Source organism: Taurulus bubalis (genome assembly GCF_910589615.1).
Source record: "Taurulus bubalis genome assembly, chromosome: 5".
Taxonomy (NCBI): Eukaryota; Metazoa; Chordata; class Actinopteri; order Perciformes; family Cottidae; genus Taurulus; species Taurulus bubalis.
This window is the reverse complement of record NC_136593.1, coordinates 14,809,568-15,037,250: the sequence shown is the minus strand read 5'-3', so window position 1 is coordinate 15,037,250 and position 227,683 is coordinate 14,809,568. Positions and strand designations below refer to the sequence as shown.

The 227,683-nt window shown below is 40.2% G+C and overlaps 17 protein-coding genes across 22 annotated transcripts; 10 read left to right on the top strand and 7 right to left on the bottom strand.

The window, feature by feature from the left end:
* The first annotated feature begins 5,272 nt into the window (after positions 1 to 5,272).
* On the top strand, positions 5,273 to 12,972 carry thumpd3 (THUMP domain containing 3). The gene is made up of 10 exons (XM_079217749.1): positions 5,273 to 5,305; positions 5,717 to 6,056; positions 6,256 to 6,333; positions 6,410 to 6,838; positions 7,450 to 7,580; positions 9,859 to 9,928; positions 10,164 to 10,279; positions 10,385 to 10,489; positions 10,709 to 10,832; positions 12,435 to 12,972. The coding sequence occupies exons 2-10, from the start codon at positions 5,811 to 5,813 to the stop codon at positions 12,624 to 12,626; spliced, it is 1,491 nt and encodes a 496-aa protein (XP_079073875.1). The 5' UTR covers positions 5,273 to 5,305; positions 5,717 to 5,810; the 3' UTR covers positions 12,627 to 12,972.
* A 979-nt stretch (positions 12,973 to 13,951) lies between these two features.
* LOC306737233 (prostacyclin synthase-like) lies at positions 13,952 to 20,940 on the top strand (the record flags this gene model as incomplete). Its single annotated transcript, XM_079218947.1, has 10 exons — positions 13,952 to 14,019; positions 14,543 to 14,666; positions 15,539 to 15,714; positions 15,974 to 16,117; positions 16,590 to 16,717; positions 17,336 to 17,517; positions 19,498 to 19,642; positions 19,883 to 20,064; positions 20,447 to 20,598; positions 20,718 to 20,940. The coding sequence occupies 10 exons, from the start codon at positions 13,952 to 13,954 to the stop codon at positions 20,866 to 20,868; spliced, it is 1,452 nt and encodes a 483-aa protein (XP_079075073.1). The 3' UTR covers positions 20,869 to 20,940.
* A 2,443-nt stretch (positions 20,941 to 23,383) lies between these two features.
* On the top strand, positions 23,384 to 55,787 carry LOC306736457 (potassium voltage-gated channel subfamily B member 1-like; the record flags this gene model as incomplete). Its single annotated transcript, XM_079218098.1, has 2 exons — positions 23,384 to 23,938; positions 53,958 to 55,787. 2 exons carry the CDS (start codon positions 23,384 to 23,386, stop codon positions 55,785 to 55,787), a joined length of 2,385 nt encoding a protein of 794 aa, XP_079074224.1.
* A 10,986-nt stretch (positions 55,788 to 66,773) lies between these two features.
* Positions 66,774 to 69,133, top strand: LOC306737024 (retinol dehydrogenase 10-like; the record flags this gene model as incomplete). The annotated part of the gene is made up of 5 exons (XM_079218729.1): positions 66,774 to 67,223; positions 68,352 to 68,450; positions 68,549 to 68,694; positions 68,793 to 68,924; positions 69,016 to 69,133. The coding sequence occupies 5 exons, from the start codon at positions 66,774 to 66,776 to the stop codon at positions 69,131 to 69,133; spliced, it is 945 nt and encodes a 314-aa protein (XP_079074855.1).
* Positions 69,134 to 69,422: 289 nt separating this feature from the next.
* On the bottom strand, positions 69,423 to 79,160 carry cse1l (CSE1 chromosome segregation 1-like (yeast); the record flags this gene model as incomplete). 2 transcript variants are annotated; one of them, XM_079218681.1, is made up of 24 exons in its annotated part: positions 69,423 to 69,981; positions 70,184 to 70,415; positions 70,602 to 70,748; positions 71,031 to 71,112; positions 71,277 to 71,362; positions 71,475 to 71,572; positions 71,737 to 71,945; positions 72,040 to 72,190; positions 72,282 to 72,379; positions 72,492 to 72,595; positions 74,019 to 74,155; positions 74,247 to 74,308; positions 74,507 to 74,591; positions 74,714 to 74,916; positions 75,146 to 75,211; positions 75,350 to 75,479; positions 75,573 to 75,740; positions 75,852 to 75,944; positions 77,080 to 77,187; positions 78,055 to 78,145; positions 78,251 to 78,396; positions 78,487 to 78,588; positions 78,790 to 78,932; positions 79,076 to 79,160. In XM_079218681.1, 24 exons carry the CDS (start codon positions 79,158 to 79,160, stop codon positions 69,892 to 69,894), a joined length of 2,916 nt encoding a protein of 971 aa, XP_079074807.1. In that variant the 3' UTR covers positions 69,423 to 69,891. The 2 variants fall into 2 exon arrangements, with proteins under 2 accessions (XP_079074807.1, XP_079074808.1); XM_079218682.1 differs by lacking the exon at positions 75,573 to 75,740.
* Positions 79,161 to 80,447: 1,287 nt separating this feature from the next.
* Positions 80,448 to 91,758, bottom strand: LOC306736336 (protein polybromo-1-like; the record flags this gene model as incomplete). 5 transcript variants are annotated; one of them, XM_079217959.1, is made up of 29 exons in its annotated part: positions 80,448 to 80,792; positions 81,059 to 81,257; positions 82,153 to 82,205; positions 82,595 to 82,756; positions 83,118 to 83,270; positions 83,358 to 83,559; positions 83,669 to 83,870; positions 84,126 to 84,309; positions 84,436 to 84,593; positions 84,811 to 84,956; positions 85,045 to 85,296; positions 85,404 to 85,561; positions 85,757 to 85,942; positions 86,050 to 86,261; positions 86,375 to 87,014; positions 87,111 to 87,216; positions 87,328 to 87,607; positions 87,698 to 87,792; positions 87,883 to 88,024; positions 88,803 to 89,019; positions 89,132 to 89,217; positions 89,301 to 89,386; positions 89,474 to 89,572; positions 89,681 to 89,749; positions 89,829 to 89,945; positions 90,863 to 91,009; positions 91,122 to 91,269; positions 91,392 to 91,489; positions 91,618 to 91,758. In XM_079217959.1, the coding sequence occupies 29 exons, from the start codon at positions 91,756 to 91,758 to the stop codon at positions 80,629 to 80,631; spliced, it is 4,902 nt and encodes a 1,633-aa protein (XP_079074085.1). In that variant the 3' UTR covers positions 80,448 to 80,628. The 5 variants fall into 5 exon arrangements, with proteins under 5 accessions (XP_079074085.1, XP_079074084.1, XP_079074086.1 ...); XM_079217958.1 differs by having other exon boundaries at positions 87,328 to 87,792; XM_079217960.1 differs by lacking the exon at positions 82,595 to 82,756 and having other exon boundaries at positions 87,328 to 87,792.
* Positions 91,759 to 97,109: 5,351 nt separating this feature from the next.
* Positions 97,110 to 100,470, top strand: wdr77 (WD repeat domain 77; the record flags this gene model as incomplete). The annotated part of the gene is made up of 10 exons (XM_079218408.1): positions 97,110 to 97,218; positions 97,627 to 97,812; positions 97,906 to 98,047; positions 98,203 to 98,252; positions 98,848 to 98,918; positions 99,167 to 99,224; positions 99,474 to 99,545; positions 99,630 to 99,738; positions 99,822 to 99,890; positions 99,999 to 100,470. 10 exons carry the CDS (start codon positions 97,110 to 97,112, stop codon positions 100,144 to 100,146), a joined length of 1,014 nt encoding a protein of 337 aa, XP_079074534.1. The 3' UTR covers positions 100,147 to 100,470.
* A 2,282-nt stretch (positions 100,471 to 102,752) lies between these two features.
* On the bottom strand, positions 102,753 to 112,207 carry LOC306737023 (uncharacterized protein; the record flags this gene model as incomplete). The annotated part of the gene is made up of 5 exons (XM_079218728.1): positions 102,753 to 103,841; positions 103,940 to 105,938; positions 107,089 to 107,179; positions 109,683 to 109,771; positions 112,129 to 112,207. 5 exons carry the CDS (start codon positions 112,205 to 112,207, stop codon positions 103,745 to 103,747), a joined length of 2,355 nt encoding a protein of 784 aa, XP_079074854.1. The 3' UTR covers positions 102,753 to 103,744.
* Positions 112,208 to 117,730: 5,523 nt separating this feature from the next.
* On the top strand, positions 117,731 to 119,399 carry guca1ab.2 (guanylate cyclase activator 1Ab.2; the record flags this gene model as incomplete). The annotated part of the gene is made up of 4 exons (XM_079218422.1): positions 117,731 to 117,928; positions 118,667 to 118,816; positions 119,060 to 119,150; positions 119,269 to 119,399. The coding sequence occupies 4 exons, from the start codon at positions 117,731 to 117,733 to the stop codon at positions 119,397 to 119,399; spliced, it is 570 nt and encodes a 189-aa protein (XP_079074548.1).
* A 1,804-nt stretch (positions 119,400 to 121,203) lies between these two features.
* Positions 121,204 to 126,850, top strand: irf6 (interferon regulatory factor 6). The gene is made up of 9 exons (XM_079217878.1): positions 121,204 to 121,307; positions 121,924 to 122,024; positions 122,348 to 122,526; positions 123,355 to 123,550; positions 123,640 to 123,738; positions 123,858 to 124,112; positions 124,524 to 124,916; positions 125,073 to 125,191; positions 125,626 to 126,850. The coding sequence occupies exons 1-9, from the start codon at positions 121,300 to 121,302 to the stop codon at positions 125,854 to 125,856; spliced, it is 1,581 nt and encodes a 526-aa protein (XP_079074004.1). The 5' UTR covers positions 121,204 to 121,299; the 3' UTR covers positions 125,857 to 126,850.
* A 3,652-nt stretch (positions 126,851 to 130,502) lies between these two features.
* eps8l3a (EPS8 signaling adaptor L3a) lies at positions 130,503 to 137,238 on the top strand (the record flags this gene model as incomplete). Its single annotated transcript, XM_079218727.1, has 19 exons — positions 130,503 to 130,567; positions 130,679 to 130,749; positions 130,844 to 130,908; positions 130,992 to 131,150; positions 131,760 to 131,909; positions 132,000 to 132,064; positions 132,158 to 132,282; positions 132,376 to 132,542; positions 132,641 to 132,746; positions 133,335 to 133,408; positions 133,513 to 133,587; positions 133,961 to 134,106; positions 134,523 to 134,691; positions 134,771 to 134,817; positions 134,894 to 134,990; positions 135,094 to 135,222; positions 136,280 to 136,365; positions 137,001 to 137,133; positions 137,227 to 137,238. The coding sequence occupies 19 exons, from the start codon at positions 130,503 to 130,505 to the stop codon at positions 137,236 to 137,238; spliced, it is 1,941 nt and encodes a 646-aa protein (XP_079074853.1).
* Positions 137,239 to 141,364: 4,126 nt separating this feature from the next.
* ampd2a (adenosine monophosphate deaminase 2a) lies at positions 141,365 to 151,579 on the bottom strand (the record flags this gene model as incomplete). Its single annotated transcript, XM_079218566.1, has 17 exons — positions 151,508 to 151,579; positions 150,857 to 150,987; positions 150,197 to 150,265; positions 146,487 to 146,598; positions 146,213 to 146,399; positions 145,383 to 145,521; positions 145,210 to 145,299; positions 144,981 to 145,110; positions 144,629 to 144,823; positions 144,307 to 144,438; positions 144,043 to 144,206; positions 143,641 to 143,767; positions 143,392 to 143,555; positions 143,137 to 143,257; positions 142,467 to 142,640; positions 142,247 to 142,357; positions 141,365 to 141,580 (listed from the first exon to the last, which is right to left on the bottom strand). The coding sequence occupies exons 1-17, from the start codon at positions 151,535 to 151,537 to the stop codon at positions 141,365 to 141,367; spliced, it is 2,292 nt and encodes a 763-aa protein (XP_079074692.1). The 5' UTR covers positions 151,538 to 151,579.
* Positions 151,580 to 174,414: 22,835 nt separating this feature from the next.
* On the bottom strand, positions 174,415 to 176,016 carry LOC306736882 (G-protein coupled receptor 61-like; the record flags this gene model as incomplete). The annotated part of the gene is made up of 1 exon (XM_079218567.1): positions 174,415 to 176,016. The coding sequence occupies exon 1, from the start codon at positions 175,816 to 175,818 to the stop codon at positions 174,415 to 174,417; it is 1,404 nt and encodes a 467-aa protein (XP_079074693.1). The 5' UTR covers positions 175,819 to 176,016.
* Positions 176,017 to 188,709: 12,693 nt separating this feature from the next.
* Positions 188,710 to 190,251, top strand: LOC306737177 (amphoterin-induced protein 1-like; the record flags this gene model as incomplete). The annotated part of the gene is made up of 1 exon (XM_079218881.1): positions 188,710 to 190,251. The coding sequence occupies one exon, from the start codon at positions 188,710 to 188,712 to the stop codon at positions 190,249 to 190,251; it is 1,542 nt and encodes a 513-aa protein (XP_079075007.1).
* A 3,556-nt stretch (positions 190,252 to 193,807) lies between these two features.
* On the bottom strand, positions 193,808 to 198,096 carry LOC306736563 (pepsin A-like; the record flags this gene model as incomplete). The annotated part of the gene is made up of 9 exons (XM_079218209.1): positions 193,808 to 193,933; positions 195,204 to 195,302; positions 195,408 to 195,552; positions 195,686 to 195,802; positions 195,920 to 196,116; positions 196,533 to 196,651; positions 197,077 to 197,194; positions 197,280 to 197,430; positions 198,041 to 198,096. 9 exons carry the CDS (start codon positions 198,094 to 198,096, stop codon positions 193,808 to 193,810), a joined length of 1,128 nt encoding a protein of 375 aa, XP_079074335.1.
* A 5,481-nt stretch (positions 198,097 to 203,577) lies between these two features.
* Positions 203,578 to 206,791, bottom strand: LOC306736041 (RNA-binding protein 15-like; the record flags this gene model as incomplete). Its single annotated transcript, XM_079217629.1, has 1 exon — positions 203,578 to 206,791. One exon carries the CDS (start codon positions 206,789 to 206,791, stop codon positions 204,257 to 204,259), a length of 2,535 nt encoding a protein of 844 aa, XP_079073755.1. The 3' UTR covers positions 203,578 to 204,256.
* Positions 206,792 to 218,106: 11,315 nt separating this feature from the next.
* Positions 218,107 to 226,721, top strand: LOC306737273 (sodium-dependent neutral amino acid transporter SLC6A17-like; the record flags this gene model as incomplete). The annotated part of the gene is made up of 11 exons (XM_079218989.1): positions 218,107 to 218,389; positions 220,624 to 220,781; positions 221,482 to 221,608; positions 223,421 to 223,602; positions 223,692 to 223,802; positions 223,888 to 224,129; positions 224,793 to 224,985; positions 225,077 to 225,269; positions 225,480 to 225,639; positions 225,774 to 225,936; positions 226,317 to 226,721. 11 exons carry the CDS (start codon positions 218,107 to 218,109, stop codon positions 226,719 to 226,721), a joined length of 2,217 nt encoding a protein of 738 aa, XP_079075115.1.
* Positions 226,722 to 227,683: the final 962 nt, after the last annotated feature.

Here is a 227,683-nt window from a genome sequence, read left to right as displayed (position 1 = left end):
TTTCTGCTCGGTTTTTCTCTCTTTCCTCCTCTTCCTCTCCTCCTCCTCCTCCTCCTCCTCCTGATGGTACCAGTCAACTCAGACGCTTCAGCCGGAAAAACTAAAAACACAAGCGAGCTCAAAACTGTAATAACAACATGATGAAGAGAGCGGAGCGTCGTTTGAAGATTTTCAAGCAGTCAGGTCCTTGTTGGCGCTTCTGTGTCCAAAAGATGATGAGACATGCGTAAGAGCAGCGAGGTAGGCGTGCAGCTTCGTACTCTTTTCGACAAATTGCGTTGCAGGGGAACAGGAATTTAAAAGATCGTCACGTGAGCCTCCTCATATTGTCAACCACACGCCTTTCCCCCCGCCCTCTCTCTCCCTCTCTCTCTCTCTCTCACACACACACACACACACACACACACACACACGCACGCACGCACGCGCGCGCACAAACAGAGAGAAAGCAGAGACTGACGTGAGAGGTATAATCATGAAGACACTAATGCTACTGTGGTAACCACAAATGTCGTCAAACTAATATCTTCCAAAGAGAGTGCGTGTCCTTTGCACCGCACCCTCCTTTGTTGCAAACAGGTGTATCGCCATGCCTTCGTTGTACCCATTGTTTACTCTACTTCTTCTTCTCTGAGGTGGAACAATTAAAGACGAATGTGACAGCAAGAATGCCAGTTACAGAAATATCTTTGAATGTGCACGCAGGAGATATAATCTCATCGTACAAACTGTTCCAAAAAGTAATTGTGAAATATGGCTGAGCAGAACCAAGAACACTTTATAATACATCATAATACTCTTAACATTACAAAACTTCCCAAATTTGGTTAAAATAGTTACATTTGTGTGTGTTTCAATGAATTACGTTCATTCATATTAATAATTTTCTGTCACATGCACTGAATGTGTTAACTGTTATGTTGTTAGTTCTGTACATCCATTGTACTTCTGTCCATCAGGGGAGAGAGATCCTTCTCTGTTGCTCTCCAGAAGGTTTCTTTCTGTTTTCTCCCTGTTAAAAGTTTTTTGGGGGGAGGTTTTCCTGAACTGATGTGAGGGTCAAAGGTCAGAGGATGTCGGATATGTGTGTGTGTACAGATTGTAAAGCCCTCGGAGGCAGAATTTGTAATTTGTGATTTTGGGCTGTACAAAATTAATTGAATTGAGTTGAATTTAATTCGTCTGTGCCTCTGCAATGGGAGTCATGCATTTCTTGTATGGATAAAAGAATATTTGAATTCATATCATGAAGAAAGATCTATTTTTCAAAGCCTTGAAGTGACAGGGACTGAGTGTGTTCCCTGACAGATACTGTCATCTGGGTTCTTCACTGCGTTTTTAACAGTCCATGGAACTCAGTTTGTTGTCTGTCACCTGAGCTTTTCTCAGTTCAGGAGGGAACACGCTGTTGACTCACAATGAGCTGACTCAAACCTGCAAACTGCCACACTAGAAGTCTTCTGCATGTCATTTCCATCTGCACCACATAGCTTCAATGCACATTTCAAGCTGACAGGTTGGAGAATTTTGTTTGACAGATAGTGGGTAAACATTCTGCCCCATCTGAAAAAAATAAAAATAGAAAGGATTTTGTAGTAAAAGAATCTATCCCAAAAATCCTATACCACATACACTCATGACCCTATATCAGTGTCTTACTAACTATCTTGTAACTGCAGACCTGATGGCACATGATAAACCAATAAGCATTTACTACCTGCATATAAATGGAATCATTATTGAAAAGAGAAGGCAAACATCTACTTAACAATTTAACTTTATTTATATAGGACCTTTCAAAACAAACTTACAAATTGCCATACAATAAAAACAACATTAAATCCATCATGGTTTTGGAACCGTGCTTCGGGCCTTGCTGGAGGATCTCAAGCAGCAATCAGGCGCATGCTGGAGTTAGCAGATGGAGGCAGGGACCTGACTTTAAATACAAGCAGTAAACATCTTAAAATCAATTCTAAAACTCACAGATGACCAGTGAAGGCAGCATGACCGAACGGTGTTTTGTGGTCGATTATTTTAGTACAAGGACGTAGCTGGGGAAAAAAACATTCATGTTCCAAAAAGGACATATCTGTGTAAAGCACAGTAAGCTAGAGCTCAAATTGTCAGCAACACCAACCTAAAAAACAATGTAATATGAAAATATGAAGATATTAGATTGTGCAAATGAGGTGGAACTAGTAGTCGGCCTATAGGGTCAAATTTAACAATTACAGTGATGAAAAGATGCCTTAAGTGTTTGTCTCACCCGAAGATTATCCATTGACACAAATGTTGGCGTACTCCTGCCCATGTGTTTTCCCACAAGTGACGACTTAAGAGATCATGTTTGGATTCCTTGCCGACTTGTGATGTGAAAAGATATTTTCTCGCTGTTGAACATGTCAGGCAGAACCCTCTTTGCAGGAGGAAAATACCCTGAGGAAATTAAATGGCCTCTGGCAGTGTGTGTGTGTATATCTGTGTCTGCGTTCAGCGAGACAGAGAAACAGGGAAAGGGTGTCTTCCTGTGTTATGTTTCTCGCTGCATCACACTATCTTTTGTGTCTTTGCAGTTCCAGTGGTGAGTCTAAGTTGTTAGTCAGGCCTTATGTATCACCTCCACGTCTGAGGAGTGGAGCCCTGAGAGAGCAGACACATCAGCTGTGACAGAGAGGCCTGCTGGAGGGCCAGAGTGACAGCAGGGTGGATTCTGCTTTTGTTTGTGTTTACCACAGAGAAGTCAGCGGAGGTAACCTTTCCGCATCCCTTCATCCCTCTGTTCCTCACCCCTACATCTCTCATTGGGCATCTCACGGGGAAGCCTGGGGAACTGTGACTTCACTGTTTTTATAGCACAAAGATCCATTGTGAGATCCTTTTACTATTTATTTCTATAGAACAAGAGTGTGAATGGCTCTACCCGACATGTGAAAAAATGCCTCTCTGACATCCCTAAAAAATCTCAGTGAATTTGTAAATGCCTACAATTGTTTTTGCTTTTTTAACCCTAACCCAACAGATGGAACAAATGGAATATTTCTAATAATAATGAACTTATCAGATTTGATTAGTCATAAAGATTATTGCTCGATTGATTTTTAAAGAAGAAAAGTGAGAAGAAAGGGGCTCTGACTTCTGTCTTTTGTTAGAACTGTAATGCAAACCACTGACAACCTCTATTGTTTTACTCTGTCATCAATCGATCATCAAGCACTCGTGCTGAGGGATGTCTACTTGGTATGCTATTTTCTTCCCATTAGAAATAGGCTCATATCTCTGCTAATCTTACTTTGTCACGTGGTTCCACACTGAGTGAAGGATCTGAAGAATAATCTCACTGAGTGTCCCTTCAACACTAGGAGACAATCCCAGTGTAAACAGTCAGGTATGATATATCCACAGGATATTCCTTTGTTCTTGCGTGTCATTTTCTCAACATTGCATGTCAAACAGGACTGTGTCTGTTCGATCTTCTGTTCAAGCCTCACATCCTGGAGCTGCACTACTGGTTTTACTCACTGTGAGACACTTTTTGATTATTCTCTTTGCAGATAATATGTAAATGTGTGTTGCTAATGTGTTTATAAGATCAGTTGTCAAAAGTTGCCTTACTGTACTTTGTGCAACACTGGCCATCTGTTATGCAGGACTTTTCGTTCCCTGACATGAACACATGCCCACTCGTCTCCCAGACTTCACACTTACTAATCAGTTAGAAAGAACAGACTTGACCTTAATAGTTAGAAAAACAACAAAACATGTTCAATAAACACGTTGTATGTTGTGTGGAGAGACATGGAACCAGCTATGGGTGTTTTTTCTGTCAAAGGACAGACAAGTCAAGACCTTTAGAATTATACTTTAATAATCCTAATTACATGTTTTAAACCTAATTTAACCACAATGAATTAGAAAACGGGTACAGTATAAAAAGAGCTGCTCTTTATTAATAAACAGATAATTGTCTCACTAAGTAAAAGCTCTTACTTCCACTGCCCTTAATCACACATGGAAATGTGACACAGAAGAGAAGAGAGTTATTATAAACATCATTAATCACAAATGATGAGCCTGGAAAGAAGATTATGGGCAAAATTTGAAAAGATTACCGGTAAGATGCTTGGACTGACTATAGGAAAGACTTACATGTTTCATTAAAAACAAATACATAATTCAAGGGCAGTGTTTTTTGGCTATGATGTCATAAGCTACAAACAAGCCACAGATCTAGCTGCATATTGTTACTATGGGTAACTAATGTGATATGTGTTTGATTCAATTGAATATTCATTGTTGTTAATACTAATTACTTACTAGTATCTATTTCAACCCAATGTCTATACAATGGATTACAATCACTGGTGAATAGCAACCCATCATTTAAGACAGAAATAAAAGGAAAAATAAATCTTATCTTATTATTCATCTGTAATCTTTGTATTTCCTCCCACTAAATATCTTACGGTTGTTTTGTTGTCTTTTTATTTCTCTTATTCACTTAAACTAAGTGTTAATTGGCCTCTCTCTCTCTCTCTCTCTCTCTTACTATCTATCTTATAATGATTGTATATCGTTTGTTATTTCCGTGTAAGTTGAATGGTTTTGTTCATTGCGCTCAAACTATCTTAAATAAATTATATCATGGCGCCCTCTGTCGGTTACCTGTTGGAAAGCTGTACCCGGAAGTAGTAGCCAGGGGAAATGAATGGAAACACATGATCAAGATGAAACTAGCTCAGGCAAACAACATTTCCTGTTTTGGCCCCTAGCTTTCAAAACAAAATTAAAGTTGTTAAGATGTAAAGCTATGATAGTTTTAATAATTTGCATTACCAGGCCCACTTAATGAAGGTCATACAAACAATGGTGACAGAAAAAGTCACATCTCTAACTTAACTATAACTGTAATCTGATCTTTATTATTTAGTTTTTTTGGCATGTCATTTTTAAATGTATTTTAAAATGTAGATAATAAACAATATTAAAAATACTAACAAATATTTCACTCGACAAGATACACTAGAATAGTTTTCAGATATTTATAGAAATAAAGAAAAAAAGAAAAAGTTGATGTGTGTGAATATGTGTACATAGTTGGTGCATACATGTGTAATATTATTGTAACATAGACACTGTACTATATTTCCACATTGTATGTTATCGAGAAGTATTTTGACATTCAGTCTACTTTCTCAGACTACGTTTGTGGAGATGATGCTTTTATTCTGGCGGGTTTCCGCCGGAAGTCTCGGTGTTGTTCCTGCTGAGTGAAAACACGATATAGGCGCCTCGTGTTTCACAGGTTTGTCTGACTCCAGTTAGCAAGTGTATTATAACTCTTATACAATATGCATCTGCTGCTACAGTTCAACCGGGGGGTTCTCTCATAAACACGTAACACCACGTGGCAGCGACGTGAAAAAAAAAGCCGCTAGCTTACGTCAACGTTAGCTTGTTGTTGAGTCGTAACAACTTTTTAGCACCTTGAGGCTAACTTTAGCAGCTAGCTAAGTTAACAGGTAGCGTTGCTTCCCCATCAATAACGTTTATTATAATAGGTGTATTCACTATGTTTAATCAAACCGTATTCTATGCTAACATGTGACTTATAATAGTACACAATATATCTACGTTGCTCTCTTGCAAATGACTCATACCTGAGTGTGGCAAAAATATACAGTATTAACAGTTGGAATACCTCTCCCCCTCCAAGGGTTACATGCGAGCCTTTCAACTTGGCAGCAGCTGTGATACATATCCTCCAGTTATACCTCCGAGTCTGGTGAGGTGCAGCCCACAAATACAGCATGTCCTCCCAGGAAAATGGGGCTGCAGAGCCAGGCCCTGACACCTTGGGACCACCTACCTCTGCCTCCACTAAGGATGAGGCTATCACTGGCGACGTCTTCACTGTCACCATTGGAGCAACCGTACCGACAGGATTCGAGCTCACTGCTGCAGAAGAGGTCAAGGAGAAAATTGGGGTTGATGCACGAATCAGCAAAGATCGTGGCCGCATCTATTTTCCAATAACCACTGACAAGCTTTTCCAGGTAGGACACCTGAAATCCATGCATGCCTTTTTCTTCCAAGGTGTTTCTTACTGTCAAATTGCATTATAAGCATAGAAAACTTTGCTTCGTTGCTGTATATGTTGAGACACTGAGTAAAACTAAGAAAAACATGTCCAGAAAATCTCAGTCTAAAATGTATCGGTTTGTCTGTCTTTCTATCTTTTTTTTTAATCCATAGCTCCATCTTCTAAAATCTGTGGACAACCTGTTTGTTGTGGTTGAGGAGTATGATTATTACGAATTCAAAGAGTCAAAGGTAACTTACAAGCAGCATTATTTAGTTGTAGCTGATGTTTGTCGTCAGGGGTATTATAAACACTCTGTTTGTGCAGGAGGAGACATTGATGGAGATGATGCAGCTTGCCTCCGAACTCCCCTGGACTAAGGCCTTAGAGGTTTGGAAACTAAATCGCACCCTAAAAAAGAAGAAAGGCTACCGGAAAAGAGGAAAGAGCACCAAAGTAAAATCTAATAGTGAGGCCACGGATGCAACTGTGGCTGAAAGTGAGCAGCAAGAGCTACCGCAGGCGGCGTCTGCTGCTGAAAATGAGACAAAGGCAGAGAGCACGGCTGACGAAGAGACCAGCACACAGGACTCCGAAGAGGCCGAACCCGAGGCCAAAATCATCAAGTTTCGTGTGACGTGCAACAGGGCTGGTGATAAACACAGCTTTTCCTCCAATGAGGCAGCCAGAGACTTTGGTGGGGCTGTGCAAGAATTTTTCCAGTGGAAAGCAGACATGACGAAGTTTGACATAGAGGTAGGCATCCTTGTTCAGACTTGACTGACGCAATGTGAATGCCATCACACTGGCCAAGACAAACCCTGCCTGTCCAGATGGATGTGCAAGGCATGATCTAATGTTTAGTTTAAGGAGTAACAAAAGAAAAAATAACAACTCTGTTGAGTAAGATTTGCCGAGAAAGTGAGCTTTTCACAGTTGGGACATGATTGTGCATGCTGTGTCTTCACAGTGATAACAATTTGTGGATGCTTACATTTTGTAAAAAGGTATTTTGATTCATGGTAGCAGTTACCAGTTGTGAGTAACTTGACTACTAGAACGGCAGTTTGTTCACAGACTAAATTCAGTTTTAGTGCCTATTCTGGGTGGACTGATATATATAACTGCGTGTTTGAATAGATGTTGAAATAATTCATCAATTCTATATGTGTTTGCTTTGTGCATGCACGTGTGTTTACTAAAAAGATAAGAATATTAGGCTGCTAAGAAACACTTAATCTACATCCAAATAGTTGGTGATTTAATTTTTTGACGATTGTTTTAGCTCCATAGAATATATAAAAATGTATGCATGGTTACATTGATTGTTGCTTTCTAATCATGCCCTGTATGTTCCTGAACTGTAGGTGTTACTAAACATACACAATATAGAGGTGGTGATCGGCATTGCACTCACAGAAGAGAGTCTTCACCGGAGAAACATCAGTCACTTCGGGCCTACCACTCTGCGGTCTACCTTGTGTTACGGCATGCTCAGGTAATCCTACAAAACTGGTTACGCTCTGTTTTCAAATGTCCCAGGGAGTTAAGGATGTAGCTGAGCGAAATAATTTATAATGCCAAATTTATAATTGGCTGATGATTTTGTCGTTCTGTCATGAAGACACTCGTGATCACAGGTGCAATCACTTTGGACAGCTATCAAAGTTACAGAAGAAGGAGGAAGAGTTGGTGACAGAAATAGTCTTACCTCCAGTTACAGCAAATCTTATTGAGTTTGCCTCCTCACATTCACACAAAGCATACCTGCAAACTTGTCTACAGTTTCTGAGATTGGAGTGAGACACGGTGAAAAGCTGATGTTGTGATCTTCACAATAAAGCATCTTTCATGTGTCGAGTCTTGGCCAATCAGCGTTGAGATGTCTACAGCGGCTTCATTTCCCTCCCACCAGTTTTTTAATGGCAAGCTAGTCAGCTTGCTATCACGTTAGCTAACATTTTTGGGAGAGACAACAAGTGCAATTACTGACAGCGGCGAGTCCGTGGCAATCGTGTGACAGATGTCAGCCAGGTGCCAGGAGAGCAGCACCTCCCTGACTACTGGCCCCCTACTGGTGGCACCTGTCTGACTACTGGTGGCAATTATCTGACGAATCGGGGCACTTCTCTGACAGCTACTGGCACTGGCAGTTTGTGACACCTACCGACACCGAACTACATATAAGGAGAGGACAAGTGGAAATTTTATCCAATTAGTATTTTAATTAAAAAAAAAGTGGCCGAAATGAGTTTCCTCCATAGGGTGGCCGGGCTCCTGTTTATAGTCAAGCGTTTAAGATCTACGTGTAGAAAAAAGTGTATCCTCCAATTAATTAGAATCTATATAGTTATGCGGTTATAATCGCTGTCACACTCAAGAAAGGTGTGCATGTTCAGGTTTACCTGGTGGAAAAATTATTCCAGTGTTTATCTTGGACTAACAGTGGCGTCTCCTCAAAGTAAAGTGATATAACAGTATGACATATTATGGTCAAATAAAATAAAAGGGCTGTTACATTATACACATTATGGTATATAAGTGTAATATTATGAAGTGAGATGTAGTAGTAGCAAAAAAATATTCAGTATAGTACAGCAGTATTGCATATTGTAAGTATTAAGTCTACAAAAACACTATCTATATATCTATCGATCTATTTGTACAATTAGGTATTGACAAAAGAAGAAGAAAACAGCTCCTCCCTACTATGATCATAAAACTGATTTTAATAATCATAAAACTGTGTGGCTCCACCTACTTAGTTTGTCAGCTTCTCAACGAGTGACGTTCGCTTGCTGCTATTGAGTGGCGACTGAGTACTTGTGCAATGCAAAGTTGGCCAAATGACGTAGAGAATAAAAGGATCAATATATTTATACTGATACTATGACATGGAATATTTTCAAAAGATAGTTGACATGACTAAGTACTTGCAATGACTGAATACAGGCCGATCCAACACCATCATACCGGCCAAAAACAACTCTTTGGTGATAAAGGTTCTAAGTAGATGAGGGTGAATTAGAGAGAATCGTTGGCCCGAGATAAAAGAGAGGACAATTTATGTTTGTACAACAGAGGTAGTTAGCCCAGATACATGAGTCATTACTTTAATAGTCCATTTAGACACACGGAAGTGGTGTATTATCTGTTTAAAATGTATTATGCAAATTACTGCTGCTAGGTCATGCTACAGTTATAGTTTTTCCATAGGTTAATTCAGTATATGATCAGAAATAAATAATAACTGGTAATTAGACAGAAACTTTGTAAAATGAAAACACCTTCTGTGCACATTCCAGATGAGTACAATGAGAGCAAAGAAATACAAATCATAACAATGTAATGCAGTGCTACCAAAGAACTATACATATTTGATGAAATTCAAGCATTTTAACATTTGGTGTGTCTCGATTTAAATTGGTGTTAATAAAGTGATAAATGCATTGGATAGAAATAATGTTGTTTCTTAATTTGCAATAAAGGTCAGTGAAAACAAATCAAAACAGTCTTTAAATATTCTAGTGTTAAGACAACATGAGTGGGGAGTAGAAAAGTGTCATTTAAATCTGCAGGGGAAGTGCTCAAATGAATTTAATGAGTTAGAGCAGGAGGATATCAGTCAGAACCAGAAACATATTTTTGGCTTTCTGAGGAGAAGAACAGCAGATGCTATATATTGTATACATGTATAAAATGAGTCCATAAGATAATACAACCTATCATGTTTCGCTGGTGATAAACTGTATTCATAACCTATTGTCTCTTGACAGGCTTTGTAAACCTCAGACATCAGATATAATACTTGATCCAATGTGTGGGACTGGAGCTATACCATTAGAGGTGAGACATAACTGCTGTACCCGGAATACAATATTGCTTGAAAAAGTGCAAAAGAAAGTGTCATATGCCCAACACCTCACACTGAAAAACACTGCACTACTGATCTTCTGATGACCCACTTTAAATACATTTCATGAGTGAACTACAGACTGAAGACTTCAAGTGTCCTGATGAATAGACACTTTTTCTTGTGTTTTTTTTATTTAAAAAATGTGTGTTTTGCTTTTCTTCCCAGGGAGCCATTGAATTTAACAGTTCCTTCTACGTTGCTGGAGACAACAATGACATGGCAGTTAACCGCACAGTAAATAATATATGTCACTTCCAGAAACGGAGGGCAGACAAAGGCAGGTGAGAGGCTCAAAGCTGGACATCTCATGAGGTAGTTTTCATATACAATTGTGTGTAGTTGATTGTCATAATGATTTAAAATCCCTTGTATCTCATTTCAAACAGAGCATCTGGATTGCCCATTGACACAGTGCAGTGGGATCTTTGCAATTTACCCATGAGGACGGGCTCTGTCGACATTGTCATCACTGACATGCCCTTTGGGAAGAGGTACCATAATCACAGTGGTGTTCATACAGTACATGGCTGCTTAAATAGTACGTGGAAATTATGCTGAATAACTCAGTGTTTTGAATACTAGGTCTAAGCTGACTAACATAACCACGGTGCTTTAGATGGTTGAACATTTTATTTTGAAACAGAAAATACATAACAATGGTTTTATCTTTCAGCCCAACTATGAGTTAAAATATCTCTGTTTTCCTAAAGAATCGGCTCAAGGAAGAATAACTGGGACCTGTACCCGTCCTGCCTGAGGGAAATGGCCCGTGTGTGCACACCAGGAACAGGGAAGGCTGCCTTGTTGACACAGGACAAGAAGTGCTTTACCAAGGTAACCGTATACTTGTGCAGATGACACGGTTTCCAGTTAAGACATTTCTGAAAATGTTCCAAGCAAATAAGATTCCATGGCATGAAAAATGTCAAGTCAATCACAGTGCAACAAGTCCTCTCCTGCCAACAACTTCCTGATAATCGTTACAGCCGTTGATCGCTTAATCTAAATGCTAACACCGGTGCACACTTGTTCCCAGCCTGTGCATACAGCAAACTACCGTATACAAATACAACAACTGCTTTTCCCGGTAGCCTTGTTATTCATAAAGCAGCACCAATAAACAAATAGCAGAATAATAACAACAATAAGTCCTTAAACCTTGGACCACACAGAAATGTGACAGTGAGTGCATCAACCTAAACTAAGGCAACATACAAACATGATTGCTCCTTCGGAGTCGGCAAACATGCACCCGGTTTAAAATCTTTCACAATTTGTTCTAATTTACACTGGGGTGACTAGTAGATGGCCCTGCTCAGCAGTACAGTACATTGCGCCCTCTGAAGCTCCGCCATTTATGTTTATTAGACATGTGTTCCATATACAGTAAGACAATACACAATTTAAATACTATGTTCCACCCAAAACAATTTAATTTTTATCTCCACCCTTGTATTATCAATAGTTCTGCTTTCTCCACACCTCAGTGAGCTTGAGATGGAGGTGTGTCAAGATTACAACCAAATAGTACACTGTGTTTACAAGTATAAAACCTGTTGCTATGAAAGTCATTCTAAAAATAATTAATTTCAGCAAAGTTGCTTCTTCTTTTTTTGAAGTTCCTAGTCAGTAGTGGACATCTCCTTTTTATTTGTTTTATTTTTTTTTATTTGAAAAGGACCATCTACAGTTCAAACATAAATGTCAACATTTGATGCACTGTACCAGAGTATAGCTTTAGCTAATTAGCATCTGTTGTCCCTTAACAGGTCAAAACAAACATAACACAATAGCAAACAGTACAGGATAAAAGACACAATACAACATAATATGTGGTGAGAAGAACACACAAGACACACAATACAAAGCTACAGAGCAGCACAATAAAAGTAAGTTTTATTATGTGTGTGACCAAATTATTGTGTAATGTTTCATCATCTAGTAGCCACGATGTGCCAACTTAGGGAGTGAAAAGATGTTCCGCTCTTAGCAAGAATAACGCGTCAACGTCACAGTGACGTAAAACAAGCAACAACCTTTTGTGGTTATTGTTACCTGCAGTTAAACTTAAAGTAACATGGTTTTCAGTTGTGAAGTGGAAAGGGCCAGTGTTGGTTTTATTTTCTTATACCACAATCCATCAGTGGAGCATTTGTAAATGCCAGTGTTTTTTGATTTTTTTTTTATGTTTATGCAGTTCCCCATTAAGTTTAAACATCCTAATGTGGTCCTCTACTTAAAAGCTCATGTGCAGAATCAATGTACCTTCTCTAAATAATCCCCCCACAGTTTGAGTGATGTAGGTATAACTCCGCTAAGTCTCTGAGTCATGGAATAAGACTTTAACCAGCTGTATTTGTCTCAAGAGCTCTTGTTTTACACAAAACAAATGTGTCATTTGTCAGTTTGTCCTCATGAGATTCATGTCGTCTCCAGGCTATGTCCAGGATGGGAGGACTGTGGAAGAGGCTGCACACTGTTTGGGTCAATGTCGGGGGTTTACATGCTGGCGTCTACCTCCTCAAGCGGACCGAGGGCGTGTTTGGCCAAACTCCGGAGGATGTCCATGAATCAAGAGGGACGGCTAATGCTCAGGGGGATGAGAAGGACGCCAAGGAGCTCCCTTAATTCACATCCTGCGTTTAAGTTCTGAGTTTATATTGGAGGCTGCGTAGGATCAACATTATTTATATTCTCTTCAATAATTGACTTTTTTTTTAAATTCTTTCAGGTTCTCTGGTTAAGCATGCCAAGCAGTTTTTGTGAATCATTTTTTTGCATTTCTCATTTTGGGATCCTGTGATAAATGGCTAACTGGAAAAAGAAAATATATTTTCATGTTCAGCAGCAGTTTAGTAGTTCTCTCTCTGTTTGCCTGAGGCGGTTAATTTGTCATATCGCTTTTCAGAAACCTGCTGAAAATTGAGTCCTCAGACGTGATGCAGCCACTTTACAAGAACTGCACATTGCCATATTGTTCTGATTTAATAAAAGATTAAAAATAAATGTGAGTTGATGTAAATATTCATCACATCGTACAAGTTGTCTGACGGTCATACAACAAAGAAGGTACAGCAAGGGGTTTCATTATTATCGTTAATTTACTTATTAGTATGATTATTATCATTATGGGTTATTACTATTATATTATATTTGACCTGCTGGAGAAGACAGTAGGTGAAAGCCTCACAATGAGACACAGCACACCTCTAATCCATGTTGTCTTCATGCTTCCATATTGGACGTGCTGACCTGAATACACAGCAGGAAGATAATATGATAAGTCATTATGGAAGTGGAGTATTTGTGAGTGACACTTGGTGTGCGTGAAAAATTCCATGCAAGAGTATTACCTACTTCCTTTAACCTTTCAATAAACTATTGCCTAACCCGACAACTATTGCCAAGGGGAAGAATATAGTACGATTCTAAGCAGTTCTTATTACCAATAAAAAAAGAAACTGGTATGAAATTATTAAACAAGACCATAGAAGGTTCTGCTATGTGAATTGTATGTATTTGATTCAGGTCTTAATAGTAATAAACTTTAGCATGGGGAGAATAATGCTATGTTTTAAACTAATACAGTGTAAATAGGATTCATATTATTGATAGTTTGATCTGGAAACTAAAAGGATAAAGCTAATAGTGATATTTTTTAGGTCACCATCTATATACTTGCACAGGAACAAATGCCCTACGTGTAGCCGAGCAGCTCGTGAAACGTGCGTAAGAGGAATTTAATTATTATTTAATTTTCTTGTGTCAATCGCAGTCAACCGGCATGATGTCAGCGAGTACGCCCACACCCCGCAGAGGTGCTAGAGACGAGCAGTGTGCAGGTGTCATGACCGAGGAGACAGAAACACTGACGTAGAAGTGAGCTCATAAAAAGCCATGTGAGAGCTGAAGGGACTTCATTGACTGCGCAGCGAGGAACGTAAACACACGAGATGATCTGGACCCTTTTTCTGCTTGGGCAAGCTGTCCTGCTTTACTTTATTCTCACACATAGATCGAGGTGAGCTACTGTTTGATTCACATTGTGTTGCCTTGTGTACGTGTTGTAAATATTGTCATATTTGCCACAGCAAGGGACACATGCTTAAATACTCCGTTTGACATTGAATCAGTTGGGCTCTTGTAAATTATGTTCTTGTAATAACTGTGCAGTCTCGCTAATATCGTTGTGATTATTTATTGTAAAACGTGTATTTTCTTGTGAAGCTTTACTGTTTTTTGTTTTCCTTTTAGGCAATTGCAAATCAGATTTTTTTTTAACTAGTTATTGTTGAGTTGACCTTTACCTATACCCATAATCTCGTGATAAAACACACAGCCTGCACTATGTTTTATTAAAGGACAATGCCTGTGTCCAATGAGATTGAATCACTGTGTTGTTTATTGTCCAGGACTGTTAGTTGGGTCCCCATCTTTAAAACTGCAACAAAAAGAGAAGCAACTACTAGTAGTAGTAGCAACTACTTGAAAATGTACGATCAGTTTAACTTTTTATTTTTTATTCATTTTATTGTTCTTCTTAGATCCAAGAGTGATCCTCCTTTAGATAAAGGAGTCATCCCATGGTTAGGCCATGCACTTGAGTTTGGAAAAGATGCTTTCAAGTTCTTAAACCGAATGAAGCTGAAACACGGGGACATTTTCACAGTGAGTAGAAGAAAAAACGTAAAGATTATGCAGTCATTGGTCTCACCTGTAGATACTTAAATGTTAATTTTGCATCAGTACTTTTGAGGACTTCATATTCATGCTAAAGTTCAGCTTCAAAGTCTTTAAATTGCTCAGAATGTTTTTTAAATGACAATTCCCTGACTATTGCCACTGAAGAAGATAATGTGATAGATAGATCAGCTACTAAATGGACTTTGAGGTCAGAGTGTTTTGTCAACCGCTGTTTCCAAAGTCAATTTTCATTTTATGAGTAGGATTTTCTGATGATATATTATTTGCATTATTATTATCTAATGCTTTGTAGTCAGTTTTAGAGGAGAAAAGTGAAGTCGTGAAGTTGTAGTGAATTAGAAGAATCACACTTTTCTTCTTATTTATTAATCTAATCTGGAAGAGTGTAAACTCAATATATTAACAATATATATTACTGTAGAATACTTATTACATCATGTTACCGATACAATAACACAATGCACAATACAATAAGATTAAGAAAAACAAATCTGATATAGGATTGACTTATCCTGAAATCAAATGCAAAGTTTGATATTTCAAATTATTTTCCAAGAAATGTGATCCTGTCATGTATTCATTATTATTTTTTTTATAATATTGCATTTCAATAGATATCAAATAAACTTGGATGAATATGGTTTGCTTATAAACTGCCAACATAGTTAAGATATAAGAGACATAACATTAATTAAAACAAAGTAGTGTGGTATAAGATAGTACAACTGTGTTAACTGCATTTTCTAAAACAGTTAAGCACTCAGAAATGCTTGCAAAAAGAGTTATAGCTGTTTATGTATATTATACTCATTTCTCACTTTGGCACCGCTGTACAGGTGCGTGTTGCTGGACGTTATGTGACGGTGCTGCTGGATCCGCACTCGTACGACACAATCATCAATGACTCCGACTCCCTGGACTTTACTCGCTATGCACAGGTGCTCATGGAGAGGATCTTCAACCTGCAGCTCCCATGTCACCAGCAGGCTAAAGCCAAAGCAATAATGAAGAAGTATGCCCTCATTAGTTTATACTCCAAACTGAAAGCTTGTAGTGTATATTTTCAATTTCATTTCATATTAATGTAGAAGTGAAAATTGTTTGTGGAGCTCCTCCCACTCGATTCTCGTAAATAGTATGGCTGGGGATATTTCTTTCCTATTTTGGGAAATCTATTTTTAGGGCTTCTTTTGCTATTCTGACAGCTGTTCTAATGAAATACTGGCATACTTCAAAGAAAGCACCTGAATTCTAACGTTTTGTGTCCGCAGGCACTTCCTGGGAGTGAATTTTGTTGCCCTGAACAGCACCATGAGCAGACACCTGCAGGCCTCGCTGAAAGCTGAAATGCCTCAGAACCAGAAAGACTGGAAAAAGGAGGGACTGTTCAACTTTTCTTACAGCTTACTCTTCAAGTAAGAGTGCCATCCCCCCCACAACCACACACACGCACACTCTGAACTATGTTAAAAGAAGTATTCATGTCAAAAGCTTTCAGCTAAACAGTTTACACACCAGTCAGTCCTCTGTTTGTGTTTGTAAACACAGCAAGACAAATGTCGGCTGACTCTTTCACACAAATGATAAAGGTCACCTTTCCGGTAAAAAATGTTTTCCAGCAGATGTTCGTCAGAAAGTAGCTGTCTTTCATGAGATTAAGTTTTACTAGCAAACAAAGGAGAGAGTAGATATCTGGAATGTGAAACAGTACATGGGGTAATGTTTCCTGTGACATGGTGACAACCACCGTAAGGAGATGCTGCACCTTGTGTGGGCCAGTGGAAAAATACCAGTTGAAAGGGGATCGCTTGTGTACTTTCAGATGGGAAAAATTGTGTGGGTTGGTTATCTTTCCATCAGGGTAAAACAAATCTCCTTCCTCTGCAGGGCGGGGTACCTGACGCTGTTTGGAGGAGAACAAAACAACAACAGCACAGACCCCTCGAGTGTCTACGAAGAGTACAAGAAGTTTGATGCTCTCCTCACCAAAATGGCGAGGGGCACGCTAAAGCCAGGTATTGACGCTGAAAGTAGCTCTCACAATGAAATGATTCAACACTTCATGTGCACACTGATATTCTTCATGAGCTAATCAGACGTTACAGTCATCTGAAAGCACGGTGACGAAATGAATGACAAACATATCTGTCTGTGCTTGCTGCACACCAGGCGTAGATTTAGATCATCAGCATTACGAGTGAGGAGAAGGCGTACCAACGTGCTTTTACATCATCAATGGATGTTCCCATAGATTTGTTTTGCAGTTGCCCTGGCGAGTTTAATTTACTCACCTGCTTACGTCTAGGAGCCTTTTCTTTTTAACTTTCTTTCATGACTCATAATTCATTATCGAAGTCCTATAATTAGCTCACTGCACATTCAGTGTCTCCTTCAGGCCTCATCTTTCTTTGTGTGCTATATCATTGTTTAGAATTGTAGTCGGACAATTACAATATTATGCACGCCTCCTTAAGTCCTTCTTGTCCTTCCTGAAATAATGTTCCTCTCAAACCTATTATGTACAATGATATCTGTCTATGTATCTGGGCTTAGGTTCACATTCCGTTCAACGGGTTCTGTGTTGCCTGTGACTCACTCGATCACTCACCTTGTGACGTTTGTCTGCGTGACAGAGGAGAAGAGGAAAGCCCAGAGTGTTCGGCAGAGGCTGTGGGAGCTTCTGGGTCCGGCGGGTCGGACTGAGGACTCGGGCTCGAGTCCCTGGCTTCACGACTACAGGCGACTCCTGCGGGAGGAGGGGGCCAATGAGGAGACGCAGAAGAAAGCAGTGCTGATGCAACTTTGGGCCACGCAGGTGAGTGAGACGTCAGAGGAAGCATGCTGTGTGTGCTAAGCAAGAACTTCAGTTGACCTCTATAGATTAGGAAAGTTGTCTGCTTGGATGAACTTTATGCCACTGCAGCTCTGTGCTGTCCCTACTGTCGTGAAGTCGATTTACTCAAGTAGCACAGTTTGAGGTACTTCACATGACTATTTAAATTTTCGATTACTTTTCTGAGGTAAAATATTGTACTTTTTATTTCACTACTTTAACATGAAAGCTGCAGTTCCTAGGTACTTTGCAGATGGAGATTTTAACTAAAACAAAATTACTTATAAAATACAAAAACATTGTTAAAGAATGTGTGTTGTTGGAGGAGCTCAGCCAGAGAGAGCAAAGCAAGTGCATGCTGCAGCGTGTTAATACATTACATCAAATCATTTTAAAGCACTGATAAAAAAGCACCAGTAACGCCAGGGCTAATTGATACTACAATCTTTAATTATTTAGCCCCGGGGCTCATTTGATACTGTGTTGCAGAACGCTACCTTCAGATAACATAAAATGCAAAGGCTTGCGCTGGAGCAAGTGTTTTGTTTGTGTCTGTTCGGCTCCCTACAAAGATATAAATGGCTTTTTCTAAGCTAAGGAAAACATACAGATTCTTAGTTTTGGGTGATTATTCACTGATTAAAACATAGTTATGAATATTATATTCAATATATGCCCATAAACACCCCTATATGTTACACATTGTTCCTTTAAGTAAAGAGTCTTCCACCACTGTGCAGTACTTTTACTTAGCACACGAGTGTGCTGTTCACTTCTGCTCTCACCGCAGTTGTTCTGTCTTTGATTGAAATTGTGATGGAGTATAATGTGTCTCGACTACTTTTTAATAGTGATGGACTTCAAGAGGCTGAATCTTGTCATGACTATTTCTTGCGTCAAAAAAAGAGAAATGGCAACTTCTCTCCACTCTCACTACAGTCCACAGAGTTCATAGTGTTTCTCCTGAAATGGATTTGAGCTGCTCTTGACTTCTTACGCACACAGTCCTGCCTTCAGCCTGCTGGAGGGTTTATTGCATCAAAAGAATTAATCAGATGTTTACTTCAACATTTGACTTACGCTGCAGGCTGCTTACTCATCCTTTTTTTTGCTCTTGTCATCGCGGTTTATTTCCATTTGATTACGAATTTTGAGTCATAACTTTTCGTCACTGTTTGTTTATATTTCCCTAAAACTTAAGTGGGAGCTTTTAACATGTATTTTCATGGCATGCATATGATTTATTGGACAGGTTTTGCAGCAATGACTAACATTATTGTAATCACAGTCACTTTTAGTATTATTAAGTTTAAACAGTGAAATATTTAGAATCTCTACCACACTCAGGTCTGTGATACATTTGCAAAAGTTTAGATAATGTATTGTTCTTGTGAAGCATATTATCAGCAGTGCTTATGTATTTTAATGTAAGCGATAATTACACTTTGTGGTGCATTTGCAGTGACTTAAGAGGCAGATCCGATTCACTGTGTTAAATTTCCACAGTGTACACACTATTTAATGTGTCTACTCCTGGCAAACAGCGCCTCAGTTGGCTGTAAAACTAAATAGTTTCAAAGCTTGTCTTTCCTTTGGACGCAGCCGGATGGCAGAGGACCTCAGGTTTCCAATGGCTTTCCTTATTAAGTAAACCATTACTGCGTGAGACTATCCAGAGCATGGCTCCTCTCATCCCAGACACATAAAAGGAAGCTGTTGTTTTTTCTTTTCATCTTGCCAGCGCTTAAGATTCATTAGAGCTTTTTATTTTATTTAAGTAAACTTGTATTGAAATTGGTATTTTGTTGCAACTCTAACAAGAGATATATGTGAGTACTATGGCTGCCTTCTGATGCTCTTATTTGCTATTAACAAATAACCACCTGGGCCGTCACTATGCAACGCCAGAGTGAGAGAGGCAACCGTATCATTGTCTTCATGAGAGTCTCTGTCTGTTTTCAGGGCAATGTTGGTCCTGCTGCATTTTGGCTCTTGGGCTACTTATTGACCAATCCTGAAGCTCTGGCAGCGGTGAAAAGGGAGTTCAGCGGGATCTCAATGATGGAAACCTCATCCCTGAACAGGCCTATGGACACACCTGTGTTTGGTGAGGGCTTGATCCCAGCTTGTGTAAAAAAGAGAAACATGTATTGGTGGTACTGTAGGTTGCTCTTATTGTCAGTGAGATGATGTGGAAACTAAAGTCTAGATTCACTTTTCAAGAAATCTTGAATAATACACATTATGTACATATATAATGCAAAACAGTATAGAAATATTGCAAATGAGGACAAAAGATGCTGCTCTTTTGCTGTTAATAACAACATGTATTTATGCCCCTCCCCAGATAGCGTCTTGGAAGAGACACTTAGACTCACTGCTGCCCCGTTCATTACCAGAGAGGTGGTGCAGGAAAAGACCCTTCACATGGCTGATGGCCACGAGTACCTGCTACGGAAAGGAGACAGAGTGTGTTTGTTCCCCTTCAACAGCCCTCAAATGGACCCTGAGATTCACCATGAGCCACAGGTTGGTTGTCCTGTTTTGTTAAAATAAAGAACTCCCACTGCTGCCAGCAGGAGTATAGTAGTAATTGTCTTTGGGACTTGTTGGAGGCAGACTTAAATGTAATTAGCGTAGTTGTTTGTGTCAGGGGCAATTGACGCCTCCACAAAGCTGACCCTGTGTTACCCAGTGAGAGGTCAAACCCAGTGGGCCATTGAGGGATTAGCTGAGCACAGGAAGAGAAACACAGCTAATAGGCGTGGGAAGGACTTTGCAGGCTGCATTAAGAAATTCTTGTCCACCAGAACTTAGACAAACAAACAGACATTAGACTGATTAAGCTAACTTTCATAAATAAATATGTATTTTCTAATTGCTTGCATCCCTAAATGTGTTTCCTTTCCAGAAATACAAGTACGATCGGTTCCTGAATCAAGATGGATCAGTGAAGAGAGATTTTTACAAAGGAGGGAGGCGGCTGAAATATTACACCATGCCGTGGGGCGCAGGGACCAATGGCTGTGTGGGAAAGCAGTTTGCCATCCACACAATCAGACAGTGAGTGTCCTAGAATGAGTGCATCATTACACTTTACAATCAGCTAAGGCCTCAAAATGTTCGACACTGGAGGAGTTGCATTTTTCTAATCTTATGTTTTATTTGTGTTTATTCTTCAGGTTTGTTTACATGGTGTTGAGTAACTATGATTTGGAGCTGTGTGACCCAAATGCTCAGATGCCGGCGGTAAACACCAGTCGATATGGATTTGGGATGCTACAACCGGACGGGGACTTATTTGTCCGATATAAACCTAGCAATACAAACTAGGTGTGTAAAAACAAGTAAATACAGATGCCAGTTATGCACGTTTCAACACATGCCCTTTGTTTATAGTGTTAATATGCCTTTTGTACTTTTGTAATCTTTATTTATATTATAGTATATAATTATTTTGTTATTTATCAATAAATGTAATGAATACAATATTGTGTTGTCAAATTTTTTGTCAAATTCATTTCTTTGGTTAATCCATACAGTCATATAAACGTGTGTGCTGCACCCCACATTATTATTTTGTGAGTCAAACCAATAATAAGAAAATTGTCTTCACAATGTGGCCGTCTTAGGAGCTGTAAGAGGTCAGCTTTGGAGGAGGGTTTTGTATATTAAATACAGAGCATGAGCGTAATTAGGGGACTGCCTGTACTGTAAACAGAGCCGCCCACACATATGTCACCCTGACACATGCCTGCTGTTTGCACAGTGATGCTGAGTGGAAAGTTTAGATTTATATGTTGTTTGGAAATCAACTGATCACTTACTAGAAGAAGTTACTACATTGGACCACAAACTGTGGAGGAACAACAAAGAATATGTTCTTATTTCTACTCATATTTTAGTTACATTATGTTTAAGAATGAAAAGCATGTAAAAAGTTGGGGCACACTCATGGACAGCCCCATTAAATGTAGCTACAGTTTAATTGTTTTGAGCCCTTTTGTGTGATTAATGATTAAGTTTCCCACTGAGCCTGACTGTGTGCCAGTTGGGTTGTCTGTGCTAAGAATGATCGTAAAATTGCACAGACTTATATCAGATATTATATTCCTTATCACTTTAGTAAGCATTTACAGGCTACCACCCAGGGAAGAATAAGATCACTATGATATTCATAGGAGGCATCATAGAGATATATGGTATGTTTAGTGGCCTTACTTGGGTGTTTGTATACTTTTGACTACCGTAGTACTGCATGTGGTACTCTTTTATTGGCTACTCTTCTTTGTACTACTTTATTACTACACTTGCCCAGTGACTAGGGAAAATAACAATGTTGCCTTGTTTTTATAAAGGGTCATGTTTCTTGTTCATTGTCCCTGTGAAAAAAAGAAAAACACAACTGATATGTTATATAAATCATATTATAATGTTAAATAATATATATTTAAAATGTCTACAATCATTTGCATAGGATTACAGTTCTGCAGAAATCGTTCTAGATGTATATTACCTTCTTTAAATTATTTTTGAAAAGGTGCTGGCCCATAACACGGCTCCACAAAGCAGAAACACCACGTAGATGCACTGAGCTGTGCCCCACTGGCTCTCTGAGGGTTAAACTCACACAGGCTGCAGCCGCTGGAGGAGCGTGAGTGAAATCAGCCCCCTGCAGGATCCCGTTCGCAGTCACAGGCGCCGGCCAGCACTTACTCACACTGAGCAGGTAGAGGAGCGGTACCGAGAGTATTCCCGGATACTCTCAATAGTTTACTTGTTGAATCGCCCAAAGAAGGCTGGTCAGGGCGGACTGGACACGGGTATACACAGTTATGTTTTCCAACATGTCGCCACGTAGCTCATGATGCCTCCACCAGCTCCCAGCTGAGCACCGGACACCTGCACGGACATCGCAAGTTTTTACGCGTTTACACTTCATATGCTGCTGATGTCCTTCCATGAGATGATCGGAATGAACGGGAGACACGTATGTATAATTATGTATTAATTGTGTTCATCTCGGATTTTATTTGTATAGGCTATAGCCCACTTAGTTTCACTTTGATAGTGTATGTCCTGGCTCAGCGTTGCTGACCACCAATATCTACTTTGACTTTTAGCTCATAAGGAATATTCATATATTTCCCGAAAATGCCGTTGTTTTGCATGACTCAGATACGCGCCAATTAATGTAGTTATTATGGCATTTTTGCTTAGCTAACTTTTAGAACTGATTTCATTGTTTGTTAATTGAAACTAGACTACAGACCGGTCTGATCTAATGTGTGATGGGCTGTAAATCAAAGTTTATAATCGGTGTTAGTATCAGTCTATCTTAATATGGAAAATAGTAATAATAACAATATATTTACATGAGTAGTTCTCGACGCTGCCTTTGAATCGAGATTGATCCCTGTCCCATTCCGAGCTGAGACGTTTCAGCACCACAGTACGCGGACAGCGACAGACAGCAGTCTGCAGAGTGACAGACAGGCGTTTCAGCACCGGACAGCGCTCACAAGTGAAGTCCAGTTTATCATTGGGCTGGCTCTCCACCCCCGCACCGCCACCCTTGTCAGCAAGAAAAGCGGCTGTGCCTTTCAAAGCTGATTAAAATATTTATGTGGTTCTCTGATGAGTGGATAAACCACCTGACATTGCTACTGTAGTACACCGGCACTGGCTGTTCAACAGTGTTTTAAATAATGTATTTTTTTTAATTTAATTGCAGCCACAAAAAGAAACGAGGGGGGACCCTGATGCGGTCATCTACCGGACCATGTCTTCATAATCTGCCGAATTGTATCTTCTAGTCTTTTCAAGTGACCGAGTTACTTGACCGAAGATGATCAAAACGGAGTCTCTGTTGGCCACCTCGCTGCCACCGGATACCATTGACATCATCCGCAGCAAGACCCACGCCTTTCGAGTGAGACTCAACGTCGGGGGCCTTCTCCACGAAGTCCTGTGGAGGACGCTGGACAGACTGCCCCGCACAAGACTGGGCAAACTGAGGGACTGCAACACCCACGACTCTATCATGGAGATATGCGATGACTACAGCTTGGATGACAGCGAGTACTTTTTTGACAGACACCCCGGAGCTTTCACCTCCATTCTGAACTTCTATCGCACCGGGAAGTTGCACATGATGGAGGAAATGTGCGCCCTCTCGTTCAGTCAAGAGCTGGACTTCTGGGGCATCGACGAGATATACCTGGAGTCCTGCTGCCAGGCCAGGTACCACCAGAAAAAGGAGCAAATGAATGAGGAGCTCAAGAGAGAGGCCGAGAATATGTGCGAGGGGGTCGGAGAGGAGTTTACAACCACATGTTGTTCCGAGAAGAGGAAGAAGCTCTGGGACCTCTTGGAGAAACCAAGCTCATCATTTGCTGCTAAGGTAATGTCGTACACGGCCACCATGAGAGAGGATTGCATTGATATACAACCAACAGATCTATATTTCTTAATTTTATTATACATATATCCTTCAAGAAGTGGAGGGAAGGCTGCTGAGTAGTTTGGTCCTTCAGAAAATGGTTTAATTTCTCCTGACTGAAAAAATCCTGACTGAAAGTCCCAGAATAAACTATTATTATGTCGAAAGTCACGCAACTAATTTAGCGAGGAAGGGAAGGTTAGAGATTGGTCTGTATTTAGCCAAAACTAGTAGGCTTCTTAAGAAGAAGTTTAATTGCAGCTACTTTGAAAGACTGTGGCACATGACCTGCTAGTAAAGACACATTAATAATATCTAGTAGAGAGGCGCTAATTAAAGGTAAAACCTATCTAAGCAGCCTTGTCGAGATGGAGTCTACGAGACAGGTAGAAGGTTTAGAAGTAGAAATTGTTGAAGTCAATTGGTCAAGTTCGATGGGTGAAAAGCCATCTAAATATATATATATGTATATATATATATATATATATATATATATATATATATATATATATATATATATATATATATATATATATATATACATATATATATATTTAGATGATACATATATATATCAGGGTTTACAGCTGTTTCTGAGATTACTCTGTTTGATGATTGATCGGTACTGGTAGGGCAGGATATTATTAATCTTGTCTCTAATAGCCAGAATCGTATTATTGAAGAAGTTCATGAAGTCATTACTACTGAGGTCTATAGGAATACAGCTCTGACCTTGGATTGCTGAAGCTTTGAATGTTTCTTAATTCATAAATATGCAATCACATTGCTTCAGGACATGCTACATGTATGGCATCCAGGATCCCTCGGTTCTCTCATTGACCAAAGCATCTTCAAACACCAGGTCCTTTGGTATTAGTGCTCCGTGTCCCATAAAAATGATGTCCTCATACAACAAAACTGCATTGTGCATTACATTTGAGGGAATGTATTTTGTCATGTATTACGTTTGCTTGTGAAGTTTCACAAATATGTTTCAAATGAGTCTGCGGAAGTCCAACTAGTAAGGTCGGCATGGTGGATGGGTCAAAAAGCACTTTCACCAAGACGACTGATGTACCATGTGAACCAAGTACTTTTATTTGTTTGTTTTGTTTCAATTTCAAAGTAATTTGAAGACATATCATTATTACTTTTTACTAGATCGAATGAGTTTTGTAGTGTTTTTTAAAATTTACCTTAAATATGTGTATAGTAAATATGTGTTAGATTAACAAGAAAGGCAAGTCTGTAAAAGGAAAGGAAAAAATAAAGTCCATCCATCCATTTTCATCCGCTGATCCGGGGTCGGGTCGCGGTGGCAGCAGGTCCAGCAGAATGACCCGGGCTTCCCTCTCACCCGCAACATTTACCAACTCATTCTGGGGGACCCCCGAGGCGTTCCCAGGCCAGCTGGGAGATATAACCCCTCCAGTGTGTCCTGGGTCCTTTCTGTCAAACTGTAATGTGAATACATTTTCCACACATTTATCTATGAAACAATTCCTATCTCAAAGACTAAGACTGTAGATGAAGCTATTAATTGTCATTTTATGTTGCTTTGACCTCATATTTAAGATTGTGAAAATCTGTCAAAATCTTCTTGGCCTCACCTTGTCCACCTCCATTGAAGGCTTTTCATATTGAAATTGGCCTGTTATAAGACATAAGGAGATACATTCCTATTATTTTACTTTATTTTATTTCATGTTTTTTACTGTTTTGGCTTACCTTTGAAAATGTTCTCACTTTAACTCCTACCAGCTAAACACACATAATGCTGCACATTAAGGGGCCCAGAAACCTTTTAACAAAAGAAAGGGAAGTGAAGGGGCCGTTTGACAAATAGGGCCATAATTTGTGGTTTAGTTTCACCATATGAGACAGAAAACTGTTTAAAAAAATGCCACATTGAAGTTAAATGACATGCCATTAAATGCAGTCTTATTTCTGAGGCTTAATTGAAGAGTTGCTTTGGTGAAATGGCTTGTTCCCAAACACATATTCCGCCTCATTTATTTTTCAGTGCCGAGATGAAATTTTAATTGCACATTAATAACGCTTGACTTACTGCCGGAGAGAGAAGGTGTGATCCAGAATATCTATAGCTCCAGATGTCACCTCCTCCTCAACTTTTGACAGTTATAACCTCCCCAAAAACACACATAGGCACCCGCACTTTCGGACAAGCAGTTTTTCATGTCAAAGTAGCAGTGAAGAACACCATGTGTGCAGCATTTGATCAACTGTCTTGCTGCTTGGGAGTGTTAAGGTGTTACTGAATAGTTTTAGACCCACTTGAGTCTGCATTCACCATTGGACTGCCCACTAAATTATTCATCCATCCATCCATCCATCCATCCATCCATCCATTATCAGCCGCTTATCCGGGGTTGGGTCGCGGTGGCAGCAGGTTCAGCAGACCGACCCAGGCTTCCCTCTCACCCGCAACACTTTCCAGCTCATTCTGGGGGATCCCGAGGCGTTCCAAGGCCAGCCGGGAGATATAATCCCTCCAGCGTGTCCTCGGTCATCCCCGGGGTCTCCTACCAGTTGGGCGTGCCTGGAAAACCTCTAATGGGAGGCGTCCAGGAGGCATCCTGACTAGATGCCCGAACCACCTCAGCTGACTCCTTTCGACACGAAGGAGCAGCGACTCGACTCCAAGCTCCCTCCTGATGTCCGAGCTCCTTACCCTATCTCTAAGGGTGAGCCCGGCCACCTTGCGGAGGAAGCTCATTTCGGCCGCTTGTATTCGAGATCTCGTTCTTTCGGTCACGACCCAGAGTTCGTGACCATAGGTGAGGGTTGGAACATAGACCGACCAGTAAATGGAGAGCTTCGCCTTCCGGCTCAGCTCCCTCTTCACCAGGACGGACCGGTACAGCGCCTGTTTTATTGCTGCAGCCGCACCGATCCGTCTGTCGATCTCCCGCTCCACCTTACCCTCACTCGTGAACAAGACCCCGAGATACTTGAACTCCTTCGCTTGGAGTAGGCAGTTTGTCCCCACCTGGAGGGAGCAATCCACCGGTCATTTCGTAATAAAAAAAGATAAGCTCTTGTTGATAAAGAACAGTATGCGCTGAATGCCCATGTTGTCATTTTTAGTGTTGTCGAGTGGGAGGAAAGGGTAAGTGGGTTGTGAGTGAAACCAGTCTATGTAATACAGCATGTCTAAGCATGCCTCTGTTGTTTAATTCTCCCTGAGGGGCAGCTCAGTCTTGGAGGGATCACAGTCGCCCTATAAATCACACTCCCAGGAGTTTGGCATCTGAAAGTGGCTGTATTTAAAGGCCAGCAGCTCTAAGGTTTTCACAATCAGTTTACTACAGTAATGGAGTCATATACATGAACACAAACTTTTTCTGCACAAGCCAGAGTCAGGGTACTTCCACAAGAGATTTTTGTTCAGTTTTGTCTGTGCTTGTCTCACTGGTTTTAAAAAGGGTGAGTTCATTTTAGAAAAGGAGATGCAACAATCAGGATTTAGAGAAACTGATGAATGTGATGACAGTGTTGAAGTGGTCAGTCAATTTACCAATATCATCCAAATCTGATGAAATATTTTAAACTTTAACTTTTGACTGTTACTTATTTAGTCACAAATATTCTGTGTCATAGAGAAGATTTCAAACCAGGTTTCGGGTGCTTTAGTGTGTAAAGCAGTTTTAAAAGTGGTATCTGAAATATAATATCACATTACCTTACACTGTTGAAGGTCTTAATATTTGTTTAAAGATTTGTGTTACAAAACTAGAATGAATGATTACCAGATTATTCCAAGAAATATACCTCGTATTTGACCTCCCTTCTCTCACACGGTTTGGGCATCGGGAATGTAGATCAAAATACCTTTTTTGTGGAGTCAGTATGAATCAATTCTTTCTCTCTACTCACTCTTTTAACCCTTTGGTTTTGTTTTAAAATTGTAGGTACAAGCAACATCTCAGAGCTTAGGAAGATAAGAAAATAAACATTTACGTTGTGTGATTTTTTTCAAATTACGAATTGTATTTACATGTAACAGTGTGTAGGCCAACACAGAATAAAACAAAGAGATTCTACATATCAAAGAGATTCAAAATATTCAAGAATGCAACAGAAACTGTAACATGGAAACTTGTCAGTGAGCCAAAGACAGCCATGACTAGAGGCAGTTAGCTGCACTTCTTCCCACACATCAGATATGCTTGATTGACTTAACTGTAACCACTTTGCTTTGCTGTTTGTGAAGAGATCTCTGTGCACCTTGTCAATGGCTACGGGGGGAAATCAATGTCAAACACCTTAAGATGTAAAGCAAGCTGGCTTGAGTGGGGACACACCCTGACCCACCATTAGAGAGGGATTCAGACATGTGACTTCCCAGAGACCACTGCCTGATGATAGCTCTTTATGAGGCCGGAGTGCAGTCACTCGTGCTAACCTCCAGCGCTGTCTCTCAGGCAGCACTGGGACCAGAGGACATGCAGCAGTACAGTCACTATGATTTTATGGTCTCTGTTGTTATTTTCAGCAGTAGCTCTGACGGCTCTGAGACTTTTGTCTGTGTCCTTGAGTTTGTCCTTGTGTTTCACTCTCTCCTTTCCTCTCCACTGTTCTCTCGTTGAATTTGTGTTTGTGTGTGTGTGTGTTTATGCTAGTAGCCAGGCATGCAGGCTATTCAACCGAGTGTATTTCACAACTTGTTTTCAAGGGTTGTTGCTGGGCAACTCTTCCATTGTGCTTAGCTGAGTTTTGAATAGCCATAAATGAAATCAGTGGCAGACAGTTTCCCAGCTGCCAGACTGACTGCAGTGCACTGCACCATCAAGTGAGCTTAAACAGTCTCAAGGAAAGTTTGACGGTCGGAGGAAATCAGAGTCTCTCTGTCTCGTCCTTGCTCTCTTATCACCTCATCTCCCTGTTGCTGTTTTCTCTTAGTGTACTCACTCCTCATTATTCAAGTCCAAGTAATCGAGTCAACATTAAAGCTTTCATTATTTACAGATTCTAAAGATAGAAAGAACTGTAAATATATATATTTTTTTTAAGTGAAAAACTATGACATTACTTCCTACATTAGTTATCACAGACTTTAAAAACTCTTGATTTAAATGCATAGAGATAATATACATATCCTCTTATTCCATATAATATCCTTATTCCAGAAAAAATACATACATAATAATACAATACTTCTACTCAAGCTACACACAGACCATCCATACTGTTGATGTTGCTGTTTTTAATGTCCAGACTCTTTTTTCACTTTGGAGTATGTTGACACCAGTTATAGCGACAGATGTGAAGGTCGGCATGTTGACAGGCTTTGGTTGGAACGGCAAAGTGCTTGCATGCGTTCCCATTTTTGTTTCTGCTGAGCTTCAAGTCATGATATCTATATTTCTTTGTTTTGGGGTTACGTACTGTATGGAGATCTTCATTGTGCAGTCGCAACTAAGAAGCTCTGTTCTACACTGACAGAGACATTAGCATTAATGATTTAAAACATGCTTTTGATGCCATTTGATCAGTGTGTGGGAACACGTGAAGAGAAATTCCCCTATAAGGAAAGGAATTAACATGTCCACCCCAGTGGCTGCTAATCGATAGAGAAAATCTTCCCAACCACAGCAATGAGGATTACATTGTTTGTGTGAGTGTTCCCCATTCATCTTATTTCCTAAATTGAAACGATTTTTTCAGAGACTTGCATGAAAATCAGAGCTTCCACATTGCACTGGAGCCAGTTTTATATATGTTTGACAACTGGATCTTCAGATGCTTCATGCTTTTTCATCAAGCTCCGATACTGAAAACAATGTCACTACTCTATAATATGTTGAGATCTAAAATAAATGTGCTATAGATGGAGGAGAAGTTTTACACCACAACTTCTCTTCCATTCCCTCAGAAATGATCCATGAACATTGTTTCAAATGATGAAATTATGTTATTTTGGTCTGTTAATCCATCATTTGTAGATGTGCTGTGTGGACAGACTGCTCTATTTGGCTGCCAGATACTGTCTTCTCTCTCTGGATCTCTTTAGCATTTGACTAGTGATGTCACTACATGAATGACCTAATGCACAGACTATACATTGTTTAATTTCCCCTGCGTGGCTGTACATTGGCTTAACAGACCGTGAACCCTGACGAAGGCGAAGCCATGCCTGAAAAGATTACATTTTAGAGCTCGACCACCAAGCATGGGGAGAGGGTGATACACAATTAGGGTTATGAAGTTTTCACTTCAGCTGCATCGTTCAGCTTCTTGTTTTGATTTTAGTTTCCTTTTCTCATGCAACGGTCCAAGGACATAGGATGTTGTTTGCATGTCTAAGTGTCCTTGAGCAAGACACTGAACCCGCAGTTGCTCTCGAGGCGCCTCACGGCTGCACATTGCTCCTTAATTACTAAGGATGGGTTAAATGCAGAGACCAATTTCCCCAAGGGGATTATACAATAATTATTGCCATTGTGATTTGAGTGGGTTGAAATAACAAATCACAAATTAAATGTTAATTAATTTCTTCATAGTACGGATGTCTCCTCTACAAGTTGTAAGGCATATGGTTTCAGGAAGAGGTACACTACTGTAGCCCGTCCATTGCCCTGCAGTTTCCATGGAGAGAGGTGATCTCATACGCTACATTAACTTATCGCGCATGCCAGCTGGGCCAATGCAGTATGCTACACATGCACACACAGACACACAGACTCCCACTGCATAGTATCTCTGTTTGACAGACCTACTAAATATATGTTTTATTTTTAGTACAATGCTTTATCTGACTTTCCTCATAGTCCTCACACATTGGTGAGGCTGTGGACACTGCCATTTAAAAAAGGTGAGAGGTCAATTGCAAAGGGACGGAGACATAACAACTTTGCTGCAAAACTTCATTAATTATTCAGATGGGCCTGTCAGCGAGAGAACATCACTCAAGAAGACACAGAGTGGTGTGGGGCCGCGTGGGCACCCGCAGAGAAAAAAGTTTCCAGAGAGTTTGACATTAGAGCCCAAAGCAAATGTGTGCTGAAACTACTTCCTCAGCTACAGTTGCAGACCACACCAAGGTTTTCATCGCTCACTCTGCAGGCTGAGACTGAAAAAGTCAGTTTCAGCCACCCGTACAGGAATGACAGGCATGACTAAATAATGCAGTGAAATTCTGTAGTCAGAACAATGCATTTTCTGACAGCAGATTTATTTTCTGTCGAGCCTCAATCTATCTAATCCATCTCTGAGTTTTTTGCTTTACATGGCACTGCTCTCTGATGTTGCTATTTTTGGCCTTTTACCCAAACTGAAGTAATCCATGTGCTTTACCCTACATGTCATTCATTGGGGACACGCAGAACAAAAAGTTGGCTCATGCATTCGTAATCAACTTCCTTGATGTCATGTACACCTCATCCAGGGTCACTTAGCTGTCAACGATAGAGTAAAGAAGCATAATGTAATTGAAGAAGTTTAGAGCTTTGTCCTTTTGTTTGGCTACAGTACCATAGCTTAAGTGATTTTCCTTTACTTGCATCCACCCCATGTCTTTGCTCCTTAATCATCCTTTGGTCATATGAGATGGTTGAAGGAGGAAGGTCAGTCTTGTTTAGAGGTAGCTGAGCCTGGTACAAAAGATTAAAGTAATGCAAGTTATACTAAAGCAATTCCCTGCCAGGAAAAGTGCTTCTCTTTTGGATAGATTTGTCTCCAAAAAGCAGTTAAAATGTAATGGTTTGATGATGAGCATCTTTTAATCATTATTATCCACTTTAGGCTTCCTATTTGAAATGGAACTGGTCACATGGCACTCAAGGGTAGATACGGTTCAGCACACCTATTCAAACCAGCCTGATTCTTCCCTTTAGGTCTAAGTTATTGTTGTGTGGAGAGATGTGCTTACTTAAAAGAAAGTGAAGAAGGAAGTGTGCTGGGGCTTAAATGATGGTAGTACCTGAGCTGCATGGTTGTTTTTGCAAACAATACACACTCCAAAAAACGATTCTACAAATACACCACCACTATGAGACAGCATGCAGTCGTTCAAACACCAACAAACATGTTCTTGCATTTAAAATCTAGTCGTGTTTGAAGTCCCTCTTCTCTACGAAGGCAGGAGGAGGTCCGTGTGTACTGCCGCATACAGCGGCTGCCAGACTGAACAACAGTAAGTATTACCTTAACTTGATACAGAACCCAACACCGGAAAGCTACATGGACGAACAGTCAACAACAGAGTTCAATTAACACAAGATCACCACCAGTCTCTCACTGTGGAGCATCATTAGCCTGTCTGCAGTGACAGGCTAAATTAAAGAAAGTGTCAGGTTACAGTTATAGCATACTGTCTTGCATCATTTGGGACAAAGCTGGTGACACATTTACTGTGCAGTAAATATTAATTTCCAATGCGTTTATTTAAAGGCTGTTCACATTATGTGACAGCAAAAAATGTCAGCAGGAATATAGGCAGGTAGGTGAGACAAATACCCATTCTTCTCCAGGCAGATCTCAATAGCTTCTGCTCTTTAGCAAATAGAGTGAGAACAAAAAGCAAACAAGAGACCTGCGTTTAAATCCCGCCATCTGCGGTTCTCATTTTACAGCTCACATCTAGACCGAGATGTATGCCTTCATGAAAAGACAAATCAGCCTTAGATACAGTTGCGTGACTGATGCACATTTCAGGAGGAGGAGGAGGAGGAGGAGGAAGAAGAGGAAGAGGAGGAGGAGGAGGAGGAGGTTGAGTTCATCAAGCCCCCACACAGAGTTTGAGATTATTGGTTTCTGGGTAGAGCCCCTGCAAGGTTTATAGAGATAATGCAGCTCTTGAAGTTGTATTGGTTTGAGTGGGAGTAGAGAGGTGGGAGTAGAGAGGTTTCCCTGGTGTCCCCACCTTTAATGATTGCCACAGCTTAAGCCAGCACAGGAAGATTAGATCTTTCCTTCATTTTGTTGTGACCCTCTCAACTTTCACCTTTTGCATTAGGCATGACCAGAACGGTGAGAAACGGTCATAAGGAGTTCAGTTCAATTTCTGGATCAATGTGCTCCAGAATTACTAAAACCAAGGCAATCAAAAATGATAGAAAACATAAAAACTAAAGATAGAGTATGTTTCTCTTTACTATTTGATGAAGTTTGTATGAAAAATAAGCACCCCAGCATGAATTTACAGAGAAAACTATGATGTTGTGGTCTTTTCAACAACTACTATGCACAGTGACGTTGTGGTGTTTTGTTTTAATGGTGTGTGCACAAAGGGTGTTAGAAGGACGATGCAGAAGAGCTTGTTAATATTATACTGGGTGTTGCCCATCCTAATGAGGACCAGCTTGAGAGAAATGATGAAGCCACCTTAGTGTTGCATCTCTAGCACAGCCCCACCAGAGTTTCTGCTTTAGCACGATAATAGCACTCCTCTCCCAAGGGGCCTCTATAAATAAATACGCTGTCACACATGTACAAACACACATTCATGAACAGAAACTTCTCATTTTCCAAAACTTTCTCTTGCTTTTATAGAAACACAATTTCTTTTTAGCCTCTTAGTTTCCTATTGATTTTCCCTATGAAATGCACATGCACCTTTAAATAGACACATTGATGTTGTAATTTTGTTGATTGTTTGTGGCAGGCTGGAACCTTTTCATTGGACTACATCAAACTGGTAGTCAGTTGTCTAATTTCCCAACAGCAGCCTGATTTATAAAAGTAACATTCTTGTGAATCCGGGTTTCTTTTTACACACAGAGACAGAAAAGGGAGTGAGGTTTAGTGTTAGATTGACTGGAGCTTCACTGATAGTTGTGGTTTCACTTTGCACTCAGTGCCCCTCAATATAACTGGAATTGCTGCCATATACTTTAATAATCATGTGTCATGGTAAACACAGACATTTGCTCATCCCTTTCTTGTCTAGAGTTTGATAAAGCTCACTAATTAGCATGCATTGTATAGCTTGTTTGCTTAATACATACAAACAAGTGTACAAATTACACTCTTTTAACCTGACTCACCAGATGGTTTGTTAGACAGAACAGTCTGAGAGGCAAGCACGAGAAACTGCTTGGAAAAGGGCAGACACTTAAAAAAAAATACTTGGTAGGAGATTGGATGAACAATCTGTCTGGCTGTAGCTCATGGGGAGAGTGGTCGTCCTGAATTCACAAGGTAGCCGGTTCGATCCCTGGTCTCCCCAGAGTTTGCATGTCGAAGTGTCCTCGAGCAAGACACTGCTCCCTTGGTGCTTCACAGCAGCCCACTGCTCCTTAATTACTAATAATTAACTAATGCAGAGAAAATTCTGAGAATAATTTCCCCACTGTGGAATTAATAAAGCATTATACATATAAAACAAATCTAAAATTCAAACTTGCTCTTTCAATGAAGAATAACTCTCCAGTTCTGATATAACTGATGCCATTGGATCAGATGAAGGCAAGTGTATTTGTATAGCACATTTCAACAACAAGGCAATTCAAAGTGCTTCACATCAGAATCAGAAACTGTTTATTGCCAGGAATGTTTACACAAACGAGGAATTTTGCTAGGCGGAAGGTGCATACATTAGACGAGACAAACAACAGTCAACATAAAACCATTAAAAGCATCAAAACATAATGCAAAAACCCTACTTTTTTTAGGAACCGCCATTGTGTTTTTCAACCAACACTCGCCTCTCTGTGTCGCGTCAAACACAGCTGAACCCCGGCCATAGCTGCCAGTAGCTAAACTGGATGCTGATTGGTTTAGACACTGGTTGTTCAGACACAAATGCAGCACTTCCAACCTGCCAGTTGCAGGGAAATATTTCTTGGCCCTTGGGGTGCAGCAACTTTCTTGAGTTGCCGCTCTTGGACTGACAACTCTGACACTGGCCAAAATAGTACATTTTATTAATTAGTGAGCTTTAGAGGTGTTGGTAGATATATTTTTGTCTTGTGTGCATTTTATCCAAGAGTACAGGGCTTGTTTGTACTACCTCATGGATGCTGTAGTTGTTACCGTATGGGTGTTTTATTTGCACTTAATGGCACAGAATCAATGGACTCTGAAACAGTTTTCCACAGAAAACCCACTGAAGGACCAAAGAGTAGATGGTAAGAGGAGGTTATAGACCTTTAGAGGCAGTGCTGCTGTGCTTTCAACATCTACAAACTTGACTGCAGTTATAAAAGACAAGAGTCAAATTAATGATAGGTTCCTCGTGAGCAAAAATATTGCAAAGATAATAGATTCTCTACTTGGCTAAAGATCCCACACTTAAAATAGAAATACACAGTCAGACTAGCAGATCTGTCTGCATGATACACTCTGCTGTATTAATGTGTGTGTGCACTGTATTTACAGTACCACATACTGTATGTGGGTGTCTGTATTTATCTTGCTTGTCTGAGTGAGTGAGAGAGAGAGAGACACATTGAGGAGAAAAAAAAGCTTTTCTGGGTCAACACAGCCAAGAATTGCAGCGGATTTTGCTTCTATTTAAAACTGCATATAAGGTCATACTTTCTGTCTTTCAAAATGTTTGCTGTATTGTGTAGTCAACTGTAAATTTCATCAGTTAGGTTGCAAAGTGTATGAGTAAGTTTTGTAATGGGACAACAGACACACTGTCCCGCAGAGTGATGTATACATTCAAGTGAGGAAAGCAAAAGTCTTTAAAATATGTAGAATCCAGTGTGAACACATGGTGATGTGAGAAGGGATCAAAGGCCACATCCTTGCAGTATTTGTTGATGCTAATTATGCGAGACTCCTGCGGTGTGCTGACTGAAGAGGAACTAATGCTCATTTGTTGTAATTACATTCTGGAGTGGTGTTTCAGAGAACTGTAGACGAGCCATACGAGATGTAGAGGATCACCTTCGTGGCACATGAATCTGTCTGCCAGGATGACACCACAGAGGTTGTCCCTCAGGAGCAGCTGAAAGTAGACCTCCTCAGGTAGCTCACCTTAGACCCTGTAGCGGACACATGCAAGTGTTTCTTATCATAAAGTATGCCGGAAAAGTCCGAAGCGTTTATCTGAATAAAAATGCTGTCCTTAGCATAAGGGCAGCATAGCTGATAGTGTAGCTGGTAGTCTGGCAGTGCAGAGTGGGTGGATTGTGTGAGTTTCAATCACTATCCCACTAATCTTCAGGCAATAGTCCCAGGAGTCCCTGTTCTCCCCTGTCTGCTGCCAGAGCCTCAGCCTACTCACTGCTCTCATTTCTCTCACGCCTTCCTCCGCCTACCAAGACAATAGTCACCAGCACATCACCGAACCTTTGTCTGGTGTGAGTTATAGGCCACAGAGGTATAGGCATGTTGGTCTTAAGTGGGCCAAGCAGGAAAGAAGAGGATGTGGGTCACAGGTTGAAGGTTATGACATTGTGGAAGGTGAGTTAGCGTCGAGACCAGAGGTGAAAAATGACATACTGTTCATGGTCTGTTACTCTCTAGTTATGTTCATGCATACCACTACTCCATGTTTCCTTCTCCTGTGTTTCAAGGTCCTATACTCTCTCCACTATATTTTGCTCCCATATAATGTTTCTCTCCCTTGCTTTCTCTCCTGTCCACTTTAAATGAGTTTATATGGTCATGAACATCACTGGCGTGGGGCAAAGTCACATGATACGCATCTAAAGCTGCAGGTTTCTGCTCATAATCGTTACAAAACCATCGCATGGCTGTGTCATCCTGTCTGTGACATCTATATCTCAAACAAACCACCACAGGAAACTCCATCTCCCACGAGAACAGAAGCCGAGAGTCCGGTCCTGTGTAAGCTGAGCAGCGTGATGCAAATTGAAAGGATTAGTGATCTGTGGTAAACTTGACTCCCATGTAGTTACATTAACACATGTTGTGGTTCCAGATGCAGCTCTGAGGACAGAAACACAGACTCAACTGGGACAGTTTGGAAAGTCTGTGTGAGTGTGCCAAGGGCCGAGGCTCAGGAGTGAGACAATGAAGAGTTGTTTTCACTGGCCGCTAGATTGATTGTTTAATTGACTGTTCGGTAAACCATGCACAGGAAATTACTGTCTCACATGTCAAGCTAGCCGGCAGCTGTTGATATTGTCGGCTATGACAACTGTGGTTGTTGGATTTTATAAGCTTTATCTAGCAAACTAATTCAGCTAACATCAGCTCGATGAATTGGTTGAAAACGGTGTCTCCAGCTTACCTTTTAATGTTTTCAACTCATTTTACTAAATGAATTGTGTAAAAGGGTCCTTAAAAATGTAATTGATGGTTACATTATATTGTGCTGAAAGACTGAGACTAAGCTAATAGTTCCCAGGCGAAAAGTCAGCGTCCTTTATTTTCCATAAAACATGGAAATGACGAAGGCTTCTAAACAGTGGTAAAAAAACATGGTGGATGTGTGAGTTGTGACCAGGGATTTTTTCTGTAACCTGTAATCCCACAAAGCAATGTAGTTGGATTTGGAAGTTGTCAGCTAAATAAGCCACACATGCTAATGATTTGCAGGTTATGTTTAAACAAAGAAACACACATTTTAATCCATTTCTGGATTATTTTTTTTGCTTCATTTTTTTTCTTTCGTAAAGGCTGAAAAAAAGACATCATCCAAATTCCACCATTACTGCAGCTCCAAGCACAATGCTTCAGCATCCAGAGAAATACAAACTGTGCCAGGCATGCCATACTGGTGCGACTTACATACTGCTATAAAAATAACTCAAATAATATACACTGCCATATGTTATATGTTATGTAAATAGGACTTGTAATTAACATTGGCAGATATATATCCTCGTCTCTCCTTTCCGTTTAAGACCGAGTGGTGATGACGACAGCATGTCTAAGTCATTTTTATCTTAGTACGCCTTTATGTAATGCACTTCCTCTCGTGGTCCGCACAGTGGGTTTGCAGCAGAGCAGAGCTTTGAGAAAATTAGATGAGCAGGCTGCTCATTAGAGCCTCTTCATAAACCCTCTGTCCAGATCAAAATCAGTATTAGACAGAAATCCCAGGGGCTATCCCATGGAGAATTTGGCTCTGTGGATAATGCCAACAGCAGCCAAATCTCTACGGATTTGCTTTCTAATCTGAGTGTGATCTCTCACTCTCTCAGTCTAATGCCAAAAAGTGATTACAGAAATGCTTGTAATTCTTGTTGTGAAACATACTCCCTGTGAACATCGAGGATCTTTCACAGAGAAAGGGATTTGGTCAATTGCTATATTACATTTTTAATAGAGTTGTAAATGAAACCATTTTGCCTCGTACATAAATATATTACAGAGTATGAAATACTTTGCAAACGGAACAATCATTAATTATATATGATGGGATCACATAAATGGGGACATGGATACAATCAAGAATATCCCATGGTTAAATGTTCATACATCAAGGTATATAACTTAAATAGGAGAGCCCAACCTTAACATTAAAGATTAATTATTCAGGAAGTTTTGTAACTAATATATGGTGCAGATGATTTGGTGGAAGTAAGAGGAGACCGTTGAGGTCCTGAGCACTAAAAGGGAATGATGAGCATCTAACGTGCTCAGTATATACATTAGACAGGAAGGTTCAAATTGGTTTGGGAGTGGCCTGGGGAGGAACAGGAAACACAGATTGCTTGAATGATTTAAGAGTAACCATGAAACCAAAATGAATTGCACTCAAATGTTGTGGAAGTGACCGGGGAAAGTGAAGGAGATGAATGAACTGATTTGGGAATAATGACAGGAAGAAAGGGAGAAGATGGCTGTTTAAAAGCCATAAAGAAGTATACTGTAGGCGTGGGTTTGGAGTGTCACTGAGATGAGGCAGCGTCAGCGACAGCTTCTCTTATACTTTTAGATAGGGAAGCAATCTGACTTCACTATAAATCAATGTGCCGAGAGGATCAGAAATAATAATAATAATAATGCATTTCATTTTGAATGCACGTTTCTTTCAAAAGAATCTCAGTGTGCCACAGAGCCAATAAAACTAATAAAACATAGTTAAAGCAAACTGTAATAAAAATGAATAACTGACAATGATTTAGCACAAAGTAAAAAACGCCTTCCTGAATAAAAAGGTTTTTAGGTCAGTCTTAAAAGAGTCCAGTGGCTGTGTTGCCCTTAGGTGGTCAGGGAGACTGTTGCAAAGGTGTGGCCACTTTATTGATCCCTTCTGGATTGCCGTTTCACTTGCAGCTTTCACATATAAAAGTCACAGCAACAGCAGACACTTCAGCAGGGTGGATAAATGGAAAAAGATGATGTCTGTAACCGACAGACATCTCTTTGATACACTAAACAGTAGTGCATGCTGCACGAGCAGCCGAAGAGTCAGATTAGTAGATTAGCAGGAAGGATCACAGCTGCAATTTAAAATAGATCCTTGATTATTTATTTTATTAAGATAATTATGTTTACTTAAGCTATAGTAAGGTTTGGCTGTAATGGGGGCTGCATGTGTCGAGGAACTGGAAGTGAGATCAGATTAGATAAACTGAGGGTCATCTCAAATGGGTGGTAATGGGAGTGAAACTGTTGAGGAGAAGGGTTGAGAGAAGCAAAGGGAGAACGGCTAAGTGTGTTTTAATCTGTAGTCAGAATCTCCATGTATGGCAGTGATTGGCTGGGCCAGCGTGCTTGGCTGTCGGCCAGTTTACAGCAAGCCTGGATGGATACAGGTAATGTGTGGAGCATCAGGCATCAGTCTGACATGTGTTTAGCACCGAGTGTTGCTCTCCACTTGAGCCCCATACCTGGAAAACTAGAACGAGAGCACATAATTAGACAGACAAAAGTGTGTGGGTTTTTATATCATGATTTTGTCTGGCTTAGTTGGATTGCGTCTTCTGAAATCTAATCACTTTTGTCTTTTTCTATTCCTAATGTCTCATCTTCAGGACCCCGAGGATGGCGGCAGCATTAAACACCTACTTCTATAATTAAAGGTTTTGTTCCACTTGCAAATCATCGTTTACAACTGGGATGTTCGCCCTTTGCAGAATGAAAGTCAGCAGTCTGCTACAGTCGATACTGTATCTTTCTCATTTCAACAGTTATTATGAGGGTAAGATTTAGTCTGAACACAGGGCGCAAATAATAATACAACTGCAGCTGCTTACCCATATAACCCATATGTAATATCTCTACATTGGCTGTATCACTTTGGCAGCCAATCACCTCACTTATTTTGTTGAGTTTTTTGGATCATTATTGTGTCATAGTCGGAGATGGTACATGAACTAAAAACAAGGCTTGATGCAAGTGTTTTTTTTCCTTTCTGGCTTGAAATAACACGAGCACTTTGAAGCTCTTTAATTAACACTGCTCACTATTATTTAGGGTTCTATAAATAAACATTGAGCAGTTGATCTTGTTTAGTAGCAGTAATCATAATTGCAGTTTACTTCAGAATATCAATGGGAATGAACCTGCTGACACCAAGAAAAACTACATTCCCCTGAGGCACCCATGTCTATGAATACACATTTCTGTGTGTGTGTGTGTGTGTGTGTGTGTGTGTGTGTGTGCGTGTGTGTGTGTGTGTGTGTGTGTGTGTGTGTGTGTGTGTGTGTGTGTGTGTGTGTGTGTGTGTGTGTGTGCGTGTGTGGTATAGAACTAACAATTATTTTTCTTCATCAATGAATCTGACAATTATTTTGTAAGTGATTATTAAGTCTACAAAATGTCAGAAAACTCCTTGCAGTCAATGCGACACCTTTAGCTGCCTTTTTGTACATTTTACAGCCTGAAACCTTAAAACACAAAATTTATAATCGCATAAGACAAAGAAAAGTAGCTAATTCTCACATTTGAGAAGCTGGAGCTCGGTTATGTTTGACTCTTCTGCTTAAAAGATGATTGAGACAAAGAATGCATTGTTTCTGTCAATCTACAAACCGATTAATCAACAAATCATTTCAGCTCTAGTGTGAATAGTTTTCTTTGAACTTGTGGCAGGAGCTTTAACCTTTTCCTTACCAACTAACTATTAAATTATGAGAAATAAAATCAGAGAGCTTTCATGAACTCGTATATATAACATATTACCAGAAATGCAAGAACCTTTTCCAACTGTGTGGTTCAGCATGATCACATCCACTGGCCTATGAGTCCTGTTTTTGTGAATGCCTTGCTGCATCGGTTATGCAAATGCTAAAGCCTCACGTCACCATGGAAACAATCAGCTGAGCTGTATGCCAAGGCAGTCTCCCTTGGAGGAGATACGTGTGCACCATGTGCTGCTGTCTGCCAGTATGTGTGTTTGTGCATTTGCACCTGGTGTAAGAGTGAACACACATGTGTGTGTGTGAGAGAGGAGAAAGAAGATAGTGTGAAAGAGGCAGAGAGCGTAAGCCTGTGTTTTCTTTCCTCCACCATTATTACAAAATGACAATTAATCCCACTGCATTCTGCATTGATGGAGCAAGCCCTGTTTTTGATCCCCAGTGTGCAAATCCTGTTTCAGTCATTCACGCAGATCGCACGCAGCTGCCTGCCATTGTGTACGTTTGCCATATGTTGTGACAGACAGCTGGGCACGCTTTTCTGTCTCATTACAATCTCGGCCTTATTACAGCGAGACTGAACGGCCCCGACGTGCGCTGTAAATGTCACGTTAAGTATGTACAGCTAAGTATAGTATGTTCCCATTCTGCCCTCTTGTTAATTTCAGACTGCATTGAAGGCTCCGTCACCAAAGTCAGTTATAATAAAGGTTTTATTTGCGTATGTCAGGCTCTAAGCTCAGAGTGAATGTTCATTTTTATCAAGGTTATATTCCCCTAAACTGTTCTTGTTGTAAATGTCAGACTCTCAGTGTCTTTCTTTATTTCTTTCTTTCTTTCTTACTTACTTGGTCAAGTTGAAGGACATACAATTAATTGTGTTTTATTAATCTATTTCAGACATTGATTATTATTAACTTTGTTTTAAACATTTCATTAAGGTGTTTTAGAAAGTAGGTCACTTCTGAAGTTTCTTTTTCTGCCTGTTGCCTGAGGGCCCTTTAGTGCTTGCACATCCCAGCTGCATACATTATACACTACACGCTGCACTTCAAACATCTTTCTTCTCTTGGTCTCCTTTTTGCATTATGTATCTCTAACCTTGCTTTACTGACGATGAGCAGGGCTCAGAGTGCCTCGGCCTCCAGTAGGGAAGAAATGAGCAGGACCGGGAGATATTAGGTGGACTCACACTGTTCAGGCTAGAAACACACACTCACACACACTCACACACACACACACACTCACACACACACACACACACACACACACACACACACACACACACACACACACACACACACACACACACACACACACACACACACACACACACACACACACACGTAGAGAGCTGTGGTCGTTAGTGCCGGTCAGGCAGGATGTGTTTGATCTGCCCTTCCACTCCTACTGAATCATTTAAGAGGAGTGGGTGTTTCACTTCTACAGAGTGAAAAATAGATGTTTTCATGTTACACTTCTACATCTGTGTTAAATGTGCAAGAGGATTACTCTTAGGTTTGATTTGATTCTGAAGAAACAATTTGGACAATTTAATTTTGCAAAAAAATAAAAAGCAACAGGGAGATCTAGAAAGACTAAATCTAAAGTTGCCATGCTGTTACACTGAGTTTGTATATTTGGTGCTGGTCAGTGCTTTTAAAACAAGACTATGGGCCATTTTCATTTGTATGCATTCTGTTTTCTCATCACAGATTTTATACAAAGCAGACCATGCTGAATGGGGCACGGTGTGGGTGAAATCTGACGTTACGAATTTTCAATCATCCGATTACACAGAAATATCTTCGTATTCAGACGGAGAAGGAGATGACCATCACATGCTTTAATAGAGACGAAAAGTAACAGTGAGAGAAAAGGTGCAGAAAGAGATTCCTCCAGACAGCCGGTTGTGCACCTACTTTTATAATTGCAACCTGGTGAGTTCGTTGTCATGGCTACACTGAGTGGTGGGCCTGGCGCACTGGGACTGGTTAAGATGATTTCAGTTTTCTTGCATTAGCAGTTTCACAGGTGAAATGTGACAGACCAGAATTATTCTGCTGCAATGATAAAATTGTCAGAAAACCCCCCAAAAACCTTGAAGGCTGCTGCTGTAGTGCAGACCAATACAACTTTTATCAAGAGTTGCAAGTTCAGCTCTAAAATGACAAGTCATCAAAGGACATGAGCCATCACGTTGAAGGAAAGGTTTGACGTCCTGGGAATGATGCTTTCTGGCTGAGAGCTAAATGACAAGATTCATACCACCCTTATGTTTGTTAAATAGGAAGCTGTTGTTTAGCTTAGCATGAACATTTGAAACATCTACTTTGTCTGTTTTATCTGTACAAAAACATTGGTGTTCCTTGGAGGATTAGACAGGGCAAAGCTAGCCTGCTAACCTGAGCTAACTGACAGTAGCTTCATATTTGCCATACAGATCATCAAACTGCTCAAAAGTCCCTTTTTTGTCTTTGTTTGAGCTCAATGTAGCCATACTAGACATATCTTCCTGTTGCAATACTTATGATAACTATGCTAAGCTAAACTACTCACTGTAATTTCATACTTAATGGATATACAGTATGTGCGCACTATGGATCTCCTCATCCAACTCTTGGCAAGAAAGCGAATAAGCATATTTCCCAACATGTCAAATGATTCCTCTACCATATGGCACAGCACCTTTTAATGTGATTACACTTGAGCATCAGGCTTATCAGTCTTGAATGTCCTCAAATGTCTCGCACTGAAACTGTAGTGTTAAGCTGATATGGCATCAGGCCTCTCCAATTTCAGGTGGTGTTCACAGTAAGCAGCAGGTCTCTCTCTCCACTCAGTTCTGACACCCAATCATGTCACAGGAACCAATCTTTATCTGCTCTTTATGGTAAACACTGAACAGGTCCGCAGGGCCTCAGTTGCAGGTCACCGTAGACTGGAAGTTTAGTGAACATTACTTAGCTGTCAGCAGACACCAGATCAGTAAAGGCATCATATGAACCTTTGTGTTGGCTGCATGGCACAGGCTCATATTAAGCTTCAGGTTGGAAACCCTACTGTATCGTATGAAGAAGCTTCGCACTCTGTAGCCATGGAGGTATTGTGGGCGAGTAAACAGCAGAGCTTGACGGCTGGAAAAACATATTGCTCTTCATCAGAATGGTATTGTTGCACCCTTAAAACAAACTGTCCACAAACACATCCTTCTTCGGTTTGCAACTTTTATAACAAATCCACAACAAAACACAAGCTAAACACAAGCACATGTGTTTGTCCTCAGCTGCATACTGCACATCTTCCTAACTTCTCTTTTAAAGAGACAGCGCTCTCTTCTACAGGGTCATTACAATACTTTCTTCCCTTCACAGTCAGTATGTGTACAGGTAATCAATGTTCTCAAACATTGGAATAACAACATATGAATGAACACACCTTTAAAGTAAATTATTAGAAATGGACATAGAAGTATAAAATCAGCAAGATTTATATGAAATAACATATTTCAGGGCGCTCGAGTATCATGATGTGTACTCTAATATTACTGGACTTACTGGACTTTCACTGGAATTTACTCAATCATTTGCCTTCTTTCCTTCAACCTCAGAAATGACCTTTTCTCTGACAGAGGTCATTTACTTCGAGGTCTGGATTAATCTCCTGACCTCTGTTTGCATCTTGGTCATAATGTGCATTAAAGATAATAGTGTTTTATGGCCACTGCTCCTGTTTAGGCCGCCTGTCTGTCCCATGATGTTGATTGTTTGCTCTAATTGCAATTAAACTTCACAAGACTGATTGACATATTAATTACACCACGGTAACCTGGCAGCTTTCTTTCCTGGTACGTATCCTATTGTGTAATGACCACACCAACACATCCGCAATAAAAGATGAACAATGAAACAATGCTTTTGTTGTGCACTATGCTGCCAAATGGTCCATTTCCATAGAGCTGGTGGTGATTCAGCATGATATCATCTGTTCTCTTTCTCGCCTGCCAATACTGCTGCCAGTTTCAGATTAAGAAAAGCAACAAGAGACAGCTGGAACTCCAGCTGCACAAAACAAGTATCAAGAACATAGACAGACATTTTGAGTATGTGTCACTTTCAACTGGGTGTGATGTGTCTTTGCGGAGTAGATATGTGATTGTGCTGTGAGCCAGGAGTCTTTCCGCTGTGCTGCATTTCAGGCCCACATAAAAACGGCTACTGTCTACTGATTGTAGAGCTCAGGATCACAGACTTCTTCCATTAGTAGGGCTCAGCTGTGCAGGCGGTGTGTTATTTTTCTGCAGCCTGGAGGAGAGTCTCCCCAGCCTAATGTTCCCACAGCAAGTCTAAACAGACAGACCGGCACAGGCTGTGACCTCAGACTCTTCATTAAGAGTTCAGCACAATTCCCCTCATGTGAAACATTGTTGATGGGATGGAAACAAAGTTGCTCTTCCGTGTAAAACATGTAATGGTAAAAATGTAATGTAATATATTTTAATAAAAAGTAATTTAATAATTCCTAAAAGCTAAGTTTACAAAGCTGCAAATACATGTTCAAACTATAAAAAAAAAGTCCCACAAAAAAATAAATATTCAAGTCAACAAAGAAAATCATAAACTTCTGAGAAAACATATAGTGAAGTGTTTGGCAAATTAATGCGATCTTATAACTAATCTAATATGACTCCAACATTAGGAGAGCCACTCTATTTGAACAACACACTGTGTCGAAATTAATTTTAATAATGTTATGAGATTAAAAATACAGGTAAATAATATAATTAATCAGTATATATACTATAACAGATTTGTCTCAACAACGCTGCTTTCATTCAACCGTATATTAAAATATCCACTTTTTGCCAAATAAGTATTATCATAAGCTGCTGTTCACTTACTGATATCACTTTACTTTCAATTGCTTTTCAAGGCTCAACACATCACACTGAACAGTATTTATAATGTTTTGATCATCTGTACACCAGATATGTTATGGTTTTGTTGATTGATTTCAGGAAAAATCTTAATTCATCATATATGTCAAATAAAACAGAAAATGGGACTCACTTTTGAAAAGTATTCTTAGAACCTTGTGTGCTCATGGCAGAGAAGAAATACAGAAAATCAAAGAGTTATAATAAATGGTTTAATTAAAGTTCAAATGGTGATACAGTGTACATATACTCAGCTGAGGGTCTCCGAGCTTCCGCTCCACAGACCGTTCCTGTCTCGCTTCAGCTCAAAGTCCTCGAACAGGAATCTACAATCTGGTTTTAACATCCCAGCTCATTCGCCTCATTGGTTCAAATCGACGGCATGCGATTGGCTAAAAGTCCCACTGGGGCGGAGTCTCTCTTTGGCGCAGGTTTTGAAGATGGCTTCATAACATTCATGTTTTCCGGTAACTGAAGTCCTCACTCCGCCCTCCTGTGTTTACTCACCCAATATTTGACCTAGAAGGAATTGTTATTCAGTTCTATATGTTACAGCTGATGAGAATCTTATTACAGCTCACAGTCATAAACTCTTCACCTCTGCTGGCTGAAATGCAAATCAAATCACTGTCCTGTTCCTTATCTCGTGTCATAAACCACAGGACGAACCACAGGTGGTCCATTCTCTTTGTTCCTTAAGACCAAATGCTCCTTTGTAAAACCCTCAACCACTGTCTGTGTGTAAATGACCTCTGCACTCTCCAGTACAGAGTCCAGGTGACCCTCAGCAAACTAGTGACTCTGTGACCTGATAAACAACAATTCATCTTAAGCATTGCAATGTACACATGGACATCATTATACAGTAATAAAAATGACCTTAGTATGCATACAATTACAAATCCTTCATAATAATATCCCTTATTAATTATCATATTTCATGCATTGTAATTTACACATAAACAATTTATTTTATGTGCAAGTTCAAATGTGACAAACTAAGCTTAAAAAACACTACACTTTCTAATTTTGCCAAATCACACACGCCTCTTATTAAACTTTATGTATAAAATACACATATAGACAAAATCAATAGTAGTACATTTTAAAATACACAGAGGTCTAAAACTAAAACTAAAACTTTTGCAGTAGTAATTATTGTCACTTGTGCAGAGCAGAGCCCATTCAAAATGTGTCAATCGGATGAACAGAGAAAACAGACCTACAGATAGATACTCATACTTCATTTTGGTAACATATTCTACATATTTACCAGTATTACTGTAGATCTGCAAATGGAATGACATTTTCATTTCAGAAGGGCTCAAACACCCTTATTACAAACATAATATCTGTTTGTCACATAGATGGTGACAGCATGAGGATGCAGGGAGATTTCTAGGGATCATGGAGCAATTTATAGTTTGAAATCAATAGTCTGACATCATGATGGTGATGTGGATCTATAAGCATATTTTGCTCTGCCAGTAGAGAAGCTCCTGTCTGGTTTTTCACCACTTAATAATCTTGGATCAGTCTTTCATTTAATGCCCAAACTGATTTAAATGCCTTACGAAATGACTCCGGTGGAGTGAGGAAGTGATCTGCAGCAGCCCAGCACAGCATAGTTTTGCTATTTAATTCTCTGAATTATTGTTAAAAAGTAAGATACAGATACAGGAGAAATCTTGGCACGCATTCTTCGAAGTGCACCTGATAACACAGCTGTTCCAGATGTTTCAGAGCCATGGTTTTCTGTTCCAGGTGAAAAGGCCGGTGGGGATAGCACAGATGTTTTATCAGGGGGAACTGACTCTCAGCGTCAGCGTTTGCACCTCAGCCACAGGGGAGCAATCTCTTATATCACTTTCTCACTCTGTCACTCTTTTATTATGACTTCATTTTTCAATTTGGCAGGCTCCAGCCTCCCCGCGACCCTGAACAGGATAAGCAGTTTGAATAATGGATTGGAATAAATATAAAATATTATAAACTACAAAGTACATGTACCTGAAAAGTGTACTTAAATACTGTGTTTGAGTAAATGTACTTATTTTCCACCACTGTAAGATCAATGTTATTTATGTATCAACTATCTATTGAGGAGTCTTTTGTTGAATTATATGTATTCCCTTACACTTGAACATCATTATTTGCTAATAACAAAGAAGAAATACATAATGCTCTACTTCATCATTTTAACACCACCTTGTCACTTCTGAAAGAACACATCCTGTGCATAGCTGCAAGCTCAGTCATCTCCCTGTCTCCTCCTCAGCACAGGTTAGGCACATGCTTCCTGCTGTGGGCTTAAAGGTGGGACAGAAAAACTTGGCAGGCAAAGAGATTTGAGGCAGATGAGGCAGATGAGACAGATGAGACAGAGGACACATCTGTGTGGGACACAGGGGGTCTCGTCAATTTGGGAGATGCTTTATCTGGAAACAGATGGGAAAGTGGCACCGAGGGCACTTATATAACTAGAAGCTGCTCATTGCTTCGCAAACGAATTGTGATGGAAAGTAATAATTTAAAAAAGGCACATTATCATTGCTCCTACTTGTTCATTGATCCTCCTTATTGTTGTATAGCTGTCATCTTTTCACATCAAGCTCTCTCAGTTTAGGCTCGACACCAGTGAACAATGTGTGTTATTCTAAATTACAAAAAAAAACAGCTGACCTCTCAATGACTTCTCAGAGTTTGTCCCTCTGCTCGCTCCCTGAAGGGCCTGAAGGTCGTTACTCCTGCCGTTCTATTTAATCAAATTTGTTCAGTCTCTTATGCCATCATTTGGGACAGGTACTGTCTACATTTTTAGTATTTACAGTAAATGCTGTTGCTTGTTGGCTTTTAGGAGGTTAAAATCCCTGTAGATGGGTTAGTTATTACCAAGTCATGCCAGCAAATTGTTTAAAAACACAAACCTTTATTTTAGCTATGAGAATGTTTGGCTTTTTTTTTCTTTTTAAAGGTCAGGACAGTGTTAATGCCAATGGTGTTAGGTTTGAAGGTGTGAAGTGTTTTTCTAAGGTCAACCTCAGCTGCTATAATAAGCTGTGTATATATATATATATAAGCTATAATAAACTGTGAAGCCACAATATAGACCCTCAGACCCTTGTGGACAAAAATGTTCCCATTGAAACTCATTAAAACTGCAATGTTTGATCCCATTGCCATGGCAGCATTTAATCATGCGTTTTATTATATCAGGGTTTCAATCTACAATCTAAAATGATCATCTATAAATCCTTAATATTTGGTTTGCAATATATATTACTTAATTGGTTTGCAATATATATATATATATATATATATATATATATATACATATATATATATATATATATATATATATATATATATATATATATATATATAATATATATATATACTTAATTTACAAATGGGTTATCCATCATTTATAAAGTATGAAAACCCAATCATGAAACACATAATGGTCAAACTTATTAATCAAGAATAAAACATGTATAACTGTGTTTAGAATTGCATACTAATGAGTTATTAATGAGTGTTCATGGTGGAATAATGCTTTATAAATGAGGATGTAAGTGTTTACTCATATTTACTAATGCTAAATAGTGTGTAAAGTGCTACCATTGCCACTTTTGGTCTTTTTGTGATTTACTGAAACAAAAATATAGAATACCGTCAGCCTTATTCCTCAGCAGCCTAATACTACGTAAGGGAGAACAAAAGTGGGGGGGTGTATGCTAAGAAGGTAATTGTCATTAGTTTATATAAGAGGGCAGCAGGTGAGAGTAGTTGTATTGCACTGCGCTCCCTGTGAGGAACTTTCCAAGAAGGTAATGGTAACCCTTGGGAGGAAGTGTTTCCAGCTGCAAATTCTTCTCCACTTTGTTTACTGGCAGCGTAATTCCATCCATCTTTTCCAATGAAGTATTAGCTTAACACTAAAACCCTGACACTGTATCTCACAGAGGTACCTACAGCTGTCCACAACAGACTCTGTAGGAGGAAGGGCAGCTGTCAGCACAGAGAGCCAGAAAACATATATTGGCAAATCACAAAAGTGGTAATACAATAAGAGGATTAGAGATGCCACCTTGCACTCAACATGTTCAGAGGAAATAAAGTGAGTGAGTCACTAAGTGTAACAATCCCTCCATTGATTTAGTTCATAGAAAGGGAAGACCCAGTTACGATTAGGACGAACCAGAAGTGAATCAACTTTTCACACAGCATGACGCAAGTAAGCTTAAGGAGTAATAATACCAGGCAGAAAGATTTCCACTGGCAATAACAATGCCACTTTGTTCATGGCGTCTGTTTCCAAATGTCACTTGTGTGTGTCTCGTATTTCTGTTTACATTCATTCCTTACACGCCTCAAGTATGTGACTGCATGTCATAATCTGTGTGAACCTTTTCACTCGACGGATAACACTACTTTGACTTTATTTATTTATTTTTTTTGGAGAGTGAGGATGTGATCCGAAGAGTGCTGGAGTTGATAAACAATTTAAAAGTAAGCCAATGAGTGAGACTCTCTCTACTGCTCTACTGTTTTTGTGCTATAGGCAGATGTTTAGAGCTTTATAAGGTAATTTGTTGAGGTCAAAGATAGAAACTTTGTATTTTGCCATATTATGACAAAAAATGTGGTTTTGGCAACTTCTAGCAGTTGGTTCTTACACTTTGTCCAGTTTGAAATATCTAGACTATGGACTACCGTGAAATTGTGGTATAATCAGAGGATGCATCCTATTGACTTTGGTGATATTCTAACTGACAGGTTGACATTAGTGTCTTTAAGTAAAATGTCTCTATATTGCCATGACATTTGGTATGCCTCCAGACAACTTGTCAAATCATGAAAAAAGCGCAACCTGACTACACACCAGGTAATTGTTGAACTCCTAATCCTTTGGTACTCTCTGAGGAATCTCCTGTTGCGTCTCCTTCCCCTGACCACCCCTTCCTTGATCGAGCATGAAGCAGAACTAACCTCACGTGAGGAAAGCAGTGAGAAAACTAGACTACCTCTCCAGCTCTGCAACCCGTCATGGCCCTGTGAGCACCCACTCGTGCACACCTTTTCCAGGACAGGGTAGCTTGCACTTCAGGAGGATATTAAATATTCAGCCCCTTGCCTCTTGGCTTGCGGGGTAGGAAGACTTGGGACTAATTACTGAACTGGGAATGGAAATGAGTGTGTGTATATTATGCATGTGGGTTTGTTTGTTATGTATGAGTGTGTGTCAGGGTTGTGTTGAAGTAGCAGGAGTCTTGGGTCAGATTAATCTTCCGTTTATGCAGACAGGTTGTCCTCACAATCTCAGCACTTGTCATTAAAAAGAATGAGGTAACACAACACTTACCATAACCCTCTTGCATCTGCGTCCTAATATCTCTGCTGCATAGTGAAATATATTAATCCATGCATTTTTGGCAAGGCAAGTTTATTTGTATAGCACATTTCAACAACAAGGCGATTCAAAGTGCTTCACATTAAACCATTAAAAGCATAAAAACATGCTTCATTGCCTTTATTTGCACTGGGACAACACACTTTTATCTCTGCCTGGCAGCTACAATAAAATATTAATATTCAATTTCCTCATTTGTAAAACAGTGTCATTGTCACACACAAATCATACATGCACACACTCACATCACATTGAATAACCAAGGAAACTCACAAGTTTCAGCAGAAAGCTCAGACTCATTCCCTCCGTGTCATGGATTTGTCACAGTGCTGAGTGCCCTCAGACACTTCTCTCTCACTCGGTCTGTAATTTATCTCTGTGGTAAAATCACATTCCCATAATATCCCCTCTGGCTGACCCCGGTTTGGAGTACTCCCGGTGTGGGAGGGAAAAAGGTGACTAGGAGAAAGAGAATATAATGGGAGGCTGAGCTGGTTATGCTTCGGTTGTTCTCAAAACACACTACACACCTAGTTTCAGTTTACAATGCTGTCTTTTGTATTCAACATGAGTCATTAGTGACGCTCGGGCCTAATCAGTACATCAACATAGATTAGTGTTGATCTGACGAGTGTAGTTTCCACTGGATGGTCCTGATCTGAGGCTCAGTCACCCATGTTTTTAGAAATATTGCTGCTTAATCAATGGTACAGTTTCCTTTTCCAACCTCTCCAAACTTTGCTGTGTCTAATAATCTGACCTCTACATCCTAAACTTTACTGATGGTAATGTTAGTAACAAGACATCTACTTCTAATGGGTCGTTTTCATCCATCACTGTGGTCTCAAGAGATCCAGACCCGGAGGCAGGCAATTTCAGGGAGTTTACATTTTCTGTTTGTCCTTTACTTTAATACGCTCTCACAGTTGAACCATTTGGCTGTTGAAGTTGAAATACATTTCCTCTAGCCTTTCTCCTGCCCTCTCTTACCTCCACCACAGCAGAAATCTGCTTTTAGTCCCGCTCTCCTCAAAGGCCAACGTAGGTGTGAAAGTAGTCACCTGTCAAGATTAATTACAGTTTATGGCCACTGATTGGTGGCAGGGAATAATCCTGGTCACCACTGGCCTGGGACTCAGCCTCCACAGTGACCTTGTGATGGATTTTACACCGACTCTGGGACAGGACTAATAGGTGTGGCACACCTACACACCCACAACTGTACAGCCTTCTTAATCACCAGCACTATGATGAGACCCTATTGTACTCAGCAGATTATATCTTTAGTAAGTGGCTCAATGCTTCAGAGGTCTCCAGGTATCTGTCAGGCAGGCTCACAGCATGGTGTGCTCTGTAAAACAAGTAATACATTGTGGTCTTCTTGTAGCCTTTGGCAGTGAAGGATTGAAGCACACTGTATAGAAACAGAGAGACAGTGAAGTGTGGCAGAGGTTTAAAAAATGTATCAATTCAATCTCAACCTCTCTCATCTCCCTCATTCACTGTCTCTCTCTGTGATGCATGTCAAGACTTGAAGAGAAAGAACAAAATCATCTACCCCAGATATCGCATTAGCTCTGACCCGACATTTTATGAATACTTCGGAAAAAAGTAGCCAGAAAGTGAAATGGGCCGTGAACAAATATCATCTGTAAAAGCTATTGCAAGTTAGGATATTTTAGTCATTTCTGAAATGCAATTTAGTGTCTCAAATGGAATCACACCGCTTTGACACATTGAAATGGCGTTTCTCACGGGACTGACCTTCTTCCTCTGACATTGTTGAAACACAACTTCACTTTGATGGAGCATTTTAACTTTCAGCATGTAGTTCAGGGACAACTGCTAACTTTAGCTCCACTGGAGACATCCGGGCCTTTAATATACATTTTCACATTGCAAATTGCAAAAGAGGCAAAGTGAGTGATGCTTGCTGTGGAAATACCACAAGGAAATACTTGTCCTTTTTTGTTGTAAGTATAATTATCAAAACAAAAGTTTGAAGAGTGGTATAAACTACAGATTCAAGGTTATGAGAAGGAACTTCTCACAAAAAACAAACAGATGGCTTCTGAGTTATTGCATGTTCAGTGCGTTTTTTTCAATCTCGACCAGCAGTGATGTACTGAAGATGAAGCGTTTGCTACTTGTTTCATGAAGATTGAAACACTGGATTGAACAGGCAATTAGTCTGAAGCCATCCATATTTTGTGTATGCACATACTAATAAGTTCTTCGGATGTGTCACTGAACCAACACACACTCAAACTTAATAAAGTGAGCTGGTTTTCAAAGTGACCCTCAAGAGAAATATATACACTTCAAATTACTGAACAGGACAATGTGTCTACAGCCTTGCTGGCAGTGTATATAGGCACAATACAACTATTGTACAAATAACTTTTTGATGTGCTGATGATGGCACTAAATGCAAAATCAGGGAAACACCAAAATCTGCATGATTAATCCTTTTAGGACCTTAAATACATGCCCAAAATGTCATGATAATCCTTCCAATATTTATTGTGATATTTTAGTCTAGACAGGCATCGCTATCTCTATAGAAAAAAGAAGGGTATACAACACTGGGGTATATTCCTCAGACATTACGATGTATTCATCAGTATTTTTCACTATTTTCTTCTGTGTTTTGTTTTCCAGATCCTGGCAATTATCTCCATCCTCTTCATTGTGATGTCTACCATTGCCTTGTCTCTGAACACCCTTCCAGAGCTGCAGGACACAGATGAGTTTGGTCAATCCATAGACAACCCGCAACTGGCCCACGTGGAAGCTGCATGTATTGCCTGGTTTACCATGGAGTACCTGCTGCGCTTCCTCTCCTCCCCCAACAAGTGGAAGTTCTTTAAGGGTCCGCTGAATATTATCGACTTGTTGGCCATCCTGCCGTACTACGTCACCATCTTTTTGACAGTATCCAACAAAAATGTGCTGCAATTTCAGAATGTCCGACGTGTGGTTCAGATTTTCCGGATCATGCGGATCTTGCGTATTCTGAAGCTGGCCCGTCACTCCACAGGTCTTCAGTCTCTAGGTTTCACTCTCAAGAGGAGTTACAATGAGCTGGGCCTGCTCATCCTTTTCTTGGCCATGGGCATCATGATATTCTCCAGTCTGGTGTTCTTTGCTGAAAAGGATGAAGAGGACACCAAGTTCAAAAGCATCCCAGCGTCTTTCTGGTGGGCTACCATTACTATGACAACAGTAGGCTATGGAGATATTTACCCCAAAACTCTCCTGGGAAAAATAGTTGGAGGATTGTGCTGCATTGCCGGAGTATTGGTGATAGCCCTGCCTATCCCCATTATTGTGAATAACTTCTCTGAGTTCTACAAAGAGCAAAAGAGGCAGGAGAAAGCCATCAAAAGAAGGGAGGCTCTGGAGAGGGCTAAGAGAAATGGCAGCATTGTTTCTATGAACATGAAAGATGCACTTGGCCGCAATGAAGAGCTTGTGGATATAATGGTGGAAAATACTGATGAAAAGAAGGAAAAGATGCATGATAATCATGTGTCACCTAGTGTGCAGAGAGGTACACCCAAACTCAGGTCACAGATGAGTCCCAGCAGCCCAATCAAGACCCTCATATCAAGCTACCAAGAGCAGGCAAAGCCCTCTAGCAGCCCTCAGCATCTTAGCGCACAGAAACTGGAGGAGATGTACAATAACATGGCCACGGCCCAGTCACACCCCAACCTTAACAGCAAGGAAAAGAGGCCGCCGTCCAAAGCAGGTAGGCAGAGAGCCGAAATAGAGATGAGAAGCATCACCAGTGGAGCCATCACAAGTAAAGCAGAAACAGTTGCAGACATGAGGAGCATGTCCAGCATTGACAGCTTCATCAGCTGCACCACTGACTTCCCTGAGAGCTTTCGCTTCTCCCACAGTCCCATCAGCAGCATGCCGGGGAAGGTCAGCACCCACCCCAGCCTGGAGCCCACTTTGGAGAATGAGCATGAAGGATCCCAGGACACCAATACACCCCAAACTAGACGAGGCAGCAAGCTTGGCCCATATGCTGACAGTCCCAGAGCTCTGCTCTTAAACAACCCGCTCAAAAGGCACTCTCTCAAGGTCAACTTCAGAGCTGGGGAGGATTCTGGGACAGGGGCCCTCTCAGACAGCTCGTCAGTCCAGAGCCCTGAGGTGTCCGTCTATACAACTGTCAGAAGTAGGACACCCAGCAAGAGCACAGAGAATTTCCTGCCCAGCAGCCTCTTCACTTTCCACGATGCATCCATCAATACATTCATCGACGCCGACACAGATGAGGAGGAGCACCTGCATGATGTTTCAGGCATCAATCCATCCCAAAGACTCCTGGAAAGAGCAAGCCCCAAGATTGGCCGTCACTCCAGCTTCCAGCCAGGGGCCAACCACATGGAGGGCCTGCAGACAAAGCTGGGGAACAGCACACTGCTGGTAGAAGGGCAGGAGAACCATGTGGCTCAGGAACTACAACCACTTTAGGGAGAACAGAGTCACTTCAACACTTAAAGATACAATAAGGGGCCATGAAAGAAACATACAGGAAAGGAGGAAGCAAAAAAGGGAAATTTAAGAAGCACAGTCAACTTCCCAAATATATGAAAGGCCCTGAAAACATTTGCAGGAACATTTGAAGAATTACATTACAAAATGCTTCTGCCATGGAAATAGCTGTGGACAATGGAATATTTTTGTGTCTTGAACTTTTTCTAGGACTCCTGAATAAATCAATTTAGCAGAAGACTCTGATCTAAGAGGTTTTTAAAAAAGGACAAGAAATGCCCATCTGATAGTTTTTACTATTTATACATTTCTTTTCGATCAGATCGACATATCATAATTACAACCTAGTTGTTGGAGGATAGGATTTCATTTTTATAAGCAAAAAAATATTTTTCTGACATCCCTGGATGTCCAATTCGTAGCAAACATCAGAAAGCATCGAAACCTGGCACTGCAAGATGAGAAACTCATTCAGCCGTTGTTCAGTTACCTTTGTTGTTGTGTGAAGAGGGAACTGACATGTTTCTTTAAGTTATTAGTTAAACTGTGTATAATTATGGCATTACAAAACCAACAGTGGGTTGGAGAAATGTAGTTTGCTTCCTTTACCTTCTTTCCTCATAACTGGCCTTAGTTTATGTTGTGTTTTGTTTGTATGAGAGATAAAGAGACACAGACAGACAGATCATACATTGTGCGCACGCACACACACAGTATATTTATTGTTATGTAGCATTTTTGATCTCTTGTGAACTTGAGGAGAATCAAGTATTTGTGTCTAAGTTTATGGTATTGCTAGTCTATATGTTTTACTCCACAGAATACATTTAGACACAGAGAGACATGTGAGGCTCATCCATCGATTTGCCAGCAGTCAGACTATGGGCTATGTCCTCGGGGAGCAGACTATGTCTGACTGCTGGCAAGAGAGAGCACCTTAACATGATAATTAGTTTTGTTGTGAACACAGAGGAATAACCTCTGTATTCTTGTTTCTATTGGTGTGATTAGTTTTAATCTGAAGAAAATCAAAAAGTCTTATGTGCTATTTCAAACCTTTCTTAAGGGGTCATCATTCCTGTTGTAGCTGATAATCTTTACTTCACATAAAATAAATATCACTATATCTGGAAAGACGGCACTGAGAATCACTGAGATTTTCTATGTTGAACCTCCAGTGTGATCATTGTAAATGTAAAACTACACAAGCAGATTATAAAAAGCACACATTTATTGTACAAAGAAAAGAATTTATATTTTCTAAGATATTTTCTAAAAGAATGGACTTATATATAGACAAATATATTGTTCTAATCTCGTAGTTTTGCATTTCAAAATGTGTACTGCATTATTTTGATGGAGTTGCATTTGTTAGACAATATACTGTAGTTATGGCTTTGTATCGTTTGCCACCGTCTACTTATACATATATGTCCCTCTAGCCTTTGTGCATTCAATGTGAAGAACCAAAGAAATGTTCTTACACATAACTCGTACAGATGATATGATGATACATTTTACTGGACAAAAAGGGTTTTTCTACAATAAACTAGAAACATAAAGACCAACAATTCAGATAGCCTTCTGGTGCAAAATACAGTGAAATGTCCAAAAACGTTATCCTCCATTTGCAGCTTGTACTTTCTCCCTGAATTTCGTTACAACGCCTGTTTTTCTCCCGATCATTGATGGTGCACCGTCTGTACCCCACTGACAGCACAGGTCCAGTCCACTCCCGGTCCAGCGCATCAACGAGAGTGCTAACAATGTAATTTGCTGTAGTGGTGTCTGTCATGGGAATCACCTCAAGGAACTCCTCGGGGAGCGCCAAAATCTCATCAACACCACAAATGAATACGGCCAGTTGAGCAATATCTCTAGTAATGTCAGTGCTCTAATCAATTCTAGAATGGCATTTTAGAATGGAATTTTAGAATTCTAGAGTGGAATTTTAGAATTCTAGAGTGGCTCAATAGTTAGCATGCCTGTCTTACAATCAGAGGATTGTTGGTTCGAGCTGGGGCAGTTTTTTTTTTCTTCTGCAATTTTAACAATTATCCTGGCTGGACTGGACCCCATGGCGGGTAGGATCCGGCCCACGGGCCGTATGTTTGACACCCCTGATTTACACACCGTGGATCTTGGCAACATGTTTGCTTCCTAGAATCCGAAACATTATGCTCATACTATTTCACAGGACATCTCTTAGAAAACATAAAGCCACCTTGCAGCTACATACAGCTCCAGCACACAAACAGCATGGAGGTACCTCATATGTCTGGAGGTTTAGTTCAACCAAATAACCTGTTCCTGCTTTTTTGCTCATGCTCATGCTCTTTGTTACATTATTCATGCTGCATGGTTTTATAGCATTATTCACTTTACAATATAACATGCAAGCATGCGACAAAGCATCTGTTTTCAATAGTGGAACTTTACTCTGAAAGAAATAGAAGTATTTATGCTGTATGGTTGTTTGCAATCATTAGTCATATAACCATATTTCCGTGCCTTTGCTTTTAACATACGCCTGACCCACACACTGAATCTGTCCCTGTCTAATGGAGCCCAGATGACAATTAAACAAACTGTACAGCAAATAAACACATAGAGAGAACTGGATCATTATGCTGTCAGACTGCACTAATAGATGCCCACACGCCTCTCTCTGTCTTTCTCGTACACGTAAATGCACCAAACATTTACACACAAAAATGCCCAATCCACAAAAACAAACGAATGCAGACACCGTCAGCATAGTGAACAACCACTGTTTCCATGGTGATGGTTGAGATGAATGGACGGCTCGCATTGGATGCCAGCAAGTAGGCTAATTTACAGAGACAGTCTTCAAAGACTAAGATAACAATTGCAAATATACACAGTGGTTGCATTCTGCTCATGAATTAATTAATTCATCTCCGTTGCCCTCCTCACCTGTGGCTTCAGTCTGATGGACCCTCAATTATATAAGAAATTATGTCAACAGAAAACTGGATTGTGGGCCTTTAAATCCCCCACATCATCACTTTATTCCACAAAAGAATCGGCAGAGCCACGAACACTGCAACATATGCCTGAAAAGAAAGATGTGTACAATCACTTCAGCAACCGACCCCTGAGGAAGACGGGTGGGGTGAATGGAATAGGAAGAAGCAATATTTGACAGAGAGCAGTGCAGCCCAATTACAACTGACATCCCAAATCTCTGACATCTCTGCTCCTTCACCTTATGGTCAGCTTCAGCCCAAATCTGTAACACAGACAAGATGATAATTCAAAACATCGTCTGTGGGCTCTCTCTCTTAAAGCATTTCCTCAGACAGAACAATCGCCATCATGCTCCGTCAATGAGAAAGTTACGCAACTAGATAATGCACACTCATGCACTGTGGTGTGTTTTTCTATTACCAGCACCGGCCTTGTGCTGGAGTCTTTTGTGCATATTGACAGTGCATTGATGGCAGTTGAGTTGAGACATCCTTTTGAGGATGTGTTCATTTCTGTGATTCTATAAATATCATCCTGGGCATGCGAAAGGAGGAATTGGGCAAGAAGGAAAGGCTCAGTTACAGCAATGTCATGGAGGAACAAACTTTGTTACAGATGACTGGTGAAAGGGGGCCTCCGGAAACAGTCACTGGTGTGTGGGATTTGTAACAGCCATGCCCTTATCGCTGCATGGTAATAATATAACAATTTCAAACTGATAAATGGTCACATGACTTTTTACTACTGAAGGCAGGAGAAACGCAAGCACGAATAAATAGATAAAAACTGTCTTAAACTATGAAGATTCATTAACATTCATCACACAGCAGTCAGACATGCAGTAAATACTGAAAAATCCTCAACGTGGACTCACTTCCAAACAAGCCATAGTCTATTTAAATGGATACAACTCTTTCCTCTGTCAAGACTACTTTTTATATATTTTTTCTTGTTTTCTGAACTGCACTTTATTTATTTTCTGTATCAAATCCTCTGCTTTTTAGTAACCATGCAAATAAAATGTCAACATACAATGGTTCAAACACGTTCCATAAGCACAATGTATAATGTCATTTTCTTTAAGCACAATAAGCCACACTAGAGGTTTAAGCCAAATACAGACACATGATTTAATTTTCATAATCTTCCCCCTTCTTGAGGGAATTAATCACTTCTGTTCAACTCACAAAGATCTCTAGCTGCCCCTACTGTGTGTGGGGAAATGGTGGTTTTGTAAACTGTCATACTTTGTACTGGTTGACTTAGTAGCATCCCATCTTCGTGGTTTCTTGTTGTTCAATGCATGTAGTGCTATTAAACTTTGACACACAGAACTTGTAAATATCATGGAAGGAGCTATAGGAAAATGTCTATGAACCTTGAAGCAATTTTCTCCTTTTACTAACTGATGCTAAATAAAGGAAAAAATAATCCAGTGTTGTAGCTTTACTTTATCAACTGAAATGTTTTTCTATAAAAAAAAATGAATACATAAGTGGAATGCAATGAAGGAGCGCAAGCAGTGAGATTGTGCAATGACTAGCATGTGGTTTGTGGATGGAAATATTGTACAACAGCACCCCCCAGTGTTGTGCTACAGGCTGAAGTTGAACAGATTTGTTTATTATCATTTTTCTCAAGCAATTATTTTTCCAGTGAAATAGCAACAACAAAAAAGTGTGTTAAATGTCCATCACCATTTTACACAGGTAAAACATGCCGATTCGCCCAACAGTTCCACAGGACAGACAGCCAGATATCCATTATCGTTTCCATAGTGAACCTCACCTTTTCAGTATCATCTATGATGTACTTCTGGGCTGAGAATACCATGATCTTGTCCATGGCTGACTCTGGTGCCAAATGTGGTTCAGTGGCTGTTTGCTGAACTACAAAATATTGTATATTATTAACAATTTCCTTTTTTCAAATCCCAGCATGTTCTAAATTCTCACATATACTCCAGCTTTAAAGCTATTTTTCAACTTGAACAGTATTAGACATGTATAAATTGAAGGTTGCAGCATGAACAATTAGAAACTAATAGATTGAGGCGTTGGTCTGAAAATCTGTAATGTTACCATGATATACAGAAATATATACCAGAAAACAAATTGCATTTCTTAAGCATTGCTAATTAATGACTAACTTGATGAAAGACATTCACCTTTACAGCCACAAACCAACATCTCTTATTGTGTCTATTTAAAACAGTAAACACAAAAACACATTATGTTATCACAATAGCAGGCACTTTGTGGCTGTAATTGCATGTGGCATAAAGGTCAACAAAGGCTGCTTTCTCAAAAACTGTTTTTATTTATTTATCTAAAACCCAAAAATAATGAAGTATATAACAAACAGTTGTCTTCAACAATTAAAAAGAAATGAAAACAATTACCATTTTGTTGCATGCTCTTACCTGTAGATTCCAACACCAACCTGCCATACTGACCTACTGCCGGTGTTGGGCTGCAGAGCGTCATCATATTTTGGAGGAATTTATTGTTGATTTTCTCATTGTGCAACTCAATGAGCCCTCTTACCGTCTCTTTAACTTGTGCCTCCTTCATTAGGCAGACAGAATAGTGAAATGCCGCCAGCTCGTGATTGAATTGTTCTGCCACTGAGGAACTGACCTCTGAGCGTAAGGAGGGGCAGATGTTTAAGCTCCTCCGTTTTTCCTCCGGTTTGCTCTGTTGTTTTTTTTTTTAATGGAACCTGTCATAGAGTGCATCCCTCTCATTCCTTTTTTGTTATTGGATGCAATGCAGTGAGCCAATCTGTTCCTTGTCCAGGTTGCTGTGGTGCCCCTGGAGACCCGAGATTCTGAATCCACACAAGGTCCACTTCAAGTGTCTTTTCCTTGCTCCATCTATGTTTGTGCACAGAGCCGGCCATCATGGGGCGGATAGATTTTTTTGCTGTATCGTTCATGTTTCATGTTATTGTTCATGTGACATGAAACCCGGCCAGCCACATCTAAGATGTATATAGGTGGAAAACTGTTGAAGCTGAGAAGTGTATCTACGTGATCTCTGGCCGATTCTGCCCAAAATAGAAAGTTCATATAGTACACAACTCCATGTGTACAGGCGAAGTGCAAAACACCACCTGGAAAAGGAAGCAACATTTCAATACATTTATTTGTATGAATTTACTTGCATTGCTTTAAAAAAAACAAAAAAAAAACACATTCTCCCTATATTTCTCAACTCCTGTTTTCTGCATTTTCACAAAGAGCTTTGGATAAATCTCTTTGAAATTCAGCAGCGGTTGACGAGGTCAGCGGTGTACCCCTCAGTGACACCAAGTGCTACACGGCCATCTTGTAGTTCTCTCTTTTGTGGCTGAAATCATCAATGCAGCTTCAGTATAAATAAAAAATATGAACACCTTCAATTATAATACGTTGTTAACTTTATGGACACCCTTTTAGACTCAAGAAGTGCAAGTATGACATCTTCCCTCAGCAATCATCTCTTCGTCCAGCTCTGCTCATGTCTTCTCAATGTCAATATTGAGGTCTCACTTCTACTGGCTGATATAACCTTCTGTAAATACGTTACTGATTCAATTAATTTTTTTTGCAAAACAAATAGGAATGATGAAACCTCCCCCTCATTACTGTGGGAAACCCTGAAGGCATTTATTAGAGGTCGAATCATTTCAAACACATTGCATGCTAACAAGCTTCGCAGAGCTCGCCAGAGAGAACTGAAAAAATCTATAGCTGGCCTCGACATTTTACTTTCAACCTCTCAAACACCTGATCTATGCAAAGAAAGGCTAGGACTCCAATCAGAGCTTGACCTTCTCCTTACTGCAGAAGCTGAACATTTTCTCCTTCGTTCTCGTGGCTCTATATGAGCATGGTGACAAAGCGGGTCGCCTCCTGGCTCATCAATTAAAGGCCAGATTGGCTTCTAATCAGATTACCCAGATACAAGAAGAGTCAGGCTCTTTAACCTCTGACCCAGAGAGGATAAACGACTCATTTAGGTCATATTATTCTAATTTATACACCTCTGAGTCCCTTAACGACGAAAACCAAATGCTAAATGTATCACAATTGCACTGTTTCTTTGTGTACTTAAAATAAAAAAATATACTACAAAAAAAACAAAAAGATATTGAGGTCTTTCACAGTGTTTAGGCCCGGCCTCTTGAATGTCCCAACTGAGAATCGACATAGAGCAACAGTAATTGGAAAGGTATTAAACCTATTTGCCGTATAACTCTATTATATGACATAAACATCAAACTGTGCTATGTTTCTAAGACAAGTATTTCATCAATTTACCTGGCACATCGAAAGCCACTTTCCAGTTGGCATCAGCAATGACCACTGGAGGATTATGGCCACATTGGTGAATGGAGAACTGAAAACCTCTGCTGCAGGATGCTACCTATATTGCCAACCATGCCAGATGCAAAGGAAGGCTATCTGGCGCTTTATTAGTCCTGCCAGACATAAAGGTTTTTACAATCCGGCAGCAAACAGGCTGTCGGTCCAATCCGATAGCTGTCCTCATCCCAATGCCAGTGTCTTCTGTTTGTGGAGGATCCGAGGCAAAGTCCATGAGGGAAAGCCTTGCATACCGTCTGGTGGTGGTATGTGTTTTTATTAGAGAGGTTGATGGTGTCCAACATGCATCCACAGGCTTTGCTGTTCTGGAGAGCCGAAGAAACCGAACATGGAGAGGATTTACTGCAAAACACTCAAAACATACACCAGAAGGTTCATGGATAATTCAGAGAAAATCATACACTCAAAGTAAAAGTTTCAACAGAACACCCAACACAATGCTATTGTCATGTGTTAACAGTTCATTTATAAAAAACGTACAGCCAAAGCAGAGAGCAGGAGTGCACATAGTGGAAGAGTGAGCAACACCCTGTCGTTGAAATTGTGAAGCCCAGATGTGTAGTCTTGGAAACGGACATGATTTGCACAGACAGGGCACTTCTTAATAGCAACAGAGACACCTTAAATTTGAGAAAAAGGACAACATTTTGTAACCTATGTTTCCAAGTCAGGGAGTACGCAAACAGAATACACCAATATTGTTTTCCTGTAAAATGTGAGAATCTGTAATGTGTATTACACATAGTAATTACTACTACATTAAATGCATTTACAAAGACAAAAGCTAAAAATGTATATGTGTTCATACACCAAGGGGTAAAGTAATGTAGTAACAAAGTCACAAGGAAAACTGTTCATGTAGTAGAAACTATTACATGAACAGTTTTTGTTTCCATGGGTTTGACCTCCAATGAGAGGTAGACAGTTCGGTAAAGTTGGAAGAATATTCACAGATTCAGACTTGCCGGATCAATAACTCGTTACATCAATAGGCTCCTCGTTGTTGTACTACAGCTGTTATTTACATGAAATGTGCTTTTGATTAATTATGGGGATTTTTTTTATTGTAAACGATATTCAATAACTTCCCCGTTATGAAGTCTAGAATCTCCAAAATCCTTTCATGCTATTAATTACATACTATACTACATCTGTTATTATGATTAATTGTGCTTTTGATTAATTATGATGAATATTTATTGGAAGAAACATTCAATAACTTCACGGTTATAAAGTGTAGAATGATTAAAAATCCGTCCATACATCAATAGGCTTATCTTGGTTGTACTACAACAAGTGCTATGCAATGGCTTTTGCATAATTATAAATACCTTAATGCTAAGGCAGTGTAGCACCATCAAGTTCTGTTCAACCACAAGGAATCCTGTGTTGGTAAAACTCACCATAATTAATCTGTGAATATCTTTCCAACTTTACCGAACTGCTTCCGCAACGTGACGGTTGTTGACTTTCTCCTCGGCAGTGTGTTGTTGTACTCACGTGTTTGAAAGGCGGCCTGCAAGTCTGGTTCACCGCGCAGTCCTCCACAGTCTGCTCTGGTTTAACATCCTACTCAAATTCAAGACGTTTTGAGCTGAAAGGAGCTCCACCATCTCATCAGGGATGAACAACAGAAAGTCCTCAGTCACCTCATGAAGGTAAACGACCATGTTTGCAACCAGCATGCTGGCCAGACCCGGGGTGCACCTCCTGTGCAGGTCACGAACATGTGGGTGAGTCACTTAGCGTGAGATCCAGATAATGCATTAAAACATTAATAATAAAGATAGATGCAACATTTTTTAATCGTGGCCAGGTACAAGAACGCCCATTATAACCACAACCCATATGTAAACCTAAATTTGGTTGCGCAAAACTGACTGCGGGCGATCAATCATTTCCGGGGTGTCACCTGTCTGGTCATGAAGCTCCGCCCTCTTGACCTTTATCAGAATTTTGTCACGAATACTTGTGATGAATTGTTGGCCTACTAAAGCTAAATGATCTATACTTATAAATACATGATGATGTAGACTACATTGTGTTATCCTATACAATATATTTTGTTGTAGCTACACAAATCTTATATGGGGGCCAGTTATCTTTATTGGGTTCTTGTCATGGAAAAGTTTGTAACTGGCTGATATAATATCTGTGAAATATTCATGCAGCAGGCCACAGATTTATTTATGCAACATAATGTCATGGTGTATCATAACCAGTGTTGAGGATGATTACAGCACAATATGCCAGTCCCAACATGCCAGCAAAAACTTAAACAAAGCCACTAAAGTCTGACTGAAAGTGCAGTAAAAATGTTTTAACACAATCAAATTGAATGTCTGATGTAACCTACAGGTGAAAAATAGTATAATGTGAGAAACATGCTATACAATCAGGATGTCTGCACACGTGCTAAGCAGTTTAACACCATAACATTTTACACTGGGTTGGATAATCCACCTCAGATCATGGATCAGGAACAACTTTCTATAGATTAAAGGAATGACGTAAGCAGTGACCAGCCAGGATAAAATACTAAACTATGCGTGTGTAAATTAGTTTACTGTTGTAAATTGTTGCTCGGGTGAAGGTCTCACATGAAAGACAAACACAACTGAGAGTAAGTTATGAGTTACCTTTTTACATATAATGTAACATTATTTTAGGTCTTTTCCACGCAACTCTTTACTAAAAGTGAAAAAAAAAAAAAGTTTGAGTGAAAACACTGAAAAATAAATGAACCCTATTGTCATCTGATTTCCCAAAAGTTGTAGATGCCTTACCCAAATATAAATAAAACACCGATATTTCTTTACAAAAAAGAATAATGTTTTTTTTATATTTTTAAATAAGTAAGTTCCTGATTACCGTAATCCTTCCTCCTCTCCACGTTATCGGTTTGGAGATCCTTTGCTGTGGGAAAAACATGTACATTCTGCTAGATAATTAAAGTGTGTTTTTCAAAGTTACAGTATTCTATTAGAAAACTGTCTTTAAAAAATATTGCACCTATCTTTCAAGCAGAAAAGGCCATACATCAACATGAAAGTGTATGAACTTGGAATGCATTTATTGTCACTTGAGTTATAAAACTAAAGCTTCAAGGGTAGTTGGTGTATAAGAAGGCAGCTGCTTGTGTTAAAGGTATTTGTGCCAAGCATTTATCTGAACTGACTTCCCAATAATAAGCTATTGGTTAAATACAACATATGTAAGTCATATTGTGGCTTTCTAACCACAGAGTGCAGATACTTCTAAAAAAAAAGAAAGAAAAGAGCCGTATGGAATCTATACATCTCCCTCAGTTTAATCATATAAAATATGGTGTTACGTGGACCTGAGCGTTAACGTAATCCCTGCCTCAGTCATACTCAGCCACTGTTTATGAGCCTGTCGTGAATGTGCACGGGTTCGTCAGATAGCTTCTCGGTCATCAGACAAAAAGCCCTTTCTATTGGTGGCCACCATCCGTCGGCGTCCTAATCCGGTACACACACATTATATAAAATGACCGTCCAATCCCGCGTCACAGAGAGAATCAACTCCTCCAAAGCTTGGCATTTTGCTGGTTTGGCTCGTTTACCGGACTGGACTGCAGCATCATGATTATTATAGTGGACCTGCTGCTGATGCTCATCAACCTGACTTACTCCATCCTGAACGCCGTCATCCAGACTTTCCTACAGCCGAGGCTGAAGTGCGTTGATGGAGAGCTCTGTCTCATAACAGGGGCCGGGGGCGCGCTGGGTCGGCTGTTCGCCCTGGAGTTCGCCAAAGAGGGGTCGCACCTGGTGCTGTGGGACTGCAACACGGCTGCCAACGAGCAGACCGCCAAGCTGGCGCGCGAGCTGGGAGTTCAGGTGCACACGTACACGGTGGACCTGTCCAAGCGTCAAGGTATCTATGAAGCTGCGGACAGGGTGAGGGCGGAGGTCGGGGAAGTCTCCATACTGGTAAACAACGCAGGCGTGGTGGCCGGGCGGAGGCTGCTCGACTGTCCCGACGAGCTGCTGGAGAGGACTCTGCTGGTCAACTGCCACGCGCTGTTTTGGGTAAGATTTGGACACACGCACCTTTTACGCACAATTGAAACCGTAAAACCCCACCGTTGCTAGCCACAGTGAACGTCACCCATCCGGACGTGAATTACGTAACATCTATTCACTGTAGTCCAACTTCTGTGTTTGTGCACTGAGGGGTGAAGGGATCAGAGCAGCCTGCGCCTCCGCAGAGCTGCACTGCGTCCCTGTGACAGATGAATGTGTGTAAGTTAAAAGGAGTTACTAGTAGGTGGCGGCAACCCTAAACACAGAATCAAAGGAGCCCATTCGTTAAGACAGCATGTGACTCCGCCCCTGATCCTCTTATGGCCCCAGTCCCGTGCACTCATACAATACACGGGTATACCCGTGTATTGTATGAGTGCACGGGGGGACTGGGGCCATAAGCTCATTAGCTCCAAGTATCAAGATATCAGAGACAGACATGCTGTGTGCTGGTGCTCATTTTTTGTGAACGCACTTTTCTAATGCAGCACGTGATCTGGGAAAGGAGAATGTGTCACTGTTGGGAATAGTTGGCAGCTGCACCACAGCCTGTATGTGGGCAAATGGTCAACAATGGGATGCTGGACCCCGAATAAACTATAACCGCTTTCCTCTCTGTGTGCATTTAGCAGTATTTATACGCTGGACTTCTGCTTCATATACAATAAAAGTTAAGTTAACATTAATCCTCTTGAGGTTCTTCTGTAATATTTACAGGGTTCTAAAACATCAAATCCAAAGACTTTCCTGGCCCAATTAATTACTTTAAAAATTCAAAGAACAAATAGCATAGTCTGAGACACAAGTCAAGGTTGTTGTTAAAACACAGATTCTTTATATTGAGATCTAGAACGTTTTACAGAAGCTGACAACAAAAAACATAGCAAAAACACTTTCCATTCTTGCACAAAATATATAAATGAAAGCCCCTTCAATAAACTATTTTCCCTACCCACTTTCAGGGCCTTGATTTTATTCCCTGAAACCTTCAATGATCAAGGACCTGTGGGAACCATGTATCTGGCATCTTTTGTATTTTTGGGTTAGTCATATGGCAGGGTGCTATGTGTTTGAGGGTCTTGCCTCAGGCTGATGCCGATCGGTGAATCAAAATACATTTTTAATAACCAACAGATGACAAAGGCCTTCCTGCCTCAGATGAAAGCAAAGAACCACGGCCACATTGTGACCATTGCCAGTGCTCTTGGACTATTCAGCACCGCATGTGTAGAGGTAAGAGACGTGATTAATGATGTCAACAACAAACGAAACGGTCAAAGCCTATAGAACAATCCATTAGAGAACAGAAATGCTTGCATTTAATCTTTCAGGATTACTGTGCCAGTAAATTTGGAGCTGTCGGGTTCCACGAGTCACTGACGCATGACTTAACTGCAGAAGACATGGATGGCATCAAAACCACTTTGGTCTGCCCTTATATTGTAGACACTGGGATGTTTGAAGGCTGTGAAATCAGGTGAGAAGCCACCAATCAATTAAACTGTTGTAGTTATTAGAACTGAAAAAACAAAAACAAAAACAAATTGTTTCAACTTTTTGTTTGAACCCTACCAGGAAGGAGTTACGGAGTCTAATTCCACCTCTGGATCCTCTCTACACCGTACAGCAGTCAATGAAAGCTATTTTAGGGGAACAGAAAATGATCTGCATTCCTCGCCTTATGTACATCCCCTTCCTGACACGAGCGTGAGTATACTATAGTGAATGCAATAATTTGAAATATTTTGGGACCAAGACAACTAAATCAATGTGAGACTTGTTTTGTTTCTTTCTTTAGATTGCTTCCTTGGGAGGCAAATTTGGCAACGTATCGCTTCATGGGAGGTGACAAATGCATGCTACCCTTCATTAAGAATGTTGAACTGAAGACCTCCAACAGCCACATTAAAGCCTAAAACCTCTTCTTATAACTATGGACCAATGCAGATACCAAAGTTCACACTGTATTTTCTTAATATATGCATTTATGTGAAGGTAGCGGTATGGTTGGCTATAAAGAACCATAAGTGGACCTGAAGGGCAGCCCGGGTTTGCTACATGAAAAGCAAATTCATTCTCCTTGTTAATCAATAAAGTTAGTGAACTACCTCTGAACTGGAGGCCGAAGAGCCAGTAAAACTTAAACCAAGAAGCATTCTTCAAAACACTGCTCATATGAAAGAGTGTGATGACAACAGATCTATACAAGTGCCTCTTTATTCACATTAACAAACGATGCAGAAACAAAGACTAGACGATAACAAATCTACAGGAAACATGCAACAGGAACAAATATTATGCATTATGTTTGAGCCACAGACTGCAGTCTTCAGAACCATGAAAAGGAATTCAAAACATACAAAAGAAGCACTAAAGAAATCCCTCTCATATGATTGTGATGTTCATCTGTTCCACAACACTGTTGAAATATACCTCTGCTGCTATTTATGAAATAAACAATTGTATTGGAACTTGATATTCAAATCCTTTTCAGTGAAATGTTGGTCATTTCTTAAAAACCCTTAAAAATCCATCATAAACTTTCAAGTCAAACCAAATCTGTTAAGATTCAAATTCAGCTGAAGCAGGTCTGTCATGTGACTTGAGGTCACTATGGCTACTCCGACTGAGTGTATTGTGGGCTACTTATTAAGTGAACACCATCACATCAGTTTCAAACCAACTGCACAGTGGCTGCCTGTAAGTACCCCTGCAGGAACTGGAGGGCATCTGCATTCAGACTGGTGCTCAGCATCGAGGGAACCTGCACCCAAAAACAAGAAAGAAAAAAGGGAGACAAGAAGAGGGAATCAATCATTTGCTTTCTGCATCATCCCATCATCTGCACCGGAGCATGGCGGTTACGCAATAATCGGAACTCTTGTATTCCAAACAAAACATCATAACTTTAATAAAAGAAAAGTCTTTTGGCATAATTTGCTAAATATTTCCCACGTCTAACATACCCGTCCCGGACAAGCAGTAGAGAGCTTGTACAGCGACTGAGCCAGCAGGATCTTGGGATTGCCGACAGAGTCTCCGATCGGGTCGTGCTCCTTTTTCCCAGCAAAGGCCAGTTGCGAGAATGCCGTCTGATAGCCTGGTGTGTCTTCAATGTCGATGAAGTGCTCATCATCCGGGATGCTGTCATCTTCTGGCAACTCAAATAGACCAATCAGCGCTTGGAGCAGAGGGGTCCTGAACACACACATTAAAACCCAAAGCATTGCTTAGTTTACTTGTAAAAACACATAATTTAGTTTGTATTAGGAGAGCATTTCTGTTATGTAGCTGTATGCAAAATGTTGTACACACACACTTCTACTCAAGTAACTTCATGAAAAAAAGAAATACAATGGTTGTGTTTCCTTGAGACTGACTTACCAGAGTTTGGTGTACTCTGTGTCCATCAATGCAGGGCATTCAGTGAGGACTTTAGTGATGCCAACAGCACAGATCTTCTTTTCAACTGGTCCAGACACCTTCTGTACCTCTGGAATAATTATTTTCTCTAACACCATGCCAAACATTCTGCAACACAAAAAGCAAAAGGATTAATACTGTACATTTCACCACTGGTCTTCTGTACTGACATCAAACATACGTTACACTAGAGGCCTACAAAGGCATTGGGATCAGGAAATATTCACTATACTGTAGGCAGGAGAAAGACACCAGCATCATCACATGGTAATAATAATTGTGCATATGAATCTATTGACTTTTACTCTGACTAACTCACTAAATATCTGAAGTCAGAAACATCAGTTTCTATCAACATATTGTGGCATTTATCATTAAAAATACACTTACTTTGGCTGGATGCTGTCAAAAATCTCCTGAAGTGCAATGGCTCCATATTTGACACAATACAAGTTGATAAACACCAAGAAACCTGCGAGACAAAAAAACGACATCCACTGACAGTTAATACGACAACTGCTGTTAATTTTCACTATAATGGCTGATAAACAGTTTAAAACTGTCACTGACAATGTTCGAGATATCAATAGCTCGGGAACAGAACACAATCATTTGTTATGAGACGATTGTACTAACTCTTGATGAACTTGGTGGTTTTGGAGCTTTGTAGCCTCTGGAAGAGCAAAATGAAGATCTGTTTCCTGTACTGAAGGATCGATTCTCTGGCAAAAAACAGCTCATGTTAACAAAACATGTCATTTCAACCAATATACATTTCACCGGGTACGATATTTTAGAGATGATCCACTGAGAACACAACTAGAATAAACTTACGAGGGCATGTGCTCTATGATGCTGTTGATAAGGTAAAAACCTTGGTGGTCATTGGCTTTGGAGGCTATAAGCTTTTGGAAAACACCAAGCAGGCCAGGCTGAAAGGGAAAGATGGGCATAAGATTAATAATGAGTTAAAACACTGGCCACACAATGTATAAATAATCCAATAGATAAACATTAAGAATAAAAACAAAATATAAAGTCCACTGCGATTAAAACAATGTTTCTGCTGTACACAACACTGCCTGCCATCACTTACTATTTTATCTGCAGCAGAGCCGGCAATAGAGGCCCCTCCCTTCTGCAGGTAAGCCTGAAGCAGGCGCACCAGAGGAGGGATGTTCCCTGTCCTTTCCCACAGTGCAGGCTGCAGCAGGTGAGGGAATAAAGCCATGTAGGAAGAGGGAATAGAGTTGGCGTGGATCTCGAGGAGGAGAGACATCACCTGGAACACGTATGGAAGAAACTCTGCAACAGAGGATAAAAGGAGGATGAAGAGTTGTTCAGCCACCATCCGGGTTTATGAGCACATAAATAAATTGTATAGGCAAATGTAACACACCCTGGACATCGTTCTGAAGGATTTCAGTGAAGACGGGGAAGAGTGCTTCCTCGAAGCTGCTGACTGTGGTGGGGTCGGCCTTGCAGGTGATCCGGACAGACAGGCACAGGGACTCAAACAAGTAGTGGTTAAAGTGCGGCTTGCTGGGATTCTGAAAATGAGGGATCAAGATTTGAGTTGAGACATACCAGGATCTTGGTGAATCTATCGGTGTCCAGAAATAGTAACAAAGTGTACATTACCTTGCTGACCAAGAGGAGCTTATGAGTGAGCTGCCCAATCAGAGTGGGAACGTAGGGGACAATTGCCTCCTGCAGCAGGGAGAAGCTGCGCATGATGGCTTTAAAGATTAAAAGAAAGAAAAAAAAGATATGATGAGGCTTCTTAAAATAACTTTGCAGTTGGTTTGACATTGCCTGGGAAACATTAGAAGACAGATGAGACAGGTTTACCCTTCATAATGTATTCATTTTCAGCTGAACCAGGAAGAGCCAACGCTTTGAACAAGTTGATGAGCAGCTGTTCAGTAAAGGGGGCCATCTCTGCTGACGTGATACTGAAAAACATTGAAGGGATGATTGGCTAAATAATGGTTTATTAGCTGTACAGATGGACGCAGATTTTCCGCACTTATGCCGTGTTCACAGCGGACGCGACGCGAATTTGCGGCGCGACCAGTTTACATGTAAAGTCAATCCACAGACGCGCTGCGGCGCGAATTTGCGGCGAGATAGACGCGTTGGAGGCGGCGCGAACAGAACGTTTGACCTGGGGCGAACAAAGCGAAGGACGCGGCGCGAATTTGCGTGAGTTGAATTCTCCCAACTCTGGCGGAGAAATCACGTGACGCAAAGTTGCGGCAGCCAATCAGCGTTGAGAAGCTCCGCCCGTCACCACCGCCGTCTCCCCGTTTCTGAATGAAACTGCTGCTGCTCCGCCTGAACCAGCGCTGACAGCGGCTTCATTGAGACGCTGTTGTGGGACTACGGATAACATTATGAACCCAGACACCATGGAGTTTGATGTTCTGACATATGTGGAGTTTACACAAAAAGTATAAAGCAGAACGAGTGGTTATTTCCATGGTGGATGGCATAATCGGTATCGTTTTACGGAGATACGCGAGACGCAGTTCCTGGAGGAGTCGGTGAAATTCACCGAGCTGTGTGCGGCTACGGATGATGTTATGAACCCAAATACGAGGGCGTTTCATGTTCCGACATGTTTGGGACTTCCACAACAAGTATAAAGCAGAACTAGTGGTTATTTATTCCATGGTCGATAGCGGAAATGAAAGCTTTGTCGCTTGTCTCTCACAGAGGCAAGCAACAGAGCTAAGCCACGCCGCGAATTCGCGTTTGGTGTGAACACCCTCTTTCTACTCGCGCGAGTAAACATTTCCGCGGTGGACGCGGTGCCGCAAATTCGCATCACGTCCGGTGTGAACACGGCATTATTCTTTCATCTCGGTTGTCTATAAAACAAATAGAACTGCTATTATTGCGATGATATAGGGGGAGGTGATCTCCGGAGAAAAGGTAAACAAATTGGCACAGTTTCCAATATCAGGAGTGGGTGATTACTTCACACATCCTTGTAAATATTACACATGGAGTAAATGTTCACTTTCACCTAATGTTTTTTAGATGCACATCCTGTTGAGCTTTAATATTAAATGACAAAATGGTGCACATTTCATTCAATTTACAGTCCAAATATATGTAAACTAACATGAAAGCAATCAGAACGATTCTTAATATAGAGCTATTCAACTACACTGTGCCAAGATGTTACAGAATTTTCATCATAAAGATCAGAAAAAAAAAGAATATATCCCCATTAATTTCACTATTCCAATAATACACTGTACAATTACTGACCATTTTGTATGCATTTGGAAGAAATGCATGCGAGCAATACTCAAATTTGTTTTGGTTCACACACAAATTGTTTATTTTTCTATATTGCTTGGTATTTACAGCGTGGTGTTGTTGGGGCCCCTCATGGTGAACAGCCTCTCCAAAGCATGAGCAGCGTAAGTGTGCTCCACTGTGCTCGCTGCCTGCAGGTGACTTATCAGAAGAGGAACTGCCTGCAGCAGCTGCTCCTTTGGAAGCTGAAGGAAAAGGATTGAGAAGAAGCTCGCCAATATATTCATTTAGCATTTTTACATTTTAAAATATTGCAGAGAAAGTAACAGTTCATACCTGGCTTCTGAAGATCATGACATACTTTATGGCATCTGCCTTGAGCACTGGGAACTCATTAACTACAATGACAATAAGTGTGTGAAGGTAATTAATGCTAGGAATATAATACATTGGAAAATATTGTTTTTTTAGAATTATATAGTGAAGCAGGACATGACAGGTGAGACTGAGCCAAACCAAAAGTGAGCCAGCTGTTGCAACACATAATACATTTTGTAATTCTACATCATATTGAGAAATGGTAAGGGTATTCTTACCATTGGGCGATTTCAAGTCAGAGAGAATGTGGTTCACAAAGAACTCATTCAGATTCACCAACTCATTGGCTTGTGTTATCCCATGCTGATAAAAAAAAAGGACACCAATGTAAGTACTGAGCAATCTTATCAAACCGTGATTATAAATGTTCATTGCATTATCAGCTATAAATCCAATACTCCTCTGAAAAGGAAAGTCGACAATACCTTCTGTGTCTGCGCTTTAGATGCCAGTGAAGTGACCAAATAGATGGCGGCATCTTTGTGTTTCCAGTTCTCCCCAGGGTTCTTGGCATACTCTCCCAGCATCGAGTTCACATAGCCAGAGAAGATGGCTGTGACGGGGCCCTCGAAAAATTTACAAAGGCCCCTCACCAAGTCACATGCCGCCCTACGACGAGTGTCAATGTCTAAGGAAAATGAGAAAAGGTTACAAATATTTTTATTTGTATGTGGAAACCTTCTAATGAACCTTTATGTTTTAAGAGTAACCAATTGATTATGCAACTATAGAGCACATGGAGCCCCGCTAATGTAGCACCCACACAACAGTCAAACTCAAAATGAGGAGGATCTTATGTGTATTTATGTAAACAATTTACATTAGGGAAGGTGATAAGCAATAATCTAAATCTTTACCAGATCCTTCGAGGTCCCTCCGGATGTATTCCTCAGAGTTATCTTCAAAGGCCTCTTCATCGGCACCTGATCAGGCATAACAAGCAAACTGGTCAGTATCACACAAGTGCATGTTTGTGACCAAGCAAGCAGAGCCCTGAATCAGCCAACCACTGGTGACATTTCCAGGTGCAATCTGATGATGACAACAAAGCATTTACTTACTTCTGAACTCCATGTTTGGCACAATGACCTTCTCACAAATGCTAGTGAGTGTATTCTGGTCCTCAAATAGATGCTTGTAGTGTGGCCTTTCGCAGACTGATGCCAAGAACTGAATGGCATTACTTACGAGCTGCAACAGAGACATGGTGTACAGTTAGTACAGGAAATGTGAACTTAAAAAAAAACAGAACATAGAAACACAGTAAAGGACCGGTACTCTCACCAGGTCGTATTTGACTTCCTGGCCAGTAGAAACTAAAAGGTTCCATATAGCAGTGACGAAGCGCGGCAAATACGGCTGAAATTCTTCATCGTATTTCTGAGCGTAGAGAGCCGCATTGTCACAGATCTGAGACTTCAGCAGCTCCAGGAGACCCGCTTCCTCCTCATCCTATAGAGTATTCATTAGAGAAAAAAAATATATATATAGCACAGAACAATTAAAATAGAACGACGTTAAAAAATTAATTACATGAGGGAAAAAATGAGAAAAATAACTCACACTTGTTTGTAAAAGCTTATTATCCAAAGTCAATAGGCCGTGAAAATTGGTCATCCAGGTCTCCATGTTGTCTTCAAAAAACTCTGGAAGGTCCTGTGTAATAGCACAAAGTACATTTGAAGGAAAAGGCTCGACATTTGATTAACGTGTACATGGATTACAAATGTATCACACACATTTTAGTGTTGGTGCATCATTGCCTTGCAATTACCATTTATTAACAATGAACTTTGTCTGCATTAATTTCCAATCATTAATATAAATACATTCAAATTTCAGCTTTTAGAAACTCAGGATGCCCTTTGAATATTTGTATTGCTTTACTTATTTCTAAAGTTTAAAGAAATTAGGATTGGTTCTTAAGGGTTTCAATTAGTTTTGCAAAAACAATTTAGATGCTGTAAGACGGATGCTAATTATTTTTCTGACCGATGGCCGACCCTCCTTAACTAATCATTAACAGTCAATCGACACGATTAGTATCTTACATTGCAGGGGCAGCCCAGCTACAACGATAACCTGTTGCATGAATCTAGAGCTGCAACAATTGGCAAAAAAAAAACAAACAACTATTTTGATATTTAATTAATTGTTAAAGCAATTATTTATTCATCACCAGCTGAAGTGTGCACACTAAACAGGCAACAGAGTCCCTATTTCACCCGACCGGGAGAGTTAACAACTATGCGTCCATTGTAGTCAACATGCAGCCACTTTGGCAGCAAGTCTCCTCTGCATCAATTGGTGTAGCTGCAGGGTTCTCAGCTGTATGTCTCCCTGTCATACTCTGCCAGTGTATTGCTAGCCTGGCTGCCTGCCATGTGTAAGATGGTGAGTATGGCGTTAGCTGTCCTCAACATAGGGCACTTTACATCACAGCTGTTTCAAGCTCTACACAAACTGTATGACCTGTCCCAGGTCTACTGGGGTTTTCATCCTACTGCATCAATGTCTCAAAGCAGCATGGCTGAAGCCAAAAGGGCAGGAGAAGAGTAGCCCACAGCTCGCATTTTCCATGAGTCTTCCATGAGAAACAACACATGAACGGCTCCTAATATTTCCGTTAAGGCTTTCAAATAGCGCTAGCAGCAGCTAATATTTACAGACTAATTAATGTCACATAGTGCCACAGTCTCCAGCTGTGGTGGGGGAATTACTTTAGCTACTACATAGACAATGCAACTGTCCAAAACAGCAAGCCTTTAAGTACAATGCAAAATTAACTGACCTGGAAGTTAAGACTGTAGAACAGCTTGGAGATAAGTGTGAGGGAAGAGAAGAGGACCTTCAAGGCGTTGACATCTGTAGCATGAGTCTGACACAACTCAATAGTGGCCTACAGCAAAGAGAAAATTAACTCTAAATACTTCTTCATATTAGTATGTCATCATATCCATGTCAGCCATATTGACATTTATCAGATGTTATACAACAACTCGATACAAGTAGGGCTGTCCTTGAATCAAGCAATTATTTGTCGACTAAAGTTGCGAGGCACTTGGTCGTGCACCTCTGAATTTTCTTAACTTGGTGTGCGCGATCTGGTAACTATCAAATAGTTTACTGATAAATGCACTATTTTTAATCAATTTTGAGACAAAAGTAGTCTTAAAAAGCTTTCTCTCAATAATTATTTTGCAGCCAAAGCAATTTGTTTCTTTATAATGCATGTCATTCTTAACGTGTTTATTTACAGGGCTTATACAAAGGCAATAAAGCCTTTTTACCGGTTACATATATGGGCATATCTATGCCGTTGTCTTTTTGATTCTTCAGCTAAATTTGTTTGTACCATCTTCGGCATTTCAGAGAATAATGCAACAAACAGCGGGTACGCTATAAATGCCTCCGTTGAAGCTTGCACACCGTCTGCGGAGGTTTGAGCTACGTAAGTGCGAGTGTACACAAAGCTATACACTCGTGCAAATTTGCAGACTAATCAATTTGTAGATTTAATCCACAGATGTATATAAAAATAATTAAAAAATAAATAAATTATTAAAAAAATAAATAAATAACACAAACGCAGCACTTTTTTGTGCCCATACGTTTCTTGGAAATAAGTAATTTAGCATGAAATAAGAATAAAAATGACTTATCGACGAAAGTGATCTTAGACCACGAAGACCAAAACGACCAATTAGTAGATGGAGACAGCACTACTTGTATGTGTTGTAGTAATTTAACTGCAAGTCATCACAACCTTGAACAGCTCCGTCAGAGGAAGGGCAAATGTGTCCAATACTAGTTTGATCTCTGTCCAAAGCTCATTTGACTTGAACTCATGGCGGTACCTTTAAAAAAAGAAAAGAAAAGAGGGACAGACATTTTTATGAAATGAATTCAGTTAAAATGTAATCATTCAAAAACCATTTAAACCATTAAGAAGTCGGCTCTACCTCTTGAAGAGGGAATGTGCAGTACGAAGCACTCCATTGATGATGTGGAAGTCTCCACTTCTGAAGCGGGTCACCATCTCAGTTAGTAAGTCAGGCCATTTTTGAGGGAAATCTTCCCTTCCTATGATACTGATGGCATCACTCAACTGTGGAAATGCAACAGATTAACAGAGGCTCTTCTTTTACACCTTCAAATCAGATCCTTTCAAAAGGTAATGCAACATCTGAGGATGTACCTGTTTTTGAATCTGTTCTGGGCTGCTTAACATCAAATTGACTATGTTTGCTTTAATTGCTGTTCGGTCTGGATCAGAGACTTTGTTTGGTTCATCTTCAACCTTTGGGAAAACATATCACAAAAGTAGGAAAAGCTATTCAGTGTACAGGTCAACAATAATAACAACACAGGCTCCATTTGAACTTTGTACTAAATGCTACTTTCTATACAGTTTGTCCTGTATAGCCCCAATCTGACACTGTTTCTACATACACGATACCAGAGTCAACATGTACACTTGATGTTATGTAGTTAGACTCACAATGCGCCAGTTTCTTTTGATGTAGTTCTTGAAGGTAACAGCAGAACAGACGCGAATCACTGTGTCTTGGGACTTCTCCAGCAAAGTGAGTAATAATAAGGAGTAGTTCTGGTTTCCCTCCACAGATTCAAGGAACTTTTCAGCTAAAAGGAAAGCAATAAATATAAATCAGGTGTTGCAGAGATTGCACAACTAAATATATACATTGCATAAACAGGTCAAACAGAATAATATTATTTATAAACTGAAGTAAGATATGCAAGTGCATGTTATGAAGACGTGTTACCTGGACGTCTGACTGCCGGGTCTGGGTCCAGTGTTTTCCTAAGGAACTCGGTGAGGGTTTGTAGGTGAGCATCATTCAGATCCATGCTCGTGCCTAACGGCGATAAAATCAACGAGTGGATGAATGAAAGACACAAACCAATGTCTGGCAGCAATTTGCTTAAGAGGCTAATTACTTTACTACACATGGATTACTTACGCTAATGCTGCGTAATCATGTGCACAAACTTAACGGAAGGCTACTAAAACGTGTTTATTGGTTCCTGTCAAATTGAGTTAACGTGATTAAAAGTTACGAAATGTGTGTTAACTGTTGAAATAATCCACGTTGTAATTAAAACGTCACTGTCACTGATCTAACAAGTCGATGCAATTATCGACAACGTTCACAAAGTTTACCGACTGTCGGCTAGTTTCAGTCATAGTTGCAATAGTTAGCTGACGTTAGCTTGCTAGCTGCTAACATAGCTAGGCTATTTAGCCTCAATCTGGCATTAGCTTAGTTGGCCGCTGACTTCAGATCGGTTTAAGCAGTCTAACGTCTAAGCTAGCAGTTTCCTAGTCTTCTTCAAGTTAAAATGTACGCACATGGCGGTCGTTATATTGCATTAACCTGCTATTATATAGAACATAGGTTCTCTTAATGCGCTGTCCATTAGCAAAACATGTCGTTTAATAGTATCTAAAGTAGCACGGCAAGCAATATCCAGTTTCCAGTGTATAGACTGATCCAGCAGCTGTCTACTCCAGGTCTGTTTGCTAATGCTAGCGCTAGCTAACGTGTTATGTGCTAACCATAAAGTTAGCTACTTTCCAAACATTGCGCATCTACTCGCAATATGTTGGTGTATGAACCAATTTTCACGTTTGAATCCCATATTACTGGATACATTACCTGTTAAAGCATTGCGATGATGACTTACCGTTACAGTTAATTTTAGCTGGGATGGGGAGGCACTACAAACCACACAGACGTGCTCGCCGTGCCAGCTTTCAAACGTCTGGAGGAAGAGGAACTGCGCGGTCACTAAACTGCGCAAGCGCAGATGACAGACTGAAGCGGTAAGACACGCCCCTTGCTTCATCGCTATCAAGTGCAGCAACTTTACTTTAAATTATCATTCAATATTGAAAGGTAATTATTCCACACAGCTATGAAGCTAACTTGAAATGTCTTTTCTACTTTTACTTTTAGCAGATGCTTAAATTAAATCTTAGACATTTGAACAGGTATTGTGTTTTACTTCAAGTGATGCATCTCTAACGTCAATATACCTAGATCCTACAAGGTAAATGAATACAGCCAAGTTGAGCTCTACACATTTTAATTGTGAAAGCATGAAGGCATTCATCACGAAACGACAGCCATTGACAATAATGCACTTAGAACAATATATCTGAAATGTGAAACAAAAAACAGCTTCAACACAGAAAGCCGTTCATAACTACAAACGCATTTTTTAAACGACAGCACAAATTTAACGCCATTAGCGAGCTTGACCCTCTTCCTGTCTCACAGGAACCGTGGGAACAGAGGCTCAGAATACAAGCATGCTACAGGTTGTGCCTCTGACGAATGTTAAGGGTGTCTCGCAGCATCAGGTCACGGAGTCGCCAAAGTGCATCTGCCATTGTCTTGTGGGCGCCCTTACTCTTCAGCCAGTGCGATGGTAGTCTGCTCTCTTGCTCTTTGGTGAGGCGCACATCTTGTTTTTGAACTGAAAGTGTACGAATAAAACATTAAAATGATGAGTCTGAGGATATTCACCAGTCTACATTAACTTGCTAATAATCTTTCACGATAAGTTAATATTGTGTTAATATGTAATATTCTTTAACAGGTTTGTAACCAATATAATTCAATGCATGAGTGTTGCATCCTAAAAGGATAATCTCATATTTATGTATTTTAACAAGCTATGTTAGCCAGTGTAATCATCATTTTATGCAAACTTAATCACTTGCAATCAAAAGACAAATTAACCTGAGAGAGCGTGATCCCACTTGCTAATGGTAGAGGACTCTGCAGTCAAGCCCTCGATGTATCTGAGGTAGGCCTCAGAGTGGAGCAGCCGCTGAGACTTAGCTGGTGGGGACACAAACATCGGGGTGGAGGGCTGCTGGTGTGCAGGTTGTCCCATCTGGCCTGGGTACGGTGGTGGTGCCTGCTGTCCTGGGCCCATCTAATGAAAACATTATAAGAAATCTATTATTTCTCTGATTTAGATTGAAATGTATCCAGCATTTCATCAACATCTTAATATAATTGAAGGCCCAATCTGTAACTGGTGTGTGTGGAAAAAGGTCACAGGTGTCACAAGGTTGTTGCACATATTGGCTTCAAAGTACAATGTTTGCCATTCAAGGAAAAGCAGGTTTTATGGTGTGGCCAACCTAAGGCCAACACAAGTAAGATGCATTAAGGAGACCATAACATCACGCATCAACCATCGCAGCAAATCCGTCTGTATTCTGGTGGCATTGTGCTGGCCCGACAATGTTGTCTGTCTGGAACCCCTTGAAGGGGCCCCTTGATGTTCATTTTGCTTTACCATTTTAGTGAAGTTGGTAATTAAGTCTTTCTAATTGATTTTTTTTAGTGTGGTGGATTTGAAGCTACAAACTGTTCTGTACCGAACCTGGACATTTCAAAACAGAACGCAGACATTATTGAACCCGGACGGAACCCTGACATTCTGGAACGGAACCTGGACAATCTGGAACCAGGACAGTCCAGAATGGAACCCGGAACTCTGCGGAGTATCGTGTATCTTTTTGCTCCTGCAGCGCACATATGACTGTCACATATGATGAATTGGATGTTTTATAAATGTTCTGTCTACTGTTTGACTTTGTCGTAAACGTAAAACTAGAAAAAGACTAAAAAAAACACGGACACTAGATTTTACTCTCATTTCTGAAAATGTTTTTTGGAGTAGCTTTATTGTGAACATAGCCTAAGGCATTTCTTAAATGTTTTCCAAGAGTCTCATATCCTTCTCTGAACACAGATCTGTATAAAGGTAGCAATATGCATCTGAACTCTGATCTTATTTGTAATGATTACAGATAGATTACCTGGGATCCATGAATGTTTCCTGCTCCAGTACCACCTCCCATGCCATTAACACCTGTGGGTATTCAACATCAAGAAACTGTCAAAAGATGCAGCAGGCCACTTAATACTGGTAATACTAAATCCAAAGTACGTTATTGAAATCAAACCGTGTAATTTTAATCTATATTAGAACACTTAGGAATGCCAATTATGAACATGTTAAATAAAAATCGGGTATATTTTTGGGAGATACTGACTTGCTCTCCATGACCTAATTACCTACACGTCTCGTGGTAATGAGGAGGATAAAAATGAACCCCAGTTGAGGCTCTATGCTCTCAATTGACCAGTCGTCAACCTAAGAACCTCAGCCTATTGGTACAGGTAGCCCCTCCAGCAAGTCAGATTGGTAGACAGGAAGCAACTGCGTGGGAAGTGGGGTGGTTATGACAGCACTCTTACCAAAGTATGGCATTCCGGGGAAGCGAGGCATAACAGGCAGGAGATGTTGATGAAAAACAGGCACCCCCATGAGATGTGGTGGCATGCCAGTCATACTAACCATGCCTTCACCGTAGCCCCACGGGGGAATCATAGCTGACCTATATGCACCCATCATACCTTCTTAGGAAGGGACAGTAGTAACACAAGACAGCGACATGCATTAGTCAAACATGCATCAACTATTTGCTCTACTTAGCATGCAGAAACATGTTAATATATATGCTATCATTTAATCACCAGATCATTATGATGGATGTGAATCGATGAAAAATGCTTGGGTGCAAAAGGTTTGGGCTAATCAATTAAGTGAAATTATGTTAGAGGCCACATCAAATTAAATCACAACAATGCAACATCACAAACATGCAGACATGGGGGAGATTAGGAAACATAAAATGTGAATGCATCTAGCAGTTCAGCTTCTCATTCCAGCCATCCTTCTTATGTACACTGGGGATCCATCTGCATCTAGAGGGGTTACCTGACGCAGGCATCATGTTGGGATTTAGCATCCCCATGGTGATTGGGGGAGGCACCAGCCCCATCAGTGCCCCTACTGGGGTACCTGCTCTAGGGGACATCTGATGCTGGGCCCTGTCACGCTCCTGCTGCTCTGCCACTTTAGCTGCTCGCTCTGCAAAACAATAAAGGCGAGTATAAGGTCTTCATTTCATGTGGTTCACAATTGGGTGAAGACTAGAATAAAAACAATTCTGCTCACCTTCATATTCTGCCTTCTTGGAACCCTCCAGGTTTCTCCACTCAGTACCAACGAGGCGGCTCAGCTCCCCAAAGGAGAAGTCTGGGTGTTGGGCTTTGATGACCGCTCGCATCTCACTGCTGAACAGGATGTAGCCACTCATGTTGATCTTTCGCTTTGAGCCCTCCTTCTTTGAAAGGCCCTTAATAGATTTTGGTGTGGACTGCAACCAAACACAGGAGTGTGTTCACGAGAACGCTATAAGCCACATAATTGCTTGTTACTTTGCAGAGGAAATTTACATTTGTGAGTAAATACTTTCCCATCCTGACCTGCGGGGGAGTGTAAGGCATGATATCCATTTCACTAGAGATGGAAGATTGCATCCGAGGGCAAGACTGGTCCCCTAGCTCGCCATCATCGTCCCCAAGATCCTCGAGCTCCTCATCTGTCATATCAGCAAACTTAGCCTCCAGTTTCTCAATTTTCTTGTCCAGCAGAGGGGATGGTTCCTTCTGGGGCACGATTAGCTTCCTGGATAAGACAATAAGAAAAATAAACCGTGCAATGTATCCACCCTTCAAATTGGCCCTAACCTTTCCTATAACTGGAAAACACCAATAGATAATCATGAAGAAACACAACCAAGGATATAACGCAGACGACACAGGACGATGAAATACAGTGCATGAAGGTTTTTTTGTAAATCTTTAACAAATATTTGTGTCTTTCCTAACATTAACAGATCATTAAAAGAACCGTGTGTAAAAGTTTTTAGTTTTTTTTTACCTAAAATAGTAAATTTCATCCTCCACCACTTTCCCAGAGAGTGAAAAGCGCTTAAGACCCTTAAACTTCTTCATCTGCTTCTCACTCTCGATATAGCGGCTCTCACAGAGTAGAACGTTCTCTTCAGGCACTTCCGTGGGCCGACACGACAGGTAGTCTTTGAAAGACGACACCACACACTTCCCTGTGAAACAAGAAGACTGACTCAGTGAATGTGTAATTATTTCTATCAACTACATACATGGAAGGTTATACATTTGTGAAAACAGAATGTCTGTACTCGCTTCAACATGTACAGTAAGGAGGATACCTATGATGCAGGTCATAGGGCAAGTCTCCTCAAGGTTGCTAAGGAACACTTCCTTCTTGTAGAACATCTTAGTGGGCTCATGCTCAGTTTCCTCTGGATGGATGAAGATTGGACCAAAGAAGTAGCCCGCTCCATCTCTCATCCACATTTTCTCAATTCTGTTTAATATAAAAAAAAGCTGCATTAAGATACATTGGAAATCAGATATTTTTATATTTACAAACACACACACTACCAACACATCAATTTGCCATTGCGCCAAACTCCCTGTGTTCCATATTTTCCAACCATAACACAATATAGTTTCAACGATTGAAGGGACGGAGGTGACCAATGTGTCCCATGGTCAGTTGAAAAGAAATGTATGTTCTCTACCTGCCCACTCGGTGGCGCACAAGTCCATGTGAACCTATGTAAACACAGTCTCCCACTTTCAGCAACAGGTTATTGTAGCTGAGCTGCTCAAAGTACTGACACGCTGGCTCCCCATTGGTCATTTCCATTGGAACATCCTCCCTCTCCTGCAGACACAAATAGTTTTCTTGACAGTAGTCTGCGTTATTTTACGTGTATTCTTCATATCTCATGAAAAAAGCCCCTGGCATTTACCTTGTCTACAATACCGTCTATCATTTTGCTTTCATCCACCATCTCTGGCGGTTTCTCCTCTTGTTTGGGGGCAAACATGGATGCTACACGGACAACAGGTAGGGGGACCTCTCTGGGATGAAACCGAACAGAGCTCAAGGGCATGGCCCACATCTTGATCTTCTTGAAAGACTTGGACTTGGCCGAGTAGCGTGATTCACAGACGTAGACATCCTCAGCTCTGAAGCCTTCTGGGTTAAGTTTGAAGTACTCCTTGAATCCCACACACCATACATAAATGTTTGGTCAACACTCAATACACAATCAAATGGCCAATGCTTCCAAACAAAACCTACATCTAACAAACATACAGCGTTTACCTTTACAAACATGACCACACATTTGCCCAGAATCTTGCTGACAGGAGCTTTGTTGTAATAGTCGCTTTTAAAAACTTCCTTCTCCAAGAACTTCCTTGTGGCGAGATGAAATGTTTCATTCGGTCTGTAGAACCAGCAGCCATACAGCCACTTCTCACCTGCATTTATTAGAGGTGGAAAAAAACTGAATTAATTAGAAATGCTCTCAATAAAAAGGATATGTCTAACTGAACTGAAACACTAACTGAAGAAACCTCGTAAAAAATCTGAGAAACATAATGATTCAACATCATTATGCTTTTCCTACAAAAAAATACTAATTATTGTCTGATTATTGCAATAAGGAGACTGACCAGTATCGTCTTGCCAAAGACGTTCAATGTAGATGATATGAGGCTGGAGATTTGGCTCTGCCGGCTCCACATAAACATAGTCTCCCACGTGGTACATGCTGTCTTTGAAGCTGCAGTCTTGACTGTATGTGCGTTGCAGGCTAGACTGCCATGATCCTCCAACAGAGTCCTCTCTCTTCTCAGCTTCTGGGAATTCACAAGTGATCAGTGAATCATTGCCATGGTGTGTGCTGAGACAATGTATGACAGAACTTCTATGTACTGTGACCGTTATTACATATTTATTAAAATACCCCTTTTTTCCTCCTCCCTTTTGATTTTGTCCTCCTCAAACTCCTTGGGATGCTTCTCTTTCTTCTCCTTTTCCACATCACTATGCAGATGTTTGGAGGTGTAGCTGAGAGCAGGAGACATCAAGATCTCTCCGTTCTTACACAGCTCATCTCTGATTCGGATGAAGAACTGCTGCAGTTCCACAGCATCTTCAAAGATCTCAGAATCGGTCCTAAACATATGGTGGAATACAACTTTAGCTTTCAATAATCCTTCAACATCAACAAAAAAAAGGTGATTAGACGACTGATTTGATTTTATACAGGAAGGTCAACAGCACCTCACCTATTCAGTCGTCGAGCCTTTTCCAGCACTTCAAACATGTGGTCCTGAAACACATCCAGCCTCTTATAAGAGCCTCGATCTACATTAGTCCGGATAATCTCAAAATTGAGGGGTTGCTTCTCAGGATTTGAGGGATCTAGGGCGGGAATCTCAGCGAGTGAATCACTGTAGCAGCGCCCCTCGTCATCTTGGTGGCCGAGCACGGAGACAAAGAGGCTGCGGATCAGATCCTGGATGAGGCGAGGCACATCAGGTACATGGGCATCATCTCCTCCCTCCAGGTCACGTCTCGTCTCTAACAGCACCCTGTGCAGCATGAGGGCGTCGCGGTATATCAGAGACTCAGGCTCGTTGTAAGTACAGGCATTGTTGAACATGAGCACCAAGTCCTCCACCAGTGCATCAACATCCTGGTACTTATTAGCCAACATGTGGGTCTTGATCTTTTCCATGTCCACAGGTTTCTTGATGGCAATGTAGTAGTCAGGAAGCTCGGCACGAGACGGCAGCCGCAGGAAAATTGTGCTGAGGCGCCGACCCCGTTTATCTGTGAAGTTCTTGACAGCCTCATAAAGCTCATTTAGCTTCTGCTGTAAGGGTGATAAGTACTTGGACTTCTTCAGTGTAATGCTGTTCTTTCCTGCAATCAAATAAAGTGTATGTGTGTGTCAATGATAACAAAATCACTTGCATTTGCTTGGATTTGATGCTGTGATGTACTAACAAAGTTAAATACTTATTTTCAACTTTGGGGACATTATGTCATCATCATCTGTCACTGGTCCAAGATCCCTGCGTCTGTCTTTCATAATCTTCTCTAGAATGTCAGCATCGTTGTAGACCTTGAATGCAACAAAGAAGTTTGTCATGGGAAGCTCCTGGTTCCTAAACATTTTTTTTTCTCAGGCTAAATTAGACAGAAACAGTTATTAGAAACACCAAACAGATCTCACCTGGGAGCCTTCTTCATTGTAGTGTCGAGCATTGCGGAACATCAGCTTCATTTCCTCCACCATTGCATCTTCAGTCATGTACTTGTCTGAGCGGATGTTGTGCTCAATGTTCCTGAGGTCCATTGGTTCCAGGATGACCTTGTAGTAGTCAGGATAGTCCTTCTTCGAGGGTTTGACCATGAAGAGGTCACACAGCCTTCGACCAGTACCAGCTTCTCGTGCCTCAGCCACAGCAGCAAAGAGAGCTTTCATTCGGTTTTTCTTTGTATTCTTCTTGTGACTGGAAACCAAATGCAGATCAACTGTGACTCTACTTTCACGCACAATTAAACAAGAAGCTTCAGCGTATTGAGTAAATAAAAGTGCAAACCTTTTTATTTTTGTGCTGCTGGTGTCAGACGTGGCAGAGGAGAGCATGCTGTCTCCGTCGTCGTCATCTCTCTGCAACAGCTCCTTTCTCTTCATCTACAAAGATAACAGGTAACACACATCTAAATCGCTACAACGCCTCTTAAAATACCACAAAGCTGGCAAAAAATGTAAGTTGGGACTGACCTGCTGAATGTGTTGGAGTTTGAGTGCACGTTTGTAGATGGAGGAGTGAGGAACATTGTAGCGTTTGGCATTCTCAAACATCCGCATCAGATCAGAGTCAATATGCTCAACACTCTCATACTCATTGTTCTTCATCTTGTTCCTGTGGGGAATTATGGGCTCTCACATTTGGAAAGGAGGGCACAGAAATACTGTACTGTATAGTGAGTGTGTGATGCCGTAGGGGTAGGAAATAAAAAGAGAGAATGTTGGTGAAACAAAATAAAACAAATCAATGATGGAACATGGATTAGAAGCTGGGTGGGTTAAACCCAAATAGTGTGAGAGATTTCTGCTTGAAAATGTTGTATAAAAAGACAAATATCTATATTATTGCCACATACTTTTCCATTACAATATATAAAAAACACTTTCGTAGGACATATTACATTTTTCTGGTAGATTTGTTATCCGACACTGAATTCACAGCATCTATTAAGACTGATAAAAAATACCTAATTAACATTTCTAGAACATTTGAAAAGGTAACCTAAAATGTACTTGATAAAGAGATCTATATACACGTGCAAACTATGCAAAAATATTAACCGAAAATAAAAATGATACTTAATTTAAAATGACTTGAAAATATTTACTTTAAATTGGATAAACCTCTCAAATCAATACTGAATGCTTTATTTTCTAAGAGGCTATTTTTTCTTTAATTTGACCAATGAGCACTTTTAATTCACTTTAAAAAGGAATTTAAATTTTAAAAATCCACTTTAACGTACTATAAATTGTCACAACATATCAAATCTGTGTTGAATTCAGGTGGTTACATCACTACAGGTGGAAAAAAATGAATATATATTTCCAGGTTGTTGAATATTCAAGATGAAAGACACACAGACATCAGATCAGTACTAGCTTTGTCATACTTGATCTGAAGGAGGCAGATGGGTTGGCTGATCTGGTGGTAGTAGTCGGGGTAGTCCTTCCTGGAGGGCAGCTGCAGGAAAGGCTCAGAGATCAACTGGCCCTGGCTGTTCCTGGCACCTCGCACAGCCTCATATAGCTGGAAGATGGGATTATTCATGTCCATGTTAGAGGTCATACTCTCTGCTTCAGATTCCCCCTCATCATAGTGGACAGAACCTGACGAATACAGGAGTAGATCTTAAATATGACGCACTCATCAATTACAACATTTCATCGTACAAAGCATCCTGATGTTTTATAAACCGAAGCCAATGACGTAGAGATGTACCCGAGAGTATGCCTTCTTCATCACTTTCGTACTGAAGAGCCATGGTGATAGCGGAGAGGCGGTCTCCCTGGGCAGACCTTCTATTCCTGATATAAAAAGACAGAACAAGGGCGACAGAGTTAAAAGCAAAAGCCAAAATGACTTGATTCCAGTGTTGTCTCCTATTCACCTAATACGAATGCTGGACTTGATTGGTTCTCCATGTTCCATCTCAGACTTCTTTTGTGCAAAAATCTTTTTGATGGTGTTTGCATCCTGTAACACATGAGCAGGTCATTGGTCTGCATGTCAAACACTGCCAATGATATTGAATATGCGGCATGGTTTCATTGACACACTCACCTTAAACACTTGCGATCCAGGCTCGTTGTAAGTTTTGGCATTCTTGACCAGCAAATCTATATCTTTAGCCATGGCACTAACACTCCTGTAGTGGCTCAACTAAACAGGCAAATAAATGTATTTGACATTTTATCAACAAAATGTTGTTTAAAAAATATATTTTTTATATTATAGTGCATATTTGATGCAGGAGATGTAATAGCATACCTGAATCTTTTGAGCAACGATTTTCAGATCTATTGGTTCCTTAATGATGGCATAATAATCCGGGTATTGCTAAAAGAAAAACTACACATCAAAAGCAAATCACAAATTTTATGGATAATGTCTTAAGTCATACTGAAAGCGTTTGTACCATTTTGGATGGAAGCTTCTGAAACAGCTCGCTGACCAGACGGCCAGTGGGCTCACTGTGAGACACCACGGCTTCGAGGAGCTGCTCAAGGACTTCTTTCAAACAGGTAGGTGCACTCTGCCACACACAAGTGGTCACGCGGTTTAGGTCAGAACATTCTACATCACCCTTAGTGACATGCAGTATACTCAACTGTCCAAATTACTGCAAAAATCTTCTTCAATCTTAGGTAAATCTGTGTTGTAATAAATTTAAAAACACGATCATAGTAGATATATTGGTTGGAATGATTCAAAAGATTAGAAACAATGGGCCTCATGCAAAAACATTTTCATTTGTTATCTTAACTTTCTCTTGTGCCACGTCATATTATTCAAATGCTCCAAACTTCAGATAACTGTGTGAATGACCAGCGTAATTTGTGAAAATTGAGAAATTTGGAGATTTTAGTCATGCTTTTGGAGATCCATAATATATCCAAATAGTTTTAAAAAAATAACAATTTCTATTAATGAAGTGTCACCTGAAGGTCGTCGTACTGTTACTGAAATAAACAAATTATTTGTTATGAAAATGGCACAAAAAACATCTAGCCACAGCAAGAAAATAAATGACTGCAGCGGGAGGGACAAAAGAATACGCGCCATTATAGATTGTGTTGTGCTATCAGACATTGCAACGGACGATGTTCCCCTGGATGGAAACTTTCACAAACCTGCAAGTGAAGAACTATCCATCTGCCTTTGGCAATATCAGGACACTGTCTAGAGATGTGATCTCTTCCAAAGGCCTGCCACACTAAGTCATCCAAATTAACTAAATTAAAAACACAATCCATGAGTGAAAAACTCATATCCAAGCAAAAAAGAATTAGGTGAATAAGGCAAGTTCTCCTAAATCCCTCGTATAAGTCACTTAAGAATAAAAGTGTTTCTTGCATGAGGCCCTTTGATTCTAACATTCAGATACTTTTTTGTTCGCAGTGTGTGTAGTCATAATAAATCTGTTTTATCAGTAATGCGAGTGAGTGTCACCTCATCCTCAGTCGACCCTCCGGGATTGTCGTGTGCATCGTACCCATCTTCATCATCATCATCATCGCCCCGCTGAACAAATTCATTTTTGGTTCGCAGGTAAAGATCCCAAAGTTTACAGGCTGCTCTGTATTCAGGACTGTCAGACTAGACAGACACAAGCAATTCATATTCATGTTGGTGTATATCATAATTTCATTTTGTGCAGACAGACTTGTTAACAATTTTCATTTTATAATAAATTGGTTTCTTTTTTAACCTTGTAATATGTTTTTGCATTGTTGAATAACAGTTGAAAGTCACTAGTGAGTTGTTCAACGTCATCATACTCCTCCATCTTTAATTTCTGCTGGATCTTCATCATGTCAATAGGCTGAGACACCACATGATAATAATCCGGTTGATTCCTGTAAGAAAAAGGGTCTTGTAATTTGTGTGCTTCTTGTGTGTTAAATAACTTGACCGATATTTAAGGAATGTCAGGTTCTAGGTATATGCACATATAGTGACCACTCATCTCTTTCCTCACCTTCGTTTTGGTGCTCTGATGAACAGCTCACACAACATCCTGCCCTGATCATCCTTGTAATCTCTGATTGTATTATACAGCTCATGACACACAGCAATCTGCAAGTGAAAGGATTAAACTATGACACTATCTGCGTCCTTCACCATGCCAACCAGTTAATTAGTGTGGTAGCATAATTCTGACAGTGTATTAAAAGAAGAACTGAAACTGAAATTTGTAAATTTACAGGATCCACAGTTGGAATGTTTGAGGTCCTTCTCCTCTTTCTCCCAATTGAAGACACTAACGATGAAGTCTGGCTATCGTCAAAATCGCCTCCACTCACACTGCTAGAGGGGGATGTCGCCCTTCTCCTTTTCAAGGCCATGACGACCCCTGAGGTAAAGAACCAGAAAAGTAACAAATATTACTGCATAGATAAAATATTACATTAGAGCTGTAAACATTACACACTCAGTTTTCAACAGTATCTGAACAATGTGTACACGATGGAGACTGAGTGGATAATCTCAACGAGGCACACCTGCTGAGAGCGCTGCCATCCATGCCACATAAAACACAATAGTAGTTTTAACATTGTGAATCACAATATGCAGTTGGTGTTTTATCCAATGCTACAAATACATATTAGTTTAGTTTTGAATTCCCATATCGTCAAAATGGATTTTCATTTTCAACAAGACTCATATACTGTAAAATGGTTTGATCATCTTGATATTGTTTTCTATTGTCTATATTAAATAGACTACAAATCTAATTTAAAATGGCTTTTACATGTTGTTCTTTAAAGTGGGGAGATGGAGAGGTACCTGAAGAAACATGAGCCTATTTGTCAAGATGGTATTACATTGTAAAATGGAAATGTAGAAATATCTGAGTTACAGTTGATATTGTTGTTGTTTTTGTAAGTCACAGGATATACGGTATAAATGCTTACATTATGTGTGTTGGAAGCAGGGCCATAGGGATGGGAGACACAATTTCATATCACCCCAAATTACCTTTGACCTCCAATTAAATCTTATAATTGAGACAACTGCTCCTGCGTGTTACATTTGGATAGATTCTGCAATAAAATGGCAACAGAAATAAGATTCAAGTGTTTTTTTATTTTTCCAAAAGGCCCTCCAACCTTCTTGCAGGTGTATAGCGCTTTATAGTCAGATAATAAAAAGGTGACAACCACACCAGCTCATTATTAAATCACCAAGAATGCCATTTACGTCCACAGACACAGTGATGCTGGCTGGAGGTCTCGACCGAGACGTGAACCGCTCTCCCTAATGTCACCCAGCTGCGGCCAGTGGGCACACATGAGCAGTAAGCTAGCACGCAACCCGGGCAGCTGTCCACCGCCTGTCACCCAGGTGTGGACAGGTAATGACCACGGAACAGCGGACGCTAGCTACACGGTTAGCCGTCAGCATCACCTAACGCTGGTCAGAGACGAGACAAAGGCGTCCCTGTAACAACGTCTAACGTTACCAAGCTGCCGCTACGTGAAGCTACGACACATGATGGGGCATGTTTCAGGTTAACCCCTTGAAGTAAATGTGCGCTTACCTTCTGGGAGCCCGTTACTAGACTTCCAAAATCTTTAATAATCAAGAAAACCAATCACTTATCGATTTTAGACCGAGAAAAAGAAGTGTGAAGGCAGCAGCAAGTTGACCGCCACTTCCGTTTGTTCCCCTTCAAAATAAAAGCGTGAACGGATTATTATACGTGTGGTTTACAAGATTGTGATGCTTATATCCCCTCTTCTCGCTTTAATGTTGGATTAGTTTGATATGCAGGTCGCATACGGGTGACCACATGACAATTTAGAAACCATGGGGCACAATTAAAATATAAACTAAACGTGTGAGTTACGACGTGGCTTATAGCGCAGTGAGCCATCAGAGTTCCGGTTCCCAGCTAGTTGAAGTCAACTTTACAACTCGCCATTAAACCTCTGCGTTTCGACTTAACAAAATCAGCCTTCTAACCTACATTAAACTGCAACACCAGCTGCGTCGAGTCACTGACATGAATCCTGTTTTAAATCATATTGTGCATAAATCCACACTGGCTCATTTTAGCCACTTTTACCATCATCGACGCTTGTTTCCATGTATGATTTGAACAGAACGTGTCCCTCCTTAAAGTTGTGTTACAAATCCTGTGAACTCCTGTAATGTTATACTAAAATGTCAGATTTGTTTAAGTAGCCTATTGGTACATTTAAAGATCTATTTTCAAAGTGTGGTATGTTTTGTTGATGTTCTGCTTCTGTGTTCACGAAGAACGAGAGGAATTTTCCTTTAATTATTTCATGCACTCCTTAAAAGAGAGTTCACTATTGCCACTCCTAAAATTGTGGGCAGGTCATACCACATTTTTGTGAGATGACTAATTGTATCAACGAGGACAAAACATCAGAACAGCACAACACACAGACAACAAAATAATTAACTGTAGTGCCATCTAACATCCTGGAAATGCCTGAGACCAAAAGAGTTGTAATCCAGGGAAATAAATGATGCTCAGTGTCATTCAATTTGTAGAACAAGAAATATGACTTATGTTAAGAGGACCATTTGATGAGTCATTGGGTGACATTCATATATATATATGATTAATTGGAAATTGACTTACAGAGGTGTGAATCAAGGTTGATGCTAATGTTCCTATTATAAAACACTTTGCCTTTGATGCATTCATGTCAGGTTGAGGAAAACAAGCTACTGGAATGGGCAAAAGCCATTTTGCCTCCGCAGGCCGAGAGATACAACTCTGTTTTTAAAGCCATGGCCTTGTTTCTTGGTGAAGATCCCTCTGTATAAGTCAATGGTAAACACTGGTCAGCGGCACTGCAATAAACATCAAAAGATGTTCAAATAAAAAAGAATAATGAGACAACAACTTTGTCGACTACAGAGCATATCTACTTCTTCTTTTTTTAAATCTCAAGATAGGACAGAGAGTCTTATTTTTTTCTTGGTATAGGTTTGGGAGAGATTTCATCTTGGCCAGGCCCATGTAAACTATGTGAAAGATAATACAGTATATACTATGTATTTAAATGTAATTGATTATATGTAATATTTAGATATTTTATATTAATCTGTGTTTTTTGTATTCTTTTTGCAAACAGATTTATTGATTTATTCTCAAATGGGGGGATGTGTACCCCTGGGGCTACGTGGAGGCACTCCAGGGGGTACGTGAGATTTAAAATTAGCATTCATTTAAAAATCCTTTAAAAATTGTTGTTTAATAAATGTTCAATAAAATAAAAGTATATGTTCATAAACTCAATTGTATGTATTCTATATTAAATCAGACCCTGATGGCACAGTGCTGTGTATTTAATAACTCCTACTTTTTTTTTTTTTCAACCCAAAATGTTGCGTGCTGGAGTATGGAAGCCCGTTTCTGCCACACAAAAAAAAAGAGATAACAAAAAGAAGAAAAAATCTCATAATTATGAGATAATAAAGTCGAAATTATGAGATAAAAGTCATAATTATGAGATAGAAAGTCATAATTATGAGATAAAAAAGTCATAATAATGAGATAAGTCATAATTATTAGATAGAAAGTCATAATTATGAGATAAAAAAGTCATAATAATGAGATAAAAAGTCATAATAATGAGATCGAAAGTCATAATAATTAGATAATAAAGTCGAAATTATGAGATAAAAAGTCATATTTATGAGATAGAAAGTCGAAATTATGAGATAGTAAGTGCGCATGCGCTTCAGTGACGTTGGCTTTTCTCCTTCCTGTTATCTGCGCTGTCTTCACAAGTCTCTTCATCCCCTCGTCGGTCTAACCATGCAAACGATATGCAAGCGTCACTGTTGACGTTTTAGCTCAACAAATAATAGCATTGCTATTAATGTAGCTGTTGCATGTGTTTCTCAAAGAGGCTACCGGTACGACAGCCCTTTAATCAAGATGTGTCATCACAGCCGTGGTGTCCTACTACCTATGGGGTGGCTGGGTCATGAGCGTGGCGGAGAGAGTGAGGTGGCATGTGTTGCTGCCTGTGCAGATTTACCGGGAGCGGAGACTGAAGGACGTTAAAAAAACGTTTAACGGTGTTGTTGACTGTTGTTGGCGAAGCCTACGGCCCACAGTAGCCTGTGTTCTGTGCCCGAATAAACCACACAATGAGCAAGATAACGTATCGTAGCTTTCCTGACCAAGGGTCGCTACAATATGCTTGAGACTCACTGTTGTTCTTCATTCTCTAAATGGTATTATGTTAACACACTTAACCGCAAAGCGCCTGTCTAAACGACAGAGGACAACTCGGTGCGTTACCTTTCAACATACTGCATTAGTGTTAGCTAGGATGATTCACAGATACACAGGTCATGAGACCTCCACTGACCTCCTGAACTCAGTAATTGCAATAACCGATCTTAACTATAACTTCTTCCTGTAAACACTTCCTGCATGCAGCCCCTTAGTGTACGGAGGTAGAGATTGTTTTCACCCTGTGGACCTGGAGAAGGTTCAAGTCTGCCTTGAAGAGTGTGTGTTTAAGGATTCCCTATGTGATGAAGATATGTTCCATATCTGTGTGGACCTAATGTCAGAGTATAATCTGAAATTAACAGGAGGTCAGTGAAGGTCTCATGACCTTTGTAGCCGTGAGCTGCCTGTGGCGAGTTACCGGGAGCGGAGTTTGAGGGACGTTAAGACAACGTTTAACGGTGTTGACTGTTGTTGGCGGAGGCGGAGGCCCACAGTAGCCTGTGTACTGTCCCCAAATAAACCACACAATGAGCAAGATAACGTATCGTAGCTTTTCTGCTTTTACCGGTAGCCTCTTTGAGAAACACATGCAACAGCTTCATTAATAGCAATGCTATTATTTGTTGAGCTAAAACGTCAACAGTGACGCTTGCATATCGTTTGCATGGTTAGACCGACGAGGGGATGAAGAGACTTGTGAAAACAGCGCAGATAACAGGAAGGAGAAAAGCCAACGTCACTGAAGCGCATGCGCACTTTCTATCTCATAATTTCAACTTTCTATCTCATAATTATGACTTTTTATCTCATAATTTCGACTTTATTATCTCATTATTATGACTTTCTATCTCATTATTATGACTTTCTATCTCATAATTATGACTTATCTCATTATTATGACTTTATTATCTCATAATTATGACTTTTTATCTCATAATTATGACTTTCTATCTCATAATTATGACTTTCTATCTCATAATTTTGACTTTATTATCTCCTAATTATGAGATTTTCTTTTTTTTTTCTTTCATCTCTTTTTTTGTGTGTGGCGGAAACGGGCTAAACTATGTCACAGTGACTACATCACTCAAAAAAGGTTGAGAACCAGTGTGTCCAATGTGAAGGGATCCTGTTCTACATACTCCGCTGTGGTGGGTGGCGGTATGCACCCAACATCTGGTTTTGCAATCCGCCTAAAGAAAAACGAAGAAGAAGAATGAGACGCAGCCGTAGAAGAAGAGACCTGGAGCAGGAAGTGTCTGTTCATATCGGCCCCATGTGATGCTGCTCACTCGTTCATTCATCCTGCAAACGACAACTTTAGCGAACGTGTTATCTTTGTTTCCAAAATAAACCAAAGACTGCGGTGTCTCTACACGCGGCCAGTACGAGCCTAGCTAGCTAACGTAGAAAACGTGCTAAAGTTGTTCGGAAAAGTTCATCTGTAGCCATTGATCACGTCACCTAATGAAAAGTGCAGTGGATACCAGCATGATCAAGGAAAACCGGTGGAACGTCCCCCCTAATGCTCCGGCATGCATGGAGAAGCATCTGAGCTCGGCGCAATACAGAGCAGGTACGTCAGGTCACAGGGCAGCTAGTGGAAGGTGACACAGGTAAACACGTGGTGCCGCTAGTTGGTTGTTATTAGTCCGAGTCTGTGTGCACTGATGTGCCAGGGGCCTCTGGTCATTTGGCGGACATACAATCCGTAAATATGTTGAATAACAATCATCTATATATGTAAACAAGTTGTGCACAGGCACAGCAGCCCAGCTGAGTTGGATTATATGTTGCAGGTGGCTAGTTATTAACAAACAAATTGCATTTCGCTAATTGTGTTTGCTACTTTGTAAATTGGATGCTAGCCAAATTAGAGAATGACTCTTAATAATTTAGTTTAGTCCATTTTTTTCAAATATAGCTGTTTTAAAAAAAAAAAAAAATTGTCTTTTTTTTTCCCCTTTGTTGGCTCTCTTCACAGATGGTACTCTGCTGCTCGGTGCCTCCAGCCTCACTGGCAGGAGCTGGCAGGGATCCGTTTGGATCTACAGTGACCCAAAGCAGGCACCCAATGAGGACCTCTGCAAAGCTGGTGTGCAGACTGAGACTGGAGTCACAGATGTCAAATGGGTATCAGAAAAGGCTATTGTTGTTGCGTCAGACTCTGGTATGAAGCAGATTCATAGTATTCATTTATCAAACACTGGTCTTAAATGTGATTTTGTTTGACTGTGATTTTGTTTGACTGGTTTCTGTGCAGGTGCCTTGGAGCTCTGGGAACTGGCAGAGGATGAACGTCTACTGGTGAATCGCTTCACCAAACATGAGCATGATCACATTGTCACCACCGTGAGCCCAGTTACTGGAGCAAACAGTGTTGTCACCGGCAGCATGGACTGTCGGTAAGACGGCACTCTTCACACATACATGTGCGGTTGCAGAATGGAAGCATGTTCATTGATTACGTGTTACACTTGGGCATTGTGGTTTTGGTTGTCACTTCTTTCTTTTTTTCCACACCTTTCTCATCAAAATGCACTTTCCCTTACCCAAACAGAATTAAAGTCTGGGATCTCAGTCAGGAGACTGCTGTCACTACCTACAATGGTGAGGGACCATCTCACGACTCGGAATATCTAGATAGTCGTAAAAAAGAATGTAGTTCTTATTTTTTAATCAATCCAATTATATTTAAAGTTTTTTTTAACTTTGTCATAGTCATTTTTGTTTTACTAAAGTCAAGTAGAAGGCTAAATCACACACAAAAAACACCATCATAAGAACCATTACCTTGATTTGTGTATCTTCTGTTTATCTGCAATGGGTTTAAAGAACAAAATATATTCTTTTGATTCAGATCTAAGAATTTTTTGGGGGGGATTTACTAAAACGGTGAAACTCATCTTTTAAAACTTCATTTTTATCAAGAGAATCAGCATGTGTCCTATAATTGCTGGTTATGTGCATTTTAATGCAGATTGAAATGTAGTATCATTAACATAAATTTGAAGCATTCTAAAGTTTTGGCAAAAATATACAGTGTGTTCTTTCTAGTCATTTACAAATTAGGATTGCAAAATTAATGGCCCCATTTAAAGATTGTATTTTGAAATGTCAGTAGTTGTAAGAAAAAAAGAAGCTCATTCATAAATATAGTATAAACATAACTAACAATGTTTCTTGACTTTGTTTGTTTCTCCAGTGCACACGCAGCCAGTCAGCTGTGTTGCTTGCAGTCCTACAGAGGAGTCTCTCTTCATCTCCTGTGGTCAGGTAAAACACAGAATAACAGTTGATATGCATTGTTTAAAACACAACATTTAACAATTCAATAACTGCCTGAACTACATTTTGGAGCAACTTACAGAAACGTGCATATTAACAAGGATGAATCTCTTTTCATCTTGTGTTGCAACACAAAGCTTTAATAAATGCTGTCCATAAGTAATAAAGAGCAGACGACAAACTGTAAAACTATACTTGTCTTCATCAAAATTGACCTGTTATCGTCCATCCTTCAGGATGGCCGTGTGCTGATGTGGGACAGGAGAAAGCCAGACAAACCAGCCTCAAGAATAGGTGAGCAACATGTCCATCTTAAACGACCAGATCAGACATTTCTGCAGGATTGTTGGCAGTGCTGAAATGAATGTTGCTAACATGGTAATGAGTTTTGCTGACGGTAAGTGTATTATTAGCAAGTGGTGGTTCTTTGTCTGATTTAACAAGCTTTGACTGATGTGACTGTTGTTCCCACAAATCTAATAGTACATCTTGTCAAGACACAATCTTTTTATAAATATTATTTATATGCCATTGTTGTTTCAGATGTAGAATCCCCCAGCTGCTCCCCTACCACTGTAGCCTGGCACCCACACCACAGAAGCATCATCGCTTTTGGTAAGGCCCAGCAGCAGATTATTGACTGACGGATACATTAAATGGTCAGTCCCCTCGTTTCTGATTTTATTTATTGTGCCTTAGGTGATGAGCTGGGCAGAGTGACGGTGAAGGATTTCCTGGGAACAGAGCCGGCCCGGATGCAGAGCGTCCACAGCCGTAGAGTCAATGGACTTGCCTTCTCTACACATAGGTAATCAATTCTAACATTATCATAAGCTCTTCCATTGTTCCTCCACAAAATTTTAACTTTGTTGAAATTTCTTTCTCTTCCAGTGCCTCCTTGCTCGCTTCCATAAGTGATGATTGTTCCCTTGTTGTTTTGAACGGTGAACTGCAAGAAATGTGAGTTTTTGCACTTAAATACTAAATATCTGGTTAAAGTCCTCTACCATTTAAAAAAAAATAAAAATAAAAAATTTAAAATGGTAATCATATTTTCTTCCTCTGTAGACTCAAGGATCGGCGACACCAGGACTTTGTCAAAGGTGTGTGTTGGCTCCACGGTGGCTCCAACACTCTCACAACCATCGGCTGGGATCACCTTGTGCTTCACCACACGGTGGATCCAGCTGCTGAAGCTCCCAACTCTTCCTCTTAGACACACAGATACGCACACACGCCTTGGAAAGAGCACATTTGACACATTGACTACTTCTCTCCCCCCCCCCCCCTATTTTTGAGGGGTGTCCATAATATCTAAAAAGTTAAATCTGTCAGTCGGGAAGTATGAATTAAAGTGTTTCATTGTCATTTAGTATTCCACATATGTGCAGAATATTATTTGCTCTCCCAGTCCTGGCCTCAGTGCACTGCTATGTTACTTACGTTTTCTCTATCCACGTCTTTCATGTTCATGTGTAATTACACTTGAGGCAACCCATTTGTATGGCATAATTTTACATTAAAGGTAACTTAATGTTGATAGCAAGAGCAGTTTGACATTTATTTGTATTTGCTGGAATTTATTTTATGCTAACAAATGCAAGATTCAAAGGAATTTTGAAAGTATTAGGGATGAGAAGAATTATATTTTTATTTTTTCTGAAAGAGTTGGGATGTCCGTGAAGTTTACTATATATGAGTAGTTCTCAAACTTTTTTAACGATACTGATTCTTAAAACAATTCTGCGGACCACCTATTCAAATAAATGAGAAAAAAGTGTTAATAGGCTGGCAATAGGTGTGCTAATGTCAGCCATAATGACCGAAATACCTATTCTGCCATCACCCATCACTGCCTGCATAGATTGGTGTGTGGTGGTGTTCAAATGGTCATTGAAAATAAACATTTTATGTTTTAGTTACGAGTTCTTGAGCATATTTTAACTTAAAAGTAACTGATTCATTCTTTTATTTATTTTAACCACTTTGCAGTACCTTCGTAGCCACTACATTGTACTCAGAGGTGCCAGCTGGTTGAGAATAGCTGCTATAATCCACATACTATAAATCATATAGACATATACTGTACATTGATAAACCCACTGTGGGTAAAATGAGGGAAGTGCTCCTGTGGGACAAAGTGGGCTGTTTGCGCAGAAGTTAACAAGATTACATGTGTAATTTGTAGCGACTATAGTGTCGTTGCTAATCTGTGGTCTGACATGGACTGGATTTGATTGGAGCAATCATTTGCACATGGCACCAGAGCAATGTGTTGTGGCCAATACAATTTACTCAAATCAGACCAGCTATAATGGAAGGTTATTGTTTTCATTATGTTGGGTTTGCTAAATTACTTCTGTTTTTATAGCAGTTTGGTACATTTTAATTGACAATATAAATATATATATATATATATATATATATATATATATTATATATAATATATATATATATTATATATAATATATAATATAATATATATATAATATATAATATAATATATATATATATATAATATAATATATATATATATAATATAATATATATATATATATATATATATATATATATATATATATATATATATATTAAGCTCACCATGCATGAATTCAGGAACATTGACTTTCCTCCATCATTAAAGTAGATGGGGCAGCACCTTACCAGAAAAAGTAACATGACTTTGTTTGGTTTGGGTTGCTGTTACGATACAGAGGCTGTCCTCTGGGGCGTATTGTCCAGACAAGCCTCAGGACTAGCTGGTTGAGTGGACTCTTCTCTAACTTTAACTCTTGGCAAGTTAGGCCTGTTTGATGTATATATTGAGGGTCACTGGCATTTAGGTGATTGTTAAATTGAATTGCTCTACTTTGTATTTTCAATATGGCCAAGTTCTCCTTTCCATGCATTGTTTGGCATCTTTCTTTAACAGGGATTAAACATTACAGATAAGTAAACTGTAGAATTACTCTCCTTGCCGGTATAACCAGGTACAGTATTGAACAACCTCATTTTATATGAAAACCAAGTAAGTAATGGATACATATTTAAAAAAGTATGTATCAAAATATGAGCTTATAATTGCCACTGTTAAACCAACATGAATTGGGCAATATTAAGTTACATCATCAAACTTAGTTTAAAAAAAAGTCTATAATAAGATCAGTTACCATACTTTTGTGTAAACTCATATTTTGAAGGATCCTTTTAACCCAATGACGTCAAAGGGGCAGAAAATCTCCCATAATTCTGGCCTGCTAGCAGCGATTAGCATTAGCACACCAGTTCATTTAACATTCTCCTAATTCAGTCTTACATGTATTACCAAACATATACATTTCCATTAATTAATCTGATGTTAGCTCACACAGAAAGTATTTTAGTTTAGCAAGCAGAGTTATTTTGATCAACGCAATCACAGGAGCTAAAGTTATACAATATTATTTAGCTCTGGTCAAATTCAATGTGTCTGCGTGTCATAGCTACGAACGAAGGGTTGACTCAAGTGTACTACTACTACTACTACTACTGGGGTTAGAGTTTACCTGTTGGAAATATTGCTAAATTCCGTAGCAAAATATATTATTAGCTTTAATGTATTTATTTATAAACCCACAAACTGACTTTTGACTTCACCAGCACTTACTGCACCATTTTGAATAGTATGATGAATTGGTGTGATTATTGTCAATATCGATATATGTATAATAACTGTATTATATAATGACCTACTAAATTAGATCAATTTCACAAATGATTTAAAACTGAGACAAAGATCTGCCACGCGTGTGGATCTTGAAATAACTTGAATAGCCCAAGACAGAAAGAGAAACGTTTATTCAAGATATTGCTGATTTAAATCTTCATGTTGGTGCCACAGTGCAACTGTCATTCCAGTTATTTTTCATATGCACACCCAAACGCACCATGTAATTTGCAATTTTGTCTTTTTGTGACGAAGATGACTTGATGCTACCACAAATTATTAAATACTGTGCACTAAAAAAAACTCAAGGACCTTTATTAAAAACATGCAATTACTGCTTGGATTTATTTTTCGGATTAGTTGTTGGAAAACATTTGGTGTATGGTTTTGACTTTACAACCAACATTGTAAATATTTTGATTGTACAAACTTAAGGTACATAAACTACATCATACAATATCTAGGTACTTTTGTCATCTTATATAAACTGATATGTACAGCATGAGTGTAGATACATTGGCACAACGTTTACTGCAGAAGAATAACTATTTTACAGATCGCAAAGCATTTCCAAGATCAATAAATATGAGAAGCAATGCTACACACTTGTCTGAATTAACTGTTGGCTTTGTTACAGAGGACCTACATGTGTATGTAACAGTGGAAGATCATTTCAGTTATGGGACATGTAACTGCAGCATGAACCACAATAGTTGCACTCTACATTATTATTGTATTTTAAAATCAAGTTTACAGAGATATCTGTCAAAACCTTTGTCAGGAATTTGTTGAGAGAATTGTAGATTAATTTTCACTCACCATACACTTACCAGCTATGAATAACTTTGAATATTATTTTTCTCATGAATATAACCCATGTGGCACGAAGACTGATAACAAGCTTTGGTTAAAAAGGCAACATATGCAACATGAACCTATACACTGAATAAAAAGCAGCAGCAGCCAAACAAAAACAGACAAAAATATAATACAAAACAGAAAACACGATTTGACAGTGTGTTCTCCAAAGATTGAGAAATACATTCAGAACTCAGTAGAACATTGCTATGCAACATTCTTAACATACTTGCGAGTATCATTTGTCTCACTACGGATCCCCTTTACTGACAAGAGTAATGGGCTGCTTGGTTCCAGGCCGAACAGTAAAAGTCATACCATACGGATGTTTTGACTGCGTCCCGTTGCTGAAAAGAAAACACGTTCATGATGATGTGTTGATTTTGAAGACAGACTGGGCTTTTTGTCTCAGAAAAGTCAAGGTTTCATTTTTGAGCACTCTTACCTGGTGGGAACTTTCACTGAAGAGGTATCCTGATATTTTTTGGCCACTTTACTCTCCAGCTCCAGCATATTCAGTGTTGCTGCTTTGTTGGGGAATGTCTTGCTCTGTGGTGCGGCTCTGCGGACAACAGGGACATTATTGTCCTCATCGGACAGGGGGGCGCCCCAGTCATCAGAAGTGGACTCTGCCTCGTTCGCTGGGGCCATTTTGTGGTCCATTTCTGACATCTTCTTTTGAAGGATGCTCAGAAGCGTGGCCTGGCTGGGTGAAAGAGTGGATGGGAGCTGAGCAGGGGCCAACTTGGGTTTTATCACGGGTTGAAGCTTCGGTTTGACGTCGAAGTCAGGAGGTGGGAGTTTTGGAGCTGCTGGGGGTTGGAGTTTTGGGGGAGGAGGTGGAATATGAGATGGAGGGAGAGGGATCTCATTTAGTGTTGGTGCCTTTTTAATGGGAGGGTCAGGTGGAAGGACAGAAGGAGGCGGCTCCATAATGTCGTCAAAACCGTCAAAATCATCAAACTCTGGCGGCGGAGGGAGTAATGACATACTTAACTCCTCAGGCTGTGTGGGTTGATAATTTGAGGGGCTTTGCATTGCCTTTATCTTTTGCTCAACCAGGTTGGTCGTACTTGGGGAAGCAGCCGTCCTACTGAGAGCTGAACTGACGGATGGCATCAAGTTCTTGACTAGAGCAGGACTGCTGGATTTGACTGGATCCCTAATTGTTTGCGTATCGACCACAGGACTGACAGACTTTAGACTCTCCTGTATTCTTTCCAGAGATGATAGAGAAGAGAATGAGCTGGACCTTGGGGTGACAATAAAGGAATTGGGACGAGTGTCACTCGGGTGAATGCTTGCACTAGGCTGCTCAATCATCTTGCCGCTGTTTTCGCGCGACAGAGGGTGACTCGATTTATGTTTGTCTCTTTCTTTAGCCGCCAATAAAAGAGCCAGCGGGGACGCTGCAGGTCCATCTCGTGCCCCGTGGGTTTCACTACTCTTTAGGCTGCGTAGTTTATGATCTATTATCGGACTGAAATTGCGACTTTGATTTGGTGAACTTACCAATTTGTCCTTGATGGGCTCTGAATTCACCCGAGTACCATTTAGTTTCAGCAGCTGTAGTGCAGTCAGTTGTAGAGTCTGGAGGGGTTTGTCTTCTTTGGGCTGTACTGAAACTATTTCTTTTTTGGGCTGTACTGAAATTATTTCTTTTTTCACCTCCTTTTTTGGCTCCAGCGGCGGCGATTGAGAGGGTTGGGTCATTTGTAAGTTTTTCTTCAGCTCTTCTACAATTCTGGGAGCTGGTTTATACGGTGTAGCCACTTTAGGGCCTTTTCCATCCACCTGGGCAAGAACTGGGACAGAGTTAACGGATGCAGAATCTTCCAGGAGTAACATCTGCTTGCGTCTTGTGTCTTTCTCTTCATACCCACTGAGAATTGAGGTCTGAGGAACATAGTAAAGCTTTGCTGCGTTTTGGGGATTGAAAGTGGACAGGGTGGTTGTCTGCATGGGAGGAGGTGGGGCAGGACTCTCTGGTGGGGAGTCAAAGTTGGATATAGAGGACAGTCTAATGGGTTTTGGAGGTGGGTTCTTGTGTTGCTTTTCAGAAGGAGGCAGGGGTGGGGAAAATGTTGGACGCTCAGGAACTTTGGCTGGCGAGGGACTGGAAATGGGCACGGATGATACAGAGCCACTGGAGGAAGTAGATGGTGGCTTTGGCGGAGCCATTGCTGGCGGTTTTATGAAGGTTAAGTCTTCCCCCTCAATGAAAGGCCCCAGTGAGGTCGGGGAAGGATCGGGCATGGATAGAGAGTGAAGGGAGGCCACATTTAGACTATTCAGGTCACCCATGAAGTCTGGTGGAGGGATAAAAGGGATCCCTGGAGGGGGTGGGGGAGCCATAGCGGGAGGAGGAGGAGGAACAAATATTCCTTCCTCTCTGAGGTCAGGCACAGAGATAACAGATCCATTGAACAAGTGCTCTCCGCCAACTAAGGGAAGAAAGAAAAGAGAGAATAACTGAGAAAAGTGCTCTGCACTGTTGTACACTGTGAAGCAGGAGCAATTACAATATTTATCATATTTCAAGTATTTCAAGTATTTGTAGAAGTGTTCACAAGTATGTGAGAAATGTTAAATAGCAACTACTGAAAAAAACGCTGACAGGCTAAGTAGGCGCCCAACTGTGTGAAACGCTCAAACAATCCTCGTCCAGATTTGTTTTATGTTGTTCATGGAAAAAAAAAATTACAAGCAATAACTGCTGGAATAACTAGAGTGAAATCTGGTGGTCAACAGAAAAAATCAGCGCCTTGCTAACCCCCTTGGTCTGAATCTTATCCAAGTAGAAATAACTATAGATCATAAAGAATCAATTATGTTTACTGCTGAGATCCGGTCTGGCCATATACAAAAATCTTGTATATGTCGATAACAACATATACATATATATATATATATATATATATATATATCACGATATAGCATGTTTTCTGAAAAAAAGAAAAATGAAATAACATGGTTTTGTATTCTCGTGTTAATTAAACACCTGACAAATGAAAAGTAATGAGTATTTCATCATTTAATTAAGCACTTAAATGGAAATTAACCAGATTTTCTGAGAAACTTTAGGTATTATGTGCTCGTTATTATTAATTTAGACAACATAATTGTGTATCACAATATCTTGATATATGATTTCATCACAATATGATTCCAATGAAAGACTATAAACTATCATATTGCATTATCACCAAACCTAAACTGAAAGGCATTAGTTTAAAGTCAGATCAACAAGCGATAGAGTAAAATTACAAAGATTATGTAGAATTACTCACAGCTAAAATGAAACGAATGGTATCCACTTTGTTAATGCTAACACTCCCATTCTGTAAATATGCTTGCCATCTGGTATGGCAGTTTGGACATATTCAGGAGGGTTATTGAGCAACAACCTGAACAAACATTTACCTGCCCGGTATTTTCAACCCTTTACGGAGACATTTTGATTGCTGTGATCCATCAAGTGAGTCAGAGTAAAAACACTGCAAAAGATCTGGGACCTTCAGAATGTAAATAATGAAATTCTAGTGTTTCCCAAGTCAAACTTAAAGTACATATTTGCGATAGGTAGACGCTCACCTGAACCGTTGGTCCTTTGACCGTTGATAGGGGGGAGGAGGGGGACTTTGGGTGTCGGGACGTTAATCCCTTGAAAACTGTCTGATAAGAACTGTGAAAACAAAAAAATTGTGAAAATGTTGATATTTCAACATCTGAGACACAAGAAAAAGAGCATGGTTCAAGAACAGCAGAATACATAACATGGAGCCTACATCCTGTTAAGTGGCACTGGCAAGTATTCACTCCTGGAGTGAACAAACCAGTTCTCAATTACTGCAGAGCTCACTGTACCTTGAAACAGATGAGCCTGTGTCCAAGACTTTCTACATTATTGGCATCAACAAAGAATAGTCCATCTCACTTTAGTGGCTCTCAGGGCTGGGTGTTATGAAAAACCTAATGTATAGATGTAATTTCAAATAATTGCAAGTTAAATCTATAAAAGAATAAATATATATATATAATGATTTATAGTGAATATAATAAAATGTGCTCTGAAAGAAAAATCTATTTACAACATGTATACATTTGTAATGTCTGTTTCCAAATAAGTGCATTTTTTAGGCTATTCTTAGGTTTGACATGATTAAACCGGATAATTTGTATACTCTGCATACTTCTCATTAGGCGCACTCGGTGATTCATACTGTAAGATACACCTTTTATTCATCACATTGTCCTAGTGTTAACGTGGGCCTGGCCCAGAAAATTGCAGGCTGTCACTTGGAAATCTGCGGGCTTGTATGTGCGTGTGTGAGTATGATTTTCTGTTCTCGTCATGGCCACCCAAAATAAACACAGGCTGTGTTGACACAATACAAGTCCATGAGAATTAACGGATTATATGCCCTTCGAAAGGGCAAATAAAAAAACAATCATTCCAGCAACACAAAATGTATTTTTACTGCTGTATCTCTTGACATTAATGTGTTGCAGGCTCTTTGAGTAATCTGCTAAAGCAACAAGCTCGCACCAGTTTTGCTTAGAAAATGCATTATTAATAAGGCTGGCAATAATTTAGGATTTAAAAGTGGCTGGTATACTGCTTTTTAGTCCTTTAAATGCGTGTCTTCCAGATTTAAATAAATTGGAGATCTGCCTGATGTAACGCTTCAAATGACACTTCTCTCTCTTGTCTAATAACCACAGGACACTTGTGTGTAGCTTCTTGGAAAGTATGAACACTACGCTACAGGTCGAGGGCGTGTCAGTATAGATGGCGTATGATCCAGTTTGTTTTCATCTGTTTGTTCCCTGCACTATGACTCACTTTCATCTGTCATAGGAGTCGCAGCTGTCCTGCCCATGTTCTTCTAGGTGTGCCACGGACAACACATGCCACAGACGCATTCACCGAACACTCCCAAACTCTGAGGTGTTTGAGCTTTTTATTTATATCTGCGCCATGATAACATCATGGGAGGCCTGATGGCCACGGGATGTTTTACCAAGTAAAAGTAACAATACCACGATGTAAAAATACTTTATCATAAGTAGAAGTCTTGAATTCAAAATTCTACTTTAGTAAAAATACAAAACTTGTATCAGCAAAATGTTCTTGGATTATCATAAGCTAAAGTGCTTATTATGCTGCAGAATGGTTTCTATGAGTGTTAGTCTGTGAGCGACCCCAAATATGTTTATAAGGGGCCACAAGCCAAACAGTTTAGAAACTACTGGTTTAATCTTTAACAATGTATTGTAAAATAATATCATATGTCTATAGATCTGAAAAATAACTAGTAATTGTAGCTGTCAGAGAAAAATAGTGCTGTACAAAGGGAAGTACTTTTCTCTGAAATGTGGTGAAGTAAAAGTATATTCAAATGAAATTACGCAAGTACAAAGCTAAGTACTTAAGTTAATGTACTTAATTACTTTCCACCTCTGATGTTACATCATCAATAACACAACATCAAATGTGGCTGTTTCTATGAAATGTATGAATCACTGACTGCAATTTTTGCCGTAATCTCTTAACTTCAAGTTTCCAGTTTTAGAATTCCCCTGAACTTTACTGTTTATGCCTTGCTCTTGATTTTTGAAAAATACATCTGCAGATTTAGCTTTTGTTTTACAGTACTAATATACAGTATATGTAATGCACCTATATGGTGATACATTCTCTATTGTGGATGACATTTTGTGATGATATCACATTAGGAGGTATGCCATCTTTCACAGTCTACGGCATATGATTTAAAGAACAATGTCAGTGTTCTCACTCCCGCATGAGGATATATTGTAGTTTTTAGAACTAAAAGTGACTCTCCCCAAACAAACAAAAATGGACAGAAATTCAACTTGTGTCAATGTTCAACTGACAAAATTACAAATTATTGATTAACACGTATTGATTTACTTGTCCTGTCCCTGTGCTTGTTTAAGATGACCCAGATTCTAACACAGCCAAGCTCTAAACTGTCCTTTATCAGTTCATTTGCACCTGTGCAGCTCTGCAGATACAGAGTACAAGATGAAGTAATCCTTCAATTGTATGTAAACTACTGCTCAGAGTGACGCATATGTAATGCTATTCTAATATCTGAAACTGAGTGATAAATGAGAATATGTTCAGGCCATGCACCTTGAAGCTTTACTGAGATACTCACAGTGTGATGATTGACGGTGGGTCTGGCCCGCACACTGGCAGTTCCTGACTCGGGGATCGCTGCTGACTCCAGCACCAGCTCTACATTGTCTGAGAAAATAAAGAGCAAAAGATTTGTACTGTATACACTCAGTGCTTTTAGCCTATTCAATTTCTGCTCAAATCTCTGAGAATGATTTGGCCAGCGAGTACAAACAATGTGGTTGGTGTGAGACACAGTTAAACATAACATCTTTGGATTTAAAAGAACCATAAATACACATAATTACTGACAGCAGCAGTATTCATGACTATTTTTCAGAAATATTTTTTTCACTGTTTCAAATAAAAACTCAGAAAGCCTCCAGTACATTTCACCACGCAAAACCACACCTTGTCTATGTGTCTATTGCTCTTTTCTCTTGTGAAGATGAGTACATTCTGGTCCTTTTGCAGGTAATGACATACCAAAGTGGCCTCTTAGTTGGTGTCACTGAACTTAACGATCTACTGTGAGATCCCATCTGCTGCTAAAGGCAGTTTTGTTGGTGGCAACTAAATAGTTACAGGAAGCTGAACAGATGACTGCCATCCTTGTTTATACTCCAGCGTTGTGTTGAAGTGAGAGTTTCATTATGCTGGTAACTGAATTTAATTATAACAACACAACTTGCAGCATAAGACACAATAATGTTAATCATATTTTCAAATTGGAGTCCATCTGTTGCTTGCAACACTTTGAAAATTGATCTCAGGATTTGACGTTTTAATTTTACTCTATCCAAAAGAACGTGTAACAAATGTCGGCTTGACATTAATGTTTTCTGTTTGTAGTGCAATCAGCAGAGCACAATGAAGCATTTTGAAGTCATAGCGGCAAAGAGGTATTTCTATAAGTGTACCAGTGTTTTGTGGAAATGGTGAGAAAGTTGTCCGTTGGTTCAGTTCAAAGCACCATCAGGCAAAAGGTAAAGATGTGTTGAATGAGCAGTGAGACAAAGACACAATCACTGAACGTATCAAACTCTATATGTGAAACAATGAGACACCCCTCTGCTAGACTGAGGTCGGTTGGAGAAAAAAAATGGCAGCACATTCCTTCGCTGTTCTTTCCAGTGTCAGTCATCGAGCTTGTCCAACAAGTGACAGATGAAAGGAACTTGGCATTGAGAAGTACTTAGTTTGCATCTACTGTCAGCCATCGATGCCAACACCTTTCATTGCAGAGAGACCAAAGGTCTTCAGATTAGAAACAAGGGAGCAATGCAAAGAGTTTTTTCTTTACGCATTTAGTATATCCATCATGTTACAATCCAAATACAACTGTGGGATGAACTCAGTACAAACAATTAGTGAAAGAATTGTCAGGGGTGTTGAACCAGTCTAACGTATTAGTTTCCTCATTGTGCACCTGCCTCATTTAAATAGACAAATATTCCCTCTCAAGTTGCAGCTTTGCATAAACCTATCCCTCTTGTGTTTCCTGCTCTTGCCAATCAAATGGAACTAATGCACCAGACACCTGGTTAGTTTTTCTGTAAACTGATCTCAACATGTGAGAGTGGATATTGTCTGGTGTTGCCCTAATATAAGTCCTGGTGTAAGATGTCTTTTCCTGGTCTTGAACGCTACGCAATATCATCATTTCATGTCACACTTTGCTTTTATTGTTTGGCAATAAACATATTTGTCTATATTTGTCTAGAGCTTTTGAACCACATCTCATGGGCTTCCTCAGCAAATGGAGATGACTCATGTGTAATGATATGCATATATGCTGTGATATGTTCTTAAAGTACTAAAACAACTTTCCAATCCCTCAAGGTATTTAAAAAAAGTAATCTGTCATTTTCACTAATTGTAGGTGAGACCACAATCACCATTGGATATCATTTTGTTATTTTCCTGAAATTAAAGATGACTCATACTTACATTATCTACTCTCAGGCAATGTCTAAACAGTTGAACAAACACACTAAATGCAGCTGTTTTAGACACAATTCCATTTACAGAGTATTGGATCTTGAAAATATTCTATTCCAGCTTTCCTTGGTTGGAGATTCTAGACATCCACACACAGCCCCTTGTTTCCTCAAAGCATTGTTGAGGCAACACTAAATCACAGTAAGTGAACAGAATGGGCAGAGCACAGGTCAGTGAGAAGCCAGACATGCAAGGTCACAGCCATACCAAGAAGAAGGGACTCGAACATTCGAGAACAAGTTTTTCATGGATGAATGACATTGATGGCATCCGCAGCTACATGAGCCTCAGGAGGACGTGTCATTAACATGCTAAACCACTGTTGAGATTTCCTTTAGGATCAACAGGCAGCGCCGTACGTGTAGATATGGGAGCTTCGTGACAACATTAAGTACAAAGGTCGTGTTATTCTTTAGCGACTCGTTAAAGTGAATGCGTGTTCTCTGTTATATCAATGGGCCCCTTGCGCAGTGTTGGCTACTCACCCATGTCCTTGAATTTGGTATTGGTGTCGAAAAGAGACGGATTCTTTCGACCCAGAAAATTCAACGCCCCCCTCTTCATGATTATTGATTAGTTGGCGTGTGGATACAACTGGACGGCAGGATTACTGACACATTTTGAATCAACAGGTAAATCCGAGGTGAAGCGCAGGTGATAGTTTCGCGACAGGTGCACCGCAGCGCAGCAGGTAAATCTGACTCCGATGGTTTGTTGCTAACTATTTGGGCCATACAGAAAAAAATTGAGTTAACCCCGCCCACCTTTTTTCACTGCGCCTCCCTGTCTTTGTACACTCCCAACAGGTGAGGCCGTGACTCTCCTTTTCTCATTCCAGCATAAATCTCACCTGCTCTCAGCTGGCCTCTAAAGCCCTGTGGTATGTAACAGTGTTTCATTTAGTAGAGACATCAGGCCAATTTGATTAGCTAACCATAATAAATATGAGAAGGAAGGAGTTGCAACAAATAGGGAAGAGACAAAGTGTTCGCATTGTATGAGTCACCAACAGGAAGTAAGATGCTGATGGGAAATAAAATGGATATCTGCTGTTAATGTGTCGATGTGTCATAATCATTATGGTCATAAGTAAGTAGTGTAAACTGTATACTTTACTTCTATAACGCCAGTATTGTACAATGAACAAGGTGGAAAGTAACTAACTAAAGTACAAATACTTTACTTGAGTATTTCCATCATAAGCTTTCTATACTTCTATATGTCTATACTTTATACTTCTATACTCCACCTTATTTTTTTACTTACAGCTGTAGTCTGATGATCCAGATTTGAATTACAAAAGCTATAATCAGCCTATAACACATGATGCATTACTATTAATTATACTGCCAAAAGCTATACCATCCTCTTCTAAAACATTACATAAGTCACATTAAGTATTGCTTAAATGCATCACTTATAATAATGATAATAACAATGACGACAACCACAACAACAACTGCAATAATAATAATAATAATAATAATGACAACAACAAAACTAATAATAATAATAATAACATAATACTGACAGGGCCCAGTCTGCAGAATGAGTATTTTTGATACTTTAAGTACAAATTGTTGATTATAATGATATGTGTTTACTTAAGTAAAGTTTTAATGTGTTATGTCTTCTTTTTTTTTTTGTTTACCTGTGACTGATTATTTTTGTGTGTGTCAGACGCCTTACCGTTAGTATTATCCTAATTATCCCTTTGGGTGTTTGCTCAGTTATTCATTAATTATGGTTGAAACAGTAAGTTTCTGTTATGAATCTCCTTTTTGCATCTTTATTATAAATATGTGATATCGCTATAGGTATTAGCTGAACTCTATGGAGTCATTTACTTCAGGATGCTGAAGCCTGTGACCTACGTAAGCAGGATAACTGTGACGTTAAAGAGGATCAAGACTCATCTAAAGCTCAGACTAAGCTGACGCATGACAGAGAATCTACCGCAGCGCCCACTGACTGAAAATTAAGAGCTTTGTTACACCAAAATATTACCAGCAACTAAGTACATTTATTTATACTATATTAGTTATTCCTGGAAGTCTTTTTACTTTACATTTTCTGCCTCAACTGCAATACATTTCAAAGGGAATATACTGTACATTTCACTTCTCTACTTGTATTTTACAGCTGCAGTTACTAACTTATGTCTGTACACTTTCATTCAGTACATATATTGTACTATAGATTGTTACGACCAGGCTCAAGGGCTGCAACATGAATGGGAGACCAGACGAGTTAAAAGCAATAAATAGACATTAATTTATACCACTAACTTAAACAACCAAAACAAATAAGCAGTAGTGTCGGCCACAGGAGAGCAGCCAGCCGGCAAGGGAGCGACGGGGCTCCATGTTCAGATGGTCTTAGCTGGCTCTCCCAACAGGCTCGGGTGTGTCATCAGCTGACGAGACCAGGCTAAAAGTCAAAGAAACAGCTAATTCCTTTCACCAGGCCCTTAGTGGACACAATATATTTAATAGACTACCTAAAACTTCTTACTCTTTCTAAAAATCACATTACTTTGGTTTAAATACCTTGAAATCAATACGTTATTTTTAAGATTCACGGATTTGTACGGATCCGTGAATCTTACTGATATTGTAATAATCCAGTAAGGACAATTGATCTCTTTCCTTGATCAGATTTATGGTAAATGTAAGATGACACTTACATTTAAATACCAGTGTTATTAATTTAATAATAAGTAATTACTGAAGCAAGTTTAAGTAGGAGCAGTTTTGACCTTGTGGTTTAATTACATAATAGTGGGTTACAAAATAATCACCTGGCTAGAAAGCCAGTCAATCATTCTGTCGAGTCTGTCTGTCTCACCTTCAGTTGCCCTGGAGACAACCGAACCGGTTCATCCGGTCGCTCTGTCGTCAGTGAGAATTCACCACGCCAACTAATGCCGGCGGAAATGTGAAGAATGTGACGACAAGAGCCTTTGGCGCTTCAGCTGCTTCCCAGTGCTGAAAATATTGTAAAGTTCAACTCTACCAATGATATTGTGAAATGCACATCATGAGCTCTTTGGGACATTCCTTAATTGAATTATTCAGGCATTCATTCAGTTATGTTTTTGACACATTACACGCATTCAATGACGGCAGATTTGTAATTGCATATGAACACGGTTGATACACATGGTGTGTTGTGTTTTATAGAAACATAGCTGTATCCTGGTGCCAGACTAATACATGCACCACTATACAGCATATGTTTATTGACCAACGCCTTTGTTTCCATGTTATTTTATCCATAAACCACACAGGCCTTGACCTGTGTTAGGAATCCAAAATTAGTACAAAGTCAGCAGAGATAATTGGTTTATAGACACTAATGTAAAAAGAAGTGAAGACCGAAAGACCATAAATATTTTGCATTCCAAGCATGACGAGAGGTAAATGGAAACAAAACTGAAGATAATATCAGAAGCAATTTCATTTTGTGGAAGAATGCGTGCAGTTAAGGTGACAGCAGTTACAAAGTGTTTCATCTTTACAGATTCTTATTTAACGCCAGCTTTCATTTGTGTCAGCAGTATTTCTTCCAAAGAGAGTGCTTCCAATGGAAACTGTTCACAGGGAGGTCAGTGAGCCTACGTGCATATCTGATGTATGTTTGTTTATGAATGTGTTGCTTGCTCTATGTACTGTATGTGTTGTATGCATGTTTAATGTGTACCTAATATAGTGTTGCATTACATTGTGTTCAACAATATTAGTCTTCCATTTGCTCTGCATGTTTATTTATTATCTATATAGGGTGACTCTATGATGTATTTCTGTAGGCCAACCCCAGAAGTTAGCATCGCACTGATTCCCCCTACACAAAGCTAATGGGATTTTTCCATTGTTTCTTGGATTATTGCTAAAAATAAACTCTGTGGCAAAGAAACCCCTCTTGTTCACCAAGATAATCTTCACAATTGAACATAATGAAGTGAAAAGCTACCATTAGGCTGTGAAGAAAGTGTACAAGTCCAAATGTGACAAACTAAGCTTAAAAAACACTATTGCTGTAAACAAACTACACCACGGTTGCATGAGTGCAAGAAAACACAACGAGGCTGTGTAGCCTTGTTAGAAACCATCTTTTTGAAGACACTCAAAAGCGTCCATATTCATGAGAGGGTTTTTTACTGACATATTTTGTATTGTTGAACGAATCGTTATTCTACACTTGTGTCTACCACAGACCTTTTTTATCTAACCCCAAAACCCATAAAAAACTGACTTTGAGAGGAACTGGAATTACACCATTACTAAATAATTTCTGGGTTAGGACTCATTCCTGAACCACTGAGTAAAATCTGTCCAGAGATGACAGATTAACATTTTTGTGGCTAACTCACTTATCTCAACAACAATAAAATAAATGAAGCAAACAAAAAAGCAGTAAAGCAAAATGTCATTAACATCTATCGATTGGTAAAAGCTGACATTCAAATCAAGGAAAATAAGACAATTTTCCACTGCTACATACTCTTAAGTATGATTTTTTTTCTCAAAATAAATTAAGTTACCAGAACCTTTATCATGCTGTAACATCTTGCTTGAACAAAATCTTTGGCTCTATTTTCTGAGGACCATAAAATCAAATTATTTCAGTAACAGGGGATGTTTACAGTTTTTTGACATCCTGGCCCAGTCAAACAAACCAGCAGCCGCAACTGTAAACGAGAGCAGATGGAGGAGCTTTAAGTGCCGTCAATCCAATGACGCTATAGATCACTGTGAGAAGTCTTAAGGAAAGAAGGTTTATGAATATGGCTAAATATGTTTTAACTATTGTTTGCCACAAAGAGCTTTCGTAACTTAATGTCCAAAGCACACTGTATGTGTGTGTATTTAAAAAAAAATGTAACGCTGCATTTTATGGTTGGTTTCCTTGTTTACTTACCCATACGTACCTCAGAGTTGACTTAATATTTCTCCTATATGTCGATGACCTGCTCGCTGTGCAGTTGAGGTCACGTCCATGTCTGCAGTTACAGAGGTGCAACACATTCACAGTGTTGAGTTGACTGACCGAATTCTTCACTCCCAGCAGTCCCTCTGAAAAGCATTAGACCACTTTGCTCGCTCCCATTTCACCTCCGAGACAATGACGGCACGTTGACATTAAAGAACAACCAAGCAGGTCCACGTACAATAAGTCCTATTTATGGTACTTACTATTTAGGGTTAATTAGCAAATGTTAGCATGATAACACAGTAAACCAACACGGTGCCAAAGGACAACGTTATCCATGCTAAACATCAACATGCTATGTATCATTAGCATGCTTATGTGAGCCTCAAGTACAGAGCTGCCAGCATGGCTGTAGAGTGTTTATGAAACAACAGAACAGAACATGACAGGAAAGCAGATACATACAATCTAATTGAAAACACACATTTCTTAGTATATACTGCTACGTCAGCATGTACATAATACAAAACAGGAAGAGAACAAAAATAATTATTAAAAAAAACAGCAACAATGGGGATAAATATTTAAATATATATTCACAGTAACAGAAAACATATGCTTAGTAGGCTTACTTCTGGCCACTAACAATCAGAATACTTGCTAAGGAGAGACGTGTTGGATAATCTTTCACAAGGAAAGATTAATAGTAATCTATCCTACATGAAAGGAGACAAGTCAAACTAAATATGGAAGATTTTTTTGGTCGGGTGAACACATAGTAAGTAATATAGTGTATAGATAATGAATCCATACGATTTGCAGAGTTCATCAAGCATAATAATGCCTCCATAGACACTTAATAAACAAGGGTAATTGATATTTGATTCAGAAAAGCCAGTCAGAAATGTTAAATTTTTTGGGATAGCTGGTGTCATTTAATACACTAGTATGTATTTCTACTCCGAGGTCTATTGTTAAGTTAAGTCTTTGCTGGCTAACAAATTGGATTACATCAAAAGGATGATTGGCTCACACACACACAGCAGCCTGTTTTTAGTCTGCATACTGGCCATGCAGGGATGTTCGGTGGATGCGATACTTTCTGGTTATATGGATTTTACAGGATTTATTTAATTTTTTTTTTTATGAACAGACATGGGAAACAGCACTGGGTTGGCTGTGGAGGAACTACAAGCATGTGAGAGTCATCAGTGGTACAGAAAATTCATGACCGAGTGCCCATCTGGACTTCTCACCTTTTATGAGTTCAAGCTGTTCTTTGGTCTGAGGAACCTGTCGGACACATCCAACGCCTACGTTAAGACCATGTTTACGACGTTTGATATGAATGATGTAAGCTGATTTATAATCATTGGTCAGGGTAATATACACATTTTAATGTAAAGCAAAGCTAAATCATTAAGTATGCTTATTTACTTTTTATCCTTACTGAATAGGAATGACGATGAAATGTTTTTAAAATACACCCTTTGCACAAAAAGACAGAAGTTTAGTGCTCATTACCTTTATTTATTTATTTAGTAACACTGCTATTATTGAATAACAATCCAGATCCTAATCATAATATATATTTTAGCTTAATTATCTGCTGCTACTATTACCAACAAATAAGGATTAAAATGATCCTCATCATCGAAAACACAAAGATTGATACTTATTTGCATGTACTTTATTTCCACCTATATATCTATTTCATGTCTGTTCATTCCCTACGGCAAATTGTAAGAGCAAAGAAAAAGTGACTGTGTTTTTCCTCAGTGCCTGCCAGTGTTTTCATGAGATTGTTTCTGCTAATACAAATCAGACTGAGAGAGACTAAGTCTATTAGAGAGCGTATCCCATTGACGCTACTTACCCAACTAACCTGAAAACAGGACGGATGCAACCTCTTTTTCATGGAGGTGTAAATCTGTGTGCATTTCATTGAAATAAGCTATAGAATGTGTGGGCAACAGGCCTAAATCCACAATTTGATGGTCAATTGCACATACTTGAATGTGGCAGGAGTATACATTGAGTGCCACACTGCTCTGCTCATGACAATGTCCATAATGTCCTTTTCTTCTGTAGGACGGCTGCATTGATTTTATGGAGTATGTAGCTGCTCTGAGCCTGGTGCTGAAGGGAGGAGTGCAGCAGAAGCTCCGCTGGTACTTCAAACTGTATGATGTAGACAGGAGTGGCTACATCGACCGCGAGGAGCTGCTTCAGATAATTAAGGTGGGCATGAGCCTTCACGTTAAAGCTGCAATGTTCTAAAAACACCTGCTTAGACCTCTTGGGTCAGGCAGAGATATGGCTTAGAAAGCCCACTTCCGGCTTAGAGGAGCGTGGGACAAACTGCAGTGAAACAAGGTGCAGAGACCAGTAGCTGTCACTTAGCTGACATCTACTGGTTGAAGAATTGTAGGCAACAATTACATGTCTCCGTTTTTAACAGGATCTTCTTTGTGTCATGTCTAGTCCATTCGTGCAATCAATGGGATTCCTAGTGCGATGTCATCGGAGGACTTTGCCAACATGGTGTTTGACAAGATTGACATCAATGGAGATGGTAAGGCCCAAAGGCCAAATATTTATTCAGGAGTTGGGCAGATGGGAGTGGACCGGAGTAAAAGCTGGAAATACTCAACCATGGCAAATTAAAGTTCAGAGTGCTTTTTTTTTCCCAGGGGAACTTTCTTATGAAGAGTTCATGGAGGGGGTTCAGAATGACAGCTTGCTGCTGACGACACTAACAGAGAGTTTGGACCTCACACACATTGTCCAAAAAATTCAAGGAGAGATGAGGACCAACATCTAATACTTCCAACTGTATGGACCCTGATACCTTTTGTGTTTAACTGCGCCACCGCTGAAGAGGTGAGTTCAGGATAACTCATAAATCATCAGGACCAACGCATGTGGATCAATCTGTGGGTCAAAGGGCAGCACGGTTGTACTGTTTGGATTTTTCCTCACATATTCAGCAAGGACTTTCCATCAACCCCACATATTAAAGTTGCATTTATAAAAAGGAAAGACACTTTAACAATCAGTGCTCAGTTGCATCCTCTGTTGGACACATGGTTTCTGTCCAATGTTTATAATAAGTGCCAATATAGTTTAGCCATCACATGCTGTTGAACATTAAATACACATTGAACTTTAGTAGTTTATGGGAAAACAATAGACCTGATAACTTCCTTAATTGTAATATTTTATAAACTGTACAGTAGGGCCACCTGAGATGTCTCTTCTTCCGAGCCATTACAGGGATGTAAGTATTTTTGTTGAGCTGTTTTATACTTTGAATTAATTAGATGTAAAAACAACACTACCTGCTACTAGTACTACTACCACTATACACTGTGGTAGATATAATGTATTTTTAAGAATTGATAATAAAAGTACATTTATCAACATATTTTGCTTTCTTCTTTCAGTCTCTAGTCTGAATCTTTTTTCATTTAGATTTTGACTGTTTATTTCAAGTTGTGTGTATTTCCGATGGTATAAGTTGTCCTACAAATTAATAACTTAAAGAACACTAGAAACAACAATGATCTTTTTCACAACCCTGGAAAGCTTTGGAACATTATGTTGTTCAATCTACAGCATTATATTTAAGTTTTTAGGATGATCTTAAAAATAAAGTTTCACATTAGATTAGTTTATGATGCTATCAGGTTTGTTGGCTGGATAATTTATATTTAAGGAAAGCAAATGAAAGAAAAATGCTTAATTCTGGTATGTGAACAAATGGAACAGATGGTACAGAGAGCACTTGTGTAACCAAATACATGTTGTTTTAAAGTGTTAAGCAATATGCAAATCCAATATTCATGTTACAGTAATAGATCTGTATTAATTCTTTATTTTCATACATTTTCTATTAGGTCTTCTCGTACTAACTAACTGGCTTTGACTGAGGGAATGACTACGGGGAAAAAGCACAGAGTCATCTAGAACTTTTTGATGAAGTTGTTGTTAGTTCTCAAACATTTTGACATTTTGTGACAACTTAACAAATAGAAAATATATTCTCTTGACCCCTCATCACAGGAAATGACGTTAATGTGGACAGTCTGGGAGTTTTGCCTTTTCCATTTGACTCATTTGCAGTGGCTTGAAGAGAGAAGAGTATTAAGCATTTCACAACAAGATGGCAAAAATTAAAGCAAAGTCTGATTACATTTTCCTAATTTTGTGGGATAGGTTTTCCTTTTATATATATATATATATATATATATATATATATATATATATATATCTGGTGACCCCTCTACAGTCCCCTTTATGTTATGGGATGCTGATCCTCAGGTTAGGAACATGCACACATCGTTTCGGGAAGTTCTTCATACTTTGGGAGTCTACAGCTGACCCAAAACAACCCAACACACCCGGCCACTATCGGCGCAGAAAGCCATCTATTTCAGAATGCAAATTATCATCACACACATGGCAACAAGCCTATTATGTATATTATGTCGAAACCAGGAAACCCAAAGGCAAATGTGTGCAGCTGCCGGACACACGCATTCAAAGAATACCATGAGTAGTTTCAGGGAGTGGCTTATTATTGTTGAGCTGTGTTGTCTTCTATTAGTGACAAGATCATCATCAACCGTCTCATACCACTTCACAATGAATTAACAGATTTTTTTCTGTGGAAGCTCCCACTCTGCCTGCCGGCTGTCTGCCAGTGTGCAGTGTTTTGCTTTATGCATATGTAAGTAGATCACATATAGTAAACCTTTAAGATAAAACAATGTGTTTTTTCTCACACTCTTCAGAACAAAGAGAAGCATTTTCCTTAAAGGATTATTCAGTAATTTAGCTCCGATGAGAAAAAAATAGTTTTTCCTAAATGTCTCTGTGCATGATGATATATGCTCGTATATATCGATGAAAAACATTCATGAAAATGTGGTAAATGCTGTCAAAAATGAATTTAGCAAAAACAATAAGGCCATGATCACTGTCAAAGTCAAAATAAATGTGTTTCAGATTTCTCTGACAAAGGCATTTATTTATCTGTGAGATTATGAACATTTTATAAATATTCTTGATCAGATTGCCTCTCTCTGTCGGTATTATTAGTCGAGGCTGGCTCACGGTGCTGGCATGTCCAGTCCACGTGCTCCATGAGAAGCCATATCCACTCAGCTGCTCAGAAAAGGTGTAACACCGGTGTGACGTCACGTACGTACCTGAGTTTCGGTGAGGAGAGGGGAAGGGCCGAGCCGGAGTGAACAACAACAGCTCTTCGGAGTCCTCCGGGAATAATTTGTTGTTATTCGCACCCGCATTCGTCCGAGTTAACACCAGTGACTTTTTTATTTGAGGGAATCTGCAGTAGCTTTACGGAGGAAACGCGGTTTTATCGGCAGCTGCTGGCGAGCAGGCCGACGAGGACGGAGTTCGCCAACTTCCTGGTTTGGCACAGGTATGTGTGTCTTTCTTTAGTATCGTGTTTGGTCGCTTTGTCCATTTGAGTTTTGGATTTATTCCACTCTAAATTCACATTTAAAGATATGTTGACCTACCAACTAACCCGTGGTTTTACGACGAATAACTAAAGAAGCGAAAGGTCATTGCGCCTGTCAAAGTTCGTCTGTTTTTAAAATGTTTGGAAAATCCCCGGAACGCGTGAACACTGCTGCGCGTCCTTGTCTGTCACTTGAGTGTATGAACGCGGTCTGTTCTGTGAAGACATGACTCACGGGAGCAGTGCACCGCGAGACTCACCGGTCGGTGTTGTCTTTTCAGCCGGGATGTCGGTCACCCCTCGGCGCGTGCGCCTGAAGCCCTGGCTGGTCGCTCAGGTGGACAGCGGGCGATACCCAGACCTGGTGTGGATCGACCGTGAGGCCATGCGCTTCAGGATCCCATGGAAACACGCCACACGACACACACCCCAGCACGAGGACGAGGACACCATATTTAAGGTGAAGGCTCAACTTAAGTTACACCATTGGAATACAAGTTCAGCTAAAGGAAGAATGTGTGTAGTGAAGTGTTTCTTCACCTCGAGACAGACTGTCACAACTTGTTAATTGTTCACTCACGTTTTTTTAGTCTATTGTTTAAGTGAACTAGTTGAAAATAAAACAATCACATCTTTGCATGTATCTTAAACAGCATCTGTTATTTAAACTGAGCTACATCTCCCTCTATAAAGCCTCTAACAATAGGAAAGCCATGTGGTCATACAGGTAGGCTAAAGGGGATACTGGTTAGGTAGGCGGTCTGATCTGGGTGGCTTCAATAAAGATCTGAGATGGTGATATTAGGGCATCTCGCTCCTGTTTTTCTATGAGATTGTATGCAGTTAGTCCTGAACTGTGTACATTACTTATGAGTGCATTGCGTTGTCTTTGTCCCTGTGAACACGGCAAACTATATGGGAAAGTGAAATTGTAGTGTTTTAGTGTAACGTTGGTAAAACTAGAACCTCTTGTTACTGAGCACACATTGTACACATGCGCCATGATTTAAGGAAGTCTTACAGGAAGTTGAGTCTCTTAAAATGTCTACATTTACTGGTATAGCTAAATCAATATATTTATAAATACGTTCATAACCATGTCTCATGTACATGACGTCATTGTCCATTATCTTGGATATTTCTTTGGACAGATACCTGACATAGTGCACCAGCTACCTTTTTAAAAAAAAAGAAAAAGCAGTAGATTTATGTGGATCATGTGCAGGAATCTGAAATGTTAAAACGGGACTGTGATATTGAAACCTGTATGTTTTAAATGTTCCTCCAGGCGTGGGCTGTGGAGACCGGGAAGTTTCAAGAGGGAGTTGATGAACCTGATCCTGCAAAATGGAAAGCTCAGCTTAGATGTGCCCTGAACAAAAGCAGAGAATTCAACCTGGTCTTCGATGGCACCAAAGAGGTTCCCATGAACCCTTTGAAGATATATGATGTCTGCGACATCCCACCGCCCCCCATTAACCAAGGTGAATAAGAGTTGGTTCACTATGACAGACTTTCTTTATCCTCAATTACACATTTTCCTAAATTCAGTATGGTAATGCTTACCCCACAGCCTCCTCAGAAGCTGGTTCTTGGACTCCTCATGAAGATGATGGTGGTGAGGAAGATATGCCAGATACACCAGAGTCTCTCCCTCCATACCCATCCAATGGTGAAGGATTTCTCCAAACGCATTACACACATTTCCTGGCTGTACATCAAAAAAAGCAAAGCGGTCAAGTTTGATTTCTGTTAATTCAGCTAATTATTTCTTTCTCTTTCCTCATTTAGGCACCAGTCCCTCTCCTCTTATTATGTGGTCTCCTAGCTCAGAGTCACAGCCTTCCAGTTGTCCCCCTTCAAATGAGGGATGCTGGCCCAAAGAGGAGTCTGTTAAGATCTGGCCTAAAGAGGAGCCTGTGGATGTGGAGATGCAGCCAACTCCCCTGTTGCCTCCTGCTCCTCTGCCCGATCACGTGATGCAACCCCCTCCTCTACCCGACGCCTTCTTTGCCTCTCCAGAAATGTGGATCAGTTCCCTCCCAAGTAAGCACTTCTTCTAGTATTGTTGAAATCCAGTGAACACCACACATCATTAAAGAGACAGACCACCCCAAAGCACAAGCGTAGTTTCTTTCCGGTTTCCCGGTCAAGTAGAATAGATTTAGTGAAACAGGCTGATGAGGTGTGGGTACACGGGCTGTAGCTACTATAGCTCAATCCAGTCTGTATTTTCCTAAAACACCTGGGCATTGTAATTTTAATTAAAAATTATCGAATAATTTAATGAAAGCTGACCAACTCTTAATGTTTTGAGTGCACTCTAGGTACAGTGGGAGAAATTGTAATTTGTAAAATTGTTTATGTTGTTAGGGTGAACCGTCCCTGTTTTGAAGCATAACTTTATTCTACGACAAACATGGTTTTAACACGTGTCTACATTTGTCTCTGTGCCAGTGACCGACCTGGAGGTGCAGTTCCTGTACAGAGGGAAAGAGATGTGTCCCACAGCGAACGTCAGCAACCCGCAGGGCTGCAGGCTGTTCTACGGAGACCTCGGCCCCATGGTCAATCAGGAGGAGCTGTTCGGGCCGGTGAACTTGGAGCAGCTACGCTTTCCGACCACAGAGCATATTACCAATGACAAGCAAAGGGTTTTCACTAACCGCCTGCTGGATGTGATGGACAGAGGCCTAATCCTGGAGGTCAGCGGTCACGATATCTATGCAGTGCGTCTCTGCCAGTGCAAAGTGTACTGGTCCGGCCCCTGTGCTCCGAATCCAACTGCTCCAAATCTTATAGAGCGTCAGAGAAAGATCAAACTCTTTTGCCTGGAGTCTTTTCTCAGTGGTAAGTAAAATTCTCACTTTTATTGGAACAATTAGTAAAACAACTTGAGTTGTATGTATATTTGATTTAAGATTATGGTCTCTGCAGATCTTTAAATGTATTCTCTGAGAAGGAATTATAATAGTAATAACTAATAACTGTTTGTATGGTGTATAGGAGTGATAGCCCACCAGCGCGGCCAGATACCAAGCCCTCCTCACTTTGAAATCAACCTGTGTTTTGGAGAGGAGTGGCCTGATGGGAGACCCAAAGAGAGGAAACTTATCATGGTTCAGGTGAGAATCGTTGTTTGTAACAAAAAGTAAGGAATCTTAGTGGTCATCACGGGACAATAGAGGCCAGTGATCAGCTTCACTTCATACCTGGGCATGAACAAACTTTATCTCTGTTTACAAAAATTGGAAGTAATAGTGATCTGTGGAAATATTTCAATGCTTAAAATATTATTTGCATGTTCATTATCTTTTATAAATACCACAAGTAGTAAATATCTTATTTAAAAATTGTTTTCCTCTTATTTAAAGTCAATAGAAGCTGCTTATCTCAACTTAAGCTGCAGCTGTTAACTTTTTTTTTCCAACACAACACTCATATTTCTCTTCTCATACTGAGGATGGATATTTATCCGTGTGAACCACAAGACACAATTAGCTGCACTCTTCTCTGACTGTCACTCATGCTGGTCCTTTGTCCCGCCTCTGTCCTACAGATCATTCCAGTGGTAGCCCGCATGCTGAGCGAGATGTTTTCTGGAGACAACACACGGTCCTTTGACAGCGGCAGCGTTCGTCTGCAGATCTCAATTCCAGATATCAAAGACAACATAGTGACCCACCTAAAGCAGCTGTACTGCCTGCTGCAGAACCACCAGGGCCAGGACGGCTGGACGTTGCCCCCCGGCCCAGGCTTGAACATCGTCCAGGCCCTGCAGGCACAGTGAAGCAGCGCGCACTGTGAACCAAAATAAAACATATATCACTTTATGTTTCACACTGCTACTTGGAGTCACCTATCGTGATCAAAGAAGTACTTATGTGTAATCATATTTAGAAGTGTGCACACTATACTGTAGGATTTCTGTGCTTTTCTCTAGTGATGTTCTGTGATGAGGCTTTTCTGTATATAAAGTAGTGTCCTCAATCCTGCTTCACTCTGCATTATGTGTGCAGGTGCCATAGACAGATGTGGTGACTGCATGGGTCAAAGTCCTGCTTGATGCAATGGAACATTTAACATAGTTAATGAGTTACAGGATTTGCCCTGTGTTGTATTTATCCAAAACTGGTCATTGATTACCAAACTTTCCTGGAGTCGAGAAACCATGCAGAATACCTTTTTTTATCTTGTTTTGTTATTTGCGTATGTTGGATAAAATTAGCCAAATATGAATTAAAGTATGGCTTGTTTTTTCTTCTGTAAATGTATGACTTAACAGTCCATCTTTTATTTAGTTTGCAATCAGTTTTCTGGCCACCTGGCTTGCAGGTTTGTCTTCAGTTGGTTTATTTTTCCATCTATAATGTAGGTTTTTTTTGGATTCACATCTTTGATTTATAGGTCATTTACTATATCCAGGCTGCCATTTAAGTAAACAACATTCATCTATTTGGATAAGTTTTAATATGGCTGCCACTGCACTTTGAGGTGCTGAATTATGTTTTACATCTAGTATAATTTATCCTGTGATTGTATGTTTATTTTATCGATAATAAAAAAAGCACAAATAAAATGGGAGTTTATGAATTACTGTTATCACAGTAAACTTGTTTCCGTCCAGAGAAGATTCAATTATCTCAGCCTTGTGCAATGCATTCTTGTACAAACAGTGTTTGTTTTGGGCTCCAAATATAGCTGCAGTTTGACTGATTTGTGAGTCAACTGCAGCTTGTCTTCTGAACGTCTTCTTGAAGCGTTGCTGACTCCTAGGGGTTCAGTTTAACAACAGCAGGTCTGGGATGAGTTCAACATTAAGTAATGTGTGTCGGTGCTTTGTGTCAGCATCAGTAAAGGGTTTGAAACCATGTTGTTTGTTTGGTTACATTCTTTTGCCAAATATATCATTATCGTGACCAATATAGAGTGACGGGTCATTGGAACAGGTACGGGGAAAACAAACCAAAACATTTTTGGTTTTATTGGTGAGTAACTCAGAAATGAATACTTCTGGATTCATGCATAGCATAAAACCCCCTGGATTGATGCTGTTATTTGTCATATTTTAAGGCCAGTGACTGGGTAGAATAGTTCAATAAGGGTGGTGTGTACAGGTACTCCAGGTGAACCAGAGCTTGGCCCAATATTTTGGTGTTGGAACAGCGATTGCCCAAAAGTGCATCAGACTTCCTTTAGACCCCTTTTAGACAAGAATGCAATGTTTGCAATGCATGTTGGCTGTGAGAGGTATGTTTGAGTGAACACGCAAATATGTGACGTCCTAAATTGAACCATGTAGAGCGATATTATTATATTTTATATATATAAATATATTTGTATATATATATATACATATATTTTATGGAAACATTCAGTCACTGGTGTAGTATTTGTCAAGACACTACAACTGGGTCCAATTAGATGGTAGTTGTTGAGAAAAAAAAGTGAATTGTTTCTAAAAAAAATATTAAAGATAGATGATGTTTATTGTGGTTTCATTACTTTCTGTGGAGGAGACTGAGGTCTTCAGGAGTGCAGGGAGCACTCCTAAGACCTTCTTCAACTCTGTGGTGGCATCAGCCATCTTTTATGGAGTGGTCTTCTGGTGCAGCAGCATCACGACAGCTGACAGGAAGAGACTGAACAAACTTGTAAAGAAGGCCAGCAGTGTGCTGGGGTGTCCACTGGATACTGTGGAGGTGGTGGGGGTCAGGAGGATGATGGCTAAACTCTCATCCCTGATGAACCATGTAATGGAAATTAATAAACCTTATCATTCTCCTTTAGAGAAATGCGATTTGAAACACTTAAATGTCTATAAGCATTTATTAAACAGAAACTTGGAATAATTCAATCGAATGGACAGCTCGTCACCACAAATGGTTCGGAGGTCTGACCCAGAAAAATAGTTCAACATGAGTTGTATACATCAACAATTATTATTGAAATGTTTGCCCTTTCGCCTCCCTCCTGCTCCTCCTCGCAGTGTCCTCCTCCCCACCAGACAATTCTTGATGCCTGTCTGGAAGTTGTTGTTTGGTTGCGGCCCTGAGAGTCAAGAGTGAGAGCACAGAAAGAAAACAAAAGGAAAGGAACCCAAAACAATTCTGAGATCCACCGGTTATTGCTCCACTCGGATGGCGCTGAAAAGACTGGGTCAAGATGAACTGAACTCTGCTTTCAGAGTTCTCAGAGTTCAGCTACACATTTAAGAATAAAGCACTTATGATACATTTCCACCACAAACCACACCGCCCACCCCATGCAGGACACTTTGGCAGCTCTGCACAGCTCCTTCAGCCACCGGCTGATTCATCCGCGGACCGCGGTGTGTGAGGGGATGCTGCTGTCAGGCTGCATAACAAACTGAGCTCACAGTAGACCACAAAACACTTTAATCACTTTGGTCACTTTAATTACTTTCAACTGGTGCCTTATAAATACCTTTAAATACTTGGTATTCCGTCTGTATATATAATATTGCTATTGTGGATTATTTTTCTTCTTTAATGTGCTTCATTACTGTTTTTACTGTTTATTTATATTACTTGATTTTTATTTACTATGTGTCTCTTGTGTGCACTGCTGCTGTAATCCTATAATTTCCCCACTGCGGGACTAATAAAGGATTATTTTTATTGTGTCTTATCTTATCTTATCTTACATGACTAAGGAATGTTTTGTAGTTAATGTTCGGCAGTGTGACATTACAAATCAAGGGGCCAGTCTGCCAAGCATATTGACACAGTACTGAAAGATGTGAAGTGCTACAACTTGACCCCACTGATGAAGTTCCCTTTCAAATTCCCTAACTGCTCTTTCTTTGGTAATAACCCCACATTTATAATATATGAAGAAATGGTTCTTACGGAAGACACATGAAAGCATTTAAAACTGGATTTTGAATCTTAATATACCTGCCGTAAGTAGATTTTCTTTTACATTATATAACTAAAGTACAATAAAATGATAGAGTTACAAAGATATTACACGGAATAGAAGTTATTAACAGTAAATATCAATGCTGCAATGCACTTTTTCTCTCCTCTCTCTGTAGATATTTTTGATTCACTGTAACGTGAACCTGACGAGTCGGAGGCACTTATCTAAGATAGGATGCAGACATAGTATGTTTTTAAAGAGGAAGAATAATCAAAAGAAGAGTTGGAGCATTGTAGCTCAATACTCATAGTCACAACATTGTAAGATGAACAAATGACATAATGCTGATCGGCCCCTCAAATCTATTTATAGACCTGGAGACCTTTAGCTGTTCCAGGATAATTTCTTCCATATCTGGTAACCTTTGGACAGACGGGATGCCACACTAAAAGTCTCACACCCTTAACTGAGTCGACTCAGAATCCCACAGATCACTTTGCTACTGACAGTGGACTTTGTCCTTCTCCATTATAAGGAAGTCCTGGATGGTTGGAGGGTGTTTGTTGACGACGGAGGTACTGAATTAAAATATGAGTTGTACTTGTACTAAATAACACAGTATTCATCGACCAGAAATCAAAGGTAAGAGCTTTTCACCATGAATCTCCACAATACACTGGATTTGTCTTTGTTTTATGTGTACGTGATCTGTATTGAATGTTTTCTGTGTGTTCGCATTTAATTGAACACAATTCAAACAAACTCTACGTCACGATGATATTCCTTTTAGTCCTGATACTACTGTTTTCTTTAATTGTCTTTTTGTCTCTGTTGTCTTTATTGTCTTTTTTTACATTGATCTTGTTTATCGTATATTTTGTATGTATATAAGTACGAAGAGCTACGTGAAACCGGAGTCAAATTCCATGTATGTGTAAACACACATGGCCAATAAAGCTGATTCTAATTATATTGAAAACAATCTGATGTAATTAGAACTTAGTTTTCTACTTTTCTGACTAACTGTAATATTAACTTAACCATTCATACAGCGTTTGTGTTGGACAAATATTGTGTTGGTTTTGTTGTATTCAAAGAGGTAATTTACCTTTTTTGTTTGTACCTACATTTGTGTTAGACACAGATGGTCTTTAAAGAATGCAATCCCTTGAAATATCCCAACAGCACCATGGAGACGTCGTTGTTAGGTTGGTCACAGTACTGTGTTGCTAGGTGACTAGTTGATGACTACCAAGACCCTTATTTATTGCTAATAATCAAGGTGTTGTTTGAGCAAAGGTTCATTTTGCTTTTGATATTCGTAAAAGTTGTATTTTTTTCAATAACAACTTAACAAAACATGAGATTTTTAAGCTTCTGTCAGATTTGAATATACACTGATGATACAACAAACTTCCCAAAAGAAATAATTTATAGATTTATTTCAGATGCAGGCTGCTGACACAGCTCATACCACTGACATTACAGGTTTATGGTGTGTATAACACATATTGTGTATGATATGGCAGGTGTGTCAGGTCAGAGCTGAACATGTTCAGGAGTAACAGTCCCTTTGGCAACGACACCAGCAGCTACACAGGATCAATCCAGTCCAAGTATGGCTTTCACAATGTTATGTTGTCAATGGATCAATTGATTGTTTAATTAATTACTTTATTCATATGCAGAAGATCAATGTTGTAATTTGCTTGCATTTGTTGTGACAGTGTTTACTCTATAGATGAGGTTTCATCACAGGTGTCGAGTCTGTCGAGGCCCAGTGCAAAGTCAGTTTACTGTAAGTTAACACCCCTGCATTCAACATATTCAGTGGTTACACCTGTTCTGTTCATTTCCATGACTAACACTGAGCTCTTGTTGATGATTAACAGTGCAAAGGATGGAGTATGCAGTATCAATGAACAAGATGATGAACAAATTTCAGTACAGAGTGGAGGTATAACACTATCCATACAATGTGACCCTTTCTCAATCACACCATGTTAAATGTTGTGTTGTAATGCCTCTCTGCTGCTGCAGCACTTGTTCACTTGTGACCTGGATGGGAAGGCGTTGAGAAGCGTAGCAGACTGCGTGGAGCGGCTGAGGCTGCTGGACGGAATGGGTCGTGTGTGGGGTCAGAGCATGCAGCTGGAGGTGCGAGGAGCCAACCTGCTGCTCACAGACATTGAAACCAAGGTCAGCAACATATGAGGCCTCAGACAGGTGACAAGTTGAAACTCAAATCTGATGGGATTTCTTTCAGGATGGCAATCCCAGGGTATAGAGGATCACTGAATAGTTAGATGAGCATGACAAAAGATTATCTTATGTCACGTTGTGTTGTTATGTCATGTTATGTAATGTTATTGCCTTCCCAATCAACAGATCTCAACTCAATTGAATACCACAGTCATGAAAATATTATGTTTGATACAGTTAATCACAATCTTCTTTAAAAAAAAGTCAACAGTTCTAGACTAGTTTAGGCCTATGGTGTACCCCAAGGTTAATTCCTGGGGCACATTCTTTTCTGTCTGTATCTATTGGCTCTATCGATTGGTGTTGATCCTTTCAGTTATTGACCTTTAGGATCTGGAAGCAAGGATCATTAAAGCTGTTATAGAGCTTCATGGTGGCAGAACACTGTACTAATATACTGTTTTTTTGTAATTGTATAGATTACAGTGGTTCCTATACAGATGATAATAAACCTGAACTTCACCCTGTTTTTTCCTTTAATATAAATGTATATGCAGAGGTCTACGACGTGGTTTATGTGTATAACAACCTGTTCTGCTTTCTCAGGAGGAGCTGGAGTCAATGGCTTTTGGCGACATCCTGAAGCTCCAGGCTGTGCTTGACGCTGGAGTGTTTAACTCCCTGCTCACAGTGTCGGTCCGGCCCGAGGGAAAACACACCACCACTGTCTTCATGTTCCAGTGTGAGGATGTCAGGGTGAGGACAAATGGAATTATATCTTATTTGTGACTGTTAAATTAAATGAATGAGTGAGTAAATGTATGTTTATGTTGTGGTTGCTTACAGGCTGACTATGTTCAGAGGGATCTTTTAGGAGCTTTGTCACGCAGGAGACAGGATTCAAACATCAGGTAAGAACCTAAAGACAGTGAGAACAAATACCTGAAACTTGATTCATTAATTCATTGTATTCCTCAAAATGCCTCTCACACATTGTGAAGCAGCAGTGCAGGTATAATAGCAGGACATCAGGGAATGAAAAACCTTCATAACGCTGAAAAATCTGATGAACCTAAAGAGCAGAAGCCTGCAGTTCACTCAGAGCCCCAATGGATGGCTCCTGACTATGGTGAGTCAGTTTAGGAGTTGTATCACTGTTGATTTGATTATTAACAATATAGTCAAAATCAACACATACCTTCCTTTTCTTGTGTCCATATAGAGGAGGATAACGTCCCTGAGCCTGAAGTGGTTGTACCTCAGGAGGAGCAGGAGGAAGAGGAGGAGGCCTCAGCTCCCAGAGAAGAGGTGCCATCACCACAGCACTCAACCAACGAAGAAGAAGCTCCGTCTACCCCACGCTCATACACAGAACTGGACAGGAATGTAGTGAGTGTATAACTTGTCACATAGTTGGCTATTAGTCAATTTTCCACATTTACAAGAAGAGGAATGTGTAAATTATGTTTTTTTTTCTTTCTTTACAGGATATCTTGAATCATCTTTTAAGTGATATAGAAATCTTCATGGGAAAAGTAGCTGCAGTAGTAGCTAAAAATGCAAAGAAAAAGAAGAAGAAGAAAAAAGGAAAAAGTAATTTAATCCAGAAATTGAATGAAGATGTACATGTAGACTGTATCTAAATGACAGTTCAATCAGGGGAGACTTCCTTAGAATTTAACAATAATTTATAAAAAATTGAATAGTGCAAAGTCTTTGACAATTGGACTCCATTTTGAAGTAGAATATTACAGGGCTAGTGATGCTTAAATCAGATAAGGCATAATCCCCCTAGAGTCCAGACACTAATTGTGGTGAAGAGAGTTGCTGCAATCCGATGATGAATGAGGAGACTGTGATGCAGACTGGAGGTGACTGGGTGGAGGAGGGTGACAACCGATTGTGCTGAAATGACAACTGACCGCAGCAGAGAGGAGAAAAATGTAATAGTTTGACAGCAACAATGTGTTTGGTTTAAGGAAGCTGTGCAGAACCAGGTTGGTTAATTTAAAGTAAACAAAGGGAGAGAAAGATATATGGATTATAAATGTTCCTGACTGAACTTCCGATTATGCTTCATTAGATAGTTTGTAAAGGAATTTTCTATATAAACATGTTGATTCTATCAAGAAAATGTAATCAGTTGTGAAACTTCATCATGTATTTATCTTGGTTCTTTAGTCATGGACGGCATGCCCCCTGCAGCAGAATTTGAAGTGTGTTTCCATAAAATCAAATGTGGTTTCAACCTTGTGGTATGTGTCCTAAATCACATTTACAGACTATATCACAGTCTGTGTTATTCCCGTTCACTACGTAGTGTACAGTTTGTGTAACAGTAAAATGTTTCCCTTGACAGAGCGAGCTCGACGGAATGATTAATAATCCCAGCGCTCCTGATTTTGTTCACACCTTATTCTCCACATTAGCATTCGTAAGTGACTACATCTCTTAAAATTTAACTTCAACACAATGTATGATTTTTAGAATGATTTAAAAATACACCTAAAACCCGGTTCTCTTGTCTGTATATGTATAATTAGCTCAGCCTTTCACATCAATTATCTTCACCCGTCTTGTCACTTCATTTATATATTTTCTCTTTATATTTAATACATTTTCTGTGATATGTATGTTTGTAAAATGTGCTATTCATGAGATTGATCAATCTAACCAATATATTGGTCGACAGTCGTGTCGTCAAATCATTGTGGGAGACATAATCCGGTGTGCAGACACCCTCTGGATGCACCTGGCCTAATTACATGACTACTGCACTACAAGTGAGTTATGCTTTTCTTCTACAGGTGGCATCTCACTGCGCCGAGGATCTGCCTCAGACCATCGTGGCACCGCTGCTGTTGCCTCAGTGTTTCCGTCTCCTGAGCGAAGAAGCCTCCGTAGAGGAGGACCAGCTGTGGCAGTCTCTAGGAGACGCCTGGAACATCCCCAGGTGAGACAATGGACAGTGTTAGACCAAAATCTAAACTTCATCTCACTTCACACCTGCAGTAGGGGGACTTAGTACAAGCACTGTACTTAAGAACAGTTTAGAAGTATAGTTTTTCCATTTTGTGCTACTTTATATTTCTGAGGAAAATGTACTTTTGACTGCACTACATTCATTTGGCAGTTAAATACAAAAAAAAACATTCAATCAGAGTACAATTTAATAGTTTGTAGCTGTAATGTTTTTGACATTGTTGCATTGGTACTTTTACTTACTTATTTACTTTACTTACTTAGTAAAGTGTTTGAATACCAGTGGACTACTGCTTATACACTCACATTTCAGTTGGGTTTAGTAAAATATATTGGACTGCTGTGCGGAAGGATAATAATCAGTTATGATTTTGATAATATTACCAGCACCAAATGGCCAGAGGATGACGAGGACATCCCAACATACACTTTGGAGTTCTCTGATGGCTGGCAGCCTCCTGAGGTGACTGCAACACCGGAACCAAGGGAACCGGTGAGACGGCAGGAGCATCAACAACCTGCACCCATCCAGGTAAACCTTCACATCAAACATCCAGTACTGATAGACTGCTAGTTTGGAGAGAAGAGGGAGAAATATTAAAAGCATAACAAGACCATGTCTTTTTTCTGTGTAGACTTCCACCAAGTTGACACCATCATCTCCCCCCCCACAAAAGACACGGTACGCACAAGCACACAAAGTACAACTCATTATCATGTGAATGTTTTCCATTTTTTACGCCCTTTGTGTTTTTCAGCTCAGGTGTGTCAAAACTGCGTAGCATACAAGTTACGTATGACTTCATCTCAAGAAATCAGAGAGAGCTCACCGTCAGAAAAGGAGAAATAGTCGATGTGAGTTTGTGACATGAAGCAACTGCTCTTTCTCTTCTATCGTAGGTTACAAAAGAGAGAACAACATGCACATATTTCTAGTCTTTTCTTTGTCCATCCACAGCTGCTGGACATGTCGAAGCAGTGGTGGAAAGTGAGGAACAGCAAAGGGGAGGAGGGCTTTGCACCCAATAATGTCTTCGAGGCTCATCATGACAAGCAAACTACCGAGGACACCACTTACACAGCACAGGTAACTTTGAACTCGATATCAAAGGAAGCGTCAAGAACTTAGAAAGTCACTGAGGGATTCTGGGAATGAGAGTGAAGGAAAACAGCAACTTCACTGCCAGAAAACTGTCTTTTCAAACACTGGTGGGAATGCAATTACTGTTTAAGTAAATGTTTCCCTTCAGTAAATCAGCACTTAGTATAGTTTCACAATATGCGTGTGTGTAATGCAGTGGTTCTCAAACTTTTTCTGTCACGCCCCACTTTGGAGGAAGAAAGATTTTCGGGCCCCACCGCCCCAACAAAATTTTAACAAAATGGTACAACTTTTTGTGACTCCTCCATCCGTGCTTTTTTCAAATAATAGTAGAAAGAAAATTGCAATAACTTTCTAGTAAACCAGATTGCTCTATCAGACAAACACAAATAACATGTGCAATCACTTTGTGAGAATAAAGTTCAATCTGTGCAAAAAGTAACTCGTATTTGGCAAAAAAAATGACTTATTGTGGCTGCAAATAACCTATTTTGCTCTGAATATATTTTCAAGACAATAACTATAATGTTCAACCTGTGCAAAACAAAATGAGTGCAGATGTGTGTGAGCTATCACATTGTATCAGTATTAGTGGCTGCAGTGAGCTGCTTTCCTCTACAAATATTTTTTTAAAAGGGTTGTAGATTTGATACGGCCACTCTCAATTCATGCTCAATGTTGAGCTTAGATCTCTATTCTGTTTTCAGAGACGCAACAGCAGAAAAGATCTCACGGAGGCTTTTAGCAAAACCCCCCCCGCGCCCCACCTGTAATACTTCCGCGCTCTACAGTTTGAGAACCACTGGTGTAATGTGTCACATCTCAGGGATTTTGACCTTTTGCTGAAATTTACCTGAGTAATTTGGAGTGTAAATATTACCAGAATGACAAAATGTAAAATATGACTAAATAAATATGCCTGGTAGCTTTCTTTCATATACTAAATATTGTGTATGTATATAATGTACATTTGATGTGTATATGTATATATCCTTACGTTTCAGTAAAATCACATCGCACTATCATTATTTCATTTCCTCAGCATACTGGAGGTGCTCCTGTCCTCACAAAGAAGTCCAAGCATGCAGAAGTGAAAGCCTGGCTGGAAGACAAGGGCTTTAGTAAAATGTAAGGCATTACATTTTATATTAAATTAACATTTACAATAAAGCTAGATAAAGCTAGATCATTAATTCATTTAAGTTGATAAATAAAACCTACTCAATTATATGATGTGTTGTCTCTCACAAAAAGTACATTCAATTATACCTAAATGTAAACAAGTTCTAGCTGGAAGTAAATCATTAAAGGTTGAGTCTATGACTGACATTACAAATTAAAATACTTTGATCAGTCGCTTTAAGAACAATATGTTTTGTGTTTCTCTTCACTGCTTTGGATAACTGATGGATTTGAACAGAAAGGCTTTATTACAAACTGGAGGTGTGGGGTTTAGGTAAAGGTGGGTTTAGTGAAAGACACTATTGAGTTGCCTTATGGGAAATGTAGGATCCAGTGTTTTGGGAGCCTTGTTAGACAAAAATGTAAGATATGTTGACCTCTTCTGCTTTAATTTTTACAGATGATTATACCGTTTTATGGTGCAACCCTAAATACGTTTTTAAATTAACTTCAGTGGCAACATAAAATATCTGCACTCAACCAATTCACATTCCATGTTGGTGAAGTAATACAGTTCCTCTCCTGTTAGAATGAACCCCAGAATTGATAAACAACAGACCAGTATGACTTGTCTCTTGCAGCACTGTTCGCTGTCTGGGCGGACTGAGCGGCTCTATGCTGCTGGGGATGACCAGAGAGGAGCTGAAGACCGTGTGTCCAGAGGAAGGAGGGAGGGTCTTCTTCCAGTTACAAGCGGTCAAGTCCGCCATGGCTGTAAGTGACTCGCACAGCTTCATTTGTCTTCACACTCCACTCTGGTGAAAACACAACAAAACCCTCTAACTGTTTTGTGTTTCAACACCGTAGATTTCCATTTAAACAAGACCAACAAGAGAACATCAGAGGATAAGAAATCATCACGGTCCGAAACAAGTCACCAATTTTACCAAATAGATGGAATTTCAGATAATATTAAGCAATAAAAAGTGAGGTTAAGTTTACAACTTTTTGGCATAATATATTATCCTCCGAAACCTTGTATGAAATAATATAAATGTAATTTTGAAATGTATATTAGTTGAGTTGTCTGGTGTCATTCAGAAATGTCCTAAAACCAGTTGACAAGTATTTAGATCAAGTGCATTAGGCAATGTATCCAGCAATATGGATACATTGCGACCGTGGTGCAGCGGTGAGCAGGGTAGTCCTCCAATCAGAGGATCGGCGGTTCGATCCCCAGCACCGCCAGCATGTGTCCTTGAGCAAGACACTTAACCCTGAATTGCTCCCGCAGTTGCGCCTACGGTGCATGAACGTTAGATAGTCCTGATGTGGCACCTTGCATGGTAGCTCCTCTCATCAGTGGGTGAATGATTCCTATGTAAAGCCTCTTTGAGTATTCAGAAAAGCGCTATATAAATCAAAGAGCTATTATTAATACTATGATAACAGTGTATAGGATAGCAACGTGCCTACATTATATTAAGATGGTGAAAAAGCAAAAAGCTTAATCTATGTGGTCATAATTTGCCCTGTAAATCAAAGTTATCGGACACAACGTTTTAGTGAATAAACATGCTTTATTTAATTGTTCAGACATTACAAATGAACCTTATCAGAAGCAATAATATGGATACAGATCAATGGACATCAAATTAGGAAAAAGTAAAAGTGACAAGATTATGTAAAAACAAAGAAACCTCATGAGATGTGTTGATTTATGGACTGTTGGACTGAAATAAACTATTTGAAAACATCTATACATGGAATTATGAAGGCCATTTGTCATAGTTTCCTCATATTTTATAGATAAAACATTAAAAATAATGAATTATTGAAAAAAATAGGGCTGCCCCGTCTTAGTTGATTAGTCGACTAATCAGTTGTTTTGGTCTTGACCAACGTTTCTTGAGTTGATTAGCCATTTTGCTATGCTGTTTTATGTTAAAGACACTTATGAGCACATCTCTGGTAAACAACAGATTCAAAGTGGTGCTTTTCTCTGATTCTTTGTGGAGAAACTCAGTTTTAAAGATCTGTCGAGCTGGTGTGGTGTGCTGTTGCTATAGCACAGAGCACCAACATGACAACTATCAGAGATTAATATTAGTGAGGTATACTACACTATGTTGTGAATGCAGACAAGTGGCTCTGTGGTGAATGTGAAAGACAACATGAAACCATAACGGGGACGTAAATACAGAATAAACATAAAGATGAATGGATGGAAAAGGTTGCAGTCAGATTATAATTGTCTCTCAGTGATAAAGCGTTGCCATCAAACACTTATTCCCATAATTACCTCACAAAATGTTAAAGTAGTCAAAAATATGGCCGCTAAACATTCAAACTAAGAACGGGCATTAACAGAATGAAGCTGCAGTACATGAACATAATAATCCTTTGTGCTTCTGTCTCTGGACTGATGCTACTGGACAAGTCAGTAGATCAATGCCCCAATCAGACAAAGGCAACTCTATTGACGTGACATAAAAATGAGGGGTAGTTTTTGTATGTATGTATGGAATGACTATCATGGTATCTATCATGTACCTGTTAAACAACAATGAATCACGAACTGAGAACGATCAGGAATACAAATCAAAATGTGAAGAAGAACAGTGCGAGTAAAATAATAACAGACATTCAAACATTGTGTCTGATTTTCATGACATTATGCTAATTCACAAGGATCAATGGCAACAAAACTAAGTGTTAAACCTTGAGATCAATATAATGTGAATATAAAATGTTGTATCTCTATATCCCCCTTAAAAAAATACACTTTTTTGCGACTCTTCGCTGAAAAGTTTACCTTTCTCTAAAACTTCTAAACACAGCTATACATGAAATCCAACAAACACGCACATCTCACCATGTTCAGCGCACAACTCGGGGGTAACCCTCGAACACACAGCTGCTGTATTCTTGCTGAACCAATGCAAGTTCTCATCTTTCATCCTAATCATCTATAAAGCAAAACATGTATGTATACTGAAACTGGTTATTCAACTAACAAGGCTGACGTTTTCTGATTCAATACTCAACAGTAGCATCTAGGTTTGAGAAGAATGCTCACAGTTTGATGGGAAGTTGGACCATGTCCAGCGGCAGGTAGAGTGGTGATAACATGAAGATGGGGGTGCTGTTCCATACAAAATGTGATCCCAGCTTTGATCAGATTTGGGGCCGTTTTAAATCAGCAAAATGCTACAAGAACCATGCAACATTCTGAACCATGTCCCAGCATGGTTTGCTCCTTTCTGCATGGTGAACAATGCTGAATTTAAATCTGTTTAGCTGCAAACAGACGTCTGACTCGAAAAGCTGGTCGGCAGCCCTGAATTAGTTAAGATGCTTTACATTACAGCTCGCTGTAAACAACTGATTCTCTCCTGCCATTCATCACTCATGCAGGCATGCACAACAACAAAAAACAACAGCAGAGAATTACAAACAAGTCAATCTTCCATGTCAAACGAAGGCCAAGGTAAGAAGCTATTTTACACCGAGCATGCGGCTAGTTGGTTTCAGTTCCATCGGTGTGGATATTACAACAGCATACAGGCCTACTGTAAATGACTGAGGAAAACATATGCAAAACAGGTGATGAAGACCAAAACTGGGCATTTTTAGCCCAAAGCTAAACATGAAAAGGCACAGTGAAGTCTTGGCTTGGTGCATATGTACAGTGCAATGCATGCAAAGGGAGAACAACTCCATGACTTTCTAGTTTGTCCGTAAGGAATGAGTGAAAATAGGGACAAAAGGAGGGAAGTTAGGGTCCATATATTCATCAACATAGTGAAGTAACTTTAAGAGTAACTTTACAGAATGCTGAATCTATATCAAACTTGTGCTGTGGTTAAAATCTACTATGCCCATTCACCTTTTTATATCTTTATATCTCTTTATATCTCAAACGGAAGTTAGTAGAAATACACCATAAAATAAAGATGATTTAAACATTTAGTGGATTAATTTGTAGCTAAAGACGACTGTTTGCTTCATGGAATGTCTGCAGTCGACCACCAGGAAGTCTGCTTCTCGTACGGACTCGAAGGAGTTTCTCCTATACATGTCACTTTCTGAGCTCATTAAAATCAAGAAGAACGATTCTTTGTGTGCATTTGGCAAATAAAAGATTTGAAACCACACTAAGCACAATGCATGGCTGATATCCAGAACTGCAGCATTCAGACAGAAGCTGCATTCTCTTCTCTCTGATTTAGTTACTGTACATCTCCAAGCTTTGTGTTGTGCATCCAACCCTCACCTGTATTATTTCAGTGAAACAACAACAATATCCTTCATTATAAGGTTGTATAATAAAGATGATTGATGCACTAGGTTCAGTTAAGCAGCATGCCTTTATAGCGGAAGATAAGAAACGTTCAGAGCAAGTTTGCAGTGAAGAAAGTTTAAATGTGGTCGTCAATGTTTCTGTAGTACACAGATACTACAGAGATACTACATGCTTTGTAATGTGTCAGGTATAACATGTCGCTCACTGGGATCATCTGATGGCTTTTGGAAGGACAGGATGGAGAGTAATGGACTAAGAAATAAAGACAATATGGCCCTAAAGCGTCTCTGGCAAGTGTTTCTCTGCTTTTCATTCACAAGAATCACTGGTGGTGGTCATCTCTGCTAACCTTCCATAAGCTAACTGAGACTGAACATGCCACAGAGAGCAGCAGAAACCGGTTGTACAAATGATCTGGGGACAACACTGACTTTGCATTTGGGACTTTAACAATATGGGTTTATAGTCCTTAACTGAAAGCTAAAAATGATTCAAACACACGAAACGGAAGAATGTAGAAGCTGTAGTGCTCTAGCAGCTCTGTATCCTGGACTTTTTGGTAGCTGTGTAGCTGTGTGTGCGGCATACTTCTATAGGGATGGTTGGTGGTGAATTACCCTCACACCACGTCTCTTCAGCGTCATGCTGGGTGGACCACAGAGTTGAGGATTCACAGGACAAGTCCTAGTTATTACGACTTCAGCGTTGTCCCGGCAGAGGGCCCATGGACAGAGAGTCCTCCTCATTGATGGTGTCCAGCTCTTCAGTGTGCACAGCTTGAGTGATGAGCTGCAGCTCCTCAGAGAGTGTCTCGCTGCGGTACGCCACGCGGATATCAGGGACGTTGGTACGACGGATATCGTTGCTCACAGGACCCTCCTGAGAATAAGTGGGGCCCAGCCAGTAGCTTTTGGCCTGGAATTAAGAGAAGCTACATGAGGTGAAAGCTCAGATACGTGTGAAACACAGAAAGAAAGACAAGCTATGACTGATAACTCTTTTTGTCATTCATATTAGATTAAAAATGTCCCCTACTACTAACGGGTCTGAGGGGTGTTATTTTGAATCCCAGGCTACAGACGAAAAGTAAAAATATGATAAATATTAAGTTAATTGTTTGAGTTATGGAAAAGGATGTAATGTTTGATAATTTATGTTGTTTATGAGAGTTTGTTTATTGATAATTTGCTATATGTAATGGTCGTTTTATGTGTTATTCGTGTTTTGTTTTTTTAGTTATTTGTATGTTCGAAATTAATAAATACGAATACAATAAAACCAAATGGTTGTCACTGTCAAAAAAATAATTCCGACCACAGCCCCACTGCTCTTCTTGGGAAGACCTGCCCTGTGCAGCATTGAAGCGATATGATTGGCCAGGAGTCCATAAAAACACCACATTTAAGAAAAAATGAAATTGATGCATTTCTGACAGTGTAACTAAAAACTGAACATTATAAACTTCATAAAAGGAAGAGTTAATGGCAGAGCTGTTGTATTGAATTGCATTAGATTGTAATACAGTGATTGTATGCCACCTGTTTAAATACACAACATGAGAAGAGTTACAAACTATTTTACCTTGTGTGAAAATCCACTCATGAGAACACTGTTTCTTGCCAGCTCACACATGTCACAGGAACTTAGTTTCCACACCTGAGTAGCGATGCTGTACTCCTCCATCAGAGGCTCCTGGAACCAGAAAAACAGACAGAGCCTCATCACTTCTGACCATCATTTTGCATTGTCTACCTTAAATGTAGGTCATGTGTAGAGTCAGACAAACATCCTTCAAACTGACCTTGGTGAAGTGGAACTGAAGAGGATCATCAGTGGACAGAGAGATCACAAGGCCTCTGGACAGGTACTCTGGCAGCGGGTTGCGATGGTAACTGAGAAACAGGCTGTTGTTACTCAGTGGGGACATGGCGATGCCAATTTGAGCCAGGTAGTAAAGATACTGTAGCACCGGGGCCTGATGGATAAGATAAGATAATCCTTTATTAGTCCCGCAGTGGGGAAATTGCAGGATTACAGCAGCAGACAGGTAAAGTGCACACAAGAGACACATAGTAAAATAAAAAACAAAAAAGAATAAGTTATATAAAGAAATAGTAAAACATTCATAAAAACAGCAAAGAGAATAGAGAACATGAGAGAGAAAAAAATAATCTTAAATATGTATATTTAAGGCCAAGCGGTATCCAATAGTTTGTATATCTCTTTTTGCTTCCAAAATGGTATTGCAGTACCATCCAACAGTTACAAAATATTGCCATGGACTTTAATTAAGCTGATACCATCAGGTTTGCAAAACGGGAAGATTCAACAAAGATGAAATCTTTAAGCAAACTTTCCAAATTAGTTTTAGAACACAGCTAGCATTTATACGAACACTTTTGTTTAATATAGTAAAACCAAACATTTCCATTGCAGTCTTTTAGAAGTAATCCAAGATGGCCGCTCCTGACCTTTCTGAGCAGCAGTCCGTGGGAGATGTTCTCTGACAGCATGAAACCTGACACCAGGTGGTGGATCGGCCCCGCCTCCCCACAGTGAGGTCGCAGCACAAACATGTGAAAGCCTCTCTGCCTGTGTCAGTCAAATATATTTACAAAAACAACATTAAAACTTCATGTTTTGTAAACGATGTTGCATTGAAATTAATGAATGTGTGGTTTAAGAAGGATTATTGTGTGTTATAAATTAGTCCAGTTGGGCCATACCTTCGCAGGTGGTTGAGCACAGCCATGTTGGCATAGGTGTAGTAGAGGTAGTAAGAGTAAGGTGGGTTGGCTTCTTCTGTCCAGTTTTCTGGCAGCGGACTGTCAAGGTTGAAGATGTGATGCTCAGGTTTGGACTCATCGTCCACGCTATCAAAGCCCACCACCTGTGGACACACATACAATAAACAGGATAGAAACAAACAGGAGCATCATCAGAATAGCTTGGATTTCTTGTGAAGTGATACTCACATGCTCCAGGAAGAGATGCAGCTCGGGATGACTGCGCGGGTCGATCGTGACTTCAAACAGAGGCATGAAGATATTCTCCAACATCTCCTGGAAATTAGCCAGCTGCTTCTTTGTTTTGTAAACATCACTGGAGTGATTGGACAATGACATCAGATGATTGTTTTTTTAAAGACTAATACTTTTCAAATATTGGTTTAATAGTTGAGCCTAGAAGACATAACCCATGTCTACACTAGTTGAGAAGCATTTAGTCTCTCATTCAGGGACATAACCTCCAAAATTAGACCAATTCATTTATTTTGGTTCGTGCTCTCCTTAAAACCATATTTCTGACCACCATGTTTTCACCACCCCTGACAAAAGTACAACTTAAAGGTAAAGCAAAGTGGAGGGAGTACTTACAAAAGACGGGGGACCTGGATAAGCCAGCGCACATTATCAGAGTACACGCGATGTTTGAGGGCCCACTGAGCCAGCTTATCCCATTCATCTCTGGAGCGACCGTAGATGGACAGGCGTAGCTCAGAGTTCTGGTACTTACTCTCCTCCAGGTCGAACATCACCTCCTGGACAAATAATGACAGGAGATATCAATGCATCAGTATGTATTGATAAACTGTTTGGATGATGTATGTAATCATTTTGTACATATTTATGACTTCACACCTTGACGATGTGTGCAAAGTATTTTCCTTCAATGCAGTTGTCAGTCTTAATGAAGATCTCTCTCAGGATGGATTCTCCAATGGGGTTGTATTTGGCGTTGAACTTGTCGAACCGATGGAACGTGTTACGGTCCTGATAAGTGAAACAAAACCTGTCAAACATATTTTTTCAGTATTCCTTTGTACACATATTCCCAAAAATATGTAGCACAACTTTAGTTAGATACAGCTGCTCTTATTAATATTTGTATTTGTTTATTAAATGGCACAGGACCATGATCACATTGTATGGAGCACAAACAGAACATACAATAATGTCTCACCGCATGCATGTCGAGAGTGTCTACACTCAGATCAAAGGCCGTCAAGTTCATGCTCTCAAACACCTCCTTGAGGGTCTGGCCATGGCCACGCTCAATGTGAACGATCTCCTCTGGGTATTTCTTCATGGATCTCTTGATGAATCGCAGCAGGTGCTTCTGATTCATGCAGGACGATGCATGAATGTGTGTGTCCACCTGGAGTTAGGGCAGAGCAGAATATGTGAGAGGCAGATATGACCTTCTCTGAGGATCTCAGCCTTAGGTTCAGTCCTCTAGTTGAAGTCCAGTCAACTAACAACAGTCACTTGATGATATCAAAAAAGTAGCGATAGATTGCCTGGTTGGCTCTTGCCTTTCGTATGTTGTAGAAGTCTCTGTGTGGAACTTTCTTCTGAGCTGCCAGCTCTTTCATCTCATTCAGGAGGATGTGCATCTGGAATTTAGAGCTCAGGTACTGCAGGCGGCGGTAGCAGAAAGACTTCCTGTTAACACCAGATAGAGGAAACACAGGAATATTTCATTGAAAATAAAGCATTTTAACAATGACATTTGTAGAATGATGGTATCAAAGAAACACGCACACTGGGCCGTTGATAATGAGGGCCATCATAACATTCATGTCTCCAATATACTCCGTCAGGTCAGGATAGGTAAGGTCCAGTTCTGTGCTTCTGAAAAGGAGAACAGTATAAAAGTGATACAAACAGACAACCTTAGTTTTCTAACTAACTTGTTGTCAGGTACAAAAACATACTTGTCCATGTTGGTTTTCTTGGTGTAGACGTGGACGACTCCACCCACCATCTTGCAACCGTATCCTGTGTCTGCCGGCAAGTTCTTGGGGTCTTTGTCATAGGGGTGTGTCTTTGAGACAGGTGGGTGAACGGGGGCATCTGGGGAAAAAATTTAATTGATTAATTAATTATGTTATATTGTACATCCATGCTAGAAGAAATACAAATGTAATTAATATAAACAATGAAATGGGAACTGCTCAGATAAATGAGAATTTGTATTACATAGTAGTCCTGAGTGACTACATTTTTTTTCATTGAAGAATCACAATTAAATTTGAATTTGGCAAACTGATTAAAATAAAAAATAAAAAACAGCTGTTGAGAAAGTGTTCCTTGTTTCTTAATTGTTTTGTCCACTAGGTCAGGGTGTTAGGGGGGAGATTAGTTTAGCAAGTTCTTCACTTTATTTCTGGCATATGTACATATACAGTATATACCTATTTGAGTTGCCTGCTTTGCTCATCTTAAAGACTGTCAAGCGTTTTCAAAGTGTATAGCTCGGCAGTCAAATTTAAGGTTTTTCCTCTGCTACTGTATAGCAGGAGGGAGATGTGATCCATCTCAATAAGCTGATAATCTGTCAGTGGTTCTGGAGAAAAGTACTTTCAACATCCTTGTAAAATGGATACATTGGTCATCTCTGTGAAATTCAACAAAACACTTTGTTTCAGAACAAGCCAAAGGAATGGGTTGCCTCCACCATGTGACTGTGTCATTTCTGATAAACACTTATAGTCAAAGCTATTTCTAACTGTAATATAACATGTTTGGTGTGTGCATGAAATACCAGCATCTACAGGCGTCTCTGCTATATCGTCATAGTATGTCAGATCCAGAGGCTTTATCCCGAGGTCCTGCAAGGCCTGAGCTGTGGTCTTACAAAAGGATTGCATGGATCGCTTTATGTACTTCTCCCGTATGAATAATGCCTTCACCACACACTTCGCAGCATCTACCAGGTCAGTGAATGGCACCTGGGAAGATAGCAATACACAGTAATGAAAATAGGATTACCTTACAAGAGTTAAGTTTAATTGCTGATAAAAACACTTGTTTCTCACCCCACACTTCTCCTCTCCAGATATTGACACCCGCTGGTATTCTCTCTCCATTGGCAGTGCTCTTTCCCTAAAGCCATCATCAACCGTGTCCAAGCTATTCTCATTCAATAACCTTGAAGGATACAGACGGTAAGAAGGAGAACTTAGAGGTAGGCAGAATAGATATATAGAAGGAGAATATGTGGATTGAAGCAGGGGCAGAAAAGTAAATGATGGAGAAGATCATTTTTACACCCCAAAAAAAATCAAATTTTCTTATTTACATACATGTTCAGACCCTTATTCTATATTTTATAGAAACATTATAAATTGTGATTTATATGGCAGTTTTGCACACAATAAGGTTGACTGTTTGTATTCTGTAGATTATTTCAGACACTGGGGACTGGATGCAGAATCTGTCCACAGGTGGTTTCAGTGGTTCCTTTTTTGGGGTCTTGATCAACATTTTATATCATAATGACAGACCCATTGCGTTCCTGCAAACTTTGCATGCTTTGAAATAAAGTGTATACCCTTTTCTATATGCATGTCTCAAACACTGTGTTCTAATTGAAGTCTATTGAATTTGCAACAAGAGTTTTCTAATCACTCCTCCAATGAATCGCCACCTTAACGCTCTGACTGTTGTTTGTGCTTATAAACCGAACAGCAGTTCAGAGTATCCGGCCTTCTTGGAGTCAGTGGGAGTGGTCCTGGAAAGGGCGCCGCCTGCCGACTCCATAGTTCTTCTGGGAGACTTCAACGCTCACGTGGGCAATGACAGAGAAACCTGGCGGGGCGTGATTGGGAGGAACGGCTTGCCCGATCTGAACCCGAATGGTGTTTTGTTGTTGGACTTCTGTGCTAGCCACAGTTTGTCCATAATGAACACCATGTTCGAGCATAAGGTGGCTCATAAGTGTACCTGGTACCAGAACACCTCAATGATCGACTTTGTAGTCGTATCATCTGATCTGCGGCCATATGTCTTGGACACTCGGGTGAAGAGAGGAGCAGAGCTGTCAACTGATCACCACCTGGTGGTGAGTTGGATCAGATGGCGAGGGAGTCGGCTAGAAAGACCTGGCAAGCCCAAACGTGTAGTGAGGGTGAACTGGGAACGTCTGGCGGAGGATCCTGTTCGGGCCTGGCTGGTCCAGGGGTCTCCTGGAGCAGCTGACGGGTACCGGCAGGCCAGAAGGGCTGCAGCTGCGATGGTCGCGGATGCTAAAACTCGGGCATGGGAGGAGTTCGGGGAGGCCATGGAGAAGGACTTTCGGTTGGCCCCAAGGAAGTTCTGGCAAACCATCCGACGGCTCAGGAAGGGAAAGCAGGGGCTACCCCAGGCTGTACTCAGCAGGGGGGGGAACTGCTGACCCGGACTGGGGACATCGTCGGGCGGTGGAAAGAGCACTTTGAGGAACTCCTAAACCCGGCCAACATGTCCCCCGGAGAGGGGGCAGTGCCGGAAGACTTTGGGGTGGTTTCTCCCATATCCCTGGCAGAGGTCGCTAAGGTAGTCAAAAAGCTCCTTGGTGGCAAGGCGCCAGGGGTGGACGAGATCCGCCCTGAGATGCTGAAAGCGCTGGACATTGTTGGGCTGTCTTGGTTGACACGCCTTTTCAGTGTCGCATGGGGGTCGGGAACAGTGCCCATGGACTGGCAGACCGGGGTGGTGGTTCCCATCTTCAAGAAGGGGGACCGGAGAGTGTGCTCAAACTATCGTGGCATCACACTGCTCAGCCTCCCGGGAAAAGCTTATGCCAGGGTGCTGGAAAGGAGGCTCCGACCGCTTGTCGAACCTCAGATTCAAGACGAGCAGTGTGGATTCCGTCCCGGTCGTGGAACAGTGGACCAGCTCTTTACCCTTGCAAGACTACTGGAGGGGTCCTGGGAGTTTGCCCAACCAGTCTACATGTGCTTTGTGGACTTGGAGAAGGCTTTCGACCGGGTCCCTCGGGGGTTTTTGTGGGGGGTGCTGCGGGAGTATGGGGTGCCGGACCCGTTGGCATGGGCTATCTCTGTACGCCTGCAGTAGGAGCTGTGTCCGTATCCTCGGTAGTAAGTCAGACACGTTCCCGGTGGGTGTTGGCCTCCGCCAGGGCTGCCCTTTATCCCCGGTCCTGTTCGTGACCTTCATGGACAGGATATCTAGGCGCAGCCAGGGGGCGGAGAGGATCCGGTTCGGGAGTCTCGGGATCGCCTCTCTGCTGTTCGCGGATGATGTGGTCCTGTTTGCCTCCTCGGACTGTGACCTCCAGCATTCACTGGGGCGTTTTGCAGCCGAATGTGAAGCGGCAGGGATGAGAGTTAGCGCCTCCAAATCTGAGGCCATGGTGCTCTGCCGGAAACCGGTGGATTGCTCCCTCCAAGTGGGGACAAACTGCCTACCCCAAGCGAAGGAGTTCAAGTATCTCGGGGTCTTGTTCACGAGTGAGGGTAAGGTGGAGCGGGAGATCGACAGACGGATCGGTGCGGCTGCAGCTGTAAAACAGGCGCTGTACCGGTCCGTCCTGGTGAAGACGGAGCTGAGCCGGAAGGCAAAGCTCTCCATTTACTGGTCGGTCTATGTTCCAACCCTCACCTATGGTCACGAACTCTGGGTCGTGACCGAAAGAACGAGATCTCGGATACAAGCGGCCGAAATGAGCTTCCTCCGCAGGGTGGCCGGGCTCACCCTTAGAGATAGGGTAAGAAGCTCGGACATGAGGGGGGAGCTTGGAGTCGAGTCGCTGCTCCTTCGTGTCGAAAGGAGTCAGCTGAGGTGGTTCGGGCATCTAGTCAGGATGCCTCCTGGACGCCTCCCATTAGAGGTTTTCCAGGCACGCCCAACTGGTAGGAGACCCCGGGGAAGACCGAGGACACGCTGGAGGGATTATATCTCCCGGCTGGCCTTGGAACGCCTCGGGATCCCCCAGAATGAGCTGGAAAGTGTTGCGGGTGAGAGGGAAGCCTGGGTCGGCCTGCTGAACCTGCTGCCACCGCGACCCGACCCCGGATAAGCGGCTGATAATGGATGGATGGATGGATGGATGGAGTTTTCTAATCAAGTTCTTGAGCTAGAAATTAGTTAAAAAGAGCGCATCCAAATTTAACTTTAAATCTCATTACAGGTCTAACAACATATACGATGTGGATGGGGTATTTCAGTGTGTTAATCTTAATACATTTCTCTAAAGATCTTTGCCATGGGGTACTGGTGTTCAAAAACCGAGAAAAAAAAGAAAATGATTTCAAATTAAGCACACAGAAAGAGAGTAAATATGAATACTTTTCAAATCCACTGTACACATAGGGTAACAGCGAGTGAGATGTCAATGTATCTATATTATACACTTCAATAATTAACCTACACAGCTACCAAATGACTGAACTGTACTCTCGAAGAGTACAGAGACTTGTTGTCTTTAGAGAGAGCAAAAAGAAAAAGAAAAAGGTACGGATTTGTACATCTAGTCACCAGCAGGGGGAAGATGTGATCTATCTCAATATGCTGATAATCAATGGTTCTGGAGAAAAATACTTTCAACCAACAATTGCTAAATACTTTTAGACTAGACAGTGTTGCGTTTATAGTAATTTTATATAATAAAACATTCAGACTAGTAGCTGCCATGCACATTTCTGAGAATATAAGCCAAACAGAGATGAACAGAAAGAAAATAAACAACCAAAGAGAAAATCACTACACAAATCATACAGTACATACTGAGGCAGATCCCACTCACTCTAGGTCTGCATCACTGTCGATTTTCATGAAGTCCTGTTTGGCACGGAGCAAAATCTCTGGCTCAAGCCTTGGGGTGATATGCAGTGGCACAGGATAGCATAGGCAAGGCAGGGGCAGATGGGCATCATAGGTAGTGAGAAGAAATTAAGCACACAAAGGCAGAGAGACCAGATATATGCACACCGAACACACACTCAAACAAGCACTCTCTTACACACATATACATGTACATATACATACAAAACACAAGGTATTAAGTGATCAAACACAAAAATATCCTAAGTTAGTAGTAGTACACCTGATTGGTAAACAGGGGCTTGCAGGGTGGCCTGTCAAAGAGCCACCAAGACAATCAATCGGCTTATTGGTGCAGACAGCTTCAACCTCGGCAACCGAGACAGAACCCACCTCCTCATAAAAGCTTTGCACAGAAGAAGATTGAAAAACAGACCAGGTACAATGTGCTGACTATCCCTGTTAGCCGATAGCTGAGGTTAGTTAGCCCACAGATTGGCATGTTGGAAGCTGATAAGCATGTGTGCATTGGAGAAAGCAAGACTGTGTGTAAAAGGAGAGGGTGGTGGTTCTGTCTGTCGGAGATGATGTTCAGAGTTTATTTAACTGGCTTTGTGCGTGTAGTGTGTTTGCTTTTCCTCACTTGATGTCCTGGCTGATTTGCCTCTCTAGGCGGTGCCGTCGTTCCTCCAGCTGTTCGATGGGGCTGTCCTCCGGGAACTCATAAGGTGCAGTTCGCATCTCACTCTCTGTCATGCTGCGTGTGAACAGCTCCTTAGTGCAAACATACGTTATATGGTGTCATAAAACAGGACAACTTCCATGCACCTGTGGACTTATGGAGGACTCTGGGGCTCACACAACCCCCTGCTATATTTACCTTCAAATTAAGCTAGAAATAACTAAATGAAGGCAGATAATGAACTGGCATGATTGAAAATAATAAAACTTTGATGAACTTGCAATGTTCTTCATTTTACAGGAATGCGGTTTTAATTACTTACGGGTTCATTCGGTAAAGGAACAAAACAAAATATGCTTGTGATAAACTGGTAAGATGCTGGAAGCTGAAATCATACTCCAGACAGAAGCCAGCTGGCAATATACAGTTATTCATTTTAACATATTTTGTTATCAAAGCCAACATGTATTTACATAACTGGCAAATTCCACATTCAGACAAATACAAGTAACAGCGAACTCAAATATCTGAATGTTCGAAAAGCTGGTACAAAGCTGTACCTACAAACTTTAATGTTATCTCTGGCTGTTATGTCTGGCTTTGAATTCTTACCTCAGCAATCTCTTTGTATTTTTCTTCCATTGATGTTCGCAGGTCGATTGGATGTGTGAGAGAAACAGGCGTCCCTGGAAGTGATCTCTGGGTCTTGATGGGTTTCACAGATGCACCACTCAGGTCTGTAAGCAGACAAAGAGTTTGTCATTTGTAAAAACAATTAAGAAATAAAAAAAGTAATTTGAACAGTAATCCAAGAACATTTCTCTGTAATCGAAGCAAATTTTCTCAGCTATGTAAAATCTCAGCAAAGTAAAACGTATACTTTTATATTGTCTACTGAATAGACCTTTTGGCCAGAGGTAGCTACATGGTTTAATTTTCTGAATCTGGAGACACGCAATGCAATTTAAACAATCCATCTTGAACTCCTCCTTTTAGTGTTGCGTGGGAAAGATCATATTTCTCTTTTCTGCAAAGTCAGAGTCAGTAACGTCACAGTACCTTCGGCCTGTACTTTACCATGTTTACTGTGAAAAAGCTTTGACAGAAATGGATTTCCAATCTACAGGACCCCTCTCAAACCACAGACACACATATAACCTGGACTCTTCATAGTGTTCAATTACTCATAGTGTACAGCTAACTGCATTCAACATCATGTGCAATGCGAAGCAATTGACAGCACATGTTGGGGTTCAGATCCACATTGATCCTCTAGGTCAGGGGTGCCCACACTTTTTTGGCTCACGAGCTACTTTTAAAATGACCAAGTCAAAAAGATCTACCTACATTAATAATGCTTATATCTATATAAATCATTATTAATGTATAAATATACAGAGTATACTAAAAGGCTGACTCTAGGGCTGCAGCTAACGATTATTTTCATAAACGACTAATCTATCGACTATTTTTTCGATTAATCGACTAATCTAATGACTATTTCCCATAGCAAATTAAGAATAGTAACTCAAAATGTTGGAATTTGAACTTCAAATGTATTTGAGTAACAAGATCTGAACATCAGAACATCATCATAACAAATAAATTAAATAGTAATACAAATTAAAGTGCAAATATGCTTTAAAAGTAAAGAAAAAGTACAAATAAAGCTTTAGAGGTAACTCAACATAGCAATCAAGCCTCTGAAAGTGCAAAATAACTAAAGAATAACTGGGCTGCAAGTGCCATTCAAAGTCCAAAAGTTTAAAAAAAATTGTCCATCCTACCCGATAATTAAAGCGCAAGGGTTTAAAAGTAAATCAAAATGACTCATTACAGGCCCACGTCTTGCTGCTCCCTCCTTCAGGGGAACACACAATTTACACACGTTTTAAATTGTAATTCAGAAACGTGAGCATATTGACATGCTCTTAGTTGGTTGTATTCTCCATGTTTAACAACATGGAGAAACTCCTGTATCTCCGGACAGAGCTCTATAAGCCATCTCACGTCAGTGTGCAGCAGGAAGTCAGAGTGGCTGCAGTCCTTCTCCAGATGCGCACAGAACATCCATCTTTGAAGAGCTCTCGCTCGATTAGACGATCTTTGTTGCCACATCCGTGATCTCTTTCATGTTTAGCGTTGCAGTGCATAATGCTTGTTGGTGTATTATGCAGTGGTAATTAAGGAAGTCGGGGAAAACATCTCCCTGTACTTGGCAATACATCCATTCAAGCGGCCAACCATTGCGGGCGCAGCGTCCGTAGTGATTGACATTAATTTGCACACTGGGAGCTGGGTTTTGTCGCTAACGTTTTTTTTAAAATTTTTTTAATTATTATTATTTTTTAAATGGCATGCGATCTACCCGCACTACCTCCGCGATCGACTGGTAGATCGCGATCGACGTATTGGGCACCCCTGCTCTAGGTGCTTTGTCGGCTCAGAGCAAATTCAATGGCAATGATACCAATGTATATACTAACTTTAAAATGTTTTAAATAGAGACAGACAAATATGTAAAAACAGACAAAACTGTAGTACCATCACAGACAAAAATAAATAATAATTTACACTTGGTTTACCAAAGATTGTATGGTGGTTTGAGTGGGGAAACCTAAGATTTTAGAAAGCACCAAGTTGGCTCGGACTGAGTGCAGCTTAGACTCATGCAGTATAAGTTCACATTCATTTAATTAAAAACTATAGACTTTGAACAAACAGCTAATTCAAACAACCGCTCCTATCGCTTACTTTTATGTAGAACTTCTATGTCACTTCAATCACTGACATCTTCCACCAGTTACTACAAAAGTTGCTGAAACATATAACTGATCTCACGAGACACGACCAAATACAGCCTCACAATAGTTTTCAAGATTGAGCAATCTTTGGCCAAGAGAACTTCCTTTGTTTCCTTCTTTCAACTACATGGACGCATTCGCCAATTTGTAACTACACTGAAGACGTCAAACACAAAGACAGCTGCGAACAGGGAGCCAGAAGTTAAACGAATGCAAATAGTGCATGACCATGATTACGGATGAAGCTCTGGTGACAGCGGCTGTGTATGCAGGAAAATCCTTGTGCTATGTCCAAGAACAGAAGCCAGCTTAAGGATAGGCGGTTGTACCTATAGATACTGTGTCACTTCAATCACACACAGGCATGCACACACACTTGTGAATGATACAGAGGGGCCTTCCCTACATTAGACCTGCTGGAAACAGATGACGCCAGCTCCACACCAGAATAAATCAAAGGCAAGAGAGGAAAACCACAAAAAGACCAAATACCTTTGTCTCTTAAGAATTAGGGACGATGAGGAACAGCAAATTTACTGATTTAGGTGTACTTTCTAAAATAAAAGCCATACATTTCACTTTAAGAGAATCATAATTTAAAGAGAACCATATTTATGTGCATACACACAGTAACTCCCTCACTCATAATACGTCTGTGAATTTAGGAGTGGTGCGTTCTCTATATAATTGGTGCCTGGCCTGTGACAATTATCTGTTGCCATCTGCTGTCTGCCTCCAAGGCCGTGAAGTCAGGAATGGACGGGCCCAGTACCTCTAGTCGTATGGCAGTAAAACATTTCCTTGTGGCATATAGAAGTTCTACAGGATGTGAGTTACAGCTTTGATACGATCCACTGACAACCATATGCTCAAGGACATTAAAAGAGTGTTTGAAAATACATTATTACAGCCCAACCAACACTGTATTTTTGAGGTAGATATGAGAGTTTAAAAAAACATTTTAAACTCTACATTTTTTAAAAGGGTGCCATGAATTTGATTTTGAAAGAAATGTGACCACAATACGTCTTGAATAGACCATTTTATTGTTTAAAACTTTGGCAAAACTTTTTAAATTAAATCTATTGTATCTTTGTCATATCTGTACTGAAATTGCGTTCTTGCTTCCAACATAATGGCCAACATACACCACACGCCTCTGTAAATATTTCTGCAATAAACGAATATCAGCCTGGCCAATTTATCAGAATACATGCACAGTGCACAGACGTGTGTGGATATTTTCACATGAACAAACAGATAACTTCAAGTATACAGACAAACACACAAACAGAGTAATTCCTATCATAGTATCCATGTAATCCCCCGGCCTGTCCACCACAAATGACCACAGCACCCCCAACTCTATTTATCTCAGTGACATTATGGTAGTGTAGGTCTAAGGTCTAAAGATAGAGCATGTCGTATGCTGTACAGTTTGTAAAGCCCCTTGAGACAAATGATCTTGATTGATTGCGATTTGTTGTGAATATATTTATACAAGTGACTTGACTGGTACTAGTGAGAACAAACAACACTAAACACTAAACTAACATCTAAACAAGTAAATACAAACAGACTGGGAGGAACTCACCAGACTACAAAATCAATAATAAAGTAAAGTAGAACAATAAAACTTTTGGCTCCTATTTTGCTCTGCACTGTGATACCTCTTTCAAAAATCACTGTACTACTGACATGCAAAACAAACAAAAACACAGCCAGGAGATAAACATAAGACAACAACAGAGGCACAACTATGGATATAAAACTTTAAGAAATGCGTATTAGTCATAAAGGCTTGTATGATTAATTCAATTAACTGTTCATTTAAAAAAAAGATGTTTAAATAGTAATTAGACAGGAGAATGAAAAGGGTACTGTTGATTTTTCTTGACTATTATGTAACACAAATTGTATTTAAGACAGTCAATAAAGATGAATGTGTGTAATGTTTCGGCTATAGTGGACAGCTAGGTTGTTGACTGTGGGCTTGTCCTTGAGACAAACTCAAACTGTACATCTCATTTGGGAGAGGATGGATCAACATAAGAAAAAACACCATCATTTTCTGTTTTGGGCAGTATTTATTTTAAGCCTAGACCCAAGCACTGTTTTATTTGTTTTCCCCAAACCACCAATCCAAATTGCATGTGAATGCATTTTGGCACACAGGCTGGCAAAACAAACCCAGGCTCTAGCCTCACCTCAAACCCGCTGTTTACTCTGTGAGTGTGTCTCTTCTATTTTAGAATGAAATGCGTCAGACAATCCATCTTCATGTAGTCTTTGTTAGATAATTTCGTAGACCAGTGAGTAATATTGACAAAGCTCTCCATCTCAGCTTTCTCTCACATCTCTGGCACCTGAGTCTGCACACCGCCCACATGCGCTACCCACTTGTTCTTTTGAACCCTTCCAGAGAGACAGCCATCTAGAATCTGTGGAGCTGGTTCTGCTCGATAAGGATCAATACAATCTTTCCAGCGTGTCTCACCCTCCCAATCATGCAGGACGAAAGCAGCAGAAGACTAGTTTTGGCAGTAGTCAACCAAAACATTGTACAGTTATATCCTTGAAAATATCCCATGACCATATCAATCCGACTATAAGTAAGGGATTTCTATGTACGGGGTATATAAGGGAACGCATATCTCGAGAACTGTCTATGTGATTAACTTCACACTTGGTGGGTGAATTACTGGGGACCCAAGGACAGGCAGTGCCGAAGTTGATTCAATTTGGACACGCCACAATATTAATAAACTTGGAATGAACAAGCTATAACGAGCACACGCTCCGAACGTCCACGCCCACAAACGGGTACTGCACCAGCCTGTAACAATTTGACAACTTTTAGTTTTTGTAATATGACGTATTACAAGAATGCAGTTCCCTTTTGTCACTGTGACCAGGCAGTGAGTTTCAGTTTGTTATGCAATAGATAATTGATTGTTTTCCTTTTTACCAAGATAATCAACAAGCAGGGCGCTGGATCTCTGCTGGCTTCATGCTATAGTGACAAGAGGTCGACTCTCAAAGGAAAATGTCACGTTATTGTGCATTAAGTGTTTAGCCGGTGTGCTTTTATCCAGAAATGAAGGTGACTATAGCGGCAGGGAGAAAGGAACTATTGTGCTAAGCAAACAATGCCTCTTCATTCTTGTTAACCTATTTTTAAACTAAGCACACCCTGCCACCAGTGGCCCAAAAATAATTATAATACTCATCTTCAATGCTTCGACTAAGGTGAGAAGAATGGCAACATAATTTAGATCATTGTCACAATATTCACAGCTAAATATCATGACATGGCAAATTAGTTCAAAATCACAGAAAATATAATCTAGTCGATGTTTAAATTGTGTTCCACTTTCCAACATCAAACACATACTTATTATCTACAGTTTGCTGAATTACATTAGCTTTGACAATAGAAAGTTGTAGAACATTGATGTAAATATAGTTTAATTACAATATAATTCTGCTGAAAATCAATAAACAAATAATATTGAAATATTGCCCAGCCCTTCTTCTTATTGATACACAGCTGACCATATGTTTGTACCTGTAATTGTGAACTCCAACACAATCAACTTGTGTGTACCATTATTAAACCATTGAGAACAATTATTATATAATTAATAAAGGCTGTCTACTTATATTTGTAGTGATATTAAATACTAATGCAAACACGAGTGAGCCTGTTGTCTGAACAATAAACATTATGTACAGCCAGGGATGTCCCACAGCAGCAATGCATGATGGGCATCTTAGAATAAGATAATATGTTGATTGCATAAGAATATGTATCAGTGTCCTGCAGTAATGTGTTTTAGTTTTTTCTTTTGGGTCTAATGCACATGTGGCTCCAATGTTTAGAAAGAGATTTCACTTTATTCCCTGAGAGAAGGAGTTGATGATGACACCACTTCAGATGTTCAGATGTTTCTTAGCAACCACAGATGAGAATAAACCTTTACACTGGGTCTTGTTGTAAAAAAATAGTATCAGGAGTAGGGATCAGTACAAGGGAACCAACCATGCTGATTACATTTGCCAGCAAAAAATATATCCTGCAAATTCACTATAAACAGTCGGGGAATGATTTTCTTTCTATTTTTTGCTGCTGGAGAGACAAAAATAAATTTCAATGCAGAAAAAGAAGATAATTCTCAGTGCAGTGGTGAGAGACATCTACCTTTACGGCTACTCTGCAGCTTTCTATAATATAAACAGCCTCTAAGAGGAGTCAGATCTGACTCGTCATTGCCACATACACCAACACACAGAATAGATGTCAGCTGTTCTCACAAAAACACTGGGCTTATAAACATCAGGGAGGTCAACAAACATGTTCAGGTAGACTATTAAAAACTGAGACCCCTGCAGTTTACAGTATCTGTCTGTTCACACAAACTGCCTAAAGAGTGAACAGTGTTGGCGAAGGCGCAGCTCTGAATAAGATACTTATTTTCTTCCAGCATCATTGGCACCTGATCAGCAACTGAAACTGCTGCAAACGCCTGATTTATTGCACACTCTTATCGTGCCATAAGCTGTATATGTTTTGCTTGTGTCTGATTCCAGTGATTAATCCACTGGGCAATATTACTGCATCATACAGGACTGTAGCAAACACCAGCAGGGACTAGATGCCCCAAATGTTCACTCACTGCAACAGCCACACTCTGCAATAAACTAAAGCACACATCAAGCTTCCCAAATATCAGCGTCACAGCAAGCAAGCAACCTCACAGATGCATGACGTATTTCTCTCTCTTTCTTTAAGACAATCCCCACTTCATTTCTTATTTCCTCCCACTATTTTCTACATGCTGTCAGCATATTCCAGTACACAGTAACTGTTTACTGACACCTCATCTGTCACTACGCGCTTGCTTGTGCAGTATTTATGGAGTGATAAGCGCCATGCCTCACACAGAACTGCAGTAACTTCTAGCATAACAGTATTTTCATTAACATGTTTTACAGTATATGATGCTGGTCATCATTGAGCGCATAGGTTACAGTACCTCTATCTCCCTGTCTTGTCCTGTTCTCACAGTCTCGGTTACGGTCGCAGTGGCCTTGCCTGAGCTCTTGCGGGATGCTGGGACATGTAACTAGGCCTGGGACGACCGATGCACCCTCCCCCCGCTGGCACAGTGGAGCAGGGAGAATGACAGCAAAGAGAGAGAAGAGAGAGACAGCATACGCTCCCTCCTAAACACAAGATGCTCTAACAGCAGGATCAGACAACCCCCACTCTTTTTCTCTTCGCTCTTCTGTTTAACAGTCGCCACCTTCAGTGTGATGGCAAAGCTTTTTTTCTCTCCCTCTTTCCTCTGATTCTCTCTCTCTGCCTCTGCCTCTCAGCTGCTTCCTGGATTACACCGGTTTTCAGTGCATGAACAGCACAGCCTTCAAGCTCCCGGATTTAAATACTGAGTTGGAACATACCACGTGGCAGAAAAGGGGAGGGACTGGAGTGAACCACTTTAGGCTCTGTTGTGCTGGAAAATGGAGGAGGCTATGCATCCCTGGCCACTTCCACTTCTTCTCTACCTCCCACTTCTTATTTATTATTTTGCACCACTTCAATCTTTGAACTTTAAATTGTGTTATGAATAACAGTACTTAAAAAAACATTATTTCATGTCCATTAAAAGGCATGTTTAGTTACACATTGATTCAAACGTTCCTTTTTAATATGTGTAATAAAATCAATTAATTTGCATTCTAACCATTTATTTACCTCATATGTAATTACCAACACTGTAGCACTATAATTTAATATTTGGCTTGTTTTTCTTTTTGATAAGTTGCTCTTATTAATATGCTGTGACTATTTTACTGTCATTACGTGCAGATATTTTTTATTCTGCTTGCTGCTTGAGTCTGTGTTGATGCAACCATGTCGCGAGTCAAATTCCCCACGTAGCCAAATAAACTGAATTTATAATAATTTAGATAATATGAATGTGATTATCATATGTTTAAATGCAACATCTTCAGTGTAATTACTTGTGTTTGTGAGGTCAATATTAGTATGACTGAGCAAAGGTATGTGAAGATAAGATGGTGTGTACATGCTAGCGAGCTCATTAACATGCTGCATGCCGTGTTACTTTCTGCACTGATCACATGATGCAGCTGCTTCCTTCCTCTCTCACATGACTGCTGTCAGTACGGCACGAGGGAGGCCTGTCTGTTGTACTTCACAGTGTATAAGAAATGTCCTCAGCTTCTTTTTTATGTTAAATTAAGATCATCAAGGAATTCTAAAGATGAAGGTCAAACAAATATAGGCACACAGACACAGAAACATCTGCATGAAAGAGACACAAACAGCAGGCACAAACAACACTAGATCCAAATGTATGCAATAACATCAAATACAAAGGATCCAGCTGGAAAGTAAATCGAGCCAACAATACTCGCAGGAAACTACAATGACAATGTTGCTCCACTTCTCTGACTCATGAGTGAGAGTTTGTTTTTCATCTTTCCTCCCAACTCAATAGAAACCAGTTTGGCAAGCAGAGAGATTGACAGGCCACGTCTTTGTGCCTGCTAGTGTCTTAAATGTGAGATATCCTCTCCTCCTTGTTTCAAAGTTGCATGTTTGCACGATCGACTAAGATTTGATATGAATCTTAACAGAAGAAAGGTTACCTCCACATCGTAGAAATATCATAGATACTAACCACAATCAACACCTGCCCACCCACCGTTTAAAATATATATATATATATTGACCTATTTACACAATGGCCAGTTACATGACGGACCTAAATGTGGTGTTATGTAATGTTTCCAAATTCTTTCTGCAGAGTACTAAGTGAGCAGGCCATGGAGCCAACACTGTCACCAACTGCACTCCGAACTAAACATTATCTAATTTGGCTTGAAAAGTGAAAGTGGCGTTGTCAGCTTCACAGCACCCCTCACCCGGACGCTGTCGCTTCCCCCGTCCGTGAACTTACTGCTTGCTGCGCCCTCTCGGAGTGATGGAGCCCCATGTACCTGAGTTTAGTAAACATGTGATTACAAGTTTTACAAAGCTAAAAATATGATTTCTTAAGCATATTTGCCACCTTTACAGTCATCTTAAATGGGAACAATATTAGTGAATGGACCTATATGCTGATCTACATTTGTCACATCTTAGTGATAAAATAAAAAAGATTAACTTAATTTGTGCAAGAGCTCCTCCTCTTACGTTTAAGTAATCGTACATTTCATAAAAACACACAAATCATCATGAATAAATAAGAATTGTGTAAGCCTAGAGGTACATTGCTCATGACTTGGATAAAGCAAAGACACGTGTCCTCATTCCATGCATACCTGTGGTGGTGGTGGTGGTGGTGATGGTGTATATTTTTGAGAGTGCAAAGCTTAAAAATAGTTTTGAGATCCTGGCTAACTAACTAACCTAGAACAGTTATGTACTCTGAAAGAAGAGAATACATCCGATTTTTGCTTCTTTTATTTCGCACAAGACATTGAGCCGGCCAAAGCCAGTTTTAGCATAAAAACAGGCAGCTACTGAATACACATAATTGATTCATGATTTGTGTTTGTCTTTGTAGAATTGTGAACATAAACCTCACATGCATAACATATTACATTATATGCTATAGTGCTTGTTGGGATTTCTCATGCAACATATTTCTGTGAACTTTAAATTTCTGTTCTGAGTTTACAGATAAAAACGTCCTCCCTTGTTTAGGGTAAATGATTATGATGAGGAGTATGTGTTTTTCCATTAATAACACTGCTTGCATACATCAGTAAAATCAGAGCAAGCTGAGAAGATTGTTGTTAAAAGCTAGACAACAAGTCCACTTTCTTTCTTCAAACCACATTTCTTGTAAACAGCCTGTGGTTTGGTGTCATTTTTAGCCCCAGCTTGAGCTTTCCTGCTATTACCTCGGTTGTTTCCACACATCTTGTTCCCGAGACACTAATCAACAGACCAGGGGGAGTAGCTGTGCACCGCTTTTGACTCCCTTTCTCCCAGAGGAGAGTAAAGCTGGCATTATTGTGAAAACCCTTGTCAAGCAAACCTAATCTCACCCTGCATAGTAATTCTCATGTGAATAAAACAGGACAAACATTGAAACACAATACTCATGGCCTCTTAGCATTCAGGCTGATGCTGTGTATCTCTCTTTCTAAGGCCATCAGGAATGTTTTCAAAACAATAAATCCTCCCTGTAGCCCATTACACGGCAAATACAGAAAAACACTGACCATATACTCCCACATGCATACATGTAAACGGCCACTGCACACACACCAACGGTCACGCACTCTAAAAGGAAACAGATACACACATTCACATTCTCCCTCCCATCCACTGTGCTCATCCAGAGCCCTGTCCGGTCTCCAAACCTCTTGCCACATCTCTCAGTGCAGCTCTCTCACCATATCTGAATATAGCAAAGAGGAACACTGTCACTTGTCACTGTCAACATGTAGCACACTCTACTCAGCTTTGCTCGAACATTGAGAGGTTAATATCCCATTCCTGTGACAAAAGGTGAGTCAGGGATCCAAGCCAAAGTAATAAAAAGACTGTTGCATCACAGAGATGGTTCAGTGAGGAGGCTTCTGATAACACAAGACCGGTTTCCACGTACATAAAGAGATAGACTCTCATGTGCATGCACACAATTCATGACTGATATCTCTACTTTACTCTGAGACTCACCATTCTTGTTTTTATTTATTTTCTTGTTTATTTGGTATTACTGTGATGACAGAATGTTATAAATGCTAAATAGTCTACAGAAAGTCTGTATAATTGATTAATCACTATGGATATGCAAAGTTAAAGCTAAGGTGACATCTTGTTTAGTCTGACCAACAGTTTAAGAACCAAAAATATTACATGTACATTGATATACCACAGGGAAAATAATTGAGAAGCTGGAACCAGATGCTGAATGAAAAATGACTTTTTTAATCAATTATCAAAACAATTGCTGATCTATTTCAGTCAATCGACTATTCATTTCAGTTCTTGACATAAGCTTTAGTAGGAAAGCTCATTTCAGTGGTCTGATATGCCCAGTAATGCAAAAATGCAAATACAATGACAAAAAAAAAGTGCTACATGATATCAAACAATAAAGAACAGCTGAACAACTTTGATGATTTCAGGGTGGACAGAAACTGCCTAACTGAACCAATGGTTTAATAAGAAGTGACAAGTTGTATCATCTCCTGATTTATAGCCCACATCTCACCCCACTCTCCAAGGATGTGTGACTTAGAGCTTACGGATGATCAGTAAACTGTGACGCGCGTGTGATAAAAACAACTGAATGATTGTTTGTATCGTTTCACAATGCATTAGTGGAGATCATTAAGTGACCAGTGGAGCAGTGGGCATGCGATTCACTGACTCACTGAGGTCCCAGGACAATAAATAGCCACTCAGGAACCAACCATCAGCTGACGCTGGTTGGTTCATCTGTGATCAGTGAGGTAGTTTAAGTGACAATTGATCTTCATTAGCAGCCATGCTGAGAGCAGACACAGACCAAAGCAGCTTAACTGTACTTGAGCAATGAAATACTAACCACCATAACCATGCGCATAAATACTGTCTGTCTGCCAGTCTGCAAATCCACCCAGTGAGACATGGTGTGTCTAATGGCATGATGAGTCTCGCTGCTCCGAGCATGTGTGTGTGTGTGTGTGTGTGTGTGTGTGTGTGTGTGTGTGTGTGTGTGTGTGTGTGTGTGTGTGTGTGTGCTTATGTTGTAGTGACGATTACAATGACAGATCTTGTGGGTGGCTCTGCTGGTTATCTACTTGCCCCAGCAACAACAGGCCCACCTGTTGGTGACACAGCTTTCGAGGCCTTGGTTCCTGGTCCTCCAAAATCCTTTTCCAGAACTGACACAATTACTCTGTTACATGGGAAGCAACCAAGCTATTAATAGCAGAAGAAAGTCATGGAATTTTCCACCCAAACACAGAGCAAACTGGTCCTCACTCATGTCTGACTGCATAACAGCCAAAGACACTGACAACCAGCCACTTGTTGAAAACCCATGGTCTGACTGTACAAAGCACTTTTGTTTCAGAAACTCCCTCTAGTGATGAAATGGAAAAGTGCAGAACAGTACTGCCCTACTATTTTGTGATACAAAATGTATTATTGCCATATCTTTTAGTTGCTTTTGGACCCAACTGTATATCCACTGGTTCAATCAAGTTTACAGTTTCACCATATAAATTATACATTCAATTGTGCAGTGACACTGAAGTTCTGCTTCCTATCTCAGAAGTAAAGAAATAAATCCCCTTTCAGCAGGAGTAGGTAACTCCTTCAATATGCTTTAACGCCCACAATCTCAACTCTGGGATTATGAAAACAGTGTCTCCTGGTGTCACGAGTTTCAGGTTGTGCAGGTTAAAGTCTATAAGGCAACAATGTGTAGAGTGCTAATAATTCAGTGAGGAAAGCCACCCAGGGGTAATGGAACAGAGCCCATATGGCAAGTCCTGAAATAGAGAATACACACATAATTCAAAGGAGAAGTCTGCAGAGACATGTCATGACCAGAACAGGATCTCTGAAAATCAACCAGAACAGGGGGGCGATACCGCCAAACAGCCTACAGAGGAAAGGTAAGGATGGTAGTGTCAAGTTAGAGGCCAGTAGGGTAGTAAAGATTAAGGTAAAAGCATCTGTATGAGATCAGATCACAACAGAAAGCGCAGCAGTGACTCATGCAAGAGAGAGGGATTCCCTCCACCTCTCTGGCAGATTTTAATAGCCTCTATACCTCACGTCATATAGCTTTGGCTGCAAAGCCAGAGCATTACATATTCTGCTTCATGTGATGCAATGAAGGTCCAGTGGGAGAGAGCAGCCGGCAGGCGGAGATAGATTCCTGCAGATGAGAAAACTGACTGAGTAATCAATGTTTCCACCAGCAAATCAACACCAACACTTGCATTAAAGAACTGTTTCAAACGTGCAGGAGTGAAGGAGATTAAAATGTATCAGAAAAAAAGCTAACCCTCCTTCCTGGAGAGGAAAGACGCTGTGGAGCAGAGCTATTTCTGAAGGTGCTACAAGAAGTAACAGAGTAAATACTAAAGGCTTCAGTTCACAACATGAGCGTAATACCAACTGCTTATGCTGCAGCTACAGTAGATTTTTCTGCAGCAGTAATTTGGCATCAACAATGGTAATGGACTGTTGTGGTCAGATGGAAGTATTGTAATGGGTGGCCTACATGTGGCTCTTATGACAGACTGGGAGTGCAGTGGGTTCAGCCAAGCGGCTAATTGAGAAGACTTAAATAACTGCATGGATGGAGAGACCTCTAAGTTATTTATTACTGCAGCAAAGACAGGCTTCCTCAGCAAATACAGTATAGTGTGTATCAACATGAGTTACTGCGTGTGATCTGCTGCAGTATCTCAAACACTCAGCATTTGTGCTGTGGATCACTGAGGAAGTAGCTTGAAATGAAATCAATATTAACGTTTAATTGCCTCAAATACATTGCTGCTCTAACTTTCTAGCCTCTCCCCACAGAGTCAGTTAGCATCATCTTCAAAGGTAATCACAGAGCTACGATCATTTGACCCGTATCCCATCCCTTTAAACATCTATTGAAACCCCCACGCACACCTTGTGAATAGACAATTACATCAAACTAATTAATACACCACCATGTGCCAGTAAGATACAAGCTTGCAGGTGACATTAAAATGCTATTAAAATGTAAATAACAATATCTTTATTCATAAAATGGATTGAAGAAGATGGAGATTGAACTAGTTCACAGTTTAACTTTTATAAATATAAGTCAAGTAATGAAGAACTATAAAAAGGGAATTGGCATTTCCTATATTTTGGTATATGAACTGTGCAATTAAATTGTAATTGTGTCCAGAAGTCATTGTCACTAAAGAAATACTCAATGAGACTGAATCAAAGTTCATTATAGTGATCACATCTGGGCTGCTAATGGAGGAATACAACTTAAATGTGATATGATGATGATTTCTTTTCTCCACATGGTCACTTATATAATTTAAATGGCATTTAGGCCAAACAGTTGGAAGGGATTGGTTGTCATGAGAGAGGTGCAATTGAAAGATAAAATGAACGATTGCACTGCTGTGTGTAACCCAAGCTGATGAGATAAGGAGAAGCCAGTAGACGCATGATAAACTGTTGTTGCTACAAGGGGCCCGTTAAGGGTAAGAGTAAGATTATCCCTTTAAAATCCAGGAATCATCCAAAAATACCTTCAAACTTCATAAACTGCCAACTTTTGAAATGATATCTCCAATACATGCTAACAAGTAAAATATATGTTTAAAAGTAATGACTCTATAACAGTTTTTACAATGTTCAGTTGGTCAACCAAGAATAAATAATCAATATATTAATGGGTGCATATCTATTTAAGCGGACAATCCACATAACAGATATATATGTGAAACATGAGCAAAATGAAGATCCTATTGTACAATAGATCCACTATCTTTTTAAGTTTTGCTGTGTCTTAGTGTATTTTTTGAAGATTGATCATTTCAAAGTGCCAAGCATGTCTTGACTCATGCATCACCAATAAAAGGGTTTACAGCTCTGAGTATTAGCTAGAGTAGTAAGCTATGAGCTTTTGTCTGTATTCTCTGACAGTTCAAACAACTAAAAAAATTATAAAAACTGATTATAAAAACTATGGTATCAATAGATTACCCAAATTGCAGACCTAGTTTATTTAGTTCACATATTCTTGATTGTGAATACAGTTCCACACAAAACCTGCATGCTGAAGTCTAAACATACAACACCAGTCACAGCTTCAAACAAATTAAACCAAAGTCTCAACAACAGATTTCAAACTAAACTAAGCAAGAAACTAGAGTTGCAGTGGTCCCCGCATCTGGAGACTCACTATCTTTCCCTATTGCTCCTGGTGAGCTGCATGGATTCTTAAATGCCACTGCACGTCCACATTCATTTGGAGCTGTGAACTCATGCATTCCTCTATGGGACCCCTTTCTCCCACACTCACCCGGGCTGGTGGTGCTCTGCAGGCTCCCCCTCTTACGGAACGGGGATTTAGGTTTAGGCTTCCCTTGTCCATCATTGTTGGAAGAGGAGGAAGAGGCTGACATCTTGCTGCCTGTGCTCCTGTTACTGCTGGAGCAGAGCGAGTCAGAGCAGTGCAGTGGCCAGCAGAGGGAGAGAGGAGCACTAACGCTGGAGCTCTGTCTCACGGTGGGGCAGCGGGGCGGCAGCACCCATACTGGGCAGGGAGAAGCTCCTCTGCAGAGTTGACTCCTCCTCTTAGCCAGCAGCAGGTCAGCAGGCATGCCGCACAGCGACGAGCTGAATGGCAGCCCAAGGCTTACCCGGCCCTTGCTGGGGGCCATCCGCCTCGGTTGCCCTAGCAACCAGGGAATAAGCTTCCTATAGCCGATGCAGGAAAGGAACGCCACAGAGGAGGGCATTGCAGATCAAAGTGTGCGGCTGGCATGACAGCCAGCAAGCATGGCGACCCGACAACACCCAGCCAGCTGAGCACCAAGGTGAGTGAAGGACAAAAGTGTTCCACTCATCTAAAAATAGCAATTAGAGTATTCAACGAAGAGAGAGGGATCCAGATGAACGGCAAGTGACAAAAGAAGCTGAAGAATACAGATTGGTCAGAGCACAGAAATCAGCTTATTGTGTAAGCTGACTAGTGCACTCTCAATCTTATTTTCTGGAAACTTCTGAGGGGAGTCAGCCCACCTGACATGATGTATTATAAATAGTGGCAGCCAATGCCCAGCAAGGCTAGAATTGCAACTACACACACAACTTTCTCTCGTGTGGATCCTGTAGTTTAGGAGCATTCATTATTATTATTACACACTGCTTTTTAAGTGTTGTAACCACACACGCTTCAACAAGTCAGCAGAGCTCTGACTTTAATTAGTTTTTTCAAAATTATAAGCTTTTCTAGGACTATCCTACACTGACTACCACTAAAACAGCTCAGTAGAATCCTCTTAGATTAAGGAGTCATCCATAAACAAATATTCAAAGGCTGCATCACATCGACTGTATATTACTGAAGCCGGAGGACACTGACTATTGACTTTGTAAAATTGGCCTGACATATTGTGGAACTTTGGTATCCCATTTCTTGATAGAGTCGTCAGAGCAACAGAGCTACAAAAAAGGAAAGATCCCCATCTAGTGGTATGAAAAGGTAATGCAGTTAGACAAAAACATGTTTGTCCATTCTGAGCATACAATTTGTTGTTCAACCCGCTTCAATTTATCAAATAGTACAGACAATTTTTACTAACTTAAAACAATAAACACAGCATTTAGGAGCTTTGCCATTATCTGAATGCAGCTGATCATCTCGTTGCTTATCTGTGATCATTTTAACTACAACAACACTAGTGGAGCACAGTTTACAGGAATAGTCTTGACACAGAGATAGTTTGAAATGTACTGCAGCTGTAGTCCTTTAACTTCTTCGGCATTGAACATAACTCACAATCATTCAATCATTCCTTTACTCGACCACCGTCCTCTATTCACACTTAAACACTTCAGAATACAACTGAATTGATGATGCAACTAAAGGATTATGCTCAACATTTTTGCAAATAATCTGGTCTCTAAGACTGAACTTGATTAACTTGTTGAACAAAATACTCAACAACTTCGCCTCCCCAAAACACAAAAACCACACACAGATCTCTTAAAGCAAAACTCAATCTACAAATTATTCTCTGTTAATTAAATAATGTGTGGCATTAGGCCAAAAACAAAGACGACGGAAACCTGTTTAAACTATGTCCTGACAATTGAAAACAGACCTGTACATGCAGTACAACAATTAAGTAACAAAAATACAACGTTTCTGTCAAATAAGCTTGGCTAAAACATCATCTAAAGTTATATATCCTGGTGGGTGACTGACAAAAGTGAAATAATTCAAAGTCTTTCCCAACTTAGAATAAAAATCTTATTTTTGGGTGTCTACTCTCCAGCCTTTTCGGAAATCTGACCCAGTTTTTTAAGAGCTGACGCTCACCATCTGGTGCAGCAGCAGCAAAGGGTAAAAAACAGGGGCCGACTTTTGTCTGAAACAAAAATCTTGACTACTCCCATAACTATGTCACACATATTGCTCAAACCAAATTACATTTGCAAATGCCTTACCTGGAAGCAGCAGGCAAATATGTTAGCCTGATGGTTCCCGTTACTCCTTCTTTGGTTTTATCTTTGCCTCTTTTGTTTGGTTACGCTTTCTGTCTACTCACCCTTTTGCTCAAATGAGACCACTGTGCATATCAATGGCTGCTTGGAGATTTTTTTTTCCCACTCCTTCAGAGCAAAGCTCATGGAATTCAGCATTTGTTTGCTTTCCATGCATAGCCTTTCATAGGAAATGTGAAATGCAAAACATCATCAAACCAAACTGAACAAACAATAATTGAATCTAATTAGATAAAGTATACTTTGCATTCAAATGCTGATCTTGCCAAATCTATGCATGAGGAAAGCAAACCCAGGAGTGTTTTGGCATTTTACAAAACAGAGCAATGGTATATTCATACTAAAAGCAGAGCTGCTAATAATCATGATTGATAGTAACCACTTGCAAATTGTTATTTGTTCTTTTTCTTTTTTTACTTAATGAGATTTGTATGCAGTTTTGTACTGCTCTATTATGTCAGTGTGTTCACAGTGTGCAATCTTTGAGAGAGTTTTGTTATAAACAAAAGCAGGTCACCACATAAAAACATCAATGAATTGGAGACGTAGGAAGCATTCATGGGATGGTTAGTATTAGGATGCCACCACCTTGATCATATCATAGTGAGCATGTAACTGCTACCCTGGGTATTCTCCAAAACAATACTTTGTGCATTTTATATTTTGGTCTTTATAACTGATGACATATGTATGTAAGTACTTAGTAGTAGTACTTAGCTGTATCTTTATAATACATTGGTAGGTCTATGTATTGTGCTTTTGTATGTATTTTATTCTATTTAATGTTTTGTATTATCTGGATCTTGAGTGTGAAATAAAGTTTGATTGATTGAATGATTGATTATCCCTACATATAAAGCCTGTGTCAGAGGAGGTACAAGACACTTTAGTGGCTTCAGGGTAGTGGCATAAAGTACATTAATGCAGTTGTAAACTTCTGGAAGTACGCAGTTGCCTTGAGACCTTTTAGGTTCATTTCACTTGAAACGTACTTGGTCCCGTTAACGTACTTGTTTTGAAAGGTATTCACACTGTGTCACTGCATGCAGACTTACCGCCTGACATTGTTGAGGACCAGCTGGGAGCTGAATTAGCCCGTTAGAAGCGCGAGACCGGAAATGTCCTGGAGAAAACACACAGCAGAGCACTACACGAGTTAGCTGATAAGATATCAGTAGTTGCACTCTCTTAGATGTGAGTAACTGTCCTATACGGTTTACTATAACCCGTCACTGTTAAATTGTGCGTTTCGCTTACGTCACCACACTAAATACGCTGCTTAAAGTTACAATTCAAACTTCAGTTTAACCTCCAATAACGTCACTGACTAACTGTTAACGTGACTAACTGTTACGTAACTAACTGTTAACGTGACTAACTGTTAACGTGACTAAACGTTAACGTGACTAAACGTTAACGTAACTGTTTAGGTTACGTGAACTGGCTATGTATTGACTGTGGCATCGACATGCCGTCGATTTATATAACGTTCGGCGTCAGCGATACAGCTGAATTAACGTGATACCCATTTAAGATAGGCAATAGCTCGTTAAAGTAAATCATCTTTACCTTTGCTCGAGTAGGTAACGTCAGGATTTTGTTTCGACGTCAAAGCAATTTCCTTAAAAGAAGGAAGGAGCTGCCCGCTTTGAGTCTGTGTCGTGGTTTAAGGTTATCAGAGTCCAAAGCTCATACACAACATGGATTCATAAGCCCTGTGTTATATACGTGTTGCTGTGTAGAGCCAGTAAACATGCTGCTCCACACTAAACTAATATTTTGGACATTTAACTGGAGTTCTCATTTTGCTTGGAGACCCTGAGAAAAAAGTTACTCAGATATTTTATTCAAGTAAGCAATACTGCAATGTAAAAACACTATTATAAGTAAAAGTTCCATTATAAATGCGTAAAAAGAACTTCAGTATTTGTCATATTTGGTTCATATTACTAATTCATTAAAATGTTGTTGTTGTTGTTGTTGAAGGTGCAGCTAATTTGAGCTGTTTTGTATGATATTGTATTGTTTAAATTACTGCACGATAATTACTTGTACATAATAATGATAATACATTGTAGTGTCACATAAAAATAATGGACTGAGAAGTACGATATTTCCTTCTGAAGTGAGTATGGGTAGAGAGTTTTGGAAAAATTGAATTAGTCCGCTGAAATAAAAGCAAATCCCAGACAGACTATTTGCAAAAGCAAACTGCAAGACTACCAGGAAGAAAAAAAATGGGAACATGGCTGACTCAGGGCTTTCAAGACTGAAGTCCAACATTTCATTAAACCGTGTGTTGTTGTTTAACAGATACAATGTTTAGTGTTATTAATAGATTCTGTTACATATGATCAGGATACGGTGGTGATATATTCACTGGTACTGTACAATGTGTTCACTCTTAACTTTATATAAAAAGCTTTTAAAATAAGCAACAAAGCATTTAAAATGCTCATACTAACACTATCATTATGTTAAACACAATCATTTAAATATTCCATATGAATCCCATTATTGATGTAATAGCTGCAAATGTTGAAAAAATCTGCGCCTTTTTGTGTTTGTAATGTTCACTTTTATTCTGACTGTGTGTGTCTTATTCCTCTCTCAATGTTACTTCTATTTCTCAGATCTCTCCTCAAGTCTCTGCTGACAATATGCTTGGGAATTTGGTGTAAACAAAAACATCATATTATTGTTTAGATCTCTGTGTCTATGTCCTCATCCAAGTATGTATGAGTAGTATCCAACTGACTTGGATACATTGTATCCCTGTTGTCCCGCTGCTTTCACTTGTTTGTGATAACCAGTGACAGGAAACATCTTCAGTCAATGTTTTGGGTTTGTTCTGCGACAGCATTGCCCCTTACAGGACAAGGCCCTCAACAATCACAACTCATTTTGGGAGAACAGCTTTACAGCAGATTACATCTTTCCTTTGGAGATCTAGCCATCACATGCAGTCTCCACCTTCTAATCTCACCTGAAATAGTTGTATCTTTTGTCTGTAATTTATATTGTTCTTGTATTTGGGGTTTTCATCTGTTTACAGTTAGCTGTAATCTGGACATATACAAGAGAAGTACATTTTCAACAATATTTCTGTTTTATTTTGCTTTTTTTTTTCATAATTCTCAACAGCAGAATGGAGAGTAGAGAGTTATTTTATTTTCCAGCTTGAGAGACTCAGTCGAGCAAGCCAGAAGTTGTGAAAGAAATAACAACAACAAAAAAGTCAGCTCCGGTTTAGTCTACAGAATGTATTTTAAGAAGTCTCAAATTAGGGTGTCTTGTTGGATTCCCAATAGCACGCTCCTCCTCCCGCCCACTCCAGCTCTGAGAAATGTCACTAGGTAATAATTGCCATGGGGATGGCAGATCCTGGCAAAGCTGGGGGCGGTTTGACTAAGGTCCATTGCTGAGGTGTGAGGCCTGTCGCACACCAGTATCTTCCAACAGAAATCAATCAATCAACCAATCTATCAATTCATCAATCTATCTATCTATCAAGAATCAATCTATCTGTCATTTTACAATTATAGCTTTACTTCCTGATGAAGGTCATATCACTGGCTTTAGCCAGTGATATGACCTTTTGAAGTTAAATGTTACCTGAAGGTCAATGGATGTGTGGAATAAATGGATGTGTGACAGCAGCAGCCCCCTAATGTTGATACAAATATAGAGAATGCATCCAAAATGTTTTACAAACATAGAAACTCTTTATTACAACAGTATCTCTCACTCAAGGTTTAGCCGTGTACTTTTCTAAAACGCATTCATATCATTGCAGTACAGTGGAAGTCATTATTTTATTTATTTTCATCACAGCATAAAAAAAACAATCTTTGAACAAGTGAAAATCTTAACACAAACGTACAACACCATTCACAGTTTGTGATATTTAGACGTGATGAAAAGAGGATATTAAGCTCGACAAGTTTTTGATTTTGGATTGGCATTGTCACTCAAAAAATATCTTAAAAACCCTGTATCCACATTACATAAGAAAGTCGTTTCAATCAAACGTTTCCACATATAGTTTCTCGTATTTATCTCTAACAGTTTGCTATAAAATACAACTTCATCTCATCATCAAAAAATTCACTTTGAACTGTGCAGGACTATAAAATAATGTTTATTTTTCCTGCATGTGAGGTACTGTAAAAACCCTGATGAGCAGGGTAGTCAAACTAAATCTAAATGTATTCTCCTTCCATGATAAAAAATCTCCACAACAACAAAAAAGGATTGCAAACCTATCAAAATACATCAGCCTCATTGTAATGCAATTCATAACAAATACATACACTCACTAATACAAAAAAGTGCATGCTGAGTGATACACACAACTTAAACTTATACAGTTTTACTAAACATAACATACAATTTGGTACATTAAACAAATGTAAGAAATATAATAATATTTGAGCGTAATGCAGTGCATCAAGAGAATACAGATCTTAATGACCTGTATCCAAATACACTGATAAATACGTCACATGACAGAAAGCTAGGAGACCCGAGTCAAGTCAACCTGCATCCTAAACTGGGTAGAGATCTACCTTTTAGGAAATCAAAGAAAAAAATATGTGTTTGGACAAGCACCAAAGAAAGGAGAACAAAACAATTGGTTATCTGTAAACAACTCGTAGCAATTCCATGAGAGTTAGGCCACAATATGTAAATCTGCTAATCGATTATAATCAGATTGGCATCAGGGTTAAGAGTGGCATTATCTCTGACGAAAGCACGGCTACCAATCAAAAGTGACAGAAGTGCTTTTCCCTCAATGAATCCCCTAAATACTTATAATTTTGTGTATTTTATTGCTGTTTTCTTCAATATTACTTCTTAGAAAAGATCAACTTACTGGAGACTCAAAAATGATTGATTTGGCAGTTACAAATATAGTATCAGTTGATTTTGTGGAACCGTTTCATCTTCATTTCTGAATACCAAAGGCTTCACTGCACAATAATGTAATTCATTTCAGCAATCATTCCCTAATTTTCTGATGAGAAGGAATTTTATTAAAACATTAATTCAGTTACCTTCATAGAATCAAACATATAATGAATGCTATTTTTATCTTTAAAAAAGGCTTTAACTAGTTACACCAATAGTAGTCATAGAAGTTGTTTACTGTACAGAGCTGAGTGGTTGTGTGGAAGGCCATTGTTGCCATTTTAAAAATCTAGCAGTAATTTCCCTGTTCACAAACAACAGTTTCAAACACATCTCAAACAACTGCATTTCATTGTATCATTGTAACTGTTAAAGAATGAAACTGATGAGGCAAAGTGCAATGATTCAAAATACAATTTAAAGTTGTTTCAATTAACTGAGCTACCTGTTGGATTCAGTTTAGAAATAGAGAAACATGTTTTCACAGAAAGAACTCCTGAAACTGAATGATTTTCAGACATTTAAAATTAATTTTCGGTATATATGTGGTGGTTTTTTGCCTGCTCCGACTCAATAAACTCTGATGTCTCCTCTGCAATCTGTCCAGGGATACGGAAATCTATCGGTATGGACTGTGCTGGCTCGGGTGGTTGGGACTGTGCCACAGGGCAGCAGGCCTCCCCTTTCGGGCTGGAGGTGCTGTGAGAGTTTTGAGGATCCATGTTGCATCCGGTGCCCTGAAGAAACTGGAGGAAATTCTCCTCTATGGATCCTTCACGGCTGGGCAGTCTGTCCTCCATCTCAAATCCTGCTCGACGAAACAGACAAGGCAGATGCTTTCCCAGCTCCTCCCGGATCTGTCTGTTGAGACAGCCATAGAAGAAGGGATTGGAGGTGAAGCAGAAGTAACCAATCCAGGTGACCACCTCCTCCAGAGATGCTAGTGTGGCTGGAGGGCTGGCAGACAGTGCTGAATACAGGTGGAAAGTAAAGTAGGGCAGCCAGCAACAAAGGAATTGCCCACCTACTGCTGCCAACACTGCTGCAGCCTTACCTCCCCCAAAGGGACGCTGCGGAGTGGCTCTGTCTGTCCCGGTTGCTGTCCCAGAGCTGGTAACCATCGTGGATCGGCTGCTGAGTGATTCTGACCGCTGGCGTCGAGGCGTGTCCATCCAGGTAGGAAGAGGCCCGTGGTGCATGGCTGCTACCCGAGCCACTTTGAACATATTGCAGTACACAACAAGAATGACCAGTAGTGGACACAGGAAATACACTAAAGTAAACAGGGCCATGAATGCCAAGCGGTTTGAGCCTCCCCCTGTCCAATGGAGTGAGCAGCGCCTGTGACCCTGAGCAGGTGGAGATGGGACTGCCCCTCCTCCTCCTCCAGCAACCCCACTACTCTCAAGAAGAGGAGTTCTTCCACCTTGCAGGAACCAAGCGAGCAGCGGCAGAGCAGACATGGCCAGGGCATTGACCCATATCCCCACCAGCACTGACGCTACCAGGCCAACAGTCATTTTTACTTCATAGCGCATCGGGTGTATGATGTAGTAATAACGCTCAACATTGATGACGGAGATAGAGAGGATGGCAGCGCTAACTAGGCACACACTGAGAAAGAGGTAGCTCCGGCACAGGGCCTCCCCGAAGAAGGCTCGGCTTGAGAGCATGCCAAGGGGCATCAGCACCAGGGCTGCCAGCAGGTCCACCACGCACAGGTGGAACACAAAGGCAAACTTGTGGAGCTGTGGGGCCTTGGCAATGACCGCCATGACAGCCACATTACTCACCACAGCTAGCAGATCCATGAGCAGCATGGCCAGCAGGGTTAGCGACTGGGACACAGCCCAGCCCTCAGGCAGAAAGGAGGCAGACAGGTTGGAGATGAGCTGTGGAGGTGGGTGGGAGGAGTTCCACATCGGCTCCATTGAAGGGTGGGATGAAGCAGGCAGGCAGGAGCAGTCACAGGCCCATCACCCATCCTTCAAAGCCAGGAAGTACGGCCAGAAAACAGCGGCTAGAAAATGAGGTCAAAAGCTGCCTTGTAGTCCCGCGGATGATGCTGCAGGAAGTTCAGATTGTATGATTCCTGTCCGTTTAGAAAGTCTTCATGTCTGCTGTCAGTCACAACCCACCCTAAAAACAAGAAGGAGAGATGGAAATAAATTGTGTGCTCATCTGAGTTTGCATGTGTATTCTCCTTATTTGCTCTTTAGGGTTGTATGAACTAATCCTTCCAATCAGTTGCTCGTGCTGAGTTTGTCCCAGCTATTAAGATTAATACACGCGGATTCGAAAAGCCTCCATAGCTTCTCAAATCTCTGTTAAGGTAATCCAAAGCCAGTCCTTAAACCTTTTTAGCAACATGCTGAGAAAACCGAAGGATTATTTTAACAATCATAAATCAGCATGCAAAAGAGTTGAGCTACTTGAACAGATTATAGTTAATAAATCTGCAAACAAATCATGATGCCCAAATCAAACATGCATGATCATACTGATCCGCTAGAAAAAAATAACTTGAACTTTGAACTACCTTCTCTACACTAAATAAATAAAGATAAATCCAGTCTGCTCCTTAGCTGAGAAACTGTGATTAATGCTTATCAAGCACACATCCTGTCAATGCACGAATGCATGCTAATTTCCCCAAAACAATCCTGTCAACAAATAGGTGACAGCCCTTTTCCCATCACATCTACACCTGCTGTGTTAGCTCTTGTTGAATACATATACCCAGGGTGTAAATGGATTGTGTATGACAAAACAAAACACAACATGTACTCCAATAGTATTTCTGTCTCTAAAGAAGCCCCCGTATGAGTGAATGTAGTGTTTTAATTGGAAAACTTGAGGGTATTCACGGGCTGCAGAGGCTGCCTGCATATTAGCTATGCCTAGCTATTGCAGACAACAAACAGACATGGGTGGCTGTCGCTATAAGTATGTTGCAGATAAACGAAATCCAGTTGCTTATAGCTATACATGCTCTCTGCCACAGATGTAACAAAAGCTCAGGATGTTCTGCCTCCTGTCTGCCGTGATTGAGGTTTAAAATTGAGCTCTAACCTCCCTCTTCACCTATGAATGATTGCCTTCAGTGAGCAACATCTCTGAAGCACACATAGGGGTACTCCCAATTCAGTTTAACCCTCCTGCCAGGGTTAGTCATGACTTACCGCCTACTCATTTATATATTAATCATTAATGCATTACACCCACTGTTTAAGCTCCACATTCTATATATCACATCACCATTGAATTATATGTATCTTTGAACTCAGCAGTATGTAATCATCAGGGTAGAAGAAGAGGGTGAGAGCAAGCAAGATGTGGTGAGAATCAGGGAGCGTGAGGGGAAGAAACAGAGAGGGAGCACCATGTACCTGAATCAGAGTATTTCCCGATGCAAGCTCTCTGCTGCTTTTGGTCTCTGAGGATGGAAACCTGGTGTAGCTCCTACTGCTGAGGTACCCAGTGGGCATCAATCATTGCACCTTGTGAATGCTGTTGAGGAACTTCCCACTAAACGAGCCTGTTTGTCTTCCCATCCCTTGATCTGCGCTGTGCATCCTCCGTCCCGGATGACTTGAGCTGTGGCAGCAGAGGCTTTTCTGAAACGATGCTGATGTAAATGCATGCAAAGAGACACCAGCTCACAAACGGCTTTCCCCCTCCACTCACACACAGTGACTGCAGAGATGGAGCAGGAGGCAGCGAGAAACAGGACCAGAGCCGCCGTCTCCACAGGGTCCTAGTGCCCTCACTTCTTCGTAAAATGTACCTTCAGAAATTAGAAGCTGAATATGATGAAGGGGAAACGTTATGTTGTCACTGTAGTTATTAGCAGTGTAAGCTGATTTTTTTTTATCAGAGTGGTACTAGTGATGAAATATTCATGTGAGTCCAACACTTCTCAAAGACGACTGTAATATCTGAAGATATGTGTTAATATATCTCAACAATTACTGGATTGTCATGAGTTTGATGAGCGCCTAATGTCCTCGATGAAAACTTATATTGTAATATATATATATATATATATATATATATATATATATATATATATATACTACAATTATCATATTAATCTTAAATAGTATTAGAATCTATAAGTATCCCTCTTTAAATTAACAGACACCGCCATCTGGACTATTACCACCTTTCTGCACTAATTCATTGTCCATTGTCATTGTCCCTATGCTTATATATATTATTCGATATATATTTATATTTTACAAACTAGTTCAATGTTAATATTGATGCTTAGTTTCTGTGTTCTACTCTGTTGTCTTTAATGTATTTTTTATATTTGTCTTGTTTATTGTATATCATATGTATGACGAGAGCAAAGTATAACCAAAGTCAAATTCCATGTATGTGTACACACACATAGCCAATAAAGCTGGTTCCTGCCTGCTTCAGATTCAGGCCTGTCCGATCACTTTATCATAATAACATTATATATATATATATATGCTATATGTTCATGTCACATCTACAGTTAGAGTGCTACCATGAAAACTGTAGGCCTGTACATGTTACAAGACAAAAGCTCCCCATCATCATACAGCATACAGTGATTGTTATGCAAATGGAGAATACCTGTGTGTCAACATTGGCAAGTTTAGCATGCTGACGAGAACCCAACAGCGCTGTGAGCCTTGACCGCTGAAGAATGGCAAAGTTGTTTCTCCTTTTTTTTTATTCACCCAAGGTGTTTTTTTTGGTGTGTAATAGCATGCCATCCTATAGGACCACTAGCACAGCCATGAACATGTAGTTTTGTGGAACATATTCTGGGATGCTTTAACACTTAACAGATAACCTAGTGACCTCTTTACTCAAAAATAGGAATATGTACAATTCATGATAACTCACCTCTTATCTAATCCCTTATTTCTTGTTCCTCTCCCAGTTTACTTATTCAAGTCAGCCAGTAATGATTTGGGTTGTAATTTCATGGATTTAAGTGCCCTCCAGTACAAGATTTACCGACACAATGAGGCATTGATTAGGCCAGGCCTCAGCCTCCACAATCCCATTTTCTCAAACTGGGGCTCTTGTTGCCACGGTGATCTTTTTCATATACAGTCCATCTCATTGCTGTGTCAGTGGAGGACAATGAAATCTGGGCTATTATGGGTGAAGCTACTCTTCTAAAGTAGCAACCACAAAGCAACCACAGAGCTGATATAAAGATACAAAGTTATTGATAACACACATCACATTTGCATTTCTTAGCATCACGTCTTGGACCTCTCACACCGTTGAAAAGTGTGTTCCAATTTGCAGCACCTCTCCTGAACTGATTGTTTAATGTAGTTCACTAATAGCTGATTGTAGTAATGCCACTGGTTAAGTCCCTGTGGTACTAGAATAAAACATATTGGTGCTTTCAGCCCACAAATCAGTGAACTGCATAGATTAAGTTAGAGCTAAGGACTACTACTGGAGCTGCAATAGTTTGTTGATGCTTCTATTGGCAAAAAAATGACTTATATTATGACACATATTTAAAAAAATCACAATATTAACTTTATTTCAGACTTTAAAAAAATATTTTAGTCCACAATCTCAGAATCCAAATATCCTTTACTCTCAAAGATCTTATACATCACAGTAGGAGACCACCATCACCATTTAATCAGATTCCTCTATTTTGATTTTCACGAGAGCCTTTATTAACCTATGATCTTTAAAACCTGATCACAGGCTAACTGTCTCTTCCTGTCAATACTTCGTCTGGACAGCAGAACATAAGAAAACACAATGCAGTCGGGTGGAGATATTTAATGGACAGTGATTACTACTGTTGTCATGGTGAAGATGAATCAAGCTGTCTGGCAGTGCTGAGGCGAGTTGGGAGACATGCTCGTGTAACACGTAACGCCTCTTAAACAGTGTACGACTAAAACAACAAAACAAGTGTGTGGTGTGGTTTTGCGCATTGTGTGAGCGTATCTGTCTGTTTTTATCTGTATTCAGGTATGCACACCTGAGTGTGTGTGTGTGTGTGTGTGTGTGTGTGTGTGTGTGTGTGTGTGTGTGTGTGTGTGTGTGTGTGTGTGTGTGTGTATTGTGTGTGTGTGTGTGTGTGCATTAGGTTTTGAATCATGACAAAAATAGCCGAGTCTTGCTCGGCTGGCAGCACCAATCGCTGCCACCACAAATACAATGGTTTCCATGGCAACCTTGAAAATAGACTCCGCATTCGCACTCAGAAATAGCAAAAGGACGGCGTACTAACCCCAGAGAGCTCCGACTGCCAATAATAACCACCCATAGATATGGACGCACAAATATCACTCCGCACTGAGAAATAATATAATGCCATTACATTTACCAAAAACATAATTAGAGCAACCTACACAAACAATCCAATTCAGATGCACGCTTAGCACACGGGTGTGTCGAGGCATGGGGGAACATTAAGCAGCTCTGTGTTCAACAACATCAAGGCAATCGCACAAAGAGGTGATTCAGTCAAGCTCTGCAACACCTGCACATGAGTGAGCACAGAATCTCTTCACGATTAATCTGCGGATTATTTTTCTATATTAATCAATTGTTTGATTTATAGAATGTCAGAAAATAGTGACAAATGTTTGGCAAACGTCTTGATTTCTTAATCCAAAACCCAAAGTCATTCAGTTTATGATATAAAATAAAGAAAAGCAGGAAATGTCCATATTTGAGAGGCAGTAAACAGCATTTTTGTCATTTTTGCATTCATTTTACACCATAACTCACTAACAATCAATCTATTGTAAAAAGAATAGTTGCTGATTAGTTTTCTATTAACTAATCGATTATTTGACTGCTTGTTATGCCGTCAGTTAACATTCACCAGTCTGGAGCTTTATGTATTGTACGTTGGAAATTATACATGATGTTCTGAGTCATTCATAATATTGAGTTTTTTTTCTGAATAACTGTGCTGCAGTGAAGTTTTTCCTCTGGAATCAGTTTGCATTGAATTATTTTAAGGCAGATAACTGCTATGAGGCAAATGGCTGTTTCTCATCAATGACATGAATGTATTGTTTTTGGAATGATGATGATGGTTTCCTCTTTGTCAATCCAAAATACTCTATTTGACGGAGCTCTTGGAGTTTGGTAATGCAGGTAAACAGGAATTGAACCCAAATGCAGACAGATGAAGAGACAATCGGATGAATTCAAGTATTTATTTTCAAAGCTGACAAGGATCAAGGGTCCAAATGCCAGTGTGTCCACAGATAGGTAACAAGACACTGAATAGCAATGATGATGATCTGACAAAACATAATCATAATCACAGTTATATTTGTATTCTGTCTGTATGTATGTATATGTGTATGTACTGTAGATTTGACTGTTTTCTACCGTTTATTATATTTTTATTACTTGTTTGCTGCTGTAATTCTGAAATTTCCCCACTGCGGGACTAATAAAGGAATATATAGTATAATATAAAAAATAATAAATACATTTACTAAAGTCCTTGTGACACAATAAAACAATTCTGTGAACTACTGAATTAACAAAATACCTCCAAGTGATTGACAATGTGCAAGTTCTTTTGGTTCTTTCAGTCATGATGTTTATGATCTGATGTTTTGTAGATGTAGATGGTTTGTAGTAAGTGATAAAATAAAAGCATGTGTCATATTTCATGACAACCATGTCTCTCTGCTTCATAATATGTTCCGAAAGATGCATGAGGACGCCTTTATTGCTATGAGATTGCCATCTTTAGCCGCAAAAATGAGTGGAGGAAGAAAAATTGCACAACAAAAATATTTGTTCGTTCTTAAATAAATTAGACATTAAACTAATTAGACGTTCTTCTTTTAGTCTGTTAAGCATTGCAGGAGTTCTGTTCCAAGAAGCAGATATACTGAGTTGTCTGGATAATATGTTTAAAGATTGTGTTAGCTTTTTTTGTTGTAAAGTTATCCATATAACTCAGCAAACCTGCCTCTTGATCAGACTCCTGAACATGTCGGCTATGCCAGATGGTGGCAGTGTGTCCATTATGTTGTGCGTGTGGTACAGTAGCTGCCTGCTTCACCCACTGCAACTGAGATTACAGTAATAGCTCTAACACCTGTTTTGGTAATGCATTATTATAAATAGCCTCTTGCACTTATCCACATCAAAAAGCTCAATTAAACATGCATGTTCCTGAACACAACTGTGATACAGTTGTATCAAGACACATTAACCTGCACACCTAGGTACTGTGTACGTTCTTGTAATTAAACAGGTAGTATTGACACATCACAAGAGCACATGAACATCACATAGAAACACAAGGAGTCACCTGCCAAACATTACAAGATCATAATTACTGTAAAACTAGGATTTTATTGCTGGGTTTTGGTGCATTAGAGACATGTTTTATGTCTATTGCATCTTGTTTTAAAATCACGTGCAAGATTATACAGAACCTAATTGTTCTTCTCTAACACAAAGAAACTGTGTAAATGTTCTTATTTTGCTGTTATTTTCTCACCGAGGGCTTTATTAATTTCTGTCTGACACATTACTGTCATATAATTACTATGGATTCTTCAGAGTGGAAAATGAGGCTAAAAAGAAAAAATATGCTAACTAAAACCCCATAACAACTCCAAAAATCTGCGAGCTGTAATATCTTTGTTGTTTCAATTCACAAGTGTACAAGTAAATATAAATCTGTTTTTTAAATGAAGTCAAGGAACAAGAAAAAGTTGTACCTTTATCTTTTTAATTAAACACAAACACCATAGCGTGTTTTTCATATAACGTGCACTCTTGCGTGTTACAGTTTTTAATATATTGCCATGTTATTCTGCAGTCACTCAGAATTAGTCTCAGTTAAAAGAACTATGAGAAAGCCAGAGACTGTAAATCTTTTGCCTGCCTGCAATACAACAGTAGAGTAAATAAGAACCTGTTGTGTTGATCCTTAACCTCAATAATTATACAAGGATTCTATAAAAACGTTTTTTTATTTATTGTACTGTTTTTCCAAACATGCATTATATATGATGCATATGAAAGCATCATAGCACACCAGTTTATATCATGAACAAAAATATAGTATTTCAGCTCATCCCCCTGACAGCAACAATGTAACATAACCAGTATCATTTCTTACAAAACAATCACATAAATTATTATTCCAGCTGTGGGCAACAAGCAGCTCTTCTTGAGGAAAGACGTTGATCTCATTTTTCTGATGCAGCGTTGTGGGCTGGATGAATATTGCCACAACATGCTGCCACTGCCCCAGAGCGTACCTCATTTATAATTCACAAGAGAGAACTATAAACCTCCAGAGTGAGGAACGCCCATCCACCAGGCCTCGGCCGAAATCAACCCTGCTACCTGATACTTCCTGAGCGAAAGCTCATCAGGTTGCATCGGCCTCATGGACATCCTGTTTTTGGACGACTCGTTCTAGAACAGAAAACCATAATAATGAAGATAATGAAGATAGAAATACTACATTCACCAGAGAGAGCCTGTAACTGTAGAATTCATAATTGGGATTTGTGTTCAAGAAAAGGCTGCATCAGTTATGTCCTTTGTGAAGATTGTCTTCATAAAGATGGATCGATAAATAAAGGTGGCGATATGCTCAATGTTTTGTTATTGTTAACAAATCCCATAAGATCAACCTAAACCAACCAGCACATACCATAACCAAACTTCTCCAAAGTGTATGTGGCTCTCAGCCTCAAGCCCATTAGCTCCAAGAGGAAAAACAGATCACAATTATGTCATTATTTTAAAAAATGTGCAGTTATTTTTCTAAAACAGCTCGCACTATAGGTTGGCTGGTGTAAATAGGGTGTTTGTTGGGGACTAATTTCAACAGCGAATTAATACATATTTGGTAAGCTTGTGATCATTTACAGCAATAAACTACAGCGCCCATGTTCATCATATTAAAGGACCATGTCAGCCGGTGCAGCAATGTTTTAAATAGTTTTTTTTTTCAACAATGGAGGTCTATGACAGAGGAATAAAATATATCAGGTTTTGACTGCACAGACAATGTTTGTACTGTTGGAATTAATTGTTTCGTGGGATTTAAAGACTTTTTGTTGGGATTTGAGCCTAAGTACATCATACTTGCAAATTAACACAAGGCCACATTCCCTGCATCATAGCAGCTGCAGAAGTGGAATAATGTGCCTGTTTTGTGTGTGTGTGTGTGTGTGTGTGTGTGTGTGTGTGTGTGTGTGTGTGTGTGTGTGTGTGTGTGTGTGTGTGTGTGTGTGTGTGTGTGTGTGTGTGTGTATTTCTGTGGTAATGACGGGTAATTACTGCTACTCAGACCAATGTTGCATTATTATACAGTGGAGATTGCAGATGAATTGCACCTGCAAGGCTCGCTCAACCTCAAGTAATCATGGTATATGTTTTTGACAGCCATTATGTCTAGTGTAAGCCATGTATCTTTATATTTAGTAATTTTCCCGTTTTCAAATAAGGCTCAATGCTTTTTTGTGGGTTGAGAGAATTCTCCTAAGTCGTACTAAACTAAAAACACGCTTTTCATTCTGAAGTGGCGACATGTGGTTTTGTAGAGTGGAGTAAGACCTTGGTGTTTCAAGTTTCAAGCGCTAAGGCTCAATGAATCATGATTTTTCTTTTCAATTTACACACAATACAGCATGCTTTACACTTTCCCATAATGCTTAGCAGCTCCAGCATGAGAACAGTTGAATTCTGGCCCTGAATGAAGGGCACTGCATATAATGACGCACAAACTGCAGCAGTATTTAGGATAAGACAGATGTCCTCTAAATCTCTTAGAAATTCACCCATAAGTCCACAAACTCAGTCCATAAGTCCTCCTGAGTTTGTCCTTGCTCTGTTGACAAACTGATCGACAGCGTTGTCGTGGAAGAGTAGCACCAATCCTTCGGTTCCCCCTTTTAGGTAAACACTTTTAGCTCGGTCAGCAAGTTTACTGTAGCTTGCTTCTTTACCGCTATTAGCACCATTAGCTATAAAGCGCCGGCTCATGGTGTCGGCATGTCGATAACCGTTGAGAGGAAATAGAAATGCTCCCAGTCTCCTTCATGCACCTTTAATGATGATAATATAAAATAATATTCATCATTACAGCACTCCATGAGTTGATCCTTGCACAGCATTCTCCAGAAGGTCATGAATGTTTTAGCCAATTTCTCATTTGTAAGAGTTTATTTGTGCAAACATTTTGATCAAGCTTCTATCATTATCCAAGTTGTGATGCATTCATCATACCCTGTAAGCATTGGATCTTATCCATTGTAAAATATAAAGGACGAATCAGAAGGAAGGACAGGCTAAATTTAGCATTTACCAGAGGTGGAAAGACTCCACACAAACCTTTCTAAGATCTTTTAGATTAATCGTCTTTCTTGCTTGTCATGTTAAAAGTGTTCATCCTCCATTACAAGAAAGCTTCCAAATGGATGTTTAATATAAAATGCTAATATATCTTGTACTCTGTGCCTGTAAGATTGACACTGTGGTCAGACAGGTTTATTTGAATCCTTAGAATTCAAAGTATCTTTGACTTTGAGTAATCATTTGAGTAATCATTTATTACTGCAAGGTCATGATGGCATTTAAATGTAAATATAGAGTACACATTGTATGACTTAATTTCCTTTTTTGCTTTTCCAATCAGATGGTTGCACAACGCAACATTGTCCTGTTAGTAGATACTCACAGTATGACTCGATGCACAGTTGAAATCTTGTCCAAAATCTTGCCACAGTTTAACCCTTCTAATTAAAGACTTGCAGGTCAATGTCGAGTGCTGTGCGTCAAACCTTTGCTCCGAGCTGACGTACTATGGTCCCATGTGTTCACTCTCTTCACCCATTACATTACAATCATTTCAGACTGCACATGGTGCTCTCATTGTTTGCTTTCTCCGCCATCACCTCCTACCCTTGGCAGCCATAGCAACCAGATCTCTGGACCATTTAATCCTCACATCACTTTTTATGTGAGGGTGTCTCTGTGAGGTGACCTTGTGCTCAGAAGATTGATAACGAGGTATTTTAATGTACATGAGCTGGCTGGTCGTTTTTCACGTTGACTTCTCCCTCGCTGCCCTTTTCACCTTCTTCAGCTTTAGACTCCAGTCATGTGTTTTCTGGTATTCCTCTTGTGGTGTTCAGCCCTGTGCTTTATAGCCTTTTATATCCTAGCTTTGTTATATTGTGTCCTGCAAATGTTTCTGTCTAATATCAGATGTAACCCTCAACATGAATCGAACTGACTTATATGTGCTGTGTTTTGTGCGTGTGTATTTGAATCTTCCTGCATGCAAGTTATCTCATCAATACAATACGTGTATCCAGTTTAGTTGCAGTAAATGTGCACTGGACTATATATAAACGTACAACTATATCCCAGGGCAGCTGGTGTGAATAACAATGAACTACTATCACAGTCGGATAACCAACCGGACAAAGTTGGCATCTGCCCTGCATGGGACCATGGAGGCCAAACTTTGTGTCACCTGGGTTATGATAATCTAATTGAAGACAATATCCTTATTTGGCAAGTGCCTTAATGTACTGTTGGTCCTGGTTTATCATCTAATCTTTGGCTATTGTGTCAAAGTACAATTTTAAAGCAGCTATAATCAACATTTTTATAAAAACGTTGTATCAAATGACAATGTGAAAGGGGTCATGCCTCCTTCTGCTTTATGGAAATGTGCATTTCCTAAAATGTTGTGTATAATCAAATGATCACATTACAAACCTGGGGTCAGATATTATGAGATAGACAAGTCACATTGCACAGGAAGTGGAAGAAGGAATATAAAAACAGATGAACTCAAAGACAAGCTGGTCAACTCAAGGTGGAAAGAGTCTTAATTATATAATTGTATGATTATTTAAATAAATACAAGACAAGGCATAATGTATAAAACATACTTATGTAATGAAGTGGCTGTATTAAAAGCTCATTAACAAGAGCCTAAGCTGTTTATTTTTAACATACTGATATTGATCCCCCGCACACTGCTGCATGCACATCACGTCCTGTGTTAAAGACTGCTGCAGCTGCAGTTCACACGTTTGCCATGTCCTTCACCAGAGTGATAAGATGAACCAGAGGGAAGGACTTCATCAAAAGAAAGGACAAATTACATCACTCCCGAGTTCTCCCCTGTGTCTTAAAAATATGCATTGTGATAATGGAAAGTATAATAATGTAATAAGCCATGGGGAAAGAAATGACTACAGGGAAAACCAGCCCGCATCGATCTGGAGCTCATGTTAAAGACAGTTCAGTCCCAGATGTGTACCACACGGGGAAAGCATCATTCAACATGTTTAATACAGATTTTACATACTGATTAGATGTTGCTGTTATGGCTGTCAGCCTAATAACAGAGCACTTGATCATCTGAGGATGAAGTGTAGCCTAATATAGTCCAGCACTTATAAATGTGGAGAGGGAGAGAGACACACCCCCTCTGCTGTTTGCGCCCCTCAGATCAACTATCAGATGGTTGCATTTCCTCATCAGTGCGGACCGCAGACCGGCTTCTTCCCGGTCATCCTGTGCGTCTGGAGATCGCTGCTGCTGCGATGAAGAGGATGCGACTGTCCTGTAGCGGATCGCCTCCAGGACCGGACTGTTGAAGACTCTCCTCTTTTCTCTTCGGATCTTTAGAAACCAAGAAAAGGTAAAGAAACTAGCGGGCGGGACACCTCAGCCTGCTGGGACACAATGAGGAGATTTGATGCTGGTCGGAGGAGGCAAATCAAACAAACTATAGCATGTTAATACTCTTTCAGGATGTATATTTTATCCTATATGATGCTGAGATTCATTTCGCTAATTTCATCAAATGTGTTATGACGACATTTTTTTTTGCTGCCCATCCATCATCCGTAACCTTTTGACCAGCTGGTGCTCCCTTACCATTGTCAGCCAAAAGAATGGGCGTTATCTGAACGCTTCAGCCGGGCACGTTGTGAAAGTGAAACTTAATGTTGTGAATTAAAACAGAACAAATGCAGGTCTCGAAAACAAAACTACTTGGTTAGGTTTTTAGGTAAAGATTGTGATTTTGAAAAAGAATGCTGGTTTCTTACATATAAATACAAATACATCAAAATCCTCTTTTGGTTTCACACAGGACCGAGCCCCCTGCCTGGTTCCTGTCTAGATAATAGCCCTCGATTTGCAAAACTCTGGCGAGATGGTTGAGGTTAGCATTGACCTCGAGTGATTAAGGTTAGCTACTCAAGTGGTGAGGCTTACGAGAGCTTTTGCAAGTTCCGCAGGATGAGCGGCAGGGTTTGAAGCAAATTTGACAAAGTGGCCAAAGCATGGACTTATAACTTCTAGATCCATCAAATGTTCCCATAGACTTATATTGTGAAAGAGACATCTGATTCATGAATGCAGAAGATTCAGGTTATTTTATAGCCGGCAGTTTAATTTTTTTTTCCATCACTCCAGTCATAATTACGATTAAGATTTCAAAAGATTGGCTTTTTGGATTTGTATTGGTGATCACCCATAGTACGTGTAACAAGCTTCTAACCCATAACGCTGAAGCTGACAACTGCTTATATTGCCCATTATATCAGCTGATAATATTCAAAGCAGGTGTTGTGTTAAGAGTTTCTGAAATGCACCCCTGGGTGCATTAGAGCATGAGATATTGTGAGCATTAACAAAAATACAAAATATCTGTCATTTGGATCCTCTGTAAAACAGTGCTGATTTATTGATCTCATTATCCATGCAGCTCCACGAATCTCCCCCGAAGACTAGAAGACATCCAGACTGCTATAGTTTATAACCTTGACATGATGGGGGGGTCACTCTGGATTTCCCATGGTGCTACTAAAGCGCTGTTCAGAGGAAGGAGCTTTATCGCAGTTCTACCTCTGGCTCTATTGTTGCCAACAGTAAGAGTCAGTGGCCAGCTAATAGGAAGCCCTCTGGACTGTCACAAGACTTGTGTGTGTGCCAGCAACATCATCAGCTGCTCCAAGATGAATCTAACCAACGCTCCCATCGCTCTTCCACAATATACAGCTGTTCTGGACCTCAGCTTCAACACCATCACTAAGCTACGTGCCGATTGGACCTCTGTCACACTCGACAGACTACACAGCCTGCTTCTCGGCCACAATGGCCTCACCTTCCTCTCCTCTGAGGCCTTTGCGAATGTGAAAAAGCTTCACTACCTGGACCTTTCCTTTAATGGAATCCGCAAGCTGGACGAGTTAATTTTTGAGCCGCTTGAGCACCTGGAAGTGCTGCTGCTCTACAGCAACCGCATCGCTCAGATCGATCGCACTGCCTTCTCTGGTCTCAACAGCCTGCAGAGGCTCTACCTGAGCCACAACCTGATCTCACGCTTCCCCTTGGAGCTGGTGAAGGAGCGGAGCCGCCTGGACACTCTCAGACTGCTGGATGTGTCCTCTAATCGAATCAAAGCCCTGCCCATCGATGAACTCCAGACTCTGCCCGCCTGGATCAAGAATGGCCTGTACTTTCATAACAACCCTCTGCCCTGCAGCTGCGAGGTGCATGAATTAGTAGCACGTTGGTACCTCAAGGAGCTCAGCTCGGCCACGGACTTCAGGGAAAGCCACACTTGTCTGTTACCAGGCCTGCAGAAAGAGAAAATTGCCATAATGGATCTGAACAAGGTGTTTTTGAACTGCACTGAGGTCATGGCTATGGAGAAAATAGCCTACTTGGAGCAGTTCCTAGTCCTGGACTGTGACACCAGGGAGAGGAACATGACGAAGAGCTGGGTGCTACCTGGAAACATCCCAGTGTCTCCAGCATGCAAGACTGCTGTGGTGCGTACGGACGATGATGACAGTCTCCAGATTGGGCCCCTGACAGCCGAGGACTCTGGGGTCTACACCTGCTATGCCACCAGTGAATCCTTCAATGAGACAGTGTATGTAACTGTAATGGTGTTTAATTCCACTGAGACTGGGGGGCTGGAGAACCTAAAAACTGCCTACACCACCCTCATAGGATGTCTGGTCAGTTTAGTTATGGTTCTCATCTACCTCTATCTCACACCCTGCCGCTACGCTTGTTGTCCAGGTCAGGGTCTTGAGAAAAGTGAACCCAGAGACAGCCTCCACTCGTCAACCGTTAGCATCTCTCACGCACAGGAGACGGGGCAAGACAGAGTGGAAGGCGGAGGCTTCGTCAACAAACATGGCGCCTTTCTGCAACCTAAGGACCAGCTGGAGCAGAATGGGAGGTTGAACCCAATAGGCGAGGAAGATGAGGAGTGGCAGGGGGACAACAGGGAGAGACGAAGGTCTGACGCAGAGTCTGTGAGCTCTGTGTGCTCCGATACCCCCATGGTGGTGTAAAAGTCAGAGGCCTCGCCGGAGGGTAAGACAGTGATGAGGCTGCTACACAGAAGTCTATGCTTTGAATGAGAGCAAGATTCAAAAGTTAAAGCTTTAGTTGTCTTTCACAGCTGGTGGCATGTACTGTTGATAATAAATAAACTGTCAGAGCTATGTCTTGATAAAAAAACTATTTAGAAACACCACAAAACATTCTGATAATGCAGAGAAATTTGGTTAAAAGCATTTGTGACCTAAAATATTTTCATTGCATTTATCTCCGTTGTCGCACAGAATTGCAATTGTTTGTTTTATTGCTGAACCTAAATTGGTATTCAAAAAATACAACTAATGCTCTTAATATTTGCAATAGTGTCACTTTTACGGCAAACCATTGGCTGACCCTGCAAGAAATTGCTCTGCACGTAGGAATATAACAGTTTAAATGTGTTGGATATATATATATATATATATATATATATATATATATATATATATATATATATATATATATATATATATATATATATATATCTTATTAGAAATATACAAATACTAACTGATTACTCAGAGAAAACAAACAGCATGACAACAGCTTGCTATATTACTTAATAAACTGAGGCTGTGCTTTGAATAAAAGTTATCCAGCTTGCACTGGGGATGATGACACTACAAAGGTTGGAAGTTTTGAAGACGTTGGACAAAAATTGCTGCTTGAAAGAGAAGCTATTTTTATGCAGAGCTTGCAGAGCTCACAAATTAGCACTGCAAGATGTTTAAACCGTATGCGATGTTTTACATTCCGGTTTGGTTTGGTCTGTGTTTACAGGAGATGATACTGTAAGGATTACTCTTATGCAATTTTATCTATCAATATAATTTCTGATTTGAATGTGATTCAATTAATAATATGTGTGTTTGCAGTAACTGAGCTTCTGTTGAGGTGCTTTTTTTTTAATACTTCTTGTCTTCAAGTCTATTTTAAGTCATTGTAGATTCAGAATCATTAACCCAGCCTTTAGTGATACATCGTACTTTTACTTGAATTCACTTTATTCAGAAATCAGTGCACGGTCCTTTCCAGGTGACACTGCAAACATTATGGTCCTTTTTGCAACATGTCTGCTTATTCTAACCATTTTAGGCTGAATTTGCATTCATGCCATTTTTAAAGAGATCTTATAAAAAATGTATTAGACCTGCAGATATTCATAGTTGACAGCTGTCCACTGTCAGTGTAGCTTCTGCTGAGTTCAGCCTCTATTCTAAATTTTTAACTGTTAAAAAAAGCTTAATCATGTTAAAAAATGCTGTAATGTCAGTTCTAGTTTAGAATGGATACATGAAAAGAAACACAAATAACCCTACTTTCACACTGCTAACATAAATGTACATCCTGTCACACTGGACAGTTAACAGCCGGGAAGCATCACCCAAGGGAAACAACTGAGAGCGAGTACCATCTACTGAATGCTTTAGTGCCCAACCCTCAACAAATGCCAGCCAGCCAGCCAGCAGTCTCATAAACACAGTCAGAAATAGCAGCTCCATGTGCAGCCAGCACGCAGGCCTCCTGACGCAGATAAACTGTACATGAAAGGTAGCCCTTTTCAAACACATCTTCTTTCAGTTACATTGCTGAAATACCTTCAAGTTGTTGATTTTAGAGGCTCACATCATAACTAGAACAGTGTCGAACTAAAGCTGTGTCTCCATTGTTTATATAAAATAAAAATCGGTTCAGATGATGTTTTCACAAACTTAAAGCCACTATGGCTCTGAATTACTGTCACAGTTTAAAGTAGCACTGCTATTAATACAATATAAACCTAATTATTCATACTAACAGAATAATAACAAAATACAGCAATCCCAGATGATAAATGTAGCAATGCATTGTAAATGTACTTATATTTTGAAGGAACAGTTACTCTTATCCTGTCACTTCTCATGGTGCTTTTTCAAGACTATTTAGGTGAATCAACGCCTTAATTAAATTTGTCACTGAAGACCATCATAGCAGCGTGGTCTAGTAGTATTATAATGTAGCAAAATCATGAGGAACTTCATTGACTTATGTCTCTCAAAGGGGCACATTGCTACTGTCGGCATGTACTATTTCCTTTGTTTCTGAAAGATACTTATCACCAAAGAATGTGTCATAGTTTGAGAATGAATAATCTACTTGTTTAGTGTTAAGTCGGAACAGTTATATTGTTGTTAGTATGTTGAGGTTACTGTATTTATTTATGCCACACACTTGTATTTCAATATATGCAATCCTGTATAAGGACTTATTGTATTTTATTATTTACTGTATTATATCTTGTATATTATTGTTCCGTTTCTGTATTTCATAAACCACAAAAATATGTCAACAGAGTGCATGATTAAGTTACTGATAGTTCGACATTTTGAGAAATTGACACCCAAGAAGTCTCATTGTATTGCACCTGCAGCTCAGACTTACTTTCTTCTGGCAACATTCGGTGCTGCTGGCTTCTCACCCTTATTTGGCTTGTTGACCGTAGGATCTCCCTGAGCAGAGTGAGCCCTCTGATCTGTATTCACTCTCCTCTGCCAGAAGAGAACAGCCAGTGGGATCAGTAATACACTGGCCTCTGAATGTTTGACATATCATTCAGGCCTCAGATACCAGTGAAAAAATGTTGTAGTTGTAGCAAGAAGAAACACCATTATGTGGGACAAGCGACGTCACATTTATTCACATGACTGTGCAGAATTATTATTTAGAGATCCTTTTTTGTAAAGAAGTCGGTTGATCTTTCTGACAGACGCCGCAGTGTGAAACCTCACCTGCGGCTCTGCAGCCCCTCTGCAGGATGAATGATTCAGCAGGTCTGCAGGGATGTCCGTGCTCCTCATGTTACTATGTTTACCCACCATACATGCAACACCAGCCAGGTGTGTGCAACTAGATTGAAACGTTTGGAAAATACACTGCAGCAATGCAGCATACAATTCTGAGTTTAGAAGTATTTCATTATTTAATTAAAAAATTGAAATAATAACTGAACTAAAAGTGTTCATAGGAGGTGCGAGAGGGTTAACAATCAGTGTGTTGATGCACATGTTGAAATGGAAAAGAGCTTAATGACATCCCGTAAATTACAGATTATAATTAGAACAAATGCAGCAGTCTAAAGAAAAGCTCAGATCACTGAACATCACAGACGGCATGAATGTAAGCCGTCGTCTATTGACAATGAATGACAGGTGGTCGGTTCTGTTTTAGAGACTGAATTCTAAGTATGATGACTCATCCTCTCCTCAGGCCACTCCCAGGAGAATCACATGAATGGTGGAGGACTCGCTGAGTCCTCTGCCATCTAGTGGCCGCCAAAAGACAGATCCATATTAGAGTAAAACATTTGGGTTTGCAGAATATTCTGGGAGAACTGTACTATACCCTCAATTCCTCCTTCACAACAGAGTGATGCTGACTTTAAGTCATATTTTATTGGATGGATTCACAAACATGAATGCATGATCATTAGTTTTGCAGCGAATCATGGTTATCAAAATAAAGTAAATGACTTTAAACTGGCTCAGCTCTTCACACAGCCTGAGCAAAGCCCACCCTGTTGCTGCCGACATCGAAAGCAGTGTAGAACTGCCGCATGAAGACCTCCCCCAGGATCCAGGAGCCAGATGCAAAACCTGTTCTGCACCCGGACGCAGACTGAGGAGAGAGGACAGAGAGCATGACTGAAGGCAGCAGGTCAGCTTAATCACCTCGGGATATCTAAATGTTACAGTATCGACATACATCTGCTGAAGATAGTTCTTGAACTGCTTTATTGACGAAAATCCACTTTCTAATAATGCATACATACAAGTTATAGAATGATTTTGGTGTGATGGAACTGCATTGCACGATATAAAGAGATGTTCCTGATATTTATTTAGCCTACCCTCATTAATGCAAATGTAGAAAAAAGTTAAAACTCCTGTCAGTATAACAGAAAAATGAACATTTATGACCTTCAGGATGGTAGGATTTATTGCAGGATTTAAATGTTGCTTTAAACAGGCAACTGAATGTATATATATATATATATATATATATATATATATATATATATATATATATATATATATATATATATATATATATATATATATATATATATATATATATATAGAACAAACTGACCTGAATACATGTAGCTTGTGGACCCGCTCTTGCCTGCTTGTAATAGCTACACCGTCGTTTAAGTGTGCTTGTATTTGTTTAGCTTTGTGTCTGTGTCTTTAGCATCCTGTACCTTTGATCTCTACACTGTGTTTAAGCATATTGAAATCTACTGAGAACTGTTTGTGTGTGTCAACATACTTGAATATACTTAAATTTGAATCTGGTTTTCATTTATTTAGCTTTAAATCATTCAAAACATGCTGTGAGAATTCTCTTTGGCTGCTGCTCAATAGTCTTTGTCTTTTAGCCGACTCTGTAGTCCAACAATAACACACTTCCTTCAACCACTTACTTCTGGAAACAAGCTGCAGAACATCCAGACCATAATCCATTCATAGTTCATGCCAACAATAAAGGGCTGTGGATTTATCTCCTTATAAATATCTATAAATGCTTGAGTTGTAAACTTGTCAACAGACAGATTTGTATTCAGATGTCTTGCAGCTCTTTTTAAGAAAGCAATGGTTGTAATTTCCTTCGTATGGGTTGTCCTGATTCATTAAGGAGCTAAAAACATAAAGCAAAGCTCTATGGGAGGAGAATATACAGTACCTAAAAATATTTATCAAAGCCTGGCAACATAAAAGTTGTCCATATTCATAAATGACTCTTTATTAATCTCTAAAGCTAACATTTCTGCTAACAATAGAACACATTATGAATTTCTGAATACATGATTTATTTACATTGATAAAGCCATAGTTACAATAATTAACTCTTTAAGTATGCCTCTGAAAGTGGTTAAAACACAAACCTTTATGACATAGGCAGATGGAGGAAGAGCGAAGTTGTAGCCGTTGATGTTGAACACAATTTCTGGCAAGTAACTTGTGACACCACAGCTCACTGTAGCCTGAGAGAGAGATCAACAACATGTTACTTTTTTATTTTCTTTTTTTTAAACCCAGAGCCGTTTACTGAAAAATGTACTATAATACAAAACATTAAAAACACTCACTTCACCAGTCGGATCTGAGGAGGCTCCCAACCAACCATTGATGTTGTTAATATCTTTGCCAGGGCCGATGATAAGAGAAGTGCCAGAGTCCACTGATGCTACACAACCCCCGGAACACGCAACCGTGTTCCCGTTGATGGTGATGCTGCAACATAAAGGAAGTATGCATCTGTTACATACATCAAAGGCAAGAAGAAGACCTCCAAACTATGTTAATTGTAAAGTGAACACGATGTTTAAAACACAAGATGGACATTTAAACCTGAAAAGGATACTACCTTTGCATTTCAATGTCCCAATAGTTAGTAGCCTTATACAGGGGGATCCACTGCAAGGTTCCAGTGTAATATGAGGAATCCTCTCCTCCCAGAATCAACATACTGCCCTCTACAGAACTGGTGGTACAGAGATTTTCTTTTAAGAAAATGAGCACTGCGCTATTCACAAGGAAAGCAGTCAGTAGATTTGCAGCATTTTGTATTTGTCCGTTTGTGACTCAAAGGAGACCTCACCTGCTCAGGTACATGGAGAACATGTACTGGTCGATTTTGCCCTGGTTCCACAGGTTGTTAAATAAAGGTGTGCCTCCCTCACTGGACAGACCAGGAAAGGCCAGACCAAGAATCCCATCCCAGGGCACAAAGTCCAGGAAACCTGCCTCTGTTTCAGTGATGCCAAAGATCTGGTGTTCCACAAAGAGGTTGCCAATCTAATTAGGAAGTGCAAATAGTAGTGTTATAGGAACAGATCACATACTGTGTGGTACAAGTGCATGGTGTATCTCGGCAGCAATGCTGGAAGAAGTACTCAGACCCTTTACTTTAGTAGGTGCTGAAACTTTTTTTTATTTTTTATAAAGACTTGCTTTTTTGTGAAATATTGCGAGGTCCAATAATGACTTTTAATGAAGCAATACACATAGCAACTCATAGACGTCTTAAACGTGTCAAGGAGCCCCAACTACAAACTGCTTTTTCACAAACCAAAATATGAATCTGTAAAGTAACTAGTAATTGTAGCTCTCAAATAAATATAGTGCAGTAAAAAGTACAATATGTTAGTAAAGGTAGATTTTTAGTTACTCAGTAGTTGGTAAAGAATGCAATGTGAATGTTTTGTCCTCACCTTTATGAGTTCATATCCAGTATTCCCTGATGTATATCCACTGTAATATGAGATGTGGAACGTCTTGGTGCCTGCCTGAAAAGTGGAGGATGCCGAGCTGTTGAACTTTGAATGTTTGTCTGGTGACAGAAAGAGAGAGAGACACAGAAACAGTGAGTATATCTCATTATTCCTTGCTTCATACACAAAGACATCTTCTGTTACAAAGGCTTCAGAGTATGCACATATTGTCAATTCAGTAATATTTTAAGAAGTAGGGCTGCAACTAACATTTATTTTCATTATTGATGAATCCTTTTGTTTAAAAAGTGCACCAAAAATAATTTAACAAGTGCATTATACTTTCCCAGAGCCTGAGGTATTCAAATTGTTTCTTTATAGGTTTTAGAGCTTACTATCACATATGACATAACAAAGTCAAATAAGAAAAGTGAACCAGTATCCTGACTGCATTAAAAATGTCTGAAAAAATAAATCTATTTGGTGGCCTGAAACACATACAGGATCATCACTATGTTAAATTATGTTTTATCATGAAACTCACCACAAGCAGAGCTGGTGCAGCTAACAGAGGGAACCCACAGGTCGGAGGAGCCGGTGTCAAAGAGAACCGTAAAGATCTGAGGCGGGGTCCCAATACCAATCTCTCCATAGTATGTTGTCTTTGCCCAAAATAAGATTATCTAGTGAGATCATGCATTTCATGATTGTACCGGGCAGAGTACACGGTGGTTCCGTGATACTTACATCTGGGTCGAAGGTCATGGGCACCAAACTCTGCTCGTCCCTCGGGAGAAACTCTGCTGCTGGGTTGTGTGGAAACCTCCTCCTGTACTCTTCCAGCAGGCCTCTCTCCTCCAGCTGCTGCCTGACTGACTTCCCTCTCTTCATGGGAATCCTGAACAGGCACTTCAACAGTTATCTGATTGCAAACTCTCAAAGATGTTTTGAGAATATGTCAGCCCTCATAACTTATCCTAAAAAGGAGTTTCAGCCTGAGTGATTTCGGGAAGTAGGACGGAAAAATAAACAAAACAGTTCTGAGCTAGAAAAGGTCAAGAGTTTGTCTCCCGGTTTTATCCAAAGCACTTTACAGTGTGTCTCTCATTCACACACCGATGGCAGTAAGGCCATGCAGGTGCTGGTGCTACTAATTCAGTAACTCATTCAGCATATGGATCAAGTCAGGATGTCACATGATGAAAAAATATATATTCACCAAATACATATATTCATATTTAGTCAATGCTTGATACTCGATCAGTTTTCATCTTAGAAATTGTAGCCTAAATAAGTGTAATACCACAATATGAATGCTGCTTATTTTTTAAAGTTTTACGTATGTCCTTATTTGTGTAAATGCATTTTTTTCTCTTATAAAGAAAATCTGAAATTATTAAACCTTTATAAAGGCCATCAAAAAAGTGAGAGAAAAAATCGACAACACTCTAAAATATGGTAAATAGCATACTTTTATATCATAAGTGAAGGTTTGTTGTATATCTTACCTCATAATTCCCTGTGAGACAGCTAAGAACGTTAGTAAAACAAAGGCAGACTTCATCATGTCTAAAGCGACTCAATAAAGATCTCACAGTAGTGCAGTGTTTTTATGTAGAGGTTAAACTAAACTCCACCTTTTTACAGTAACACTCAATACATCTGAACCGATAAGAAACCAGCGCTGAATGAATTCAGATAAAAGGAAACAATAGGAGCAGAGTGCTTTGATCCTAGTGCCTTTTAATCTAATGGCAATCAATTTAACATAGAGTAAATAATACAAGTTTACTCAGTTATTTATTCAAAGTAAACTTGAACCATAAATCCACATTAAAAGTCAACACACCCAGGTGAAATAAAATAAACAGTTACGTGTTAAAGGTTTGTTGAATATAAATGATAAAAAAACAAGTTTCACTTTTTCTAGTGAATATTTCAGTTAATACTTTGAATAGAATAAAGGATTTCACAAGAGGTAATACATTATCCAACTATATTTATAAATATAAACCACTTTATAGAGTGGTGAATGTGTGAATTCAGATAAAGGAAACAATAGAAGCAGAGCGCTTTGATCCCAATGCCTTTTCATTTAATGTCAATCAATTTAGCATTAAGTAAATAATATATGTTTACTCAGTTATTTATTCAAAGTAAACCAGAAATCCACATTACACACCCAGCTGAAAAAAAATAAACAGTTACGTGTTCACAGTTTGTTGAATATAAATGACTAAAAGATGTGTTTCACCTTTTCTATTGACTGTTTTAGTTAATGATTAAGATCATATTATTAAAATAAAAAACAACGCCTAAACTCAAATAGTTTAATGAAGCTGTAGGTTGTTTTCATCAGTGAGGTTTATACACACACACGTCAAACAAAACTTAGATACGTTGCATACATACAGTGAAGAGTTGTAGTTAAAAATGTCTTTTGTATATTTACAGGCCTGCTTTAAACCAACATCTATAAAACTCACTGACGAAAACAAACCTACAGCTTCATGAAACTATTTTATTTGGTCGTCGTTGGGATAAAAGACCGATCAGATTATATTTTAAATGAATAAGGGGCAGTCCAGATCTGTGTTGTGGTTTTAGGTGTGTTTTAGGTGTGTTCAGAGCACAGGTATCCAATACAGTACAGAAGATAAATCTGATTGAACAAAGGGTTTCCATGTGTCAGGCTTTGAAGTGGCATCCAGTTCACTTTAGCAGAGACATCCTTCATTGGATGGTCGACTAAAAGAACGTTTCATTCATTGCCTTCACTCTCAGTTACAAGTGTGTTTTATAAGTGGCGGCAGACTGCAGAGATTTGACCTTTTCCAGACGGCGTTCTGAATGACTTTCTGCTGACTTTTCTCATCGACTGTGTGTACTTACAGAAAGAACTGTAAACTGTTATTGACTACAGAAACTGTAAAGGTCCCTCTGCGTCATAGAATAGTGCGCTGTCACATTGCGGGGGGTTTCAAGAATTAATGGCTTTTTAAAGATAAAGAGTAAATCCATGTAGACCAAATGTCATTGACATTAGTGTGAAATAAGTTTACCGTCGCAAAATAAAGTTCCTCAGCCATCAACCATAAATCAACTGGATAAGCTTATCGCATTACTTTTAGAAAGGAAACACTGATACTGTATCATTTCCCCCTGAAGGCACGTCTTCTGTTCATGTGCTCTGGTAGTTTAACTATGCCCTCTAGAGGACCGAGTCTAAAAACCACACACACAAATGCAAAAACATTTTAAAAAAAAGACACAACGTCAGAATGTGTTTCAAGAAAAGCTACTTTTATTCAAGTATAAATGCAATTTACATTATTACAATATAATACTAGCAGGTTCAATTTGAGAAGTGCACATTTTAAAACAAATTTAAATTGTACTCACCAAGGCATAGTTTCTCTGGTCTGATGAATTCCTTGAACGTTCACGTCTAACTTCAGAGTTCACTGAAGCTGCATCGACCTTATTCATCACACTGCAGGTCATTAGGAGTCTTTTCAAAGAAGACAGGAAGAGGTTTCCTCCTTTCTCGCCTCCAAACTGAGGTGACGACCTGAAATACTCAACATTTCAATTATAACCAGATGATATTATGAAAACAAATGTTGAGGTGCTAGTGGGAAAAAAAGGTTAAAAGAGAAAATAAAAGATGACATGATCATCTTCAGGTTAGCTCTACGTTCATGGTGTTGATCCCACACAGAGTACATGTTTTGATGATTTTCTGAATTAACATTATACAGGATCAATAGTTTTTTGTTCGTTTTTTTTAATGCTCAAATTCTCGAAAATGTGCCTAATTTGTTTGTAATTGTTTTGTAATGTTTATCAGTGATATGTTTTAAACCCGTTCAGAGTCACGTGTTCATGTTTAAAACACAGCAGAGTCCTTCAAGTTGATATGACGACAAGGTAAAATCAGGGGCAGAACAAAGAAGTTGGCGCCGACTGTGTGAACTAAAGCTTGTACAGCTTCAGGTATGAAGTAAAGATAAAGCATCGACCTCACTGACTCCTGTAGTTCCTCTTCACTCGCCTTTATTGCCCTGATTCCCGTTATCTCATCCCGACTTCAGTGTTGGCTCTCCCGTTTCTAGTGTTTAGCTTCAGGCGAAGGTAATGCATATTTATTGTACACACCCATACTGTTTATGTCAGCCTTCTAAAATCTCTAAAAATACACTGGCAATATTTTAATTTACATATCTGATTTACTAATCCACACTATGTGATAGATTATCTGAGACAGCGCCTTCAAAACGACTCAGTTTGTTCTCATCATGTGATTAAAGGTCATCTAAACCTTTTCGGACCAAAAAGCTTTTACATATTTTTTTAATTATCATCATAACTTGAAATATCTTACTTAAACTATAATTTTAAAGAAAGCTACTTGGTTATTTATTGCTGCTTACTAATGCAGTTTTTCTCTGGTCTCTTGTGTTGACTTGTTAACTTGTGTTGCTACTTATTAACATTCAGCTATGAGGAAGGTCACAACATCTCATATCAGACAAGTACAAGTACTGATTATTATACAAAACATATAAGCTAATAAAATATACTGTTTCCCCATTATTTAGGTAAAGGTTCCGAGTACTTCTGAGTGCACTGTAAAAGCATTTGTAAGTGTCAAAAAATATGCAAATATACTTAAGGTTGAAGCAGCAATAAAAAATAAGTCCTAAGTTTTTCTTTCTTTCTTTTTTAAATCAACGTCTCTGTCTCAACAAACGCTGTGCATTGTGGGTATTATTTTTGTATTTATTTCAGGGACATTAACCTTATAGTAATTTTTGTAATCTTCTGAGCAGCTTATAAAAAGAGCCTTGTGTGTTTGTAGTCTTGCACATTGAATACGTACCCACGGCTGTGGTTCAGGTCATCTTGATACTTCACCTGTGCAACAGGAGCAGCTGCAGCCCGGCTGAGACTCAAACCTTTTACAGCACGTGGAGACCCCGAATCCCAGCCGTGGCACTGTGTGGATACTTGAAGCTGCTCGAGTCCCTTTTGCGTGGAGACGAAGCAGCGATGAGCAGGAACAGCAGTCTTGATGAGAAACGTCCCGACTCAAATATGTCAGGATACTCTTCACTTTGCTTTTCATATGCAGTTAAGTGTGTTATTCAGATCAACATAAACAAATAATTATGAATCCCAGCACGGGACTGGCATTTGTTTCTCCTCAGTTGCGTTTCCTTTCCATTTAAAAAAGGGAAATATAGCAGATGACGTGTCACCGTCTCAACATCTTCTCCGGATGAGACACGTTTGAAGTCTGGCCCTAAAGCACAGAGATCTTCTTCAAAACTCCAACGCAAGAACAACAAGCAAATAAACAAATGAACTCTCCTTTTTGAGCTGCTGCAAACAATACTCTTTGCTGCTGGAGCCGGATGAGAACGGAGGCCGAGGACCTTCGGACGCCGCTGTGCTTCCACTGAGAGGCTGGCAGATTGACGCGACCCGGGGTGATTTTGGCAAAACTTGGCGAGCGACAAACCAGATGGTTCTCAGCCACACCTCTGAACAAACGGGCCAGAGGTGACTGAGAGATGAGCCACATATCTGAAGAGAGAGAGTGACTTGATTTGCCTCTGAGGACTGAAAAAAAAAAGCATTCTAGTGTGGTCAATTTCACTTTGAATGAAGCTCCTCACCAAGAAGTCATTCAACAAATGGCGATCACCAAAATGAAAACTCAGAACCGGGAGGCTGATTCTCACACTTCCTCTCCTTTCTGCTGGGAAGGCTCCTGCTGTCAAAGTGATAAAGCCTTTCGAGTTTGATAGACAATTCCAAGAACAGAAAAGGTCACAAAAGTTGTCTTCCAAGGCAGTCGTGTTTCCCACGAAAGAGTAAATTTATTGAGACAAAATCTATCAAGTGCTTGTTGCTCTTTGACAGTTAGGTATACGTCTTAGGCCTGTGAGCACTGATGTTCTCCATTTCTCTCTCCAGATATCCTGAGTATACAGCACAAATCATTTCTTTGCTCCATTTGAAACGCAGTACTCAAACCAAAGCATGAAATATAATAATGAACAGTCCTTTCAAAGGAAGGCGTGTGTAAGGCCACTGGAGATTGGCCTTCTCTCCTCTCACTCATTCAGAAGTCCACCAAGAGTTTAACAATAGTTTCTACTTGTAGACTCCTGATCAGTCTTTAGAGATGCACATAACCTACATAGAGCCTTTTAATTTAGAGGTTATATCATCTTTTTCTTAAACAGTACATGATTTTCTGGACTAGTAATTGTAATTACTGGATTAAAACATAAAAAAAGTGAAGAATTTGATCAACCAATTACTGTTTAACTAAATTAAGAAATGATGCCAATAAAAGTACAATATAAAAAGGGGTGGACACAAAAACAAACCTGGATGATATGATCACATACAGTACATTACCCAGCTTGATTAGACAATTGATAAATACTTTCTCTACAACAATTATAATAATTGTTTAATCAATGAGTTATCTATTAATATATCTTTGTTTTCTTCTTTGGTTTGAGAGTTGTAGGACACAAAAAAGGCTATTTGAAGACATGAAAACATCACCTTTTTTCTAATGTATTATAGACCAAATAAACATTTATTTAACCAAGAAAAGAACCGGTAGCTTAATCAATAATGTAAATATTTGTTTATGCTGCAATGCAGTTCAATAGCACACCTCTGGGTCAAAAATAAACAGAGAGCTTAAAATCATCTCTCTAAATACAATGTTAATTAAAACTAAACATAATTAGCTTCTTAGGGGCACTGTTCTTTGCAAGGCTATTGTGTTGAACTGCATTATGATGTACAGGTGATTGCGGCTCGTGTCCAACCCTCCAAACATCTACTGCTGAGTGAAACCTTCACCTTATAGCACATAAACCTCCAGATGTGGCTCAGACAGCACTGATGTTAAAGTAATCTACTGTACTAAAACCTTTAACGCCCTACTGTAATTTAACACAATTTATTTCCACAATTTTCTTTAGCTTTAAGCAGGACTGGCCCAAAATGACAAAAATAGAAAAGCTGCTATATAATGACACTTTGAATCAAAATGTTTACTGGGTCAGAAAAAAAGTAATACAGATGCACATCTGGAGTAATCCTATTAATGAGCAATAGGTAAAGCTTTAGAGCAAATGGATATACATCCTAAATCATATGCACGAGTTTGGTTGAATTTTCTTTTTTCAAAGGCTGACTGTACAGACATTTATAGCACTACAAATGTGTCGACACTAGCCGGTTGAATCTATGCTGATAACAGATTAAATTAAAGCAAAAATACTCATTGCATTGTATCAAATCATATGAAGGAATTGTGTTTCTTTTTAAATGAGATAAGGCAAAATATAGCATTGATTCACACTGTAGCTTGCTCTAAATTACTTTAGAAGAATACCCTTCAAATACATTAATCTGTTAACTGAATAGCAGAAAGCAGCATGTCTCCTGAATTATTAATGTAATGCATCAATTTATCAAAACCTTTTTAAATTCAACGTGCCTTTCATTTCTATAAACCTTCCACAGGATGAGATACAAGCTACCATGCAGGTTAGGGAATATAAAGTTATCATTAAACATAATTTCCTGTTACTTTGTTGTTGTTGTTGTTATTACTTCTCCCTGTTTTACAACTCACAGTTTAACAGTTCATGGGTGTGAAAAGAGACATTTAGAATTTCTTTTTTTTATCATGACGCTCCTCTGATAATGACCATCACCATGTAGTCATCCTCTGATTTGGCAAAGGCTTTGGCAGAGGCATCCACAAACTGCTGTGAGAATTCACATGGGGGGAAAGCGTGAAGGACTCCTCCGTGGTCCTTGTCGCGGCCGCCCCCCACAGGGAGGCTGATGATGCCGGCGGCCTCCTTCTGCTTCAGGTAGGACACCAGATTCTTGAGCGGTCTCTCGGCCGAGCTGTTGGCGTCCTGGATCCCTCCGTCTTCACATTTCCCGGGCACGGCCAGAAGGATGGCATATCCGGTCGAACCGGCGGCTTTGATGCGGCGTGAAACTTCATCTATCTTGGGTTGGTCCAGTCGCAGGCGCTGGCTGATCTTCAGCTGGGACGCTGGACCCCCTTTGAGGCCCTGCAGCAGCAGACTGGTAGCCACGGCCATGTCCCCCTCCAGCAGGTGCAGTGATGTGGGAAAGCTGCTATTCTTCAGCAGGAGGACACCCTGCCAGATCTGACTCAGCTTCTGTCCTCCAGCTGCCGGCTTGGACTGCTGTCCAGACTTGGAGGAGGGAGGATGTTCTAAGCGATCCTCCTTCTTAGCCGGGCTCTTGGAGGAGTCATTTGCTTTGATTTTGCGGTCCTTCTCAGAGCAGGAGCCTGGTGCAGGCGGGGTAAGTGTTTTTCTTCTCTTGTCTCCAAAGCCAGTGTTCTGGCGCTCTCTGACAGGGGAGGTTCTGCCAGAGCGAGGCAGGCGTTCAGGGTCAGTGCAGGGTCCCCCATCTCGGCCGATCCCTTCGGGGCTGCGCTCTAACGAGTTGCCGTGACGGCGCAGACCAAAGTCGATGCGGTCAGGTGAATGTCTCCTTTTGCGGCTTAAATCTCTGCCTTGTAAATCACGGTCAATTGACCAGGGCTCATGGGAACGCCTTTCAAGACGATCTATGGGATCAAAGCCTGCTCCTCGCATTCTATCGTGGACACCCAGGCCAGACCATTCAGCGCTGGTGTACGGGCCCCTGTCTCTGAAGCGAGCAGGAAGTGGAGGGGACCGGTCCCTCCCTCTCACGGAGTCTGTAAGACGGTGGGCAAAAGGCTCAGGAACAAAGTCATAGTGTGGCGGCAGGGGGAGTGGGAGCTGCACGTACTGCTGCTGCTGCTGGTAGCGGTGCTCTGTGTCCGCAAAATCCACTCTCAGTCTCCTGTCGGGGCCACCGAGAGGAAAGCCTCTCATGTGAGTACATGCAGCCTGAGCAGCGTCCAAACTTTCATACTGGATGTAAGCCCACACTTCACCTTTCCTGTAGTCTATAGTCCTGATGGTACCAAAGCGGTCAAACTCCTTGGCTAGAGCAGCGACTGGAACCCAGGGTCCAAGGCCCCCCACCCACAGCCTGGTCGTGGGTGTGGGTTTACCGTAACCAATTTTAATTGGGTTGTGGCCCACCACTTTCCCCGACATTGCTACTTTGGCACGATGAGCCATGTCAAGATTCTCAAACTTGATGAACCCATAGGTGTTGCTCTGGCCTCGCACTGCCCGCTTTATATCTACTTCTGTTATCATCCCAAACCTGTCGAACGCTCTCCTCAGGTCGCTCTCCGTCACACCGACGTCCAGATTGCCCAGAAACAAAGTCCTGTTGGCCCTCTGGTCATCCTCGGGGGTCATCAGGTCATCCTCACGGAAAACAGCACATTCGGGGATGAACGGGGGTCTATTCCTGGCATCGTACACTGAAAAGTCTCTGTCTCTTTCCAGATCTCTGATGTGAGGTGGTGGAGGTGGAGGAGCAGCAGGAGGAGGAGGGTGGGGGAGTCGGCCCAGGGCCAGCTGCTGTATTCGGTAGTCTCTGTATCCCATCCCAGTGGGAGAAAGGGCCCTCTGAGAGTGGAGATGCCTGGGTCCTGGAGAGAAATTGTCTTTTGAAACAGGGGAGCGACTTGGGAGCCTGTTCGTGTACACCGTCTCTATCTTCAGAGGCCGGTCGTACAGCACCAGCTTGCCGCGGGCGTGTTTGGCCGAGCGGGCGTCATCCGGCCTCCTGAAGTTCACATACGCCACCCTGTCGTCGTTTTCTCGACTTATCTTCACACTAACGTCCCCAAACCTCTTGAACTCGTGAAACAATCCATCCTCTATCTCCTCGTCGTTCAGCTGGTTGCCCAGCTCGCTTATTTTGAGAGTCTTGTACTCGTTTTCTGGGTTTGACGGAGGCCGCGGGTCGCTGCGTGCGCCGGACCGGGATGTTTCCGCGTCGACTTCAGCGCCTGCGTACGGCTTGTTTCCCGGAACAACTTGGTAGTCGTACCCGCTGCTAGTCCGACTGGATGAATTATGTCCGTCTGTATCCCGCATGTCTCTTTTCTCACTGTGTAAACTTCTCCGGGACGGAGCCCCGCTGTGAGCAGCGCCGTTGCCGTTGTTGCTGCCGACTGTCGACAGCGCTCCGCTCTTCTTGCCGCCCGGGTGGCTTCCTCCTCGGTCTCTGCCCTCCTCCGGCGCCCGAGAGCGTTTCTTCACCGGCGACCGCTCTTTTCCCTTCATTTCCCTATAGCCGATGTACGCAGGCTACACACTCACTTCGTTTAATCTACTCTCTGTCACTGGAAATAGACCGTAATCGACTTAACTTTCGCGGTTCCCACTACACACTCAAGCGAGCGACATAACCGCCATGTTGGACTACTTTGCACTACTGTACAGGAAGTCCCGCCTACGCGGCTGTAGAAGAAGCTGATTGGCTGAGCGGGTTGTCACACGCGGGAGCAGGAAGTCTGCTCGCCTATCATAAACAAGGGTGCGGCTCTGCTGTGGGGTCAGAGTACACTCCTGAAGGCAAAGAAGAATAGTTGGTCTGTCGAAGTATTTGTATCGGCTGCATTGTGACCTTGACGTGAGGACACTGACTGTTATTGAGTCATACATGACTGGAAAACAACACTTAATTTACATTAGGGGAGAGTGGACAGTCAGACTATATATACAGCTAGGATCTATCAAGCATGGGGTGCAGCCCAAGGCCTTGTTAAGGACCAGCTGTGTATAAGTAAAACATAATCATAATCAGATCATAATCAGAACCAGTTTTTGCTAGGTATGTGAAACATACGAGGAATTTGTCTTTGCGGGTGGTTCATACATTAGACAAATAACAACAATCAACACAGTGCATGAAATAGAAACATATTCAATTTACAATAGAATATAAAATATAAATACATTCCCTGTGTCTGTGCCATATACTGTATATAGGTCTGTACTGGATAGAATATAATGCATGCATGATACAAAGGTTATGTGAAACTCTTGATCTTTATATATAGTGCATGAAAGCATTCAGTATACCCCTCTTATTATACATTATAGGTAGGTAGTAGTTATCCACAACACTGTATAATCCATGCAAGTGACTGTGTGTTTTCAATTAAATAAATATTTATAATGTTGTAGTTGTGGATTATATATTTGCTTATATGTATTTATGTTGTGGCAAAGATGCAAAATAAATAAATTAGTGGGTAGTGTTGTTTAATGTCACAGTGTGTATATTTCTCTTGTATTTTCTGTCCTATTCATTATTTTAGACAGAACTAAATTATGTTTTGATGGCAATACAAGTTAATTCAGTGTGTGTGTGTGTGTGTGTGTGTGTGTGTGTGTGTGTGTGTGTGTGTGTGTGTGTGTGTGTGTGTGTGTGTGTGTGTGTGTGTTTATAAACTAAGCTCCTGTCAGCCTGCTCCATACTGAACAAACACCAAACACGACGTGTTTACCAAAGTCCACCAGTAGGGGGCAGATAAGTTCCTCCTAACAACCACATCAGCAGCAGCTTGTCACTGAAACAGGAAGGTAAAGCACTAACCGTCGATCCTGACAAAAACTCGTGTATCCTGATTATTGACTGGAAGTCTACTGAGTGACTGCCAGGTAGGAGAGAGAAAGAGTTCACTTAGAAACCTCCGCCAGACTGTCTCTATGTTCAGTCTATTTCCTGGAAGACTTGTACTGAATATTGCTCCATCACTACTCAGAATAAAACATGAAAAAAACTCATGTAAATTAAATATAAAACATCATATGTGATTCTATGCTCTTCAAAACAAACAAAAATGTTCTATATTACTTTTTTTAAATAATATTTTATGTAATTTGTTATGAAAACATGTCCTTATCACATACTTGAATCCTCTACATTTTTACACGTCAACTTAAAAAGTAAAAATTTTATAATGCTGTGTATTTTCTTTATTTTATTAAATAATTTAATGAAATACGGAACAAAACTAAAGATACACACACATCAAATAAATGCATTACAGTAGTGCAAAAATCATGAAAGCTTTACTTTGCAGCGAATATTCCCATATCATATAATACCATTTAAATAATTTGATGATATCTATTTTGTGACTATAATTTCTGTTACATTCTTTCATAGTTCAAGAATGTATAATGAACCTCCCAAAGTCTCCCCATTTAATCACATGATTACGTGCCCCTAAAATCATTTAGAAGGAAATTTGTTTAAAAGGCGAACTTGAGTTCACTTCCATTTCAATTAACCTTTCTGCTCGTGTTTTTCTTACAGTAATTACGCCGCACCAACCCAAACTGTATTGCAGCCTAGGCCATAATTCATACTACAGATATCTATGTTGTGAGCTATTTTTAGATGTGTGATCACTTTTATTATTAATGATAATACACAGAAATAAAATGCTGAAGCATCTATGTAGGGCGCTCCCACGCGTAGGATTACAGCCTGCATGACAGCCGGGGTAGAGATTGTCGTCCAATTAAACTGTGTTGCCTTATGGTCTAAAAAGCAGACTATTCAGTACCTTTTGTGACAGACATGCAAACATATACACACACCAGTGTATGCCAAAGTCTGTTTATTCAGCTTAATTCCCATTTCTTTATCTGAGCTTTGTGAGATTCTTAAAAACAGATGTAAAAGTCCTGAAGAATCCTGGGAAATATTGTTTTCTCTGCCCATTATATATATATATATATATATATATATATATATATATATATATATATATATATATATATATATAATATATGTGGGAAAAAAACATATTAAAGACATATATATATATGTCTTTAATATGTTTTTTTCTGTTGTAATGTATTATATACATATATACCTCTTGATAATCCAACAAAAAGGACATAATCTCCCTTCTGATTGTGTTAGAGTTATTTCAATTCTTTGTTCTCGATAACTTTTAATCTGGATTTCCTTTTTTGTCTCACTGACCCGAGGGATATTTTAAAAGGATTATGTTGTCCAAAAAAATGGGCACAGAAGCTTTGCCCTCAACCTCGTGAACTGGACTGGCCCCTCTTTGAGAGACCATCTGGTGAAGTTCCTCTATAGACCGTCACATGTACCCCGCACAGGCCCACCAAGGCAATCTGCCACCCAGTATTAAAATGGGTTTAAGTGTGTTTATAAAGATAGTATGAGCGGGGAAATGTGTTCCTGCTATAAATCTCTTCCCAATATCCAGGTCAGCTGTTTGTCCTTAATTAAAGCATTCATCCATCAGTGTGTGTCAACAAAAACATGCTTACACAGTAATGTTTTCAGAGACTGCAGCAATGAACTCACTGAAATACAAAATCTTGAATTTACTGCAACAGAACGGGGTTTCATCTGATAACCATCAAATACTGAAAGGCATGTGAGGGTTTTTGTTAATGAGCTATTAAAAGGGGGAATCTGCAAAGGATTATGGCAGAAAATACAGCTTTGAATGAGTTTCTATTTTTGTGCTTTGCATTAAGGTGAACAGCCTGACCCACTGCACCCCAGCTTTCATGTGTGACAGATGCTTCGTAAGAGATCTGTTTGTGTATTCCTGCCAACCAAAGGACACCCAATCCTTCACCTGTCTCACTTAAACCGGCACACACTCCTTGATGAATTCCCTATCATGTGTGTGAAAATATGAGCCACCTACAGTGTCACATCACTTCACCGTATCATGGCACCCACCTGGTTTTTAAACGCATTCATCTGTAAAGTTTCTCATTGTATCTTCATTTAATGACAATACGCCTCAAGCAGGAACAGTTTCTGATTACATCCCGTGTAAATACACATACTGTCTTGGGGTGTTGCCGTATGGCAGAGCACTGCAGTGTGTGTTTCTCAGAGCCCGACATGACCCACTTTCTCCACTGTCTGAACACCTGCACAACACTAGCATGTCCCTGTGCACTGGTGCATGCTGGGAAAACAGGATATGTTACAACAGTGTGAGATTAAGCAGAAAGCCAAGACTGTTGAGAGTTTTTTTTTTTACAGTAAAACCAAGTTATGCATGTCTTAAATAGCACCCTATACTTTCCTTATCTAAAGGAAAGATGAATAATACATGAAGAGTTCTTGTTTTTGTCTTTCCTCAAAATAATATGTTTGTATTCGCAGGTTTTTCGTGATGCTAATGAAGTAGTATTGTGAGAGAACGAGCGTCAGGGAATTATCAGTGCATCAATCACACTGACAATTGTAGACATTGATCGCTTGGAATACTCCATTTGCATCCATCAAAAGTGTTCACATTCACTTACTTTCAGCAGGATTTGCAGTGTAGATGTAATACGTTTGTTCAAGTGCTTGTACTCAGAATAATGGACTAGATAAGCGATACCACAAAGCCCAGTGCAGAGTGAATCTTTTTTTAGGAACTGAGAGTGACCCAGACAGCACAAAACACAAGGGGAGAAACAGGAGAGAGAGAGGGAGGATGAGGGGAGGAGAGCAAAGGGATGGGGAGGGCGGAATATAAATGAGACTGGAGAGAAGGAAAAGTACTGGGCGGATGTGCTGGTGCAGATGCAGAATGCATGCGCGCACGTGAGTGGAAGTGGGCGTGGGGGAACAGAAACGTAAGCGGGTGCTGCAAAGCGGTGGGGAGACAATGTGAAGTTAGAGGCGACTGAAGGTGAAAAGAGAGGAGTGGAATTGTTCTGTGAAAGGGTGCTGACGTCAGACACCATTAAGACCATTAGATATAACAAATATTATGGAAGATATTTGAAGTAAAAATTACAGAGATAAAAGGACACTGCATAGGAACTGGGACTGAGAAAAAGGATGTGAATTAATATAAAAATCTAAGAATAACTGCATCACCCAGCGTTGAAAGCTTTTTAACAGGAAATGTTAAAGACTGTGAAATTAACTCTGACAGGAAACACTGTCTCTCAAACTTTCCTGCCGTTTAGTTTACATGTATGCTGAGTTTATTGGTCCTAATAGCAATGTGGACTTACGGATATAAATGCCAGTCTGTCTGTCAATTAGGCCCCTATTGTGATCTTGAAGTGAAATGTCTCTACAAATACTGGATAGATTGCCATTCTTTTTCTCATATGGTTCCCAGAGGATAAATCCTATGCTTTGATGAGCCTTTGACTTTCCCTTAAGAGGTTTACATGACGTTGAAATTGGTTTGAGTGTAATATTTCAACAACTTAGATTGATGAAATTTGGCACAGATAGCCATGTCTCCCTCAGGATCAATTGTAATAACTTTGATGATCCTTTGACTTTTCATCAAGTGCCATCATCTGTTTTGTGTTTGTGTCTTTATGACCAAAATCCTGCTATGCTAATGATGTTCACATTAGCCTCAGCTGGACTTTGTGTCTAATGATAATTCGCTAAAGCTATCATAGTAACACACTAAACTAAAATAGTGAACACTGTGTACCTGCTAAAATCAGTCTGTTAGCATTTTCCTTGACTGAAAGTTTAGCTTTAGCATTAGCTCAAAGCACCAGTGTTTCTATTTAGTTTTTAGTACAGCCTCACAGAGCTGCTAGCATGGCAGTTTACAGCTTGTGCTGAATAAACAAGAACCAAGAAAAGACTTGAGGTTTAAAGGACATCAGGTAAATTAAAATAAGACTGCAGCTCCTCCAACCCAGATGGGACTGTACGGTCATTTGCTAACCAGAGAGGGCATATAGCGCTGCAGTGCCAGCAGTCCCACAGGCCTGCTAGGCTCCTGATGCAGGCTTAATAAAACACCTAAAAGTGGCACACCCCTGTCCACTTAGCAGATGCCCTGCAGCAGTTGAGACTGAACTGAGGGGATCAAGAGCACCTCCATACTAGTTTGTACTGTGTTTACTGTCATTGTTGTGTTACATGATTGGAATCCTTGTTCTAAAACTGTCTTCATCAGACTTTATCATCGAGTTAGACCTGTTCCTGTAAAAGTGGGCTGTCTTAGATGTGTCTATTTTCATCTCAGATTTTTCTTGTCAGCTATTTTTCCCATGAGATAAGGTGACAAAAAGGTTGTGAACGAAAAAGTGGGTTGAGAAAACAGATGCTCATCTTTAATCCACTTTACACTTCCAAAACATACTATGAAAAGAGTAAAGTAGAGCTGAGGAGAGAGAGTAAACAAAGTGGGAGGATATGTTATCTGTATAGTACAACTACTTAAAGCATTTGGATTTAAGAAATATTAAAATCCATGTGTCACCTATATGATCCCACAGAAAGTTCAGAGACTGTAGTTTAAGTCGAGGTCACATGTGTGTGTGTGGATGTTTGAAATGCATTTAGTTGTTCCCAACTATAGAATAAAGCAATTTATGCAGAAAGGAGAGTGCAGAGATGAGACAAAGTATGTCATATGATCCTGAGGTTGCTGTGGCAACTGCTTCCAGCAGTCAGCTCGAAGAAGGTGCGTCAAAAGCGTCGCCAAGGACCGGGTGTAGAAATGCTAAAAACAGATCAGAACCTGAAATCGTCTTGGATGCTACTCTGGAAAATAAAAATAGCTTGAACAACATCCTACTGCCAGGCACAAATACAGAGAGAATGAGATATGACTCTGTGGTTCAAAAGTACTGGAGAGGTCTCGTCTTATATCAGTTCAATCTGTTGGAATGCCTTTTCATTTAACAGGCTTTTTTTGTTCCCACAAAATTTAAATCCTCTTGATGCCAAATGTTTACTTCTATGTTCCGTATCATCACTTAGACAAACGTCCTCACTGATACATGAAATTGATGCAGATGCAGATGAAGAGAAATATCAAGAATCAAGTGAGGACAAACTTATTTAAGGTAGACATGTTGGAACAGACAACAAAATAAAATCATAGGGTCAGGATGAAAAATGGCCCCTCGGCAATATCTTCCGCCCCGATCTCGGTGATGTTGAAGAATACTCTGGCGGATGGTGCATGATTTATGGTCCCCTGGGTGACTGTGTCTGCTGCAGTCGTGTCGCAAGTCCAATGTCTCATAGAGAAAAGACCACCTGGTGCAAGTCCAAAGTTTGATGAGGGAGATAAAGCTGTAAATCACAGATTATTAGAGTAGTCATCTATGAACATAATTAAATGTGTATTCTTTTCTCTTATCTGTCCTCAACAATATCAATGGTCTTCTTTGCTCTTCTACTCCATTACATTTATTTGACAGCTGTTGAGATGAGGCTGCTTTTACATACAACATAGACGGTATATCATCCGTTTAAGAAATCTGATGCAATCATATAGATTTAACTATCCACACTGACAGGGCCCACTCTATCAACACTTTTATACTTTTACGAAGTCAATTTGTGGGTGCATACCTTTTACTTGTAATTGTTTTATACACTAATGCTAACTTTATAATAAAAGCACAAATCCTATATTTACAGTAAGTAATGCTAAAAAGTTGTATCAGATATTCAGCATTATAGCGGCAAACAACTATTTGCAATGTAAAGATATAGACAAGTAATATGCTCTCTCTCTGTATGTGTTGTAATTAGAGCATGTGCATTGCTTATTGCATGTTGCATGTGTCCCACTAGCTAGCTCACTTTAGCCTCTGAACTGGGCTCACACAACAGTCACAGCCAATCAAGCTGTCCGACTGACGGCCTCATGGTGGAATGGTAGCACCAAACCCACCAGTCCCCCCTCAAGTAAACACTGTTAGCTCTGTCAGCACTGTTGCTGATGTTTGCACTGTTGCTGATGTTTGCACTGATGTTAGCACCGTTAGCTTCTCGCCGCCAGCTCAGCTGTCGCCATGTTGAGAGCTGAAGAGAGCAAGTTGTCCTGTGTTCAGAGCGGCTGAGCTAACACATGGGTCCTAAATAAACGATGTTCAGCAAATTTTGCGGCATAATGCATGAATGAAGTAGGTTTAGGCCAACGTCTTACATCACTGGTGTGGACAATATAATTTTCTCCCTTTCCCTATTATTCATTTATTGTTCATCTATTTATTATTAATGCTTATTCATTGTTGAGCAGTGGAACATTGCTTGCTCATGTGTTTATCTTACAGCCTCACTGTTTAGGTTTTCGGATACAACTGTGTTTTAAAACCTATTTTTGTACACCATCTGATTTTGTTTTCTGTATCCTGACAAACCAGTGTTACATGGCTTGACTTTTGTATCAAGTGCAATGGTGAAAGCTATGTCAGACCATCACTTCCTCAGGTAGGAGTGGATAACCTTGACAAATCCCTCTTTTCTCTCTCAGCGTCCCACCTTCCCATTGCACAGATGCTGTGATGAGTGGAGGTCTCAAACAACAAGTGAGTAGCAGGTGATCATTTGTCATCGTTGATAAGCAGCACTTTGTGCGTCACGGTGCGTCCCGGACCCTCCACCCTGCATGTTAATTGTCGGCAGAGCAGCATGTGATCCTCCGTCCGCCACTAGTCCTGCGAGCGCTCTGTCCGCACCACACCGACACACAAGTGCTGTCCGGCAGATGTATTTATGCTACTCCACTCGTTTTCTGCGTTCATAATAAACCCTGGATATTGTTGACCGCTGCAAAAAGACTCACGGTGAGAAATAATTTATTCCTAACATCCCTCCGCTGTGCACCTCTCTCGTCTTAGGTGTTATCGCCTGCATTGAAATAAACAAAGTTCACAGACAGCTGGAAAATAGTTTCAATCTGCTTTGTTTTACGTCTTAAACGCAGCTTGTTTTGAGTCATGTGAAGTTCGTGGAGCATTTCATTTGCCTCGTGGTCGAAATGTGGTGTGGTCTACACAGAGGTCACTGAATATCGTCTTTGACCTTGATTACGCGTGTTTAAAAGTCGTCGCATGACTCGTGATGAGCAGTACAAATCCGAGATGGAAACACTGGGCTCTCAGCATCAGCACCAGATGTGTCAATGGCTGACATGAGTGATCAGTGCTGTGTGTTCATAAGTGAGAGCCTTCTCAACCTGCAGCTTCTCGGCTCAACTATATTTTACTGTTAAAAAGGTGTTTATGGAGAAAATAAAAATACAACTCAATGTATTTAGTCCATGCCATTCATTTCTTAAAGCTGATATCTAAGGGCTGTTGCCAGTTAAGTATCAATGAGCTGCCTGTTAAAGGCTTCAGATGTTTAATACCTCCCAGTGTAAAACAGCTGATTATAACTGTGGCGGCTGGTAATCAATCAATAATCAATGAATAGACGGACATTTCAACGGGACTGAAGCTGATGCAGTTTTTAATCCTTAGTTTGGTGCTATATTGTGTTACTGGAAGTTTAAACCTCATTACTATATTCAAACACAACTTGTCTGACAGTGAAAACTGATGGGTGAGGATACACAACCTCACTTTGTATCTTTGGGTTTTGGACAAAACAAGCTATTTGAAGACATCAACTTTGGCTTTAGGAATTTGTGACGTTTTTCCTTTTTTTCCTGGAGTTTTATTTCATGAATTGAGAAAGTACTCTGCAGATCACTCAACAATGAAAATAGTTGTTAGTTCTAACTCTGGTCTGGATACATCCATGTTAGAGTATCATGTCCAAGAACATGGAGTCACAACAGAAGATAGCTGCATACGCAGATGACAATCCTCTGTATTGTACATAAGACACTGCTTCCTAAATTTAACCAATTATTGTTGTACAGAAAACAGCTCTACTTTGCACCCTCTGGTGTTGATGTGACATTTCAACAGAATAAGCAGGAATCCAAGTCATTAAGAGAAGATGTACATTATGTGGGACCTTTCCCTTGTTATGAGGAATGCAAAATAGTATATTTTCTGTGCCAGGTATGTATTTATGGAGAATATAATTCATCAGTTTTTAACTCTGCACTAGATCTTCTTTTGACACAAGAGAGAAATAACATTTCAAGCACAACCAAAGATTTGCTTCCTCCTGCCATGAAAAACGTGTCGTTACTGTGGTATGAAATGATTACACACAGTCAGACTCTTAGTATCTGCTGGAGTCATGTAAATTGTGTGTTGGGGGGCTTTTCCAGGCGGATTATTCGTTGGGTGTTTTCATCTCTCAACGTTGGCTGGATGATGCAGCCTCTGATTGATATTACGTATCTTGTATGCTGTAGGATGGGATTGAATGACAAGACAGAGAGGCAGTGCCGGGGGCTTTACGGTTAATGCACACAGGATTATGAAGACTTGTGAATGGACATGGATTATTGCATCACAGGCTCATCTTGACATGCACAGATGAGGATATCTGGTGTGAGATGAAAAATGCATGAACAAGTAAACAAAATGCACATTCTGAGCACGACATAAGGAATTTCCGGTGTATTTTTTATCAATCTTGTGACCTCGAGGAGCTCTGAGAGTGTTTGTGTAAAGTTCATGTTTCTTATCTGCCGGCGGTTACAGAGTTTGTTGGAGGCTGATGTAAGAAGTTGTGACGATGAAGGCTTGTGTGCATCGATGCTGTTGTGTCACACTCGAGGTGGAGCAGCATCTTCATTCAGCCCCAGTTTCCTTGGTCATGCATGTCCCCTCTGCTTTGACAGGACTTATGGTTAGGGTTAGGGTTAGGGTTAGGGCTTAAAGGGCTACATGATTTGATCAGGAAAATAAATTGTGACTTCTGTATTCATAGTCGGCTGTTTCATTTATCTTTTCCTCTGTATGTGAAACAACGTTCAAACAAGAGTTGCAGTTTTGCATGTCAGTGGATGGCAGATTTTTATAATGGAGAAATGACTCACTCAATAAGTAATGAGCCTGCACAGGGACTCGTGATGTGGATCAAGAGACCACATGACGACACCTGCTTCATCCAGAGCATCATGTTCACTTCCTCCATTTCGTTTGGGTTAAACCAACCACTCCCTGAAAGAGGGGGGAGGCTGGATGTTGCAGCCAGGCTTCAGGGGATTAAGGGAATTACAGTGAAAAAAGCACTAAAGTTAAGCTTTGCCGAACAGGGAAATTAAATAGAACAATTTGCAGGATTGGGTTGTTTTTTTTAAACCACAAACATTTTGTGAGAGACAAAAAGCTGTGGCGTAAAAATGTCCCAGCTGAGTTTTGTTGAAAGAATTGGGTTAAGTTAACACACAAGTGTGACGAATGGTCCCCTGTCTTTATGTTGACATCCTTCATGGCTCTGGAGAGGCATAACCAGGTGTTACAATCCATTGTCTCATTATGAGCCTAACCAAGCACTAAATGGAGGAATAATTGTGTCAGCGACTGCGTGAAGTGTTATTTAAGGATCACAGCCAGGACAAGGAATCTTAAAACTACAGTGCATAAAATGAGCCTTGACAAGGGCACAAACCCGGCAGTCATTTATTTGAAATGGAGACTATTTATGGGATTTTTATCCAATAATATACAAATATTACATCTTAATTATTGATGATAGTCCTTGAAACACAATTTTCAATTTGACCTTCCTGTCTTTCTGGTGCAGGATTGAGGCCCAGACCGAAGATCCAGCTGTCACTGCTCAGCATCACTCATAGCTACATCCATCCACCTCTCCTCCACTCTCTGTCTGTACCACCTCTTCTGTTCCCAACAGACTCGCACCTTCCCCACCCCCCTCCCGACCCTCAACCTCCCTGATGCCGAAGAACAGCAAGGTGACACAGCGCGAGCAGAGCCATGAGCACGTCACAGAGTCGGTGGCCGATCTGCTCGCACACGAGGAGACGCTCGACTACAAGAACAGCGCCCTGAACATTGGAGGGGCCGCCGGGAAAAAGGTCCCGCAGATAGAGGTTCCTGAAAACGATGGGCGCCCCGCCTGGAACAGCAAACTGCAGTACATCCTGGCTCAGGTGGGCTTCTCTGTGGGCCTGGGGAACGTGTGGCGCTTCCCTTACCTGTGCCAGAAGAACGGAGGAGGTGAGTTACTTGAATTAGTCCAAGCTGCAGTGTTGCACATTCACAGTCATCACATTTACTGTCAATGTACTTAGGTTCACATTTTACAGAGTTTATTTACTCTCTTAGAGGTTTTTAATATCAGTAAATTCCTCTTAACTTAAAGCCCTCAGTGAGAGTTTTTTACAACAACCTTTTTTGATCGTAAAAAAATACAATATGACAGATATTAATGTCTCTTCATAGTCTCTCCAACCCGGGACACTGAGAATATACATATAGACTCAAATCTTTACTTATTTCTTAATATTCAAAAGATGGAAGAGCATAATCACATACAGGTTGTAAACATAAGCAACTTTAGGCATGTTTTTCATGAGGTGGAAGGTGTAATAGATGTGACATATTCATGATTCCCTTCAGGATAATTTACAATAACTTTGATTTTGCAGCCTTTGATAGATAGATAGATAGATAGATAGATAGATAGATAGATAGATAGATAGATAGATAGATAGATAGATAGAAATCTAGCTCAGCTTCTTGTTTAGTTGTGTTCCAGTTACCCTCACAAACTACATGGACCTTCCATTCAGGACAGAAAACAGCAAAGTCTAAATATAGCTACACTATTGATTAATACTGCCGACAGGGCAGGCCGGGCTCCACTGATACCAGCTTGATAAAAAATGTAACTGAATAGTGATGAGGATTTATTTTGGTCTGTGGCTGCATGTAACCAAAGGTGTAAACAGTGTAAACCTGAGTTCACATAGGTGGAAAAACATCTTGTCATCAATGGTACTTTTTGGCAGGGCTCCAAGCCTTTAATGTTGTTGTGTTTGATTTACTGCATGTCGGCAAGATTTATTGCCTAAAGGGAGGATATACTGACAGTAGACTCCCAGTCCAGTCAGGTTAAGCTTCCTGATGAGCGGCTATTTTTCACTCAGTTATTGTGTGTCTGGCAGCCAATTACAGACACATTAAAGGTCTGAGTTGTTCGGGGGTTATCGCTGTGTGGGCTTCTCTCTCATTGATGCTACCTCATCATGTCTTTATCTTCTCCCATTAACATCCTCTATCACATCCTTATGCTGCCGTATATCATATTATATAATATGTAATGGAGTGGATTTTAAAATCCTGGCAAAGACCAAAACTCCTAACCGCATCTAACCTCACTATTCTCTCTATTTCAGCCTTCTCGATTTAGCTTTCTGCCTCATTACACCACCCACTACCAAATGTGTGTGCTACTGTATGTAATTCCCACTTTTGACGTATTAGTAGTCGTACGTGTTTGCCTGCTATAAGTCCCGGATGAAGAATCCCCCTTCACATGGAACACAGTTGCATCCTGATTATGCCGCTCTGGATTAAGCTGCAGAGAGACAAATTTAGACTTCCATCTAAATTCAAATGAAATTCAAAGAATATTTGTCAGTGGAGTCGAGGACCTTACGGTGTGGGAGGGGGATGGGTAAATATATCTCAATGGATCACTTTTTGCAAGTTAAACTAATGCAAAACAGTTGAATTGCTGAACAAATGTCACTGGTATTAAAACAGCAATGTTTATACTCACATTGTTAAAGGATTATATCAGTATATTTACATATTTTAGCCCATTTACAACAAATTCCTTTACAATCCACATATCCCAATCAACATATCACTGTTTCAGAAAGGTGCTGATTAATTTCTGTCGTCATTTTTTAAGCTTGTTTGTGATGTTCTGTCGTATTGGATTGCATTGTATTGAACATTTTGGTCCTGGCATGTAAATGAGGGCAACAGATAGCAGTCTAATAACACGTCAGCGCCACCGACTACAGACACAAACAAATGATGAGGATCAAACAAGGGAAGAACTGATCTCAATAAAAGACATGGTACACTGTGAAAAGTGTTTAGCCATTATGAAAAGTATATGATATTAAAAGCAAAAGATTAAATCTTTAAGGAATAGTCCACTCTTACATGATACTCTTTAATTCCCACAGCAACAACAACATTTCTGTTCATTAATGTTTATTTTCATTAGAAATATCTTTGCAGTTGTCAGACAAATACAACCACAAGAAAAGTCATTCATACTAAGGACGGACATCACTGTTTTCTGTGTTGGACCAACCAAACATATTAGTCTACTTCCCTTTTTCTTTGTCTGAGACGTGTCTTCATTTTAGTTTTTTACAAATTGACACTTTTGCCTTGATATACCAAATGCAATGTGCTTCCCTGTTTTTCAGGTGCCTATCTGGTTCCCTACTTCATCCTCCTCCTCCTCATCGGCATCCCGCTCTTCTTCTTGGAGCTGGCTGTGGGTCAGAAGATCCGGCGTGGGAGCATTGGGGTCTGGAACTACGTCTGTCCCAGTCTGGGCGGTATAGGGATGTCCAGTCTAATGGTGAGGGGGGGAAGGCACTCATTTCCATTTTCAGAATCATCTATGACCTCTACAGCAGTAAGCCTAAAACATACACAGGATAACACTTTCTTAGAGAGAAAAGGTGATACGAATCAGGGAGGTTGATGGAGGAACGCCTGCAGTAAATAAAAGAAGCACATCTGCTGAATGTGCACCAGTTTGAGTAAAAACCAGCAACTGTTCTGTCAGTGTGCTTTATTTATAATAGTATGCCTGTTGTCTGCCTGACGTATGGTTTGCATGTTCTTATCATGTAACTCCCATGAAACGGATACAGCAGTGAGCAGGATACAGTTACAGGGACATCTGGAATCTCCACAACAACCTTCACACTGCCTCAGGCTTTCTTGGGTTTATTATGGGAGGTATTGACGCGCTTGAGAGTGAAAGGTAGCCTTTTGTTAGAGTTGCACGGCTGACGCAGAAGTAGCTATAAATATCTCAGAGAAGATCAGTGTTGAAAGAGAGCACTTTAATTATTCATGCTTTCCTCAGCCTTATTTAGCTCGTGAACGTCCGGGCTGGCAGGACTGCTCTGGAGATTGACAGCAACATAGAACATACACAAAGCATGAGGCCTCATTTGCATACTTTTCTCACACTGCATTATACAGTTTAGTGGAGGTATGAAGATTGAGACCTTAAAACTGTCTGTCTGTCCTTCTGTCTGTCTATCCAGGTGTGTGGCTTTGTGGGCCTCTATTATAATGTGATCATCGGCTGGAGCATCTTTTATTTCTTCCAGTCCTTCCAGTATCCTCTTCCATGGAGCGAATGTCCCATCAGAAGGAACGGGACACTTTCCAGTGAGTGACAGTAAATACCAAATACTAAGAGACAATGAAAGTTACTATGAGGTGGTTTGTATAAAGCAAATAAGTGCTTAAGAAAAACATTTAAAAGCACCACATAGACAAAAGTAAAATTGATATTATATATATTATAGAATAGAATGAAATATAACAAACCTAAATATACAAAACAAGATGATGGCTCTACAGCCATGCAAACAGCTAGCTGAGGCTGCCCTGCAGTGCTAATCGCTGCACGCTAACAGACTGAAGTTTAGCGAGTATAATGATTAATATGTTCACCATCTTAGTTTATTATGTTAGCATGCTTGCATTTGATAACATACCGATACCACTTACTGCTTTTACATCTAAAATGATAGAAAAATGTCAATGTTTCTTAAATTAACTCGGTTGCGTCACTGTCTCTTAGCTTTTAGTTTCTTTTAACTTGTCTTGTTCTGTGTTTTCTGTCTGAAACTATGTGTTTCTTATGTTGCTGCTTGTTTTGGCCAGGTCTCCCTCGAAAAAGAGATTTGTAATCTCAATGGGACTCTCCTGGTTAAAATAAATAAACACAAAGTGCAGCTGAGGCTGATTGGAATGTCATTAGTTTAGCAGGAGGTTTTTAATTTAAAATTTAAAAAAAAATCAAACCGTATGGTGGCGCTAGAGGAACATTTTGAGGATCACTAAAGTCATTGGGATTTCTCATCTGGGAACCATAACCATTGTATTCAATCAAAGGCTCAGGAAATCAAATGAGTTGTACTGCCCAGCATGTTAGATACATGCAGAAAAGGTCCTTAGGGGACTACTGCGTTTATTCTTCATGGACATAAGAAATATAATACTGACCAGTTTGTGCTCTTTGCTCCCAATCGACCTGCTGACATGAATGCTTTACTGTCTAATATAAAGAGTGCGTACATTTTCAAGATTATGTTGTGTCATAGTTATAGTCAATCTTTTAAAAGTATCTACATGGTTCTTCTCAGAATTATTCCTCAATAGGCCACCTTGCGACAAGCTCTGGGATTACGCTTGCAGCCTCCGCCTTTCAACAAACCTACAGCAATCAGATCAGACAAATTGCGTTAACTTCCTTACAACTTTCTGTCAGGACTTCACGGATATAATCCAGATTAAAACCCTCCGGAATTCATTTGATTAGAGGCGATAATAACATAACCTCGGGCCAGCCGAGAAACTCTCAGCGTGTGTGACTCTGCGAGGCCGACGCTGCTGGCAGAAAGACAGGGAGCAGAGAGTCAGAGTGTAAAACCTTTCACAGTATGTGTGCTTTCCTTTAACTCCAGTGTGGCAGACAAAGCATCGTTATGGAACAAGACAGTAATCAATTTAGCAGAGGCCAATAGTTTTCTTCAGATGTAGCTGGTCATACAACTGAACCTGTATGTGTTTATGTGGGTTTTGTGTGTGTATCTGCACCATCCGGCAATATTCAGTGGAGAAACGCAACACTGTTAACTCTAAACTCCCACACAGTATATATAATACTATCATTTCCCCCGAGGTAATGTACTGTGTGTACTGTAAAAGAAGTCTCAGATGTTGTGAATTGCAAGGTCGGGCTTTGCATACTAAGCACACAGATGACCTTGTTTTGCTCCCTTAGCGTCCAAGAGGTGTAAACCAGCTGGGAATTGAGATATTGACTCGAGCAAACACTCATTATATTTCTCCCTCTGCCCTCTCCAAGATATCCAAACCTCCCTGCAGCATCTTCACACCCCTTTTCTCTTCCTTTGTACTCATTAACACCCAAACTAAAGCTCCATCTCCCTCTGTCTGCAAAACATGTAGTTGTGGAGCCAGAGTGTGAGAAAAGCTCAGCCACGACCTACTTCTGGTACCGTCAGACTCTGAACACCACCAGCACCATCGCAGAGAGCGGCGGCCTCAACTGGAAAATGGTCCTGTCTCTGCTGGTGGCATGGATCATCGTCTGCCTCGCCGTCATCAGAGGAATCGCCTCTTCTGGGAAGGTAGTGGAGAGGAAAAGGCAGAAATGTATGACGTGATGACAGAAAACAAGAAGGAGACCACTGAATGTTTCTATTTTCCTCTTTCCCAGGTGATGTACTTCAGCTCTCTTTTCCCCTACGTGGTGCTGTTCTGTTTTCTGGTCCGAGGATTGATGCTGAAGGGCTCAGTGGACGGCATTGCTCACATGTTCACTCCCAAGGTGAGACTTTCTCCCTCGCAGTATTTTTAATCAACCATGCTGACAAATGCAAAAAAATCGGACTTTCTCTTTCGATCTCTCACAGTTGGAGAAGATGCTGGAGCCGCAGGTGTGGAGGGAGGCGGCCACCCAGGTCTTCTTCGCCCTGGGTCTGGGGTTTGGAGGAGTCATAGCCTTCTCCAGTTACAATAAGATCGATAACAACTGTCATTTTGACGCGGTGCTCGTTTCTGTCATCAACTTCCTCACCTCCATTCTGGCCACGCTGGTAGTGTTCGCCGTACTGGGCTTCAAGGCCAACATCATGAATGAAAAGTGTGTCGTTGAGTAAGTTCAACACCTGCAGAAGTTATTCATCCACAGGCACTATTCATGCTGTATGTACAAATATTTAAGTCAAAAATATTAAATAAGAGCACAAAAACAAAGCTTGGCCACCTCAGCCACTTGTTTGCTAACTGAAGATTAACAGAAAATTGTAGCCTGAATTTTCACAGCTCACCACTAATATTTAAAAACATCATGACAGTAAATGGGTGAAGGAAATCCTTTCTGCACACAAACATGTCAAATATAGTACAGTGTAATATACACATTGTGTACTAATATATACTTATTATCTTGTCATTGTTGTACTCAAGTACAATATATATGCACATAATTCCACCTCTGTAAGTAGCTTAACTCATTATTCATATATACAGTATAAATTACTCTACCTCAACGTCTTCCTTTAAATCTCTTCTTAAGACTCACTTTTATCTGATGACTTTTAATTAACTTATGGTTAAATTATGTTCTGGATCTTAAGTTCTGGATATGAATTACTTTTATCATGTTTTTATTGTTAAGCACTTTGTAACTTCGTTTTAAAAAGATGCGCAATAAAGAAAGTTGTTATTATATACAGTCCAGCCCTTGCCTGTATATAATATGAGCATGTTCAAGTTTGCTTGATACCTGTGGATTATGTTTCTTTTATCTCTGTAGGAATGCAGAGAAGATCCTGGGGTACCTCAACTCTAGCGTCCTGAGCCACGATCTCATCCCTCCACATGTGAACTTCTCCCAACTCTCCACATCAGACTACGCAGAGATATACGGCGTCATCAAGACAGTGAAAGAGGACGGCTTCGCCCGGCTAGGTCTGGAGCCTTGTCTCCTGGAGGACGAGCTCAACAAGGCAAGTCTTCGGCACAGCCCCCCTACAGCCGATTCTTTTCCCACCTGTCAGTCTGTTACTTGATTTCAGTCCTCTGACCGCCTCTCTGCAGTCTGTTCAGGGCACCGGCCTGGCCTTCATCGCCTTCACAGAGGCCATGACCCATTTCCCGGCGTCTCCGTTCTGGTCAGTAATGTTCTTCTTCATGCTCATCAACCTCGGCCTGGGCAGCATGATCGGCACCATGACCGGCATCACCACACCTGTCCTCGACACCTACAAGGTCCAGAAGGAGCTTTTCACAGGTACCTGCCCCACTGACCGGACAATGTGTGCTATTAGTACTTAAATCTCCTTACCCAGCACTGCATGAAATCACATCTAGGAACGGGCTTTGTATTATTGCTCCAAGTGTACTGAATGCAAAACACTCACAGTAAACAAACCCTTTTATTTTCCATTTATTTTCCTCTGAAAGAGTGCAAATGTTTTCTTCTTCTGTGGGTTTGTTTCAGTGTGTTGCTGCATTGTGGCTTTCTTCCTTGGCCTGTTGTTTGTTCAACGCTCAGGGAATTACTTTGTCACAATGTTTGATGATTACTCTGCCGGACTGCCTCTCACAGTAGTGGTCATCCTGGAGAATGTGTCTGTCGCTTGGATTTATGGCACAAAAAGGTACAAACTGGCTGTAGTGTGTGTGTGTGTGTGTGTGTGTGTGTATTTGTCTGAACATAGGAGTGTTAAATAAGCATACAATTGTACAAAGGGACCTATACATAATTGTAATGTTGTTGTTCTTTCTCCGTCAGGTTCATGCAGGATCTGGAGGACATGTTGGGTTTTCGACCATCTATAATCTATTTCTACCTGTGGAAGTACGTCTCCCCTCTGTGTCTCATTGTGCTCATCTCAGCCACTGTCGTAGAGATGGCCATCAGTCCACCGGGATACAATGCCTGGGTCGAAGAGCTGGTCAGTCTGTGTGTGTGTGTGTGTGTGTGTGTGTGTGTGTGTGTGTGTGTGTGTGTGTGTGTGTGTGTGTGTGTGTGTGTGTGTGTTGGCAGATGCCATCACTGTTGTTTGAGGTTTCTTTTCAGTTTGAATCTACAATTTTTAAAATGTCTGGAGTCAGAGGGTAACTTTAATATCTTGTTTGCATTTTTTGGATGTCCTTTTTGTCCTAAGGAATTGGTACAAAAGTCTTTTTGACAAGTATATGTCTAACAACAGTGAAGCTAAACTTATAGTCACAAAAAGTACAGCTGAGGTTGATAGAAATGGGATTAATTTGTCTCAAGTATTAGAATAAATACAATTGTGATAATAATAATCATCTGTGTGTGTGTCTGCAGGCCCAGGAACGCTTCCAGAGCTATCCTCCCTGGGCACTGTTCATGTGCTTCGCTCTCATCTTCGTGGCCATGCTTCCGCTTCCTGTTGTCTACATCGCCCGTCGCTTCAACCTGATGTCAGACGGCTCCAACAAGCTGTCTGTCTCCTACCGTAAAACCATGATGAAGGACATATCTAACCTGGAGGAGCAGGACGAGTCCAGATTCATTCTCGGCGCCAAGCCCGGTGAGGCACCGTCATCAGCACCAGCCCACAGCTTCCTGACTCCAGGAGGAACCAAACCCCTGGACACCAACTCACTGTCTCCAAACATCTGCTACGGTACGAGCTACCAGAACGCTGCCATCAGCCCCACCACACCGACGACACCGACCACGCCCGCCACGCCAGAGTCTGACTCTTGACTGCTGTCCAAACAACCCTCTGACACCCAGTCCTGTAGCACAGTTTACCGTCCAGCCATAAAGTCTCCACCGGGGGTCACTGCAGAGCCAAGAATCCCCCCCCACTGCCCTACTAACCACAAAACTGTACATAGCCGCTCAATTTATCTGAACACAAGCTTCTTAAAATAACACCAAGGAAAGACCTGCAGCAGGAGGTAAAAAAAAAATTCACTCTTAACAGTAGATCAAACATATCAGAATGAGATTGACAGTAACACACTGGACATCCGTATCTATTCTGTATATAACATCAAATGGTTTAGTTCTGTGATCTGCTTTCCTTTGCCTTAGTATAAGGATCCTCAGCAGACACAGCCCTTCCACACACACACACACACACACACATACACACACACACACACACACACACACACACACACACACACACACACACACACACACACACACACACACACAGTCTAATGCATATCCCCGTCGGCACAGTGCAGGGGATCTGAAAGAATGAATGTTGTGGGCAAAGAGAGCCTAGATGAATGTGAGTTTAAATATGTTATGGATTAAAGCCTGTCCTCCGTAGTAGTATAGTGTGTCAAAGCCATACAGTCTAAGTTCTTTTCTATGAAGTCTTATGCAGTGATTTCAGGCAGTACAGACAGTATGTCTACACAAGCACCTCAGTTCTGATGTTTGAGCTAGAAAACACTTTTCATTGCGTGGATCTGTTTTCAGGGCTCTGTGTAATGTGAACTAAACTTAAGGCTGCTCTAAAGACATCCATTTATGTCCCATTCCCATGTCCCTCTGTGTTTTGTGTGTAGCCAGTATTGTAAACAGTAATATGCAGTATAGTAATATAATGATTTCATCATCCGTTACACACACATTATGAAATAATTTCAGTTCCTCCACCAAAGAGTACATAGTAGACTACATCACATTTTAAATCTACATATTTATGT

What these genes read in the sequence shown, in the direction of transcription:
- irf6 (XM_079217878.1), top strand. An exon ending in ACCGCCCCCCATTAACCAAG is followed by an intron (nt 123,551 to 123,639) that starts GTGAATAAGAGT and finishes CTTACCCCACAG; the next exon opens with CCTCCTCAGAAGCTGGTTCT. An exon ending in GTGGATCAGTTCCCTCCCAA is followed by an intron (nt 124,113 to 124,523) that starts GTAAGCACTTCT and finishes TCTCTGTGCCAG; the next exon opens with TGACCGACCTGGAGGTGCAG.
- thumpd3 (XM_079217749.1), top strand. Translation starts at nt 5,811, where the DNA reads ATGTCCTCCCAGGAAAATGGGGCTGCAGAGCCAGGCCCTGACACCTTG. An exon ending in TGACGAAGTTTGACATAGAG is followed by an intron (nt 6,839 to 7,449) that starts GTAGGCATCCTT and finishes CCTGAACTGTAG; the next exon opens with GTGTTACTAAACATACACAA. An exon ending in CTGGAGCTATACCATTAGAG is followed by an intron (nt 9,929 to 10,163) that starts GTGAGACATAAC and finishes TTTTCTTCCCAG; the next exon opens with GGAGCCATTGAATTTAACAG.